The sequence below is a fragment of the Mauremys reevesii genome, linkage group 3 (genome assembly GCF_016161935.1).
Source record: "Mauremys reevesii isolate NIE-2019 linkage group 3, ASM1616193v1, whole genome shotgun sequence".
NCBI classification, from domain to species: Eukaryota; Metazoa; Chordata; order Testudines; family Geoemydidae; genus Mauremys; species Mauremys reevesii.
In genome coordinates this window covers 59,500,879-59,744,671 of record NC_052625.1, presented here as the reverse complement: position 1 = coordinate 59,744,671, position 243,793 = coordinate 59,500,879, and the positions used below count along the sequence as shown (strand labels likewise).

General features: G+C 44.2%; 2 long non-coding RNA genes across 4 annotated transcripts; one reads left to right on the top strand and one right to left on the bottom strand.

Annotated features, from left to right (window-relative positions):
- Positions 1-4,214: 4,214 nt before the first annotated feature.
- LOC120401706 lies at positions 4,215-191,813 on the bottom strand. Of its 2 annotated transcripts, XR_005596664.1 has the most exons (5): positions 191,777-191,813; positions 155,476-155,591; positions 47,653-47,771; positions 44,216-44,427; positions 4,215-4,377 (listed from the first exon to the last, which is right to left on the bottom strand). It is a non-coding gene; the product is annotated as an uncharacterized LOC120401706 (long non-coding RNA). The 2 variants fall into 2 exon arrangements; XR_005596665.1 differs by lacking the exons at positions 155,476-155,591; positions 191,777-191,813 and adding an exon at positions 59,917-59,997.
- Positions 191,814-205,702: 13,889 nt separating this feature from the next.
- On the top strand, positions 205,703-212,582 carry LOC120401705. Of its 2 annotated transcripts, none has more exons than XR_005596662.1 (2): positions 205,703-205,895; positions 212,391-212,582. It is a non-coding gene; the product is annotated as an uncharacterized LOC120401705 (long non-coding RNA). The 2 variants fall into 2 exon arrangements; XR_005596663.1 differs by lacking the exon at positions 205,703-205,895 and adding an exon at positions 207,690-207,784.
- The last annotated feature ends 31,211 nt before the right edge of the window (positions 212,583-243,793 follow it).

Here is a 243,793-nt window from a genome sequence, read left to right as displayed (position 1 = left end):
AAAGAAGACCTTTCTCAGTGTATGCATGCATGAGTACACACAATCACTCACTATAGTCATATAATGTAAATGTCAGTTTGTATATTTCTTCATACAAACTGCATCTCCAAGTACACTGAAGAGGTAAATGATAAACAGCAACAGAGACATTAAGAGGTGTAGCCAAGGGAGGAAAAGATATCTTTCAACTGAGATTTGAAAAGAGGGACAGCTGATAAGGCGGTTGAGAAACAGGAAGCGGGTTCTGTATGTCAGAAGGTGCAGAGGAGAAGGTTCTCAAATCAGCGGTGTTGAGACTATGAAGAGAAAGTGAGTAAAAGGGCATAGGGAGCAATTGACCTTGGACAAAAAAATTGCTTGTAGGTGCACTTGTGCAAGTCCAGAAGTCACTGGAGTTACTTCCAGTTGGAGTCAGTGGAGGCACCACTGTAACCAAAAACAATCTGGATCATTGTCCATAGAGGATGCCCATTGTTTAAAACCACCAACCAAAACCTACAATTCCGCACAAGGTTGAGGCCCAGTTGAGACAGTTCCACAGTATAATGGACTAAACCATTCACATCAGGTCATTAACATTTCTGGGTTTTATGTCTTCTTGCTCAGGAAACAGCCAAATACAGCTTGTAGAAGAGTCTCTCGGCTTTCAGAAATCAGGGTTCAATGGACACTACTCACACCCCAATAACAGGACAGAAAAGACTTGCTAGAGGGAGAGATCCTAGGCAATATATTGAAAAGTCTGGGAAGATTCACTGAGCCAGTGGACTCAATGATTCAGTTGATTAGGAAGGAGGCTCTGGCAGCTATGCATGAGTTCACATCTCTGGCTGAACAATACTGCACTGTCTGTAGCTGGCTGCTGGGACAGTTCAATAAATCACCCTAATAGCAATTATACACAGAGCCAACAAGATCTGTGTTTGGAGATTTTTTACAAATGCTTTTTATTTATAATAATGACCTCTACTTTTGCTCAATATCTGTATTATTTCATGTACTGAGTAATGAGGGTTGGGGCAAGATTTGGCAGTTTCTCTTTGCAAGGGTTTGAGCAAAAAATTTCCCTGGTTTGATCCATCTACTTTCTAAAAACTCAGGGGTATCAAGTCTCACTCCCTCAGCAAGATTCACTTCAAACTAGTGTTTTACCGGATTTCATATCCAAACCACTTGAAGCTGCCAATTTCACACTGTTATGATGTAAAGACATGCATCAGAGCTTCCAGTTCCACTCAAAATCTTGCCCAGATTGAATCAAAAAGTTTGTGAACCTCAGCAAAGTTTATTTCAATGAACTTGGCTGAATTCGTAACATAAGGCAACAAAAATCAGGAAACACTTCATGTGTTTGAGTCATGCTTGAACTATAGATGATCAGATAAACAGAATGAAAATGTCATTTAGTTTCATTTTAACTTCTGTGGGTTATTTTAACCAAAGCATTAGCACAAAATTGTCCTCTCCCACTCCATTCTTCATAGTGCAGATTAGAGAGGGAAGGTACATATTTTAACTGGTCATTTGCACACGCATTTTGTTGCACGTGCCACGGAGGTGCAGGAAGTACTTATGCAAGTCAGAAATCCAGCCATGTGTGCAATTTTCTAAAACTGTAGACCCAAATAAGGCCAAAAATGTTCCCCCTTTAATATGATGGTTCAACCTGCCAAGACTACAGATCCCAGTATACAAAAGACGGTTACTCACCGTTGTAACTGTTGTTCTTCGAGATGTGTTGCTCATATCCATTCCATGTAGGTGTGTGCGCGCCGCGTGCACGTTCGCTGGAAGACTTTTACCCTAGCAACTCAGTGGGTCGGCTGGGCGCCCCCTGGAGTGGCGCCACCATGGCGCCGGATATATACACCAGCCGACCCACCCACTCCTCAGTTCCTTCTTACCGCCCGTGTCAGTCGTTGGAACAGTGGAGCGCGGCTTAGCTGACCTCAACTTCCCTAACTACTCGTAGTTTCTCTCATTAAGTATATAGTTCAGACGTTTATAGTTGTAGTTAACTTTATTTGTTTGTAGTATAGTATAGTGTATTTATTTCACAGGGTTCGGGGTTTATCCCCTTCCCCTCACCCGGTGCCGGGTCCAATGCCCGGTCCACAGGGTTTTATAATGCTCGGCCGGCCACAAGCCGATGCCGACAAGAGATCCTCTCCTAAGTGCCTCGAGGAATCTCACCTCATAGATAAGAGCCGCATTTGTGAGGCCTTTAATCCAAGAACAAAGGAGAGCGGGACTTTCGTCCCAAACAGCTCCTGAGGGAGGCAGCTCTTGCTCCTCCGCTCTCGGCACTGAGCGCCGGTTAATCTTCAAGGAGCGCTCCCTCGGCACCGGATCGCCGGTACCGCCAAGGCCTCTCGGCGCCGACCGTCGCTGGCTCCGACGTCCACTCGGCCTGGAGGATGAAGAGGCACAATATCCTTGCTGCGTCCGAGTCGCCTGCTCCGCAGCCGAGCGCTATGCTCAGTCGGATCACCCAGCACCGATGTCTGCCGCGGCACCGACAATATCCACACCATTAACTCCAGCCAGGCAAGAGCCGTCGAGTCCGGTGCTGGAAAGCTCCCCGGTACGGACCGTGGTCGAGCTCGCTATGAAGCTGCGTCCGAGCCGCCTGCTCTGCAGCCGAGCGCTATGCTCAGTCGGATCGCCCGGCACCGATGTCTGCCGCGGCACCGACAATATCTGCACCATTAACTCCGGCCAGGCAAGAGCCGTCGAGTCCGGTGCTGGAAAGCTCCCCGGTGCTTAAATGCTTAAATGTTCCCCCTTTAATATGATGGTTCAACCTGCCAAGACTAAAGATCCCAGTATACAACACCCCAATCTGTAGTCTCCAGGGCTGCACTTACATATCAGTTATGAGGGCAGGTTCCCACAGTGATGAGTGGAACCTACAATAGAATGCTAGTATTGTATTCTAATGTTCAGTCACTAGGTATAGCCATGTGTAACATACCTTACTGGAGCTGGTAACAGCCATACCTGGCAGTGCATGCAAGTATCTCAGAGAGCACATCTTTTGTATCTCTCACCACGATGGAAGCTCTGTAGCCAATCCATATCTGATACAGAAGCCTAACCTAAGAAAGTGAGTCAGGTGTCAGGAGGGACATAACTTTGTACTATACGAGGGGCCCAAGAATGCAAACCATGAAGAGACTGCTAACAGTTAAGTCTTAGCATGTTTAATAAAGATCTCATCTGTACAGTCCCTCCTACTTGCCACATTACTTAACATGAGTTCCATTTCTGAAAATTAGAACTCTCTCACAAACTCCATCAAAGTTGCCAATAGGAGAAACTTAAGCACCCCTTAAATAAAAACAGACAGACAGACAAACAATGTGACAGCCATTGATTGTATGGGTTGGAAAAAAACAATTCCACAGAGTGGCTGTATCAACTGATACAACGGCTCCACCACACAAACTGAACTGGTCAGGGCCGGAAAGAATCCTCTCTTTATATTCCAACTGGCATTACTCATGCAAATCAGCCTTGACACCAGCTCCTCACCTCTCTTTGAACTGCTTCCAGCCAGCCACAAAGAAACTGGCAGCAGTGTCTATGTAATCAGAAAGTGCTTCCCAGCACCTGCATGCACTTAATGCTGAACTGAGATGCCTACTGTAGCAGCATTGTACCTTCATGTTTATGATTCCTGCTCTTTTACCCCACTGTTAAGTCTCTGCTTCACCTACCAGACTGGCACCAAAACACTGAAAGTCTATGCCACGCCTAATCTTTGTCAATTCTGATGTTTTAAAAAGGGCAAATCCAGTTGGAACCTGCCCTCTGTGTAAACGCCATCTTGGCTGCTTGCCCAGACAGCCTTCTTTAATTGTCCAGGATCACGAAAGATAATAGACTGTCTCCAACACTAAATCAAACTGATCAGCAAAGGCCTCTAATATCTGAGAGAGCCTGTTCATATCTCTGCTTTGAAGAATCATCATAGGTGAGAGAGATTTCATATGTCAACCTAAAATCACCCAAACAGCTAAGCTGATGATACCTGTCAGCTTCCTTTCCTTCAGAGGGGAAAAACGGGGGATGGAACACAGCATGTGTGTGTGGCACACACAGGAAACAGGACATCTGCGAAAAGCAGTTCCATCTCAGCATGCTGCTTTATTTATATTCTTTAACAAGTAATAGTTAAACATTTGTTCTATCTAATCAAGAGCAAGGCTGTCTCATATGGTACAAAGCCACGAGGAGATGGGCCCTAGTCACAGTCTGGATTCAGATCTGGATTTCAAAACACCTCAGATTTAATTGCCATCTTCAAGTTTGTTCATAAAGCCATCTCTGTCACCATGTTCAAATCCCACGCACAACTCCCTTCTTCCACAAGATCTGTGACAAGTGAGGGAAAGGGAGACAGTTAATCAACAAATAATTCTTCCAAAGCAAGGGGCATGGGGAAATCATCAAACCATTAAGATGTGCACATGTCTTACTGGGTATCACTGTCATTCTTTCTTTCCTCTCCCATTGGCTGTCTATGATTCTCCCTTGGTGTCATGTTAAATAGAGTGCATGCACTTTAGGACAGGTCTTGTATATGAGGCACCTCGTATGTATATGGGAACTTGATAAAGATAATTATTTTGTAAGTTCTAAGGTGTATGGCTCTGAGCTTTCAATTCAAACCCACATACAGTGGCTATCTATGCATATCTGATTGTCCCTTCTGTCTGGAATTCTGCTGGGGTGATACTGGAAACCGTTGGATAAACAGCTGTAACCCTGCCTTAAAGAGTCACAACTGAGGATGCCAAATTCAAGATGAACTGCTGAGAAATGGGGCAAACATAACCCAAAACTGGTGGTTATTCTTTCATAGGATATATCAAACCAGCCACAACAGTAAACTCCTGTTTCACCACACTGGCTAACAAGAAGTCATAAAAGCAGTTTCCTTGGGCATTCTAGTTCTTATATCACAGAAAGAAAAAGAAAAAGAAAAAAAGAAGAGAGAGTTAAAATTAATTAAAGGAATTAAAAACATACAGTAATTGTAAAGTTCTTGGTTCAGGCTTGTAGCAGTGATGGAACAAACTGCTGCCTTAAATTAAGTCTCAGGCTGCTTCCAAATCATTGGAAGGACCTCAGTCCATTGGTTAGAATGCCCCCATTAGTATAGTCCATAGTCCAGAGGTTTGGGCAAGAAAGAGGCAAAATTAAAGTGTTTCCAGAGCCTTTTATAGCTTCTGCCATGTGGAGGGCATCCCATTGTTCTTACCGTGGAAAATTACAGCAACAAGATGGAGTCTGGAGTCACATGGGCAAGTCCCATGTCCATGCATTTTGCCTAGTCACAGCAGGAAAGTCCAGTAAGTGTAGATGGGCATCTCCCATGGTCCATTGTCAGTTAAATGTTCTTTTGGTGGGCCACACAATTTGAATAGTCCCTCCCAGATGTGCTGGCTAGCTACCTTGTGGGCAGTACCCCAGGAGCCAACATTTGAAATCCAGGTATAGAGCCAATATTTATAACTTCAAATACAAAAATGATACATGCATACAGATAACATAATCATAACCAGCAAATCATAACCTTTTCATAGACACCTCACTTCACAACTTTTGTGAAAGATTTGCTGCAAATATATAACAGTGGTTGCAACAATCATCTATATAGTCATATTTTAATCAGATAACATCACAACAGTATTTAAGGCAAGTGGAAAAGGCAGTATGGCAGGGATGGTGTCCCTAGCCTCTGTTTGCCAGAAGCTGGGAATGGGGACGGGGGTGGATCACCCATTCTGTTCATTCCCTCTGAAGCACCTAGCATGGGCCACTGTCAGAAGACAGGATACTGGGCTAGATGAACCTTTGTTCTGACCCAGTATGGCCGTTCTTATGTCTTAGTGGGCTCAGTATGGGGCTGGAAGAAGATGGCCATTTCTGAGATATCTGCCTTGCCACTGCTTTGTTATAGTATATCCTCAGTTACCCACCTAATGGTCATGGGAACTGCCTCACAGAAGAGTTATATGCACTTCTGAAGCACCCATCACATCTGAGCACTCTGCCTAGAGCATAGAATGCCCCCTTCATGAGAAGTGCTCTTTCCTCCTGCATGGCTTCTCAGCAGAAGGGTCAGACTTCAAGTGGAGTTAAGGGACCCAACCCATATCTTAAGGAAATGCCTTTGAAAAGAGATGAGCCGTGCCACCTGCCTTAGAGATGGCAAGGTCTGGACTCAGCCTACTTTCCAACATCAGCTTGTTCCACTTTGCAGGTTTGTTCCCAAGCAGCTCTGCCCCTCACCCTTCTCCAGTGTTGCACTGGAAGGAGTAAATGATCATCAAGTCAGAGTGTAGGGCTGGATGTGACCTCAACAGGCCATCTAGGCCAGCCCTCTGTGACGATGGCAGGTAACCATCCCTGACAGGTGTTTGTCTAACCTGTTCTTAAAAACCTCCAACGATGGGGATTCCACAACTTTCCTTGGAATCCTATTCCAGACTTTAACTACCCTTTATACTTCAAAATTTTTTCCTGGTATCTAATCTAAATTTCCCTTGCTGTAGATTAAACCCATTACTTCTTGTCCTACCTTCAGTGGACATGGAGAACAATTGATCACTGTCCTCTTTATAAACAGCCCTTAACATATTTTAAGACTTACCACGTTCCCCCTCGCACCAGTCTTTTCTCAAGACTAAAGATGTCCAGATGTTTTAGCTTTTTCCTCATAAGCCAGGTTTTCTAAAACTTTTATCATTTTTGTTGCTCTCCAGTTCGCCTATGTCTTTCTTAAAAGGAGCATCAGTGCCTGATGTTGGATCTTTGTCTTAAAACTTCATTGTAAATCATTCTGTGGGGACTGCCCAATCTGGATCAGCCTCCAGTGCCACAGGGAGGGGAAGTTATTTTCCTCCACTGGCATCAATTACATCTGAGTTAGACTGTAAGCTCTTTGAGGCTGGAACTGTCTTCACTATATGTATGCACAGTGCCTAATACAATGGGGCTTAACCCTTGACTGGGGCTTCTAGGAATCATTGCTATGCAAATACTAATGCTTAAAAACAGCTAAAAACAAATTCTCGGCTTCAAACAGCACAGGATATTTAAGCTGCAAAGGAGCCAGTAGAGCCATCTACCATCTCTTTATTAAGTGTACCAACTGTGAAATGGGGAACTCTGACCCTCAACATGTCATTAAATAAGTCAGGGTGACCTCTTCCATATTTAGGTTACCATGGCCTAATTCCACTTGGGTAAAACATTCTGAGAGCCCAGTTTTTCACTGCAGTATCTCCGGGCTATGGTATTCTTCATTTCCCATCTTAAATTGTTGCCAAGTGGTACTGTGAACTGCTATATAAGATGCTGTTTCCCACCAGTGATAGCTGCATTTCAAAGATTGGTGGAGTACATAGCTAGAAAGCTAATTTGTAACATTTGTAAAGCATCTTTGGTTGAAAGGAACTTTGTAAGTATCAGTCTCTATTATTAACCAGGCAGCTGGTTATTGGAAAACCCGTTGTAATATCACTGACACTATTTAACTCCAATGTTCCCAATCAGAGTAGAAAAGGGGTTTATAGAAATGAAAAGAAGAAGCCTGTTTTTTTTTTAAAATTGCTCTGTCTAGCTGTTTTCACTGAAGACATGAAAAACTGGAAGATCCTATACTCCTACGGGCTGTCTACCGGGGAAAGTTATACCACTATAAAGGTAGGATGTGAATATAAACTACAATAGTTATCTGGGTGTACCCCTCCATGTGCTCATTTTTGTCCCAGTATAAAAGACTATGTTTGTTTGTTTTTTCCTGTTTTGTCACTTTGGAAGGGAGTTAAGCTATGCCAAGCCAAAAGAGCCACTCTTATTCTGGAATAAGAGCAACTACTGGTATAAGTAGAATGCTTCAACTAGACCAGGATAACTGATAAATATTCTAGTACAGACACACCCTAATACCATACACCGCTACCTCAATGTAACGCGACCCAATATAACACGAATTTGGATAGAACATGGTAAAGCAGTGCTCCGGGGCGGTGGGGGGGGGCGCTGCGCACTCCGAAAGCATGTTCGATATAACACGGTTTCACCAATAAAGCGGTAAGATTTTTTGGCTCCCAAGGACAGTGTTATATTGGGGTAGAGGTGTATATAGGTTTGGACCCTGATTAGTCACTGGGCTGCAGCTAATTCAAGTTCCTTTTTTCACTCTCGAGGATCTCTATGACCCCCGTCTACATCCTTTCATCTTCTGGTTCCCACTGTTTGTTACGCAGTGCCCTGCAGAGTATCCCCTCAGTATACAGGGGGAACAGAGTTGGGGCTGGAAGTGTCCAACTTACCCCTTGCCCTCAGCTTTAGCTGACACTGGCCTTGTAAGCAGCTGCCTGCAAAGCAAACAGTTGGGTTGGAGGAGGTGGGATTTGTCAAGCCAACCTAATAGCCTAAAAGCAGTGGCCCAAGGGAAGAATCAGGAAGTTTTAAACTTATCACTTCCTTACCATACTTGGTTACCCTTTCAACAGACTCTCTTGTGGCTCCCTGGCCACTTTCCCTTCTCACTTGCTATTATGAGAACGAAAGGGAGAGCTGTAAACACTCCTAGCTGAGTTATTGCAGCAGAAAATGAAAGCTGAAAAGAGCAGTAGTGCAAGTGCCCTTCCTCAACCCTGCACGCACTGCCCCAGCTGCCCCTTTCCCTTGGAATGGAAGGAAACAGGCTGCAACCCATTCATTGAAGATTCACCAGGTAATTTAAATAGAGGCTCATAGGACTGGAAGGGACCTCAAGAGGCCTTCTAGTCCAGACTCCTGCACTCAAGGCAGGACTAAGTATTATCTAGACCATCCCTGACAGGTGTTTGTCTAACCTGCTCTTAAAAACCTCCAATGATGGAGATTCTACAACCTCCCTAGGCAATTTATTCCAGTGTTTAACCACCCTGACAGTTAGGCAGCTTTACCCAATGTCCAACCTAAACTGTCCTTGAGGCATTTTAAGCCCATTGTTTCTTGTCCTATCCTCAGAGGTTACGAAGAACAATTTTTCTCCCTCCTCCTTGTAACAGCCTTTTATGTACTTGAAAACTGTTATGTTCCCCCTCAATCTTCTCTTCTCCACACTAAACAAACCACATTTTTATCAGTCTTCTCTCATAGGTCATATTTTCTAATCCTTTAATCATTTTTGTTGCTCTTCTCTGGGACTCTCTCTAATTTGTCCACATCCTTCCTGAAATGTGGCACCCAGAACTGGACACAATACTCCAGTTGAGGCTGAATCAGCGTGGAGCAGAGCAGAATTGCTTCTTGTGTCTTGCTTACAGAACTCCTGCTAATACATCCCAGAATGTTTGCTTTTTTGCAACAGCATTACACTGTTGACTCTTATTTAGCTTCTGATCCTCAGATCCCTTTCTGCAGAACTCCTTCCTAGACAGTCAGTTCCCATTTTGTATGCATGCAACTGATTGTTCCTTCCTAAGTGGAGTACTTTGCATTTGTCCTTCTTGAATTTCATCCTATTTACTTCAGACCATTTCTCCAGTTTGTCCAGATCCTTTTGAATTTTAATCATATCCTCTGAAGCATTTGGTGGATACCCTAGCTTGGTATCATCCACAAACTTTTTCATAAAGTATACTCTCTATGCTATTATCTAAATCATGGATGAAGACATTGAACCGGACCCAGAACTGACCCATGCGGGACCTCTCTTGATATGCCCTTCTAGCTTGACTGAGAACCACTTATAACTACTCTCTGGGAACAGTTTTTCAACCAGTTATGCACGTATCTTATAGTAACTCCATCTAAGTTGTATTTCCCTAGTTTGTTAATGAGAATCATGTGAGACAGTATCAAAAGCCTGACTAAAATCAAGATATACCACATCTGCCACTTCCCCCCATCCATAAGGCTTGTTATCCTGTCAAAGAATGCTAATAGGGTAGTTTGACAAATCCATGCTGGCTGTTACTTATCACCTTATTATCTTCTAGGTGTTTGGAAACTGATTACATAAGTTGGAGCTGTCTATACTCTGAGGTCCTCTATCACAGGAATATGGGTGGTGTCCACATTCCAAGGATTCAAGGAAAAAGGCTAGACATCACGTTTGGCTCGGAGGCCTTGTCTATTTGTGAAAATAGAACTAGGGCAGCAATCAGTCTAGCTGAACAGGTGCTATCCACAAATTAGAGTTCCTCCTTGTGTCTGTTCACAGCTGATCAGCACTGCTCATAATTAACCCTTGCTCTGACTCTTAGCTGAACTAGGGCTAACCTAGTGGCTGCAACTGTGCTAGCTTCCTGAGTATATCAGGCCTTAGTTACACCTTTGCAACTGTTGATTTCAGTGGGGTGGTATGGGTGGAACTGAGAGAAGAATTTAGCCCAGAATAAATAATAATAAATGACAGCTAACTCTTCTGTAGCACTTTCCATCCATAGATCTAAAGCCACTTTACCATAAGGTATTGCTAACACCATTTCATAACTGGCAAAACCAAGGCATGGAGAGGAGAAATGTCTGGCCCATGGTAGAGCCAGTACTAAAACCCACAGCTCCAGAGTCACAACACAATGCCCTGTCCATGGGACCATGCTCCCTCCCCTCATTCAAACACCTCTTTGAAACAATTGTTGCTGGGATCCAGTTTAGGGAAATGACTCTTGCATACCTCTGAGCGAGCCCCACATGCCCATAAGCAACTCACCAGCAGTCTACCCTTGTGGCTGGACATGAGGTTGCTGCAGGGCTGGCCTTACCATGAGGTGAACTGAAGTGACTGCCTCAGGTGCCAGACTGGACGGGGGGAGGGGTGCCACTAGGACCCAGAGTGTAGAAAATTGTGTCTGCTTCTGGTGCATATGTATTCTCTCTGCTCTAGATGCACAGAAATGGTGGAGCGCTCTGCTGGAGGAAAGAAGGGCACAAGAGACAAACAGGCAGGCAGGAGAAAAGGTGAGAGGGAATAACATAAAGCAGCAAGAGATTCAGGGAGAGAGAGGAAGGGTAGCCTCTTATGCACCTCTCTAGCACCCCCAGGAGCCTGGACTGATTAACGTCAGCATCTCAGGGAGCTTCCTGTTTCCTGCTGCTTCCCTGAACCCATTTGAGGCGAACAGGCAGTCAACTGAAGTAGTAGGAGCCAGTTAGGCCCCTAAGACACTGATATCTTCCCTCACTCAAGCCCTGCTACCAGCCTGCTTATTTGTTCCCTTCAATTGAGTGTTGAGAGCCACTATAGCTGGCACAGAACAGCAGTCATGTGTGAAAGAAGAAAAACGCCCCTCTGGGGCAGCAGTCAGAAAAAGAAAGAAAGAAAGGAAGCTTTTCTATCTAAGCAGGAAGGAGCTGTCCTGAGATATAGAGACACAAATGTTCACGGTGAGCCTTCCGGCCCCAGTGAGGATGTGACTGGTGAGGAGATGCCTGATCTTCCAGTTAGTCAGAGTGCAGGTAACCTGGCAGCTACTGCAGCATCCATATCTCCATCTCAAATGGATGTAACCATGCACATTCCTGAAGAAAAGTGTAGATCAGAGAAGAGTGTGGTAGAGGCGCAAGAAACAGCTGCTGCTGAGTTTAGTTCCTTAAGTCTAGATGATCCAGGACTGTGGACCCATTTGAGCAGTAGCCTGAGGGACTTCCTTGTACTGCATGGGCCGGAGCAAATGAAAAACTTCATGTTCCCCAAAAACAATGAATATAGAAGTTTCCATCCAACATATTACTGCAGTGAAATCCCCAATGGTGACAAAGTGGAGAGGCCATGACTTATGTATTAAAAAACCCAGAATGCTGCATACTGTTTTTGTTGCAAACTCTTCTAGTCTAACGTTCCAGCCACATTGGGTTCTACAGGAACAAAGGACTGGAAAAATCTGGCTAGAAATCTGGCATGCCATGAGAAGGCAGCAAATCACCAGAGAGCATTCCATAGGTGGAAAGAGCTTGAGATGAGACTAAGGTTAAAGGCCACCATAGATGATCAGCATCAAGAGAAGATTGCATCAGAGTCTCTTTATTGGCAAAATGTTCTGAAAAGGCTCATTGCCATTGTGAGAATGCTGGCTACCCAAAACCTAGCACTATGTGGCACTTCAGATCAGCTGTATGTGCCAAACAATGGAAACTTCCTTTAAATTGTGGAGCTGATGGCTGAGTTTGCTGCTGTACTCCAGGAGCATCTAAGAGTCACCACTCAAGAAATGTACACACACGACTACCTTGGAAAAACAATTCAAAATGAGATCATACAGTTATTGGCAACAAAAGTCAAACAGAAGATTGTGGCAGATCTGAAGTCAGGAAGATATTACTCTGTTATTCTAAACTGCACACCTGAAATCAGCCATACAGAACAAATGACTTTAATGGTGCATTTTGTAACAACAACAGAACCTAGTGAAAATGTTCCTGCAATGGTGACTGTCAGACAGCATTTTCCAGAATGTATTGACATTGATGATACTACAGGAGCTGGTGTGACAAAATGTGCTTCTTAAAACCTGGAAGATACAGGAATTGCGATAGCTGAATGAGAGGTCAGGGCTATGATAATGGTGCCAACATGAGAGGAAAGAACAGAGGAGTGCAGACACGGATCCGAGAGTTAAACCGTCTAGCCTTTTTTGTCCCATAGAGTTCTCATTCATTGAACTTGGTGGTCAGTGATGCAGCGTCAGCTTCTAGTGAGGCTGCTGAATTTTTTAATGTAATTCAAAGCATCTATGTATTTTTCTCTGCATCAACTCATTGATGGCAAATTTTGAAGCAACATCTGGGAACGTCCTCTCTGACACTGAAACCACTGAGTGCCACACGATTGGAAAGTCCAGTGGAGGTGATACAGGGCCGGCTCCAGATCCCAGCATGCCAAGCGCGCGCTTGGGGCGGCCTTTTGCCGTCAGGGCGGCAGGCGGCTCCGGCGGACCTTCCGCAGTCATGCCTGTGGGAGGTCCACGGGAGCCGCAGGACCAGCGGACCTCCCGCAGGCATGACTGCGGAGGGTGCGCTGGTCCCACGGTCGGGTAGGCTTCCCACAGGCATAGCTGCAGATGCTCTGTCAGAGCCGCGGGACCAGTGGACCCTCCACAGTCATGCCTGCGGGAGGTCTGCTGGTCCCGCGGCTCCCGTGGACCTCCCGCAGGCATGACTGCAAGAGGTCCCCCGGAGCCGTGGGACGGGCGACCGGCAGCACGCCCCTGCAGCATGCCGCCGTGCTTGGGGCGGCCAAATTGCTAGAGCCGCCCCTGAGGTGATAAAGCCTCTCAAACACCAAACTGGGAAGATAGCTGATGCAATGATTGCCATTATGGAGGATAATGCTATGACAGGAATTATTCATGGGAGGACAGTGGCAGAGGGAAATGGAATCACCAGAAACATACATAACTTCAAATTTCTGTGTGGCTTAATGTTGTGGCATGACATACTGTTTGAAATAAATGTTGTAAGCAAGAGACTCCAAGCTGTTGCCCTTGATATATCTGGAGCAATGAAACAACTGGACAAAGCAAAAAAGTCATACTTACAGTCTTACCGGTCAGATGAGGGATTTCAAAACGTTCTGAAGAGTGCACAGAAGTTGGCAGAGGAACTTCACACTGAAGCTATTTTCCCACCCATTCAAGAATACAAAAGTCACCGAAGAAGATGACACTTTGATTACAAGGCACAGGATAATCCCATAAGAAACCCCAAACAACAATTCAAAGTTGAATTCTTTTACCAGGTGCTAGATTGTGCAATACAGTCAGCTGAACGTTTCATGCAGCTCAAGGAACACAGCAGTATATTTGGGATGTTGTATGATATTCCAAAACTCCTCACTATACCTGAAGAAGACCTACACCAGCAATGCAGGGCACTAGAGACAGTGTTGACACATGATGACATGCACAATATTGATGCAAGTGATTTAGGTGATGAACTGAAAGCCTTTTCAAGATACATTTCAGCAGGATCAACTCCAAAGGCGGTTCTGGAATATATATGCACAAATAAGATGACCACCCTCTTTCCAAATGCTTTTGTTGCTCTGTGCATACTTCTAACGCTTCCTGTAACAGTTGCCAGTGGAGAACACAGCTTCTCCAAGCTGAAGTTAATAAAAAACACATCTATGCTCCACAATGACAGAGTAGAGACTGGTCAGCCTTGCAACCATCTCAATAGAGCATGAGCTGGCCCAGACTGTGGACCTTCAGCAGGAAGCAGTTCAAATCTTTGCAACCAAGAAGGCATGGAAAGCACCACTTTGATTATTCAAACAGATAAAAATGCCAGTGTTTACTATGCAGACAAGAAAAGTTACATTTGCTGTTCGGCGTTTGAAAGTTAAGTGTTACTTAAAAATCTTTGAACAAGGCATTTTAAGTTGTTAGTTCTCCTTTATTGGGGTAGGTAGCAGAGCAGTACCATGAGAGGAGTAGAACAGGAAGAAGGCAGAATTGAGACCTTTCAAAGTTTTGGCCCAAGCGAGGGGACATGGGGGCATCATGTGAGCTCCCCGCCTCAGGTGCCAAAATGGTGTGGGCCAGGCCTGGGTTGCTGGGCCTTTCTCTGTCTGGTCTTCTGTGGGCCAGCCCTCCAGCCAGGTCACTTAGAAGTTCAGTTCCCTTTTGGGATATTCAGTCTCAAAAGAAGCATCTCTGTGACAATAGTCCCGCATTCAACAAAAAACACAAGTCTTTCACCTCTCCTGGGCTCGACTCTCAATTCTCTGTTACTCTTGTGGACCACTCTCCTCAGGACTGAATCCCTGGAGCCTAGGTAGCCTCTCTACTTAAGCCGAGAGTCCCCAGCTCTCATCCTGGAGCAGGGGACTTTAGCCTGCTGAAGGGTCTTTGCCAGATTCTCCCTCAGCTGGCCCCACTTAGTCCTTAGGCTCAGAGGGTAGGCAGCATATATTCTCACCCCCATTTTGGATTGGATAGCTGAGGGGGAAAACTTGCCCCGCCTTCTCTTTAAGGCTCTTGGCCCCTGGTTCCTAAAGATACATTGATGCAATTGCATCCCAAACACCGCTCATTCCCAGGACTGCTTCCTCTCTAGCCTTATCCCACGTAGGTCAATATTAGGGCATCTTTCAAACCCTTAAAGGGCCATGCCATGTGCTGGGGTGGGTTGACCGCTAGGCCTTTAAGGAACAGACCATGTTGTCACACAATCTATTTGTAACCACACTGAAAAGTTATGGGGGAGGGCAATTGTTGCAGTGTTTTTACTGACTAACATTTCAATAGGCACACATTTTGTACAATCAAGTCTGTGCACATTTAAAATCTCTTATGCAAACAAAATTACATGCAATGTTAGCTTTCCAAATTTTTAGTCTAAACATTTTACACCACTTACTGTCTTTCTAAATGCATTTGAAATTGTTTGAACATTTGGTTCAGTTGGGATATCCAGTCCTATACAAGACCATCCTGCTTCAGTGCATGGCCCTAGAAAAAGTATCTTTCTCAGCAAAAGATCACCAAATTGGGTTAAATATGCATCAGTGACATAGTACCTTCTGGTACCCAAATCCCCCTTTTGGTCACAGCATTTAGACTTCAAACCTCCTAGTTACTGAACAACTCTAGAAAGGTTACAGAACACCTCCCACTCTCGTTGAAGTCAACGGGAACTGAAGGTCGATAAGCACCTCACAGGCCCGGGGCCGACAATCAGGCTGTATGACAAAACAAGGCAATATTCTGGAGACTTAATCCTTGTCTGTGATAATTGCAGATGTGGACATAGGGGAAAGTGCTGCACCAGAAGAAGTGGTTTCTACTCTGTCAAAACAGAGCAAATCTCTCAAAATGTAACCTATGTAATAACCATCTTGAGGGTTCTGAGAGACCCTGAATAATATTTTATGTCTACAAGAGATCTTGTTGTTATTTACTGGTCATTAGAAACTCTTGAGAGGAGAGAGAGAGACTGAGACTGACTTCCAGTTCCAGCTGTGCAGACTGCACTGCATACAGAAATCATCATTCCCCTATATCTTACACTAATAGCTATGGCTATAGGTTCAGAAGCGTCCTACAAATGCTTAAAATTGATTTGGCATGTGGACTTTTGGGTGCTCACACTTTTGGGTGCATACTTTTGAGTGCCTGTGCTACTCCACACTTACTTTTGCCTGGCTATGATTTTGCCCATTCATTGTTCAGTGGCCACTCTGCTGCCCGCTGCCCAGTGTTGGCTTTGTCCTTAAATTAGCCAGTGTGCATTTCATGGAGGCTTGTACAGGTCTATAGACTGTGTCTGATCTTGGATATGTTTTTGAAGGGAAATACTTCTTTTCCTTTTATATTGGAAGCAGGACTTTCCCTGCCAAAATTTGTTACACACATCCACATACTCAAAAGCAAGCTTTCTAATCTGCTTTTTTGTATTTGACAGATCACGAACTGCTCTGTTTGAAGGTCTTCAGTAAAGGAACTGAAGTCTCAGCAGGGAGGAACTTAATGGTAGAGAGCTAAAAGGAAAAAATGCAAATATGTCTGGTTGGGAATCTGGCAGGGCAGCCCCATGGCTGCTGAAGCATAGCTGAGAGGGATCATGCCTTTCAATGTTGATTCGACAGGAGTCCCTTTGTGGAGTGTTACGCAACAGACCTGAAGGTTACACTCTACACAACAGAGAGAAAAGTGTTGCCCCTGCTGAACAGGAAATAGAAGGTGTGCTGGTTCCACGCTGGGTGCCAATACATCCAGTTTTCAGAGTCATTTTAAAATGTATGCGCGTAAGTTTGTGTTGCAAAATGAAGGAATCTAATAGGCATTAACAGCATTTGGCAGTGCACAGTTGATTCTCCATGGACTAGATCAGGTGTGGCCAGACATACTAAACCTCTGAGCCCCATATGACAATCTTCTGAAGTTTGAGAGCCAGGGCGCAGGGCTTCAGCCCCACTCCTGCTGAAGCCCCGAGCACCAGCAGGTGCACTCCATGGGGCTGGAGCCTCAAAGGCCCCCCGCCATGCTGGGCAGTATCCCCTCTTCCACTACCCCACTGCAAGGCAGAGATCCCAAGCTCCCCTATCCCCATCTGGTAGGTGGAGAATGGGGTGGGAAGGTCTGGGAGGAGTTCTGCGAGCTGCACTTTAATAGTAAAAGGGCCACATGTGGCTCACGAGTCCACACCCCTGGACTAGATTCTCCATTATGCTCTATCCCCTTTGCCCTGTTTGGGTAGCACAATGGGAATGGATTCTCCTACAACTGGCCAGTGGAGAATTCTTCTGCAAAGGGGAACTTCCTGCTGGCATAAAGTCAGTGAAATTGGCTCCTGCTGCACCCCCTGGCTTGAAGTAGTAATAACAAACACCAAGTACATGGTTTCCATCATCAGCTCCCCCACTATAAAAGCTGTTCCAGTACCCCTGCATGCACCAGCTGCCTCCATAGGCAGCTGCTGCATCCCCCTGACTTGAAGTGGTTTCCATCATCTACAGGGTTCAGAGTTTGGTTCAATGGCTCTCAGCACCGCCACTGTATGTTCCATGATGTTCCAGCGCCCTGGATGCCTCCTTACATCATGCCAACATAGTGGGCATGGTCAAATTCACTAACTAATTCCCTTGGGGACCTTACACCAGTGAAGGCAAAGCAAGTTCTAGTAGCTGCTAGACTGCTCTAATTGATGCCCCGACTAGAGTACTGTCAGGAACCCATAATCTGTGCAGGGTCATGACAAGGGGCAGAATTGAGTTCCCAGTGATCAGAAAGTGCTAGTTGTGATTTGACAAAGATCTGTCTATAATATCTCTAAGGTGATCAGTACTCTAGTATATAGGCAGCACCCTCACCTCAAGAAAAGTCGTTAAAAAGATACAAGAAAATGGCATGGACAGAGTCCCATTGAATTCCTGTCTTTCCACAGCTACACCGAAGTGATAGTGTTGTGGAAACTCACCTGATGTTGAGACAATTCCCCACAAAAGGAAGGCAAAATCCTCCCCAACATTTCTGTCAATAGCCCTCAGGGGAAAATTTGTTCTTAGGCTCAGTTTAACCTTGTCTATGGGTCACATTCTGAGGTGCAATCCAGACCTATGAGGGCTTGTGTCACCACTTGCCTTGCAACCTTGGGTGCCTCACAATGTTTTGCTGTTGTAACTCCCAACTTGGGTCACTCACAATCAGCCTGCCACATGCAGGTCACACCCTGAGTGTCTATGTATAGCCACAGTCCTGAACCAGTAACTCTGAGCCCAGCAGCCTGTCAGCAACACTCCAGCCACTCTGGCTTCCAGCAGCTTTGGTTACTACTTTAAGGGTGACCCCAACACACGCCCAGTCCTGAATTTTCCCCAAAGATGTATATTCTGCATTGTCTAGCCCTGTCCCGGACAGTTCAGATATTAGAGGACTGGTGCCCCTGTAAGGGGTCAATTTGTAACAGTTTGCTATTTTAATTGCAGTCAGACTATTTGGGTAACTCCAACACTGGACTGATATTGATTAAAAAATAAAATAAGTTTAGATAACTACAAAAGACAGATTTTAAACGAATACAAATATAAGGCATTAAAGTCAGAAATGTTACAAGAGAAAAAGTTAAAATGCTTTCTAGTACTTAAACTAGATTGGGTTTCAGGTAAAATCCTTACCACTGGTTCCCAACATTGCTGACCAAATTTTCAGTCAGAATTCCTCCCAAAATCCAAAGAGCTGGTTCCTTCAGGGGCGGCTCTAGGTATTTTGTCACCCCAAGCACGGCAGGAAGGCTGCCTTCGGTGGCTTGTCTGCGGGAGGTCCCCGGTCCCGCGGATTCAGTGGCAGCCTGCGGGAGGTCCGCCAAAGCCGTGGGACCAGCGGACCCTCTGCGGGCATACCACTGAAGGCAACCTGCCTGCCTCCCTCGCGGCGACCGGCAGAGCGTCCCCCGTGGCTTGCCGCCCCAGGCATGCGCTTGGCGTGCTGGTGCCTGGAGCCGCCCCTGGGTTCCTTTGTCTTCTTACGTGAGAGAAAATGAAATAGAAAAGATTGGGGTGTTTTTGCCCTTCACTTTTGTAGCCCAGTCCCCCTTGGAAGGGGGGTTCTCCTGAGGATTACCCCACAAAGCAAAGTTTATTCAAAGAAGGTGATGAAGAGTCTGGGGGAGAAAATGTCTCCCTGCTCTCACTTTTCCCCTGTGTATGCTGAAATGCAGATTTGTCTGGTCTCTCTCTTGTTCTCTCAAATACCTTGTTTACTACTTATATGTAAATTGAGGTAAACACACACTCCTTTGTTTAAGATAGACCTGCTTAACCACTTCTGCCTAATCAGGGCTATGGAGGTTTAACAGGTGCTACCGACATCAGAGGGTGAATTCATAACTTTACATACAATGGTGCTCCATCCATTTCACCATACTATTGAGCAGCAAGTTAGTTTTCAAATGATACCTCACTAGGCCAAAGTGTACAAAGATTACTACAATAGCATATGGTGTGAGTACAGGGCGCATTCTGTCACATCGTGTGACTAAGAATCACCTCACCATCAACACTACCAGTGAGATATCAAGAGCCATATTCTGCTTTCATGTACAACAGGGTAAACTGAGAGCAACTCCCACTGCCTTTAAGGGAGTTACTTACACTGATATAACAGAGTGGAATCTGGCTCTCAGTCCTCACTCAAGGACAACTCCTAAGTGCAGTGGCTAAGGATCCAGTCCAGAGTCTGGGAAACTGTGTGGAATATGGAAAGGAATTCATCTTCCCTAGCCTGCTCATGCCCTGTTCCTTCTAACTTCCAGCAAATTGTCACATACTCTCCAATATCTAGCCACCCTCCTTGCATGACCTGAGTACCTTCCTCACTCATGGTAGAGGAGCTTGGATTTAGTCCTTATTGGACTCTGTCTGCGAGAGCTGCTGCCTAGATGGAGGCTCAAGCAGAAGAGGACAATGATGGCAAACAAAGGAGTCTGACCAGCAACCACAGATGGAGTTTAGTTTATTTCTTCTGGTTTTTTTCCTTTTCAGTGATTCCTTTTTTTCCCAATCCGTGTTTTCTTGCCTGTCAGTTTATTGGTGGTAAGTGGTTTTCATGAAGGAGAGTTGCTCTAATTAAGCTGGAAAACAAAGCTGATGCTTGTGTTTGCGATCTCCCCAGCTGTGTAAAGACAGAAAGGGGTGTGGGAAGGGGAGGCTGGTTCTGATCTCACATACCAGTGGAAATCAGAGAGAACGCCGCTGGAATCAGTGGAGTTGCACTGACATAAAACTGATCTTAAGTGAAAGGAAAAAATCCAACTTTTAAGGTCTTGCTATCAAAACCAAGCTGTACTAGGAGTAAACGAAAGCCTTTTATTAAAAACATTGCACATTATTATGATATTTATGAATCTTTTCAGAGGTTCCCACTTCTCAAGCCCTCTCCCTATCTATAACTGCCCCACTTCTGTCAACAAGCTGTGGTTTCCCCACACACTCAGCTTTCTGTGCCATTCTGTCGGGTTTGGTGAGGGTCAGAACAACTTTCTTCTTCCTTCTGGTAGATCTTGTCTTCAGGGAAATGGCTTGACAGCCCTTGCTCCCTCCAGTATCAACACTCCTCTCCAGTAGGCATTTGGAAGGATCTCCTTTCCAGCTGCCTTCCCTCAACTGGTTCCACTTCCTAAGGGCTGGCCTAGTGTCTTGCTCCTCACACAAGTAAATAGTGGCTGTCCATGGACTAGCTAATCCAAACTTTGCTGTGGTGGGATCAAGTGACCAATCCACTGATTCCTCTGATCTAATTGTTTTCCATCTTTAATAGTACTTTGGTGCTGTCAAAGCACACCCTGGGACAGTAAATCCCAGCTCACATGACTGCCTTCCTCTCTGGCTAGGTGTACTGCTAATCTCTCATGGAGGTGAAATCCAGAGAAGCAAAGAGATTTTGTGGGGATTTTAGAAGAGTCCATGTGACTTAGTTGTTTAAGAATTCTTTCCTATACAATCCTTTTTCCTCACTAGATGGCTTATGCTACTGTAAGTGAACTGCCAGAAAAACAAAGAGAAAGACTGCTCCCATCAGGCGGCTAAGAAACCCCTGAGGCTGCTCAGGGAAAGCTAGAAGGAATCAGATGAGAGAGATGTGCTTTTACCTAGTAGATTTTCCCCCTTCCCCCACCCCAAGCGAATTTTGCTTCTCATTTACTGTCATTCTGTTAGATCAATCAGGGACTTCCACAATATATTACAGCAACTCTGTCTTGAACAGCATCAATTTGACCCGAATTATGAAATCTACAATATTAGCACTGTTCTGTCATACCTTGGCCATTTAGTTGGTTCTTTTTTTTTTTAATTCTATTTTCCTCCTGGATCCCCCTCCAGAGGAGTCAAATATTGGGCATTTTGGAGAGTGTGGGAGCACAGGATTTCCTTCCTTTATGTCCCCCCCCACCTTCCTTCAGGTGCACTCATGTCAGCCCTGCATAAATTTTGGGCACCTCTCTACCTGGAGGATATTGAGAAAGGAGAGGGAGTAATAAATGTGATCAGGGATCTTGAAGGCATTTTCTTATGAGGAAAGAGTAAAAGAGCCAAATGACTCAGACATAACTAAGGTGGGCCAGGACATGGGAACAATCTACAAATGTTTCAAGGGCACAAACATCTGGGGATTGGGGATAGAAATTATTTAGGGGGACACAAAGGGTGTGTGTGTCAGGAGTAAGAACTGGCCTAAACTTCCCTTCATTTCTTCCTATCAGGAAAACTCAGGAGGTCTATTAGGTTGCGGAAATGTCAAGGGAAGCAGTAGCAATCATGTTGCCCAGACTGTTTCAAACTCAAGGCATAGCCACTCTGAAAATGTACTGTAGAAACAATCCTTCACTGCATGGTGATAGACAGGATGGTTTAGTAAGAATTCAGCCTCCGGCCACTGGCCTCAGTGGCTGCTCTTAAAAGAAAACCAAAATACTTTTTAAAACAAAGAATGTAAAAAACAAAGAATACAGAAGATTCCAAATTGTTTAGACAATCTGCTTCCAAGTTCCAAATCAAGACGTGGCCTTTGAGTATCCATTATTTCTCAGTGGGCTGGTGTCCACATGACCAAAAAAAAAAAAAAGAAAAAGAAAAAGAAAACCACTCCATCGCAATTGGCCCTGAGTGGTAGTCTCAGCAATGGGGACAAAGGTTGGATAGGCTCCGGAGACTGAATGCCCCCTTTCAGGCTGTCCCTCCAACACAGATGGGGAGAGATATTGGTCAGGCAGCAAGGAAGAAGCACTTACTGCCTCAGCCCTTGTTCTATTTGTTTTCCAGGGCTGTCAATACAGTGCCTTTCACTCAGCTTTGGCTTTGGAAGGGTTAAAGAAAAATACACTTTAAAAAGAGTTAAAAGCTAGTTGCTGCTGTAGTCAATGACACCTTATACAGCCATTAGCCACTATGGGAAGTGTGGAAGGGTTGACTTCCATGGTGCCCCCTTGCAGCCCAACATGGCACTGCTCACCTTTCTTTGGGATCTCCAATGGTTGACTGGTCCCTCTATCAGGGTCTGGTGCTGTGGAGCCTTAGTCCTTTCAGTAAGTCACTCTCCAGTTTCACCACTTCCGAGGTATCAAAGTCCCAAAACAAGGAACTCAAATAAGGGTCATCTGGTGAGTCTTCTGGGTCCATCTTCAAAACAGTCACCTGGTCAGCCTCCCCATCCACAAGGAGGCTCACCTAGCCAGCAAGCTGCATCAGATTCTTGGCTGCACCTAGGCTTCTCTTGCACTCCCCTCTTCACACAAGACCTACTGAGGGTATAATGGTGTGGGTTGACCGGGCCCACATTAACCCCCTCCTGACCAGTCTGGGGCTTGCATACTCCATCACAGGCAGTGAACGTACAACACTACCCATTCAGATTTGGTCCTACCCCAGCATCCACCAGAGTCGGTGTGAAACCTGCACAGACTCTTCTTTGGCTATTTAAAGTTCTATCCAGGCAGCTGGATGGAATAGCCCCAGGACTATAAGCATGGCAGCCCGTGCAAAGGTTCCTGTGATGTGTGTATGCGGGTAGAAACTGGGTGGTCCTTTGTAAGATTGGGAGGGCTAGATGGGCAGAAACTCTAGAACCGGAGAAGAACAGTATGGTGTGCTGGCAAGTAACCATAAAAGTGTCTCTGTTATCCAAGTAGGAGCTTCTTACATGCAATGCCCTAGGCAACTGTCTGCTTAGCCTATGCATAAGACAGCTTGTGTGTGTATAGCAGGACACTACTGACCCTGGACATCGAGTTTAATTCAAATAAAAGCGGTTATTTCTCTTGACAGGTTGCTTTGGAAAATAGTATTGTAGACTGCATGGCAGTCTGACTGCAGGGACATGCCCCAATCAGAACCACATTTTGCATCCTACCGATGTTCTGCCCATTAGAGATTAGACTTGTTAGAACGTGAATGCCCTTTCTTAAAAGGGGACATGAGCTCAAAGTGTCATTGATGGTAGCCAGACTGGCAGAGAGCTGGGTCCAGCACTGTTCACATTTCAAATTTGTGTGGCAGCAAAACAATCATTCATCTTTTCTTCTTTCTAGTTGCATTAAAAAGCCTTGACTACTGCAAGCTTTTCCTTGTTTCCCCTTTAATTGGGTTGTTGGTTCTTGGAATTGGATGTGGGGAGCTGCTAATAACCTAATTAAAACTATTACAGATATCATACTATAGTACTATAAAAGCCCCAAGACTCTGCTAGGGTTTCTATTGTACACTGAACCATTGCTATAGCATGTCATCTTGGAGTTCTTTTCAATATCTAACTATCTTAGGTTTTTCTATAGCCTCCATCACCATAGTATCCAAGGGAAAGTATATGTCCCACAAGAAAGGATCCATCTCTATAAAGCTGAAGTAGTAGGACAAAGTGGGGAAACTGCAAACATTTTTGCATTTTTCCCTTTTCCATCAGCATTTAAGAAAAAGCACTTTACATCTTCAAAGCATTTGCAAATATGAAGCCTCAATCCCCACTCATGTGGCCATTTATGGTCCCAGTCCTGGAAACATATGAATTTCTTACTTTTACTCATATGTTGATCCCCACTGAAGTCGATAGGTTTTGCAAGCTGGAGGACTCAAGATCATCATTATTAGAGCTGAGTGAATCACTCTTGTCACAATTTATCTGATAAATTTAGCTACTTTTTCTTGTTTGTCTATAAAGAGCTTATTACCTCAGATTTGTTGGTTGTTTGAAATCATTTGCAGACTATATCTAACAGATGTATTTTATGCCCTGATCCTGCAAAGGATTACACACATGCTTAACTTCATATACTAGTAGACTTCAGTGGTGGCTGTAACTTCTTTGAGAATGTTTGATATTCAGAATTTTAGCTGTGTTGATTAGGTTTGAGCAGACATGTATTTTACATGGTGTTGTTCCTTTCTGGGAAATAATAATCATCATCATCATCATCATCTTAGAATCAGAAAAATATTTGCATCTGCAAATTCAAAGTTTGCCTCCAGGAAATATCCTCGGATTTACTCAAAAAGCACTGTTTCTGCAACTAATCCTCCCAATAAACCTACTAGAATGGAACTAAGGATATAACTTGCTTGGTATGGGAAATGTAGTCCAGTTAAGTAACAGGACTCACAGGGGTGAATGGGGACATGAATGCCCTCGAACTACAACTGCCATGAGGCACTATGGTAGCGCAACTTCATGCAGAAGTTAATGTCATCCCAACTCAGATTGACAAACCCTAACCCATAATTAAAGCAAAAAGAACAGAAGTACTTGTGGCACCTTAGAGACTAACAAGTCTAAGGTGCCACAAGTACTCCTGTTCTTTTTGTGGATACAGACTAACACGGCTGCTACTCTGAAACCATAATTAAAGGTTTAATTTCAGATTGACAAAACAAAATGAAATGTTGATTTAGAAATGTTTCATTTTGACTTTTCCAAACTGATCTTTCTGCAAAATTTTATATATATAGGAAATGTTGATATATATATGAAATGTTGATATTTTAAAATCTGTTTCTGTACCAAATTGGCACCAAACATTGAAATAGTGCAATTTTTGGTGCCAATTTGGTACAGAAACAGATTTTAAAATATCAACATTTCCTATGGAGTTTCACTGAGGGCTTGATTGAATTCACCTTATTAGTCATTAAAAAAAAATCAGCTGTTTTTATGGTAATTCATCTCCATAATCTTTACTATGACTACAGTAAACACATCGAGTCACAGCCCAATAAAAATACAACATTAACACCACCACTTCCTAACAGCACTCCCAAACACTGCAGTAACAAGAGTAATAGTCTAAAACTCTATAGGAGCACTACTGTAGACTAATGTTTAGAGCTGTTAGTGCAACATTCTGTAATAATATTTGTTTTAGAAGGGTAAAGGGTAAAGCATGGCTCATTACATAAGAGGTACTTATTAAAATCTCATAATCTTTGCAGAATGGGTTTGTGTTGTTTTAAAATTCATTTTGAGACTGAAAATGGATGGAATTCATTGGCTGGTGGGATTGTAAATTTAAGCAGCAGATTGTGTTGTTAGCTTTCCTTTACTATTTTTTTTATAAGCAAGTCTGCTTAGATCAGCAACTTCTAGATACTTTAGGGTATTACAAGATGTGCTTTTTTCTTACCCTTCATGCAGTGTGTGGGTCAGATCCTCAGTTGTTGCAAATCAGCATAGCTTCATTGATCCCACTGGTGCTACCTTGATTTACACCAGCTGGCCCTTTGTGTGTATATAGAGTGATTGCCCCTTAGCCCTGTATAGTTCATATCTGAAACAAAGGCTGACATTAACAGAATTTACAATACGCTTGGTAAAGATGAGGCGCAGCCATATCAATTTGTCCCAGTGCTGACGCAGCTTCCCAGTGTAAAACTCATTCATGTAGGGGCCAGTAAAATGCAGTCATAAAATGGTTATGACATGCTCTGGCTTTGAGTTACTCCTTTTGCTGTCAGGCTCAAAAGCAGCAGAGTAAATTGGGGGAATCTCATACATGAAGATTTAGGCAGGCTTTTGTCAAAGTCTTCAATTTCCAAATTTATTTAGTTATGGGGTTTCAAAGCAGTTCAGACAGAGTAGAAATTGACCCAGAATCAGGGTTCAAAACACTTCCTTCAACTCTTTGATGTGATCATTTTAAATGTGCACCCCTCTGCAGACCTCAATTTTGGCCCGATCCAAAGCTCAGTGGTGCTGCCAGCTCAACAGTTTGTTTTTCCCTCTTCTAAAGGTTCTTTGATTCCCCCCCCCCTTTTCTAGTTATGTCATATACCCCACATCATAAGCTGGATCCCATTGTGTTTTTCAAATGTGTCTCTCATCTCTTCCCGGCATTAGGGTGGTCTTCTGCCACTAGTATGGATTAATCACATTGCAGCCACTTTCTGGTTTCTTGCACTCTCACTTTTGCTAGTGTGAGCTCTGGGTTTCACTGAAGATGTTTTGACATCATTTGGATTTGGTAACATTTTGCATTTGCTTTGCACTGGTGTTAACAGCTACACATTGTGTAGGGCAAGAGAGGCTCAGGCCGTGGAATCCTTTTGCTTCATCCTGATCTACATGTGATCAAACCTCATAAAGACCTTTCAAAATCCAAAATGCTCTTTACAAAAAAGGCAGAGACGTGTGATGGGGGAGCTTGTAGAAGGATATAGGCTGGGCTTTGGCAGTGGGTAGGGCATGTGTAGTTACACACCATAGTGAAAAGCCTGCTGTGTCCACACAGTGTCAGTGAAAAGTTCTGGCAGGAGTTGGGGGGAGAAGCAGCAGGGAAAGGCTAAAAATAGCAGTGTAGATGGTGAGGCACAGCTTGGGCATGTAGAACACACGTAGGGCTATGTACTCTCATACATACTCACACCCTTCAGGCCTGCCTTTGCTTTGCTTGCCTAAGCCATGCCTACATGGCTACACTGCTATACACCCAGGCAGGGAGTGCTGCGGAAAGAAGCGTGCAATGTAAAACTGCAGGGAAAAACTCTGGTGTGGGGAGGCAGCTGGGAAAGGCTCAACTTTCTCCCCTCCTCTACCCGACTCGCCACCAGAGCCTTTCCTCACCACAGTGAAAGGCTCTGGCAGCATGGAGCTGCTGAAGTTCCACCCCCCTGCCAGAGGCTTCCACTGACACAGGTAGCTAAAAACCACAGTGTGGATGCAGCAGGCTTTTCACTGCATAGCGTAGCGACACGTACACCACACTGTCACCAGTGTGGTGTAGTGGTAGACTTAGCTGCAAGGTGGGTGTGGGAAGACAGGACCATAGTTCCACCCTTTCCTGCCTCCTCACTACTCCCTTTGGATTGTGGCCCCAGATGCACTGGAAGGGAGCTCTCTTTACTCCCAAGTCCATGACCAGCAGTGGTGACCGATACTTATGCAATCTACAAAGGGATGGGGCAATGCTCCTTGCATGTTTTCCTCTGCCATTCATGTATGGGGGGCAGGGTGCTGACAGCCATTGAACCAAACTGTAAACCCTGTGTATGATGGAGTCCACTTCAAGCCAGGAGGTGCAGCAGCACCCCAAGCACCCCTAGTTCCAGCACCTATGGATCATAGGGAAATGTATTCATACAGTATATTCATACATATACATAGATGTTAATTGAGCAAAGTAATAACTGTTGGCACTAAACTAGCATAAGGAATTTGTTTCAAATCTCATTTTAGGGGCAGATTCTCAGAAGTATAAATGCATATCATGTGTTAAACACCTACTGAAAGTCATTGAGAGCTGGGCACTTAGCTCCCATTTGTGTCTTTGAAAAATCTTCCCCTTAATCCTTATTTTTATCTGGACACACAATCTCTCCATCTTTGTAATTAATCACCAATTTATGTATATAGCACCTTCTTACAAAGGAGGCTCTTGAAGTATTGGATAAGCAATTCAAGTAGGATCCTAAAAGCAGATCATTGAATCAGTCAAACATTCAGTTAGAAACCAATGCTCCATTTCAAGAGCAGAACAGGTCAATTCAGAGTGGGTGACCTCAGTGCTGCCTTACAATCTTTCTCTCACCCCCTGAGGAAATGAAGTATGAGTGCCTCAGACACAGTCCCGTGAAAGTGAAAAGAAATATAGGTAGGCGCAGGGATCAGACAAACAAAGAAGAGTGTGACAGGGAATCCATTGCACAGATTAGGATTAGAGACTGGCCTTTCTGAACAATCCCTCATTTGCCATATGTTTATCTTTGGCAGCACAGCTCCTTACAAATAGCGTACTCTAGTATTAGGGGCTTCCATAGGTGCTCCTGTTATTTCATATGCAGCTCTGAAGTCTGAGACATTCTTTTCGTTCTCTCTTTATACTGCTATATGTTACATTTACAAAAACTATGCTGAAAAGACAGCCATGTGCCTGCCTATCTATCTAGATATCAATGTATAGGTCCCTCACCACAATAGTATCTGAACAGTGCCCAATCAATGGCGTTTTAGCCTTATAACACTCCCTATGAGGTAAGGAAGTATAATTGCCATCCTACAAATGGGGAACTAAAGCAGAGTATATTAGGTGACTTCCTCAAGAAGTCTGGGGCTAAGCCAGGAATTGAACTCACATATCCCTGGTCCTGCTAGTGAAGGCAGGGGGCTGGCCTCAATGACCTTTCAGGGTCCCTTCCAGTTCTAGGAGATGGGTATAGCTCCATACATCTATCTTATCCTGAACCATAGGCCAGTGCCCCAGCCACCAGTCCATCCTTCCTCCCACTACAATACAGGTTTGCAGTTGCTTTGTATTGCCAAAATGGCTAGGCACTTTATCAGAAATATAAGCCATATCCTCCACCCCAAAAGAGTTTACAATTTAGTTTTATACAAGACATTATCTGAGGTTAAAAACCATAGAAGCAGATGGAGTGAGGAAGGAGAAGGGTTAGAGCAACAGGGTCATGCAGTTATTCACTTTCAGTGTGTGCACATAGGGCCCAATCCTGCAAGGTGCTGAGAAGTACTGATAGTCCTCAGTTCCCCTTGCACTTCACGGGACTTAAAAGGTGCACAAAACACCTCTCAGGAGGTGCTCAGTGTCTCACAGGTTTGGGCTAACATTACTATATAATTTAACGGTATACCTTCTCACAGGGAGGTCAGCTGCCAAACCATTCCAACTAAACTAACTTTGTAAAATCTCTCAAGGTTTAGAACAGAGTTTAGACCGTGAAGCTGGACAGCCGCTTCCTTTGTTCCTTTCTCATATTATATTATTCTCCTGGACACTGAAAATATAGGCTCCCACCCTGGTGCTGGGTGAATACTGAAGACAAGTATCCACCGACATGTTTCAATAAAAATGGAGTTGGCTTCCCTGGGATTGTGACCCCCATTCACCGTAAACTGCTGGGGCCAGGGGCTGTATCTTGCCGGGCATGTGCAGCACCTAATGCTATAGAGCCCTGATCTCAACTGGGGCTTCACTCTGAGCATTAACGTGGGCATTTTGAAAGTTCTCGTGAGCTTGGGAGCCAAGTCAGGAAGCAGAAACGACACCACATGATTTAGGTAACTAAGCATACAGCTTAAACAGTGAATTCAGCTCTCAGGCAAAAGTAGATTTACATAAGCCATGCAGCAATCATTTCAAGTAATGGAAAAAAGAATCAAAATGCCTGTCCCCTCCTTTCTTCCCTCCCACTCTCTCTTTTACACCATCCTGTCCTTTGCTTTCCTAGTTCGTCTTTCCTTGTTTTCCCATTATTTTGTGCCCACCCCCTATGTCTTTTGCATGCTCTTGCATGTTTTTATATCCATCCCTTTCCTCCAACCTGCTTCAAAAAAGTCCCTTAATGACCCTCGTCACCATCTCCCCACTATTCCCTTAACTTATTCTTTTAAGGAACAGTCATGTTTTCTTGTTCTTCAATTATCTGGTTTACGGTGCAAACTATTCTTTTTCCTCTCTACTCACAGCTGTTCAGATTGTACGGGAGTTCAAAAGACTAAGGATTTTCCTCTCTTCATTCTCCCAAAAGGCTGAAAGCTTTTGCTCAAACTTTCAAAAGTAAAAAATAAAATTCACTCTTAGACATTGGGTCCAGAAGGTTACAGACCAAAATGTGAATGTTCCCGAAAGTTCTGAGTGACTGTAAGAGTATAAGAAAAAGCGTGCACACACATTTATAGAATGGAAACCCCCAGGCAACGTTAACTGACCATACTCCTCTTTTGTATTACAAATATATGGTCTTTGATAAATTTGAAGGCAAGAGGTTGGAAACCATCATGCAGCTTAAACTAACATATATTAAGTAAAACTGTTTAAAACCAAGTATTTTTGGCACAGCTCTACTACTTTTAGATCACGTTAATAATATACATGATAGGCTGTCTCTTGGGAAAACATCCTTTCATTCTTTTAAGCAAAGATTCCGAGCCTTCATAATATCACTGATTGTTTAAAAATAAACCCACCCCAATCACGCTGATTCCAGTCTCTGGGCCGGCATCCATGCTGTATTAGTCATCCAGGTGCCAGTGTGAGGCAGGGCTCTGAAACACACTGCAGCTGAGGGGAAGGGAAGAGGTCCAATCCACTTTTGAATCATATGAAGTGAATTATTCTTAGATGTCAATAGTTAAACCCTTAAAGGAGGGCATTTGAAAAGCAGTCCAATTTCCAGAGTCCAAATTTCAGTATGGCTATTCATTGTAACAATGTCAATTTACTCGCCTCACACAGATTTTTCGAAAATAGCAGGTAGTGTTGCTGAAGGAGGCTGTATCAACAGATCTGGGGATTGACATTCACTGGTCATCCTGAGAGAAGGGACAGAATGGCCAGCAACACATTTTCCCCATACCACATCTCATTCAGGTGCCTCCATTATCATCTGCGGGGACTACTTCCTAGCTCAAGAGAGTCCAATACACTCCAGATATTAGACATTTGTAAAAGGGCCACCAGCTTCTCATGACCAGAGGTCACTCTGCAGTACCCTATCTCCATGTGTCCTCTTGGTTCCTCATTAAACTCAAAAACTCAACCCAGAGTTAATTAAAACACTCTCTTTTCTAGAGGTTCAATTTGTTCAATTTTCCACGTACACACTGCCACTCCAGACCCAAACCCAGTTCAGTCTCTCTCCCCCACCCTTAGATATGAAGCCCCAGCTCTACTTCCCAAAGCTGGGTCTCACATCCCTCTCAGACTTCAAGCAGGAATTTAGCGCTCCAAACCCCAACTCCCATTTAATGTCTTGATCTCTCTCTTCCACCCCCTTTAGAAGGGAGTCCACAACACTCCCTTCCAGAGCTGGGTCAACAGCCACTCCCAGGCTTTACCTGGTTCAAATTCAGGCCCCTGGTTCTGACTTCTCAACTCCCCTCATGTCAAGGCCTCCCCTGCAATCATCTTTATCATTGATGAATTTTCCCTCTCTGCTACAGTGTCCTGCTGTTTTTTAATAGGGAGAATCAGCTGTTAATGCAGCACAGGTGGGCTGGAGTAGTTCCTTCCATAGTCAGGGTTGGCTGGCCCAGGCATCCATAAGGGGCAAGCCTCCCTGCTAGAGACATCTTTGACTCTCCACTAGCACTTTGCACAAAGGGGCTAAACATAATTATGATGATGACATTTGTGACGCAGGCTTATTCTTTGTATAATAGCAGTGTCTAGAAGCCCCAGATAAGATCACAGCCCCCCTGCGCTAGGCACTATACAAACACCTAGTCAGAGACAGTCCCTGTCCTGAAAAGCTTACGGTGTAAATACAGCATGGGGACCAGTATTCCGAGCTTCTCCCTGATTCTGGGAGAAGCGAAAATTATTTGCATTCTTGGCTGAGAGTCAGGGTCTTGGCAGCAGGGCACAGCAGGGCCACACCCACCCCCACCACCCCAAAGGCCCCACCCCACCCCAGAAGCGAAACAAAACAATCTTTGTCACCTCTCTACTGAATGATCCAGATAGATGCGATAGTGCAGCACTCACATCCAACATCCCCCCCATGCCCCATGGTGTGGATCTCCACGATCCCATCATCACTCATCATCTCATCATCAGCATCATCAAAATCAAAAAAAATCATCCATCATCCTCCTCATCAGCTGCAGATTACAAAAAACAGTCAGATCATCCTGTCACATCCAGCCTCTTGGCCCATCCTTTTCTGGTGGATGGATGGTGGATGGTGTGTGCATGGTGACCATAGCAATGGCTAGGGCACATCAGCTGCACCCCCCAGGCTCATCAGTAAAAGAAAAAGATCGCCCTGGCAATCAGCAGGATGACCCTGGACTCTCCTGACATGCTGGGCCATGATGCTGGGCACTATGTCTGGCTGGACATGGCCTGGCTTCTCTCTCTGCTTTCCTTTCAGTGTGTCTTATTCCTGCATCTCTTATTAATTCTCTGCATTCTTTAATTCTGCATTGCAGACAAATTCATCACACCAAAGCCAAGAAAGGCTGGGAGGCTGGGGACAGGTGGGGGAAAAGTGAGGAGGTTGCCCTGAAGATACAGGCAGGACAATAGGCTCTGCAGCTCTGACACAGAGCAGCTCTGCTCTCTCTCTTCTGGTTTCTCGGTTCTATGCTAGCACATTTCTAGTTCTACTAGCAGATATTCTTCTATTTTTAGAGAGAGGATTGGAGGAGGGAGGATTTCATTTTTTTTTTTTTTTTTTTTTTCCCAGGCACTAGGGCCAGTACTATAAACAAACAGCTAATGGTACAAAACAAATGAACATGGCAATATGGCTAATCTTGGCCTGGGCGCCCTGGCACTGGGCTATTTGGCAGGGCACAAAAACAAACAAAAAATGGTACAAGCCAATCATCATCAGATCAATTTATCAGTTCCAATGGATGGTGGTTTATGATGGTGCAATATCTGCTGCTGCATGCTGCTGCAAAAATGCAAAAAGCAAAGCTGCGCTCTGTGTGGCGCTGCTAGGCGGCATCTAGTACACATCACATACGGTGAGAAAAACAAAAACCCAAAACAAAGCTCCTGCCATGCCATGGCATCTGCCAGGGGAAAAAAAAGAAAAGGAAATGCTTGCTTGTGCTGCTTTGCTTTCCCCAGGCGAAGATTGCACTGAGACTGACAGAACACCAGAACCAATGAATTTTTTTGCCCCCATCAGGCTGGGATCTCAACCCAGAAGTTTAAAGGGCGGGGGGGCAGGGGCTGGGATGGGATAGAATAGCTACCCACAGCCACAGTGCGCTCAGAAATCGCGCTAGCCCACGGACCATGGGCGCACACACCCGATAATGTGTGCTTAGTATGGCCGCGCTCCACCCGATTTTATAAATTCTGTTTTACAAAACCGGTTTATGCAAATTCGGAATAATCCCGTAGTGTAGACGTACCCACAGATGGCAAAAGCTGGAGAAAGGAAGGATCACTACCCACATTTTACAGATGGGAACCTGAGGCTCAGAGGGAGTACGGCCACATTTTTAAAGGTATTTAGGCATCTAAAGATACCGTGGCATTTTCAGAAGTGTCCAACTTGCATGGATTTCAAAAATCCCACTAAGCACCTATTTATATCCTTAGGTGTCTAAATACTTTTAAAAATCAATCTCTAAATGACTTGACCAAGGTCTGTTACCAAGCCAGAAATCACACTAAGATTGCCAGTGCTTTAACCACAAGACCATCAAATCATTTCATACTGAAAAACAAACAGCCATGGGATGGTTCTTCTATGTACACTGTAATCCAGAGTAGGCTTGGCCAGAAAGCAAGAATTCCATTTCGCAAACATTTTCAAGGTTTCAAGGTTTTTTTTTTCATGCTGCACTGGAATGAAAACAAGACTTTTGGGGGGAAAATTGAAAAAAAAAACTTGAGGGAGATAAAAACCCACCCCAGCATAGCCAATGGCCAAGTGGTTAGGCACTCACCTGGGAAGCAGGCATCAGCAATAGAGTCAGTCTCTCTCTCTCTCTCTCTCACACACACACACACACACACACACTCTTGCCTGTTGGAGCTGGTCTACTTTGTTTAAGCAATTAAATATTCCTTGAATCAGTGACAGACTGATCTGATAACCCGGTGGTTAGGCTGCTCAGCAGGGATGTAGGAAACCCAACTTCAAAGCTCTGCTATGAATCAGGAGAAGCAGAGATTTAAATACAGGTCTCCTGTTTCTCAGGCAAGTCCCCTTCCCACTGGCCTATTGGCTTTTCTGGGATGGGTGCTCTCTCTGACCAGACATTACATCCAGGACTGAGAAAGCTCGTATCAAAACTAGTATGTTTCTACAAATAGTTTTGTTTTTGACAAAACAGCATTTTCCAACAAAAAAACATTTAGTTGACAAATTCCTGACCCAGCTCTGACCCAGCGAATTCAGGATAGCTGCACAAAGAGCTCTGATCCCAAGCCACTATATGGCCACTGTATCTGACTTTAGCGAGGAGGAATTCTGGCCTGTAAAATGAGGGGGAGGCTGAAATTTGACATGACAGAGAACTGGGGATTGTGCTAACAGCAGCTGCTCCTTTAACCACATGCAAGCAAAAGAGCTGTTTCTGGATAAAGGGAAGCCCTTGGCTTTAATCCCAGCAGTGACTCTGGCCCAGGTTTAATTATTAATAGCATGTCTGGTCTGTGGACCACTCAGCACCTGGGTGCCTCCCAGATTTGTGTTGGCCATCCCTTGAAAATATGTCCTTTTCCGTGGGTCATGCTCAATAATATAATCTACCAATGTAGCTCCTGATTTATTCCTGTTTGTGTTTGGGTTATATTCATAGCTTAGGTGCTTAACTTCCTGCTGAAGGCTGGTTGCTCAGCAACAAGCTCCTCTCTCTCTGCAAGTGAGAGTGGCTGATTTTTTTTTTTAAAACAGCCATTCGGTTAACTTGACTCAATTGAAAACCAGACACCACTTAATTGCAGCTGAAGGGATATGAGGGCCAGATTCCCTCGAATGAAATGCAAAAAAATGCCTCGTCCTTAAAGACAACTTAGGGCTTATTCACAATAACCAGGTTAGGACCCTCGTTAAAGGAAGGTCACAGAAATCCTTATCGTAGTGGATGCAGCCAATGGCTTTGGCGCTTTCTTTTCTGATATGGTTTTGCATCCTGAACTTCCGAGAGTAAGATCAAATAGCCGTTAGCAGCCATTTATAAAGCATAAGATCAGTGCAGAGGCACTGATCTAATTAGGCAGCCCTGTATAAATTAGTACTGCTTCTGTGGCGTAGTATTTAGCTATGTTACTGAAAAGAAATGGTCTTTGTTCTGTTTTCTGTGTACTGCAGCTTTAAGTTTAGAGGAGCCTTCCTTCCTGTTTTCAGTGACAGCTGCCCTTGCTTCAGGTGCAGAATGCTACAGAATGAATTGACGTGCATCTGTCTCCCTGTGTAAAAGAGACTTTGTAGACCAGATCCTGAGCTAGTGAAATTACAGTGAAGTCAAATATAGTGATGCTGATTTACACCAGCTGAAGATCTATCTATCCAGCCATGCCACCCATCACTACTATCTGAGTGTCATCCATGTAAAGTCGATATCACTAGCAAAGTCCCCAATGGAATTCAAGGAGTCTCTTATACTTGCTTTTGGGGGCAAAAACTCTGCTTGGGGTAGGGATTTGGTTGGATTTTTACTTTGATTTGTTGAGTTTAGCAGCAGAAGGGATGTCAGAGTTGTCAGTGTCTATCGTATGGTGGACAGGCTTTTTCAAAGAGGAAGGTTTGGGAAGATTTTCTAAAGGCTCTAGACTTACCTGAGCACCTCCAGAAGTTCATTCCATAGTCACATCACCTCAACCAAGGATGCTTTATCCCCAGGTCTCATGTGCTCCATTCCGGGCTTCATGGTCTGCATTGTGCCAGAGGAGTGTAGCTTTTACAGTGGTTCATAGACAGAAATTTGGTCTCTGCTGCAGCTGGGGCTTGATCCACTTATCTACCCCTAGATGTTTATTAAACAGCCTGAAAAGTCAATCAAGTCTCAGGTTTGGTTTCATTCGGTTCAATGGATAGGTTAGAATTCAGGGTCATTTTTATTTTATATGAGCTAGTTCTCTAATCCCTAATTAGAGGGGCAGAAGATAACTCTCAGTCTGAACCCCAGGAAAGGCAGGAGCTCAAAGAGGAAGGATTGTCCAGTGGTTAGGGCATCAGCCTAGGACTTGGGAGAGCTGCATTCAATTTCCTACTCTGTCACAGATTTCCTGTGTAACCTTGGGTGAATCATTTAGCCTCTCTGTGCCTCAGTTTCCCCTGTATAAAAATGGGGCCAATAGCTCTGCATGGCCTCATAGGGATGTTATGAAGATAAATACATTAAAGATTGTGAGGTGCTCAAAGACTATGGTAATGAGGTCCACAACTGTAGATCAATAGGGTACTGGGGAATAACAATAAAATTAGGTAAAAGGAAATTTAGCCAGAATATCAGGAAACACTTCCTAATCGTGGCCGTTATTGGATGTAGAATAGCCTCCTAGGGGAAATGGTGGAAGACCAAATATCTTGATTCAGGCCATAGCACTGAAAAACACAGTCTGAGAAACAATCCTGTATTTCCCTATGATGCCTCAAGTGGCCCAGCTCCTTTAGGTGACCTACTTCTGTAATTTCATACTTATAGAAATTAAGGAAGGGGGAGCATAATAGTCTAGTCCCTTCCCTTGTCATCTAGAGTAGCTACAGCATTATGGTGCCATTACTATCCACTGAAGAATGTGTTCAGGAAGTTGATGCTTGAGGGATTGGTTCAATAAAATCAGAATTCTGTTTAAATGAAAATGTCTGAGGGTCTGTGGCAGCTCCCTCATTACATGTGCTTTTTCCTGTGCGCTCAGGACTAAAATATTTAGATTCTGAATTTAGGAGTATGTAGATATGAAAATGGTGTCTGAAGAAAGAGGTAGTTTGACACATTTTCCGGTACTAAATAAGACAGGACCACATTCTACTCTCAGGTACAATGAAAAGGAATTTGGAATAATTCCACGGAGGGCAATAGAATTGATTCCAGATTTACACCAGTGTAACTGAGAAGCAGAATTATTATTACTTGTTTGCTTGCTTCTGGCAGCACCCCCAATATGCTTGGTGCCATACATACACAAAAGAAGCCATAATGCCTGCCCTAAAAAGTTTATAGTCTGAAAAGACAAAAAAGGATAGGGTGAGGGTGATACAGCAGAAAAGTAAAGTTGTCAGGAGGTGACTGGCACATCCTGGTAATCCAAACTATATATAAAAGTAAATTGACTAACCACAAATTCCCCACCGTTTGGCCATGATCAGTCAGTTTCTTATAGGCATCTTGGTAGAATTAAATCTTCAGGAGGGACCTGAATATGGAGAGGGTGGTGGTCTTGCAGAGCTCAGGAATTGAGTTCCACACAAAGTACTGAGACACTTGTGGGAGAAGTGGGTGAATGGGGCATCAAGCCTGGCACCATCAGTTATATGAGGATTTCTTAGATGTACAGTTCACGTACCCCAACTAGTTGTTCTCCTCCATTGACCTGAAACAATATCTCTGAAGGCAGAAAACCCCCACTTTTTATAGTTTTTCCTCTTATAATTAGCAAATTGATGAGCCTCGTAGAAATGGTTCACACACTGGGCTTCCTGAGTGTGTTCTAATTACAACAGCATGAAATATTTGTGCTTCTTATGGGAACTCTGGTTTCCATGGGGATCAAGACCTGTCTCGTCTGCTTTTTCAGCATTAGATTTGCAGGCAGCCGTGTGTGTGAAATCCAGTCCTACCTTGGTGAGCCAAAAAAGGAGAGAGAATGCTAGCTGAGCCATTAGCTATCCTGGCATGAATATATGCACCTTTCTAAGACTGGGGATAAGAGATCAAGGATAAGAGATTCACTGTCATGGCTGAGAGGTTGGTTACTGATAACTCATATTATGCTCCACCAAATATAATAGGTCATGTCAGACAGCACCCACCTTTCATGACAGTCCACAAATGTAACTGGCAGGGAACTACCATGTTGAAACTGGGCTCATCTTTAATTTCCTCTGTGTGCCCTAATTACACCAGTTTGAAGGCATGTGTGAGCCTGATCATGGGGATTGATCATGGATTCTATAGGCAGATTTTGTAGTCTCTGCTGTGCACCAGCCATTCCCCTTTGGCATGATACCTCAGTGGCAAAACAAGATAACCCAGCACATACCATATACATGGGACATTCCCTAATATCGTACAAACTAAGGGCTTCAAGGATGGTGCCTAGATACAGCAGGGCTGATGCCTTATATGTGCAGAACCCAGATTAGAGAGAAAAGATGAAAGTTGCACAGCTTGAAGGCTAGTCTAATACAGATCAGGGAGAACAGACATGCTCTGAGCAACACAAAGATCAGAGATCTAATCCTCCTTTGTGCACACACCCCAATTTGTGTTCTCTGCAATTCAGCCCCACCCAAGGAACTGGCTTGTTCTCTCCTGCTCCTACATGAACATCACTCCCTCTGGGTATCCTAGCACACCTTGTCTTCTCTAGATCTGTCTTGCTTACATTGTAACCACTTCAGAACAAAGATAACTATACAATCCATACAGCACCTCTGTGAGGAAAGGAGAAATACCCTTTCTTTCAAATGGGAAAACTGAGGCACAAACAGATTAAGTGCTTGCACTCAGCTACACAGTGAATCTGTATCAAAGCTAGGATAAAAGCTCAGGAGCTCGGGCTCCCACTCCCAGTGTTCAGAACACTAGGCCACACTGTGTACTGGAAGTGCTCATTGCTTTCACCTGCTGTTACTGGGTTTGTAAACTACTCTTCTTTCAGAAATCAACTGTGGCTGAACAATCCATTTAATTGGCCACAGTTAATCTTACCAGAAATACCCTTCCAAACCAAAATGCAGCCAGATGTCTACTGAGTGCTCACAGTACTAATTATTCCCATTGCCTTTTATTGGATCAGTAAGAATGCATCCTTCCCAAAGCGCCAGAGGCTTGCTACCTATATGGTTTTAGGAAACAAAAATTCCTCTTGAATTATTACTATACAGTTTTGCTGTTCCCAGTGTTTGACTGGCCAAGAATAATAAAGAAAAGGCCAGAGCTTTAGATCAATTACATCTATTTAAAAAAGGAATTGTTAACTGGTTCATCCTTCCTGACAACCTAAATAAGAATAAATGTTGTGGGGGACCTTAGGGTTCCAGTCTTTTATATGGAAATACAGGATGTGCAGTTAGCACTACATCATCAACTGATCTGAATAAAAAAACAACCCAAATATTCATTCAAAATTCAAACCAAACTTCAATCTACTTTGAGTTTCAAAAAGAAAAAAGCCCAGCGGACTCCCCCTGCCCATTCTATTTTTTGTCTTTGCACAGCTTTACTGAAAGTCGAGCTCTCTGGGTTCTGACTGGACAAAACCCAGCAGTGTCAGAATGTGACCAGAAAAGCCTTAGATTCCCAGCCAAATGAGATAAGCAGGTGAACTTCAGTGTGCTTTTTTGAACCCATCTACATCCTGGAGGCTTGTCAGTCTCTAATTACATTCAGTTGTCCCAGTATTTCAGTTTATATGTAGAGAGAGAGAGTAGAGAAATATATGCCATACATCTCAACCAGTGGCTAAAGTAAAATGAAACAGGAAGGGGAGCTCTCTCGGTACCAGCCAAGGAAGAGAGGAAGCAAGGAGAAAGCATTGTTCCTCCAAGCCAGCGAGAGGTCCACTGTACTTAACCCTGATGCTAATCCTCCCAAGACATTAGGAAACTCCAAGCCCTCCATCTGCCTTATTCTAGCTGACCAAAGGAGCGATTTTGTTGGCTCACTTTCAATACATTCTTTGTCCATGGACTTCTCAGGTAGATCTATATCTATCTACCACCATCACCTAAGCTAGATGAACTTGATCTAACAGGTCTTTTCCATTTCTAAGATCCTATTCATTACCGATAATATCCTTGAAACATAGAGCCTTTCAGGAATGAAATGTAGAAGAAATGCCTACTTGTGTGAGTGTACCTTTATATATGTGGGTGTTTGTATATAGGTGTATTGGCAGGAAGGAGTGTCCCCATTAAATTACAGTATACTAACAAATAACTTGCATGTTTTTTTCCCCAATGTGCAATATGACTGAAGTGTCATTCTGAATTATAACACTCCTACTTTATTTATTTATTTGCTTTTAAAAACAAAATGTGCATGTATTTTGAGATAAAGCCAAAGCAAAAAGTGATGACTTTGCAGTAACATGGCCTTGCTTCTGCTAATTGAGAATAAATATTTAAAGGCTTTATGGACTGACTCAGAGAGTGGACTCATTTAATACACATTGTGCTTAATTCTCTATGGCTCATGGCTAGTGAGCTGATGAATTTTCAGAACTCTGGACAGCTCACAATCTGACCCAAGGACTACAGTGTTGAGAAATGATGCCACCCCACTCTTCAGTGAAGCATGACACGTGAAGAAAGACCTCTTTCCGAGACATGAGAGGAAGTACATGAGAGAGAAAAGTGACTTCTTTCCTGGGCATATTGGGAACCCACTCCAAGATATGGAAGACACCACCACTTCACACCAAGAGAGAACCCTTCAGACCAAATGAGAGAGAGACCCCTATTGCAAAAGAGAGGGACCATCCTCTGAGGGACAAGGGAGAGGGAGTGAACCTGTCTCAGGATTAAAGAAACACTCCAAGGTAAAAGACCCCTCCCAGAGAGAGACCTCATGGGAAAATCACTGAGTAAAATACAAGAAAGAAGGAAGTCTCTATTTTGAGCCCTCCCCCTCATACACATCCAAACTATGAGAGAAATATACTTGCTGTGAATGAGATATCCACCAACAAAAGGCATGACAGAGGGTACATCTACAGTACGGGATTATTCCGAATTTACATGAACCGGTTTAACAAAACAGATTGTATAAAATCGAGTGTGCGCGGCCACACTAAACACATTAAATCGGTGGTGTGCGTCCACGGTCCGAGGCTAGCATCGATTTCTGAAGCATTGCACTGTGGGTAGCTATTCCGTAGCTATCCCATAGTTCCCGCAGCCTCCCCCCCCCCTTTGAATTTCCGGGTTGAGATCCCAGTGCCTGATGCAGCAAAAATCATTGTCGCGGGTGGTTCTGGGTAAATGTCGTCAGTCACTCCTTCCGCTGGGAAAGCAACGGCAGACAAGCATTTCATGCCTTTTTTTCCCTGGATTGCCCTGGAAGATGCCATAGCATGGCAATCATGGAGCCTGTTTCGCCTTTTGTGACTGTCACCATATGTGTACTAGATGCCGCTCACAGAGGCGATTCAGCAGTGCTACACAGCTGCATGCTTTTGCTTTTGCATGATAGCAGAGATGGTTATCAGCCATATTGTACCATCTACCATACCATAAATTGGTAATAAGATGGGCATGGCTACCAGCCCTTTTGCACTGTTCCATTTGCTGCTGTAATAAGTGCCCCTGGCTGATCTTAGCCAGGGCGCAAACTAAAATTGGGAATGACTCCTGAGTCAATCCTCCTTTTGGTATCTAAAAATAGAATCAGTCCTGCCTAGAATATGGGCAAGTGTACTAGAGAACCACTGTATCAGAGAACCAGAGAGCACAGCTGCTCTGTGTCAGATCCTGCATAGATTATGAGCTGTATGCTATTCACAGGGGGTGCTCCTGCAACAACCCCACCTGTTCATTCCATTCTTCCCCAGCCTTCCTGGGCTACCATAGCATTGTCCCCCCACTTGTGTGATGAAGTAATAAAGAATGCAGGAATACTTGTTAGTGAGAAATGAGTGGAAGGCAGCCTCCAGTTGCTATGATAGTCCACATAGGACATTAAGGAGTGTGGAGGAGAGGAGCCCAGCATCCTGCTGCTAGTCCAGGGGCAATTGAATCTTTTCTTTACACATGAAGGGTGGGGCTGATGAAGCTCAGCCCCCTGTTGCTATGATGATGATGGTTATCAGCCATATTGTACCATCTACCAGGAAAAATTAGGACCAGGCGCCCTTGATTGACCTAACAGATGCTGGTCATCATGGTTACCAGTCCTTTTGCACTGCCCCATGTGCCAATAGGCTGATGACGAGGACAGATACCAGTCGTATTGTACCATCAGCCAGCCATAGCATGGGGGGAGCAAGGATGTTGGTGTTTAGTGCTGCACCATCGCGTCTATCTGCAGCATTCAGTAAAGATAGGGTGACATGTAAAAGAGTCAAGAGAGGATTGTTTTCCCTTTCACTTCTGGGGGTGGGGGGGGTGCGTAAATTGCCTAGCTATGCCCTGACCCACCGCGGACACTGTTTTTGACCCTAGAAGCATTTGGAGCTCAGCCAAGAATGCAAATGCTTTTCAGAGACTGCAGGAACTGTGGGATAGCTTGAGTCCTCCAGTCCATGAGCGTCCATTTGATTCTTTGGCTTTCTGTTACGCTTGCCACGCAGCAGTGCGCTGAGTCCCTGCTATGGCATCTGTCTGGAGATATTTAAAAAATGATTTTGAATTTCGTCTTCTGTAACGGAGCGCTGATAGAACAGATTTGCCTGCCCTTACAGCGATCACGTCCGCATGGTCCATGCGGGAGCTCTTTCTTTATTTTGATTTTTAACTGCATCACCACCCGTGCTGATCGGAGCTCCACGCTGGGCAAACAGGAAATATTCAAAAGTTCGCGGGGCTTTTCCTGTCTACCTGGCCACTGCATCCGAGTTCAGATTGCTGTCCAGAGCGGTCAGTGGTGCACTGTGGGATACCGCCCGGAGGCCAATACCGTCGATCTGCGGCCACACTAACCCCAATCCGATATGTTAATACCGATATTAGCCCTACTCCTCTCGTTAGGGAGGAGTACAGAAACCGGTTTAAAGAGCCCTTTATACCGATATAAAGGGCCTCTTAGTGTGGACGGTTGTGGTGTTAAATCGGTTTTACGCGCCTAAAACCAGTTTAAACGCGTAGTGTAGACCAGGCTAGAGACTCTTAGCACCTGAGAGATTCCTCACTCTGAGATATAGATGATACCCCACTCCAGGCACATGGGGAAAGGCTCTCCATCCTCACCCTAGAAAGATGCTAAAAAACAAAAAGTAAAAGCCCTGTCCTTCACCACCTCTGCAAAGTGAGGGAACAACAAATCCCTTATCAGGAGAAATACCTATCCCACTTCCCCTTCCCAGACATGAGAATGAGGGAGAATGAGAGAGAAGAAAGCTCTATTCCTGGGGTTTAATGGCTACAGTAAAGCCAGATTGTAGCTTTAATGGATCTGGAGACTACAAGTAGGAAACAGAGCAACTGGTAAATGTAGACGCAAAAATGAAACTAAAAAGCCATGCATTTAATTATGAAATTATATTCTCAAGCTAGAAGTCTGCAAAAAAGAATAAACGACTTACTCACAAGAATGAGATTTGCTACAATAACACACCATGCATGGAGGTTTCTGAGTGCAAAACTGCAGAAGTAAAGCTTAATACATAGCACCACAATTTACCCCCAATGTTTTAATTTTAAAATATACCAGAAAACAAAATAAAATATAAAACACCTGCCACCGGGAGTGTTTGGAGTATGCTAGTTACTCTGTGCTACATCTCTCTCTCTCATGTGCCATCTAAGACAGAAGTTTTTGTTTGGAAACACTGGTAGGGATTTTGAGCAGTTAATAGATTCAATTTTTTTTTGTCTCCCATAAAAAAAAAAAAAAGAAAACCTGTGCTCTACACCTTTTTTTAAGAGGACACAACCATTTGCACTGCTGATGCCTGCAAGCCATCTAAAGGCACTACAACCCAGATATCCAAAAGATGTGTGTGTGAAAGAGAATGGGAGATCCGTGTCATGGAAGTGGCCATGAAAAGTATATGGGCAGCAGAATGACTCAAGAGATTTGAAATGATGATAATATTTTGAATTTCCAGAACACCTTCCCTCAAGGTGCTTTACAGGCATACAAAATATAGGTTTAATACCACTACCCTCAATTTCCAGACAGAGAACTGAAGCACAGAATAGGTAAGTGACTTACCTGAGGTGATACAGAAAGTCTGTGAGAGAACTGGGAGTAGAACTCAAATCTCATCAGTTCTGGGCTTTAACTCTTAAAGCACTCCTTATTTCCAAATGGGAGAGGGAGCCTTTCAGCCAGGCCAGACTAGTAATGACTGAAAGCTGTTACCATCTGATGTCTATTTAGGGTACTGGATGAATTAAATTTGGTGGTTTTCAATCCAGATTTTAGCAGGCGGGTGTTTACATTACAAAAAAATCACCACCCACACCTGTTACCTTCTTTGTTGGTCCCAGCACGAGAAGCCAGAGATTGAATGGATTAATGATCAGGGTTGAGGCACTTTGGCGGGGTCTGATACAGGCAACTCTGCATGGCTATTGCATCTGTTCCATGACTAGAAGACTTTTTTCTTCAAGAATTTCAATCCACCATAATTCACACTTTTCGGGACAGGGCAGATAGGAGCAGTGATATAAAACTCTTCATCCTAATTAACAAAATCCAATGTGCAATGCCAGTTATAACATTCAAGAATACAATATTGTTACTTCAGCCTTACTAACACCACACTCCTTAGGATATCGATATCTTGAGTGTATATTGAAGATGATAATGGGCTTTGTGTATTTGAGTGCCACAAGCATTGTATCAGAGAAGCCATATGAACTCAGTAACTGGTGTGCCCACCCTGAGTACAATCCCAAATATCTTAGTGCCAGAAAGATGTCAATAAATTGGAAAGGATTCAAAGAGCAACGACAAAAGATTAAGAGAAAATTATGAGAAAATATTAAAACAGCCGAATAACTGGGCTGAGAGGAGGCTATACAAGGCAAAGAGTGTGAAACCCTATACATTATTGAAGATACATTATTTAAGACAGTATAAGGGAGTATAATTCAGTGTCATAGAGTAATACTGAGCTAAGGAAAATTTTGTCTGAGTATCTGGGGAAAATGGTTATGTTGAGGTCCATTAAATGTGAAACAGTCTCCCAAAGAAAGTGGTGGAAGCGCCATTGCTTAACTCACTTTAAATTTAGACTTAACAAAGACTAGGAGAATAGACTGTATGGGGGAACAACTGTATTGGAAGAGGGGAATAGATTAGGTGACCTAATAGGTTTTCTTCATTTCTCATTTCAATGATTCATTTACATCTTTACTGTAATGATAGTGGATGATATAGACAAGATGGGTGAGGTAATATCTTTGATTGGTGTTTGGTCCAATAAGAGATATTACCTCACTCACCTTGTCTCTCAAATACCCTGGGACTGACATAACAACAACACTGCATACAGTAGATAAGATGGTACATTTGATTTACAGCTGAACAAAACATATCTGTTGAATGAAGCCTCCTTTTTCTGCTAGCTAAATATTCATGAGTAGGTTGTGATTTGCTCAAATACATTTGTTATTCACTGAATATCTTTTCAAATTTTTTTTCACTATAGATTGATCACAAATATATTAAGTTCAAGCTGCATTGCTTAGATGTGTAATTTTTTCTAGTTCATGATTGGATGATCACTTCCAGTGCAAATATTGGCATGTGGGATTTAAAATTTGGTTTCTGCAAAAACTTATGCCTATGTTTTTGAAAATTGCCTTCTGAATTTGTGTAAGTAATACAGCACTCGGATATATATACACACAAGGGAGTTGTGCTCTATCGTGACTGAAACAAATTCCCTTAAAAACATGAACAAATATTCATGGAAACCTCATTGCATTTTTTGCCCTGGTCTAATTTCATTTATAAAGCTTACTCACCACTGTGGCAGAATAATACATTGGAATGGCATACACTAAGAACCATACAATAACTATAGGCTTCATAGCACCTGACCCAAAGCTCACTGATGTCAGTGAAAGATTTTCCATTGATTTCAGTGGTTTGAATCAAGCTCTATGGATCTAAATGCAGAAAAACATCTAAACCCAGGGCTAGTCAGGATACTATTCAAGTTCACTGCGTGCTTAAAAGTTAAGGACATGCTTAAGTGCTGACCTATGACTGAAAGCTCTTCAAGACAGAGACTGTATCTTTCTATGTATGTTGACAGCACCAAGCACATTGTTGATGTAACTGGAATATAAATAATAATATATGGATAGATAATGTGACAAAAAAAACTTGATGGGAAGAGCTGTGGCACAGTGGAATAGTCCCCTGAGGGAGCTGATCAAAGCTCCATCACTGAAGAATTTTGGTAAAAAGCTTGTGGGAATGATGTCACAGAGTAGTCTTCCGAGGAACCCAAAGGTGTTATTTTTTTCTGGCCACTAGTATGTATGATGTATGTTCTACAGATAATAGGGTCAAAAAAAGCCCACCATTTTTCATGTTCAGATGTGTGAGTCTATTATAACACACACAGTGAAAAAGCAAGAAAGGAGATTGAGTATTCTGTGCAGAACTCAAAGCTGTATTTTGCTGTATTTACATGGGCTAAAATGAGGGGGACAGTCTGATGCTGATCATTTCAACCAGCTAAGGCTTAAAGGCTAATATTAAAATCTTATTTGAAAGAATTACTTTCTCAGTTCAATGTTGAAATTCATTGTTCAGCTGTCCCCCAGAGATTATCATCTCCCACATGGTCAGGTGCTTCCATTGTTTTGTGATAACACATTCAATTTAAGTATAAAGCATATTACTAGCACTACTCTAGAAATGATTTGTCAGTGTTAGCCTTCCAGTTCCATTAAATTGGCCTGTTTAAAGTTTTCACTGACTTTCTACTTAATCAACAAGGAGCCAGATTCTGCTTTCATTTATCCCTGAATAAATAAAGAATAACTCCACTGACTTCACCAGAGTCCCTCCTGATCTACTTTAGTATAACTGAGGGCAAAATCTGGTCATTGAGGTCCAAGTATTGGTTGCATACAAAAAAGCCCCCGGTATCCAGACATCAGCCATGACATAATAGCAATAATTCATACCATAAATAATACTTCTATAGTGACCAGTTATAGCTAGATAGATCCTTTCATCTGAAAATCTCAAAGCACTTTATAGATGTTAATTAATGAAGGCTCAGAGCCCCAAGAGTGAGGTAGTGAAACAGAGATGAGTAAATTAAAACAAAAATGGTCTGATTTTTTTCAGAAATATTGAGCACCCAGAGATAAATCAATAAAAGTTGGGTTACACATCACCTCTGAAAACCAGGCCACCTAGTTAAGTGCCTAAACATGAACTTATGGGCCTAATTTTACACACCCATATTTGAAAATTTTAGATTAAGTGTTTTGCCTGACAGCACAGCATGGTACATATTAGAGCTGGGAATAGAGCCAAGATGTCCCAATGCCAAGGTCTAGACAACTTAACTATTTCATGGTTTTATTAAGTCAATTATTTTGAATTAATAGCTTACATCTATAAAGCCAGCTTTGGGGGCAGGGATCATTTCTCCTACTTTGCAAGGGCAGCCACCTCTGGGTTGGAATGCAGCAGCACTATATTATGTGTATGTATGTGTACAAAGGCAGGGAAATGAGGAATAAATTTTGCAGGGGGCATTTGGGAACAGAGACAGCATATTCAAGCAGCACAGACCCCACCCCGCCATCCTGAGCATTGTGCCAGGGTATTTGGGTCAGTACTGACTCAGAACAAAAAGTGCTACCTACTGAAATACTAGCAACACTCCCTGCATGAATCTACAGATGTCAGGCTCCCATAGACTGTACAGTACCTGTCTCATCCATCTCAATCATCATTGTGACAGCTTTTCCCTTCCCTGATTGCGGTTAATGATGGCTGGGCAAACAGGAGGAAGTGGATAACTGGCTCTCAGCAGGCAGGAGGCTGACCCTGTTTGGAAGAGTATTAGCAAAATTGGTGGCCCAGGAAAACAAGTACCAGAAATAACAGCAATTCATTTGGTGAGGCAGATCCTGTGCTCACTGATGCATGTAATTAGAGGGAGGAATAGACCATACCTGTCCTAATCCCTCAATGTTCAGCCTGTGTTTGTCTAATCCACCACCCCTTTTGTACTCTGGTAGGAGGGGAAGGGGAGGTGCTCAGAACTTCCCTTCCTGACTGGCACCTCTCAGCTGTTGGGCTCAGCCAGCTGTAGTCTTGGCTGCAGTCCAACCTGCTGGGAATGCAGAGAGTTGCAGCTGTGACTTCTCTCTGCAGAGCTCAGCTGCTCCTCACTCCTTTGGTGGCTGAGTGGGTGGGCCAGGGGGAGCTGAGGCAGCTGGAGAGGAGTCAGCCTCTAACCAGTCAGGGGCGGCTCTAGGGATTTTACCGCCCTAAGCATGGCAGGCAGGCATGCCTGCGGGAGCTCCACCGAAGCCGCGGGACCAGCGGACCCTCCTCAGGCAAGCCGCTGAAGGCAGCCTGCCTGCCGCCCTCGCTTCCACACATGCACATACACAAAAGTGCCCTGGTTTTTCTAGAGACAAGGTAGGCAGGGTAACATTTTTTATTGGGCCAGTTTCTGCTGGCGAGAGAGATAAGTTCTCCAGCCCCTTTCTTCAGGTCTGGGAAAGGTACTCAGACGGTGAGTCTACACTGCAAATACAAACTAGGCTGGCCCATGCAATCTGACTCAGGCTCACGGGGCTCAGGCTGTGGGGCTGTTTCACTGCTGTGTTGACTTCTGGGCTCAGGCTGGAGCCCTGGCTCTAGGACCCTGTGGGGTGAGAAGGTCCCAGAGCTCAGGCTCCAGCCCAAGCCCCGAAGTCTACACAGCAATGAAACAGTCCTGTAAACCTGAGCTGGCTGGTGCGGGCCAGCTGCAGGTTTTTCTTTGCTGTGTAGACATACCCAGAGTGTCACAGCTAAATACAGAAGTGGAATCAACTATTTAGCTTAAGGAATTAACACATGTTGCAAGAGATCAGTCAAGGTGGAATGGGCAGTCAACACCTCTGCAGTCATAGGATAAAGGAGCTTTAGTAGGTTAAAGATTGTTATAACGAGCCATAAATCCAGTGTTTTTATTAAGGCCATGATTTTGAGTGTCTAACAAAGTTATGATTTTAAGTTCCCAGGCTCATCTTTTGATGGTGTTCTGCAGCTTTCCTTTGAGGAAACATTCAACTTCCCTATCTTAAAATGTGCAGCTGCCTCCACTCCACTCCACTCCACTCCACTCCACACACTGGGGGACAGGCCCAGTTTCCATGGAGCTAACCAGCATCCTGTGCAGAATAGTTACCCTTAAGAAGCTAGCTAGTTTCCAAATGACTGTTGCCTGGGGCCACGGTAGGAAGATGGGAGTGGGAGGAGGTGAGAAACAGGGCATCATTGACAAAGCAGAGGAGGCAGGGTAGTGGGCTGATATGGTAAGAAATGTAGAACTGAGAAGTATTGTGTTGGGCCTTGAATACATGGGGTGAAATCCTGGCCCCATTGACTTCAATGGGGAAAAAAATCCCATCAACTCTATTGGGGCCAGAATTTCACCCCATTCTGAATTTGTAATTTAACCTGAAGCCTGGCAAGCTTCATGCATTCTGCACAGCTCTACATGTTCCCAATGTCAATGAGAGATGGGTCAGATACTGAGTCACAGAGTTCACATCCAACTCAGAACCTGGGTTTCCTCTACAAAGATGGGGGAGGGAGGTTGGATTTAGGGTGCCAATTGATCCACCAAGTTCAACTCCATATGGGGAGCTGGATTCCTTCAAAGTTCACGGGGAGTTCAGGAAGGTCTCTAATGTGCAAATACAAATTGTGCAAACAAACAACTCTCCCTGCAAAAACCACCAAATGAAAAATTTCTAAAAACTCTGTCCTGATAAAATGGTTCTAAAAGACGCTTCAAAGAGAACATTCCCCTACTGAGAAACAGTAACAGAGGCCCCTGCTTCCTACATCCCTGTAAGCTAATGGACTTGGAGTGAAAGAAGTGACGGGCAGAGTAAAATTTTAGGAAGCTGCATTTTGTTTGATTTTGTATTAAAAAATTATTTGAGCGTGAGGCTTCTATCTATAGAACGCCCTTTCGTATAAGGGCATGCTTGTCTGCCAGACACAGCAACATGCAAGACGAGGGAGGGAAGGAAAGCTTTGAAACCTCCTAGGGGACTACAGCTCTGCCTTAATGAAATCCATTACAGAGCTCCGCTTTCAATAAGGGAAGGCACTTGCAAAACACATGTCTAGCAACGAAAATGAGACTCTCCCATGAAGTGTAAAAGTTGTGACAAGGCAGCTACAGATGGAGATGACAAGGTTCTGCCTGCCATAGACAGCACAGAAAACATCCCAAAGTGTACGAGAGCCACAGGGAGTTCCGGGATTTCAATCAGAGCTCGATGGAATCAAGCGCAGCCTGAAATACATTAGCTGCATGGTGTATGTAGCTACATCAATGTAAGAAACGTATTATGATGCTGTTTTCTCTGTGCTCGCCCTTTAGATGCAAGGAATTTCTTCACCTGTCTGACAGGGGGAAGGGGGGCAGAAGGTTGGTCTTGTGGTTGAGGCACTGGGCTGAGACTCACAAAAGCTGGGTTCAGTTTGCAACTCTGCCACATGTGACCTTGGGAAAGTCACTTAGTTTTTCTGTCCCTCAGTTCCCTATCTGCAAAATGAGGATACTACTATTTCATTTGTTTATCTTGGCTATTTAGATCTTTGAAGCAGGAAATCTCTCTTACTGTGTGTATATTCAATTACTAGCATATCAGCCCTTGCTTGGGCTCTCTACGTGCCATTATAATAGAATAATCATTATAATGGTGCTGTGAGTCAATTCAAGATGGCTTTTAAGGAGCAAAGACTACATTGGGCTCCCACCTGGTGATTTAATATTTGTTCATTCATGTTGATTTTCCCTCAGCTGAACTAACTTATTCCAGACTGAAAGTAAGTGAGTTTTTCTCTGTGTATGAGACACACAACAGGTTAAAGCTCTGTAAATTAGTGAAGGTCAAATTAGTTCAGATAAAATGGAAACCAACCAAAACCTACTCCCAGCACTGAATCCTTTCCTATTTGCGGAACCTTTTATTACTTTCACTGCTATGCCTGTCAGTGCTTCCTGGTTCTGAATGGAACCAGATGAGGAAGTGCTGAAATCCTGTGAGAAAAATGACTGCCAGACACCGGAAGTCCTGGAGTTCTCTCATCAGGAAGACTGTTCTGGTGAGATTTCCTGCTCATTTCTGCCCATCTAATAGCTTTGGAGAGGGTTCATCTAAGCAAACAGCCTTTCAGAATCCAATCCCCTTTGGGATTCTCCCATTGTGAAAGGAGAGGCAGCATGAGCCAGTGGTGAGAACACAGGAGATCTAGCGTCTTTTCCCAGCTCTGCCACTGACTCTCTATGTAGTGTTGGACAAGTCACATAGCCTGTCTGTGCCTGTCTCCCCATCTCTAAAATGGGCATAATAGTTTCCAACCAGACTGTTATAAGGTTTAATTAATAATGGCAAAGTGCATTGAGATCTCTTTTTGCCTTGCCTGGCACAGCATTGCCATAACACATTGCCCTGCAACAACCCTTATAAATTCCATTCTGTGGTGTTCTACAGCATTGGCTCCAAACACTATAGCATGCAGTGATTAGGCTGTATTTTATGTGGGTTTAAGGACAGAAAGCATAGAGCAACCTTCCAGACCCCATCTGTGGTACAGGTACCCCAAGTAAAAGCAGAAGGCATTTCCTTCCCTGCTCCTGGGAGCTGATCTCCTTATCTGTATTCCCAGTCCCTTCCAGTCCAGTGAATGAGCAGTTTAGGACACTAGAATAAAAATTCTATATCTCTAGGAAACACTTGAATGCATGAATCACTCTCTGGACTGTCTTCTCAAGTGGATGTGTGAATTTTTCTGTTAAATGCCAGCTTTTATAAAGGGACACTGGCAAATATTCTTCTACTGCAGCCAGTGGGTGAATGAATTTAATACTGTCATGATTGCATACAGAATAATGTATAGGTGTTCCTGAGGTTTTCTTACTACAAAAGAACCATGGGAAATTCTATTATCAAGTTGCTCCTCCTCTCCTTTTTTCCCCAAACCTCCAAATCCAAATCAACTTTAAGTAATAAAGTCAAATTTTAAAGAAGAAATAACAACAAATTACATTTATACCATTCTTTTCATACAAAGCTCTTGACAAATATTAAACACTGTATAACAGTGAAATGCAGCCACACACCACTGAAATGCAGCCATTTCTGGGGTAGGACACAGCAGCTTTTAAGGACTGCTTAAGGACACATCAGCTTAAGACTGGCAGTGAAGAAGGAGAATACAACTGAAAGTGTAGGGGGCATATGGGCACTACCAGAATATTAATATGATCTGAGCATCAGGGTAAGTATGCCCTAGTTTTTCATAAAGCACCAAGGGTTGATCACAAGTTGTCAGGAAGCTAGTTTTATAAATCATCTGAACATGAACTCCCTCTATATCTTGTAACACAGGGGAGAGCGATGAATTCTATTTTTAATTATGGGCTGTGGGGTGGGCTGTAAATTTACAACCACCTAATCCACATTGCAGCGCCCACTGATGCCAGCAGGTGGTTTGTCCAAAGATAAGTGTCTGAATATGGTACAGAAACTAAATTTTGAGTTGTTATAGAATCATAGAAATGCAGGGCTTGAGAGGTCATCTGGTCCAATTCCCTGCACTATGGCATGACCAAGTAAACCTAAACCATCCCTGACAGATGTTTGTCCAATCTGTTTTTAAAAACTTCCAGTGATGGAGATCTGACAGTATCCCTTAGAAGCCTATTCCAGAGCTTTACTACCCTTATTGTTAGGTTTTTTTTAATATATAACATAAATCTCCCTTGATTCAGATTAAGAACATTACTTCTGGTCCAACCTTCAGTGGACATGGAGAACAATTGATCACCATCTTCTTTATAAGAGACCTTAACATATTTGAAAATTAATTATTAAGTTTCCCCTCAGTCTTCTTTTCTCAAAACTAAACATGCCCTGGTTTTTGTTTGTTTGTTTTTTTAATCTTTCCTAATACGTCAGGTTTTCTAAACCTTGTAATATTTTTGGGGCTCTCCTCTGGACTCTCACCTATTTGTCCACATCTCTCCTAAAGTTTGGTGCCCAGAAATGGGCACTGTACTCCAGCTGATGGTGCACCAGTGCCAAGTAAAGTGGGACAATTTCGTCCCAAGTCTTACATATGTTAATACACCCCAGAATGATATTAGCCTTTTTCACAGCTGCATGATATTGTTGACTCATATTCCATTTGTGATCCATTATAACCCCCAGATCCTTTTCAGCAGTACTGCCACTTAGACAGTTATCCCCCATTTTGTAGTTGTGCATTTGATTTTTCCTTCCTAAGTGAAGCACTTTGCACTTGTCTTTACTGAATTTCATCTTATTGAATTCAGACCAATTCTCTAATTTGTCAAGGTCATTTTGACTTCTAATCCAGTCCTCTAAAGTGCTGCATCATCTGCAACTTTTATAAATATAATTTTCTCCACTCCATTATCCAAGTCATTGATGAAAATGTTAAATAGTACTAGTCCCAGGACTAATGCCTGAGAAACCCCGCTAGATCCTCCTTCCCAGTTTGACAGAGAGTCATTGGTAACTACTCTTTGAGTATAGTCTTTCAACCCGTAGTCCACCCATTTTACAGTAATATTATCTAGACCACATTTCTCTAGTTTGCATATGAGAACGTCATGGGGGACTATGTCAAAAGCCTTACTAAAATCAAGATATATCAGATCTACAGCTTCTCCCCATCCACTATGCCAGTAACCTTGTCAAGGAAGGAAATTATGTTGGTTTAGCATGATTTGTTCCTGACAAATCCATGCTGGTTATTCCTTATAACTCCATTGTCATCCAGGTGCCATCAAACTAATAGTTTAATAATTTGCTCGAGTACCATACCAGGTATCAAAGTGAGGTTGACAAGCCAATAATTCCCTAGATCATCTTTGTTCTCCTTTTTAAAGATAGGTGCTATGTTTCCCCTTCTCCACTCTTCTGGGACCTCACCCATCCTCCATGAGTTCTCAAAGATATTTGCTAACAGTTCCAAGCTTGCTTCAGCTAGTTCTTTAAGTACCTTAGGATGAATTTCATCAGGCTTTGCTGACTTGAACACATCTAACATCTAAATACTCTTTAAACTGACCTTTCCCTATCATTATTTATTATAAACAGTTAACTTTGACATTGAAAATGTAGTAATTGGGATTAATTGGGGCACGGGGAGTACACAGAGCCATTGTTTCAGAAGGGAATACATGCCTCCCGGAGCCACTGTTACACAAGAGTACACATCTCCCAGAACCATTATTTCAGGCTGTCTGCAGACTCAGGAAGATCTCACAGCATCAGTTACAAACATTTGCAAGGTTTTCTTCACAACTATGAGGACTTGTTTTTTTTAATGAAAGCTTAGATTCTGAATGTGCCCTGTGAGTTTATATATATACACATAGAACTAGCCAGATCTAATCCATAGGCATCATGTTTGAAGCCACTGTCCTGAGATGTTGGGACGCTAGTTCAGAGTTAGTGCACTACCTGTTAAATCAGAAGTCCCACTTCCTGTACCACCCTGAGGTTTCTTTGTAGATAATCCCCCATTCAAGAATTGACCAGACTCCATCCTGTTTAGAATACAAGATCATGCACTGGCATAGCTGCAGAAGGATTGAAAATACCTTTCCATTGGATTGTTTGAAATCCAGCAAATGGACACAGCAATTTTTCTTCATTGCTGGCATGTTCGGTGGATGAGCTCAGCTCATTGTGGATTTTCAGATGGCTTTAGGAGATTTACTTTTGTTGTGATAAAAGGATGATCACACTTAAAGATTTCCCCCCTCCCATCTGCTGCTCATTGTCATTTAATGGCAAGCAGCAGAAATAAAGGTCAACCTCGCAGCAACAAAATGCAAAATTCAGCAAAAAGGAAATAAAAGCATTTGATGTTGTGTTTTGATCCTCCCAGCAATACTGAATGAAAGGCTATATCAAGAGAAGTGATGCAGCTGCGTTAGCATGCGCCTGGGTGGAGCAGGAGGGACAAGGTCAGTTTGGAGTCTGGGCTAGCCAGACATGCGTTAGCAAATATTGGATCTCAAATCTAACACTCATGTCAATCGATTCTATTCTTTCACATCTATTTTTTTTTAGTTGAAAAGTGTGTCTTTCCCAATGTGCAATATTTAATTAGACCTTCATGAGATTTTAAAGCAGGCTCCAAGGATTTTCATAACTCCATCATCTTGCAAGTTCACATGCCAAATTTACATAAATGGAGACAAAGAGATTAAAACAGCGAGGGATATAATGAAATATGCTGCAGACGGAGACCTTTGGAGGAACAAAAGGGATAAAAGGAAAAGAGCTTTAAAAAAAAGAAAGTAAAAAGGAGTGAAGGAAATATACACTAAAGTGATCTGTAAAAGAGGAACAGTTACCCACTAAATGTTTAATAATAATAAATCTTTTCATCCAGAGTTCTGAGAACACTTTATAAAGAAAGGGAAAGATCAATATCCCAATTTTACAAGAGGAGAAACTGAGGCAGGGCAGTGACTTGTCCAAGGTCACGTAACATGTCAGTGGCAGAGACAGGAACAGAACCTCTGTCTCCTCAACAGCATTCCAGTTTCTTACTCATTGGACTATAGGGTCTCACTGATACTATCAGTCACTTGCTGCCTCATTAAAATGCTTTTCTCATTGTCTGCTTGCAGGCAAAAGACTCTAGATGGCATACATTTCACAGTCCATTTTATAGTCTTTGAATCCTAATTTAATTCCTTTTCAAATGATGAGACCGCACAAAGTTAGATTCCTCTATGGAGAAGCCAGTTGTGGTCAGGGAGATAAGATTACTGACTCAGACTGAATTCTTACTCTTAATTTTGTGTTTTTCGGAAGCACCTGGCAGCCACAACTGAGACCGGGGCCCAGTTGTGCTGAGCATGATAGAAACACATAAAGACAATCCCTATGCTAAGAGTTAACAGCCTAAATAGACAAGGCAGAAGAGGAAACAAAGACACAGAGAGGTGAAGTGACTTGCTCAAGGTCACACAGCAATCCAGTGGCAGAGACAGCAATACAGAACAGTAAAGGCCATGTAGGAACTGTTTCTGTGCATGAGCCGAGGAGTGTTTTACAGCAATACAAGAGCTGTGTCCCTGGATGATGGTGGGAGCAAAAGACATTTACAGAGCCAAACTCAGCCATCCTTTGAATGGTCTTGCTGCACTGAGTTCATGCAACTTATTTTGTATGTGGCTGTTTAGATTGTTTTCAGTAATGTTACTGTGATCAGCAATGGAGAAAGGCTGGGGGAAGACTAGAGGGAATATTGTGGGAAGAATAAGAAAGTGGTTAAAGCATATGAATGAGCCAGGACTGGTGGATTCTATTCTCAGCTTTGCCATTGACTCAACATATGACTATGGGTAAGTCATTTCACTTCTCCATGTTTCAGTTTCCTCATCTGTAAAATGGGCTTACTTATACTTACCCCAAGGGAGGCTTACTTCCGTCAGAGTGAAATCCACACACATATAGAGGGCCAGCACAGGGTCTATGCACCATTTAAGCCACCAAGTGGGACATAAAGGATGCACAGACCTTGTGCTGGCCCTCTGCACTGGGATGAATTTCACCCTGCATTTGCAAAGTCCTCCGGGATCCTTAAACAGAAGGAGCTGTTAGTAGTGCAAAGTAGTCCCCCTAGTTATCCGCGTGGGCTAGGATAGTGTTGCAGTTACCAGCACTTTATGATACCGAGACATTAAAATGTGTTTGTTGTAATAATCCTTATGCTTGGGTTGTTATTTTATGTAGTTAAAATCCTAACATGCTTCTGCGATACAACTAATTAGTGATATGCACATGGGAGATGTTACTGACTTACAGGCTGGTCTCTGCTGTGACAGGGCTGACAGTGATGGCAATGTGCTCTGCTCCAAAGGCAGATACTAGAGAAGGGGAAAATAGTATCACTTGAAAAGGATTTTTTGTCTTTCTGGTAGTCTACATTTAGTATTGCCCTCCTCCCCCTGCCTCAATATACTTACTGGCCTGATTTATTTGAAAGTGTAAAATTGATTTTACTAGGTTTTTTTGTTTGGTTGGTTTTTTTAATTTGTAGTTTTTATTCACTGCAATATATTTACTAATAAAACTCAGGCTATTGTGAGGGTAAATTCTACATACATCTTGAGACACGATCAGGGTGAATAGCACAGCCTGGAATTTAGCATGTGTGTCCTGGTTGTTAAAAGGTTACATTTTCTAAAAACAAGGGGATCCTAATTATCTAAACTGCTTGGGCAGTACCCAGTGGGGTCAGATAAACCAGAAATGTGGACAATCAATATATGGTGAGATGCAGTGGCGATTCAGTGTGAAGGTGTGTAGGATAGAGATTCTAATGAGCTCTGATGACCCATCACCCCACAGTCTTCTCTAGCCAATTCCTGCTCCCCCAGCTTATTGCAAACTGCTCCCCTCTCTCTTGGTCTCTCAATTATTATAGGACCCAGTCTCGCCCACTTCTTTAGCCTCAGAATAAGGCAATCAGACCTGGTGCTTTGGAGTGTAAACAGATCGACAATAAGGTCAGGAACAGAGCTGTGAGAATCTCAGAGGATTTGGTAAACAAGCCTATTTTCTTTTTTTGTTTCAGGTCCTGATTTTTGCTTTGAGGTTTAAGTTCCAGTGGTCCAAAGCACCCAAAATACAAATGGACACCAGGATGTACTGCATGGTGTCCACACAAAACCAAAGAGACTTTGGGGTTCACCTAGAACTTGACAGAAACTCAGGCCAGAGTTTGTGAAACTTGGCTAATCTGTGTCAAGGTTGGGGTCCATTATGAAAGGTTTGCACAATTCTAGTCAGGGAAGACTATTTCACCCTCCACAAACATGTATGCCATTGGCCAACCAGGCAGGTGCATTATGGGCTTCCTTTTTCACTTTCCTTTTATGTATCAGTTATTGGCCACAGTGGGAGGCAGAATAATGAAAAGGATAGGCCAATGGTCTGATCCATTGTGGCACAACCTATATTCCTATCCACCGGAGCAAAGGACACTTGTTCACTTCTTATTTGGAACACATTCAAAATGTCCATCTCTGCATTTCAAAGACGATCTAGATACTTTTTCCAGCACCCCCATCACTTCTTTCCCTTGTGAAGGCAACTATCAAAGGCAGGTGATAATTCCTATCCCAGCTCTGATTGGCTGAAGGCAGTTCTCATTTACATACCTTGCTACATGGCGTATACTGTTGTCATGCAGGAGAGCATGAATGTGCATTTAATGGGTCTTATTCTTCCCTCCCCTGGGCATGATGAGATTGCTGATTAGTATGGTTGATTAAAAACTACACTGAACTAATTTATGAGTTCCCTTTGAAATCCAAGTATGTGTCCACAGCTCGTTCCTGTGGATATTGAGGGATTATAGATTGCTATAATTATTTCTCCAGAAGAGATTTTCCTTTCTTGGTATAGGGGTGAGACTAAGAAGCATTTTTGTCAGAAAGGGGCTGGTTTCAGGAGGGGTGTGTTTCATGGACAGTGGAACTGGAGCCAGAAGGCCCCATGTTCCCTAAAGGGGCTGTTATTGCAGGGATACCAGACAAACAGGGAATGTGGGGAGTTAAGGCTGAGTTGTTTCCAGCCTGCGGACAGAGCAGCGAGCAGGGTTTAATAAAGTTCCACTCGTTCAACTTAACCTGCATTCAGCTTCACTCTTTGTTAATGAAACATAGTGGCACTGTTGGAGATGTGAATTCTCTGCAGTGCAGCGGCTGGCAGCATGAACCATGGAACCCCCAAAGTCCCACAGAGTATAGGTAAGGTGGAATCAGCTGTGAAAACAGCTAAGAGTCTCTTACATAAGGCCATTTCTTCTGGTTCAGATCCCTTGTAAAAAAATTTTGCATGCAGGAACACCCCATCACAGAGGAGCCACAACAGTCCAGCACAGGCATACCTGGGACAAAGGACCAACACCCTGCTACCAATGAGGGCAGACCTGTTGCAGCAAAAAGGATGGAGATACCACTGATAGGAGATGGCCAACAATCAGAGAAAGCAGACACTAGAGTACAACAGATCAGCTAAGATCCAACTGGCCCTGGATACAGGCACTTCTGTGAAGATTCAGCTGTTAGAGATACATCAGAAGCAGTGGCCTAACAGAGTCATGAGAAGTGCAGCGGTGCCCATGTCGTACGAGGTGACTAAGCAAGAGGGACAAGTGACCTGAAGGAACAGGAGACATTTACAAGCCAGGAGACAACATCCAGAGAGAACCTACAGATATCATAACAGAATAGAGAGACAGAGAACCATCCAGAGGCCAACCCCACAGGGAGGAATGAGACTCCACATAGAGATAGTTTGCTTTATTCAGAGACAAATGACGGGAAGATAGAGATGGGTCACCCCCAATATGGTTGCCGGGTGAGGCAACCTAATTATCTCAAAGACTGTGTAACCTGCTGAGTTTGTGCTAACAACAAAATTTCATCTCAGCTATATCCTAACACTCTCTGGCCAAAAGGACGTGCAGTGTGAGGTCTGGGCATCAAGTATTTGTTTTTAATATTTATATTAAAATATTGGTAAAGTAGGGAAGATGTATCATGAGCAGTGGAACTGGAGTCAGATGGCCCATGTTCTCTGGAGGGACACCATAAAAACAGGAAACAGAGGGAGTTAGGCTGGAAGCAGCTCAGCCCAATAGACAAGACAGCGCAGAGGGTTTAATAAAGTTCCACTTGTTCAATTAAACTGGCATTCAGCTTCACTCTTTGCTAATGAAACAAGGGGGAATATGGCTCCATAAACAGAGAAGGCAAAAACAGACTGGCCTAGGTCCTATGTTATAATGGGGGAGTATATATAATGGTTAGACTGGAAATAAGATGATTCAGATGGAATTTGGAATCACAAGAAGTTCTAGATATACCAAAAATACTGAAGAAAAGAGAAAATACCTGAAGATTTTGAAGGATGCATAAGGACAGTGAAGTTCAGCTGGATTTTTGGGCAGAGGTTTAGGTTGATCCTTATTTTATCCAATCAGGTTCACTTTTCCTTGTGACTTTGTCCTATGGAAGCATGTTGGTTTTGTGTAGCCTCACTATTTTTGGGGGGAAAAAAAGAAAGAACCAAAGTAATGTGCGTGTCACTTACTTTATCAACTCTGACATGAAAAATGGCCTCTTTTCATCTGCAGATTGTAGTCTCCAAGACATGTAAAGATGTAGTGTGCAGATAATAAAATCACAACAGCCGTAAAGCCACATATAAATGGAGCTGGGGGGAACAGTGCTTTCAGCTTGTCGGGAGAAAGGGGCAATGCTGGCTACAGTGAGAGGGTTGGTAAAATGATTTTGGGGTTTAAGTTTGTGTGGATTTATAGGAGTTCTACGTGGGTCAAGCAAACCTGAGAACAGAAAGCCAAACAGCCAGAAAACAGAAGAACGTGGCATACTCTGGGTTAAAGCCAATCAGAACTGCTGAGCTTTGCACTGTTTTCAGATGATTCCATAAGTCCATCTCCTAAACATATGCAGAGGGGAACAGGTGTTTGCCCAAAGCTTGCCCCAGCCCCCTCAACATTACCCCACAAACTCAGCCCCCAATTGTTCCCTCAAAAGCTTTGTGAACTTGTTGAACTACTCTATGCATCTGGGCTAGTATTTGAGTTTGCAATAAACTGAGATAGAAACCAGGTGAGTTTTGTGCTCTTTCAGGTTTTGTAAAGAAAGGTTCTCAGAGCTCTAATTATAAATCAAAGTTCAAGTTCTTCTCTGAAGCAGCCTTTGAATGAGATGCAATTTTGCCCCAAAACAATTTTGTGGCCAGAACTCTGGAGAGAAAGAGGAAGGGTGACTATTCCTGTTTCATCAGGTGGGCAGGGGGGGACAGTTGGCTGCAAAGAATGAGGCAAAGCTGATGTCCTACGTTAAGGATGGGGGCAATCAAGCTTATGAGTAGTTCAGCTTGGCGGATTTTTTTTTCTCCTCACTAAATCATGTGTGGTGAGACAATGATAGAACACTTAATCTAACTGTAACGAGAGAAACTGTTCAGATCTAGTGAGTGCAACTGACACAAAAATGTCATGAAATGTGTGTGTGAGAGGAAAAAAACAGACAACGGAGGAGTGTTTACGGGGGAAGAAGGAGGGTCAAGTGGTTCAGACTCAGTCACCACAGGACGCAAAGAACCACTTCAAAACATTCCTGTTGGGATTGAGCTCACCTACATGTTCTTATGTACAAGAGCTCAGCTCTTGCATCAACCCTGATGGCACCCGGGTAAATACGGCAAAGGCTAATTGTGACTATTTGGTCAACAAAACCAACACATTGGCCATGTTAGATTTAAGAGCCCTTTTTGTTTACTGGGCCCAGCAAGATTCTCATGAGTGATATTTCCATCTGTAAATATTCTTCTAGGGAATGAAAGCTTTGTGCTACTCATGCCAGTGTTAACTCAGTGTAAAAGATCATGCTTGGAGGGTGGCCATCTTAAAATTCAGCTGCTTTCCTTTCTCCCATTTATAAAAGATTCAGTCACCCAACTGGAGGAGCAGAAACAACACAATGGGTTTGAACCTGCTCTCCTGTACATTGGTGTAAACCATGAGTAACTCCATTGAAGTCAGTGGAATTACACCAGTTTGTGAGGAAAACCAGTCCTTCTGTGACTCGGGTAACCAATCAAACACCACAAAGAGTGCATATTTTAAAACATGGCAATTCTATCGGCTGAAATTGGTTTACATAGAATGATTGCTGCACAGTTTCTAGTAATGAAGAAAGTAAAATGAAAAACAAATGGATCATTCATGAACTAAAAAAAGAGGAGAAATTCATTGCAGGATTTATCCTTTGTGAACGGTGTACCTACCTGTAACCCTGATTGCAACTCCCAAGCCTGCAGGTGCCTCTGGTCTCAAGGATTTTCTGCTCTATTGATTTAGACTATTGCTCCCTTCAGAAAAGAGAAGTGTGGGAATGTCCGTCACCTTATCGGGAAACATAATAATAAATAACCATAGGGAGGAGCTTGAGAGTGGATTGTGGAGCCTTTCAAACTCTAGGTTATTGGTTCAATCACCTTTTAAGGTTAGTTATGAAGGATCAAACCTGAATGAACTACCTGTGTTATCCCCAGACTTTCCAGGGCCAAAAAGGATGACAAATAACTCACAGGGAAGCTACCTTACTACATCATTCTCATGTTCTTTAATCCCTTCCCTACTTCCCTTCCTAGCAACCACTAGCCAGCTTCTTCCTTGGGTCCCCAGCAAGAAGTGGCTCAAGAGACCAGGTTTCTGTTCTCAGAATATAATGATATTGATGCCTCTGTCGGCAGCTCTCTGCTCTACATAGCTGTGCCCTGATTTGGGCAGACCCTTCTCTTAACAAAGGAGAAAATTCTGCAGGGCCAGTTACACCTATATCACTTTTAAGGCGCCCATAGGGAGATACATGGAGAAAATCATCATCATTAGTGCCATTTGAAGAATGGAGTGATAGTAAGAAATGAAAATACCGCATCCTATTGAGATGAGCTTTGGTAGGCTTAGCAGCCAAACTCTAATATTTCTCTTATCTGAGAATGAAAATTTGGGACTAGGGGATAAACTAGTAATAAAACTACTATAAAATTGTGGAGGGGGGGGATTCCCTACAGATTTCTCTTTCTAAAAAAACATTCAAGCAAATTAATGTCAAGGCCTTTATTTAGACTAAATTATGTGGGGAGGAAAATTAAATATGTAATGCAATTGCTAGGAAAGCTAAGCAGGAAAAATTACATTATGTGCAATGAATATGTAACAGTCATATTTCCAGACTGTGAGAAAATAAATCAGTTCCACAAGAGAGACAGACCTACCCAATTCAATTGACTTCAGGTACCAGATTCCAGCTGACATGACTGGCTTAATGCTATGAAGCACACCACATTTTTCTAACATGTTAGGAAAAGGGATCCTCTTGTGGTGGCCAGGTTACTTTATTTGTTGTTTCACCTACCCCTTTTTTTTCCTGGAATTGTCCCAAATGCTTGTAGAAGAACAATGGGGCCTGGGCTAACTTTTCAGGTCTACCAAATATAAGCAAATCACAATAATGTCCTCACATTGTGTTGGGAAGTGAGGATATTTTTGACTCTACAGCATGACTAGACCTGGGTGAAGTGTTCATAATGAATATGTTATGTGATTAATTTAGCCCCATGTTTTTCATTGTTCACATATTATCCATTTATTTGAAACTATTCAGTACATTTTGTGTGAACATCCTTCACCCTATGGAGGGCCCACAGATAGTGTGCTGTGAGCAGAGTAGGCCTTTGCAGGCCCATGGGCCTACTGCTCTGTCACCCTCAATTTAAAGAACGTAAAGGAGACTCTTAACTTCCATTGAAACAAACAAACAAAAAGAAAATCTAGGATTTTTTCTTAGGAAAGCCTTGGAAATGTAACCCATGTAAACCAATCACTAGGGATGCAAGATGGTCACTGATTTTCCTAAAGATCACAAATTAGGCATCCTGAAAACTATTGCCAACTGTAGCCTTCTTTTTTGACAAGGCCAGTTCACAGACCTTAGAGGGCACTGACACCTATGTTAATGATGACAGCACTAAAGTGGCCATCAGCTCCTTAGCAACTAACTGCCAGCTGAGGAGCCAGTGTGACCTCTAGCCACAAGGAAGGGAAGATCAATAGCAGGTGAAGCTCATGGCTCCCTGGAGTGAGCAAAGAACGGAGAGCAAGATAATAAATGAAAGTTTTTTTGGCTGGCTCCACTTAGCACAAGTTTAACTGATGACACAAGCTATAGGGCAGTGGGGAGTCAAAGCTATTCCTTCATTGCCCCCAGAAAATCTTACTTGTATTATGAAGACTAGGCTGCAGCAGGTTCCCCGCAACACCTGTGTTCTATTGCGCATTTTATTGACTGGTGCTTTCTGCAGAATACAGCTCTTTGAAACAAACTGTTTAAGACTTATTTTAAGTCTTCAGTAAGTTAAGAGAGACTTATCAGGAGGTTGAAGAATATCCCTGTCACATGAACTGTCAAAAAAAAACCCTTAAGTATGATCATCTGATAGATGAATTTATTTATCAAAATACCAGAGCTCCCTCAAATAGTGCGCTGCCTCAATTTGAGATGCTACAAATGTTCTTGAGAGTTTAATAGCATGAGGTCATGTTTGTCTTTCGAAATAAAAAAGTACTTCTGTAAGCTTGGGCAAGTCACTCAGGCCCTGATCCAAATTGAAAAATTCCTACTGACTTCAACATTCATTTGATCAGGCCCTCAGTCTCTCTGGGCCAGATCTATGAAGGTACTTAGGAGCCTAAATGCCATATTTAGGCACCATTACAGTCCCCAAAACTCAGCTGCCCCAAACCCTTTAGGCACAATAAGTTATTTAACATCACATACTCGAGTTGCATTGCAAACTGATTTTTCTAAAGCAGTATAAAAGGCAAATCAAATGCAGTCTTGGGAGAGTGAGTAAAAGCTGTCACTGCACACCTTGCTTCCCTCCCCCTTCACTCCACAATACATACCTGTCCCCTCTGTCAGGAGTCTGACCTCTCCGGGCCACCTCCCCACTGAGGTGCTTAGAGATCTCTGTCAGAAGTGTTTGATCCTGGGGATTCAAATCAAAAGGCCTGCCACATCCTGTGACAGGTAAAATTGACTTATTTTAAAGTCTGGTCGATTTATCAAGTTGTTGGAACAGTGAGATTGTCACTTGCTATTATCAATGACATATACTGTTTGGAGTAATCCTGGCCATCAAGTGAACTGCAGGCAAATTCATTGGGAGATCAGCTTCAATAAAAACAGAAGCCACATCATTCATTGAGGTTTTGAAATGTAGGCAACTCCTGGTTGAAGTGTGAGGACATTTACAAAAATCAGGGTGGCAAGACTGATTCCCCACTCTGTCACTTCGAGTGCAGAAGGTGAGGGCCTGCAAGGATTTTAAAAATTAATACTGGCCACTCCAGGCTGGTATTAAACTCCAAAGGTCACAGCTTCTCTCTGACCTTGGATGGGTAGATGCTGCCACCACCCAAGTGCAAAAAAACCCCAAACACCTGGGGACCCAGAAAGACTCACTTGGGAATTCCTTCCTGTGGGATACCCTCAAGCCCTTTCAACCCCCCTCCAGGGAAGAGCTGAGAAAGAAACCAAAGGAAATTAGCTGTTGCCCACAGCTAATTAAACAACATATGCACAAACCTCTTAGGACACCAAAAATCCAATCCTGTTCTTAAAAAAAGGTAATTTTTAAAAAAAACAAAAAAGAAAGGAAATACATCTGGAACTTAGGCTTTTGCTAAATTTAAAAAAAACCACTTACAAAATTTAAGCATCAAGATAGCTCTCTTGAGGTTCAGCTTAAAGGTTACAAGCAAACAAAAGCATCTGGGGTTAGCACAGAGGAGTCCACACGCCGATAAGAAGTAAAAGGAATAACCCTAATCGCATCTTCCTAGACATTCCCTGATTACTTGCACATTTGGGGTTTCAGATAAGTAGGGTTGAGGTATGATTTGATGCTTTTTCATACCTGGTTTTAAAGCTTTTTACAGCATAGCTCAAGCCCTGTCCTGCTCTTCCCCAGAGAACCACAACACACAGACAAAGGGAAGGTTTCAGAGTAGCAGCCGTGTTAGTCTGTATCCACAAAAAGAACAGGAGTACTTGTGGCACCTTAGAGACTAACAAATTTATTTGAGCACAAGCTTTCGTGGGCTACAGCCCACTTCATTGGATGCATGCAAGGTGCCACAAGACAAAGGGAAGGTTTTTTTTCCCAATTTAAAAAAAGTTCTAGCCCTCCCATTGGCTCTTTTGGTCAGGTGCCCACTCCTTTGCTTTTACCTGTGGGTGTGTTAACCCTTTACAGGTAAAGCAAGTAGCAAACAGCTCCCAACAGGGGTTTTATAGCTAACTGGCTGGCTGGGTGTCCATAAAAGGGAGCTCCTCCTACCCCCCGCTTCATTTATCACACAGGGTGTCAGGGAAGAGGATAGGGAAAGGAAAATAGCAGGAACTAGGCCCAGGGAAGATTTACTGTTCTTTTCCAGTGTGTCCTGTTCGGAAAATATCTGCCATGACAGAGGAGATCAAAATTATACAGTTTGATTCTCCACTACACTACTTCAGTTTCATGCGTGTGCAGTCTCAGTGGAATCAGTGGGGTTGCACCAGCATAAAAGTGTGAAGAATCAGGCCCATCGATTTGGCCTTAATTATGTTTTCTAGCTCTTGAGAAGCTAAACCTCTCAAACTTTTTATATTACAGGTGGCATTCTCAACAATTGTCACCTAGTTGTATCTGCAAGATAGCCACACAGCTGTGCAAACAGGTATCCGTGCATGCTTAACATGTGCACAGGCATGCACTTTGATATCTGTTTTACATAGCCAACATATACATGTACATTTTTTTAGCCCAGAGGCTCTGCTCTTTGTAAAATTGGCCTTAAGAGTCCCCAGTACTTCAAAGCGCAAGTGTGATGAATTAACCCTGATACTCCATTTGTCAAAGAACTAAGTACCCTTGACAGCATCCTCATACCCATGCTCAAAAGCAAAAGTGATTTTGTCATAAGAATGCAGTCATTACAGCAGTTGGCCTTCTTGGTCTAGAAGAAGCCTGGGTTAATGGTTAACTCTTATGTCTAGGAGACAGAAGTTCTGGGCTCTAATCCCCCACTTCCTGTATAACTTGCCAAATATCACTGAAGAGACCTGGTCTTCACTGGGGAAAAAGATGCGTTGCTAACACATAGTCAGAATTATATTCTATGTAAAGTATTTACAGAATGCCCAGCTCTGTAGTGAGTAGGCACCACTTTGTGTTTGTTTCCCCATCTGTAATAGAGATAATTCAAAGGGTTTGTGAAGTTCATCCAGTAATGTTTGCAAAATGCAGTCAGATTCTTGGATGGAAAGATGAAGTATTATTATTACTGCCCTGTATGTAAACATAAAAAATGTAAGACCCAGCCAGTCAAGTATACAGTGCTACCCAGTTGGGTGTTCACCACAGGGAACAATCTTACATTGTTAGGGAGGAGAGGGACTGGGTGTCCTAGGTCATTTTTTGTCTCTAATTTCGATCTTAGAAGCTAAATTATTAAAGTGACTAGTCATTTAGAGTGCCTCAAGATTTGTGTGCCCAACACAAGAGTCCTTAAAAGAGCCTATATTAGATATCTTCTGAATATCAAACACCTAGCTGTATGTACATTACAAAAAAAAATCTTCAATACCAAAACAAAGCATTCCACTACAAACACAATTCTCCCCCTGAGGTGAGAGGGAGAAAACCACACAAAATAGATAGTCACCTCACTTAATGCACTACCAGAAGGTGTGCAGATACTATGGTGATGAGGGCAGAATAGAATATCCTGAGCATGTGCCCTCTGAAAAAAAAATCAGGCCTCTTTGGTTGAGCACCCCTAAAATGTAACCACTCAAAAGCATTAGTCGTATTTTAAGATGGGTGCATGATAGTTAAAACATGAGCACAACAGGCTTCTGAAATCTAGTTGAATAAGATTTGTATGGTTTTCCTTTGTTTTCTCTCTTCTTTGTTTAGGTATAGAATTACATACAGGCAAAATACATTGAACTGTCTGTCACCTATTTCTGTAACATTGTGGTTTCTACCAATCAGCAAAAAACAGTGAGATTTACCTCCTTAACCCCTATCATCCATCACCTTTAAGGGCAAATTTATGCCCCCAAAAGGATTTTTTCTTAGTTAGTGTGCTTTTCCTACCTATATTACCTGTCCTTCCCCTTTCTCTTGACATTATCAAGTGTTTTTGTTTTATTTTTTTGACATCTGAAATAGCTTGTAAGAACCATTACCGTGCTGCTAGTCTCTAATCACAAGAGACACTGTCAAGGTCAGAGGAAGGAGAATTGCCAGAAATCACGACGTTTTGTAGCAAATACAACAGGACCTGGCTTAACAGGATGTAAGTTGTCGTTTCTTGTACAGACCAGCATAAGACCAGCAGAACAACTCAGAATAAATAAGAATTAATCCAAACTCACCCAAAAATGAACCAATCCCCCTTTATTTTTTTCTTTGTCTACGAAGTTGTTGTTAACTTATTCCTTTGGCTGTTAGTTTTCTTTCAAATGCAGTGTAAATCAAAAGGAGCTGAGCACTGTGGTGTGACCATTCTGAATGCAATCCATCCTGAAATGTAGGTCTCCCACGTAAAAACTCCACATCTCAAATTCCACATCTCCATCTGTTATACAGAACCTAGGACGGAGTTAAATTGTGAGTTATCTGACTATTGCTATCACCCTCTTCCACAGTGGAGTCCCTCACCATGATAATACACAATTCAGTTGTACTCATTTTCCTCCTCTTCCACCACCACTATTTAAGTGGACGACATGGAGTCCAGGATTTTCTAGCACCCCTGATGACCAGGGGACTGTCCCAAGTAGTTCAGATGAGACTACTGGCCACACCCTTGATCTAATAATAGGATTAGGGTTGTAGGTGTGGTGACTGGTCTTTATTTATAATTTTAAATTGGGGTACACTTTCCCTCTCTTGGCCTGCCCTCAGCTGTTGAAACCAGAGGCATTCCAAAGGGAGAATACTATTCTTTAGAGTGACCATTCAGCTGATGGTTTAATTGAGTTTTATAACAGTCATCTGTCTTCCCCATTCTGGCATCACATGTCACCTTGGTTTATAGAATACCTTCAACAAGTGAAGCATGAAGGAAGATGGTTTGAGTGCTGATAGAAGTCTTGGGATGAAGCTGATCAATTATGGCAGATTTTGATTTTTTTTATTAATTATTATTATTATTATTTTGCATTCTCCGGCTGAAGCTAAGCAGGAGGCCAGGAAGGGGTTCTTTGCATCCAGCCTTGCATTTGTAAAATCTCACTCCCATTTCTTCCAAGCTGTAGAGAGCCTGGTGAATCCTCTCTGTCTTTAGCCGGTGCCTGATCAGAGTACCTCCTGCTGTAAGGAAGTGCCTTGTTATTTTTATGGAGAAAATTGCTCAGATTTGGACTGACTTCTCTGTGGTTGCAGAAACAGTAGGTTGCCTTGAACAATTATCACATAATTTCGACTTGAGTTTTGGCCTCTGGTGCTTGATGAGGAGCTGGAGGTATCAGGAGAACTTTGTTACACACACTGTGCTCTGGATCCTTTTCCATGAAGGCTATTGAAGAGGTGTCATATTGTCAGTGCTTCCTTTAAGGTAGTGTGCCAGCTTCTCTTAAGAGAGATTAATATTGTCTATTCTCAATAAATTATCCATCACTTAATATTGACAGTCTGACTCACAATCACCCTGTATTGAATCTTCCCTTTATGGGAAAAGCTGTTGAAAACTTGTGGCAAGACTGTTTGTACAGTATCTAGATGCCTCAGATTTTCTTGACCCTTTGTCAGAGTGCCAACATGGGTATGACACAGACTGCTCTTGTGGTGCTGGTGAATGCTCTTCTAGTGAGGGATGAAGATCATGTGTCCATACTGGAAGATTTAGATCTGTCAAATACCTTCACGGCACACTGCAGGACTCATCTTTTTAGGAGGTTGCTGAAAATGCAAACATTGTTCTAGGGTTATGTAGAGGGAAAGTGGGGATTTTTATTTATTTTTGTTGTAAGTCTTCTGCCAGGTGGAGCCAGCAGCAACAAGGGCCGGGTTCAGTATCTAGGGGTTCCTTTTCAACAATACAACACAAAACCGGCTCGAGTCCCCACCCAGTGACCTGGGACAGTTACACACCACCCCTGGGTGCCTCTAAAAGGCAATACTTCTCCTCTCACAAGCACAGAGTCTCAAAAACTTTTAATAAAAGAAGGGAAGTAAGTCAGCATTAATTTGGGAAAACACCGCAACTAGCGTTCATAAACATAAATCATGAGCAAAAGACCCATTCCCAAGTAAGTTGGGCAGTGTCCTTTTCCCCTCAGGCTCTTAAGTCCAGCAACCCAAAAGTTCCTTTAACATACCCGTCCCTTCTTTGCACCCCACTCACAGTTGCTGTCCTTGGCCAGTGCAGCCCCAGAGTTCAGAGGTTCATCCACAGAGTTTATCTCCCACCCAAGTTCTGCTGATCGGGCACTTGCTCATCACCCCAACAGCCAATTGCTGTGCGTCTCAGCGGGGCTCTGCTCTGGCCCTCTCCACCGGCCGCCCTGCTGGTCACACCAAGATATCATCAGGGCCCCCCACTTAACACAGCTGTCAGTGATTTCAGCTGTTAATGGGGGAGCCTCACTGCTGGTACACACTAGGTAGTCTCTTGCAATAGAGACACTGTCCCAAAGTAGGTCTAATATTTAGACATCAGTGATTTCAGCTCTGCAGTATGTAACAAGACTCTCAACTGAGTCTAAATTAGCTCTCTTATTATCTCCTGGAGAGACAAAGGGTCAAATGGTGTCTAGGACCCTTAAACAGGGCACACACCACAGGGTACAAGTACCTAACCCCACTCTCTCTCAACTCATTGGACTTTGGAACCCAGGGGCGGCTCTAGGAATTGCGCTGCCCCAAGCAGGGCGGCACGCCGTGGGGGGCGCTCTGGCGGTCGCCGGTCCCGTGGCTCCGGTGGACTTCCTGCAGACATGCCTGTGGAGGGTCCGTTGGTCCCGCAGCTCCGGTGGACCTCCTGCAGGCACACCTGTGGATGCTCCACCGAAGCCGCGGGACCAACGGACCCTCTGCAGGCACGCCTGCGGGAGGTCCACCGGAGCCGCCTGCCGCCCTCCTGCGGCACGCCACCCCAAGCGCGCGTTTGGCGCGCTGGGGTCTGGAGCCGGCCCTGTTGGAACCAATGTCCCCTGCCTAGCAAGTGCCATTCAGTTGAGGGCGAGTCCCTCCATCAGGGTATGCCAGGTACAGTTCTGCTGCCCTCGGTTCACACAACAAGGGTAACAACTCTTTATTACTCCTGCCCCAATAACAAGGAAACTGGGGATCCAACACCAGCCACAAGTGATCATTTGGGCAAGCAATCCCATCATGCTGAGCACCCTGGCAGGGTGAGTGTGTCCATGCAAATGAGGTCAGCTCCTGCAGTCTTTTTCCACAGCTCTCCACTAGATATCATGGGAGAGCTCATTCAGACTCTGCTTACATCCTCCTCCCAGCTGAGAATTTGTCGTCCTCACAAATCACACTCCATATTATTACTAAATCCATTAGGTCCCTCCAAAGGGCCTCAGGAAACCCATTATGGCTTACACAAGCCTGTGAACTAAGTGTATTTGTTCTTCACTAGCCACCCCAGGTGCAACATAAGTTAACTGGATTACTGGCCTTATAACCCTGTGCTGCCTATTGAGAGTGGGCATTGCAGGGGCAGCAGGGACATCTCCTTGAGCAAAGGATGGTGAGGATCCCTCGGCTACTGGCATAGGCCCCTGCATCTCTGATTCTAATAGTGGAAGGCCCAAGGCATCTGGGACACCTTCCACCTGTATGTCTCCAATGTCCAATAACCTAGATGTGTCATTGCAGGGCGGTCTCATTGGTGGCATAGGTGTGCCAGCAATGGGCCTAAATACTTTTGCCATGAGGTTTAGGGCTGAAGAAGTGGCGCTCTCCCTTGGTTCAGTTGATCGAGACCGAAATCTCATCTCCATTCTAGGATACACCATGATAGTGTCTTTCTCCTCAGACTCACTCTCAGATGTGCTGAATAGAGGGAGGTTAGCCACAGGGGGCCCACTGTCCATATTGTATGGTGGTTTTGCATGTTTGTTCTGCTCAGTTGCCATGTTGTGGTCCACTTCATAAGGGGCGCCTATCAACTCCCCCACAGGGAGTAAAAGGTTTCTATGTACTGTCTTTATTTGCCCTGGCCCCACTTTGAGTTTAATCTTGTAGACTAGCAGATCTCCCAGTTTTTCCATCACTAGGTAAGGTATTGCTTTCCATCTGTTGGCTATCTTGTGTTTGCCAGCAGTACCCAAATTTCACAGCAGAACTCTATCCCCCAGCTGGGGCTCCTGCGAACACACCCTAGCATCATACCGATGCTTGTCACAGTCTGAGTTTTTCTGAGCTGCAGACGTAGCTAAGCAATAAGCATCCCACATCTTTTCTCTTAGTTGGGATACATACTGCTGCTGAGTATCATGGCTATTGCCATCCTCTGATATGTCAAAGCACAAGTCTATGCGTAATCTTGGTTCTCGTCCAAACATCAAGAGATACGGGGTGACTCCCATAGCATCATTCTTTGTGGCATTGTAAGCATGCACCAAAAACACAACATGCTGGCTCCAGGTTGCCTTCTGCTCTGGCTGTAAAGTCCCCAACATATCTAACAGAGTTTGATTAAACCTCTCTGGCTGAGGCTCACCTTGCAGGTAATAAGGCGTTGTCCTAGACTTTTTAATTCCTGCTATGCTCAGCACCTCCTTCAGAAGGAGACTCTCAAAGTCATGCCCCACTGCCTGATTTTTAGTATTAATATGTTGTGGGGTTGCTGTTTATCCATTTTACATTTTTCAATTCCAAAAACAGAGCCTTCTATCACCAAGCTAGGAGGAAATATCTGTATACGTTTGTAGTAATAGGTTTGTTGTCCTCTTTGTAGAAAGCTCCAAGAGAGGGCAACATCACTGTCTAACACCTGAAAATCTATGTTGAGGAAAAGGACAAAGGTTACAATAATAAGATGAAGTAGTTGCTCCAGTATGGTGTTTGCACATCTTGATGGTTAAAGTTATTGTCTTCCCTCAAATATAGAAGAAAACACTTCCTAATCCAAGGATCTAAATCATTCAGACACAAACTGTTCAGAGACCAACAAAAATGGCTCCCCTCATGCTCCGGCAAAGATATTTGAGTAGTTTCAAGCGGTTGTTTCTGAATAAGTCAGTCATGAGCCTTGAGAAGGTTCCTCTTTAATCCTGTATTAGTTTTTCCAAGCTGATTTGGTAAAAGTACTCAAACTCACCATCACTGCACCTGGAAATTCTCTGACTTGCTGGCTCATGGGAAGGTTATTTGGAGGTAGCCTTGTTTTTCCACTTCAGGCAGACATACCTTGAATTACAAAAGGCCCTGTTACTAGAGTAATGCAAAGGGACTGCTAATTATTGTGCCTTTCTTAGATAACAGCCCTGAACCTTGCCCAAATGCAAGTATACTGGAGGAGTTGAGGGATACAAAGACTACCTCACTTCTCTGCGTACTATTTGAGAGTCTTCTTGGAGCTACAACACACTGCAGACAAGGGCTGTGAGCTAATTCAGATGCGGGTCAAGAATGACACCCAGTGGGCAGATATGTTGTATTCAAGGGAATTCCATGTGATTCTATGCAATTCAGTTTTCCTGATTTAATGTTCTTGTTACGGTGAGTCCCATTCTTAATTCTTTTTGGACTCTTATACTACTCCTTAGTCCTCCCTGCCTCCATGCTATGAAGCTTTCTTAAGATATTTCCTCATGATATGAAATACTCTATGTTTTCTAACCTCCATCTTCACTTTGTGTCTGAAGTCTGAAATAGAGGGGTGGAAATTGTTTTTTTTTAAATGCTTCATCCAATCTGTTTAATAATCTGGAGGGATAAATATCAGTAGGTTTGGGGGAGGGGTGACTGGTGGTTTTTTACTTAATGTGGCTGTGCAAAATGTGCATTTTCCAGTGGGTGCATGCAGACACCCACTGGATAACTTTTGCTATAAGTCTAAACTTATGCACAGTTTGAGTAACTGCAGATTCAAATAAGGAAATGAAGCCAAATGAGCTCATGTACAATATAATGGTGGAAATTTAAAGTGAACTAAAAATAAAAAAAAAGATTTCTACCCAGAGACATCAAAACCAGAATCTGTCTATCTGGGTATTTATAATACAGCTGCACGAGAGTCGGTGACATAGTGAAGTAGGTCTAGATCAAATAAATCCTTGCAAACTCCTTTACAAAGTATAGCACTTAACAATCCAAGTCCTATACTTGGAACCAGAGATCCCCGTGTATCACAGACCTCAGTACCTCTGTTGGGAAATGTGGACTTTTTTAATGGTGACCCTCGTGTCCCATTTTAGTATGTACAAAATCTGTACTATGTTTTTTTGTTTGTTGGGGTTTTTTTGGTAGAAATCTGCCTGTCCCAGGGAAAACTGCCATTTTGAGAATTAGAGTTGATGTAGTAGGTTACAGAGAGTGAGATACTGTACTCTCTCCTGGAAACTTCACTTTTGTTTTTTTGTTTTGTTATTTCCTCTCATCTAAAATATAAATATATTTTATATATAGAAAAAGCAGGAAAGAATCCTCCCTGCAAGACCAGAGAACAGTAGCAGATGACTCAGGAATAGGTCTGTGCTGCCTGGACACATCCAAACATGGATCCCTCAGGCTTCGTCCCCCATGCAGAAGATCAGCACTTGTTCTGCTGTGGGCAGGATTCCCTTCACTGATTGCCTTGTTTTTACTGAGAGAAGGAAAGCAAACCAGAACATATGGGTAATTGACCATTTTAAAAAAAATGTCCTAGAATGTTCAAAAATCCACTTGGAGAAGCCCTCAGAGATCTCACCTGAATGATAGCATGTTTACCAGTTCACGACACCTCCCCTTCCCTACTGAAACTGCACTGCAAATCTTAAAGTGGCCTGGGTGGTACTTCAGCCCCTGAATTTTTGGATTCTGAGGTAAAAGGTTGATAGACTGAGCTGCACCAAATATTGTTTTGTCATATCCAGTGGATGTGTCTGGGAAGAATTTGGCAACAGCACCATATGGGGATCTCTATCTCTGCACACTCACCCCTTGGCTAGTGTAATGTGCTTATAGCCAAAATTGAATCTCAGGTCAAATGTATCCCAGTCGCCTCTTGTTAGTCCTTATTTGGACTCCTGTTCACACCAGTGAAATTTCTGAATATAAATATCTGTATCTGTCTATCCATACATGTCCCCTACCTTATTGTTTGCAACCTTCAAGAAAAATCAATTATCTGGAGACTTTGTGTATGAATGCAACGATAATCTCCAAACTGCTCTTGCCCTCTGACCTTGTTAGCTCTGGTACTAGCCACCTACAATAAATCCTGCCTAGCAGTCCATTTAGGTTGAGTGGATAATCCAGAAGAACTCTTAGGTCAAAGGTTTTGAGGTAGCTTTGACCCTGGTGCAGTACTTCTGAAACAATCTGTCCAGATAGAGGACTTTGAAGGCAGACTAAAAAGGTCAAAGCCAGACTTTATAGAGCTGCACTTCATTATATGCATTTCCTCTGTACCTTTCAATTTCCTCTCTGCCTGCCTCCAGGCAGAGAGATTAACACACAGCAATGCTCTGCTGAAGGTGTTCGTAAGGGGGATTATAGGATTCACAGGAACATAAGAAAATTTAGTAGCAGAAATATGTCATACAGCCTAACACCCTTTTTTGGGTTAATGTTAATTCTACTCTCCTTCCTTTTCACATAACCCCCACCTCTTCGTACAGAAAGAGATCTAGGGGGTCTTTCAATTTCATCAACAGTCTATTTCGATCTCATTCCCCTGAAATTTGCTCGATGTATTTACTATCCTCAGTATGAAATCTGCCTGAATTCCCTCTCTACTCTTATCCTTTCTTATTGTAAAATAATGTACCCTCGTTTTTGAACACTTTTCCACCTGAGATATAGAGCATCTTCTTAATCTTTCCTCTTAATATAGACTCTTAATACTGTAATGAACTGGCAAGTGTGTGTTATAAATCCCTATACTGTCTTCTGCTACATGGAATCATAAGAACATAAGAATGGCCATACTGGGTCAGACTAAAGGTCCATTCAGCCCAGTATCCTGTCTACTAACAGTGGCCAATGCCAGGTGTCCCAGAGGGAGTGAACCTAACAGGTAATGATCGAGTAATCTCTCTCCTGCCATCCATCTCCACCCTCTGACAGACAGAGGCTAGGGACACCATTCCTTACCTATCCTGGATAATAAGCATTAATGGACTTAACCTCCATGAATTTCTCTAGTTCTCTTGTCATAGGTCTCACCCCCACTTGGAGCTGTTGGGTTCCAATGTGGGGACCTGCCTTGGTTTCCCTCTAAACTAAAATTCTAGTTTAGATTTGGTAAAACTGCCACCACCCAATCAGTTACGTGGATTGGGACACAATCCTTCCCCAAAATCCTAGGGGATCCCAAGAGCCCCAAATTCATGGAGTTCTTATACCCAGGAGAAATAAACCATTCCCCCCTGCTTCCTCCCCCCTCCCTTCCTAGGAGGGACACCGGGATCTAACTACAGAAGGATACCTCCTCCTCCTCTTTCCCTGAGAATCCACCCAAGGAAAGACCAACCAAGTCCTTAATAGAAAAGAAAAGAATTTATTAAAGAATAAAAGAAAGTCACTGTTTCTGTAACCAAAATGGAACAATACAGGGTCTAACTTATCAATCTCTGGAGAGAATCCCCCCTCCTTTCTTTCTCAGTAAAAGCAAAGTAACAGCAAACAGGAATAAAGAATTTCCTTTAGCAAACACACAATTGCAAATGTAGAAATCAAATTATAAGACTAATCTGCCTTTCTAATTAATACTCACTATTGAATAGTAGAAACTACTCCAGGAGAACTTGGAGACACGACTGGCCTCTCTTAGATCCAAAAAGAGAACTCTAACAAAGAACACAGACAAAGGCTTCCCTCCACAGAGATTTGAAATTATCTTGTTTCTGATTGGTCCTCTGGTCAGGTGGTCATCAGGTACTGCATGTTAACCCTTTACAGGTAAAAGAGACCTTAACCCTTAACTATCTTTTTATTTATGACATCTCTTTTAAACCCTGTTATAGTCCTAGCCTTCACAACCTCCTCAGGCAAGGAGTTCCACAGGTTGACTGGGCACTATGTGAAGAAGAACCTCCTTTTATTTGTTTTCCATTTGCTGCCCATTAAGTTCATTTGGTGATCCCTAGTTCTTATATTATGGGAACAAATAAATAACTTTTCCTTATCCACTTTCTCCACACCACTCACGATTTTATATACCTCTATCATATCCCCCCTTGAGTCTCCTCTTTTGCAAACTGAAAAGTCCTAGCCTCTTTAATCTCTCCTCATACGGGACCCATTCCAAACCCCTAATCATTTTAGTTGCCCTTCTCTGAACCTTTTCTAATGCCAGTATATCTTTTTTGAGATGAGACCACCACATCTGTACGCAGTATTCAAGATGTGGGCGTACCATGGATTTATATAAAGGCAATAAGATATTCTCTGTCTTATTCTCTATCCCTTTTTTAATGATTCCTAAAATCCTGTTTGCTTTTTTGACTGCCGCTGCACATTGCATGGATGTCTTCAGAGAACTATCCGTGATGACTCCAAGATCTCTTTCCTGATTAATTGTAGCTAAATTAGCCCCCATCATATTGTATGTATAGTTGGGGTTATTTCTTCCAATGTGCATTACTTTACATTTATCAACATTAAATTTCATTTGCCATTTTGTTGCCAAATCACTTAGTTTTGTGAGATCTTCTTGAAGTTCTTCACAATCTGCTTTGGTCTTAACTATCTTGAGCAGTTTAGTATCATCTGCAAACTTTGCCACCTCACTGTTCACTCCTTTCTCCAGATCATTTATGAATAAGTTGAATAGGATTGGTCCTAGGACTGACCCTTGGGGAACACCACTAGTTACTCCTCCCCATTCTGAAAATTTACCATTTATTCCTACCCTTTGTTCCCTGTCTTTTAACCAGTTCTCAATCCATGAAAGGATCTTCCCTCTTATCCCTTAAGTTATGTAAAAGCCTTTGGTGAGGGACCTTGTCAAAGGCTTTTTGGAAATCTTAGTACACTATATCCACTGGATCCCCCTTGTCCACATGTTTGTTGACCCCATCAAGGAACTCTAAGAGATTAGTAAAACATGATTTCCCTTTACGGAAACCATGTTGACTTTTGACCAACAATTTATGTTCTTCTATGTGTCTGACAATTTTATTCTTTACTATTGTTTCAACTAATTTGCCCAGTACTGACGTTAGACTTACCAGTCTGTAATTGCCAGGATCTCCTCTAGAGCCCTTTTTAAATATTGGTGTTACATTAGCTATCTTCCAGTCATTGGGTACAGAAGCTGATCTAAAGGACAGGATACAAACCATAGTTAATAGTTCCACAATTTCACATTTGAGTTCTTTCAGAACTCTTGGGTGAATGCCATCCGGATCCGGTCCTGGTGACTTGTTAATGTTGAGTTTATCAATTAATTCCAAAACCTCCTCTAGTGGCACTTCAATCTGTGACAATTCCTCAGATTTCTCACCTACAAAGGACAGTTGAGGTTTGGAAATCTCCCTAACATCCTCAGCTCTGAAGACTGAAGCAAAGAATTCACTTAGTTTCTCCGCAATGACTTTATCATCTTTAAGTGCTCCTTTTGTATCTTGATCACCCGGGGCCCCCACTGGTTGTTTAGCAGGCTTCCTGCTTCTGACGTACTTAAAAAACATTTTGTTATTACCTTTGGAGTTTTGGCTAGCTGTTCTTCAAACTCCTTTTTGGCTTTTCTTATCAGAAACTGCTCAACTGTGTCATAGGCCTTAAACTGCTAACAACTAATGAAGACGCTCCTTTAGCTCAAGTGATCGGTTGCTTTGGCTTTTTGGAAGTGTAGGGTCTGAGTTCTGTCAGCACTATTTTTGTACAGTTCTGCGTAGTCATAGTGTGCAGTACAATAACAACTATGAAGTCCTAGTTGGCCACAAGTTTGTTTCAACATTTTGTAATAATCATTTGCACTTATATTTATATTATAAATGCTCTTCACTGAAGTACGTGAAAGCACTTTAAAGACATTAGTTAGCCCTTACAATACCTCTTGGAGGCAATTATCCCCATTTTACAGAAATAAACTGGGGCACAGAGCAATTAAGGAATTTGCCCTTAGGACAGAACATGAGTCAGTGATAGCAGAAGGGAAAAGACACAGGAAATAATAGCCTCTTGATCTAACCACTAGATAACACACCCTCTTTAAATCTGGTATCCTGTTTGCCTTGAATTATAGTCCCTGAACAACAATAATATAAACAGCCCCAACATACAACTCAGTGTGAATTTCAGTTGCATATTATTGCAGCGAGGATAATTCTGTTCAGTGAAGTTCTCAGTGCATTGGGAGGAAGAAATCAAGGAAGCAGGTGTGAGAGGCCCAGAGTGTGTGGTTTTGTACCCCAGGAGGTCTGTCTCACCCTGCTCTGCTCCTGAGTTCTGTCACAAGTACCACTGTGGTTTCTGTAGTATATAAATACCTGCTGACCGCTTGCAATGGTGGCCAGTCGTAAGGGCTCGCCTTACACTTTGTGAGGCCTCAGGAGTGAAGAGGATGAAATAACCATTTTCATTTCTTTCTAGTTGTACTGCTGGAAGGGGTGGCTAGGGAGGGGATTGGGGATCTGAACCAGCAGGGAGTTTCTTTCCCCTCCAATATAGCCCTGAGGGAGAGAATGCAGTGACTAGATGTGGCTGAGCAGCCAAGAACTCAGAGCTTCAAGCTGTCCCTAGTGTTGCTTATCTGGGGATGTGACAGGCCAGTCAGAACAGGACAGGAACTAGTACACCTATGGTACACTGACATTAGACACCTTTGTGAATCAGAAAAGTGAATGTGATGGCCCTTTACAGGCCAAACGCAGAGACAGTAAAGCTTATAACAAAATACCGGTAGTATAAAGCATGAATCATCCCAGCTAAGCTTCTCCAGTATTGCCCTTAGCTCATTCCTTCCTGAATCACCATTGCAAACTCAGCCCACGCTGCTCAGAACTCTTATAAAGGGCAGGGAGGCTACTCAAGTCCCCCTAACTGGCCCAGTCCTCATTTTTTGCACTTAGGATACACAGCTGTGGCCCTTCCTCTACTCAAAGGGAGAGAGTTAACCCCCACCTTATCAACCTGTGGATGGGGCATATACACCCTATCACACAGGGACATGACTATTGCTTTATACAGTGAAAGAACCACTTCTCTTCGGCTGTATTGAAGTCTATGGCAAAACATGCATAGACCTCAGTTCTATCAGGACTGGCTCTGTGTTTTGTATTCTGCTCCTCTGCTTGTACAACCTAGCTTCTTGTTTGCCTTTCTTTTAACTGATAAAGCTTTTAACTGATAGAGCTTGAAAGCCCAGGATGAGGTCTAACAGTGCATTTATCATCAGTAAAGAGAATCTCTCTTAATTTTATTTTTGTGAGCCTTAATAATCGACGGTTCAATAACATGCAGGATGATTCTCCAATAGGAAGATAGAGAGCAAGAGATAAAGAAGTAACCATGAACAGCCCAAGGAAAGCTTTGTGTGCGGAAAGTTTAGTGAGCTTCTATATAAATACACAGTGTAATCCACAGAGCTGGATTAATAAAACCAACCTCATAGCTGAGTTTTCCCTTTTAAAATGTTCTGAGTCAGAACACTTTAATGAAATATATCGGCAAGTAAATGATACAGTCAATGCCTGTTGTCCATGAGAGAGATATGGGGATATAGCACAAAGGTATATAATGATGAATAGCATGAAGAAGATCAGATGGGCACTCCTATTTATTCCATCCTATTAGGTCAGGGTTGGCCCATGCCAGATCCGGCCTGCAAGCCATTTTAAGCCGGCCCATAAGCTCTCGCTGGGGAGCCAGGTCGCGGCCGTACCAGGCAGCTCAACCTCACTCCAGCCGGGTTGCCGGGGCGGGGGCCGCATCATGCAGCTCCCAGAAGCAATGCCATGGCTCCACTCCAAGAGTTGGGTGCCACTCCATGCCTAGGAGCCAGAGAAGGGACATGCCACTGCTTCCAGGAGCCACTTGAGGTAAGTGCCATTAAGAGTCTGCATCCCTGAGCCTCTCCTCATGCCCCAACCTCCTGCCCCAGCCCTGATTCCCCGCTCCTCTCTCCAAACCCCGGGATCCCAGCACAGAGCACCCTCTTGCATCCCATATTCCTCATCCCCCGCCCCACCCCAGAGCCCACACCCCCAGCCAGAACCCTCACCCCCTCCCACACCCCAAACCCAATTTTGTGAGCATTCATGGCCCACAGTACAATTTCTATTCCCCGATGTGGCCCTTAGGCCAAAAAGTTTGCCCACCCCTGTATTAGGTCAACATTTCATTCCATCTTTTGACAAGCCACAGAGCTACTTCAAAAATGTCAAAATTCAACAATGACAAAATTGTCAATATTCCAAATACTGACACAAAAACACAGGAAGAATTTCTGTGAAATTTCCCTCCAAAATTGTATCCTGTGTAAAATTTTACCCCATTTTCCAGCCAGACCTATTTTGTCTCTTCTTTTGAAGCTTCATGCATTGGTCACTGTTGGAGACAGATTACCAGAATAGATGGACTATGGGTCTGTTATGCAGAAGATAATCATAATAGCTCCATCTGCCCTTAAAATCTATGTTCCCCAACTGGCTTGAGGAATGGCTATACTTAAGACTACAGGTTATTGTTGGGTTGTCACATACTGTTCCTTTTATATATATATATGTCATTGAAATAACTATAAACATTGAAATAACCATGTGACTAGTGACTTAATAAAGGAAGGAAGAACTGGGAGAGGTCCTCATCTACCAATACTTTTAATTGGCTTTTTATCCTTTTTCTTTGAGGCTCTTCAGAAGAGATGTTTATATATATATAAAAAGCCTCAAAGAAAAAGGATAAAAAGCCAATGAAAAGTATTGGTAGATGAGGACCTCTCCCAGTTCTTCCTTCCTTTATTAAGTCACTAGTCACATGGTTATTTCAATGTTTATAGTTATTTCAATGACACACATTTAGAAGTAGTAGTAGAAGTTTTACCATAGGGTGAAAATACCGTCCCTTCTGCAGCATGAATGTCATCACTCTCCACGTAAATATTCAGGCTCCTTTGAACATGAGGGGCATGGTTAGTTTTCACACACACACAGGGGGTGGGGAATATAGCTCAACGAACAGCTCAGCACTCAGCTGGGAGCTGGCACAGCTAATTTTAGAGATGGTCAGAAATAGGAATTTGTTACATGGGAAATTCCGACATTTTGAATGCTTTCATTCTGAACTGGAACAAAAAGCTGACATTTCCCACAGAAGAGAAATTCTAAACAAATTTTATTTTGAATCATCCACAGGTTTCACTGCAATACTGTTATGGTGTTTTGTTTCAATAATGTCAACATGTTTTCATTTCAATAAAGTAGATATGCATCATTTTGACAATGTCAGGACAATATAAACTATTAAAATTAGAATAGAATACCACCATAATATTTTAAAATATAAAAAAGTCAAAATTAAATGAGTCAAAATGGTAAAGTAAAAATAAAATGTTTTTATTTGACTGAAATGAAGTGTTTCAAATTTATCAAAATGAAACAAAGTTAAAATAACTTGTTTCAACATTTTTCTGGTGAAAATTTTGTCAGAGTTGACATGTTCCCATGAAATGTTTTGATTTCAACAAAACTGAATTTTCCAATGGAAACTTGTTATCAATTTTTTTTGTCCAACTCTGCTACTTTCCTTTCTGTCCTTCATTCCCAGAAAAAGTACATCCAAAAGGCAGGTGTCAATGACATTACAGACTTTGCAAGTATATAATCTAGGGGTACTTTCAGGTACCAGGAATCAGGGGCGGCTCTAGACAGTAGAGAGCGCTGCCGCCGCAGCGCCGCCGCGCCGCGCCGCGTCCCGTCTTCTCTCTTCCCCGGCTTGCCCCGGGCAGGTCCACCGAGCCGCGGACCGGCGGACGCCCGCAGCCGCGCTGCGGAGAGCTCAAGGAGCTGGAAGACGGGGGGCGGGGGGGACCGGCCGCATGCATGTGCCGCGGCGGCCCCCCGGTCCGGGCTCCCCCGCAGGCAGGCAGGCATGGCGGGAGCTCCAGCCCACAAATGCCCCCCCGCCCGCGCGCCGCCGCGCGCTTGGCGCGCGCTGTGTCTAGAGCCGCCCCTGCCAGGAATTAAAACACTTCTGTCCTCCATATTTTTAATCCTTGTCCTCCCGCAGAAAAACCTGGTTCCCCCATAATAATGTCTTAGCTTGTTCTGTGGTGAGATCGACTCCAGAAAACCTGTATGGGTTTATCATTTGCTATCCTTTGTTATCAAAGTAGCATTATGTGGACAACTATAAGGATTTAATTCCCTTTTGGTGTCCTTATTTAGGGGTGAAAGTGTTTTTCCCCCCAAGGATCTTTTCCCAATTTTCCTCCACCAAATATTTCAATGTTATAAAAGCCTAAGCAAGCTGCTTATCTTCTCCATGAGTATTACCAGTTCTAATTAAGTTCAATTCAGCTCATCTGATTTGAGAAGTCTTATCACCTGTGCAAATAATATGCATAGACTGAAGTATTCCTTCTGAATTCTAATTGATCATCATAAAAGACTTCATAGGTAATCAAATGTCTAAATGTACCAGAAGCCTTAATGTACCAGGGCCTTAAAGCAAAAAGCCAAAAAGATATTTTAGAAGCTGGGACGAACAGAAACCCTGTGTTCACATTTCCTGAATTGTCAGTGAGAACAACCTCATAACCCTGAGTATGTTTGTTGATCCATATAACGGAGGAATTGACCCACCTCTCCACACAGGCTACAGACACCAGATCATAGCTATTAGGGGCTCAGAAAAGACCATTTGGATCATTCAGTAGGACCTCTTCTGTATTCTCTAGGACTGCTACCTAAAGGCTTAATCCTGTAGAATGGAGGTACAGAGCATGGTATATAAATGCAAGTTTAAAAGTTACTAGCAGGTTAGAGAGTGCAGGAGAATCCAACCCTGCAACAAGAATGCTGCTGCTGCTAACAAAAGCATGTAGCTAAACTCCTCATTACTATGCTGAGGATGGTGTTAGAGCTTCTGTCTTCATGCCCATTGCACACCCATGCCTCATTGTCTTACTCCCTGCTCACTTCCCCCCGCCCCCAAATATAGCCTCGGCTGACATTTCTGCTGGAGCCCAACAATCTTGTATTGCCTGCTGCATGAGAGTTTGCAAGACCAAGACCTGCATAGTTTCCCCTAGTGTCTCTGTGACGGTGTACTCCATAAGGCTTTATGGAAATATGCTTATGAATGTATATATATGACATAACTGGAATATGTTTTATGCTACATATGCCATGTAACATATCTTTGTAAAGGTTATGATCTACTGAATCTATTCATCCTATTTGTATGTATGTGGCATTGTTGTATTCGAAGTTATGAATATTGGCTGTGTACTTTCTTGATTTCTAAGTAGCCTTAGTAAAGAATTTGGTCAGCTTCTTGAGAAAGGAATGTGCAAATTAAGTGCCCAATCAAGAAACACTTAAAGGACATTGAATCTTGGAAGGCTCCAATCCACATAAGAAGTCTACCTGAGAACGTTCAGGGTATCATGTAAACAATGACTGCTGCCTGTAAAGACTGAGTCATGCATGGACATGTGACTTGCCCATGTGACTCCAAAACTCCATCTTGGATCTGAACTTTGCATAAGAGAGAGGAGGGGGTCTCCACCCACAATAGAAAGTCTATTTAAACCCCTTGGAGACCCCTCCATTTTGTCTTCAGCTAGCTAAAGAGAGAGCCTCTCCACCCCCAAAGATACCTGAAAGAAACTGGAACAGGGGGTGTGAGTGATTGCTGGACCCAGACTAGAAGGAGACTAGCCTGTAAAAGGAAGGTTACTGGAACACCACCGAGGGTGAGGTTTTAGCTGTATTCAGTTTTCTACTGTATTAGACTCAGACTTGTGTGTTTAATTTAATTTTACTTGGCAATTCACTTTGTTCTATCTGTTAATACTTGGAACCAGGGGCGGCTCCAGGCCCCAGCATGCCAAGCGTGTGCTTGGGGCGGCATGCCGCGGGGGGGCGCTCTGCCAGTCGCTGGGAGGGCAGCAGGCAGGGTGCCTTCGGCGGCATGCCTGCGGAGGGTCCGCTGGTCCCGCGGCTTCGGTGGACCTCCCGCAGGACCGGTGACCGGCAGAGCGCCCCCCGTGGCATGACGCCATGCTTGGGGCAGCGAAATGTCTAGAGCCACCCCTGCTTGGAACCACTTAAATTCTACTTTCTGTACTTAATAAAATCACTTATTACTTATTAATTAACCCAGAGTATGCATTAATACCTGGGCGGGGGCAAACAGGTGTGCATGTCTCTCTATCAGTGTTATAGAAGGCAAACAATTTATGAGTTTACCCTGGATAATATTACTAGTGATATGCTAGGGGTAAAAAAATGAAAGCTTTATCCAGGGTAAAACAGATTTTTTTGGGGTTTGGACCCCACTGGGAGTTGGGCATCTGAGTGCTAAAGACAGGAACATTTTTCAAGTTGCTTTCAGTTAAGTCTGTAGCTTTGGGGCACGTGGTTCAGACACTGGGTCTATGTTGGAGCAGACTGGCGTGCCTGGCTCAGCAAGACAGGGTGCTGGAGTCCCAAGCTGGCAGGGAAAGCAGGGGCAGAAGCAGTCTTGGCACATCAGTTGGCCGTTCCCAAGGGGGTTTCCATGATCCAACCCATCACAGTCTCCTTGAATCCCTCCTTAAAGCCCTCCTTTAGCATAACTCTATCCTTTTTACCCAATTTCTCTCATTTACACCCCATCCAACTCCATCGGCTTCAGTGTTGTTGGATGTTTGGAAGTGAGAGCAGAATCAGTCTTAAGAACTTGTGCTGCTAACAAACATAAACCCTTCCTTCCACTTTCCTGCTGTCTTATGAGTTTGTGGATCAATTCTCTTCATTCATTTATATTGTTACCTTGAAGGCATTTGCTGTGATCACATCACCTCTGATTCTTCGCCAGACTATATACATTTAGCTTCTTCAGTTTTTACTCATTTGTCTTACCTTTGTATTTTCTCTAGCCCTTCTATATCCTTCTCAAAACTACATGGAGATGAACTGTATACTGTATTAGACCTACACAAAGAGGCACTATTACCACCTTAGTTCTACATGTGATCACACAAAACACAGAGGACCAGACTAAATGACCCAGCTGGGCTTTTCTGTCTCCTACTATGATCCAGTCCTTACAACCTTCATGCATGGAGTGCACCAGTTGCCTTTCTTTCTCTATACAATACAAGGCTTGTGCCATACTTTGGTTTTCTTCCATTAACAGGAATTCCTCTTCAGTCATCCATTCAGGGTACACCTATATGTCAAGCTGAAGCTGTAATTTTGATGTGTAACTACAAATAGTGCAGGAAGGGAGACAAGTGAGCCCCCTGAGTAAGTGCCTAGTGACCCAGGTGGAACTGTACTTTGGGCGGATAGCCCATCCCATTGCCAGCACTGCCGTGGCTATGCTTCTGTTTTCAGCATGCTTGATCAATTAAAGTTAGTGTACATACATCTACCTGGAAGTTACACCTCTAGCTCAAAGAGTAGACATACTCCAAGTAGGAAGGCGCTCCAGCTACATTTTAGTGCAGCTCTAAATGGTAGGTTTTATTTTGTTGCAAATTCTCCTTTGTTGTTGTCCATTGCAATGTGGGTTGCACAAAGTCTAAGCCCTGTACCCTATGGTCTGAATGTGGTGGAGAGAGGTTTAGAACTGAATTTCACTTTTGTGAATGGATTGAATCTTTATGGTGTGCACATAGTGGTCACCATTAAAAACTTTACAATTTTTGACTTCACAAAGAAACAACACTTCCATGGTACTCTCTTTCCTTAGCCTGGAGACTATTGTGTGTATCATGGTGTCATTAGTTACTTGCAGAGGCAAAAATGTAAAGCTATGACTGGAGTTGACTATACATGTTCATGGATAGATAAATAGGCAGAGCGATTAGATAAGTTAGAGTAATTCAACTAGTGGACAGAAGGAGAAATTAGACAAACACAGATGTATTAAGTGGATGGATTGAAGGCTAGCTGGATGGTTTGATGAATGGACAGTCGCTGTATTAACTATACTGAGACAATGGGAGGATAATGTGGATGGATTAGGTAGAGGAATGGAAAGATTAGATGGTGTAACCAAGTTTCAGGATTCTCCTACTGCTCATTCTGTTAGCAGCTGTTGGAACTGTACAGGGATCTATATGCAGGTTAATTACTGCTAACAAGTTGGGATGAATCAGGCTCATTAGACTCCGCCCTGAATTTAGGAAGATGGAAATAGCCTTTGAGCAGAGGAAGCTAATGCCTAGGACAGACAGGTCCTAAGTGGGGAAACCCCTAGGACAGACAAAACTTGAGCAAGAGGATTAATTTAGAATACAGTAATCCTAGAAAGAGCCAAGATAGAAGGAGAGGCTTAGACTGGGGTTTCAAATAGAATTATTTTAGAATTACCTTGACTCTATGATTGTGTTTTGAGACCTAAGTTACACATTTTTAAAGGTCAATGTCTCACATTTTGGTCCTTAATAGATGCACACTTTGCAAGAAAGAAGAGCTTGCAAGTGTGAATGTGATGCTGTGATCTCTATTTTAACACCAAGGGTGCAAAATGCTAATTTGTTGGCACTCTCCAGTTGACAGATGACATTTGTTTCTAATGATTCCCATCACCAGGACTAGATGGCTCTAGAAGCTGGGAATGGAATATAGGTTAGATTCACAAGGGGGATTTAGGTGCCCTAACTGCCCTTTTAGGCACCTTATAGTGAGGCTGAGTGGCCTCCCTCCGAGCAGGAAAGCGAGGGACCCTTACAAACTCCTTGGAAGGCGGATACTAGATCACCCCACCCCCCTCACCAGAAGTACCGGGGCATGGCCAGAAGTATAAAAGGCAGGCCCTGCAGCACAGTTGAGCGACAGCCTGCAAAGGAGGACGCTCAATCTGTTCTCCCAAGGCCCTGAGAGGAACCTGCACCTGGCTGGTCCCAATCCCCAGACATGGACATGGACATGGACATGGACATGGACTGGCCCGGAGTACCTGCTGCGGTTTACCCCAAAGAGCCGGAAGAGCCCTGGAGGCCACAGGTACCAAACGGCAGGGTGGCAGGAAGTAGCCCAGGGGCAGCCACAGAGCAGTTGAATGCAGAGCCCATCGTGGCTCAGTCGGCATGTTGCAGCTGGATCCCCACTGATGCAGGGGCAGCCAATCCTGCCCCTGCCAGGGCCTTGGGCTGGGACGTGGTGGAGTAGGATGGGCCTACGTCCCCCTGCCACCCTACCCCGGGTGGCTGACCCCCTACATGGTGCAAGGAGCTCTAGCCCAGGACAGGAACTCCCTTATCACTCACCTGGAGAGACTGTTCGCTGGCTACCAGGGTTCCACCCAGGCTACGGCAGCCCTTGAAGCCCGGACGTCCGGAACTCGGCCCCTGTTTTGCCTGTGGCCGCCTCGAGAGTGCCTGATGATGGACTGCAGCTTTGGACAGGTCTGCTCGGGTGAGGCCCAGGCCCATAAGCAGCCCTGGGGTAAACTGACTATCCCCATTATAGTGAATGGAGCCCGTTCCTCTGTGCTCATTTATTCGGGGTGTGGGCAGACGCTTGTCTGCCAGAGTCTCGTCCCCCGACCTGAACCGTCACTAGGGGTTATTCAACTCCAGTGTATCCACATGGACGTGCGACCCTGACTGTAAAGGGAGAAACCTGGACCCTGATGGTTGGGTTAGCCCAACTTGGCATACCCAGTCATCCTGGGCCAAGACAGAAAGGGCTTCGCAGGGCTCCTGCGGACGACGTCCAGGACCTCCCACACAGGGACCGCCCTTGAAGGGGAACCTGTGGAAGTTTAATTGTGAGGTAGGCTGCACAGCCTGTCTCACACTGGTGCACACCCATTACACCGCTCTTCTGAGTTTATGGGCAAGGAGTAGGCAGAGCTTTGGCTCTCCCCCTTCTCAAAATGCCACCTCGCACAGCTCAGACCATGTGGTGGTTGGACAATAATTTCCTAGTGCTGGTTTACTACCCCCTGTGACCAAGGGGGAAGCAGGAAGAGGATCCTGCCGTATACTGCTCCCGAAGTATCATGCCAATGCACTACTCAGTATGCAGGGCTGGAAGGAAAAGTAGACGCTAACCCTTAGAATACACTGAGAGTCCTAGACTGGGCAGTCAAATAGACTGTAGAGTACCCAGAATCTACAGTGTAGGGCACTATACGGTAGAACATCCAGAGTATCCAGGGCTAGTCCTGGGGGATGGACTAGATGGAATATCACAAGTCCTTTCCAACTCTAAATGTTACTCTTCTATACCAAGCCCTATACATTTGTAACAATTTTAAAGTCAGGTTCTAGTCAGGAAAATGAATCAATAAAAATAGCACCCAATTTCACTCAGTACATCTACCCTGGTGCTAGGCAAAGAAAGCTGGAAGATAATACCCTTTTGCACTTACAAATTAAGCAAATTTGATCTGCAGGCCATTGAGGGAACAAATATGCAATGGTAAAAAAAATAGAAGTGCACAATGGTAATCCCATTATCTGCTCTCAGTGTGTCTTCTGAGTCATTTTGGATTAGTTTGCTATCACCATTTTATTTTATTTTTTTTACTTTTGTCAGCACTGCAGAGAAAGCAAGCTCGGTTATCATTTTGTCTTCTGCATTACACAGCATCAGCAATGACCAGCTGATTTCCAATTCCACTCTTTTTTTAAAAAAAAAAACTCCAATGGGATCCAAAGCAGAATGAACACAGCTTGATTTTCAGACACTCGGTTGGGTTACCTTTCTAGCAGGTAGACACATTTCATTTTAAATGTGAAGTTACTGATTGGGAGAAGTGCCACAGTGACAGCCCTGAACACCAAAGTTTCCACAAAGCAAGTACAGCACAGCTAGCAAGACTAACGCCAATATTTTTTTATTAATGCCATAGTCTGTGCTGACTCAGAGAGAAGACTTCCATCTATGGAATCGGCCACACCATTTCCTCCAGGCTACCTCAGTCCTGCCTTCAGGGGACCACCTTCCAGTATGAGAAAGTCAATGAGTCTCTATAGTCCATTCAGTGCTTGAAATTGCTCACAAGAGTCCAATTAGTGCAAGCTATAGTGGGATTTTTGTCCACTAGGAAGTGGACCAAGACCACCAAATTCACTTCCCCAAGGCCACTGAACATCCATCAAATGGTAATAATATTGAGCCCCTTGCTGATCAGGGCAGGATTTGAACCAGTATATTTAGCAGAGCTGGTCAGAAAATGGAGTTTTTCCACCACAAAAAATGAGATAGAGTCTTTGGTGAAAAACTGAAAATCACAATATGGCAACTCCGAGTTGCTGCTATGCATCTTGGGAGGTGTAGTTTGGGTGCCTTATGCTCCCATTCTCCTGAATAGAATGATCTCCCATGATACATCATGGCCTTCCCTCTTGGTGAAGGGAGGTCATGTGTCACAGCAGTTGCATGGTCTTTTTTCCCACCTCCCCCCAGACAGTTAGTTTTTCAATGAAAAAAAAATAATCAAACTTTTCTTCAGAAATCAGATGCTTTACACATACGTAAAAAAGTCAATTAAATGAAAACCCAGTTTTCCATCAGAAACAAGTTTTTATGTCAAATGTTAGACCAGCCCTAATATTTACCAGCTTTCATTCTTCCTGATAGTGTCATTACCAGTGCAGCTCAGATTGCTGCCAAGCTGCTTGTTGAGGTTGGCAAAAGCGTGGTGTTTTCTGGTCAACTTCTCATTCTAAAAATGAATGAATATCTGCATAATTATGCTTTACTGTACCTGCTAATTTCTCCTGGAAAATGTCTTAATAAATTGATTGCATGTTCTCAACAAACCTCTAATGAGAGGATTATTTACAAAGGCCACACACAAGCTGTTATTAAAAAGCAATCAGAGAGAGTGTGAAACAATAGCAGGAGGTCTCTGAGAGGAAACCTGAAGGGGCGTGAAGTGGGCGGTTGGATTAGGTACATGTTACCCTGCTGGACTTTAATTAATAAGTATTTCTCTCATTTCATGAATGTCTCATTGTTTACCTGAATTAACTTGCATATTTGATTAAGCAGAAAGTTACTCTTCCCAGGCACTGTGACAAGTGGAGAGACAACATCTTTGCTGTGGTTTCTAGGGCCTGAACCTGACAAAAACTTTATTTGCACAGGGCCAGATTCTGTCACCTTTACTCCAGCTGAATTCTATGGGGACCACTTGCAATGTAAGCTGCTACTCAACATGCATAAAAATGGCAGAATCGAGCAAAACAATTGGCCCATTGACTATTCAGTTGAGTAAGGAAAGGATCCTGCCCCACTGAAGTCAAAGGATGCTTTACCATTGACATCAATGGCACAGGATCAGACCCCAATGGCTAGCAGGATTGGGCTAGTAACAAATAACATACAGAAAAACAACCAAAACTTTCAATCAAAATCTAGTTTGAATACTATATTTCCCAAACTCTAACAAATTGAAATTTAAAGAAGTGGTACCTTATGCCAACCCTTCCCATCCAATCCCCCCGCCTCTCTCTCACACACACACACACACACACACACACACACACACACACACACACACACACACACACACACACACAAGCTCTTATTGTAAATAGGTTATAATAACAAAAAATAATTATGGAGCTAGAGGATTTGAGCTTTGAGGAAAGATTAAAAGTACATGTATAATTAGTTATAATTAATTAGTGAATGTTTGCACACCACGTAAAAAACCTGAGCTCTGTATAATTGGTATTGACATGGAGAACAAGCCTAAATGATGAAGAAAGTGGAGTATGAGATAATTGTGCAAGCATTGGAAGGGTGAAACACAAAAGGAGGGAAAGAGTTTGGGATGCTCTAAGGGGATATGAGTAGGCGTGATGGTATGTGCACCCCACATAGGCCCTAAAGGGGTTAATTTGGACCTGAGAGGCCAATTATGGTATATGGCTACATCTGGAAGGAGAGCAAAACTTAAATGAACATGAAGCCCAGCTGGGCAGGAGCAGACTGATTCGTATAAAGCCAGGAAGTTGAGAGCAGAAGGAGGCTTAGGGCTTGAACTAGACAGGCTAGGCCAGTAGTGGGCAACCTACGGCCCCCGGGCCACATGCAGCCCATCAGGGTAATCCGGTGGCTGACCACGAGACAGTTCGTTTACATTGATCGTCCACGGGCATGGCTGCCCACAGCTCCCAGTGGCCGTGGTTCACTGTTCCTGGCCAATGGGAGTGCGGGTCACTTAAGGGAAGAATCCTACCAGATAGAGTAACATCACAGCATCACATATTCTGCACTAAGCCTGATATTCCTCCTCCTGTGAGATATTACAGGTGCCAAAGATTTGATCACATAACAAATCGCTGCAAAGGGAAAACACAGTGCAGCACATGTGGAGGCAAATATTTATATGATAATTGTGAGGAAGGGAAAGAACAAATGTTGCAATCATGGAGGAAAACACAGCTCAGCATCTGGAGATGTACTGAGGCAAAGAGGACTAGAGAAATACCCCCCCACACACACACACAGCAACCCATTACTAAAATTTCATATGCAGAAGCCACTAGGAGAGATCTAAAAGAAAGGGGGGGGGAAGAGAACCTGATATGGGGAAAGGGAATAGCCAGCAACAAATTAATGGGAAGGAAACAATGAGTGACACCAGGGTAAAAGGAGATGACCTACTACTTAGGGAAACAGAGATTCACTGAGTTTATGATTTATGACTGAAATAATAAACAATTCCTCAAACAGGAAAGAAAACAGAAAATGAGAATTATAATTAAAATTGCTGAAAAGTACCTATGGGCTAGGAACCCATCAGTGGAACAGCTTCATACTTTCCTAAGTGAAGGAAATATTGAAGGTTAAAAGAATGGTGGTGACTAATTATTTTAGCTGGAATGCCCATAGACTGATATTAGCCTGATGCCTACAGCATGGGTAGGAATAAAAAAATTGATATGAAAACAAAGCCTGATCTAATATGCACACAGGACACTTGGCTAATGGAAAAACTAGACTATGAAATCCCAAGATATGGCATATACAGATATGATAAATAAATAGGAAAGGGTGGGCGTGTCTGTACCTTCATTAAGGAGAACCTGAACCACCTTGAAGTAGAGGTTAAAAAGCTAAACTGAGTATAGTGCAATTGAGATACCAATACAAAACTGTGTTTTTAAGACTTCATGTTGTCTATAACACATGCAGAAAACTAGAGGCTATGGACCCGAAGAATTAATTGCAGATGTCACATGGCTGTTCATCTGTGGTGATTTGAATTGTCACACAGATTGTGGGGAAGTAAGAAAAATGGAAAATATTTAGAGCAATTCTTTGAAGAGAATAATTTAGTAATATCAAATGATGGAGCACCTACCAGGTTCAATACAGCTGACAGAAGCTTCTCATGCCTGGATATAGGAATTCCTTCTAGCACCATAGCAAGTGAACGCAGATGGAAAATATACAGAGGAGGGGATGAGTTGTGACCACTTTCTGACATTAATTACATACTAAGGAAAATGAAATAGTGAAGATGACATAATATCCCTAATTGCAGCAAAGAGTCCTGTGGCACCTTATAGACTAACAGACATATTGGTGCATGAGCTTTCGTGGGTGAATACCCACTTTGTCAGATGCATGTCATGTCATGCATGTGGTCACACACGACAAGCTCATGTCCCCACACATCTGTTAGTCTATATGTCTACAGGTCCTCTTTGCTGCTTTACAGATCCAGAGACAGACTACGGCCCTCCCCTCTGATACTATCCCTAATTGGAGTATTTTCTTAAAAACAAACTGTATAGTCTCGAGAAACAAAAGTGAGGAATATGTGATTGAGCAACATATACTTTAAGATAGAGGACTTCTGTAGTAATGTTACCAAGGGGATCAAAGCCTTGCTATTCCTAGAATACCAACAGTACTTCGAGAAAGAAAAAAAATGTTCCATGGGGGAACAAGGAATGTGAAATGGTAACTAGGGAAAGGAATGAGGCATGCAAGACAGCTAAAAAGTTCCTTAAATAGAGAGATCTTAATGAACTATAAAAGTACAGTGGTTGTACAAAGGTTTATAAAAAGAGCAAAACTAGAGAAAGCTGGAGAACATATGGCAGGAAAGTAAATAAAGATGCCGATATAGCGGAGCTATAGAAACAAATTCAGAAAATGAATTTGGAATAAAGAGTAAGAGCCACGTAATACCAAGCCTTGCAATTGCAGAGCATGGAGTAATAAGCTCCAACAAAGAAAACGTGGAAATTCTGGACACCATGTTTCAAAAAGTCAGTAATGACAAGGATCAGCAGATAGAATTTAGGGATAGGAAAAGAACATTCATTATGGATAATTATGAGATGATGAAGAGGTGGAAGGAGGATGTGGCTATTTTAAGTGAAAACTTTAGTATGAGAACTCGAAAAAATGATAATAAGGAACAAAAGTACTGCACCTGACAAGGACAAAATGCACTTTGAAATGCTTTTAACACCTGAGTGATGGAAGCTTGAGGGTGATACTAAAATTACCTAACAGATGGAGAAAAGGTGAAATACCTACAGACTGGAAACAAGCACTCAAAGTCCCAATGAGGAAGCTGGGTAATTTGTGCTCAAGACCTCAGGCATACAGACCAATTGCCATCACAACATATTTAGGTAAAACCATGGAAAGAATGGTAATGGAGAGATTAATAGTACACCTAGAAAGAAATGTGTTCCCGGATAGAACGCAAACTGGGTTTGGAAGAGGTAGGGGCACCATTGACCACATTCAAAGTATTGAGACAGAAGCACAAAAAACCATGAGAACCAAAGAATTCATATTAACCTTCCTGACATGAAAAAAGCCTATGATGTGTTATGGAGAGAGAGACTGCTTCATAAAGTGGCTTCCATGGTTATTACAGGAAAAAAATATCCAGATGGTTAAGGGACTACTTAAGCAAAAGATCTAAAGTCCATACAGGGAATGTTTTTTCTAATATACATTCAATTTCAAATGGAACCACACAGGGGAGTGTAATTAGCCCAACCCTCTTTAATATCATGATAAATTACCTCCCTAAGGAGATGAGGACAGGAATATGGATCACATTCTTTGCTGATGACTCTGCCATATGGACCAAAACCAGAAACCTTGAAAGCACTGCCAAAGGAATCAATGATCCACTGGAATAAAGAGGTAGGGCTTCAAATTCTTCATAGACACAACTAAGGCAAAAATCTTCATGACAATGAAAAATCCAAAAAGATGTAAAGTTATATCTATATGACCAACAGATATAGTGAAAAATTACAAATTCTTAGACATGATTTGAAAACAAGCTCATTTGGAGAGACTGTATTGAAAATACTAAAGATACGTGCAAAGGTAGAATTAACTCACTGAAAAATCTTTGGAATATCCAGGGGAGCTGATAAGAAAATGGTAATGCTATACTGAGCACTAATTAAACCAATTATTGAGTATGGATGGCAGGCCTTTGACTCAGCCGTGAACACAAACCTGAGAAAACTAGACTATATCCAAGAACAGGCATTGCATATCGCATGAGGTGCCTTCATTACTATGCCTCTGTGTACTACAAATAGCAGGTGGTGAAATGTCTATCAATCTTAGAATGAAGCTCCTAGACATAATCTTTTGGGCCAAAGTAGTAGGTAATAGTGAAGATGACAACAGAAAGCTAATATATAATGATTGTTGGCAATTAAGGGGAGGCCGGGTACGACAAAAAAAAATTAAAAATTAAAATTCCCCATGTAAGTAGATAAAGGATCTTAATGAAAATAAAGTATTGAGAGAGAGAGACCAAAATCAATAGCTATGCGAAAATACTCTATCACTGGAAAATCATCCCCTCCCCGCTGAGACAGACATGGAATTATATAAAGAATAAAAAGACTGTTAAATGTACAAAATAAAGCAAATTAATATATTTGTGATAAGTGGGGACACTATTGCCAAATATGTACAGATGGCTCCAAAGAGGAAGGAACAGGAAGAGTGGGAACAGCTTTCTGTGTGTCCTCATTCAGACTCAAGTAAGCCATACGGCTAACTAACTTTATCTGTTTTTATGGCTGAGCTATCAGGGATTATGCTAGCACTAAACTGGGCTTTAGATGTGTGGCTACCTGCCATGACCATCCTGTCTGACTCTTTATCAGGGCTGCAGTGATAAGTGACTGCAGAGATGATATTCTCAATTACATGCTACTGCTAACCACTGAATTTGCACAATTAGATATAACCATAGTGATGGCATGGATCATGGTGCATGTAGGGATAGCAGGCAATGAATTGATAGACAAACAGGCAAAAAGTGTTATTAATCATGAACAAGCTGACCTCGGAATCCCTTTAAACAAACTTGAATTTAAACACCTGCTTCAAAAATGAGCTATGGAAGGAATGGCAAGAATTGCTGGCAAATGAAACAAAGGGGAAAAAATTCTGAGAAGTATGCCCTGCAGTCGACAGTGTTAATATAATCAAAGGCCCTGAGAAGGAGAGCGAAGTGGCTCTAGTTAGAGTTCTAACAGGGCATTGTGGATTAAATAATTTATTTCTAATTAGCATGCACCAAAAATGGACTATGTGTAACATATAAGGCCCAGGAAACAATAGATCATATAATCTGAGACTGTAAAAAGTGTAACAGTGAAAGGAGGTGCTTATACTGAAAGCATAAAAGCCTTAAAACAATTTTCCTAGCAACATCTATCAAAAATGCAAGGAAAATGGGGCCCAATAGAAAAAGCTCTTCTGCAATTCTTTAAGAACACCAGGAAAAGCGTGAGATTCTAAGTCATGAAAAAGATACAAAGTTAAAGTACAGTGCATGGCAGTCAGCTCAGGAAGCGAGGCTGCTATGCCACAATACCAAAGAAGAAGAAGAAGGCTGCAGGGTGAGATTCTGCTGTCACTCTCTGGGAGCAGAGAAGTGGGGAGGAGAAAACCTAACAAGAAAAAAAAAAGCCTTGTGATCCTAGCCCTGGAAGAAGGATCAACCCCAGAAAAATTGTGGAGAAAGAAAGCCTGAGGGCTGAGTAGGAAGAAGCCTAGGGAAAAAGCAGCAAAAAATAGGACTGAGCAAACCATGACTGCTGATTATAGGGTTCCTGGGCTGGAACCCAGTGTGGAGGTGGGCCTGGGTTCCCCTACCAGCCACTGGGAAGTGTCACAGGACTGTGAGAACGGAACAGCTGTCTAGCTGGCCTGAGTGATTGAGACCCCAAAGAGGCGGGAGGGGGAAGTATACTGTGACCTGGATGGAGGGCCAAGCCACAAAAAGGGAGCAACCCAAGTTGCAGAGAGAGAGAGAAAGGCCAAGGGGCAAGTGAAAAACAGAAGGGGTCACCAGACCAGACAAAAGCTGGTTCCCCAGACACAGCCATGAGGCGGTTCCCCAGCAGTGAATGAACCCCATGATAGTAGGTTTGATGGAAGCAAACTAAGAAGCAAGGGCTGAATCCTGAGCTGCCATAGGTTCAGGTGCAGGCCCCAAACCACCCCGTCAGCTGCTGCCTGACTTTTTTGCATACATGAGCAGTACACAGTGGCTGAGACACTGGCGGATAATCCAGAGTGCTGAGCAGAGACTTCAGATCAAGGATATCCTGAGTTCTTATTTGTAGGGATAGTTGAAAACTTTTCCCCACAAAAAAAAAAAAAATTGACAGAAAATTGGGGTTTTGACTAAATGATATTTGTGTGTGAAATCTCTGCTTTCCATGGAAATTCTCACTTTTGTTGGAAAAAAAAAAGCCTTAAAACCAAAAATATTTTGGCCGAAAAAAATATTTTGGTGTGGAACTGCTACCACAGTGCTTTGTGTGGGGGCTGTAGATCAACTGCCTTATGTCTTCATTCTGCTATATGGGCCAAGCTCCCCAACCAGATCATCTCCCTGATAATCTGTCATGGCAAGCGACTCCTCTGATGAACCACCTCCCCTCTCCAAGAGGGGAAACCAGGGTGTATCATGGGAGATGTAGTCCAACCAGAGACCCCAGGCGATAGAGGAGAAAGGGAGCTTGAAGCACCCAAACTAAATTTGGAAAATTTAGACCTCCAAATAGTGGGCCTGGCAGACTATGGGATAGCCTCTCCCAAGACAAGTGGTGAAGTCCCATTACTTGAATCATTTAAAAGGAGGCGGAACAAAGCATTCAAAGACTCACTAGAGTCTAGTCAACTTCATGGCCCTTCACAATTCTGCTCCTCCCTTCTCATCCTCTCATGATTTGCCCTCATATTGTTGGAGGTCTGAACAAATAGATTCATAGGGGAACAGAGGTCTCAGAGGATCTGAATGTGGTGTACGAGGACAGAGCAGGGGATGGCCCAACTGTGGCTCTTTTACTGTTAAAGTGCAACTTGCAAGCCCCGCCATCTCCCCCCACCCCCATTCTCCACCTACCAGATGGGGGTGGCGGGGAGCTCAGGACTTCTGCTTTGCAGTGGGGTAGGGGCTTCTATCCAGCAGGGAGGCGCGGTGGGGGGGTGTCTTGGAGCCAGGGATTCAACCGCACTCCTGTTGAAGCCCCAAGCCCCGGCAGGTGTGCCCTGGCTCTCAAACTGCTGAAGATTGCCATATGTGGCTCGGAGGGCCAGTAAGTTTCACCACCCCTGACATAGAGGGATGGAGGCCATAAGGAACACGAGGAGAAGTTGTTCTTATTAGCTGGTAATAAGACCATAGAATAAAACTCTTATATAGAATCCTTCAAAACTAACTGTAACTCAGATGCTTCAGTATTAAAAACTGCAACACAGCAGACAATGTAGAGGATACATTGAACTGTGTTCATAAAGACAGTTAAAAATTAACACAGCTTTCACTCATAAGCCCAATAACAGACTGGGAAGGGAATGAAAAAGGTGAGAGAGATAAGATGCATCCATAGCAGCGATTCAAAATGTGATGAAGAGTCAGGGGTTAAGAAATACAGGGAGGTTATTCCAGACACCAAGAACTAGAGAGTAGGATCTCATGCCAAGAGTGGCAAGTCAGTGCTAGATGAGTAGAGGTACTAATGGTAATAGAAGAGGAGGAGAAGTGAGGTGAGAGACAAGTCGCACGGGGGAGCTTGAAGCAAGTTTTGGTCTAAGTGCAGTTTTGAACTGGCTCTTATAATAATAGGAGATATACCAATCTTCTAGAACTGGATGGGACCTTGAAAGATCATTAAGTCCAGCCCCCTGCCTTCACTAGCAGGACCAAGTACTGATTTTTTTTGCCCCAGATCCCTAAGTGGCCCCCTCAAGGATTGAACTCACAACCCTGGGTTTAGCAGGCCAATGCTCAAACCACTGAGCTATCTCTCCCCCCTTTACAGCAAATGAGGCTGTCTGAAGACTGTGGTGATGTTTCTTGGTCCATGTGGGAAGACAATCCTCCTGCAATGCTGGGTTTAAACTGAAACAAGAAACATTTGGCTTAAATAGCTAGGAAACAACCCAGCTTCTGAAAGAGTGGTGGGATCAAAATAATCAGTCTTTAAGCCATGGCCTGACAGGCTCCTATTGGAGATATGGTCTACGTCTATATGAGTCCAACCAAGAAGAAAAAGCCAGAGGCTGAACTACATATAGATGACCTACGCTGCCTCCCTTGACCAGTACCCTCCTACAATATATCTTAAAGCACATTTCCTTATTACTTTTCTGGGTTTGGATGTTGCTGTGTTTTTGTAGGTGAAAATAGATTTCACTCCCAGGCAAATGTCACTCCCACTTGTACAACAAGTTCTCCACCCACCCACAGCAAGTTTTCTACCAAACTATAAAACCTCAGAGGAACAAAATGTGACAAAACCTTAAATCTGCTAGTACTCTTATAAAACACACACAGACTTCTGGCGACTGGCGTTGGAGGAAACCATCATCATTACACTGCTTAGTTTTATGGCATGTTAAACTACTGATGTACTGATTTTAAAAATGCCCTCATCATGAAGCTCTCTTTGTTCAGACTCTCACTGATTTACAGGAGAACTAACTTCACCCAGGCTCTATACTATTGCATATTAAACTCTTATGTATCTATCTGAGCACCTTTCATCACAGTGGGAGTGTAGCAGTCTCTCAAACCATCATGACCTCTAATATTTAAGCCTTTAGGGCCTAATACTGCTAGACCTTTTGCAACCTGACCAACTGAAATTATGAGCAATGGTTTTCAGGATCTTAAGCCAAGGTCTTATAAGTCAAAGCAAACTCCTGATACTTTACCTGGAAATCCATATGGTAGCCAGTGCAGTTCACTGAACACTGGTATAACATGCTGCCTATGGGAAATGCTACTTCATTAGCAGGGAGCCATGTTCTATGATAGGAATTTCCAGATGGTTTAAGGAGCAGGCCTGCACAGAGGATGAGTGCAATGCAGCAGTCCTGATAGGTAGACAGGATGTGAACAGAGGTTTCTCACTTCTTAGGAGAGTGCTTGCAGTGGAGCCTACAGCTATGACTTAGGCTCCAAAGACTGGGGTTTAGGCACATAATTACCTCTGTGGATCTGGGGCTGTGACTTGTCCAAGCCACATAATGCAGAACTGGATATTCAACCCAGATATTTTGAGTCCCTGTCCAGTGCTTTAATCCCAAAGTCATTCTTCTCTCTTGCATTACCTTTAAAAATTAATTGGGTCTTATCTGCGCTGAAACTCATCCACTTAGGCCCAGTCTCCACTGGACACTGAGTTTGTCATTCACCTGCATTGGCAGGGTCTGAAGAGATGCAAATGGAGAACTGGGTGACATCAACCTACTAAAAACACTGCAGGTATAGATTCTCATGAAGTGTCATAATGAGCCCACATGCCTGTAGAAAAGGAGAGATTCTGGATTGGAAACTGATGAAACAACCCACACAAGAGGACCCTCCAAGCAGCCAAGCAATTGCCCACTATTCCATTCCAGCATCATTCTCTTAAGGGTAACTTCCTCTACCCATCAAAGATATTCAGATAAGTCAAACACCTCATGGTCATCAACACTGGAAACTGTCAATCCAAACTGGATCATGGTATATGCTTAGAAGGTCTAATCAGATCCCTGATGAATCCACTTATCACTCACAAGCCCAATTCAAGAGTGATACAGCTTGTTACAAATTTAATAGATCCATGTGTTGCGTGAGTTAGAGACCAAGATTATAGTGCACTCTTCTTTCTTGCTTTGCTTCTATCATGGTCAACAGTCTATGTAATGCCACACTCTCAGTTGCAGTGTTGGGGAGGGATTGCATTTGGGATTTCTGGATCCAAATGGATGCGCCTCTACTTTCTGAGCTAAAAGACCCAGCTCAGTTAGCCCAGGCTGTAACATGCTTATAAACAACTGTATGTGGCCCAGCCAGCTCTAGAGAGGGACAGCACTACATAGAGTTGGTGCGGATTATGTATCAGAGCCTGTGAATAGATGTAAAAGAATAATGTGGAAACATAGCCGTGTTGGCCTTGCCCCAGTCTGAGCCAATGCTCAGCAAAGACCCTGAGGAAAGAGAATCTGACCCACATTTTCCAAACCACTGTAGTCTATAGATATTTCTTCTGCGTCAAAGTCATTATCAGTGCAAAGGATTAGTTGTAGATACTTCTAAAAGTATAATAACTCTAATGGAGGGAAATATGCTATCCTTCTGTCCCCAAAATGTGATTTTTTTTAATATCCTACATTCTCTCAAGAAATCCCAGGTTGCCAGATTGTTCACATGGTTGCATTTTTACTCCCTCGTCTTTTTGTATAAAATCAGTGCAGCTCTGCAGTTCATTTCTATTTATTTCATGGTGCTAGTCTGAATTACTCTGCTGTCTTATTTGTCCCCCTGCTGCTGTGGGGAGGCTTTGCATATTTCTATCTGAGTTGACGACTGGTGATCCCAGCTAGCTGTCTTTGTCCTGCTAAGCATTTAATGCTCTTAGAAACTGGTTTTGAATCCAATATTTTTTTTTCAGATTCCGAGGGGTGTGTGTGTGTGTGTGTATGTTCACCTAGCAGCATTGTGTTGTATGGGTATGGGCTGGGTATACACTTGTGTGTATGTGCATAGATCCATGCATTTTTACACTATGTTTGCAATACAGTATACTCCTGTTTATCCAACACCCTATTATTGAAACCTCTGCATTAGCTGAATCCCTTCCTTGTCCCCCAGCATGAGACACATAATAGATCAGAACCCACCCAGCCAGGACTGAGAGGAGGAGCACCCAGCTGTGGGGGAAGCCAGCCTGCTGCTGAATGGCTCCTGAAGCAGCACAGAGAGCCCTCTGCAGCCCCCACTGTCATGGGATTGAGTGAATGGGGCCTTTGATGAGCCATTATGTGGTTAATTACCTGTAACTTCTGTTTAATACAATCTACAGAGAAATATACAGCAACCAGCTACTGTTTAGAAGAACTCAGGCAATCAAAGGTCTTGTTTAATCTGGAGATTTGATCCATTTCAGCCCTAGAAAATCCTTAGCGTAGGCAGCAAAACTGCTACATGCTATGATTTGCACTGGTGCAACGCATCCCAGTTTCAAGCAGGGACAAATCATCCTAATGCAAAAAGCAGCTTTGCCTGTCCACACTAGAGGTTTGCATTGGTACAGCTACAATGGTGGTTGGCTATCAATGGCTGAAAACAGGACAAGTCCCCGATGCAGACCAGGTCAGCTACTGCAATGACGGGCATGTTATAAAAATAGACAAAACAGAATGGGGCTCTAGGTACTCCCCACTCCACCATATAATTTATACATTTATATGAAAACTGCACATGTACGTGTATGTCTTCTGCCCCTGAAAGAAGCTCTCCAAGCACAGTGAATGGCACCATTACAACATATCACAATTGAGAAGCTGCTGTTTGTCTTCTCTTGGTTGCGCCAATTATTATTTGTTTGAAAAGCAACTACTTCAGTGATACATTTTTTCCTTTAACATGTTTCGGGACTCATGGATTTGAGTATAATGTGTGATAGTTCCATTAACAAACTGTAATTAAGGCATCTAATAAAAAACCAGCGATTCATTTAGCAGGGGGTAAAAAAAGAAAAAAGCCTAACAGAACTCTGATTGAATTCCTCTGTTAAATGAACATTAGGGCTTTTCACAGGACTCCTAATTGCCCTTCCTTCCTTTTTTCAGAAATATTAAATAAATTAAATTGAACACAATTGTATTTCTCTAAAATAACACTAGAGTAGAAAAGCTGTTCCAAAATATCCATTAATATAATGATTTTTTAAATGTGTTGTGCATTTCAATCTAGATAAAGGTTGGCTCATGATTAGTGAATCTTCCAGACTACAGAGAGTAAAATCTTCCATTTACTGGACTGATAGATACTTTTACCTCCAGGGATCCCCTTTACATGCTAGTCAAATGGTTAATTTTATTCTGCCATTAGGGTGAAATACTGTTATGTTTCTCCATACACAAATAAGCATCCACACATTTTCTGCCTCTGTTGCTTTTATTTTAGGCTAAAGGAAATAAAGAATGAACAAAAGCGAAGTCTTCAGGAAAAAGCCCAGGATGTATATATGTTTTTCCCAAAGTTAAGGCTGCAGAAACTCTGTAAACAAAATGGCTCCTGTCTCTGTGCACAGAGGTCTGAGACTATAAAGTTGTTGTGCACAGAAAATAAGTGTCGGTCGGGACGCGGGACAAACATCTAAATATTGGGATGGTCCTGATTTTATCGGACATCTGGTCACCCTACTTACATCACATTGTCATAGGTGGAGCTGGTAGTGCTGCCACAAATTGATTGCTCAACACCTTCCATTGTAGGACCCTGTTTTCAGTTGTTTATAACTTTGCCAAACTACAGTTGTTCAGGCTGAAATTTTCTATGCTGGGCACCTACCTGAGACTGAATTGTTTTAGCTGAAACTTTCTCAAACAGTTGAGCCATTTCCAAGAATGAGATCAGGGGAAAATACGTTGTTTTGCCCATGTTTAAAAATAAATAAATTCTTTCAGCTATTTTGTTGACAAGCCTCCATGCTTTGGAACAGGGACTTCAAATTTGGTGGGGTGATGGTGGTGTATTCTTCTGATTTCAGGAGTGTGCCTTTTGCCCTCCCTATGAAAACTGACCTGAAGTTGGTCACGTTATGAGCCTTTTACATTATCTCAGTTTGCTCAGGCTCAGCAGATGCTTTAATGCTCAGCAGCTAAATTCTCCAAAGATTCTGTCTGCACTGAGCACACTGCATCCCCACACAGGTCCTATATCCCAACTGGACTAAGCGTCAGCCATTGCCACAAAGCATGGGGCTGCAGGGACTGAGCTGGGCTTTCCCTGCAATTGCTCCTCCTGATTATTGTGGACTGCTGTGGCATAAAGCACCAGACTGGAGAGTCAGGGAATGATCTCTCCTGTGCTCAGTGCTCCCTGTTGGTGTCTGAGCAGCATGCAGGAGAAGGAGGCAGCAACCTAATTTGAATGTAGAGAAGTGAGAAATGTGTTGGGGAGAAACAGGAGTAAAGTTGGAGCAAGTGTAGGAAGGAGTCTTGGAGAGCAGTAGAGGTGGAGTGGGCTGGAGCCAGAAGGGGTAGGGGGCATGAGCTGGGGGATGGAGAGGTGCAGAAGGGGGAGGTGGAAGATGTCAGAGTGGGAGGTGGCTGGAGCCGGGGGCGGGGGTGGGATAGGAGAAGAGGGAGTAGAAACAATTTGGAGCACACAGGGAAAAGGGTCTATAACCACTAGAAACACCCCCTTCAGAACCTGGAATTGAACCTCTGAGTCCTGAATCTCTATATTCCTCTTCTATCAGAAATCCACTGGCAAAGTGTGTGTGTCATCCCCCTTTAGTGACATATAGAGGGTAACAGCCAACTATTGATACTAGTTACTCCCTTGGGTCAGGTGGCAGAGGTCTGTGCTGTGGATCTAAGCTCGAAACCTGCTGGTGAACCAAACTGGGGGTCAATATGGTTATAAAATAGAAATTTTGTTTTCAATTTGTTTTAGTTTAAAAAAAGGAAATTACATTTAAAACCAAGCCCTATAGTAAGAGATCATTAAGGGTTGCAATATCAAATACTCAAAAGTTAGGAATACCATCTGTAAGGTTGCCTCTGTGTGTTCCTCATTTTCTGGGTGCCCATAGGACCTCCAGGGCCAGGTTTTCAGAATTGCTGAGCACTCGCAGCTGTAACTGAAGCCAATGGGAACTCAGCTTTGAACACATAAATGTTATTAGGATGCTCAGTATTCTGAAAATTCTGACCTTAAGTGTGTCAATTTGGGCACCCAAAACTAGTAGATGTGTTTGACAATTTTTACCTTAATCTCTCCATGCCTTAGTTTCCCAGCTATAAAAAGGGAATAACAACAGCATTATCTAATCACACAGGAGTGCTGAGAGGATAAATTCATTAATGTTTGTGAAGCACTCAGATACTGTGGTGAGAGCACCACAGAAAAGCCCAGAAGAAAATGAATAATTCTGTATTCTGTGCAAGGATGAATGTGTGTATTAATTAAAGCCTAGGACCACATACTGAATCAAGTGGATAAAAAGAAATACTGAATAGCTACCCACTTACTAAACTGTCCTAATGATAGTAAGTGGTGCTGTGGAAAAAATAGTAACATACGTTTTCTGGGCGTTAATAAAATTAAGATTCAGAGTCATCCTCTCTTGTTGCAGGCACAGAGTTTCCATTAATGCGAGGGAGTTTACTGGAGCAAACGAGAGACTGAATAGACCTCGAGTGATTTAGTGAAAAGTCCTAATCTTGATTCAGGTTCAAATACCCCCAAGGTTTAGGTGAAGTTACATCTTTGGTTTTAGTTTGGGCTGTAATAAAGATAGGGACCTTTAATAAAACTTGGACATGGATCTAGATTTAGATTTCAAACACAGCCTCAAGTTTCAAGGGTATTTGTATGGAGTGTTTTGGGTTGGGCCCAAGTCTATTACCTTGTTAGGGTTTGCATCACTACTAAGCCCCATGAGCATAAAGAAATGAAGCCAAAAAGAGGTGGAGTTGTGTAGTCTGAAGAAATATCAGCAATATGTGAAATGTGTTTCTAGGCACTTAATCTTATCCAAATGAGGATGGCAGATGTTTGTTTCTTCAACTTGCCTCAGCATTTTCCACCACCAGGAAAACATTCCCTAAATGTAAAGCACAGGCTAGTGAAATGAAATCAAGGAACACAAATATTTATCATTTTTCTTTCTCATTAGCATTTCTTGCTCATGAGCCAGAATGTGCTGTGTGTGCCTCCTCCATCCATGCAAACTGCCTAGCTCCCTTGTCAGTCTTTCTACAGAGTACAGGTAACAATAGCCATCAATGGGTATGTCTACACTGCAGTTAAACAACTGCGGCTGACCTGAGTCAGCTGACTTCGGCTCGTGGGGCTCAGCCTGAGGGGCTCTTTAATTGTGGTGTAGACATTCAGGCTCAGGCTGTGGGGAAAGGTTCTGGTCATTCTGGGACATTGACATGCTACTAAATCTTAGACTTGAATGGAGAAGAGGCCCAGATGAAATAACTATACAAGAAGGTCATCAGTATCCACACAGTTGGAAGACACCCCAAGACATAAAGCGCACAGTCTCTGTTCATCTAGAAAGCATGGGCAGGCGACTCTCGGGTCATGTCCACAAAGCAAAGAAAAACCCATGGCTGGCCCATGCTACCTGACTCGGGCTCCCATGGATACGGCTGCGGGGCTGTTCATCACTGTGCAGACTCCTAGGTTCAGGCTGGAGCTTGGGCTCTGGGACCTCCCATCCTGCAGGGTCCTAGAGCCCCAGCTCTAGCCTGAGCCTGGAAATCTACACAGCAATGACAACCCCACAGCCCAAGCCCCGCAAGCCAGAGGCGGCTAGCACAGGCCAGTCGCAGGTGTCTAGTTACCATGTAGACATATGCTCAGAGGTTAACAAAATAATTCTCAGTCCTCAGAAATGTTTTATGAAGACTCTTACAGAGTAGTTATTATTCTGCTGTCCTAGTCCCAGTCCACCCTGCACATGTTCAGAGAGTGATTCTAATTCTTTCAGCAGGTTGGGAAGGAGTTTAAAAAAAAAAGGGCCTAAGTTTAATCTCACAATGGTTTTACTTGGACTTCAGTGGAGATATTTCTGATTCTTACCAATGTATGTGCAATCAGAATCAGACCCCACAAAGACATTCCAACTCATTAAGGGGGTCCTACTAGTTGCACATCTGTTTAAGGCTTTGCTGCAGTATTTAGGAGGTGAATCAGAGGGTGAGTTTGGGGTCCTCAAAGCATGAATCATACCCAAGTATCACTGTGTTAGTAGCTATTATTTGGATTGAATATTTTAGGTGGAGCCAAGGAGAATATTTGAAATGTGTACATATTACAAATCTTGCCTCATCCACCCTCCCTATTTCCTCCCACACTATTTTCCAAGCCAGGATCTCACAGACCTGTGGGCTTATCTCACAAATGAAATGCTTGCCAGCCTCCCTGTGAACTATCTTCTTAGGGCTCAGCAGTGCAACATTTGATTTATTCTATGAAACTTCCTTTCCCTCAGCATCAGGCAATGGAAATAGTCAGAGGCTCATATCAAAGAGAATATCAAGGGGAAAAGGCTCATGTAGCCAGTTAGTGCTTTGCAAATCTCATTCCTAGAGAAGTGTGTGTGTGGGGCGGGGAGGGGATGGAATTGAATGTTTACACTTCTTTCTAGAAGATGGATGAGAAATGAGGGTACATACTGGAATTGTCACCACATCCAGGGTCACCTGACCACATTTCCCCCAGTGCTTAATATCCAGATATGCTGGTGCAAGAGCAGGAGAAGCATGTATACACTCCCTCTGCTAATGCAGGCCCAGAAAAACAGGACAGCCCAGTGGAAAAGTGTGACACAAAGGCACATTGATGCTAACAGCAAAGGGGTCACTGTTCATTACAGGCCAGACCTGACAAACTCACTATACCTAGGTGACTGTAAGAACTGCTGTATTCACACCCTACACATTACTAAAATAATTTTTGTACAAAATGTGCTTTGTGGCATATCTTTTGAAAACTAACACCGCACTTGTGAATAATATTGTAAAATATGTGTAACAATGCTGTATATGAAAGTATGGATACTCGCTAATATTATGCTTTAAAGTCTGTGACTAAAAGGCGTTTATCAACTTCCCCTGACAGGTCTGGTTTAAACAGGTTTTCTCCAAACAAAGGAGAGAGGCTGACACTTCTAATCAGGTGTGGCCCAAATTAAATGGGCTATTCATTTATGTTAGAGAGTGCAGCAGGAAGAGATAATTTGCATAGTAGCAACCACCAGCGGGCAGAAAATAGCATGGCCCCTTCTTTTCCAAACCTGATGGCTCCTTTACTCAACAAACTAACACATTTTATCTGGGGGTACCTTTCAGAAGAATACATTTCACTGCACTATCAAGACAGGAGGAGCAAAGCCCTAGGTGATCTTTCACTTTAGGGAGACAAAGAAACCTAGTGATTTGATCTGTGTGCTGGGTCTTGGCCAGGCTAGACAATAAAAAGCTAGAAAGAAGACTGGAGGGTGAGAAAAACCCATCTTGAACAATGACTGGGTCTTGCTAGATTAAGTTTGACTTTTAGATGTTTTGGTTTTTTTATTTGCTTGTAACCATCTCTACCTTTATCTTTTTACTTAGTATCACTTAATCCATGCTCGTGTCAATAAACTTGTTTGCTTTCAATATAAATGATCACTGCTGGGTTTGTCTACACAAAGAAATTATACTGGCCATAGCTACAGCAGAGTAATTAATTCCGCTATAGATAAGATGGTATAAATCCCCCCTGTGGACATACTCTATTCCAGAATAAAAGTGACTTTATTCTGGATTACTCTCTAATTATTATTCCTGTATAGATATGTCACTTTCCACATGTAGACAAGCCTGAAGTCAACCTCAGAAATAACAGCTATTCTTCACAACCATGTGAACCAAGTGTACATGAGGCAGAGCTGAATCTGCAGAGAGCCTGCTACCATAGCTCTGAGAAGTGTAAAATGCCCTATTCATCTCAGTATGAGGTTAACTCAGATGATGATAGTTAACACTGGTGATGTTTATATCATTTCATTCCTCCATCAGAGGAAAGGGGATCACACGTGCACCATGGATTGTGATGCCTCATTTTGGCACCACAATGCATTGGGTTTGGAGACACCACCACTACACACACACACACACACCAAGAAGGAGCACAGCTCAAGGAGCCTAGCAGACCCTATGGGTATGGAAGCCCCATAGTCGGGGGGCAGGGGGCAAGCTCAAGGAACCCAGTATAGTGGAACTCAGAGCAGCACAGTCATATTGGAACATCGGAACTGTCTACTGTGAGCCATTTTGGTGACATGCTCGGGTGGAACTTATTTTGTGGAAGGAGCTTAGAATATCACCATTTTTCTCCCAATCCAACCCCTGGGTGGAGGCAGATTCCATAGGGGCACAAAAGTGTAACAAGTAGGCTGAAGCACCTGGATGGTATGAGAGAGAGAGAAGATTGGGAACAATTTAAAAGAAAAAAAAAAGCATACAAGACATGTAGCCTTGATATTACGCTTATATACCGTTTATTTGCCTGTCTTGTCCCTACTGATGCAAACTATTAAACTCAGTGGGCCAAATCATAAAACAGCCTCATTTTTGCATTCAGTGCTTACTAGGGCAAAACTCCCCCTAACTTTATAGAGTTTTGCTGGAGTAAAACCTAAGAAGAGACCCCCCCTCAGGAATCATGTTGCCCATCAATGTAAAACCAGATAACTTTGTGAGAAAAAGCAGCCACATCGCACTGCAAACAGTACACAGCAAAGACAAGTAGAATACTACACCCAATGGAAATGCACAGGCTAATGCTCCCTACACCTATAGAGGTACTTGTGACAGGGTAGTCTGCCTCTTGAGAGCACTACTTACTAGTGGTCAGACCACTCCCCACACCTGGAGTGAAGCTTTAAGAGGTGGGAAATCTGATGATAAATAGAAAGACGTGCCAGATATTGAGGGAGAGGAAGCAATCCTGGGAGTGAGAAATGTGTTGGAGGAAATCCTACTACTGTTTAAGGGCCTGGGGCAAGGATCTTTGCAGTGAGGGCGGGGAAGGCTCCTCTCTTCCCTTAACCAATTGGGAATGAGCTAGAGAAGGGGACCAGCCCAGCATAAATGATGCCTCCTCTCACATAGCAGGACTGATGCTTGTAGACACTGAAAGGAATAAGAAGGCAAGTCAGCAGAGAGCAGATACCAGCAGGAGAAGGCTCCCAACTCCTCTGGGCTTGAGCACTAAGTGGGGACAGCTAAGGCAGATAATTTGAAACCCAGATCCAGGGGAAGAGCTGGGACTTTTCGTAAGGAGAGGGACAATATTTGCTTGAGCTACCCAGGTACCAGGAGGATAACTGGGGCTCTTGCCATAAGGAGCAGAGACAGAGAGAACCTTTGGGGGACTGGGAACAGAGCTTACAGGGCAGGCTTCAGAGGAACCCAGGAAGTTAGAAGCACCTTTAGTTTATTTGGGACTTTTTGTTATGGACCCTCTTGTATGAGATTTTGTAATAAACAAGACTCAAGGGGGCGTGGGGGAGAGGGTGGGGTGTTATTGCATCAGGAGTGCCTGAAGTGAAGTTACTGGATTCCTGAGAAGGAAAGTTGAGGCAAGGAGAATGTGCAGCACTACACTAACTCAGCATGTGGTGCTGATGGCCAAGTATGCTCTATATCAATACTATGCAATATTGCTACTGTTGGGCTGCTTCAAGCCCTTTTTTATAGTTTTGTCTTTTGTTCTAAATACATTCTCCCCCTCCCCCCATATCTGGCCTAGATGACTTCTGCAGTGAAGGTCTGGACCACTGAGATATTTCTTACAACATGCTGGTTGTGGGACCAATGGCTTCCCTTGCAGGACAAAAGCATTGGAGAATTGGTGAAAGGACCCTGTTGCCTAGATTTAGATCTATAGGGTGGGCTCCTCAGCTGGTGTAAACTGCCATAGCAGCATTGAGCAAACTCTTAGATTTTGTGTACTTTTTTTTAAAGACAATTTTATTAAACTTTTTAAAATTTGCAACATCTTGTTAAAGTAGTTTCTTAGGGGTGTTCTTGACGTGTATATTTTTAATATAAATACTTCCTTACAGTTCTAGAAACCTAAACCCAGTGGCATTGTATTAAGTGCCTATAACCAGGAAGTGAAGCTAATTATGAACAGAAAGTGAAATTGACCACAGTTTCATTGTGCACGCAGAATTAAAATGCAACTTTTGGTTTTCTTCTGAATCTTTCCTTATTCTTTGCCCTTGTTAGAAATACTGCAGTGTCCCACAGTAACAGCCAATGGACTGTAGTACCCCTACAGTACACGATCTTTAACCATTACTTCAGAATACTGTGCTAGTTAAGAGAGGTATGTCATTTTAAAAGAGCTCTGTGTTATAAGTGTCAGATAAATTAAACCTGATATCTGGATTTCAACTACCACTTTACAGTAGGATAAAAATCAATCCAATACTACAGGCTTGTAACTAGAAAAGGTTTCTGGCCAAATTCAATTGTGTTGCTGAGGGGATTTAAGGTAGCAAAGCTCTTGACGTGAATTGGAAAGAAACAACATTTTGTTTCCAACAGGAAATACAGAACGAGACATTCGTGTAATCCAAGGTGTTTTTAATCCTGCCTGAAAACTTGACAGAAGGGTGCTCTGAACAGAAGACAGAGAGCTCTGCTTTCCCAGGGAAAAGGGGGGAAATGAGAACTATCCTTGAGAGGAAAGAAGAAACTGTCAAGCCCACATACTGAATAATTGTTTGAAAAGGGCTGGTATTACAGAACAGGAGTAGTGAAATACCAGATAGATACGCAAAGATGCAGGAATCAGAGGAACACAGCTCTCTTTTTCTGAGCTGCTGCTATGAGGCTTTGCATCTGGGCTTCATTAAAGCCTCTTTCCATTTCCACAATCCACCCCCAGAATATTGATGATTGTAGCAGGGTGGACCCTGCTCCTGCCCTGAGGGGTTTAAAAGCAGCCTGGCAGGGCTTGAGAGCTGCTGCTCTAGGCTGGGCTGATTGGGGAAGTGGCTGCAGGTGAGGCCACGCCCCAAACTGAGCGACAGCTGGCCCCTATAAAAGGCCAGGGAAGCCAGAAGCTCAAATAGTCTCTCTCTGTCTTCAGAGAGAGATGGGCCTGGCTGCAGGGAGCTAGAGACTGGGTACCTGAGTGAAGCAGGGCTGGGGAGCTCCAGCCTAGAAAGCCCCAGGCTGCGGCCTAGCAGTGGGCCAACAGGTACTAGGGGTTGTAGAGGCAGCCCAGGGGTAGGCCAAGGCAGCAGTTCCAAACCCCTTTGCCTGTGATGAGTAGGCTGATATTGCAGTCTGCCCCAGAGTGTGGGGCTAGACAATGACTGGCAGTAGCCAATACTGAGGCAAGGTGGGGATAGAGGGTGGGGGTTCCCTGGGCAGGGGAAACCCAGAGAGAACGGGGTTACTGCTAGGGGGCAGCACCCCATGTGAAAGGGCACCGGGTCCAGGGAGGGACACGGGGGCCAGAGGACAGGAGGATCACCAGCCTGCAGAGGGTGCTCCAGCGCTGGAAAAGAGTTAATTCCCAGAGTCACCAGCAGGAGGCGCCGCAGGGGTGAGTCCGACCCATCAACAATGATATAGAAAACACTTTGGGCCAGCCCCTAACATCTTTGCTCAGATTTCACTCTATCCTTACTCGGGCAAAACTACTACTAGAATAATATAATAATACATTTATTTATAGTGTGCTGGATGCTTTTGAGATAAGGAAGTCTGGGGCAGGGAAGTTGATCAGGACAAGCTTTGTTTCTTACTCTATGACTGGAACAATGGGGGAGGGGGCATGCCTCTAGGTATTCATGTAATACTGATAAGTGTTTGTGGGTGTATGTACACACACACACACACACACGACAATCTGTGAATTACACCCAAGCTACTCATTATTCAACTGTGACATTAGTCAGCAAGTTTCATTACAGGTAATGTTTTCCATGTACGAAGACTCCAATTCTGTACTTTCAGGCTGAATTACTTCTGTCTGGATTGGTGTGGGGAAGGAAAAGAGAAGTAAAAAATCTCAAAAGATTGCACATTGTGTGTGTCTTCTCTGTAACAGGCTGCATTTGCTGTCTGTCAAAATGGCAGAATCCTAGAAATTAAAAGGCCTGGTACATAGGCAACTGTTATGATTTTCTTTCTATCTATTCACACAACAATTGCATCATGCTGAAATTGAGTTTGATACAACTGAACACTTCTTGAAGAATAGCAGCTGAACACCACACTTTTCTGCACTGAGCCACTCCATCTGTCATTCTGTCTTCGAGAGAGACTGAGACTTGAAGCTGGGCCGTTTACATGGCTAAGCAGAACACAGCCAAGAGTCCAGCTGGTAAATATTCAACATTTTTAAGTAGCAGAAGGGTCAGCGTAACCTTTCTAGCACCAGATTGTGAGATCTTAAAGCATTCTGTCAAACTCATTTAACTCAACTGAATGGAGAGAAGTGGCAAAAAAAGTCCCCTGAAGACATCTCTTGTAATCTTAATAAAGTAATGGAAGACAAAAAAAAAATCTGCAGCCTTATTGGAATAACGCAATTAAACCAGTTCAGCACTGAACAGCACCTTATTTTGCATTATGAATTATTTTTAATCAAGCCCTTGTCCTGCCTAAAGTGGCTATGAGTTGATATATCCAAGGTCACTTCACTTGTGCTTCATGAAAAAAGCAAAATGCTGCATATCAGAGAGGTTCAGATTATTATTTTGCATCAGGAAATGGGGTCATCAGCTCTAAAGAGTTAGTGGCTGAAGAGGTGTGGTGTTCCGATAATTGGCCAGTTTGTCTGCTGAATTTTCAACTAGTTTGTCTTTCAAAGGTCCACCTGCCCTCTCTAGATTTGTCTTCTGAAAGCAGAAATACAAGATTTGGTCTTAGTTAAGAGTCATCAGCATTTTCACCGTTTTCATGAGTACAAAACGAAGGCCTGATTCTGATTTAAATCAGGAATGACTCCACCGGAGTGAGAATGGTGTAAAACTGGTGCCTCTAAGTTCAAAATCTCCCCTAAGAATATAGGAAGTGCCAACCCCTAAAATACTAGGAATATAGCAGAAAAATGTTCTGTTTTGTGAGGGGTGAACAAAGCATCTCAGAACTCAGGTTTGGATCCAAGACCAAACCAAAAATTTTAACACTTCTCCAAACCCCTGGAGGAGTCTTTCTTGGCATATTTCCAATACTTGCATCTTTAGATCAAGCCAGAAATAACACACGAGCAGCATTTTTCACTACATTTCATTACTTCTGTTTTTTATATTATCCAGAACCTGGAGATGCAGAGGCAGCTGCAAAAATGAAAAACAATGAACTAACAAGGTTTACCAAACTATTTCCAATCTCTGAAAAATGTTTAGGTTGGTGTCCAGTGCTGGGTAAAGGGTCCAGTTTTCCCAGATCTAATGCTATGCTCACATCTCTTTCCTGGAGTGGAGTTTTTTGTACCCTTTGATAACAGAAAAAATGTGTTCATTGGCCCCTAAGTACAAAAGTCCTTGTTATATTTCTTCATAGATGGTTTTCACACTGAGAGTGTTCTTCCTGTGAAGACCTCTCTCTGCCATTCAGAGACTCAAGCAAGTTCAGAGGCATGAAGTACAAAAGTAAAAATACACCTATTCTGCCCTGCTGTCCTAAGTTCAGAGGCTTGAAATCAACAAGATGAAATTCAATAGAGACAAGTGCAAAGTACTACATTTAGGAAGGAAAAATCAAATGCCCAACTACAAAATGGGAATAACCTGGGAATAACTACTATATCCTGCCAGATCTAGTAGATCATAGATCTGCAGGACATAGTCGATCACAAGTTAAGTAGGAGACAGGGTTGTAATTGTAAAGAACGGCTAATATCATCCTGGGATGTATTAACAAGAGTGTGGTACGTAAGACAGGAGGAAGATAATCGTGCCATTCAATTCAGCAGGAGAATGGAGTCTGTTTCTAGCTCTGTGTCAGACTCTGGGTTACTGTTGCTCAGTTCCTCTCTGTAAAATGGGCATCACTTTATCCCATGCAGGCCCGCTGAGAAATTCCGGGCCCCAGGGCCAGGGCCATACCTGGGAGGGTGGGGCCCAGGGTGGAAGTGATGAATACGTCACTTCTGGGATCACCCACACCAGCCCATGGAGCCCCTCAAAGCACAGGGCCCAGAGCAGTCTCGTGCACCTAGGTGCCCTGTGGCCCGCCTGGGGAATTGAAAAGGGCCCGGGGCTCCTGGCCACCGCTGCTGCAGTAGCAGTGGTGGCAGCCGGGGTCCCCAGGCCCTTTTAAATCACCCAGGCCCCTGGGAAATTGCCCCCTTTGACTCCGTCGGTGGGCCTGATCCCATGTAATGGGCACTGGGAGGCTTAATTCACTAAGGGCTTGTCTATACTTCCCAGGGGATCAACGCTGTGGCAATTGATGCAGCAGGGGTCGATTTAGCAGATCTAGTGAAGAGCCACTAAATCGACCACATATCACTCTCCCATCAACTCGGTACTCTACTGGAACGAGAAGAGTAAGGGGAGTTGATGGGAGAGCATCTCCCGTCAACACAGCGTAGTGAGGACCCCACAGTAAGTAGATCTCAGATACGTCATAACTCAAATTGCATAGCTTAGATTGACTTTCCTCCGTAGTGTAGACAAGGCCTAACAATTGTGAGGTGTTCAAATGCTATATCGATGGGGGTCACAGAAATGCCCAAAACAAAAAATATGAACTCTTCCCTGAGCAGCACTCATAAAAAGGGATTTGGGCTTGCAGCCAATTGCAGAAAAGAAGTCGTGAACTTTCTATAAAAGTGATAAGAGATTTCTCAATCAGCTGCACGCAGCAACACACTCCCTATGCTACCCCCAAGCCCCTGCAGGGACACCTTAAGCATTTTGTTCTCAGACAGCCTTCTCTAACAACCAGTTAAATCCGTCATGATTATCAGCTTGTGGCTGATCTCTCTATTTGAATGGCCTATTCCCTGTAAACTATAGAAGGTTAAATTGTACATGACAGTGAAATGAACCATTGCAATACACTGACTATTCTGGCAGCGGATATCGGTGGCCTCCATTCTGATCAGTCTAGGGAGTAAGGCAGGGATTGTGAAAACATTTTCTTCACACGTACATTGTGCATCAAAATGAAGACAAGGCAAAGGGCCTCTCGAGGAATACAGGGATGAAATTAGGAAAGGGAACGCATTTAGACCGAATGCCAGCAAACATGGCTGATAGTGAGGTGTATTAGGCTATGGAACAGATTCCCAAGGGAAGTGGTGGAAGCCCCATTGTTTGGCCCATTTAAAATTAGACTGGGCAAAACATTATAAGCTGCATGAATAATCCTGTTATAACACTGCACCCCCTAGTCTTCATAATGACATTAGTATATGATTATATAATAATTATGATGTATTTTATGTAAGATGAGGCATGTGAGGTGCCATTGGAAAGGTTATGATTTGCTGAATGATTATCTTATTTGTATGCATGCATCTATCATTTTTGTATCTGAAGTTATGAATATTGACTATATCTGTCTCTCACATGTAGTTACACCTGGCTAATGCCCACTAGGCAAAATGCTTTCAGTCTAGATGGCCGTCTGGGAAGGGCCCATTTGAGTTAATGAGCCATTAGAGAGAACATTAGGCCTTAGGAGAAGTTTATCTACCACCTGGGGAGCCTTACTGAGGACAAGTAATGGCTGCTGTGACACTACAGGAATATGTGACCAGGTCACCTGATGCTGGACTCCATCTTGGGAGGTCAGTATTTTTCCACTGACTGGCATGGGAACCAAGCTTTGAAACAAAAGGTTCCCGCTATAGGCAAAAGCTATATAAGGCAGGGGAGTGACATCATCGTGATTCTTCACTGACTCCCCTACCCAAGAAGACTCCTGGAAACACCTGAGGATCAAAAACTGAACTGGGGGAAGTGCTGGACCCAGGATAAAGGTATTTTTAGCCTGTGAATGGAACACCTGGAGATTCCAAGCTGTAAGCAAGTGCAGCTTGTCCCTTAAGAATCTGCAGCTTGCTTGTATCATCATGGAGGGTGAGAATTTGCTATTCATATCTGATCCATGTAGTATATTAAGCTTAGTTTGTGTTTTTTGTTTATTTGCTAGGTAATCTGCTTGATCTGTTTGCTATCCCTTATAATCACTTAAAATCTATCTTTTGTAGTTAATTTGTTTTTATTTTGTCTAAACCAGTGTGTGGGAGTCATAACTCAGGGCAGAAAGCTGTTGCATATTCCTCTCCACACCGAGGGAGGGGGCAAATTTCATGTGCTTACACTGCACAGTTCCCTACCTAGAGCCTTCCAATGCAGGGGCTGGTCACAGCATCTGCATGTAACTGCAGCAGGGTGTGTCCCTACCTGTATGTGTGCTGGTGAAGGTGCAGGCTGGAGCCTGGAGAGGGCTGGGCAACTTGTCACAGCAGTACAGTGTAAAAGGGAGCCCTGGCTGGTGGGTCGGGGACTCAGTGGTACCCCAGTTCCAGGTGGCACCCCCGGGGTGGGGGAGGAATAACCATCACACCTGTATTGCCATGGAGATAGATAAGATGACCTAATAAGTGTTTCCATCTCAGACTTCTTTGATCCTATAATTCTAATATTAATGTGAGCGAGGCAGGCCCCTTAAGAGGGGTTATGTATAGCCAGCCTTGCTGGATCTTCATCCCAGGACATCATCAGTGCAGGGCATGAGAACTAGAGGACCCTGCTTCTGCCCTTGCAGGATACCATTCACTCACTCTGCCTTCATTGGGAATTACTCAGGTCCAGGACTCTGGGACAGTTGGGGTTCCCTACTGGAGACAGCAGGAGTTTCACAATAATCCCCAGAGCATCATCAGCTGTAAATTTACCGGTACCTCTGTACATTTCCCTGCTTCCTTTCTCTGTGTGATTTTAAATGATGCAAACAGTTACTGTGGCTTCTGAAAATAAAGCATTAGTTCAGAGAGAAAAGAATCTGCCCTAAATGAGGAAAAAGCCTTCATCAGAGCGGTTGGTGAGAACTAGGACACTGTTCTGGGCAAAGGGGATGTGGGTGGAAAGAACACAACAGAGGGAGAGGAGAGGTATGTAGTGGTGTGTGTGCATGTGTGTGTGTGAGAGAGAGAGGGGGGACTGAGTGACAGACAAGTGTTTGGAGAGGGGGAGAGAGATGTGAAAAGAGAAGTGGGAGTGGGCAGGGTGGAGGAGTGAATGTCTGACTGGAGAAAAAGAAAGCAAGCTCTAGAGAATACAAAAATGAAAGATTCTCCCTTGATCAGTGTAACTGCATGACCCAAGAGAGCAGGGTTACTATACAGTAAGAGGGCACTACTGCTTTCACGGATAATGAATTAGAGGAGTTCTAATCTTGATAAAACTCTTGAGTTACTCTGTATTGTCACAACATCAAGGATCAGCCCATCCAGCCAGTCAGGTAACTCTTGTGCTTTATACCGTGTACAAGAGCAGGATTGTATCTGTTTCAACCTTCTGAACAGTTAATCTAACTGAGGTTTTAAGGTTTAGCAGGTCCTTTTAATAGCTGCAGTGGTGCTGTGCAGTTAACCTTTATTGCCAGGAGGGCCCCATTAAGAGTGAGTTATGTTCATTTTCTTTAAGCAGGAAAATATTCCATTTCCAGATGTGTTGATACGCCTGACATATGCCCTGTGAATACAGCACTTCCGAAGCACCAAAACAGTGCTGTTGTCATAGATCCAGAGTTTCTGTTTATACAATATAAACACACACTTTTAATGATGTAATTCTTGCAAAGCACTGACACTGAGGTGACAACAGCAGTGAATGCATAGATAGTCCCTTTTCCCCTTAAACTCTGACTATTAGACCATCTAGTCTGACCACCTGTATATCACAGACCTTTAAATTTCAACTAGTTACCACTGTATTGAGCTCAAGAACATGTTTGACCAAAGCATATCATCCAAAAAGGTATCCAGTCTAAATACAAGTGGATTCTCCATCTTTTGATGCCCGACTTCCCCTGAGAGCCAATAGCTAAATGGCAACATTAAAGATTTGTGTCTAATTTCTAATTTGACTTTCATCTGCCTTCAGTTTCCAGCTATTGTTTTTTGCCACTAGAATAAAGAGCTCTTTAGTATTTCTTCCCTTTGAAGGTACTTAGACGCTGTCATCAAGCCATGTCTCAATCTTCCTTTTGATAAACTAAACAGATTGAGCTTAGTCTCTCACTGTAAGGCATTTTCTCTAGTCCCTCAGCTGGCCATTTTTAATGGCTTTTTTTTTTGCAGCTTCCCCAATTTTGCAACATCCTCTCAAAAATGTGGACCCCAGAATTGTCCACAGTAGTCTAGTATCTATTTCACCAATGCTATATACAGAGATAGCATCACCTCCCTACTCCTTCTCACTACTCCCCTGCTTTATACATCTGAAGATTGCATTAGCCCTTCTCGCCACAGCATTGCACTGGGAGCTCATGTTGAGTTGCTCATCCGTTATGACCCCAGGAACCTTTTCAGAGTCTCTGCTTTCCAGGATACAGTCCCCCAGGCTGTAGTTATAGCCTGCATTTCTTGTTCCTAGATGTATGTTTTAAAACAGCACAATGCAAAATTATACTTTATCTGATTGGTCCCAGACTATCAAACAATGGACATCGCTCTGTCTGACTCCCCTCAACCAACTCTTTTAGGACTCATCGGAGCAAACTATTTGGGCCTGCTGATTTAAAAATGTTTATCCTTAGTAAATGTTTAACATCCTCCTCAGTTACTAATGGACTGGAATGTACTTCAGCATCTTCATGTGATATGAGCACATGATCCTGCTTCTTTCCAAATGAAGAACAGCAAGGTTTATTGAACACTTCTACCTTTTCTGTATCATTAACAATTTTATCATCTCCAGCTAGTAATGGGCCTAAGCCATTGCTAGGATTTCTTTTATTCTGAACGCACAAACTCCATCTTACGTTTTTTTAGCCCTGCCAGGCCATGGAAACTTCCCTTATTGATTTTAATTACTTCATAATTTCTAATTCATATTGATTTCTATCTATTTTTCCTATTTGCTATGTTACTTTTTATGTCTAATTGCTACCTTCACTTTACCACTCAACCAGTATGGGCTTTTAGCCAAAGTTGTCCTCTTTCTTGACTGTGGAATCGTGACTTGTTGGCCATCTAATAAACTCTTAAAGAACTCCCAATTTTCATTCACATTTTTCTGTCTAATTTTTTTTTCTCCCAGTCAATTTCACTCAGTTTATCTCAGCTTTGGGAAATAGTGTATAATCTGAATCCTTGAAAAATCATGCTCACCTCACATAAAAGGCTTTATTTCATAAGAACAGTCATAATGGATCAGACCAATGGTCCATCTAGCCCAGTATCCTATTTTCAGACAGTGGCCAATGCCAAGTGATTCAGAGGGCAGGCAATCAACAGAACAGGCAATCATAGAGTGATCCATTCCCTGTTGTCCACTCCCAGCTTTGGGCAATCAGAGGCTAGGGACACCCCAAGCATGGGGTTGCATCTGTGACCATTTTGGCTAATAGCCATTGAGGGACCTATCCTCCATGAACTTGTTCTTTTTTGAACCCCATTATAGTTTTGGCCTCCACAACAGCCCCTGTCAAGAAGTCCCACAGGTTGACTGTGCTTTGTGTGAAGTACTTCCTTATGTGTGTTTTAAACCTGCTACCCATTAATTTTATCTGGCGACTCCTTGTTCTTGTGTTATCTGAAGGGGTAAATAACACTTCCTTATTCACTTTCTCCACAGCGGTCACGATTTTATAGACCTCTGTCACATCCCATTAGTCATCGCTTTTCCAAGCTGAAAAGTCCCAGTCATTTTAATCTTTCCTCATATAAAAATTGTTTCATACCCTTAATCATTTTTGTTGCCTTTCCCTGTACTTTTTCCAATTCAAAATTATTATTTTTTTTTTCAGATAGGGTTACTGCATACAGTGTTCAAGGTGTGGGCATACCAAGGATTTATACAGTAGCATTATGATATTTTCTGTCTTATCTATCCCTTTCCTAATGGCTCCTAGGATTCTGTTAGCTTTTTTGACTGCCATTGCACATGGAGTCTGTCGCGAGGTGACTCATTGGCGCAGTGCCTCCTGCTGATTGTCTCGGGAATTAGCTCTTCCAGCCCGGAGCACCCTCTGCAGGCAGGTGTCTCGCCTTCTGCTGGCTCCCTGTCTCTCTCCCCTGGCAGTAACCCACAATCTGGATCTCCCCACCTGGGGAAACCCCAACCCTCTATCCCCACCTTGCCTCAGTGCCAATCTCCATCTAGCCCCTGTTCACTGGGGCAGACTGCAGTCTGTAAGCCACTTATCATTGGCAAGGAGGGTTAGGACCTGCTGCCTTTGCCTGTCTCTGGGCTGCCCCCCTGCAGCCCCAGTACCTTTTTGGCCTTTAAGCAAGGCCTGCAGTCTGGGGGAGGTTTCCTGGCTGGAGCTCCCCAGCTCCCTCTGCCCTTCCCCAGCACTGCTCCACCTCAGGTACCCTTCTCAGCCTCAGGCAGCCAGGTCCTCTCTCTCCAGGAAGCTAGAGAGAGTGTGTCTCCTAGCTTCTGGCCCACTGCCCTCTTATAAGAGCCAGCTGGGCCCTGATTAAGCTGGCCACAGCTGTGGCTGCTTTCCCCATCAGCCCACCTTTTCCAGCTGCAGCCCTCTCCAGGGCTGCTTTAACCCTTTCAGGGCCAGAGCAGGGTGACCATCCCGCTACAGAGTCATTATGGATAGTTCTCTGAAAACATCCACTCAAAGATCTTTCTAGAGTGATACCAGCTAATTTAGACCCCATCATTTTGTACATATAGTTGGGATTATATTTTCCGATATGCATTACTTTGAATTTCATCTGCCATTTTGTTGACCAATCACCCAGTTTTGTGAGATCCCTTTGTAACTTTTCACAATCTACTTTCAACTTAACTATCTTGAGTAATTTTGTACCATCTGCAAATTTTGCCACCGCTTATTCCTACCCTTTGTTTCCTATCTTTTAACCAGTTACTGATCCAAGAAAGGACCTTCCCTCTTTTCCCATAATTGCTTACTTTCCTCAAGAGCCTTTGGCAAAGGACCTTGGCAAAGGCTTTCTGAAAGTCCAAATTCACTATATCCACTGGATCACTCTTGCCCGCATTTGCTCAAAAATTCTAACAGATTAGCGAGGCATGATTTCCTTCTACAAAAGCAGTGTTGACTCTTCCCCAACAAATCATGTTCATTTATTTGTCTGATAATTCTGTTATTTACTATAGTTTCAACCAATTTTCCCAGTACTGAAGTTAGACTTACTAGCCTCTAATTGCCAGGATTGTCTCTGGAGCCTTTTAAAAAAAAGTGTCACATTAGCTATCCTCAAGTCAACTGGAAGAGCAGCTGATTTAAATGATAGGTTACATACCATTTCCAATTAGCAAATAAAATATTCAAGTTTACTGGTTAAATAGAGTAAACATAGGCAGAGCTTGATTTGCAGATTTTTTGGGTGTGAATGAAAGCACTGAATTCAGTTTGCTCTGAAGCATGGAGTTATATTATTTGTTACTCTCCACAATTCAAAAAGCTGAGGGCATTTATATAAATGCTGGTGGTGTGAATTTATCACAAATAATGATTCAGACAGAAATTGATGCCAAAACTGTGATATTCTTTATCCTGTTTTAAAACACTTCAGTCATCCAATCAGGGAACAGAAGAAAACCACGTAAGCAAGGTGCCCAACTCATACAATATGGTTACTGGTTAGTGAAGAGTGTGAATGCCTGAAGATAGCAGTTTGAAAACAATCTACTGTTAAACTGGTAACAGTATTTATCCCCAAAACAAATATACATTTGAAGAAGTCATGATCAAGCCACAACAATTTACTAAAATGAAGGGACTAAATTTGTAATGAGTATAATTCATAACCAATAGTTTGACCAGGTCTCGTCATGAGCATTGTGATAAGAGTGGAGGAGTAGATTCTGGGCTGTGTGAATGTGTCGGGACTTCAAATGTCAGGCAAATATTAATTCACGCCTCCCAACCCTGCTACACTGGTCTCACTGCCTCCACTGTCAGGATATCCAAATGGCAATGTGATAGCTGCTGAAGATGGCACCAAGTAATGATGCTTTAGGTCAACAGTTCCATCAAAATGACCTGGGGAAGGCTCCATAACATAATTCATAGGTAGTGTCTTCATGATTTCATAACACACAGCACAGTATGATTACTCTTCTCATAGGCTCATAAAGTTCCTATACTTATATGAACTACTCAGAGTGAGAGCAAGGAAACCATCCAACTTGGGAGCTGAGTCAGTAAAATCAGCTCAAGCTATTTGAATTCAGTCACCTTCTGAAATCTAGGAAAAAGCCATCGGTGCATTTTCTTTCAAAGCTGCAAAATGCCTGGACATTACAGCAGAACTGTCATCTTTCTATTATATGTAAACCTCTGTTTTCAGGTATTGGCAACTCTGCCTTACAGAATTCATCCTAGGATGAAATGTGGCACACAGGATGTCAGCCAAGGAAAGATCCTGTAATAATTTGGAGATTCTGAACACATGGTCAGACATCAAGTCAGTTCAAAATTAAAGGTTCTGCCATATTGAAAGGTCACAAGCATATTTATTGATTGATTGCAAGTCATCTCAGGAATCTGGTCTCCACTGACAGAGAGATTTGGGCAAACATTGCAAAACAGTATTTGTGAAGATTAGTTTACACAAAAATCCATGAATGTTGTTTTTGCATTACCTCTGCCCCCTCCAATCTAACAATGACATTAGACCTGACCACCCCCACAATCACCTTCATGCCTTATTCCATGCTCCCATATGCATGGAGGCCAAGACTTTTAAAAATAAAAGTCTAAAATTAGTCTCCTAAATCTATTTTTATGCACTTAAATAAACTCAGATTTTCAGAAGCCCTGGGCACCCATCAGTTTCCCTGGAAGCCAGTGGGAACTTCTGGGTGCTCGACACTTTTCAGAAACTAGCTACTCTCTAGCCGTGTGTGACAGGGCACTCTACTCACCCCTTGACTGCACCTCCTCCTGGCTGTTCTGGGGATTAGCTCTACCAGGCCGATGCCCCTTCCTGCAGTTGCACTCTGTGGCATCTGTCGCTTCAGGAGCTGAAGCTGCCTCTTTGTGACTCAGCATTCCAGCCAGGTCACTAAATGGCTTCCCCTTCCGGGGTAGAGTCCTTCAAAGTCTTTCTGCTCCAAATAACATCAGGCTGCCCTCACATCTGCTGCCCTGACCCTGTCACACCTGCAGTAACCCAGGCAGTCTTCTAATTCTCTGCCCCCAGCAGTACCACTCTGCAGTGGTTGCTAGGGGAACCCAGGCACACCCTCTTCTCTGGGTTCCAGTCCGAGGCCCTTTACCAACCAATCAAGGTCTGCAGCTTCCCTAACCTCACTGCTCTCACCCCTTGACTGCTTCCTACTTTGCTTCCATTCATTCTAGTCAGAACCCTCCCTCCTAGGTCTCAGGGATTCCCATCCCTCCTTCTCTCTCCCTTTTCCTCAGGGAGAGTAACTTTCACACTTCACCCTGCAGCCTTACCACTATTGCTAGCCTCCTGGCTTTATAGAAGCCCCTGCCTGTTCCCTCACAGGTGAGCGTCTTTCTGATCAAGGTTCTCTACACAGCCTACATCTCCCTTGTTTGCTGCATCATTAACTGTTTGGACCCACCTGGCCTAATTCAGCTCTCTCAGGTCTGGTGTGAGGAATACACCCCATCACAGTGCACAAGAATAGATTTAGGGGACTATCATTCTAGACTCTTATTTTTGAAAACATTCCCACACTGTTCAATAATAGCATTCGTTACATGTCTTCTTTCAAATCTTTCCTCATGACCCACCACTTCTCCCATGATGCCTACAAGTAAGGGTAGGATGAAGGCCAGCTGGATTTAGCAGAGGTATTTATTCATTATAGTTTAAAATGTATATACTGAATGTACACAATCTGTATACTTTTGCTTGCATCTCTCTCCTCCATTCCATAGGTCACTTGGCTTCTCTGGGGCAGGGACCAAATCTACCTATTTATTTGTACAATGCCTAGCTCAGCAGTGTCCTGATCAGGGCATCCGGAAACTACTGTAATATAAATACTAAATAAATATGAATTTAACAACTTGCTTACTCCCGATTCAGCAGTCTCTCTCTGTTCCGCAAAGCTCTTAAGTTCATGCTAAGGTCAAGCACATATTTAAGTGCTTTGCTGAATAGATTCATAGATTCCAAGATCAGAAGGGACTATCATAATTATCTAGTCTGACCACCTGTATAATACAGGCCATAGAACTGCCCCAAAATAATTCCTAGAGCAGAGCTTTCAGAAAAACATCTATCAAATGTACAGCTTATTTCCAGCCTGCATTTGTCTCATTTCAACTTTCAGCTGTTGAATCACGTTATACCTTTCTCTGCTAGATAGAAGGGACCATTAATATTTGTTCCCATGTAGATACTGTAATCAGCTCACCACTTACCCCTCTCTTTGTTAAGCTAAATAAATCAAGCTCTTTGAGTCTATCACTAAGGCATGTTTCTAATCCTTTAATCATTCTTGTGGCTCTTCTCTGAACCTGCTTCAATTTAGCAACATGCTTCTTGAATTGTGGGCACCAGAACTTGATATAGTATTCCAGCAGCAGTTGCACCAGTTCCAAATACGAAGGTAAAATAACCTCTCTATGCCTTCTTGTGATTCCACTGTTTATGCATTCCATTAATTCTTTTGGCCACGTTTGTCACACTGGGAGCTTGTGTTCAGCTAATTATCCACCACGAACCTTGAATCCTTTTCAGAGTCATTCCTTACCAGGACAGAATCCTCCATCCTGTAACTATGGCCTAAATTCTTTGTTCCTACGTGTATACATTTACATTTAGTTGTATTAAGACATATTGTTTGCTTGTGCAGGAGATTTGGATTATTCTGAATCAGTATCTGTCCTCTTCATTATTTACCAATTTCCCAATTTTTGTGTCATATGCAAACTTTATTTTCTTCCAAGTCATTGATAAAAATGTGCAATAATATAGGGCCAAGAACCAATCCCTGCAGGCCCCAACTGGAAACACCTGCTTGATTCCCTGTTTACAGTTACATTTTGAGACTTATTCAGCGAGTTTCAATCCATTTAATGTGTGCCATGTTCATTTTATGTAGTTCTAAATTTTTTAAATCAACATATCATATGGTATCAAATCAAATGCCTTATAGAAGTCTAAATATAATGTCAACACTGTTATCTTTATCAGCCAAAAAAGTAATCTCATAAAAAATCCAGTTAGTTTGACAGGATCTATTTTCCATAAACCCATGTTGATTTGCATTAATTATTTCACTCTCCTTTAATTCTTTATTAATTGAGTCCCATGTGAGTTGCTCTGTAATCTTGCCTGGGATCAATGTCAGACTGATAAGTCTGTAATTACCCAGGTCATCCCGTTTCCCCTTTTTAAAAATTGACTTAACATTAGCTTTCTTCTAGTCTTTTGGAACTTCCCCAGTGCTTCAAGACTTATTGAAAATCAACATTAATAGTTAAGTAATCGCCTCAGCCAGCTCTTTTAAAACTTTTGGATGTAAGTTATCTAGACCTGCTGATTTAAAAATATCTAACTTTAGTAGCTCCTGTTTAACATCCTCCAGAGATACTAGTAGAATAGAAAGTCTCATCATATGGTGATAACACTCTATCATCAGATTTTTTCCCACAAAAACACAGAACAGAAATACTTATTGAACAATTCTGCCTTTTTTGTATCATTATTGATATTCTACCACATCCATGTAGTAGTGGACTAATACCATCATCAGGATTCTTTTTGTTCCTAATATATATTGTTTTAAATTCTTTATTTTCCTTAACTCTGCTGGCAATTGTGTCCCTTGGCTTCCCTCATCAGTTTCCTATAATGCCTAATTTCTGTTTTTATTCATTACTATCAACTTCCCCTTTCTTTCATTTGTTTACATATAATAGCTACCTTCACTTTCCCTCCAAACCAGGTCTGTCTTTTAACTAGCACAGCTTTCTTCTTCGATTGTGGCTTTTGGGGCATCTGAAAGGTGTTTTTAAATTATTCCCAATTATCATTCAATTTTTTCTAATATAATTCTTCCTCCCAGCTGATTTGGCTCATAATTGTTGTCAGCTTTATGAAACTGGCCCTATTAAAGCACCAAATATCATATATATATTACGGGTCTGGACTTAATTCTGCTTGCATATTATAAATGTGATCAATGTGATCTTGGGATTTTCTCCTCCTCCATGACCTAGTACTTACTTGCATCGTTATCTACAGTATGAAACTGTAGAGAGCCAGGAGAGGTAAAAAGGAGAAGTTCTTAATAATTTGATTGAAAAACAATTAAAAGAAGCTGAGCTTTGGAAATGTCAGTATTTCACCTGCACTAGCTGAGCCATCAAACAATGTTATCTGGTACTACCTCTCAAGAGACAAAGCTACTAAAGAATCCTAACCAAAGAAACCCTTCAGGAAGTCCCTTCATACTGTTCTCCAGGGCACAGGTATCATGGTGATAAGGGCAGACTAGAAACCTAAAGATACACACAGATAAATCCTACATGTCCTGTTGTATTATTCTGATCACAATTCTTGGCATATCAACGCCAGAAAGCTTTGCCATACTGTGGGTGAATGGGGAAGAGCAACAAAACAAAACAAAACAAAACGGGTAAGCAACTGGATGAGATTAATTTATAGCTAGATATTTAAAAATTATTTATCGTATGATGGTACTGCCTTGGGGCCCCAGTCATGGTGCTTTATGAACATAGAACAAAGAGAACTCCCTAGCTCCAAAGAGCTTACAATCTAAGTAAAATAACTAAGGCTGAGATTTTTCAAAGAAGCCCAAGCTAGTTACATGTATAATTCTCATTGAAAGTCCCCTGTGATCCATTAAAACACCACCCTAAATATGAACATTTTAGCGCTCTGATGTAGAGTTTTGGGGGCACAATGACTACTAGCAAGTGTATGAAGGGTTTAAGTACTAAAAAGACAAGAATTGTTTACTCAATCTCTTAGAAAAACCCTAATGGGGGCAGAAGCCTAACCAAAAAAAATGAAGGGTTGAACAGTTAGGCTGAAACACATCCAGATATCACAACGATGAGATCTATTGGTGTGAGAACTAGTCTCTGCAGGGAAATGGCAGACTCCCTTTTGCTAGTGTCATAAAACAAGACAAAGCTTTGGAGTATAGACTGTGGGAAATGATCCTGCACTGGCTGCATGATGGACTAACTGATCCAATGGGTTTTTTCTCCATCTGGTTTCTATGATTCTAGGATATGGAGTATTTGTATTGCCCTGTAGCTGGAGGAATTTGGAGTTCGGAGGAGAAATAGTTGACTCTGACTGAATCCAGACCAGACTGTGATAATGTTGTGGGGGCTTGCTAAAGCAAGCAGTGAGAAGGATGGATGGAATGTATATCAGTGCCCTACATCAAGGAGTAAAACAGTTGTGGCTACTTTGGGGGGTGCTATTAGAGCCTGGACTGCCCAGGTGGCAACTGAGACCACTAGCTCCCTTTTTCTATCAGTGCCTGGCAAGATGAGTATACCCTTTTCTCTGTGATGTGGACTTTGACACAATTATCCATGCCTTTGTCACGGTGAGATGAGACTACTGCAATTCATTCTACATGGGCTATGTGTTGTGACTACTCAGAGACTTAGGCTAGTGCAGAATGATGCAGCCTGCTTATTAAGTGGAGATGCACATTGGGAGCACTTTAGACGAGTGCTCCATGATCTGCACTGCACTGGCGTCTGATAAGCTTCAAGGTGATGGTTTTAATCTACAAAACCCTAAATGTTTTGGCACCTGGCTACTTGGGAGAGATGCTTCTATCCTCTTGATATATTGCTGCAGTTGAGCTCAGCAGAGGCTTTTGAGCTGGAGATCCCTTAATGTAAATGGGAGGGAGCTGCTGGCAGGGTGCTGTCTGTGAGGGGTCCCCAGTTTTGGAACTTGGTCCCCACTTGGTCTGACACAGCCCAGCTTTGGTAACCTTTTGGGCATGTGGCAAAGGCCATTGGCTTTCTGTCCTCTCCACAGCCGTCATGGAGGGACTGGGCTGAGGTGGATATCATTTGTGGCCACTCCTTTGTTCTGTGATTGTAAACTGATGGGTGAAGTGCTCGGGGCACAACAGGGGACGCTATTGTTACACTTTAGAAATTGGAAGAAACAAATCCAACAAGATAAATTAACTGAATGCAGAAAGACTTAGTCACAACCTGGATCCCACCCAGCTCCCAGCTGAGGGTTGAACTCTAATCCCAGATGCGAGAGGCATAGGCGTACTGGCATAGGCAGCAGGTTTGTATAATTTTTGGTGGGGCCCAAAATGGTGGTGCCCCCCCGCTTCCGCCCTGTAAGCCGATATAAAATGAAGCTACAACGCGTCAGTGTCACAAGATTACAAGGGTCAATTAAAAGTGGAAAGACAGAAGCAGCACTTGCCTACTTCAATATACAGTATTATATTTTTTTGCACCTGTTGTGATGAAGTGGGAATGTTCTTAATATTTTCTCTGAATACTGTGTGGGTGCCTCAGTTTCCCCTGCAAGATGCCAACTGAAGGTGTTGGGGACAAAGAGATCAGGTGGCCTCCCTGTCCGGAAGAGACACAGAGGCCAGAGGAGGGAGTGTCAGTTTGGAGCTGGCTGGGGAAATGGGGAGAGACCCAGAACTTGGTTCTGGGCTCCCCACCCCCAAGATGGACCTGACAGAGGGATTCTGTTTTCTGTACCAACAAGCTCTGTTTAAACTGTGTTCCCGTCATCTAAAACCTTCTGTTTTACTGTCTGGCTGAGAGTCACATCTGACTGTGGAGTTGGGGTGCAGGGACCTCTGGTTGCCCCAGGACCAGCCTGGGCAGACTCGCTGTGGAAAGTGCATGGTGTGGAAGGGCTGAATGCTCCGAGGTCAGACCCAGGAAGGTGTAAGCTTCTTGCCCTGGAGACAGTCTGCTCAGAGAGAGGAGGCTCCCCCAGAGTCCTGACTGGCTTTGTATGGAGTTGTTCCAAAGCATCACAGCATCCCTTTCCACCCCATGCACTTCCCAGAAGTCCGCACAGGCACTGACACTCCCTCCTCCGGCCTTTGTCTCTTTTCCAGGCATTAGGAGGCCACCCGATCTCTCTGTTCTCCAACACCTTCAGTTGGCACCTTGCAGGGGAAACTGATTTGGGAGAAATGAAGTAAAAGCTGCCCAAACCGAGCTTGAGCACTCCTGAATTTTGAGGTGTTCAAATCTGGAAGGCAGGTGCTGGGGGTGGGAGAGGGCTGTGGGCTCCATGGGGGAGCATGGCAGCAACTGACTGGAGCTGCACGGAGCCAGACACGCTGGTCTGAGTGGCACAGTAAGCGGTTTGGGGGTTGGATGGGGCAGAGGTTCGGAGGGGCAGTCAGGGGACAGGCAGCAATTGGATAGGCATGGGAGTCCAGGAGGTTTATCAGGGGCCCGGGCGGCGGGGCCGGGGGGGATGTGGGGGGGGGTCTCAGGTGGGGGCAGTTGGGGACAAGGAGAAGGGAGGCTTAGATAGGGGCTGAGGTCCCAAGGGGCAGTTAGGGGCAGGGGTCTCAGGAGGGGGTAATCGGGGGACAAGGACCAGTGGTGCTTAAATAGGGGGTGGGGGTCCTGGGGGGCAGTTGGGGCAGGGGTCTGGGGAGGGGGCAATCAGCAGCCAGGGGCTGGGATTCAAAGGGCTCTGGGCTGCTGGCAGCTGGGGGGAGCCCAGAGCCCTTTAAATCCCAGCCGCGGCCGGGAGTCAGAGGGCTCTGGGCTGCCTGCAACCGCGGGGAGCCCAGAGCCTTTTAAATCCCAGCCGCGTCCGGGAATCAGAGGGCTCTGCGCTGCCCGCTACGGCGGGGAGCCCAGAGCCCTTTAAATCTCAGCCGCGGCTGGGATTTAAGGCTCTGGGCTCCCCCGCAGCGGGCAGCCCAGAGCCCTCTGATTCCCGGCCGTGGCTGGGATTTAAAGGGCAGCCCAGAGCCCTCTGATTCCCGGCCGCGGCTGGGATTTAAAGGGCTCTGGAATCCCCACCGCAGCGGGCAGCGCAGAGTCCTCTGACTCCCGGCCGCGGCTGAGATTTCAAGGGCTCTGGGCTCCCCACCGCAGTGGGCAGCGCAGAGCCCTCTGACTCCCGGCCGTGGCTGGGATTTAAAAGGCTCTGGGCTCCCGGCGGCTGCCGGCAGCCCAGAGCAGGGGAGAAACCTAGCTCCAAATATTGCTGGAGCAGAGCCCCCTGACTGTGAATATTCCTGGGGCTAAAGCCCCAGGAGCCCATATAAGTTGGCGCCCATGCATACTGGTGAAGTAGCTGGTTCAGCAATGCATTTCATGTACCAACATCAGACTGGAGTCCTTTCAGCTGCAGCATTTCATAGAATCATAGAATATCAGGGTTGGAAGGGACCTCAGGCGGTCATCTAGTCCAACCCCCTGCTCAAAGCAGGACCAACACCAACTAAATCATCCCAGCCAGGGCTTTGTCAAGTCTGACCTTAAAAATATCTAACGAAGGAGATTCCACCACCTCCCTAGGTAACCCCTTCCAGTGCTTCACCACCCTCCTAGTGAAAAAGTTTTTCCTAATATCCAACCTAAACCTCCCCCACTGAAACTTGAGACCATTATTCCTTGCTCTGACAACTTGTTCATCTACTGTCAAAGTCTGACATTGAGTATCTAAGGAGATGAGAGTGGGGGAGGAGGGTGCATTGGTTTCTTCAACTCTCTCCTTAAACTCTTCCACTAGGATGCTTCCCCCAACTCCTTCACTCTCCATATAAACTCCTGCCACTGACCACAATGAGGATCCCTTCACTTGCTCACCTCTCCCCACCAATCATCTTGTCAAAAGAAAAGAAAACCCCACTTACTTTAATACCACTTCCCACAGCCTGTCAAAGGGGACCCAAGGGAAAAAAAAGGCGGGGCGGGGCGGGGGGGGGAGAGGGCGGTAACACACACAACCAAATGGTTTGCACAGACCTAGATCTGTACTTGGTAGTGAGACTGAAAGCTCCTGCTTTAAGTGAACTGAAGTTTTCCAAAGGACTTAAGCAAGAGATTTAGCCACGTGCTTTAGATACGAAATTGATAGATGCCTTAGACATGAGAGAGGGAGGGAGAGAATGGAAGGGAAAGATTTCTTTAAAATTATTGTAATGTCCAGCTCTCTGGGTATTTGGGATTTGAAAGAATGACAGGTCAATAGCTCCCTTCCCATGCATTTTAAAGTGTAAGCAGTACTGACAGATGCCCTATCTGTACATTGGGAGGGAGTGCACCAACTTTTCTGTAGATGCTACTGGAAAAATCAGTAGCATGGAGACCTCCAACCAGCTGGTTATGCAGCTGCCTAATCACTGTCACATGGCTCCCAGTAGAGGAGAAGGGAACCTGGGAAGATGGAGTGAGATTAATTAAAATGGAGAACTTTGAATGTGATGCTTGTAACTTTCCACTGTTTTTGCTAACCTGGCACACTCAATGAGTTTAGGCAATGAAAGTAGGAGGAAAGTGGTCAGGGGGATAGGATGGAAATCACTGGAAAAACTTCACCATCTATACAGTACAGGTCTTTCATTACAATAAGAAACATTGTCACATTTTGAATCCCACCTAATCCTGACATGCAATGAAGGCTTCCAAGCTAGGGGAATGGTACCAAAAGACATAAATGCCCCTTTTACCCTAAAGGACCCCAAAGCACTCTAGTTACAGATCAACTCCAGAACCTCCAACCCCCTCAGATATAGAAGGGGAGACGTTGCATTGAAATCCTCAGATCCAAATGTAATCAGACACACACTGGATCCAAAACTAGAAGGACAATTTCAGATATAACTTCATGTCATGGCAAAACCTGTTCTCATGAGATTTCAGACAAAGATGGAAAAATATGGCACCGAAAAACCCCAGTGACAAGCTAAGTAGAACTAGAGAGAGAGCAGAGAAGAGGAAAGGGTGGCAGTTTCAAAAGGACACCTGGTATCACCAAATATTTGCTACTGAGGTCTGCAGTCTGAAACACTGTTTGTGAGATTTTAGCAGAGTGAAATCCATACCCAAACTCTAGCTTTGTTTCAGCCTCAAACCTGAAATCCAACTTAAGCCTAGTCCAGATGTGAAAACTCCACATAAAGAATCAGAATTGCTGAGGCTGGGCTGATACAAATGAGACTATTTTTGTCTTTAGAGAACAAGGCCATCAATAAGATGTTTCACTCACAGGTGCTTTGCACCATGAGGACTGGTCAGTCTCTAGGTGTTTGGAGGTGGGCAGGATCAAGGAGCACAGAGGAACAAGGGAGGCTTCAACAGAGGCAAGTACTTTATCACTGAATAACACACAAGTCACACTTCTTCCAGGTATAGCAAAACATATAATTAACTCTTTAAATACCTTAATGCATTGGATGTTAGAGAGAAGAGTGAGGGTGGGTAACTCCAGAGAGGAGATGCTGGGGTGGGACAGCTAGGTAGATCTAGCCCAGTCTACACCTAACTTCCCCCTGCCAGGAACTTCCTTCTTACCCCAACTGGTGCTCTGCTTGCTGCTGCTACCAGGCCTTGTTCCTTGCTTTATTCCAAGTAGCAGCAGAAAGTGACTCTATGATGCTGGGAAGAACCAATATTGGCCCCAGAGCAGCCCTGTGCTCAAAAGCTGGCTGCCATGGGAGGTAAAGGGCATGGATCCTCTTCTGGAGATGCTAGGGTTGGTGAAGGGGAGGAATAGAAAGGCAGGAGGGGTATCTTTGGAGACAGAATAAGTAGGGAAGAAGAGTGGAGAGGCAGATGAGGATGCAGATAGGAGCCAGGAAAAGTAGCAAATTGATGGGAGCTGAGTTTTCTTTGCTTTCAACCTTCTACTTAGAATCCTATGGGTGAAAATACTTGCCTTTGGGATTCTAGGCTTAAGGAGTTAATTCGGCTTGCAATCTTAAAAAGGTCATAGAGCAGTTTTTAAACTAAAGGCTGGGGGAAAGCTGACAGGTATGAAGGAGCATGTGGTTTGGACAGAGACAGCTCTTAGGGGAGTAGCTTTTAATGGAGATTCTCATCAGATCCTACCTATATTTTATCATCTTTCATCCTCTGTACCTTACTAGGACATAGAGAAACAGTCAAATGAAAGAGGCCCATTCAATTACATCATGTTATGGCAGACAGCTGAAAAGTGACAAGTTTTTAAAGTGCTTATATACCAAAGCTAGAAGTCAAAATAATAAGATGAATGAACTAGAGGGCCTAGTATTAAATGGGGACATTGATATAATAGGCATCACAGAAACTTTGTGGAATGAGGATAGTCAATGGGACACAGTAATACCAGGGTACAAAATATATCAGAAGGACAGACCAGGTCATGCTGGTAGGGGAGTGGCACTATATGTGAAAGAAAGGTTAGAATCAAATGATGTAAAAATCTTAAATGAACCAAACTGTACCATAGAATCTCTATGGCTAGTAATTCCATGCTCTAGTAATAAGAATATAGCAGTAGGGAAATATTACCGTCCACCTAACCAGGATGGTGATAGTGACCGTGAAATGCTCAGGGAGATTACAGAGGCTATAAAAATAAAAAACAATAATAATGAGTGTAGTGGGGTGGTCACCCGCTCCTGCCCTGAGGGGCTTAGAATAGCCCAGCAGAGGGCTGTGGCTGGGGCAAGCAGCTCCCAGGCTGATTGGGGAAATAGGCACAGCTGGGCGTCACGCCCCCCAAACAGACCACAGCCGGCCCCTATAAAAAGGCTTTGAGGCAGGAGCACAGAGGGTACGTCTACACTACGGGACTATTCCGAATTTGCATAAACCGGTTTTGTAAAACAGATTGTATAAAATCCACACTAAACACATTAAATCGGTGGCATCGACTTCTGGAGCGTTGCACTGTGGGTAGCTATTCGTAGCTATCCCATAGTTCCCGCCTCCCCCCCCCCTTGGATTTCCGGGTTGAGATCCCAGTGCCTGATGGGGCAAAAATCATTGTCGCGGTGGTTCTGGGTAACAGTCACTCCTTCCTCTGGGAAAGCAACGGCAGACAAGCATTCCTGGATTGCCCTGACAGTTGCCATAGCATGGCAATCATGGAGCCTGTTTTGCCTTTTGTGACTGTCACCGTATGTGTACTAGATGCCGCTGACAGAGGCGATTCAGCTGCGCTACACAGCAGCATGCTTTTGCTTTTGCATGACAGCAGAGATGGTTATCAGCCATACTGTACCATCTACCAATCCATAAATTGGTAAAAAGATGAGCATGGCTACCAGTCGTTTTGCACCATTTGCTGCTGTCATAAGTGCCTCTGGCTGAGATCAGCCAGGGGAATGACTCCCAGAGTCAATCCCTCCTTTATGGTATCTAAAAATAGAATCAGTCCTGCCTAGAATATGGGCAAGTGTACTAGAGAACCACTGTATCAGAGAGCACAGCTGCTCTGTGTCAGATCCTGCAGGAATGATGAGCTGTATGCTATTCACAGGGGTGCTCCTGCAACAACCCCACCTGTTGATTCCGTTCTTCCCCAGCCTTCCTGGGCGCATTGTCCCCCCACTTGTGTGATGAAGTAATAAAGAATACAGGAATAAGACACACTGACTTGTTAGTGAGAAATGAGTGGAAGGCAGCCTCCAGCTGCTATGATAGTCCAGACAGGACAGTAAGGAGTGTGGAGCAGAGGAGCCCAGCATCCCTCTGCTAGTCCAGGGCAATTGAATCTTTTTACACATGAAGGGTGGGGGCTGACAGAGTTCAGCCCCCTGTTGCTATGACGATGATGGTTATCAGCCATACTGTACCATCTACCATGAAAAATTAGGGCCAGGCACCCTTGATCGACCTAACGGATGGTAGTCTGCATGGTTACCAGTCCTTTTGCACTGCCCCATGTGCCAATAGGCTGATGACGAGGATGGATACCAGTCGGCACCATCAGCCACCCATGGCCGGGGAGCAAGGATGTTGGTGTTGAGTGCTGCAGCATCGGGTCTATCTGCAGCATTCAGTAAAGATAGGGTGACATGTTAAAGAGTCAAGAGAGGATTGTTTTCCCTTTCACTTCTGGGGTGACCCGACACTGTGTTTGACCCTAGAAGCATTTGGAGCTCAGCCAAGAATGCAAGAGACTGCAGGAACTGTGGGATAGCTTGAGTCCTCCAGTCCATGAGCGTCCATTTGATTCTTGGGCTTCGTTTGTCACGCAGCAGTGCGCTGAGCCCTGCTATGGCGTCTGTCTGGAGATTTTTAAAATGATTTTGAATTTCATCTTCTGTGCGCTGATAGAACAGATTTGCCTGCCCTTACAGCGATCACATCCGCATGGTCCATGCGGGAGCTCTTTCTTTATTTTGATTTTTAACTGCATCGCCACATGTGCTGATCTGAGCTCCACGCTAGGCAAACAGGAAATATTCAAAAGTTCGCGGGCTTTTCCTGTCTACCTGGCCACTGCATCCGAGTTCAGATTGCTGTCCAGAGCGGTCAGTGGTGCACTGTGGGATACCGCCCCACACTAACCCCAATCCGATATGGTAATACTTTAAAGAGCCCTTTATACCGATATAAAGAGCCTCTTAGTGTGGTAGTGTAGACCAGGCTAGAGTCTCTCTCTGCCTTCAGAGATGGGGGTGGGGACTGGCTGCTGGGAAGCTCAGGGTGCCAAGAGTGAGGCAGGGCTGGGGAAAGACTAGAGGGGCTGGGGAGCTCCAGGCTGGCAACTCCCCAAGCTGCAGGGCCTTGGTCCAAGGCCCCATAGAGGTACTGGGTTGCAGAAAGTGGGACTATACAAAAATGAGGAAGTTAGTTAAACAGAAATTAAAACGTACAGTGCAAAAAGTGAAATCCCTGCAAGCTGCATGGAAACTTTTAAAAGACACCATAATAGAGGCTCAACTTAAATTTATACCCCTAATTAAAAAACACAGTAAGAGAATCAAAAAAGTGCCACTGTGGCTAAACAAAAAGTGAAAGAAGCAGTGAGAGGCAAAAAGGCATCCTTTAAAAAGTGGAAGTAAAATCCTAGTGAGGAAAATGGAAAGGAGCATAAACTCTGGCAAATGAAGTGTAAAAATATAATCAGGAAGGCCAAAAAAGAATTTGAAGAACAACTAGCCAAATACTCAAAGAGTAATAGCAAAAATTTTTTCAAGTACATCAGAAGTAGGAAGCCTGCTAAACAACCAGTGGCACCACTGAATGACCGAGATGCTAAAGGAGCACTCAAGGATGATAAGGCCATTGCAGAGAAACTCAATGAATTCTTTGCATCGGTCTTCACGGCTGAGAATGTGAGGGAGATTCCCAAACCTGAGCCATTATTTTTAGGTGACAAATCTGAGAAACTGTCCCAATTTGAGGTGTCATTAGAGGAGGTTTTGGAAAAAATTGATAAACTAAACAGTAATTCACCAGGACCAGATGGTATTCACCCAAGAGTTCTGAAGGAACTCAAATGTGAAATTGCAGAACTACTAACTATCATTTAAACTATCATTTAAATCAGCTTCTGTACCAAATGACTGGAGGATAGCTAATGTGATGCTACTTTTTAAAAGAGGCTCCAGAGGTGATCCCAACAATTCAAGGCCAGTAAGCCTCACTTCGGTACCGGGCAAACTGGTTGAAAATATAGTAAAGAACAAAATTGTCAGACACATAAATGAACATAATTTGTTGGGGAAAGTCAACATGGTTTTGTAAAGGGAAATCATGCCTCACCAATCTACTAGAATTCTTTTGACAGAGTCAACAAGCATGTGGACAATGGGGATATAGTGTACTTACATTTTTAGAAAGCCTTTGACAAGATCCCTCACCAAAGGCTCTTAAGCAAAGTCAGCTGTCCTGGGATAAGAGGGAATGTCCTCTCATGAAATGGTAACTGGTTAAAAGATAGGAAACAAAGTGTAGGAATAAATGGTCAGTTTTCAGAATGGAGAGCGGTAAATAGTGGTGTCCCCTAGGGGCCTGTACTAGGACCAGTCCTAGTCAACATATTGATAAATGATCTGGAAAAAGGGGTAAAGAGCGAGGTGCAAAATATGCAGATGATATAAAACTACTCAAGATAATTAAGTCCCAAGCAGACTGTGAAGAACTACAAAAGGATTTCACAAAGCTGAGTGACTGGGCAACAAAATGGCAGATGAAATTCAGTGTTGATAAATGCAAAGTAATGCACATGGGAAAACATAATCCCAACTACACATATAAATAAAATGATGGGGTCTATATTAGCTGTTACCACTCAAAAAAGAGATCTTGGAATCATTGTGGATAGTTCTCTGAAAACATCCACTCAGTGTGCAGCAGAAGTCAAAAAGGTGAACAGAATGTTGGGATCATTAAGAAAGGGATAGATAATAAGACAGAAAATATCATACTGCCTCTATATAAATCCATGGTATGCCCACATCTTGAATACTGCATGCAGTTGTGGTCACTCCATCTCAAAACAGATATATTGGAATTAGAAAAGTTTCAGAAAATAAAATAAATTATTAGGGGTATGGAATGGCTTCCATATGAGGAGAGGTTAATAAGACTGGGACTTTTCAGCTTTGATCTAAATAAGAAGTGTTGTTTACTCCTTCTCATAACACAAGATCTAGGGGTCACCAAATGAAATTAATAGGCAGCAGATTTAAAAAAACGAAAAGGAAGTATTTCTTCACACAATGTGCAGTCAACCTCTAGAGCTCTTTGCCAGAGGCTGTTGTGAAGACCAAGACTATAACAGGGTTCAAAAAAGAACTAGGTAAAGTCACAGAGGATAGGTCCATCAATGGCTATTAGCCAGGATGGGCAGGGATGGTGTGTCTAGCCTCTGTTTGCCAGAAGCTGGGAATGGGTGACAGAGGATGGATCACTTGATGGTTACCTGTTCTGTTCATTCCATCTGGGACACCTGGCATTGGCCACTGTTGGAAGACAGGACACTGGGCTAGATGGAACTTTGGTCTGAGCCAGTATGGCTGTTCTTATGTTAACCTCAATCAAGCTTTGGTCTGGAATCAGTTTGAGATTTTTGCAGTATTTTACTCACCAAATGTTCAAAGATCATGTATCAGCCCACAAAAATCATGATTTCAAATAATAAATGAAAGGTTCTTTTTCTTTGTTTTCTGGTTTTGGTGATGTTTAAGTCAGTTTTTATCCCACCCACGTTGGTTCACCCTTCCCCAACAGCAGCCCAGTGGCCATTGTCCCACTTTATGGGTTTGCCCCTATCTATTCCTGCCCCTCTACCATGCACACAATTCACTTCCATTACCGTAAAGACCGAATCATGACACTGAGGTTAGAGACATTGTTATTTATAAGGAAGAAAAAGAATCTCACAACAACTGATGTTTCCTGGACTATTATTTTTCTTGCTGAGCAAGAAGTTGGGGTGAGGGGTCCTAGTATAAATATAAAATAAAGACACAGATAGAATAAAAATGAAAGGCCATTCCCTGGGTGTTTGGAAAACTTCTCAGTAATTAGACACCTGCGGGCCAGATTCTCATCTGGTGTAAATCAGCATGGCTCAGCTGAAGTTCAGGGTTCTATGCCAATTAACACTAGCCGAGAATCTGACCCCAGTCTCGTAACAAGAGTGTAGACAGAATTTCCAGAGAAAGCACCAATGCAGGGATGTGACTACAAACTTTACCATGCACATTGTAAATTTCACCGATACCCTTGGCTCACCCACCCCACTTTCCCCTCTGATCATGAATTAAGCACCTTGTATCACATTCAGGGATGTGGGGGAAGCTCTGTTATTTTTCCCTCTCTTATTCCTGTCACAGGAACTTGCTGCCTCCTGTCAAGAGGCATGGGATGGAAAGGAGCCCATGAAATGTGACTCTAGAGGATCTCGGGAGAGAAGGCAATGGAGGAAGGCAGCCAATGCAGAATGATCAGTGTACGCCGGGGTATTGAATATTTGATGAGGCCGCTTGTTCAAAAGAAGAACCAGCTTTACTTAGTTCAGCCCATAAAAATCCTTTAATGGGGGCCAAATCATTTGTGCTGAGATCCTCATTCTGTGATAATGTATTATCAGGAAGAGACCTGTAATGTCTCTCGCTCGCGCGCTCTCAGACACACACACACACACACAGCCCTTCCCACTACAGTATTTCTGACCGGCATCTTTATAGAATATTTCTAGCAACATATCAATGCATTCTTTCTTGTATCTCTGTAAAAGAAGGAAACGTTTCCATTTTATAATTATTCTTGATAGAGAGACTGCATCATTAGTTAACTTGTTCATTGCTGGTCTCCCACATCCTCTACCATTCTACTAAAAAAATAATACCACCTAGTTCTTAGGTAGCACTTTTCATCAGTAGATCTCAGTGCCCCTCCCCTCCAGTCTTTAATATATTTATCCCCCCCAACACCTCTCTGCAGTAAGGACGTATTATCTCCATTTTACAGATAGGGAACTGAACCATAACAGGTCGGATTTTCAAAGGTATTTAGGCATTGCTACATTCAGCATTGCAATACTGAACTAATTTAGGAGCCTAAATCTCATTTTCAAAAGCAATTTAGTCTCTTAGGGTACGTCTACACTACGGGATTATTCCGAATTTGCATAAACCGGATTTGTAAAACAGAATTTATAAAATCGGGTGGAGCGCGGCCATACTAAGCACATTAAATCGGTGGTGTGCGTCCATGGTCCGTGGCTAGCGTCGATTTCTGGAGCGTTGCACTGTGGGTAGCTATTCCCTAGCTATCCCATAGTTCCCGCAGCCTCCCCCACCCCTTGGAACTTCCGGGTTGAGATCCCAGTGCCTGATGGGGCAAAAATCATTGTCGCGGGTGGTTCTGGGTAAATGTCGTCAGTCACTCCTTCGTCTGGGAAAGCAACGGCAGACAAGCATTTTGCGCCTTTTTCCCCTGGATTGCCCTGGCAGATGCCATAGCATGGCAATCATGGAGCTTGTTTTGCCGTTTGTGACTCTCACCGTATGTGTACTAGATGCCGCTCACAGAGGCGATTCAGCAGCGCTACAAAGAAGCATGCTTTTGCTTTTGCATGACAGCAGAGATGGTTACTAGCCATATTGCACCATCCAAACCCTTCCATAAATTGGAACTGAGGATGATCATGGCTACCAGTCCTTTTGTACCATTTGCTGCTAGTGCCCTGGCCGATCAGCCAGCAAGATTGGTTACTAGCCATATTGCACCTTCCATCGTTTTGTACCATTTGCTGCTGTCATAAGTGCCCTGGCCGATCAGCCAGGTGGGAATGACTCCCTGAGTCAATCCCTCCTTTTTGGTATCTAAAAATAGAATCAGTGCTGCCTAATATAGGCAAGTGTACTAGAGAACCACCGTATCATAGAACCAGAGAGCACAGCTGTTCTGTGTCAGAGCCTGCAGAAATTATGATCTGTATGCTATTCACAGGGGGTGCTCCTGTAACAACCCCACCTGTTGATTCCGTTCTTCCCCCAGCCTTTCTTGGCTACTGTAGCATTGTCCCCCCACTTGTGTGATGAATTAATAAAGAATGCAGGAATAAGACACACTGACTTGTTAGTGAGAAATGAGTGGAAGGCAGCCTCCAGCTGCTATGATAGTCCAGACAGGACATTAAGCAGTGTGTAGGAGAGAAGCCCAGCATCCCACTGCTAGTCCAGGGGCAACTGAATCTTTTCTTTACACATGAAGGGTGGGGGCTGATGGAGCTCAGCCCCCTGTTGCTATGATGAGGATGGTTACCAGCCATATTGCACCATCCATCCACCAGAAAAAATTAGGGCCAATAGGCTGATGACGAGGACGGTTACCAGTCCTTTTGTACCATCAGCTGAGGCTGATGATGAGGATGGATTTCCATCATTTTGTACCATCAGCCACCCATGGCGGGGGGGGGGAGCAAGGATGTTGGTGTTGAGTGCTGCACTATCGCGTCTATCTGCAGCATTCAGTAAAGATAGGGTGACATGTAAAAGAGTCAGAGGATTGTTTTACCTTTCGCTTCTGGGGTTGGGTGGGGGTGGGTGAGTAGAGTGCCAAGCTATGCCCTGACCCGCGGACACTGTGTTTGACCCTAGAAGCATTTGGAGCTCAGCCAAGAATGCAAATACGGAGGCTGCAGGAACTGTGGGATAGCTTCAGTCCTCCAGTCCATGAGCATCCATTTGATTCTTTGGCTGTCACGCTGCAGTGCGCTGAGTCCCTTCTATGGCGTCTGTCTGGAGATTTTTAAAAAAGGATTCTGAATTTCATCTTCTGTAACGGAGCGCTGATAGAACGGATTTGCCTGCCCTTACAGCGATCACATCTGCATGGTCCATGCGAGCTCTTTTTATTTTGATTTCGGCCTGCATCGCCACCCGTGCTGATCGGAGCTCCACGCTGGGCAAACAGGAAATATTCAAAAGTTCGCGGGGCTTTTCCTGTTTACCTGACCACTGCATCCGAGTTCAGATTGCGGTCCAGAGCGGTCACTGGTGCACTGTGGGATAGCTCCCGGAGGCCAATACCGTCGATCAGCGTCCACACTAACCTAATCCGATATGTTAATTTAAAGAGCCATTAAAATCGATATAAGGTGCCTCCTAGTGCCTAAAACCGATTTCAACGCCTAGTGTAGACCAGGCCTTAGAAGCCAAAATCCCAGTGACAATGGATGGTATTTAGCCTCATGAGTGTCAAAAAGTCACTTTTGAAAATGATATTAAGTTCCTCAATCAGGCCTTGCAGCACTGCATGCAGCAACACCTAAATACCTTTAAAAATCCAGGCCAGAGAAACAAAGTGACTGGCCCCAGGTCATATAGGAAGTCTGTGGTGGAACAGGAATTGAAGCCTACTCCCAGGTTAGTGCCCTAATCAATGGCCCACCCTTCCTCTGAAAATGAATGGAACATAGGAACACCTCTGGTGTATTCATAAGCAAAGCAGATGTTTTCTAGCTGGGCATGACTGCTATCTCCCTGGACCTAGCTAGTACATCTGGCACCACAGTAGGCACATTAAGCAAATGAATAACAAAGCAATTTTCCTTCCTCACTTTGTTAAATGTAAGGTGTAGAAAACTTTGTCAGAAGTGTTATGGAAAAAATATCAAGGATACTTCAGGATATTTCGAGTGTAATGAGCTTACAACTTTCATATCAGGGATATGCCTAATGAAACCATTTTTTATTGGATTCATTTGTGCATGTTTGCTGTCACGAGATGAAATGAAGCTAACTTCATCTCTCCTCCATGTTAGTGTTCTCTCTGTCTTTGGAATTCTATTTTGGGTCTCAACAGAAATGTAAAATGGACACCATCTTCTCAGTATACAGCTCTAGTCCCTGGGTGTTTTCAATCCTAGCTTGCTTCGGTTTGAACTACTTTTTCCTCCTGTTAGAGCTGTAGAGCACATCCAACTATGGGAAAGGGAGTTGGATTCTACTGTGGAGTATGCATTAGCAGCAGAATCATTAACTAAGACCCAGTTGCAAGGCCAAATTCTGTCCTGTACAATCCCACTGAAGATAATGAGCTTTCACAGGGGACTGAGTGTAGAATTTTAAGTTAATAAATTTACTCAGGACAGAATTTGAATTGCAGGATTTTTTATTACTAGTGATGACGTGTGGCATTGGCAGCTAGAAGTGCCATCTTTTGAGATGAGCAGATTTGATGCAGATGTCAGTTGTAAGCCCAAAAGGGCTAATGAAATCCTGGGATGCATAAACAGGGAAATCTCAAATAGGAGTAGAGAGGTGACATTACCTCTCTCTTTAGCACTGGTGTGAACACTGCTAGAATACTGTGTCTAGTTCTGGTGCCCACAATTCAAAAAGAATGTTGATAAATTGGAGAAGGCTCAGAGAAGAGCCACGAGAAGGATTAAAAGATTTGAAAACATGTATTAGTTGGGTTTGGTCCTGCTTTGAGCAGGGGGTTGGACTAGATGACCTCCTGAGGTCCCTTCCAACCCTGAGATTCTATGATTATAGCGATAAACTAAATGATTTATTGAGCTCCTACAGTCTAACAAAAAGAAGGTTGAGGTGTGACTTGATTACAGTCAATAAGTACCTACAACAGAGGACAAATATTTGATAATGGGCTCTTCAATTTAGCAGAAAAAGGTGTAACATAATCCAATGTCTAGCAGTTGAAGCTAGACAAATTAAAGCTGATGATAAGGTGTACATTCTTAACTGTGAAAATAATTAACCATTGGAACAATTTAGCAAGAGTTGTGGCAGATTCCCATCACTGGCCATTTTAAAATCAAGATTGTATATTGTTCTAAAAGATATATATACACTCCAGGATTTGTTGTGAGGAAGTTCTGTGGTCTGTGTTGTACAGGAAATCAAACAAGGTGATCACAATCATAGAATGTCAGGGTTGGAAGGGACCTCAGGAGGTCATCTAGTCCAACCCCCTGCTCAAAGCAGGACCAATCCCCAGACTGATTTTTGCCCCAGATCCCTAAATGGCCCCCTCAAGGATTGAACTTACAATGCTGGGTTTAGCAGGGCAATGCTCAAGCCACTGAGCTATCCCTCCCCCAGCATTCAAGCTAAGGAAATTGCCCACAAGATTTTCAGAGAATTGCAGTGTCAGTTCCAGAAACATTCTGAAGGGTACAAAATCTTCCTTTCCATTTAACTAAGTAGTCCCTGGAAAAGATGGGAAATTCTAGTTTATTTGTACCAATTTAAACGTAAATTCAGAAGAAAGCTGACTTGATGCAACTAATACATAGAAGGTGGCAAATCTAACTATTTTTAAAAAGCAAAGCAACTTGTAGGTTTACCACCACACTCCACTCTCCTCCCAGAACCAATCAGTAAAGAAACTGGACAAATCAGTAGAGGCAGGTGCTGTATTAAGCTATTCTAAGTTTCTTTTATACCCTAAAAAGTCAACTGTTGACCTACTGGTCACCCTGGCAATATTACAGCTACTATACAATGTTACTGGACAAGGTAGCTTGGCTAAGTGCCTTCTTTCATAGGATTTTTTTGTGTGCGCGCAATTTGCTATACCACCCAGTACAGAACTCTTGATGGTCCGGTCTGGCCTTGGAATCTATGAATTTAAAGAAGCAGATAAAAGATACTGGAAAGAATGTACATAGAATTAAAAGATATGTCGTGAATGCCATGGAAATAGGCAGCACTTACTTTAAGATGTCTGATTTTCCCTTCTCTGTGTTGATAGAGTGTGTGATGGGATGTGCTCCCTACACTGGCCCTGAGAGAGTGGAATTAGGCCAGCTGGTCCCAATCAGCCAATTATGCTGCAAATGGGGGAGATTTAGGTTAGGGGAGGTTGCTAGTTAGAGGGAAGCTAACCCATGAGGGAATAGCCAGGGCTTCTATAAAGCCAGGAGGCTGGCAACACTCAGACTGCAGGGAAGAAGCCTGCAATCTCTCTCTCTTTCTGAGGTAAGGGAGAAGGAGTGGGGATAGGAACCCTTGAGAAAGGGTTTGCCTAATAGAGAGGAATTTGATTAGAAAGACTGATGAAGGAGAAGCTTAAAGACGCATGGTCAGAATAAGTCAAGGGAAGACAACACTAGGATTGGTGAAATCCTAGACCTTAGCTGCATGCTATAGGGCCCTGGACTGGAACCCTCAGTAGAGGGCAGGCCTGGGTTCCCTTACCATTCACTGCAAAGTGGTATTGCTAGGGGCAGTAAATGGGAAGACTGTCTGAGTAACATAGTTAGAGGACTGCCTGATACTGCTGGCGCAAAGAGACTTTGAAAGACCCACCCTCCTGCCGCAGAAGGGAAATCACATGACTTGGCAGAGGGCAGAGTCATGGAGCAGCTGTACCTTGACTCTGTGAGCAGGAGAAGAGCTGCAATGGTGCAAGAGAAGAAATGGAGTACTGAACCAAATGTTGCTAATCCTCAAAATTGCCAGAAGGGGTGCCACCCAGCGGTAAGCAAAGCATCCCATGATAACATGCAACAATGTAACAGGGGCTTCTTCTGCACTGGTGCTGGGGAAAATCAGTGGGTTATTTACTGCACTAGCTCAGATGCCCTGAACTTTCCAGGACCCAAATGGCAGAGACCCAGCAATGCGCACATCTTGCTTCAGAGAGATCTCCCAATCAAAATTATTCTATTTGTATATTTAGTAGTGATAGTACAGTAGCTCTTGGAGACCTCAGTCAGAATCAGGGCCTCTTTGTGCAAGATATTGTATATTTGTATGTATTAAGGCAGCCCCTGCCCCAAGAACTTACAATCTAAATTTAAGATAAAACGAGGTGGATTAAACAACCAGATGGGGAGGGGAGAATGGCTGGAGTATCAGTAATGTAAGTATGTTTGTAGGTATATTAGCTTTGCACATGATTTCTACTGGTGGGTGTAGAGGTTGGCTTCTCTGGGTTGGTTGGGGATGTTTACAAAGACAAATAAGTAGATCAGTAATAGTCAAAACTAAGGTACGCGACTTCAGCTACGCGAATAGCGTAGCTGAAGTTGAACTACCTTAGTTCGAATTTCTTACCTGTCCAGACGCTGCGGGATCGAAGTCTGCGGCTCCCCCGTCAACTCCGCCACCGCCGTTCGCGGTGGTGGAGTTCCGGAGTCGACGGGAGCGCGATCGGAGTTCGAACTATCGCGTCTAGATTAGACGCGATAGTTCGAACTCCGAGAAGTCGAATGCTACCTGGCGGTAAGTATGGACATACCCAAAGAGGGAACTGAGGAAAGATTGGATGGTGTCTTTGGGGCATAGGAAGCTCTACACAAGAGCTGGCATGGTAGAAAGTGCAAAGACATTTGTGGGAGATCAATTTTGGAAAGAAGGGGTAGTAATATTTACATGATCAACAATGTAAAAAAATATTGACCAGCTCTAAAGGTAAAGCAGTAAAATAATGCCCAAGGGGAAAAAATAGCACCTAAGATTGTGGTATACTGCCAAATCTGATGGAGAAAACTTCCACTCAAAGGAACTGAATTTACCATAGAAGTAATTCTGCTACTGCCCTCGAACATGCCATGATTCTGTGTCACTAACCTCTTGGAATACACAGCACCAGAATCGTGATGGATATAAACATGTGTGGAGAAGCTTTTGCACGTATGTTCTTCTGCCTGTAAGGATTCTAGTGGTTAACAATGCTAGCCAACTAGAGTCCCTCTAGTGCAGGGGTGGCCAACCTGTGGCTACGGAGCCGCATGCAGCTCTTCAGAGGTTAATATGCAGCTCCTTACCTAGGCACGGATTCCGGGGCTGAAGCTATAGATGCTAACTTTCCAATGTGTTGGGGGGTGCTCACTGCTCAACCCCCTGCACTGCCCCAAACCCTGCCCCCACTCCACCCCTCCCCCCAAGGCCCCTGCCATGCCTTCACACCTCCTCCCTCTTCCCCCCCCCCCATAGCCTCCTGTGTTCATGAAACAGCTGATTGCAGTGGGAGGGGGCTTAGGTGCTGATTGTTGGGGGCTGCTGGCAGGTGGGAGATGCTGGCGAGTGGATGGGGGGCTGCTGAAGTATTACTGTGGCTCTTTGGCAATGTATGTTGGTAAATTCTGGCTACTTCTCAGGCTCAGGTTGGCCACCCCACTCTAGTGTTGTGTCCAAAGAGATCTGGCTAGCCAGCCTATGAGACAGATGGCCTGGCTACTGGGATGCTGCTCTTTAGGCAAATGATATCCAGGACAGTGAATAGCTGAGTGGGGTTCACTGGAATAACAGGAGGTGCTCCAGGCCAGAATCCAGGTGCAAGAGCAGAGCTAGGTGGGAGTGTCCAAGACTGGAATAGCAGCAAATGCTGCAGATGGGGACTGAGATGCCCAGGCACAGCAATGTGGGACAACCTTGCACAATGCTTGTCTGTCCTACCCTGTTTTTAGCCCAGGTTATCAGGCTCTAGCTTTCCAGGAGTAACTGGAGCATTCACAGCCATTTTTAAAAAAGAAAACATTTAACAAAATACATTCCCAAATGGCCTTTCCTGACTCTTATCTTCACCATTTTGGTACTTTCTGCATTGCAGCCTGTACCCTAGGCTTAATGAGCAGATCACCCTAGGGTGAGACACTATTTTACCAGACAATATCAGCAGTATGGTAATTGGAGTAATTAAAACATGTTATGGTCTCCATGCTTCTCCAGCAAATGCCCTGGCTTGAGATATGGAGGCTGCTGGCAGGAAAAAAGACAAGCAGCTGCCTGATCTTGAAAATGGATCTGAAAGAGAATGGTATGAAGAGATAAAGAGCTCTGATAAACTGATCTGATTATATTCATGCAGCGAGAGACTGGCTTAGCTCTGTCAAGAGCTTCTAATGCTACTACTGCAAACCATACTGACTCAGTAAAAACAGACTCTCGGAGATTTAATGGCCTGACATTCTACCAATGAAATCCCCATTTTGTGTGTCTTGGTTTCATATTGAAAGCACATTGTTATTTATTCCCCATACATGTGCTGTTGTTTTTTCCTTTTCACTTCCAGATGGATTTACGGTATTGCCAGGGCACGGTACCCAGCCTGGCCAGGAAGTGTAGTAGGCAAGATAGCACTTAAATAATCCCACTGACAAGCACTTGTAGGTCTAGACGGAGTCCCATGACATGAAAGCCAGAGTGAGTGTGATGGCACATGGGATAGGTTATGGGCTACAGTACCTTTCGCCTCCAGGGGGCTGGCTCATCGAAATGAGAAAATAATGCATAATGGTTTCCCCTCACACTCAAAACAAAGCCATGAATGAAAAATAGCTGTTCTGCTGTGTGCCAACACACCTGGTGGGAAAGAAAAGGTGCTGCCTTGAGTTGCTCATGACCATAAATGCCAAACTTGGGGCAGACTATCTAAAAGCTGGGCAGAACCCCCAAACTGGATCTAGAATTAGATTTCACCAACCCAGTAACACAGGTGAATTCCTAAAGCACTATAACCAGTCTTACCATGGAATCACAAACAGTATCCCTGAGCATTCCCATCTATCTTGCCACCCAGGTAAGTTGGACTATGTTGTAGATGGTCACGTTACAGCAAAAATCACAATAATAATCAGGTTACCCTCTGTCCAAATGGGTAAGTTATTTACCCCAGGTCAGTTGTACTCAGATCTCAAACCAAAGATCATGCCCGTAGCCAATCCTGTTATGAAACTAACAAAAGACTCCTTAAAGAAGAAAAGTTATTTACAAAGTTAAAACATGAAATATGCACACCAGACAACATAAAGATCCAAGTTTTTGCTTGTCAGGGTTTTTTAACCCCTTCACCTTGAGTCCAAGCTGATGGGATAAGTTCATCCACAGGTCCCCCCACTTCTTGGAGGGAGTGAGGAATGCAATCAAGGTTTCTATCCTTCAATGCTACACACTGCCTGATTTTCCTTCAATGGGACATCTTGTGTGCAGGACAAGCCCTTTACCTAATGCTTCCTTTCCTGTTTTGGTGAGTAACCCAATTACATTGGTTGACAATGCAAACACTCAATATTACTTTATATCATGGGATACAGATATAAATAGAATTAATACATGCAACATCCTACAAACATTCCATAAAGTCTAGTCACATTCTCATAACACTACTATCTATTTTAACTAAACTAACCCACAGGTGAGCCCGACTGGTTTCCAGGTGTGCATTTGTCAGTGCTCATTGAGGGCCTGGGCCTTGGCATGAGCTGGTACCTGATGTCTCAGTGGCACACTCCCAATTGTGAAAGCTGCCCAAACTCAAGCATTCCATAATGTTTAATTCCAAACCTGCCTGTTATGCAGAGATACAATAAAGAAAGTCTGGAGGGAATTTGACATAATGGATGAATTAAAAACAAAATGCAAAGATATCGTGTTTATGGGCAGTATTCCTAGTGCTGTAGATATGGGAAACTGAAATGGCTACCAGTTAACCCCACCTCTTGTCTCTAATTAATACACAACTGAATAATTGAAAAATTTAAAATCTCCTACGCAGTGGCGGAGCCAGGTTTTGCAGCCAGGGTAGCAATGGGTCGTTGGTGGTGGGCTGGAGAGTGAGCCTGCCCCACACTCGCAGCAGCAGCTCCTGCCCCAAGGGGTTGAGTCAGGCTCCCCGCTCCAGGCGTTGTGACCTGCAGCATGGGGTCACAGTGCCATTTAGGTCTGGTCCTGCCACACCTCTGTCATGAAGGAGGGGTGGCTGGGCCACATTTGAGTGAGTGGCACTGCATAATGGCATATGAGATTGCAGCACCATGCAACCCATCTGTCAGGTCACAAAGACCCAGCATAGGGATCCAGGGCCAGCCCTGTGGACAGGAGCCACTATTGCTGGGTAGGGTGGCCAGATGTCCTGATTTTATAGGGACAGTCCTGATATTTGGGGCTTTTTCTTATATAGATTCCTATTACCCCCCACTCCTTGTCCCGATTTTTCACACTTACTATCTGGTCGCCCTACTGCTGGGTGAGTGCAGAGCAGGCTTGCTCTCCAATCCCACGTAAAATTTTGTTTCATCTTTTTTTGTCAGTTGCATAATATGTTTGAAAAGGTACCACACATACACCTAAAAACGCCTGGGGGGGAAGGGGATGGTTGCCCCCTAGGAGCTCTGCCCCTATTCCTACCACCAGCAACTGATGTCATATCTGATTGCCAAAATGGACCTAGTCGAAAGTGTAATAATTTGCAAATCAAATCAGCTTGCTGGATGCCATGCACTTGGATGGTGAAAGATGGAATCTGTAAAGACAGTGACTATTCAACACTGTTTCGTTGAATGTGACTTCTTTGCCTTTTATATGTCACAGTGCACAGAACCGCTCAGCTGACCACAGTAAGTCTACACTGCAGCATCTTGATGAACTGATGTACTGCACAGCAAGCGTCATGCCTACTACTAATTAACCAACAGATGAAGAGGATCCACCTGCTTCTAAGGAGCTTGTGAAAAAGTGGGAAGAAAATATACTTCTCACAGCTACAATTCAAAAAAGCAAGTTTGCTAGAAAATCTGCATGAACAGGAAGCTGATGATGCTATATCCTACCGAACACCCATTCTAGAAACCCAGGAATCCCCTGAGCAGAACACCAGCGGACATGCTGGGACAACTGACTGCTTGAGTTCTGTGCTTGGCAAAACTCAATCTCTCCTGTGATTTTGCAAGTCACCTCCCCAAAAAATGGCAACTGTGACCATTCTCAGGGCACCCAATACTGAGTCACCTTCTTCCTGCAGAATGAGGGAGTCTTTCTTGTGGTAGCTGGGTGTGAGCTCCCTAACACCACCAGCCTTTCAGCCACTTAAGCAGTCTTCTGTGGGCTATCCCAGCCCTATATTCTCCTTGCTGGTTAATAATAGGTGCATCCTAGTCCTTTTGAATATTTTGCCTATGACATCAAGCCCTTGACACTGGCTACTCTCAGACATCCCCAATCCTCTGCCTCCAATTTACCAGTTTTACCTTAAATCACCATTCCCGTAAACTACATAATGCTTGAAAGCATTTATAATAAACCAAAGAAGGTTTATTTAAGAAAGAATGAAGATTTAACTAGGAGTGAGAAAAAGTGATGGAAACAAATGGTTAAAACACAACAAAATCATAACTTGTGAACCTGGGTCTACACTCACCAATAGTTACCCTTCCTATATGATAGAGTAGGGTCTCCTTCTCCTCCCCAACCCCACTCCCCACAGTTGGGTGGTTTCACAAAAAAATGGCTCTATGGGTTCATGAAAGGCCCTCACTCCTTAAGGGGTTTCCTCAGGCTGTGGCTACACTACAGCTTTAGTAGACATAAATTAGGTCACTCAGGGGTGTCAATTAGCCACCCACAAGCAACATAACATATGCCAATTGAAGCACCAGTGTGGACAATGCTATGTTGGTGGGAGAGTTTCTCCCGCCGACATGGCTACTGCTACTCGCAGGGCGGGAGTAACTAAACCAATGGGAGAATTCTCCCATTGACTTAGAGTGGCTATAACCACAACATCACTGAATGGATCGAGAGTGCTTTTCCCTACACTCTGTTATACAGAAACAGGCCTTGTCTACACTTGCAAGTTAGAGTGCATTAAATCAGCCCCGGGTGCCCAAACTCCTGAGGTGTCCACACTGACAAGGCACATAGACCGCCCAGACTCTACAGCTGGAGCGCTCCTGGTAATCCACCTCCACGAGAAGCATAAAGCTTGCTGCACCCCGGCTGGAGCAGCGCAGTGCCAATGTGGACATGCTCTGATCGGCTTCCAGAAGTGTCCCACAATGCCTGTTCTAGCCACTCTCATCATCACTTTGTACTCTACTGCCCTGCCTTCAGGTGACCAACCATCAGACCCGCCCTTTAAATTCTCTGGGAATTTTGAATTTCCCTTCCTGTTTGCTCAGCAAGGCATGGAGTGCTCTCAGCGCATCTTTCCAGGTGACCATGCCTCCACGCGCCAGGCGATTCCCCAGTATGGAGCAATGACGAGGTGCCGGACCTCATCAGTGTTTAGGGGGAGGAAGCTTTCCAGTCCCAGCTGTGCTCCAGCCATAGGAATTACGATACCTTCGGGCAGATATCAAGGGACATGATGAAAAGGGGCTGCAGTGCAGTGCAGGGTTAAAGTGAAGGAGCTGTGGAATGCCTACCGCAAAGACCGCAAGGCAAACAGCTGCTCCAGTGATGCCCCCGCGACCTGCTGTTTCTACAAAGAGCTGGACACGATACTTGGGGGAGACCCCACCTCCACTCCGAAGAGCACCATGGACACTTCAAAGGCCCTAGCAGCACCGAGTTCAAGAAGGCAGGAGGAGGAAAGCAGGAGCAAAGGTGCTGAGGAGGAGGGGGGCCCAGAGCCAGGGGACAGCCCGGCATCCCAAGATGCATGCAGCCAGGAGCTGTTTTCAAGCCAGAAGGAAGGTAGCCAGTCACAGCGGATGGTGCTTGGGGAAGAACAAACAGCAGAGGAGGTGCCTGGTAAGTGGCTTTTATTTTGGGAAGGTGGTAGTTCGGTGTGGGCATGCCTAGATGTGGAATAGGGCGTTGATGTGCTCTCTCATATCGCAGTAATCAACCTCAGTGATCTCTTCAAAGGTCTCATGCAGAAACTGGCCAATCTGCTTGCACAGGTTCCTTGGCAGAGCTACTGTGCTCCTTGTCCCAGTCAGGCTAACATGTCCACGCCACTGTGCCGTGAGGGGTGGGGGGAACCATTGCTGCACATAGGCAAGTGCATAAAGGCCAGGGTGGAAGCTGCATTGTAGTAGAAGACCCTCCCTTGCTTCCCAGGTCACCCTAAGCAGCGAGATAGCTTCCAGGACGAACTCATCCTCTGGCAAATGTGGGGACAATGTTCAGTATCGGGGCCTCTTGCAGCTGTTGGCTCTCCCCAAGGCACAGAACCAACCCGAGAGGACACTGTGGCCCTGAAACAGTCAGTCCCCCTTACCCCCAAGCTTACTCACCATTTTGGGGCTCCTGAGGGTTACATGCGCTTGTTTTGGGACTGGCACTGGCACTTTCTGCTATTGTTTTCACTGTACTTGTCTTTAAGTGTGGCTGAATAATTGCTCTGTCTAGTGTGAACAATGCTACCTCTGTTAAGTGTTGCATTTTGGCTTTACAGATGCAACCTTGAGATCCCAGGCACTCTTGTTATCAACAGCCAAAAGGCTACAAAGAATCAGGAAGCATACACAAAGAACCAAAGAGGACCTGCTGGATGAAGTCATGCAGCAGTCTCTTACTGAAAATCAAAAAGTACAGGAGTGGCAGGAGACTGAAAGGAGGCTCCGGCAACAGAATGCGGATTGCTGGCATCAAAGCATGGAGTGGCTCATAAGCATTATGGACCACCAAGCGGACTCGATACAGGTGCTCATAGCCCCAGCCCTTGTCCTAAAACTCTTTCCCTTGTGCCCCGTATCACTGCCAACCCACTTCCCCCAACACCTAGTTTCTTACGGCCACCAGCTGCCTCCAACACCTGTAGCTTCACCACCCAGCCCTGCAAACTACGACCCTCAACCCCCATCACCATGCATTATAGCCATCCTGAAGTGCAGCACTCATTGTGTGGCACTCCAGACAGGAAGGCTGAATATGATAACAGGACATATGCAAATCTGTGGTTATCCTGTTCCCCGCCCCACCCCCTTCCCTCCTCCCACACAGCACAGACATCCGAAGAAGTGGGTATTCACCCACGAAAGCTCATGCTGCAAAACGTCTGTTAGTCTATAAGGTGCCACAGGATTCTTTGATGCCCTTTCTGTTTCCCCAGCAGTTGTTTTTTTTTCAATAATTTTTTTTGGCTTTGAAAACATTCTTTATTGCATTAAGTAAAAGATACCATAGCCCAGTAGTTCTCAAACTTTTGCACTGGTGACCCCATTCACATAGCAAGCCTCTGAGTGTGACCCCCCTTATACATTAAAAACACTTTTGTATATATTTAACACCATTATAAATGCTGGAGGCAGAGCAGGGTTTCGGGTGGAGGCTGATAGCTCGCAAGCCCCAGTGTAATAATCTTGCAACCCCCAGTTTGAGAACCCCTGCCGTAGCCCAAGAAAGCAAATGTAGCCATGCCCACAGTCTTTTGCCTTTATTCATAGCCAGGGCATTCTTCTGCCTGCTACAATGTTTCTTTTTAACTTCCAAGTGGTTTCAATTGTTTGCAATTGTCTTTGATGGTTTTCCACTGACTGTTCTGGGGATGTGGCAAGGGTAAGACGACTGAACTTTGCATTACCTCTGTAGGTGACTAGGGAGGGGTGACAATTGCCTCTTGCTTCAATAGGCTATCACTGATTACCTTGGTGACTAAGTTTTACTTCAAGTCTATAAAGCATCATCATTCATTCATTCATGCCCGTCATACTCTCAATATAAATCTTATTCCTGAATTATCTATAGATACATCTCACAATGACTGAGTCTTGACAAGTTTTGAGCTTTCTGTACATACCTTACATATGCATCCGATGAAGTGGGTATTCACCCATGAAAGCTCATGCTCCCAAACATCTGTTAGTCTATAAGGTGCCACAAGACTCTTTGCTGCTTTTACAGATCCAGACTAACATGGCTACCCCTCTGATACTTGATACCTTACATATTGCTCTTTATGGATTAATATGATGTAAGACATGTTTGCAAACATCTCTCACCCCAGACCTGACAAACTCACTCCATCAAAGAACAGGGGACCCTTTGCAAAGGGTCACAGTAACATCCTCTTGTAAACCCCAAATATGTTGTAGACAATGTAGGATAAGTCATTTGTTGTAGTTTTGCATGTGTATAATGAAATACCTGGACATGTGAATTGTTTATTTTTAATATACTGTACATCGAGGGGCTTTGTGCAATGTCATAAGTAAGAGGAATTGTGAACTACGTTATGACCTAGAGACTTGAAGGCTTATAGACTCACGTGCTTTAAGTTAAGACCTGCTTCAGTGTTTTGCTGGATTGTGGCCACAGAGCTCATCTTCTCACAGGCTCAAACTGTGTAGGTATCCTTCAGCCCTGATAAACAGATTTCGTTTTCTACAGATGTAAATAAAAACAAAAGATGTGTCAGAATAATGATTTAGGCGACACTATATTAGGCAGCAACTTGTTCTAACAGCTAAAAAACATGGAGTCCCAGAGGTGACTTATTACCAGGTTTTACTGTGTATTGTGTTAAATAGGGAATAGTTCAAACGTTTGCTCAGCACACAGTAGTACAGCAAAATTTAGTTGTTCTATATCTTTGAAGAAGGAAGGGAGAAATAAATGTTTGGGCACTTAGCTACCCAGCAGACTCTGGGGGCCTATCACCAGACATGCTGTCAGTAGCTGAGCCCTCACCTTCCCCATTATAGTAGTTTACAGTATCTGGTTACTGGAAACCAGTGACCTAGTTACAGTGGAAAAAAAATAAATGGATTTGACAAGTGTAAGCCCTTTTTCCGTTTTGCGTTTTATCAACCTGCTTTGGCATGTTTGTTGTTCAAAGTGATTCCACAAATGCTTTCTGCAAAATTATTCCTTCCGGCGAGCTGCACAAATTATTCACTCTATTCTTTCCTTACATGTGTGGACTACTGCTAATCCATTATTCAAGCTATGTGACCCATCATCCGTATCACATACTATTTTTTCTGATCTCCAATTGGCTGGCAATTTTTTATAAAAAAGAAGGCTCGAGTAAATCATTTGTAGGGCAAACATTCACCCAAACACCCAAGTGCAAGATTTGACATCACATCTGGCCCAAATATGCCTAGATTTAAGGCCCAAGGGGGACCATTAGATCATCTAGTCACACCTCTTTTATATATCTCAGTCCATTTAATTTTACCCAGTTCTCCCTGTACTGAGTCCAATAACATGCTTGACTAAAGCATATTTTCCAGAAAGGCATCTAGTCTAAAACTTAAGACCAAGATGGAGAATTCATCATGTCAATTGCTAGTTTGTTCCAGTGATTAATCACCATCACTGTTAAATTCATGCCTAATTTCTAATTTAAATTAATCTGGCCTCAGCTTTCAGTGACTGGTGGTTCTTATGCCTTTCTCTGTTCAAATAAAGAGTCCTTTAATATCCAATATTTTCTCCCTGTGAAAATACTTATACTCTGAAATAAGTCACCTCTCAGGCTTAAGCTAAATGGGTTGAGTTCTTCAAGTCTGAGTGTAAGGCATTTTCTCCAGCCCTCAAATCATTTTTGTGGCTCTTTTCCACAACCCCTCCAATTTTTCAACACCCATTTTATAAATATGGACTCAAATTGTCCATTGTATTCTAGCAGCAGTCTCACCAGTGCTTTATACAGAGGAGAAATGATGTCGCCATCCCTACTCACTGTTCACCTGTTTATAAAGCCCAGGATCACATTCGCCCTTTTTGCCACAGCACTGCACCGGGAGCTCATGTTGAGCTGTTTGTCCATTATGAATCCAAAATCCTTTTCAGCATCCCTGCTTTCCAGGGCACAGTGCCCCAATCCATAGGTATGGCTGGCATTCCTTCCAAACTTGCAGTTGGCTGTATTAAAACACATTGTTTGAATTGAACCAGGTTACCAAACAATGTAGACTGCTCTGTATGACTGTCCTGTCATAATCATAATTTACCACTCTGACAATCTTTGTGTCATCTGCAAATATAAAATCACTACTGATAAAATTAACATCCTGATCATTGTTGAAAATTATGAATAGTGTCTGACCAGTCCCTGAGAAACCCCACTAGAAACTTGTCCATTCAATGATGAATCCCCATTGACGCCTACTTTTTAAGATCTGTCAGTTAGCCAGTGTGCTTTATTGATATTGCACAGTTCTAATGGTTTAATCAGAATGTCAGGTGGTACTAAGTCAAACACTTTACAAAAGTCTAAGTATATTACATCTACACCATTACCTTTTAAAAATCAAACTTGTCAGCTCAATGAATGCAATCAGGTTTGTTTGACAAGACCTATTTTCCATAAAACCCAGTTGATTGGCATTAATTATATTCCTACCCTTTAATTCCTTATCAACTGACTCCTGTATCAGCATTTCCATTATTTTGCCTGGGATTGACATCAGACTAATTGGTCTAGAGATTCCCAGGTCATCCCACTTGCGCTTTTTGAATACTGGCTTATTATTGTTATTTCCATAGCCCCTAGGAATCCTCTTCCTATCTTCTGGAATTACCCTGGTATTCTGAGACTTATTAAAAATTAACCTCAGCAGACCAGAAATCTTCTCAGCCAACTTTTTTAGAACTCTTGGATTCAAGTTATCTGGGCCTGATGATTTTAAAATGTTTATCTACAGTAGATGTTATTTAACATCCTCCTTAGTTATTTGTGCAAACACAGGAATGCTCAGACCACAGTGATTTATTCTGATGGGGCCTGATTTCACCACCTTTATGCCCACTGAGCAGACCTTACCCTACAAGTATCCCCCTCCCTGAAATCAGCTTTCCTGTATTGTGGAGGAGTGAGTCAGTGTGAATTATTCCCTATTTAGCACAACACCACACAGTGAAATATGTCAGTAGCAGATTTCAGTGGGCCCCTACTGGTGTAAAGCATATCTCAATAGAAGTAAGAGTGGCTGGAACGTATCCATATAGCTGATGCAACATGTGTTTGCAGCATTCTCCTTTCTCCAAACAGCCTTGCAAATAACAGCCACCTGTATGAATCTAAATGGAAAGCAACTAGTGTTTGCAACACTTTCTATCTGAACAAATGTGCTGTTCTTATTTGAACAAATGTCCACACATGGTTTTCTCAGCGTTCACCTAGTTCTCTCCCTGAACTCCTTATCAATTATTTTGCCACAGGTTGTGCTAAACCCTTCTGGAACTGCACAACAAAAAAATTAACTAAAGGAATGTTTCCTAAGTGAACCTATATTAGAATAATCAATAACGATATCCAAGTTAAGTCCCAGCAGTCCTTTTTCAGAGATGAATTTGAATTTTACTTTACTTAGGTTTCAACCCCAGCAGTGCCACCTATTGGAGATTTTAAAACAATGTTATGTCAGAGACTTGCTATGCATGTAATATACCTTCTAGGCTAGAGCTTTTGTAAGATAGCTTCTGTTTTTGCATCTGCAATTTGCAGATGCAAATAATTTCAAGGACAATTTTAATCCACTATTAGGTGATGGTACCACTTAGACATAGGATCATGCCACCCCACCCTGGAAACACACAAGGGGCCAAAACCAGACAATTCTGCTAATGCAAAAACTGTATTGACTATTGCACAGCATGCACTCCCACATGCAAGCCCCAGCAAGGTGGCTCTGAAGAGGCGGCTGTAAGTTAGAGGAGCTCCTGGGGCTGCATACATTATGCCATGAGCAGTTTTGGCTCCTAGAGTAGTTCAGAATTGGGAGCACACAAATGTAGCTTAAAACCACCTTAGTCTCCCCTCCTTCTGGGCTACTGCCCTTCCTGGAAGCACCAAACAAAATCACAGTCTTAGATCCCACATACCTGACTGCATCAGGATATCATATACTTAAATGGCTAAATAACGTAAGTTGTGCTTGCAATTATTTGTACCAGACTGCTGGCACTAAACATTAAAAAGGTTGTAGAGCAGTTTTTAAACTAGGAGATGGGGGAAAGCCGACTGCTGCAGAGGAGCATGTGGATCGGACACAGACTTCTCTTAGGGGAGAGTCTGATGATAGAGAATCTCCAGGTTATAGTCAGGAGCAGAGGAATGAGAAGTATAATGTAAGGGCCGGATCAGATGATAAACAGTCACATAAAAACTTTGTGACTTTGTCCTCACCCACAACTATTTCACATTTGGGGACAATATATATCTTCAAGTCAGTGGCACTGCTATGGGTACCCGCATGGCCCCTCAGTATGCCAACATCTTTATGGCCGACTTAGAACAACGCTTCCTTAACTCTCGTTCCCTAACACCCCTACTCTACTTGCGCTACATTGATGACATCTTCATCATCTGGACTCATGGAAAAGAAGCCCTCGAGGAATTCCACCAAGATTTTAACAATTTCCATCCCACCATTAACCTCAGCCTAGACCAATCCACACAAGCGGTCCATTTCCTAGACACTACTGTGCTAATAAACGATGGTCACATAAATACCACCCTATACCGGAAACCCACTGACCGCTATACTTACTTACATGCCTCCAGCTTCCATCCCGGACACACCACACGATCCATTGTCTACAGCCAAGCTCTAAGATACAACCGTATTTGCTCCAATCCCTCGGACAGAGATAAACACCTACAAGATCTCTATCAAGCATTCTTAAACCTACAATACCCACCTGCTGAAGTGAAAAAACAGATTGACAGAGCCAGAAGAGTACCCAGAAGCCACCTACTACAGGACAGGCCTAAAAAAGAAAATAACAGAACACCACTAGCCATCACCTACAGCCCCCAACTAAAACCTCTCCAGCGCATCATCAAAGATTTACAACCTATCCTTAAAGATGATCCTCACTCTCACAGATCTTGGGAGACAGGCCAGTCCTCGCTTATAGACAGCCTCCCAACCTGAAGCAAATACTCACCAGCAACCGCACACCATACAACATAAACACTAACCCAGGAACCTATCCTTGCAATAAAGCCCGATGCCAGCTCTGTCCACATATCCATTCAAGTGACACCATCACAGGACCTAATCACATCAGACACACCATCAGGGGCTCGTACACCTGCACATCTACCAACGTGATATATGCCATCATGTGCCAGCAATGCCCCTCTGCCATGTACATTGGCCAAACCGGACAGTCTCTACGCAAAAGAATAAATGGACACAAATCTGACATCAGGAATCATAACATTCAAAAACCAGTGGGAGAACACTTCAACCTTTCTAACCACTCAGTGACAGACTTGAAGGTGGCAATTTTGCAACAAAAAAACTTCAAAAACAGACTCCAAAGAGAGACTGCTGAACTTGAATTAATATGCAAACTAGATACAATTAACTGTGGTTTAAACAAAGACTGGGAATGGTTGGGTCATTACACCAATTGAATCTATTTCCCTATGTTAAGTTCTCCTCACACCTTCTATGGGCCATCTTAATTATCACTTCAAAAAGTTTTTTTTCCTCCTGCTAACGATAGCTCATCTCAATTGATTAGACTCTGCCTGTTGGTATGCATACTTCCACCTTTTCATGTTCTCTGTCTGTATAAATATCTCCTGTCTGTGTGTTCCATTCTATGCATCCGAAGAAGTGAGCTTTAGCTCACGAAAGCTCATGCTGAAATAAATTTGTTAGTCTCTAAGGTGCCACAAATACTCCTGTTTTTTTTTGCGGATACAGACTAACACGGCTGCTACTCTGAAACCCATAAAAAAGAATCTGGCACATCAGAAAAAGGCAGGCTAATAAACAGGGACAAGTTTTTAAAGTGCTTGTACACAAATGCCAGAAGTCTAAATAATAAGATGGGTGAACTAGAGTGCCTTGTGATAAAGGAGGATATAGATATAATAGGCATCACAGAAACCTGGTGGACTGAGACCAATCAATGGGACACAATCATTCTGGGGTACAAAATATATCGGAAGGACAGAACAGGCCATGCAGGGGGAGGAGTGGCACTATATGTTAAAGAAAGTGTAGATTCAAATGAAGTAAAAATCTTAAGCGAATCCACAGGTTCCATAGAGTCTCTATGGATAGAAATTTCATGCTCTAGTAAAAATATAACAGTAGAGATCTATTATCGACCACCTGACCAGGACAGTAATAGTGATGATGAAATGCTAAGGGAAATTAGAGAGGCTATCAAAATTAAGAACCCAATAATAGTGGGGGATTTCAATTATCCCCATATTGACTGGGAACATTTCACTTCAGGACGAAATGCAGAGATAAAATTTCTCAATACTTTAAATGACTGCTTCATGGAGCAGCTGGTACGGGAACCCACAAGGGGAGAGGCGACTCTAGATTTAATCCTGAGTGGAGCGCAGGAGCTGGTCCAAGAGGTAACTATAGCAGGATCGCTTGGAAATAGTGACCATAATACAATAGCATTCAACATCCCTGTGGTGGGAAGAACACCTCAACTGCCCAACACTGTGGCCTTTAATTTCAAAAGGGGGAACTATACAAAAATGAGGGGGTTAGTTAGACAAAAGTTAAAAGGTACAGTGACTAAAGTGAAATCCCTGCAAGTTGCGTGGGCCCTTTTTAAAGACACCATAATAGAGGCCCAACTTCAATGTATACCCCAAATTAAGAAAAACAGTAAAAGAACTAAAAAAGAGCCACCGTGGCTTAACAACCATGTAAAAGAAGCAGTGAGAGATAAAAAGACTTCCTTTAAAAAGTGGAAGTCAAATCCCAGTGAGGCAAATAGAAAGGAGCACAAACACTGCCAACTTAAGTGCAAGAGTGCAATAAGAAAAGCCAAAGAGGAGTTTGAAGAACGGCTAGCCAAAAACTCCAAAGGTAATAACAAAATGTTTTTTAAGTACATCAGAAGCAGGAAGCCTGCTAAACAACCAGTGGGGCCCCTTGACGATGAAAATACAAAAGGAGCGCTTAAAGATAAAGTCATTGCGGAGAAACTAAATGGATTCTTTGCTTCAGTCTTCACGGCTGAGGATGTTAGGGAGATTCCCAAACCTGAGCTGGCTTTTGTAGGTGACAAATCTGAGGAACTGTCACAGATTGAAGTGTCACTAGAGGAGGTTTTAGAATTAATTGATAAACTCAACATTAACAAGTCACCGGGACCAGATGGCATTCACCCAAGAGTTCTGAAAGAACTCAAATGTGAAGTTGAGGAACTATTAACCAAGGTTTGTAACCTGTCCTTTAAATCGGCTTCGGTACCCAATGACTGGAAGTTAGCTAATGTAACGCCAATATTTAAAAAGGGCTCTAGGGGTGATCCTGGCAATTACAAACCAGTAAGTCTAACGTCGGTACCGGGCAAATTAGTTGAAACAATAGTAAAGAATAAAATTGTCAGACACATAGAAAAACAAACTCTTGAGCAATAGTCAACATGGTTTCTGTAAAGGGAAATCGTGTCTTACTAATCTATTAGAGTTCTTTGAAGGGGTCAACAAACATGTGGACAAGGGGGATCCGGTGGACATAGTGTACTTAGATTTCCAGAAAGCCTTTGACAAGGTCCCTCACCAAAGGCTCTTACGTAAATTAAGCTGTCATGGGATAAAAGGAAAGGTCCTTTCATGGATTGAGAACTGGTTAAAGGACAGGGAACAAAGGGTAGGAATTAATGGTAAATTCTCAGAATGGAGAGGGGTAACTAGTGGTGTTCCCCAAGGGTCAGTCCTAGGACCAATCCTATTCAATTTATTCATAAATGATCTGGAGAAAGGGGTAAACAGTGAGGTGGCAAAGTTTGCAGATGATACTAAACTACTCAAGATAGTTAAGACCAAAGCAGATTGTGAAGAACTTCAAAAAGATCTCACAAAACTAAGTGATTGGGCAACAAAATGGCAAATGAAATTTAATGTGAATAAATGTAAAGTAATGCACATTGGAAAAAATAACCCCAACTATACATACAACATGATGGGGGCTAATTTAGCTACAACGAGTCAGGAAAAAGATCTTGGAGTTATCATGGATAGTTCTCTGAAGATGTCCACGCAGTGTGCAGAGGCGGTCAAAAAAGCAAACAGGATGTTAGGAATCATTAAAAAGGGGATAGAGAATAAGACTGAGAATATATTATTGCCCTTATATAAATCCATGGTACGCCCACATCTCGAATACTGTGTACAGATGTGGTCTCCTCACCTCAAAAAAGATATTCTAGCACTAGAAAAGGTTCAGAAAAGAGCAACTAAAATGATTAGGGGTTTAGAGAGGGTCCCATATGAGGAAAGATTAAAGAGGCTAGGACTCTTCAGTTTGGAAAAGAGGAGACTAAGGGGGGACATGATAGAGGTATATAAAATCCTGAGTGACGTTGAGAAAGTGGATAAGGAAAAGTTATTTACTTATTCCCATAATACAAGAACTAGGGGTCACCAAATGAAATTAATAGGCAGCAGGTTTAAAACAAATAAAAGGAAGTTCTTCTTCACGCAGCACACAGTCAACTTGTGGAACTCCTTACCTGAGGAGGTTGTGAAGGCTAGGACTATAACAATGTTTAAAAGGGGACTGGATAAATTCATGGTGGCTAAGTCCATAAATGGCTATTAGCCAGGATGGGTAAGAATGGTGTCCCTAGCCTCTGTTCGTCAGAGGATGGAGATGGATGGCAGGAGAGAGATCACTTGATCATTGCCTGTTAGGTTCACTCCCTCAGGGGCACCTGGCATTGGCCACTGTCGGTAGACAGATACTGGGCTAGATGGACCTTTGGTCTGACCTGGTACGGCCTTTCTTATGTTCTTATTATGTTCTTATGTACTCAAAACTGTTTAAAAAAAAATAAAAAAGTTCAATTAAGGTGAAGCTGAAAATCAAACCCTATGTGTAAACATATGTTGTCTTAAGCAATTAATGAACATACTACCTGTCCAGGATCTTGCATGGTCTCCATGATCCTTACAATACCCCTGTGAAGTGGTTAAGGATTAATATCCCCTTTCTAGATGGGGAATTAAGGCATAGAAAGGTTTAATGATTTGCCCAAGGTTCCATATGACGTTTACAGCAGAATCAGGAACTACATCCAGATCTGAGTTTCATGCCTTAACCACAAGATCAGTCTTCCCTTGTCTTTGCTCTCCTATGAAGCCTCTATACACTAGAAAGAAAGTTAAGACACAAAATTCATATCCAGATATTGATATCAACTACCCCAAAGTTAAGAAGGGTTTAGATCTGGTGCTTTGGTTCAGCCCATTATAAAGATAGGCTCCATTTGACAAATTCCAATTTGGGTCCAAGTTTAGCTTTAGCTCCCATTTCAAGCGTATACCCATTTTAGAGTTATGCACAAACCATTAGTGTCTCCTTCCTTCAAGCCATTCTTGACTCCGTCTCAACAAAATGTAGCAGGGGCTGAAAGAATGCATTCTGACTGGACTGCTAATGGAATTTTTTTTGTAATATAATTCATGGCAGGCCCAAGCTCTTACCCTTGAAAAGTGATGACGGGATTGAATGTTTAAGTGATTGTGACAAGAGTTTGGTTTTTCCTTCCTATCGGTGCTCTCTCAGGCTGACAGGAAGCAGCGGAATCAGGACTGAAGCAAATTGGGTTTTGTCTGTAGTCTTACAACTGGGTCATTTGAAGCCCTAAGCAGGCATTTATTTGTCAGCCATTCAGAGTCAAGCCTTCCCAATAGCCAGTGGGCCTCAACATGGTGGATGGTGCCATAGCCTCCCCTTTCCCACGAGCTTATCCCGAAGCCAGATGCCACTTTACCACAATGGATTTTTATCAGGTTAAAAATAAACTAATGACACTTTCTGGCAGCGAAACGGTCTGTGGACAGCTAGGGAGAAAAGGTTTATTGACGCTTTATTAAAATATGTTAAATAAATTGGAGACACGCTACCCAGCCAGCGGATTGAGGTAGAGCCTCCCTGTAGATATTTTGGTTTTGCATTAAGAAAGTTGTCACAAGTAATTTGGACTGGAGCGTGAAGTTATAGACTGCCAAATGTTGATTAATTAAGCCCATGTTTGGATTAGTTCTGCTAGATAGTTTCATTAGGGAAAATGACTGAAAATATGGAATAAAACAACCAGGGGGAAATAGAGGGAGGATTTGTATGTTAGTGAGACCTACGACAAAGAACAGGGACTGGAGTTGAACCACATAATACCCTGCGTCCTCCCCTTTCCCCCCACGTACTGGAGCAGAGATAGATACCATGGGCCTTGACTTCAAACACCCGAAAACTGAGCTGGTCCATGGAGTATCATGCTATGGCCAGGGGATGATGGGAGAGGTTGAGTAACCAGGCATAGCCTAACGGGTCTTTTCCCCTTGCTAAAAGTAAACAAACAGCAAAGGAACAAGAAAAAGTGTTCTGATATCTCATTTTGGCCTAGAGGTTAACATACAAGGCTAAGAGCTGGAACCCCTGCATTCTAGTCTTGTCTCTTCCAAGATGTTATTAGTAATGCAGGTAAAGAGGATTATGATTTTTTACCTGATAGTGTCCATTGAAAATAAACTACAACTGAACAGAGAGATCTTGTAGTCTAATATTCAGCTAGGCACCTAGGTGATAAACAGGCCCTTCAGTATCGTAGCCATCACATCATATTGCAAAATATCTGCATAGAACCCATTTTATCTACCTGAAAATTAGGTGCAGGATTCCTAATTCCTCCTAAATCACTTAAGTGCTTTTGAAAATTCCACTTGATAAGAAAATATTTTACTTACACACACACACAAACACAGATTGCAAAATGTAGCACACAAAAGTTAGGAAATACCAGAATTAAGGTTAACCGTACAACTTTAATTTGGCCCCTTTGTGTGTATGCATAATCATACAGGTTTTTAATTACACGTACTATTTTTTCAACAGCTCCTACCCTCTTCAGTGCACAGGATGGATGGTGCTCACCTAATAAGCAGCAATTCAGTGTTTTGTTTTCGCCTGGCTGTTCAAAGTGTGGCCCCAAGCATTATTTATTGCACAATATTCAATATTCAAACCCTGCTCTGAAGAGAGAATTATTAATTTCCTCCTGGACTTTTCTGTGTTGCTTCACAAATATTAATGAATTGATTTTCACAGCACCCCTGCGAAGCGAGCAGGTGTTATCCCCATTTTTTGGATGGGGAACTGAGGCACTGAAAAATAAAGATCAAATGTGTCCAGGATTTTTAGGTGCCCAATTTGAGACCCCTAAGATCTGATTTTTTTTCAAACTACTTAGCATTACAGAGCACTTTATATGTTCAAAGCACAGCTCCCATTAGTTTCAGCTGCAGCTGTGAAGAGCTCAGCTCTCCCCCCCCCCCCCGACCCCAACTCTAGTCTCCTCAGAAACCGCTGAACCACATTGACTGAAATTTTCCAGAAAATTTCAGCTGGAGGCAGAAACCTGGCTAGGAAAATCTCAGCCCAAATGATAAAAGTTTAGCATGGGGCTTATAATGGGAAGTGCCACACAACCTTCATAATAGGTGGTGCTACCAGCCCCTCTGATAATAAATCATATATAATTATAGGGTAAATACATATAGGAGTGTTCCTGTTTCCTGGCCTGAGAGATGTCACTGTCCTTGCAATGACAACTTTGGGGCTAAACTGGTTGCTCCTATTTAGCCATTGTCAGCATGTAAGGACAACGTGATACTCCAATTAAATTAAAAGGCAACTGATGTAAGGAATGTCTTTAACCTCTCATCGTTAACCTGTGGAATTCACTACCATAATATATCATTAAATCTAAGAGCTATTTAAGAAAAACATCCAGAGTGACACCGGATAAACAAAATGGAGGCAATATAAACCTTCGTATTTCGGGGCATAAGACAACCATTAATTGCCTGACTTAGGTAAAAACTTTCCCTATAGGCAGGTTATTCCACAATAGTCGATAGTAAGGGACTTTTATCTTCTTCCACGGCATCTAACATGGATCATAGTCAGTGATGAAATACAGATAGGTCATGAGTCTGAGCCACTCTGGCAATTGCTATGTTACAAAAAGTTGAGGCGGGGGCTGAAAGATAAAAAGAGCAAAGACAGAAATAAAAAACCCAAAAGAGAAAAGAGGAGAATGCAACAATGAATGGGTCCAATTGTGCCATTATTTGAGGAGGCTGCATTCTGGTTTCCACACTCTGCTTGTCACGTGCTCTGCTCCTGGAATTTCACTTTATCAAGGTAGAGACCATAGCACTGAGCCACCAGGAAAGCAATAGGAAACAGCCACTTGTATCCCATAAGTGAAGTTCTAATACAGAAAGAGAACTCATCACGCTTGTCATGATTCATAACAAATCATTCTGCCTGATTCTAAATACATTTCACAGTTGTGCTTCTGCACAGCAATGAGAGATACAGTACTAGGGTGGCACCATACTAGCTCATCAGTCATCAGCTGCAATATTCAAGCAAAGGAAGTTTTGTTACCTATATTTCAGCTGTTTTAGTGTTTAGATGTACAGACCCCCCTGGCATGGAAGGAACTCCAGAGACTTCATGGTTAATTTTCTTATAAATCTGATTTTGCCTCCACATAAATACTAGAGGATTATTTTAAGGCAGTGGTTGTCTATTTGAGCAGTATTTAGGGAAGGAAAGAGATGTAAGACCCATGGGGGGGGCGGGAATGGGGCTTTTCAGAACCTGCTGATCACTCACTCTGTGAAAATCTGGCCCCTTTAAGGTTCCTCAGGTTTTGTACCCAAAAATCATTAGTCACTTTTCAAAATGTAAGCCCCCACATTTTGCACTATTGTCCTCTTCCTTCAAAGCTTGTTTTTAATCCAATTTAGAATATTAGAGTATTAAATCTTAAAAAGGAGATCCTGATCCTAATGAACCCATGAATGCATTAGTAGCACTATAGAAGATAAGCCTTATGTATACTATCAAATCACCGTTCTGACTATAACCACTACATAGAATTTGATCATTTTCAATACTTATGCCCCATTAAACTTACTGTCAGGTGGGCTTACCATCCATGAGCATCACTTTTAGATAGAAGAGAATCATGCTGAGGTCAAGAAATCTCAGGGAGTTTGGAGAAATACTTGCAAAACAACATCTGAAGAGATTAATGTGAGGTTAAAACAAGTCAACCAACCAACCACTGCACTGGTCTTGGCTAATGTGTATTCTTCCCTATTAGCAGACATGGTACATCGAAGTGAATGGGCAGTATGCTTTTGGAACACACTGCTTTGCTCTTTTCACATGTCACACTGCTCGTATGCTGGGCATAATCCTCTAATGTTATTTCAGTATAAAATTGACACAAAAGGCTACATTTATCCCTTGTGTAACCTCCGTGAAGCTATCTGAAGTCAATGGAGTTATAGCAGGGATTAATTAGGCCAATTAGGCCATGTCCATGACATGTATAATGGTTGCAAGATATGCTAATATTTCAACACTTCACAAAAATATTGCTGCTCTATTCATTGTTCGCCCTTGTCCCTGATCCCTAACCTCCCATTCCCCTCACTGTACCACTCACTCCATTTCCCCTCACTGCTTTCATTGGGATTAGTCCTCAAATTACTGTCTCATTTGCACCTCTGGTGGCTTAGGAAAGACTGTTTTTGGGAGCCAGGAGATCTGGGTTCTGTCACTGACTCCCTGTGTGACTCTGGGCAACTCCATTAATCTTTTCATACCCCAAGTTTCCATTCTGTAAAGTGGGGACAATAATACTTTATCTCATGGGCATGTTGTGAGATGTAACGGTTTAATGTCTCTAATGCTTTTTTCAGATCAAAGGAGCAATGGGAGTGCAAAGTACTGTAATAAATCCACAGCCTGCTAGGGCATCAGTGCTGTTACTATGCTGCATACCGTGGCCACTCAGAATGTCCAGGGGGGAAGTGGTGAAAGAACAGTCCCCAGCCCTCTGACTTCAAGGTGAAGCTCCATGAGTTGTCAGCAATGTAGGGTCTATGACACACAACTAAGCAGTTCGGAGTCCATCCATCAGATGACAGTAACACATACTAGCAAGTTCATTACACTATTATTTCCATTCCATCTCTCTTTTACTTTAAGCCCAGTCCATTTCCATGTTATTTTCCCCTACTTGTCTGTGTAGTTTCATGGTACAAGGCTCCATAAAGCCTTCATCTCTAATTTTTGTGTGTCATACATCTGAAATGTTATTTGTACAACTAATTGTACCCTATTTATCCAATTTCTAATAAAAATCACTAGTGAAAATTGCCAAATTTCTGTATTTATAGAAAGATATCACCAAATTTCTCTGCTTAATAAGAGTTTTAACAGATGTAAGCAACAGCATGATTCCATATTTATAAAATGACAGTTTTCTATAAATACTGAAATTCTGTAATTATCACTCAAATTACTCATCAAAATTCAAAAATAGATAAAACAATGAACAAGAGCACAATCTTAATGTTAAAATACAACCCACCCAGCCCCAAAATATCTACCAACCTTTATCCTAGTGATGTACCCAGCCCCCTTGTAACATGACTTGATGCCATGAAAGCTGCTACATCTGCACACCTGACAACTAAAATATAGTGGGTAAGCAGATTATTTTTTAATTGGAAACTGAATATATCTGACAGCCAGTATCAAACTCAAAGCTACCAATTGTTGGACAGATACATTAAATCATTGTAAACATATTCCTTTTAAAATCCATCTGGAGGAAGAATTCATATTTCCTCTAGTCCAACATAGTTCCTTGTAAGTCATCATGAGCTGAACTTCCTCACTGGTCCCTGATTTGGTCAAATTCTTTTGATAGGGCCATAATTAACCTCTGGGAAAGAAGGAGGAAGGGTCTGATAGCAAAAGAAATATATCTAGGAGGACTTGAAGAATAGAGTCAATGGCACAACTCCCATTGACAGCAAAAGAAGCAAGAATAGATGCCAGATTTTCAAAATGGCCTCGACTCTCCCTCTAAATTTATGCTTCCAGAATTGGAACCGTGAACACATGATTTGGGGTGTTGAAATTTCGAAGTCATGTTTGAAAATATGGGCCAAAACATTACCGTGTATTTGGGCCCTGATCCAGCAAAATATTGAAGTGTGCCTGACTTGTGCTCAGTGGAGATGCATCAGTTTCCAGCTGCTGAGGATCTGTTTCTGACATGAGAAATCAGTAATATTTTATTTCCATACAACTCCTTTCATCCAGATACATCCCAAAGCACTGAACAAACTATGTTCATGCAGCACCACTGAAATGTAATCATCTCCAAGGTGGAGGGCAGTAGCCAATTAACACAATGCACTGATGCTTGGGCAAAGGGAAAATTTTGGCCATGACAGCAGGATAAATCCCCTTACAGAAAGTAACCTGGACTCTATAAACGTACGTACAGAGCAGATCTGGCAACAGCTTTTAAGGTTGCTTCTGATGTTAAAATTATGCAACTATCATTCACACAGATTGTCCTTGCTTACTTGAAAACTGCAAAATCGAGAAGATTTCTTAGGTTTAGGATGGAATTTATGGTCAAAACCACACACACACACACACACACACACATACCTGGGATGTTAGAAACCTAGATTTAAGTCCCTGCTATGAATCAGGCAGAGTAGAGATTTGAATCTGGGTCTTTAAGGCCACAAGTGAAGGGCTTAACCCCTGGGCTCTTCTGGTATGGGTCTCCCTTGCTATGGTTCCCCCTGACCCTCCGCATGAAACATTCCTAGCAACTGGTCTCATTCCACATCTGGACAGAAGCAAATGTTAAAACCTTGACAATTTTTTGTGAAACTGAAATCTTGTTTTCCAGCCAGCTCTGTCATAACCTCCCATATGGAGCTCGCAGCAAGCTGTTGAAGTTGACCGTTTAAACTGCTAAAGCCATTTTTGGGTATGAATTTACTGCTGGTGAAGGTGCCAGATGGACAGGACTGGAGCCTAAAGTTCATTATGTATCCACATGATGGGTACAACGTGGACAACAGCAGAGAAGGCTTCTGTTAACATGTCCCCTGTTAATATGCCTCAGTCCTGACCTAGAAGAATCATCTGAGGGTTTAAGAGATAGTTCATCCTCCATTCCTATTCTGTCCTTGGCTTCTCTGGTGTGAGTGATAACGGGTATGTCAATTACGGTGGCAGTCTTGAAGATATAGATATTTATCCACCAGGATCTGGGCTGAGCCATCAGCTCATTTCACAAAGGCCATCTATGACTTATGAATATCTTCATTAACACCACTAAGGTTGGTTGGCTTTGATCAGAGAGGGGCCTACCATCCGTTGTGTGTGTGTGTGGGGGGGGTCCTATTGGTTGACAGCTGAGTATGCATTCAAATAATGACAAAGCCCCAATGTGTCAATTACAGCAGGATGGATTATCCACCTGAAAATTCCTCTTAGAAGAGAGAGACTCTCCAGCTCTTGTTGTGGCTGCTGTTCTCCTGGTTAAAAAGTTTCAGTCATCCAATCAGGGAGCAGAAACAATATCACGTGACTACATTATTAGTCATTCAACATAAATAATAAAGTAGTCAAAGCACAATGTTTCCAACCAACCCAGAGGCTGAAAGCTGCTTTTACAAAGTATGCAGGAATTACTTCTGAATAGCAAACACATTTTCAGAAATCGGAGTCTATTCTTCAACAATGCATAAAGGGAAGAGAAGGGCAACATTTGTAACAATCATCGCGCCAGATCCTCTGCCGCAGACTCAAGCACAACTCCCTGCAGCAAAGACAGAGGACAAGCAGGGAGCTACTTATAGATCCCTGGTTCTTTGCCTGGCCCCTGGCACCAGTGCAAGGGGCTTGGCTTGTCCCAGCTGGCAATGATCTCGAAGAGTATGTCTATGCTGCAGTTGGGAAGATGGATTCCCAGCCCAGGTAGACAGAGAAGCACTAGTTCAGCTCGAGCTAACATGCTAAAAACAGCAGTGTGGCCATTATGGCATAGGTGGTGGCTCAGGCCAGCCACCTGAGCTCTGGCAGGCTGGCACGCAGGCAGCTAGCCCAAACAGCAGCCTGTGCCGCGACAGCTGGCCCATTAGCTTGAGCTCAGCTGGCGCAAGTTTCTCTACCTGCACTGGGAAGAGCACTTTCCAGAGGCGGTGTAAACACACCCAGGGGCGGTGAGCTGTATGAGCCCGTGGTGCCCAGGCTCCAGGAAATTCAGGGCCCGGGGAACCCAGCTCCACCAATGTTCGGGGATGGTTCTCTCCCCCAGCCCCATCTGCTGCCCCTGCGCGCCTGCCCCAGAGCGGTCCCCCGCTCCACCTGCTGCCCTCACGTGCCTTCCCCAGAGCATCCCTGTGTACCCTGGGCAGTGGGCAGCTGCCCCCTGCAGCTCCGCACTACTCTCCCTCACCGGCTGCTGCCAACTGTAAGGGAGTGGCACTGGGGGCAGACTGAGGCGGCTGCTTCACCTGTGGAGGGAGGAGGCGTATGGCAGCCCACCTCCACCCCCCACCGGCCATGTGAGCATTGTTAGAATGCAAAGCTTTCTGGCCACTCTTCTGCCTTCCCCCTCCCAGACCATGAGACCCCCTCCACCTACCTGCCCCCCTCCCCACCAGGGGCTGCATGAGGGGTAATGTAGGAGTTAGCTATGCTAACTCTACACCTGTTGGAGACCCTCCCATGTTGGGGGGTATCCCTAGCAGGGGATTGAGAACTGATCTATGTTCCCTTTGTGCCACAGGGGCAGCATAGGCCATAAACTCTGGCCTGTTAGAAAGAATAATTAAACTAGCTCTAGTCCCAACCCAAACTTCCATCTTGGGTAATTACATTCTACTTCCCTGAATTCCCCTGTGCCATCAATGGAAGAAGTTACTTTTTTCTTCCTACAGAAGTGTTGCTGGCATATTATGCCCCAGAGCTGACTATATTTCAGTGGTAGCTGAGCGATTCCATTACATACAGCCTGCAAAGAGCTTAGGGTCCCTTCAAGATGAAAGATGCTATATCAAGGCACGTTATATATTTTAGTAATATGCACTTAAGTGTAAGTTCTGCGTTGTTAGAAACGCTTATGGTCTCTAGTAACTTCGAGCAGCTTGCTGAACTAACAGTCGGCAATGGCAGTTTTGTACCGTGCTTATTTCAGAGCCCTCGCCTTCTCCCAGCAAACTGCACTTTGTCAGACAAAAAGCTTGCCTGGCTACAGTGCCTCAATGTTATCATAAGGCTATCGACACCTTGCCTTTTCCATGGCGCTGAACTGTTATTAGTAGCGGGGTAGTTTTAACATCCCCGACTGTTGCATGAAAACTCAGCCCTTGTTTGGGAATCATTCATTCTGAGAGGACAACTACATGCAAAACAAAACAACAACAACAACAAAAATTCACAAAGCAAGAGGCCTCATCACCTTTTGTTTCCTTGCTTGATGGGCTGTATCTTGGCTATCTGGAGGCAGGTGACCTCCTTAATCCGAGAGAGTACCCAAGGGGCTTGTACTAATGATCTGTTGGAAAGTCTACAGTGCTGAAGCATCGATGAACTGGCACTCACATTTTAACTCTCTCCCCCGCTCGCCCTTCTGTTTGGAAACGAGGAAGCTGGGAAATAAAGCCTGAGCTACTAGGATGGTAGCTAACTGCCAGTGGTCTCCAGGCCACAAAACATGCAGCTGGAGAAAGCGAAACAGCAACTACTTATAGCCTTGAGAGTTGCTGTGTTGCAATGTGTTCTTCACTGAGTGGTTAATATATTGGCCGCTGAGCATTACAAAATAAAATAAATCCCAGTGGTGCTGGTGACAGAGCTCTATTCTAATTCAGTTGTGTGTAACGCAGAGATGGTCATTATCATGATTTGGTGGGCTGGCAGGTGGTGGGTTTAAGAGAGTCGTTCACAGGAGATGCAAGTGAGCAGCAAGACTCCATCTGGGACTAGCAGAGAGCTAGTGGGACTTGGATTATTTATTTATTTTGCTTATTAAACCAGAGTGGAAGCTGTTCAGTCTGGGAATCGGACTTTCCACCTCTTGGCTCACAAAAGCTTGCAGGTTATAACACCCTTTTTAATTATTTTTTTTTAAAACAGGGACTTTCAGAGCAAGGAAGATCTCCAGATACAACATATTTCAAGACCAGTTTGTTTCCTTCCCATGAATTTTACCCAAATACATTTTTCTAAATACAACAACAAATCCAAGGCTGCCTGCTCTATGTCTTCACTGTTGTTAATTTGCTGCACACTGTGGCCACTAGTCAGTATATGGAGAAAGAGGGGTTAGAATTCACGCCCTCCATGTCCAAATGCATATCCACCCCTACTGCGTAGGCTGAAGAAGAATCTTCTCTACGTATTAGCAGTAGAGGGACTATGAGACACAGCTGAGGAGTTCTGATTCCCTGCAGCAGGAGGGATGTGTACACAATCAGATCACTGAAATACCTTACATTACCATAACCACAAAGGAGCACAAACTATAGGCCAAATCACACCCTCTTGGGTGAATAACATACAGGAGGAGCAAATGTCAGATGGAAAACACCATGACCTTGAGTTTCAAATGAGACATAAAAAACAACAGCTCCAGCAGCTCAGCACACGAGACTGGGCACATTGAGGCCTGATCTAAAGCCCATTGAATGCACCAGATGGCTCCTAGTGACGTCAACGTCCTTTGGAGCAGGCCTTGGCTCTGTATTGACTCACCGGCAAGAGGCCCACCTATTGAACTGCCAGCCCCCATTCCTGCAACGCCGGCCATGATGAACCCTAGTGAGTTTGGGGGTTGTCTCTATTTCCCATCTGTTGTCTCTGGGAAGATTTTGTAATCTAGTTTTGGCAGGAGATGGGGTCTGTCCAGGACAGGAGCAACACACTAAAACATCCTTCTCCAACAGAGGTATTCCTGAAACTGTGTGCCATCTTCGGGGAACTACTTCTCAACTCTCATTTGCTTTATCACCACCTGCTACAATGGGGCTAAGGTATCTAGCAAGATTTTTACAAAGTCCCCCTGAACAACCATCTGTTCATGGGCTTTACATTTTTCCCCCATTCATTTAATAGTGTTAATTCTTCCTCTGCTCAGAGCTTAATGAGATGATCCTTCTGTTCATTCTGGGGGGCAGGGAAGGCACTCGCCTAAGTATATGGTCAGCCATCCAGAGTGAGAGGCATCTGTCACTAGCTCAACAGAGGACCATTTGCAAATGTTCCTACAGCGATTACACTCTTGGGACCTGATTCTCCTCTCAGACACCCTGGCATAATGACATGGATGTCAGTGGTGTTGCTCCTGATTTACACCAGCATGAGTGCAAAGGGCCTCTTCCCACCTTGGTTGAGGGTGTCCCTGCAATGGGTTGGTTGGTTGCTTTTCTGTGATTCTACTGATTGACCCCTAAGTCACCAGACCAGGCTTGCTCTGCTGCCATCCTCATAAAAGATTAGTTTCTGCTAGCTCCATTGTACTGCTCCTTTATTGTTGCAGCATGTGGTGAGCTGCTGTTTAACTCTCTGGCCCAGATCCTGAGCAGCAGCTGAACTCTGCTCAGGAGTGAGTGTAGGGAAAGCTGGCTTCCAGCCATCTTCACACTGGTGGGAGCATCTGACTCTTGGAGTGGTCCTTGGCATAAATTATAGACTCACCTTCCTTCTGCCTGGGTCAGGAGAACATCAGCACATTCTGGCCCCCTCAGGGTAGAATTAGGGGTGGATGAACCCAGTGGAGCAGGAAGTTAAACACAAACTAGAGTTTGAACAAACTCTGCAAACTGCTGGACCTTTTAATCTGTAATTTAAACCAATGGCTTTTTGTAAAGGATGCATCGGTTGATAAAAGCAATATATTATTCTGGCTCAGGCAGAGTTTTTATAATGCATTAGGGCTAGAACACCACCACTAACCAGTTCAGCTAACACACATGGGTGTGATATGTACACAGGTTGGACCAGATTCTTTCCCCACTGGGGGCCACTTTGCACTGCTCCGGTGCCCAAAGAGGCCAAAAAGCCAGCAGATCTCCTCAGCTTAAAGGCAGTCCCCAGCTGGTGTGGAGTGAAGCAAACAGTCCTACACATGGGGTGGTGGGGAGTAGAGGGGTGTGTTTAGAGTACACTGCACTCCACTCATCCCCAGCCAGCAAATGGCTCATTAGGGGCCACACCGAACTGGCACAGATTAGAGCAGCCGGGCAGGGCAAAACTCCCTTGTCCCCAACATCTTCTGCAGCCAGCCAAAACTGGGTGCAGTCGAGCACTTAAGAATTGTCTTTTTTCTTCCTCTGCCCCCACAAGTTGTGGGCTTGATGCAGGAATCACTTGGTGAAATTCTATGTGTTATACAGGAGGACAGACTGGAAGGTCACAATGGTTCCTTCTGGTCTTGGAACCTATTAATATAAAAACTACCCCTTCCCCCCAGCTCCACTTTTAACCTGTTTTGCTACAGAATTTTTTTATATGTCCTCTTCCCTGCTCCTTTTCTTCAGTCTCTTCTAGGCACAGTCCATCACTGGTAATGGTCACATTCTAGCTGGTATTTCAGATGCAGGATGGTCAAGTATGTTTGAAGGTAGAGCAAATGTGCCCATTGCTTGTTTATAATCAAATGTAGAAACAAACAAACAAACAAACGAGACGCCCATCAACACACCTGATCCATGAATAGAAGCAGAACTAAACTGTACAAACAAGCTGGAAGGCTGATATGTAAAGAGACAAAATGTATAATCAAAGCAGGAATGAAAGGCACTAATTTAAAGGACTGACACACTCACACTAAACAATTAATTTAATTTAAAGAGGTACAACAGTGAGCAAGATATTGATGGTCGATTCCACAATTTTTTTTTTTACACAATTCAAGAAGATCACTGCTCTACTCACAAATCAAGAAAGAAAGATGTAAACTTCCTAAACTAAGTGATACATGATTTGGGTATAGAGTAGGAGGATAATTTCCTTGACATTAAAGGACTAAACCCAGGCAAAATGCCAGGGGCTGATGGGCACCTCACCAGCTTCTACAGTGAATTTAGACTAATTTTAAATGAAACACTTCTGGAAGCATTTAATCCTGGCATTACCACCCTGAACTCTGGGGAAATCCTTAGGCCAGATCCTCCACTAATCTAAATTGGTGTTGCCTCATTGAAGTCAATGCTGATTTACATCAACTGATTATCTGGCACAAATAATATTCTCCAAATCAGATCACTGGGCCAATTTTCTTAAATAAATTCAGATGCTAAAAATAACTGCCAGAATCCTAGCACTGCAACTCACAAAGATCATTAGTTATTCATTAAGATGAATCAGTATTCTTGCTGTGTAAGAATGCCAGGGTGGGGACCCTGCATGTTTGTACATTGCCTAGAACAACAAAGTCCCATCCTACTACTTTTGGAGTCCCGCCCTCTGTGCAGGATCACTATTGGAAAGGATTCACAAAGAACTGGAAGCAAGCCCAAATGTTGTGTAGAGGCCTGGCAAAAAATGCAAGGTGGAATCATGCACATCTAGCATATGAAGACCCAATGACAGGAAAGTGCAGTTAGAAACATCCAATATGGAAATCAGGCATAATATTTTTTAACAATAAGGGTAATTAATCACTGGAAAAGATTACATAAGGATGTAGTGGATTCTCCATCACTGGAAGTCATTAAATCAAAATGGGATGTCTTTCTAAAAGAGATGCTATAGTTGAGGCACAAATTATTTTGCTCATTTCAGGAATCACTGGATGAAATTCTATGGTCTGTTTTATACCAGAGGCCAGATTAGGTTACCATAATGGTCCCTTTGGCATCAAAAATCTATGAATGTGTAGCCACTGCAGGTTGACAAGACAGACAGAAATCAAAGAACCTCTTGTATCCACAGCATTACCCAATAGGCCTTAGAGAAGAATAGCGCTGGACTTGTTTAATAAAAAGGGACATTGGTGTCTGGTAGTGTTATGATGAAAAGGTTTGGGATCAAAGGTGTTATAAAACTTCCTTTTGATCTGACAACATTGAACAGTTAATTGTGGTTCAAGGTTTGTGTAACAGGACTCCATCCTGCTTGTACCGTAGCCACCACATCACAGAAATCCTTGACATTTATTAAACATACATCAAAAACAAGCCAGACAGAAACATAATGATACTTGGAATTCAAAGTTAAATGGTTATTCAGTTTGTGAAAGCTCCCTTTTCTTCCATTTACATCCAGCAAAGCCCTTCAGAGGGAACGATGTTGCTTAAAGGTCTCTGAATGGTACCAAAAGTTTTTCTTGGGAAAATAAAGGAGCTGATTCTCCTTTACACTGTGGCCCATTTACACTGCTCTATGAGTGCAAAGGGGGTCTTAAAGATGCAAAATAGAATTTAGCCTATTTTAAGGCCCCTATAGACTGCCACAGCTGTGTAAAAGGAACTTTGAGTAAACGAGAGGCAGGTCCAAAGAGTTGTCTACTGATGGATTTTGGCTCAGTGATTTTTGCTAAGGTTATTCCTGCTCTTAAGACAAACTTGATAAAATGCACATAAGGGAAAAAGGAGAAAAAAATAGTTGAATGATCACATTGGTGAGCTATGATGTGCTACAGACAGGGGCACTTTAACTGCCCTGTTTCCACCTTCAGTCTGAGCCAATATCTGCCTGGCTTGCTCTGGCTTCCACTCTCTGCTTTTCCTTCATGCTGAAGCAAAGCTTGCTCCTGCCTCAGCTGCTCAAGTTGGTCATGTTAATGGTATCATGAAGCTCAGTGGATTCCAATACTGGCCACTTCTTGAAATCAGTTTGACAAAAGCCACAAAAGGAGGAGGATAGGAATGAGAGAGAACACAGAGTGGGGATGAAATAGCACACAAGGAAAGGGAGAACAGAAATCTTACATTTTAAATCCCAGAGGTGGCCAGTCATTCAGATACCACCATGGTGATTAGCCTGATGTTCTCATCGGTACCGTTGTGGCCTGGATATGTCAGAAAATTCCCCCAGAGTTCACAGGTGAAGATGGAGTCCCTTGAATAATCAGTGCAGACTTTATGATCCTGAACATGTTAAAGATGCCCCTGTACTTCTCTCTCAAGTACACAGAAGGGGTGTGGTTGCACATCAGTCTAACCAATCAAAAGCAGTTTCCAAAATCCCAGACACAGGCATTTCTTTCTGTCTCAATGAATTCTTAGCCCATATGACAATGTTTGATCTCAGAAGAGTCCATGAAGATCACATTTCAGGCTAAACAAATTCAGTTAATGCAATTCCTTTGGCTCCAGTTCTTATATTAATAGATTTCAAGGCCAAAAGGGACGATTATGATCTTCTAATCCAACCTCCTGCATAACACAGGCTATGTAATTTCACCAAGTCATTCTTGTATCAAGCCCATCACTTGTGGTTGAGCTACAACATATATATTTTACAAAGATATCCCCCTCTTGATTTAAAGACTGCGGTGATGGTAATGGAGAATCCATTGCACAAGTAAGTTCTTCCAATGGTTAGCTATTTTATTATATATACATATATAAACAAATTTCAGTTTACAGCAAGGGGCGGCTCCAGGCACCAGCGCACCAAGCGCGTGCCTGGAGCAGTAAGCCGCGGGGGGCGGCATGCTGGTCATCATGAGGGCTGCAGTCAGGCTGCCTTCGGCGGCATGCCTGTGAGAGGTCTGCCGGTCCCACAGTTTTGGTGGCAATTTGGTGGCGGGTACGCCAAAGGTGCGAGACCGGCGGACCTCCCGCAAACATGCCGCCAAAAGCCGCCTGACTGCCGTGCTTGGGGCAGCAAAATACATAGAGCCGCCCCTGTTTACAGCCATAGAATCTTGTTACATCTTTGACAAATAGTGCAGGGGTCTTTTAATCCATCAGAAATCGACTGCCACTTAGGTCTTCTAATCTAACCCATGTAGCCCATGTTCAAGTCACCTCTTAAACCTTCTCTTGGATAAGCTAAATTGAGAAACAAAAGGAGCTCAATCTCTGTAAATCTAGTTTTCTAGACCTTGAGTCATTCTTGCAGTTCTTTTATGAACCCTTTCTAACGTATCAACTTTCGGTTTGAAGTGTGGACCCCAAAAATGGAGACAGTAGTCCAGTAACAGTCTCACTAATATCATGCACAATGGTACATACACTTCTGATATTCCACATTCCCCTATTTATACACCTGTGGATCACTTTTGCTCTCTTAGTCATCACATCCCAAGTGGCCATTCTTAACGGATGTGATGCTGAAAAAGGTCAAGTCTAGGAGGTTTTACTCTTTCTTCTTTAACCATCAGACTGCAGCCCAAAGTAGATCCAAATTGAAAACAGGAGACCAGATGAGGAAAAATATTGGGCAATACCAGCTATTGTCATTGGATGTAGCTGCATTTTGAAGACTGATCAAGTATTCAGTATGGAAGAAAGAGGAGGCATCATCAGCTGGTTCCAAACTCAGTTGGATTATTATATGATCATAATAGCAATAGTGTTCATGCAATAGCCTTAATGAAGGGAGATAATCCTGTTGAGAAGAGTCCTAAACCTATGCAATAGGACTCCACACCTTTTGAATTTGATAATCCAAATAAATCAAGGCCAGAGCATGCAGATCTGGATGAGAGGTAGGGAAGTCAGTGATTTAGCTAGATCTGGATTAATATTAATATTCTTTGTCTGAGATTGTTTATGTAGAAGAAAGGGTGAATAGGAGAGGGTATGTGCACTGTGGCAGGAAGGTGGCCAGTAGCCCTAAAGTGGGTCAGAGAGAGTAAGCCAGATTAGCTTTAAAACTAATACTGGTTTTTGTATGCGAAGAAGAGTCCTTGTTCAGTATTTTAGGAAAATGACTTTCTGTACTGTAAGCAGAACATTTGATTGTGGAAGAGTTGACTAGGGTGGTGAATTTGGCAGCTGGGGGGAGGGAAGGGAAGGTACTGTGTGAGCCATTACTATAAAAACCTCTGAGAAATTGATCAGGGACTGGTTCACCACTTGTGCTTTCTGCACCCATTGCCACTAAATAGATGCATTGTTTATTCCTGAATCAATTGCATTTCAGCTCCATTTCATTTTAATCAGATAGTCAATAACCCCTGGATAGTATTTAGCAGCTGGGTAACCACTAGCTTTCTATTTTTTTTTCTTAATTGCTATTTGGAAACTAGTGTATTCAGTTTCTCCAGCACAGTCTACTGCAACCTTATTTAATACACCAAGCAATTGCCTCGGCACTTGCATCAGAAGTGTTCATACAAGGGTCCTTTTTTATTTTCTCTGAACTTATGCAAATTGAGACATCTACAAGTGTGACATTCTTTAGTATTTATTGTAACAAGTACAGATCAGGACAAAACTACCCCAGGGATCTAGGCCGCAGAAGCCATCTTCAAGGCTGACAAATGGCCATTCAAGAAGGATGGCTGTACCTTTATTTCAAATGTTGCTGCTAGGCATATGAGTTGATAAATGATGAAGCATGGAACGAGGGAGCTTGAGGGAATGATCCAGTAAAAAAATAAAAACCACACACACACACAATGTAGGGAAAGAGCTGTAACGATTTATCTTCAGGTCTCTGCTCTTATTGTTTTCCCTTTGCTTTTTTATCCTCGGAAAGACAGATGCTGGAGAATTAGGAACTGATTTTTCTACCTTTGCTCACATGAGTGGTTGTTACTCATGCAAGTGACCACAATGAAGATTAAGTGCTGGATCCTCTTTGTGCTGCTCCACAAGTGGCTTGAAAGCTGCACTTACCAACCAGATGGGGAGCTCCCCAGCGTAGGGAAATCCCTGCATGGCATAAAGCCAGTTCTTTACCTCTGACATAGGGGTGTGGCAGGAAAGAACACAGCTGGCTCTATTTTTCCTTTATTTTTCAAACTCGATGCTATAGCCCCAGGCCAGTACTATACCAGGAGATCTGCCCTGGGTTCCATGGGTGTATTTTGGCCCCATTTCTACCTTTCCTTAAGACTGCAGCTTCCATTGCTTCAGCAGGAGGGCAGAAATTGGCTTTTGTTTCTGTAGAAAAGTGGACTCACTGCAGGCAGAACAGCTACATCCTCAGCTAGACCCCTCTGCCAACAGTTACTCTGGCCCTACAGTGGTCTTTCTTCTCATGATTTCACACCCCCCCGCCCCCGCCCCCGCCCCAGCCCCAGCTAAGACACTTTGAAACCTCTCCCCTTCCAGGGCAAACAAAGAGTCAAACATACATAACTTTTTGCCCCTACCTGAACTCACTCCACAGACTCTTCCCTGCAGAGTCTAGGAAGGAATGTTGTCCTCCTGCTCTTGTACAGAGCAATATCTCCCAGGGCTTTCTCCCTGGAGTCGCAGGTCCAGAGTTAATACCCCTTCTCCTCCTTGTATCAGGCTGTTTCCAGACCACCTTTCCCGATAGACAAACAAGGGGAACCAAGCCCCCCTCCTCTGGGTTCCAGGGACTCTGTGGTGAACAGTTATGATCTTCTCCCTCATACTTCTTGCTGCCTCTCTTGTCCTTCATTCAAGCCCTTTCCCACAGCTCCCCCTTCATTTTACTATGCACCTCCCTCTCTCTAGGCCTGTCCTTTCTTCACTGTCTAGCAACCAGAAACAGACTGCCCTTCCCTCAGTTCCTGCAGCCCCCCTCTCATCTGGGCTTCTTCCCTCTATTCTCACCAAGCTCCTCCCCAGCTGGGTTTCATCTTTACTCAGGCCTGGCCCTTCCTCCAGGTGCAACCAGGTGCCTTAACTGAGCTCTCTAGCTTCAGTTAACCCTTTCAGTGCCAGTGTGGGGTCTATATTCTATCACAGTTGCATACTTCATGCCTGTCTCCTCACACCAGTTTAACTCCCCTGACTTCAGTGGAGTTATGCCTGATTTACACAAGTGAGCTCAGAATTAGTGCCTTAGACTCATACAAGGCTTGTTGGGAGTGTTTGGGCCCACTTCTGACAAAGGTTCACATGCTCTACTTCTGGGATCAACGTAGCAAGGAAATCCAAAGCTCAGATGCTGTCTGGCATCCTCTAAATTTAACCGGCTTTGAGATCCTTGGAGGGCACTCACCATGAGGAACATTGTTTCTTGCTCCCTGTTACCATATATCTAAAGAATGGTTCTAAAGAATAAGAAAAACCTAGTAGTAATGTCTTGTATAGTATAGCTCATGGTGCTATACAACAGATATAGTCCCACCCCCTTCTCCTTGTCTCCTGTATTGGCATAAGCTGCTGGCCAGGCTATGAGCTCCTCTCTGAGGAAGAAGTAGCATAAGATCTGAGGTGAAAAGCAATAAAGATCCCAATGTGTTTATATAAACAGGTAGCCTCATCAAAATCCCAGCTACATTATGCTTCACTGTGGATTTTACAAAGCTAACCTATCATGCTCAGCATTCCAGACACCCCGAGACACAGTTACACTATATAACAAAGCAGGCAAAAGCATTCAGAGGAGTTCTGAAATTGAGAACATTTGAACACACCCAAGAAAAAAAAACCAACCCAGATCTGAGCTAAGCTCTCTAGTTTTGATTCCCTTGGGACCTAAGTTCCCTGTAAGGTGCATGCCTGTGCAGCCACACAGGAGGCTACCAAGGGCTGCACACTTAAGTGCCCCAGCTCCGGGGCTGCAGTTGGAGGAGAGGACTCCTCCAGCCCCAGAGCTGCTGCAGCAGGGAGAGGTTTGGGGAGAGTCCTTTCTCTCTGCTGCAGCCTATGCCCCAAACCTTTCATCCCCAGCCCCACCCCAGAGCCTGCACCCCCAGCTGGAGCCATCACCCCCTCGCACCCCAACCCCCTGCCCCAGCTCTGAGCTCCCTCCCACACTCCAAACCACTCAGCCCCACCTCCACCACACATCACCTCCATATTGGTGCACATAGCAAAATTAATTCCGCATATGGATAGGAAAAATTAGAGGGAACATTGCTTGGAACTTATGCAATTTTTTGCATTCATTTTGATGCCTGGGGTGATCAAATCCCCCTGCTGACTTCTGTACAAGCTGTATTCTCAATCTAGGATCCAAACAAAGTCAGGATGAAATTCACTCCGGTGCATCAACTTAGTATCATAGTAGTCTATCGTCTTAAACCCTCAGAGTATGGATAACTGTGACACATGTAAGCAGAGTCAGGATGAGCTCTACCCTGACATCTGGTGGTAAATTATGGGAAGTGCAGAAAGAAGTTTCGAGTATTCGCATTAGCATTTCAATTATTTGCATTGGCACTCCCCCCCCCACCACTTAGCATACCGCACAGCAGCCTGGGATGGTTATTTTCACAGCTGTGGGAGCCCCAATTTCATTGTTATTGGGGCAGGAGCAATAAAATGTTGTCACCCCGATTAAGTAAATGAGGAACTACAAAACTGTCTTATGATAGAAGGTTTCATTGTCAGCTGGATAGCGCTTGCTAGATGGGGGACATGGGTTCCAAAACCCATTAAAAAGAGAGTGGCTGGGGACAGATATCTGTACTTGGTGGTGCAGGCTCCTTGTGTGAGCCAGAAGCACCAGTTCCACCTGTGCCTCTCTCCACTGTGGAATGTCAGAGTTAATGTTTGATTCCCTTAAGAATCTAGATACAGGTTACTGAGCTGAACTCACTGGCGCTGAGGCTCCCACACTATGAGCTGGAATCACTAAGAGCTGAAATCACTGAAGAGCTGGACTTGCTGAGCTGAGAGCACTGAGTACTGTGCTAATGAGTGGGGGAGCCTGAAGCAATACCGTGGAGCAGAGCAGCTGGCAGAGCGGAGTGGAGCAGTTTGTGCAGCCACTGGGTGAGTGGAGCCAAGCAGCTCGTGAGGATGGATGGAGTGGCTCGCAGGACAGCTGGTGGACCAGAGCAGCTGGCAGAGCGGAGCAGCCCACAGAGCGAGCGGAGCTGAGCTGTTTGCGGGGACGACTAGTGGAAGCAGAACCCCACGAAGAGGCAGGGCAGTTGGCCCCGAAACCACGTAAGGTGCCCCTTTCTACCCAGGCTGGGGAGGGGGACCTCTGCAGAGAGACTCTTGAACTCTGGGGCTGCACTGACCCAGGACAGAGACTTTTGGATTGTGGGACTTTTGGGACTGTGGGTGATTTGGGGGTTGCTGGACTCAAGGGCCCCGAGAGAAGGACACAGCCCAATTTGCTGGGGTGGGTCTTTGCTCATGGTTTGACCTATGAACTCTAGCTGAGGTATTTTCCCAATTTAATGCTTGTTGTTTATCATGTAATTAAACCTTTTCTGCTACACCAAGACTCTGTGCTTGCGAGAGGGGAAGTATTGCCTCCTCGAGGCGCCCAGGGGTGTGTGTAAGATTTTCCCAGGTCACTGGGTGGGGGATCGAGCTGGTTTTGCATTATGTTTTGGGGAAGGGACTCCTATGTATTGAACCCGGCCCTTGCTGCTATCGTTTCGGCCCGGCAGAAGGGTTACACACAAATGATCCACAGGCCTCTTGCTGGCCCCAATGTGCCAGGGTGACATCCACTCTCAAAGCAAGACTCAGTCCAAATCTCCAGTTTATCCATCCCCACTATCTGTAGTGGTCCACTCCAGGAGTGCCCAGTCAGGTCTCAGCCAACCAGAGACCTGTGAAGCACTCCCTTCTGACTGGGGAGTGTTAAGGCTGCACAGCTACCTGATTTACACTGTGACATCCCCCCAGCAAGCCAGGCTGCCCAGCAACCTGCACCTGTGCTGTGTTTTCTCTGAGGGCTATGACCAGTGTCTGACAGAAATGACAAGTTACCACTAATCACAGCCTTTGGAGAGAAAGCATAGCATAGGTGCCAGCTCTTACACAGATAAGCACATTAATGGTACCAGAAGTCTCCCATTAGTCTTATGGGGTGCTGGGAGGCTTTCCAAACCTGAAGTAAGGTTCCAAAGGTCCTGTCTCTTTGCTGAATCAAAAGGAAGACACTATGTGAAATTCAGGTTCAGCTTCTTATACCAAAAGCCCTTTCTTTGCTTGAGCCTCTGGAAAACTCAGCTTGAGCCAGCATATGCAAACTGTTCAGGGGTGGTATCTCTCAGCGACCAGCTGTACTCACCTCCCACTGTTTGTGGTTTCTGGAGGAGTTGTGGTAACCCTCCCCCGTGCAATAGAACACAGTCACACATAAACCATTCATAAATTTAATACTATGGTTCCCAAAGCTACTGAATGAAGCTGCACTTTCAAACACAGAGCAGGGATACATCATAAAGAGCCATCCCCCTCAGCCTCTGAGAGGTAATGAGAACCATCTCTCACATCATCACTGGTGGTCACTATGCCCCTCCTTCAGTATGCTGCCATGTTTCCAGCTTCCCCCTCTAGACTTCACTTCTACTGCAAATCAGGTCTGGTCTCCACAAGAGTATAGTGACTTCCTTCACGTTGCCGAAACAGGGATCCTGAGCATGGATGGAGGGGGATAAGGACTGTTTTACTCACCATTAGCAGTAATGCAATAGCCCTTTTTTCCCCCACATCCCCTGACCACCATACACAAGAAGATCAAGACTAATGACAACTCATCAGAAGCCAGATTCCCTTCCACAAACTCTGATGTGAGGGCAGTGAAATGCATTTTTTTAAAAATTCAACGTTTTCCTAGTTTTGAAGCCCTTTTTAAAAAACATTCCTCGATGGCTAAAGTAAGCCTTCTCTGATCAGGCTAGCAGAAGGATCGGTTCCTTCCCAGGCAAGGCATCCAATGCACCTTGGTACTAGGATGTTACAAGAACATAATCTGGGGAAGAAGGGAGAAGTCTTGCAAAGCTAATCCTTTTTTGGTGTCTCCAGATGTCTTACTCTTAAGCTAAGAACTTGACTTTATTATACATAAATGTCTACTCATGTTTCTTTCTTCCTCTCTGCAGTGTGTATAGTGATAGATATTTACATGTTCTTTAACAAAACCGTGTCTAAACAATATGAAATCTATATTAGACATTCATTGGTGCCTATTCCCCACAGCTGCTTAATTTAACCAATTTGAAACTAGCTGCATTTACTTTGAAAGTAAAATTCTGGAGCTGGTTATAAAAATATTGCTTCTGATATGATAAAAAGCACCAGTACATTAGATTCTGCAGTTAAATCTTTGTGCTGTCTAAAGCTCACCTGCCCACAGAGACTATATTGGAGTCCCAGAGTTCTATTTTCCTTCAGGCCAGATTTCAGTAAATGAAGAACTCTCCCAGGGCACGCGTTTAAAAATCAACTAAACATTTTAATTTGGATATTTATTTTTCAGCTCGGTGAATAATAGTCTAAATATGAATTTGAAGCACACAAAAAAGCAGCGCAGCTGATCATAAAATGTTGTGTGGAAGAAAAAGGATAAATTTTTATGAGTTCTTGGAAGACAGAGAAATATGGCTAGAATCAAAGTGCAATTATGGAGCACTGGATGGCCCAGGGAGTGGGAATACAAGACAGAACCTTCTCCCTCTAGGTCACTGAACTGAATCCAGCCCAGGTTAGCAGTCATTGACAGTTGTTGCCCTCAGCCAACTGCCTCTGCAGAACTGGTGGTTTTCAGGCATGTTTCCAGGGGGAAAGCTGTCTACACCACAAAAACTCACCACAGTTCACACTTGTGGCACAAGAGAGAGGTCACGTTTTGTGTGGATCATGGAAACTGATCTACAGTGAGGGAAACTGGACTTTGCTTGGATGTGTCAAAAATACTCCAGGGGGAGATTTTTCTTGGCATTTCAGGTCCCAGATGAAATCAGGAAGCACAAAACTTATTTCAAATACAGAGAAAATAACCCGAGTTTTGGAAACTCAGGAACATTTGAGGTTTGATTTGAGTTTGGGTTGAAGGGCTGTTTATTGCATCTGAATTGGTTTGCACATTCCTAAGACAACTGACCTTAAGAGAGTGTGTGTGTGTGTGTATACACACACACACACACCAGGTTAATAGGGGCTATTGATGAATACATCAGTGGCAAGATTGGCCATGAGCCTTGTGTGGATATGCTGGAATAGCAGACTTTAGGAGCCAATGCAAAGGCTAGATACAGCCACAGTCCTTGTGCTCAGGAAGAGCAGGGATTGCTCCCTCTGTGCATTTCCAGGGCTGCATATTGACCCATAGCTCTGCTCCTACACTAGCCTACAGAGTTGAATGTCCATGGTGGGCAGAACACATGGCACCATCCATGGGATAGTGCAGTGTGAGTGCTCCTTCCGACACTCAGGGGGGCATTGTGCCTTTTGAAGCACAACCCCCCACCAATTCCCCTGCAAGGCACTGAAGCCCCATACTGGCCCCAGCAGAGCAGATTCTTCCCTGTCTTGCACGGTCACTTACACCTGGGCAAAATGCTCCCATTCTGATTTGGCACTGTGTAATTAACACAATCAGGCTCCAAGAGCCTATTTCTGCTCTGAGTTACAGCAGGAATTACCCTGCTGAAGTCAATGGTATTGATTTTAGCTAAGTCCATGGGATCAGCACCTCCGAAAAACTCAGATCACTTTTATCTAAGCATGGATTTAGGCACCTAGGCTTGAAAGTGTTAGCATTTGGACCCGGTCCTGGGAGTTGCTCCAAGTAGAGAGAGACACTCCCACCGCAGGGCATAAGGAGGAAGTTCCACCGGCTGAATTAGGCCTTATATGAGTTGAGTTGAACTGGTCCATCAGACTGAATGATCAGGACTTAACTGCTTTGAGGCACAGAATACACCATGTCTGGAGCTTGGGGGACGGTGAAATTGAGTGTACCTGTAATACCTGGTAATCTAAGACCGGGGCAATATTTCATCCACCACATGTACCCAGACTCTTCCAGATCCAGCCTACATGCCCATATTGTCATTGGCAACATGTAAAAAATCAATAGTCTACTCCTGTGGTTTCCCCCAGTCATCCTAGGTAATTCAAACAGCAGCCAAAGTCTTGCACTGCTGATTTCTGAAGAGAGGGTGGAAATAACCCAGAGGTTGTCCCAGGAAGAGCCCCTCTAGTATAATACATCCTAGACAGCAGGTGCCTGAAATTTATGGCACAGTAGATAAAGTGAATGATAATATTATAAAATATAAAAGGATATTACAAAATTGTACCATTTACATGACAGTTAAAATATATGATTTGACACACCATATATTTTAATCTTCACTCTCTAGGAAAATTGTAATCAGTATCCATTACTTTTCAGAAGGAGTTGAAACATTCCACAGTAGAGTCATACAGGCTAGAATAGAGACAGCAGGGAAAAGTGAAGCAGAGAAGACAAGGTGAAGGGTAAGACTGAGTCCCCTAGAGGGGATGGCTCCAAGGAGTCAATTGAGTACTACATTTTTAAACCCATGTAACTGAAATCAGCATCTGGCCCTTATGCTGCTGCGCTTGCCTGTTAAATGCCTCCCACACTCTCAGCTCTAGACAAATACATGACTAATAATTCACCATTTGGATCCCAATCCTGAAGCAGTTTGGGGAGCTGCACTTGACATGCAAGTTGGAGTGTCCAGGGAGGACTGGGAATTGGGAGTCAAGTATTTTCCAGAATAAGAGCCACAGCAGTGCAAGTGCTATCCACTAAAGAGCACTTGTTGTGTTCCAAAGATGCCCTGGCAGACTGAGCCACCAAGGACATGGAAACAACCACCCCTCATGCAATATATCAGCAGCTGGGATCCTGTCTAGAAACCCAGCAGGAACTTTGGGTTGTGGGTTAGCTTTGAGGTGAAGCGGCTATAGCAGCACACAGCTAAAGGGATTAGAGATACGGGCAGTGGAGGGCTGTGGCATATCATCCTTCCTAAGCCTCTTTTAACTTCCTTCCTCCCTCACCCCTGCACAGTGAACGTAGTGACAAGGCTCTGAAAAGAACAGCAGGGTCCTATGGCATATTTAAGTCACTTAAAGTCTCAGAGGCGTGTCAGGCATGACAGCACAGTACTATTGGGTGGCTGCAGCTGCCACTTTAAACAGTCTCCTCGGTTTTCTGAAAGCTTTATTGTAAATAAATAATTTGCATCAAAAATTTCAAGAGTCTTTAAAAGACTTCCATGAGACACAGATATGAATCCATATGAAGTCCCTAGGACACAGTCCATAGTGAGGGGCAATGGTTGGCTGCATCATCCCAGGAGCATTGTGGGGAAGGAACTGTGGCCATAGGAGGCAGTTCCCTCCCTGTTCACTCCTTGCTCTAGTCTAGAGGGAAACATTTGCTGCTGTTTACATGATTACCTCCTCACTACATTGGCTCAGCTGGTTGATGCACTGGGAAGGCACAGCTTATCCTCCACCCACCTGCTTCAGCAGTAGGTTAAGCAGGTGCATAGCACTCCATACCTCCATACAGGGGCTGGAATGGGAGTTCTCACTACCCTTACCTTCCTGTACAGGCAGCAATACCACACATACTCTAGCCCAGAGACATCCAGAAGGGCCCATTGGGATTTTGAAGTCTTTGGATGACAAATACACAGCAGATAGAGAGAGACACACACACCTTAAGTCCTCTGTTTTCAGAGGACTGCCTATCTTTGTCACCCCCTTGTGAGTTAAATAATAGACCATAGAAATAAAACATGGACATTATTAATAATGTATCCCTCCTCCTTCTACCGGGGAGCATGGGAAGATTTAGATCCGACTCTGGCTCTTATTTATTGTAGATTTGGGAGCAAACCAGAATTTTTCTTTTAAACTGGGCTTGTCTATCTGGTAAGCACAAATATGGAAGAAAGCAGGTAATGGCACTGAGATTATGGCCACATTAGTCCTGCCAGCACAGTCAGCCCTGACCGAAGGGGAAATAACCGTGTAGTCTTCTGACAGCTCTGTCTCGCATTTGTGCCAGCCCAGCTTCATTCACCAAAATCCTTCCTTCTCTTTCCACTTGCTCTAACCCCTCGTTTGGCAGAGCCGAGAATGGTATAGAAGTAAGAGCATGGCCTTGTGCAGGGACCAGGAATCAGCACTCATGGGTTCTATTCTCAGCTCTGCCACATGTTTGCTGTCTGAAATAGGTCACTTGAACCCCTCTGTGCCTCAGTTTACCCATTTGTGACATAGGGGATAATGATACTAGACCTGGTGGGGAATATTTTGACAAATTTCCTGTCAGAAATTGCCAATTTGCTGAAACCAAAACTGTTGCGAAACAGGGGCAGTTTTGAAATTTAAAAAAAAAAAGTTGAAAACACTTTTGAAATTGTCAGTGTTTTGCTCTGACATTTTGAAAAGGAAAAAATTCGAGTTTTCTGACTCAAAATAACTTTTCAATCAAAAATTTCAGCTAATTATACTGAAAAAGGGTTAAATAAAAGCAAAAAGGTTGAAATAAAAATGAGAGACTTTGAAACACTCAGAACTAAACATTCTGGTTGACCCAAACTAAAAATGTTTTTGGTTTTCCAATTTGTGAACATTTTTGAGATTTTGGCTTTTCATTCTGATTTGGGACAGTACACGTTTTTGAACTCTCTAATATTCAAAGGGTGGGGAAACGATTTGCGTGCAGCTCTAAATGATACCCACCTACCTCCCTAAATGTTTGTGAAGGGCTTTCTGACTCTCACGGGAAAGGTGTTGCATAAGGCACCAGAAGTGTAATTAAGCGAAGGGGGGAAAGATCAGTCCAGCAGGGGCTGAAAATACAGTAGCGGCAACACATACAACTGCAAAAAGGGAGAGTTTCCTGTATCCCTCCTGCTGAATCAATGAGTACCTGTGTGACTAAGCAGCGTTCAGAGTGAGGTAGTGCTCCTTGCAAGGGAAAAGGCGGTAAGAGGAAGAGAAGATAAATGGTCCTGGGAATAAAGAGAGGATGAATGACAGAGTTTCTTGTAAGCTCCTTAGAGTCTCATTAACAGCTTTTATTATGACCCAATAAAATGCCTTCTGTTGGTTTAACCTTCTACTCATCCTTTGCCTCACCAGAACCTCATGGAATAGGCAACAAACTCCTCAGTGTCCCTAGCAAGAGGCACTCAAGCAACCCCCTCTAAGAGGCAGGGGAGTCATGCAAGGCCTTTGTGAATGAACATTAAAGAATGGGAAGTCTCTCCACCTGCCTTCCTAGTATAGGGCTCCCATCACTGCAGTGTGATGAAGCTAGGAGGTGGTCCTGTCCCATCCAACTGAAGAGAAAAATAAGCCATTTTTTATTCTCACATCAGTGAGATTTGGAGTGGAGTGAAGAGATCTCATGAGCCAGAATATCAGCCCTTAGTCCCCAGATCCAAGACTAGCTTTCCAGCTGGGAATTTCATGTGGAGTGGGCACCAAATATAGGCACCTGAATCTGAAAACAGTCAGGCTTCCCATCTGACTATAACACAGCCATTTCCCTCCCTACAATTTTTTTTTACCCTCCCTAAATAAGATAGAGGCTATAAAAGCTCCAAGGAAGCAGCATCCTTCCCTGTAGAAGATGGCACATTAAGGGTCTCAGATATAAACACTCTTGGCTTTATGCTATGTGAATGAAATCACAGATTCATAGGATCATTGGAGTGAATGACACAAAATACCCCTTACACCATCCAGCCCTGCTGTCTGCCAGTGCTGGCCTGGTTTCAGCCCTCTCTCCAATTGACTCCTCTGCTTTGGGAGCCAGGCTAACAGAATCAGATTATACTCTCCTCCTCTGTCAGAGACCAGCTGCTCATGGCTGAGTGCTAACCATTTCAGCTCCACTTGGAAAGGATCTGCAACAGGGCTTGGCACTGTCTGATTAATACCATTGTCAAGCCTGCGCTTCCTTTCAAGCTTTGTCAAATCCGTGAACATGATGCATTTCCCCTGCCAGAGTCTTTTCTTGCCTTTTATTTCCCCAAACCTTTCAGTTCTTATTGAAGGGAGAGATCATTGCATAGGGTTTCAAAGCACATTTTGTTATCTCAGGTAAGACAGACACACACAGCTAACCCTTACATAGGCAATACCTTTCACACCCCCTCCCCACATTCTCAAACCCACCCTTTTGTACATATACCCTCCCTCCCTCACACTCAGGTCCCTCACACTCCGCCCACTCTCACATATACCAGCCAGTCCACGCACACCCCACCCCTCTTACATTCTTCTAGCCCCTACAAATGTCTCTCTTATTCACAATCACCCATCCCATCCTTCAAACCCCCTTCTGACCCCCACATACCACTTACCCCCACTCATCCCCTTCTTAAGTACATGCTTCTGTCTCACACCTCCCCCTTTTCTGCACATATCCATCCTCCATGCCATGACATACCCATCTCTGCCAGACTCACCCCTCTCCTGCACATATACCTCTATTTATTCCAGCTGGCCCATGGATGCCCTCACTATGCCCCTTCACCCTCATGCATGTGTGTGGATACACTTCATGCCCACTTCTAGCAGCAGCCTGTCCTGGTGGGGAAGCTCAGAGGCTTAGCAGGCAACAAAAGTGATGGGAAAACAAAGGCATGGTAACAACTGTTTGCCAAAGATTCTTTTGAGTGAATGCTCCAGTGTGCTTTACAGACACATGGCCCCGTGTTGGGGGCATTGTAATGCCACAATGCCCTAGTGGGAGCTCCAGGAGACCTTATGAGAGAGATTAGCATGGGGAGAGAGCACCTCCTGCGACACTCCAATCTGCAGCTAGCCAGCTCTAGTATAGTGGGAGAGGCAGGGCCATGCTTGTCCTCCTCTGCCCCTCCACCCCTTTTGGGGAGGCCAGTAGTGTTAGCTGAGGGCAGTTCTTGCACTCAGGTGATCATGAGGACTGCAACTGTGGCTCTCTCTTCCAGAGAGTGGAAACGGGGAAGTTCTTTGCACTTGCCCCTCCTCCCACTTTCCCCATCTGCCAGGCACAATCTGGAAATGCCAGAAACAAACAATGATGCCACAGGCTTCCTGAATGAGAAACATTCTACCGAGCTGCTCTACCACTGAGCCACTGCTATTATCCAGCCACCTCAAATGAAATTAATGCCATTCCCTCCGGGTTCTTCAGTTACAGACCATGGCTCACCATTACTCTCAGTACAGTCAAGGACAGGTTTATATTCTGTCTGCAGAATGAGAGAGTTATGTTAATATCCAACAGCCCTATGGCCACAGAGAAGACATGTATTTGCAAACAATAGAAAAGGCACCAGGACAAATTCAGGTTGCAGTCACGTCATTGTAAAGTTGGGGTAACTCCACTCATTCCAGCAGAGTGGTTTAGTTAAGTAAAGGAAAGCTAGACAGACTCAGAAGGGCTGCGTGAGGTTTAATTTATTGCTGTTTGTAGATCACTTTGAGATCCTCAGATGAAAGGTGCTACACAGTGCAATGAAAATGTTTATTGCAATTGTGTCAATCCCAGGACCTCACGGAAACCATCAGAAATAAGTCACTGTGAAATGTGACTCTGTCACCCACTAATGGCTGGCCTCAGAAAGTGTTACAACCTTCTGGTGACTCTCAGCTAAAGGAGCTCTCTGAGGAAGAGCTTGCGCTTTCAGTGCTAAAGGACCAGAGTTTGAGCCTCACGGACAACCCACACCATCCGTAGGCATGGTTCACTCACAGCTACACCCTGAAAATTATTGTTAAAACAACATGGGATTCTTTGTTTAAATCCCACCCACTACAGCTTTCAGATGCAACTTGCTCAATTTTTTACAAGAAAAAGATGACTTTAACGAGTGGCCCTGCAAACTCCACCTGGGATCTGATTGCCAAGCCTCTAACAGCATCACCAGCAGTAAAGGATTCTGTAGGGAGTACAGAATTCACAATTTGGGCAAGGGTTCAGTGAGCACAATGGAATGCAACTCACTTTCCTATAGTTATGTTGGATGCTTAGGGCTAACAGATGCAATGACTTGGTTCCAACGGTATGGTCGGCCAGTGGGACTTGGTGTTATTCAGGAGCTAGCACAATCACCCTCACATCAGCATCTTCAGCTAGTCAGGTAACCCGTGAGTCGCTATAAACTCTCGGCTTGGCTGGTCCACACTGCTCCATCACTTACCGTCTCCTGTAACAGTATGTTGAGATATGGTAGGTAAACTGATTTGTTTTCCCTCAGAAACACCAATCAGTAATAAATCAGCTGTGGCTCATAAGTGTCTTCAGCAGAATATTCAATTAGTTTGCAGTGCATTCCTAATAATAATTAATTAGGACATTATGAGCTCAATCGCAGGGACTAAAAAGTAGCAAAAACTCAGTCGGATAACAAAAATGTCTGGCCACCCGAGACCAGTGACTGACGCTCGCTCTCTCTGGTGTTACTCTGTTCACAGCCCTTGCTGCTCAGACAAGGAGCCTCTGAAGCACCACTAAGATTCCAAAATGAGATGCTAACAAGCATACAAATGATGTACAGGCAAGGAGCTGGCATTTGCTAGAGGGTGTGAGACTGGTTCTAATTAGCATTGGGGTGCACTTGGGCTGACCTTTGCTTTCCTCCAGTCATCCTCTACCTGGCACACACATTTCTCTCAGGCCTGCGTAGATGTGCAGCTCTAGGATGAGAGCAGAATGGCATATTGACAAGCTTCTGAAAGGTGGCTGGTGTTTGCTGAGAACACGACACTCTTCTCATTTAAAACATTTGCTCCTGTTGGATGGAAGACGGAACAAGGTGCAGATAACAGAACTCAAGCTCATTCCCAGCGCCTGGGGTCTTGTTTTCAGTGCCTCTTGCCCTTTGGTCTTGGCTCCCCGTGCCCCAGAGTTGTGTACTTGTGCCTGTCTGAAAGGGTTATGAAACAGCCTCCCTGTATCTCTTCACCTCATTCCGTCTCCGTTTCATTTCAAATCTCAGCTGAAAACCACTCTTTTCTCTTTTGCCTCAGCCCCACCATTTCTTCCCTGAGCTTTTATTCATTCCTTAACTCTGCACAGTATTCCTTGGGGTGACAGAGTTTTTGTGGGAAGGTGCTCTACAAAAGAAAGTTGTGTTGTCCTATATTAGTGTAATAAGATAACAGTTCTCTGTGAGGAGGAAGTGGTGATCAATGCATTAGATTTTTTGTTTGCCAGGGAATTAGGCCATTTAAAAAGTGTGGTCTTGTTGCATAGGGACTGGACTTCAGCAGATGTGGTTCTCTTCCCAGTTCCCTCAGATTCATCATGTTACCTGGGGCAAGTCGTTTACTCTGTGTCCTTTGGGTGGAGATCTGCAAAACAGGGGGCAGGGCAGAGAAACCCTGGGTCTGTTTTGTCTATTATGACTAAAGCACTTCAGGGCAGGGTTTGTCTCTTATTATGTGCACATACAGCACCTAGCCCCGATCGTGGCTGGAACTTCTAGGCATCCCTGTAATGCAAAGAAGTAAATGATAATAGCAGCTTTAACGTAAAAGTGTAGCTGTGGTTGAGGAGAAACTGCCTTAAGGATTTGAGATGGAGAGAAGAGCTGAGTAGCAGTACTACCAAGGGGTGGAGAATGGAGCAATGCCATTCTGAGCTTCAGTAACTGAGATGATCTCTTGGTAAAGCTGACTGAATAATTGGTAATCAATAATTTGTCTGATAGATTTTGCCTCTGTATTATAGAAAAATCCACTAAGACTGATTGTCTCAAATTTCTTTATTTGATGGCATTTTCATTAGGGTCCATTAAATCTGCAACTTGCTACCTACAGTCTGAGATGAGAGCAGTGTGGTTTCATTATGCTAAGTGGCATCAGAGGAGGCTTCTGGTGGTGCAGGCAAGCCCTGGGCCACGCTGCTGGTTGCTCGCCAGCGCTGCCACCTGACCGCCAGGGCTGCTGCAGGTGCAACAGTGCGCTGGTGGCGCTCAGCAGCGCTGGTGACACCAGCGCTGCTCAGCGCTCTACCTGTTCGCTCAGAATACCTTCCTGTTCTCACAATACCTGCCTCACCACACCAGCTTGCACAGCACTCTGCTTGCCTCAGGAAACACTCTGGTTCCTTTTCACTCCCTGCAATCAGAGTGCCCCTGCTCTGTTGCATGTTCTCCAGGTGTGAGTTGCAGGCCATTAGCAAGTTACGCATCTGTTACAGCAGCAGCAATCAGCACAGGTCACAGCATGGAGCAACAGCTGCACAGGCCAGGCATCAGGTGTTCAGTCAGCTGGGAGTGCCAGCAGGGAGCACACTCAGGGGGATTTCAGCAGAGCTGATATCTTTGCAGGGGGAAAGGAGCATGCTGAATAGCATCAATCTACAGAGGGGGATGAGCACAATGCAGTGGAAAGGGTCAAGGAGGGATGGCTGCCCCAGCGGGAGGGGGACGAGACGATACTTCCGCTGTTAAACATAGCTGGGGGGATGATGAGATACTTGAGAGGAGAGGGGACCACCCTTAGGGTGACCAGGGCCACTGGAGGAGGGAGGGGGACAGTGGGGGGAGGCAGGGGGGGGGGGAGGAGGAGGGAGCAGGGGGGGAGGGGGAGAAACGGGAGTGAGCAGGGGTGAGGAGGAGGCTGCAAGCTCCTGGAGGGGAGCAGAGCAGCAGCTCAGGAAGGCAGCAGAAGGCACAGCATCGCAGCAGCAGCCAGCAGGAGAGCAAGGCAGCCAAAGCAGAGTATTTCTGGAGAGATGGGGCAGCTTTGGATGTTGGGATGAAATGTTTCTCATGATTCTGGATAGATGCATGGCCATCCGGTCGTGGATGGATAACATCATGTGTCGGTGTATTATCTCATAGGATGCGTTGCAGTGGTCTTTATCTCAGCGCGTCATGCAGAGCGGAGTGTATGCAGCCGCTTCAGGTCCCATGCATAGCAGAGCGCACACGTCCGCGCACATTTCTCCGGTGCCATCCGCCCGCCTCCAGTGACCAGGGCGGAGGCACGTGACGCCAGGCCTCCACCGGGCCACGCGCAGACCCCCTAAAAGAGCCGTCCCGCCACTCTATTCCCTAGGAAATAGGGTGGTTCATCTTCTGGAAAAATGTGAAGAGAGAAAGACCTGGAGATAGGATGAAGAGATCCCCCCTAGACTGGATCTTTGCTCACTCATCCTCACTCTCTCTCCTCTAGCCCTACCAGCTCCTCACCATCCTCTCCTCTTCTGGACCCTCACTCTTTTTTGCTTTTCTCTGCCCATTTCTCCTTTTGGGAGTTTCTTTCCCATGCAGTGAAAGAGAGTGAAACTCCCTCAATGCTCCTCAGTGTAACAATTAGTGGATGGAATTAGTGGTGTGAATGCAATGTTGTCTGTGCTGTGTGTGTTGTGTGTTGACTGTTCTGCCCAGAGAAACACTGACAAAGAAATTTCAGAACAAAAGAAAAGAGAAAAAAAAGCGAAAGAAAAAAGAGAGAAAAGAGAGAGAAGAAGAAAGAAAAGACAGAGAAGAGAAAAGCAGTGAAGAGAGAGAGAGAGAAAAGAAGAGAGAAAGCAAAGAGCACTGCTGGAAAGAGAGAGCAGCGGAGAAGGGGAGCGCCTCTGCTGCACTGCATCCTGGAGCAGATAGAGTCACCTTGCCCAGCATGCCAAGCCAGCTTGTGCCCTACTCCTCCCCCCCCCCCGCCTTCCCCTCCCCACCTGTTGCCCCCACCCCCAACACCCACCAGCCCCCAGCACCACCCCCACACCCCCACACCCCCTCACCTAATGCCTTCCCCCCCCCCCCTACCTACCCCCCACCACACCTGCCACCCATTCAACCACCCAGCCACCACCACACAGCATGCCAGAGTGCAGGATTCATTCAATGACACCACTGTGACTGCACCACCTTGCAAACTTGTTGTTGTGTGTCCAACCAACCCACACTGAAGTTTTGTGTTTCTGTTTTGTTGTGCTGTTTCTGTCTGTTGATTTTTTTTCTTAGTTTAAAACAATTCTTTGCTTGAAAGATAACAGTAGTATTACTTCAGATAGTGAAAGGCATAGATACAGCAAATAAAGAGCACTGCAATTATTATTATATTATTATAGAATATAGTCAGGCAGTGTGCAGCACATGCACTCAATTGCAGCAAGCATTCCATTGGCTCCCAGCCCAGTTCCTTTCCTCTCCTAAGGCATCCTCCCCCTCTGAAGCTCCCTTGAAGCCTCTCTATCCCTCTCTCTGGCTGCATATCTCTGGCCTCCACTATTCACCTGAACCTTCTGATTCCTCACTCACTTCCTTCACCTCCCTTATGCTTCACAATATCTATATTATGGCGCTGGGATAACCAGCGCCCCCTTCCCAGCTTCCCCCCCAAGTCATACCAACCCCACCTAAAAGCACAAACCCGCCCAGCAGCCTTCTCTTCTCCTGCAGCTCAAGCTTCTTGCTCCTGGGTCCCTGCCCTGGTCAAGCTCCCCTGTCAAGTTTCAAGAGCAGCCTGTTCATTCTCGTAGGCCACAGTGGGGTCTTCGACATCCCACAGTGGACATTCCTGCATCCCTACTGATCCTGCCTGTCTCCTGGAAAAGTCCTGCTCTTCCCCTCCATCTTCCTGAACTGTTCGATGGACCTTGCCATGCATGCCCCTTCCAGGCCAGCCTGTGTGATCCAAATGAAGTGCATGGCGCATACACAAGCCCGGAGAGAACCAGAATACGATTAACGTTACGATGATGCCTAGATGCTCTAGGGCCCAATATGCCGCCCATCCCCCCATTCTCCGCCCCTCCCCACCCCCATCCCCATTTTCCTCAAAGCCATGTCCTCGTCCTCCACGTCCCCACGGTCACGGTCTGCAGTAGCAACTTGCATTAAACAAATTCAACTGCAATCAAACCCCCATTTTCCCGATTCTCCCGACTTTCCCTGGTCCACCGACCGACCGGGGATTTGATGGATTTAGCATTTGCCATCTGCCCCGCTTTTCCTTGCTCCCGTCAGGGCAGCTCTCAATCTCCTTGCGTCGCGCGCCAGAGACCAGGGCACAGCAAGCTCACCACAAAAAGGCTTTCAGCAGCTGCTCTTCAACCCAGACTTCCATGCGATGTGATCAGACCCACCCAGTGATGACCACCACTCACCCAGTGCTTGTGTCGGAGCCGAGACAGCGCGGGCGTGCTGAGCATTTCATTTGAATGCCGCACCGCAAAATCCACGCGACAAAGATCGCATGATATCATCATCATATCATTCACTGTCACTTCCTGCTCACTGGGAGGAGCTGACTGATTGTGCTGGTGTGTGCTGGTGACACTCATCAGCAGAGTCCTCAGCAGATCCTCCATTTGCCACAGAAATCGCGATTCACAGAGACAAAAGACAGAGACAGTGAAAGCGCCAAACGCCAATGGGAAAATGAATGCTGGGATGTGATGCACCACGGGCGCTGGGCAGGGCGGCGGAATGACCGAACGACTCCTTCCCTTCCCTTCCTTCCCACAACTCTCCAAAGCGCCAAAGCGCCAAAGACGCGAGGTGGTGATAGCTGCCCAATGCACCTGCACTCAATACAGCGCTGAAAGTGCTGCAAGTGTGGCCACAGGCGCTGCTGGCTGTAGCGTGGCAGTGTCCCAGCGCTGGCCCTTACACAGCTGCATGAGCAGCGCTGTAACTCCCAGCGCTGCAACTTGTAAGTGTAGCCAAGCCCTCATTTCTGCTTCCTGATTGCAGGAACGTAGTAACCCTCAGCATCAGGATTCTACTGCAACTGTTTGTGGAAAGCAAATCTTACGTTCTCTTTCCACAAGTTCTTGAGTACCTTGAGCAAGCTTAAAATTAACTTTCCATCATGGGCATTTAAACAATTAAATTTAACCAGCTTAAACAAGCTGATGGATGTTTGAAAGGGGCATGAATGTGGCCTAAGTGAATCCATTTAGAAAGTCAAGAATATTTGCAGATGGTTGCTGGTTGTATTCAGACACCTCTAATCATTATCCTTGCCCTCTGTGGTGGGGAAAATCAGAACTCCAAGGCAATAATCAGAAGGAAAGGCAGTGCTGGCTTAGCTATGGAGATACTCACATGGTCCCCATTCACCACAGTATCAGTATACCTCACTAATATTAATACACTCATCCTCACACCACCTCTAAAACAGAGAAGTATTATTCCCATTTCACAGATGGGAAACTAAGGCTCAGCAAGATTAATGCCATGTCTAATCTATGGACTCTACAGATATCCAGGTGCACGATTGTGCCCTAACCACCCTATTGTCTATCTAGAACCCCCTGAAGCATGTGTCTCAGAAGAAGCAGATGCTGAGCTAGCTAGCTAGCCTGAGGGGTGTGGGTAAGTACAAATTAGCTGTAGAATGGCCCCCTACGCAGCCCACTCTGCAGTGTAGAGGCAGGTAAGAAGCAGGTACCAGGTCTCGAGTTTTCATAGTCTTCCATCCACATTCCCACAATGCAATGGACCCTTTTCTACCCTTACAAAATCTACAAAGGACCCTTTCCCCTTGCATGTTCCAGGAATAGCATGGTGCAGACCCCATCTGATCACCTTTCTGCTGCACTCTGTAAAACCAAGAGCAGCAGCATGTCCCACCAATCATACCAGAGTCTGATAAACCTCTGGGTGGAGCACACCATCCTCCATACTTTGGGCCAAAGCAGCAGGAACGTACACCTGTTTTGGGAAAATTCACAGAAGCTGGCAGAGTTGGGCATTCACAGAACCCCATTTCAGCGCAGGGAATGGATGAAACACTTGAAATGGCTGTCCCAGAGAGCCAGAGACTCTAATAGTCAGTTTTGTTTTGTTTTTTTTGGGGGGGGGCATGCAAAATGACCCTTCTACAAGGAGCTTGACCAGGTGCTGTCTAAGGAGCCTGCTCAGTATGTCCTGCTGAACCCAGATTGTCTAATTGTCCAACAGGACTGTTATGAGGAGGAGGAGGAGGCGGCATCTGCAGGGGCTATCAGAACACCAAGAAAGTAAGGAAGAGGCAATTCTGCACCTGTATCCAGAGGCTCCCCAATGATGGTCATAGAAGCCCCCCAATGATGAGCCTCAAGAGAGACTGGGTGCCTCAGCAGGTCTGACCCCCCAGTCTGGTAAGTTACAACCCCACCACCCTTATCCATTGTGCAACTGCCCTGCAAAGAGAGGTCTCAAAATAGCCTTTAATTGCAATTGGAACTGGGGAGAATGATTGGTCAACTGGCTCAACACAGATGTATTCTTTCCACCCAGCAATCCCTCCCCCCATGTCTTGAAAGTATGCAGGTAGATCTGACGACAGGGATCTCTGAATAGGTGTGAGTTGTGGCAGGCACTTAAGACAAATCCAGGCAGAGAAGGGCTGCACTTGATGCCATCACTAGAAAAGCCCCACACAGTAAACAGGTTCCAGAGAAGCTGAGAGGAAGGGATAGAATCAGCCGTTAATTGTATTCAGTGAAGTACTTCGAACCCCACGGGGTAGCAGATAAAATTTCAACTACCCCTAGCAGCCAGTAAGTGACACATAAAAGTGTTGTATAAAATAGTGCTAAGTGGCACTCCCCAGACAGTTGTAAACTGGGATGCAAATATAAAGTGACAAGCTATTCAGTATTGCAGCGTCTTCAGTTGTCACTGGCAGCAGACCCACCTCAAGACTTCAGGCAGCTCTACACTGGAAGCTGCTTCAGCAACAGAGCTATGCTGCTATAACACCGTAGTGTAGATCATTCCTTTCTTTGACATAGGATGCATCTGTCAATGTAGTTAATCCATCTCTCCCAGAGGTGGTAGCTAGGTCAATGGAAGAATTCTTCCATCCACCATAGCTGTTTCTACACCAGGTCAACCTAACAATGGTGTTCAGGACACAAAAATTTTCTACAGCCTGAGCAATGAAGCTCGGTTGATTTAATTTTTAAGTGCAAATTAGACCTTATGGACAATTAATCAAAGTAGATGGGATGGGTTATATACAGATATCAAATAGCGACAAGTATAAACACATTGAACAATGAATGCATGCATCATACCAGAGTCACAACTGCCAACAGTGTAACCCCACCCCAAGGTGTAAACACAATCTTGGTACCCTGGAATGACTGCCTTTAAAATAGATGTGCAGTGTGACATGCATAAATGGACACAGAACTTCAGCAAATACAAATCAGAGAACAAAACCCTTTTAAGGCAATTTTGCCCCATTTGTAGGTCTGTATTTTCTGTCATGTTCAGTTAAAGCAGCTTCACACAAAGGCTATAAAGCACTTGGCCGATGTCATCCTCTGCCTCCCTCCAGGAGATGTGAATATATTGCATCCCTAATTTGTCTAGCCTGCCTAGACTCAGGACCAGTATGCATGTGTGTAGGATCCAGCTACCTCTACAGAGCTTGCACATTTGAATTGTCCAGCGCCCACTTTGGATAGAAATATTCACCTTCACAAGTGTTATGCAGTGTGCAGCAGGACATGATCATACAAACAGCATTTGCAACACTGACAACCTGATGGGTTTGTAAACAATGCAAACAAGACTTTAGCCTACCAAACACGCATTTTACCACCATCCTGCAACTACTGAGTTTGAAATTGAATTCCCCTTTTCTGGGGGCCATAATGGTTTCATGAGCCAAGGCCAGAGTGAGTATGTACGGTCCCCCGAATTAACAGTTGGTGCAAATATACCATTATAACCACATTGTTTCTGGGAAACAAAAGCCCTGCTGCCCCCTTCAAATACAAGCCTGATCTCCTCAGCATCCTGTCATTATGATCCTTTCCCATGAGTTCCATATTAGTATTCATAAACCTGCCTCTATGGTCCACTAAACCTTGCAGGACACATACTTGCTGCTTGTGGCAAGCAAACGAGCACCATCAATAGCCCCTGAACAGTTGGGGAATCCCAGCCTCTGAAAACCAGCTATTATTTCTGGAACATTTATTATGCCAACCATCCAAGGGTAAGCCACAGTGTCAATTGCTTCAAAAACCTCTACAATCATGACCCCAACAGTGGGCTTTCCAATGGACCTATAGCTGTCTAGGTTAGCCAGCTTCCACAGGCAACAGCAAATCACATCTGAACCAGCATGGCTTCCCTCAAGCTAGTGTTCCAGTGCTGGAGGATTAGTGCAAGCTCCTCACATAATTCCATAGGGTCTGTTTCCTTCTGTGGGACCTCTGCAGCCACTGCTGGCCATCCTAGGTCTCCAGGATGACATTTTTCTTACCATACCAGGCTAGCTCTCCTGCATCAGAAGCAATGGTGCACCATAACGGATTGCATGGTGATAGCAGAATGCAGTGTGACAAATGAATTTTCATCATCCCTCAAGGCCACCTGCCTTCAACAGGTCAGACATTTCTGCCAAAATGCCATTCAACATCTTGTCTAATGCGTACTTCATTGCATAAATATTTGTCTCACAGTAAGGAGCAGGGTTACCTCAGCCAATTGATCCATGATTGTGATGCACTTTGGCACATATAAAAGGGAGAGGCAACTTAATCTTGAAGTGCCATCAACAAATGTGTGAAGGCAGGGAATAGTACCAACACCACCTGGCAAGCAGTTCCTAGCCTAGAGTGTCTCCATGTGATGCAAACAACCCTGAGATACAACCCCTGTAAAGATAGTGCTAACTCGTGTGCCTACAGCAGCAGCGTGCATCTGGGTAGATGTGTGTACACTGTGTTCTATACATGGCCATGTGACACTAAAAGCATCCCGTATTCCCACCTTACACACCATTGTAATAATCTTTACACAAAATATGCCTTCTGAGGTATCATTTAAAAACTCACTGATCATTAATATTCTCATGTGATGTATGTACATGACCAGTATAAAGAGTGATGAATATATGCTGGAATTATAACTGAAGTGTGCATGAACCAGGTATGTCAGGGGGAGTTGTTAAAACAGGTCTATCCTAAATAAAGGAATGTGTGCTTACCTCAATTTACATTCAAGCAGTAAACAGACCCATCAAGCTAACAAGCGATGGAGGCAAACCTCACACTGACAAGTGGGGGGAAAAGACAGCCTGGGCTCTACACCCAGCTGGAGAGAGAAGCTTGGTTTGTGTTTTGCTTTTCAGAAGAAACAATTTCAAAGGTTCACTGGTCTGTAAAGACAGGGGGGCTGATCCTTAAGTGATATGCAACTGAATCAGCTGATTGTATACAATATTACTGTATTATAGAGTGTGTAGAGTGAGGTCTTTTCTGAAAGCTAACGACACACTGATGATTAATATAATTGTAAAATGTATTACACTATAGAAGGAATAATGAATACTCACTGATATGTTTTAAAGTGTGTGGCCAAACAAAGGAAGGAACATTTCCCACAGAGGGGAGGGGAAACACAGCTATTTACCTGTCTCCTATGTAAATTAAGCGTGGTGCAATCAGAAACAATGGAAGACCTATTTACATAAAAATCATTCGGGTTGGGGGAGGGGGATGGGAGGCCCACAGGAAGGGAAGAACAGCATGAGGCCATCCTGACTCTTGAAACAAGGTCAAGGACAGAAGCAATCTTTGGCATCCACCTCTAGATAGAGAGAGGCCAGGGGTCTTTCAGGCCGAGAAAGATGGGTGAAGGGGGAGTGAAGCCTCTGGAACTGAATGTAGATGAGAAACTTGCTTAGGGCTGGTCCACACTAAGAAGCGGGATCGAACTAGGGTACGCAAATTCAGCTACGTGAATAGCGTAGCTGAATTCGAAGTACCCTAGTTCGAACTACTCACCCATCCAGACGCCGCGGAATCGAAGTCCGCGGCTCCAAGGTCAACTCCGCCACCGCCTTTTGCAGTGGTGGAGTACCGGAGTTCGAATTATCGCTTCCGGAGTTCGAACTATCGCGTCCAGATTAGACGCGATAGTTCGAACTCCGAGAAGTCGAACTCACCGGGTCGACCTGGCTCGTAAGTGTAGACTAGCCCTTAGACAAAGATCATTCTCTTGTGGTGACAAGGGAAGCCAGCACTTTGTACTTTTCCTCAATCAGGATCTTCTACAAAAGTCAGCCATGAATCGGAAGGAGGAGGACTGGTGAGAGGAACTATCTTGCTAGATTAAGTTTTAGACCTTTACAAAGGTATTTTATTTTACTTGTAATGATCTTCATTCCTTATGCTTTAAGTCACTTAACAAAATACACTTAGGATTAATACATTTCATATTTACCATAAACCAACTCATTGCTGTGTGTAAAGGGAAGGGTGTATTTACCCCCAGTTAAGTTAATAAGCTGTGGTGTTTTGGGGGGGTCTTTTATTTCTTTGCACTGTCCAGGAGAGGGCTGGACATTGCAGAGCACATGGTTATCAGAAAATTCAGGACTGGGAGTGTATTGGGGTCACTCTGCAAATAGCAAACAAGGCTGGTGGAAGCCAGAGTGGGACTGCAGACAGGCTGCTGGGGTCAGAGCTGCTGAACCAGGGCTGTCTAGCACACAGACACTCAGGGTGTAACCTGCATGCTGATCATTTGGTTGTGAGAAGCCCAGGTTGGAAGCTACAACAGCAAAGCATTGTGAGGCACCCAAGATTACAGGGCAGGTGGTAACCCTTCAGTCGTCTGGATTGCAGCCTAGAGTGTGACAGTCCAGCACAGCACATGCAGACTCTCAGGGTGGGTTTGGTCTGGTATGTAGCTGCATGAATTTGAGCCATTCCTGGGGTACGCATGCCAGCCTTACACAATGAATCACTTACACAATGTAAAGATTGTGTAAGTGATTTATCACGCAGGAAATCTGTGGTAAGACCAAGAATTGAACTCTGACCTCCTGAGTACCAGTCCAGTGCCTTAACCAGGAGATCCTGCCATCCTTTGTTTCTCTCATCTATTTCAATTTTAGGACTTTGGAGTGTTGACTGTCTCTTAACACACAGACATAGGGCAGTGGGGCCCCAATCTCAGCTGAGGCCTCTAGGCACTACTAGGTAATAAAAATCATCATCATGATTCCAGAAATCCCCACTACATGCTGCAGTGTCAAAGGTGCTACACTTGTACCGTGCCCAAAGCCTGAGCTACAGCTAACAACAACAGAATGGTATTTCAAACCCCAGACACAGACTTACCAATGACCTCTGTGCATTGGTAGCAGAAGTAACATCAGTATCATTACAACTGGTCAGAAAAGTTTAAAGGACATTTTTTTTCATTGAAATTTGCTGATTCACTGAAGTTGAAACATTTCATGAGATCCTGGCCATGTCAACAACATTCCATCAGAGATTAGGCAGGCTTCCATCAGAAACTTGCCTGGTATCCCATCCCATTTCTCAGCGGCCTGTCTGGCAGGCTGATGGAGTGTTAAATGAGGAGCCTGGAAGTCCTGGGAGCCCCAGCTTCCAGATTAGCAGCTCCTTGGCAGCCCAGGCTCCGAGGATTGCTGGGTGGAGAACAGTAATTTTGTTTCATTGAGCATTTGGAAATATTTGGGTTTTGTTCCAAACCAAAATGAAACCAAACTCAGAAATCTTGAAATCCTCCATTAAACACATATATAGATGAGCTAGTACGAGAAAACAATATTGGTGAGCATAATAGGCAGTGGTCTCAGTGCAAAGACAGCCTAGCTTTGTCAAGCCTTTTTTGTGGGGTGGGGTGGGGTGGGGGGGAAGACACCCATTGTGGTAGAGAGTTTTAAGGAAGGTTTGGAAGTAGGATAACAAGGTACCTCTGTGGATGTTCACAGCCAGCTCCTCCCAAGCATGTGGGCAGTATGGGAGATAGCATGATGAAGGTGCTTATGTGAAAATTTAACAAGTGATTGCTGGAGGCTGGAGTACTGCTGACATCATTAATAATACTCCTGCATCACAAAGGGAGTAAACAAGCTATGTGGATCCCAACATCCAATGTGGATGAGGGAGACATAGGGCTCATTTACTGCGTGTGCTATACAGGAGAGGAATCTCATCAGGGAAGTATGTTTTAGTCTCTTATTCCCAAGGGCTATTACAAATAATAGAGGGTAAGAAAAAGAAATTAAAATCCATAAAAAGCACTTGACAGGGTCCCTTTTTAACATCACCATTGATTTCTGAGCACCCGGCCCATGTTCATTAAGCTGGGAGAATTATAGCCACCCAATTTGGACAACGGCAATGTTCTCTCTTAAACAGACTCATGATATATAATTTGGCTTTAGTTACCGGAATAGTCAGTGATTTCCCTTTCATGGTAGCTCGGATTTCACATATTAAAATTATACAGCTCTGGAGTGATGAATAATCTCCACTCCAAGAACTCTCTTATGAGCACTGTAATATGTCAGAGTATCAGTCAGATCTTCCTAATGGCTTTTTGATACAGGTTATTTTCCTTTCCTTGTCCTCCACTCCATCTTCCCTTCTTTCTTCAGCTTTATTTTCCAACTCACACCCCGTGCCACGTCCTTCCATGTAGACAGATCCATCCCCCTAGCTTTCTTATGTACAGGAGAGACTCAAGGAAGGCAGGTCTTTCCTATGGGTGGACAACTTCATACCTCTCATGGTGGATTTGCTTTTAAAGTGGACATGTTAGACTACTGACCACCAGGTAACAACATGCATGTTGTGTGTGAAGGGGGCCTCTTCAAATGGATTTGTATTCTTTTACTTTGATCTGCATGCAGAACACATCCATATATATGCAAAAGTGTTAGAACATCTAGATCCCCTAGAACTGCAGGAAGGCAGCAGGGCCCAGTAGAGGTCACAGTGGGCTAGGAACAGGAGACCTATGGTCCCTTCCTGATTCTGTCTTTGACTAGCTGTATGACCTTCAGCAAAGCCTCTCTGTACCTGTTTTTCCCCACCTCTAAAATAGGGAGAGTGATATTTACCTTCTATTGTGAAGTGTTTGGGATTTTGCACTGCAGAAAAGATAATATAAAGCTTCACATGCCAGCAAGGTTAACTCATCTTTCAAAGTGGCACCAGACCCTGCCATAGCAGATGCAAAACCTGCAGACATATCTCCACTGCTGTGATCAATGCTCCCCATACAACAGCTTTCAAGATCCATGGGTCCTAGACAAATGCCTCTGACAACATGCAGTGTACTCATCTAGTTGCCTAACTGCCCCAAAAACTGATACATGGGTGAAACCAGACACTCTCTATGCTCTTGAATGAACTCACACAGAAAAAAAAAAGACAAAAACACCATATCATCCATGGGTGAACACTTTTCACAAAACAATCACTGTATATCTGACCATTCTGTCCTTGTCCTCAAAGGAAACCTGCAAAGCACCTTCAAAAGATGAGCCTGGGAGCTTAAATTCATAACTTTTCTAAGACACTACAAATTATGGTTTTAATAAAGACACTAGATTTGTGGCTTATTACAACAATGTGCAACACACTAACCCCCCTTTTCCGTCCTATGACTGCAGAAGTGTTATCAGGCCACTTCATCTTGAACAGTCCCTGAGAATGTGTTAACTACTTATACTAATTCTGTTCCACCTTGTATTTAACTGTGACACTGATGACCTTTCCTAGACCTGAAGAAGAGATCTGTGTAGCTCAAAAGCTTGTCTCTTTCACCAACAGAAGTTGGTCCAATAAAAGATATTACCTCATATCCTGGCACTGACATGGCCGAAAACAATCATTCTCCCAAGACAGGCAATTTTGGAGTACCACACAATTCTTTTACATGAGACACAAGGTTTGATCCTGCTCCCATGGAAATGAATGGAAAGCACCTTATAGAAGCAGGGTCACATTCTTCATAACCATGTTCCTATCAGCCATCTATAGACATTATGTACAAATGGCACCTTCTTACTAAAATGTTCTGCTGGCTTTGTGTAGCCAGAGTCACATCCACTGATTCTAATATAACATTATATTAAGGGTTTTTTTTAGCCTTACAGAGCCCAGACAGCTATGAGAAGGGGAACTAGATTCCATTCCAGTTCATGCCTCATTAATAGAAGTGTTAATGAAGCTCCATTTCTGGAATCTCATTACTGGTGATGTCTGACCCAGAAAGAACCCAGCTGGCCAATCAGATCCCAGAGTGAGGTTTCAGTGCTCGCATTTAGAATACTGCCGGGTAACATATAATCTGAGTACATCTGATATTGAAGTCATGAAGGCTAGGTCTACATTAAAGGCTAGGAGTGTGATTCCCAGCTAGCATACACATTCTCCCGCTAGTTCAATGACAGCTAGCCTGAATATAAATAGCAGCATAGGCCACAGTAGCTTGGACAGCAGCAGCAGCATGGCTTAGTTGTGCCAAGTTCATACCCACCAGGTTCAGGAGGGTTTGTACTCGGCATGGCTAAGCTGCCTGTGCTACTGCAGCAATACTACTATTTATACTTGTGCCCGAATCGCTGTATGTGAGCTGGGAATTGCACCACTAGCTCATAGAGACAAACATTGAGCCCAGACAACTAAGTCATATTTACACTGTCACTTTGCAAAGAGTTTGTAAGAATAGGGGCTTGTCTCAATATCTTTGAGTAAAACTGTCCCTCCTCCACTTTCATGTATCATGCTATATACTAGTTGGCTGCTGCTTTTTGCCCCAGGAATGGTTGCATTTCAGAGATGCTCTCTGTATCCTTTGCAATGTCTAGTGGACGGAACACAGACATGTAAACCTAGGATACTTGAGCCTGATCTTCCTAACTGCTAGGGCCCATAGAATTGTGAGCTAATCTCTGCCACTTACTCGGTGCGGCCTTAGCCAGGTCACCTAATCTCCCAATGCCTCAGGTTCCTCATCCATAAAGTGGAGCAAGGTCAGAGCTGTAAGAATATCTCCCTATTGCACAGGACTGTTGTTAATTGGTGAAGCCTCACATTTGTATAAATGCCAACTGTTATTACATAAGCGACAATTGCTATGAATGGCCCTTCTGTGTATGGATGTGAAATCTTATCACAGCACGTGTATTTGCACTGAGTGCTGGGAATCTGGCAAACTGGCTTTTGCATCCCATCTGGCATGAAATGGTCACAAGGTGGAGAATCCAAAACTTGCCTTAAACACAAGAAATGGAAATATGTGCATGGGATCCTGGGTATTTGGAAGCCCCATGTAGACTTGCACTTCCTGGGTTCAATAAGCCCTCAAGCCATGGGCCTGAAAGAGGAGGAAAAGTTAACTGCCCAGTATACCCATCTGACTGCAAGGGACCCTGAAAATCACGTAGACTGGATATATTATGTGTGGGTCTGGCAGCATCACTCATTAAACTTTTTTGGAAAATTTCAGCCAAAATAGTTAAGCCAATTCTGAACAAGGTTAGGGGAAAATATGTTGTTTTGCCCATGTTAAAATGTGCCAGGATTTTTTCTTTGAATAGTGCAGCACCCCCATGCTTTGGGGCAGGGAGTTGAAATTTGGCAGGTGGGTAGCCTGTCTGGCAGGGCTGTGTCTTTTGCCCATCACTGTGAAAATTCTCCCAAATCATAAGTGTTGGGGGGGGGGGTGAAGTCAGCTTGCACATGCTCAGAAGTGACTTTGATTTTAGCAGCTATATTCTCTAAAGATTCTGTCCACTCTGGGCATGAACCCAGCTGGGCTGAGCAGAACTTGGGACAAGGTGGTGGTGGATTGGGGGAGAACTGGGAATGGCTGGGCAAAGACTGGGACGGGAATGAGATGCCTAAGGAGTGGAGACTGTGATTAGCTCAGTGACGAGAATTGAAGTGGAACAGAGAGCCAGAAGTGGAGAAGACACCCGACAGGGTAGAAGGGCTCAAGTTTGGGGGGGAAATGGGCAGAAGAATCTGTGCCGAGTAGAGTACACTCCCCTCCTGAACCTGAAACCAGAATTCCTGAGTCTCACCTTTCTTCTGTCGTCAGCAAATAACTGTTAAATCCTCTAGCAGAGTGTCCCAAAGCAGGGCCTCACAGAGGATTCAGGGGGCCTGAGGAAAAGCAATTTCGGGTGCCCCTTCCATAAGAAAAAGTTTCAATACTATAGAATATTATATTCTCATGGGGGCCCGGCGCAAATTGCCCTCCCACTCACTGGGCGGCCCTGTCCCAAAGTACTGGTCCACATACAGGATGACAACTTACTACAGCTATCAGTTACTCTGTTAGCTCTAGTGGCAGAGGTCTGTGCAATAGATCTGTCTACATTTGAAGCTGGGGGTGTGATTCCCATCTTGAGGAGACATAATCAAGCTAGTTCTCATTGAGCTAATATGCTAAAAATAGTAGTCTAGCCATGGTAGCAAGGGCAGTGGTGAGAGACAGGAGGCGTTAGCTATCCTGAGTACAAACCCACCTGACCTCACAAGTACGTACTCAGGAAGTTAGCCCAGGTTGCTGCCTGTGCTACTGCAGATACACTACTATTCTCAGCTCTCCTAGAGCTAGTGCTAGTTTGTCTACTGGAGCTCCAAGTACCGGCTCCAAGTGTAGACATACCCTGCATTTTCCAGACTTGCTGTTGACCTTGTCGGTGTCAATATGATGCCATTTTATACCCTAGTGTAGATGCAGTTACAGAGACTCAGAACCAAAAGAGAAAGCCCATAATTGATTAACACATTGAACTCTGATCCACAGGAAGTCTCCAAAAGCCAGCAAATTGCAGAAAGGGCTTACTGGTGTCTCCTGAAAACAGGGAGCTTCTGAATTTTGGCCAGTTGAAGAGATACTGAGAAGTTCTGAAGGGAGTTTCAGCCAGCCCTCCTTTAGAAGGATGGTGCCACAGTACATAGAGCCGTAACAGTGAACATTAAAATGATCAGTTCCTCAGGCTGTGTGATTGTCATAAACAGATAGTTAAGGGTTAATGTCTCTTCTACCTGTAAAGGGTTAAGAAGCTCAGTAAACCTGGCTGACACCTGACCAGAGGACCAATAAGGGGACAAGATACTTTCAAATCTTGGTGGAGGGAAGTCTTTGTTTTGTGTGCTCTTTGTTTTGGGGGTTGTTTGCTCTTGGGACTAAGAGGAACCAGACGTCAATCCAGGCTCTCCAAATCTTTCTAAATCAGTCTCTCGTGTTTCAAACTTGTAAGTAGCACAGGCAAGGCGTGTTAGTCTTATGTTTGTTTTCTCACCCTGTAAATGTTCCTTTTTGCTGAGAGGATTTTACCTGTTTGCTTGCTGTAACTTTGAACCTAAGGCTAGAGGGATTTTCTCTGGGCTATATAAATCTAAATACCCTGTAAAGTATTTTCCATCCTGATTTTACAGAGATGATTTACACCTTTCTTTAATTAAAAGGTTTTTTTTTTAGAACCTGATTGATTTTCCTTGTTTTAAGATCCAAGGGGATTGGATCTGGACTCACCAGGAATTGGTGGGGGGAAAGGAGGGGGAATGGTTAATTTCTCCTTGTTTTAAGATCCAAGGGGTTTGGATCTGTGTTCACCAGAAAATTGGTGAAGTGCCTCAAGGCAGCCCAGGGAGGGGAAGGTTTTGGGGGGACAGGGAGTGCGCCAGACACTGAATTTCTGGCTGGTGGCAGTGTTACCAGATCTAAGCTAGGAATTAAGCTTAGAAGGGTCCATGCAGGTCCTCACATCTGTACCCTAAAGTTCAGAGTGGGGGAGGAAACCTTGACAGTGATATACATAAAGAGCCATGCTTCCACCCACTCACTCTCTCCACACACAGAGCATCTTTGCCTTACCAGTAGTTTGAGGCATGCTGAAGAATTTCTTACCAAGTAGCTCTCTGAACATAGAGTTTATTGTCCCCCTATCTCAGCAAACAACAGCCAAATCTGACCAGACCAGGGCATGGTTCTCTCTTCTTCCCCAGATCTAGACATAAATATTAAGTATTTAGTGTAGCTTGACAGCAGCTATATAAACAAGTAATTGATAGCATCCGAATGAACTGAGGGCAAAGTGGCTATGATCTGCATTTGTCAGGATGAAGAGAGGCTCAGTAGTTCACTGCAAACACAAGCACTATGGTGCAACTAAGATTTCCCTGGCTGGCATAAGGAAATAGACTGACATGACAGAGAAAGGAGACTGGGAATGAGAGAGACAAAGTTGGAAAGAAACATTTGTTGACATAAGAAATTTGGAAAATAAATATTCATGGAAAATTCCTACAGGTTTCCGTGGTGTGAATTCAGAGTGAGGAAAATTTTCAAAAGCACTTCAGTAGCTTAAGAGTCTACAAGTTATTTTCAAAAGTGTTTTAGGTGACTTTCAGTGACAATTACACTCTGAAGTTCCTAAGTCACTTTTGAAAATGGGACTTAGGCACATAAATAATTTGGGCCCAGATTTTTGAAAGGTATTTTGTCATTGCTGCGCCCAGTGTCAACAGCTAACTGATTTTGAAGCCTACATCCCTTTAGAAAATGAGATTCAGGTACTTAGGAGTCCAAAGCCCATGGGATTCAGGGTCTAAATCCCTTTTGAAGACATACAACCTTTGAAAATGAGATTTAGGCTTCTCTGTCAATTAGGTGTTGTGAGGGCGAGTGCAGCCATACCTAAATATTTTTAAAATCTGGGCCTTTGGCACTTGAAAGTTTTACTCAGCCTAGTTCAGCTATCTGTGTGGTCAAGCACTAAACACTGCCTTTTTTCTATTTGACTCCTGCCAAACATTCCTGGTCTAGCCAGGCATAGTGCTGCTAAACACTGCAGGGGCCAGATCTTTAGCTGGTATCAAACATTATAACTCCCTTCACTTCAGCTGAGCTATGAGGAGTACACAGCCCCCTAGGGACAGTGTCCCTGTGGTGCTGCTGAACACGCTTGGGGAAGAACATACCTGAAGGGCTGTCCAAGATTCCAGATACATCTGCTGTGCTTCTGGACAGTGCAGACATGCCCTCATGTTCCATTTATTTAACTGGAAGCTTTGCTGCCCTTGTGCAGTATAGCAAACTCTGTGGCTCTATAGGCATATGAGTAAAATAGGTACCTCTTTAAACAGGTAAAGAGATCCTAGCCTCCAGTCCTGTGGTCTATCAGCTCATTTCAATGGAGATGGCTTATTTTGTTAGCTGGTCACCCATTTCATTGTTGTTCCTCCATGATGTATGCCACCCATTTCTGGTAACTCACTGCTCCTTCACCTATCAATTTAACCTCTTCATTTCTGTGAGCCACCCTCCGTAATTCAATTCATCGCTCTCTCTAGTATTCACACTCATCACATGTGTAGTGCCCCCCTCCCTCCACAGTTTTTTGTGTCTATTAGCTCACACACACACACACCCCTGATCCAAACACACTGAAGTTAATGAGAATCATTCCAGGACTTCAGCAGGCTTTGGATCAGGCCTACGATCTTCCTTCATAAATCACTCACTCCAAGACTCATCTCTGCACTCCTTCCACTTTCATTTAATAAATGAAGGGAAAAGGAAGAAGCAGTGCCATGATTTTGCCTCCTCATTGCCTGCCAAATAGTCAGGTCTCCTTTTCAAGCTGAGCTTTCTTCATGCTTTCAAGTTCAGCCAAAGTCCTTCCCTAAAAAGGCAGCAAGATGTCTGGCTGACAGAAAGAGGGAGGGAGGGGGAAAGAAGAGCAGACTTCTAAGCAGAAAACCCCAAATTTCTGAGCCATATGGATTATGAAGATACATATGCCACTCATTCTACATCTGCAACGGGTGAAGCGAGGTGAATATGAGATTTGTAATTCCTTGTAATTCCTTTTGAAGGCTTTACTGTGCGGATCTGCTGTTCAATTACCTATAGGGCAGCAAGGAGATTAGAAAGGGAAAGAATTCTCTGTGTCGTATAAAGGGACTTAAACCTGAAGAGAGAGTTAGAAGATTTAGCAGGCTGAGCAGCGTGGTATCTTAAAAGGGGACAGACAGAATTTTCCCATATAAATTCAAGAACTTCAGTTTCATTCAAGCCACCACATTTTCAGAGACTTGCATGGGGTGGGAACTGGCCACCCCTGCTTCACCCTGTCTTGTCTTTCATGGGGGATCATACAGAATGAACCCTGTGCACCTATTGTATCGATAAGTATGTTCTATGACTTGCTTTGATAAACAAAATGGGCTTGGAAGGAGCCAGGGCTTCAATTCCAGATTGGCTTCATGTCACTTGTGTGAATCACCATAGTCATGGAGGGTCATTTTCTAAGAATACCAGGATCACGAGCCACTCTTACAATGGCACAAGATGCTTCATGTTCTGTGGGATCCACTGCTTAGATTTTTCTTTCCTGCCTATGTCCCTTCAACAGGCTTACATGCAAAGCTGCCCTGTTTCCTGGTGCTGACTGTATGGGACACCTACAAAATGGGTCATCAGTAACTCAGCTGTGTGGCTGTCCTCTACTCCAAGTCAGAATTGTGCCAACAACATAGTGTTTCTGTGTAGTGGTTCATTAGCCAGGAGTGTTGTCACTGACTATCCTGGAATAGGGTTGCCACCTGGCTGGTATTTGACCAGCTGGCTGGGTTTTTTATGGATTTGCCAGTTGCCAGAAAAATAATTTAATCTGCTGGGTTTTTTAATGTGTGTCTAAAGATTTGCATTAATCACAATGCACTGGGATATCAAATATTAAAAGTTGCTATTTCCAGCTAAAGGTGCTACAGTGTTCCCACTTCTGCAGTTTAAGCGATAACAGATCAAAACGGTTGAAAACACAGCAGCGGTCTTCCCACCAACCTGTTAGCACGGTGCACGTGTGTGTGTGAGAGAGAGAGAGATGGTTTGAGTCGTGCAAGAGTGAGGAGACATGTGATGTTATCAATCATCTCTGTGTGTTCTCTTTCTAGATACTATAAGTGATTGCTGAAGGGGAAGGTTGCAGAGTTGCCTTGTGCGGGGCTGGGGGGCATGCTAGGGTTTTTTGCGGGGCGGGAGAGGGTGCATTTCAAAGGCAGTATCAGAGTGGTGAGTGTGCACGTGTTGAGTTCTGGAACTTAACCCTAACACTAGTTTTCCTGCTTGTGCAGTTGAATTTAGGACTTAGAGTCAGAGTCACTCCTGTGCAGCAGGCCAGAACAAGGCCTATATTCCACTTAAGATCTGTTCTGATATTGGAGTCAGTTTCTCCCAAGGTGGTAATGGGTAACAATGGCTCAAGCTGCAAGTCCTCAGCACATGGCTATCCTATTGACTTTAACGGGAGTGCAGTGCATGCAGGCCTTGTAGGATAACATATGTAAATATTATTTTGACTGCTGTAGCATCTAGAGGCCCCCGATTAGGGCCCATCCCAATGACTCCCGACACATAATTTAATGTCAAGATATGAGCACTGCTCCCTCATCTTCTAAAGGCTCTTTGCCCTTTGCAGTCACCTAGAGTTAGCCTAACCTTTCCACACTAAAACAAGCTGTCCACAGCAGCATTAAATACCAGGTGGGGGGGGGGGGCACGTCTCTTCAGAGGACTCAAGATCCCTTCCACTTGGCTGCCTCCAGGTTTGTTTTAATAACTCAGCTGTTTGAGTATCATTAAAATGGGTCTTACTGGAATCTGCGATAAGACTGTGATCAGCTCATGAACCAAAGTGACTCACTCCACAAATTATATTTGCCTGTACTGTTAAGAGAATAATGAAGCAGCTGCTGCAAGGAGTTCTGCTGGAGGGGAGAGGGGGAGAAAGTGATGGGGAGGCTAGAGAGGGCAGCTAGAGTAGCTTGACTGGCCAGCCCAGTTAGTGCAGTAGAATTTCTCTCCTGGAAACTGAGGTTCAAATCCTGACACATCATGTGTCACCCATGCCTATGAGTTGTGGGGCCAGGGGAGGAGATCTCAAGTTTGTCCTCACTTGCACCACACGGCTTGACAGGTTCTTCTCAAGAACGGCCTGAGTAGCATAGCAATGGATGCTGCAAGTTATAATGTGTAGCACCTTTCATAGAATAAGATTTGGGACTGTGCTCCAAAGGATACTCTTCATCAGGGCTGCTGGACACAGCAAGACCCTGTGGTTATCCCCACTCTGTCTAGATCCTTGATCAACACAGCTTGTCCTGCCTAGTGTCACCACAGAAGGTCTCTGTGAGCCTGGACTAAGCAGTCCTGGAAAAGAGTGCTGTCTGCACTAAAGAAGTCAGGTGTATTGACACGGCTGCATCCGTGTGACAGTACAGAGCAGGACTGACGTATCAAGGCAGTTATATGGAGGAAGCTTGCCCAGCACCTGCCTGTACTGATTCTGGCTTTATCCAATGCTTCCTTTCAAGAGCACAAAACTCAGTCAGAAATCTAATTTAAAGGAACACATCAAAGAGCAGGGTAATGCATTCCCACCCTGTGTGCAGGGAAGACACCAAACATCTTCATTCAAACTCTGCAGATATAATCAGTCATTCTGCAGGAGGAGAAAGTGAAACCTTCCTGGCTAATAACCTGCATTGTCCCAGAGGGGGCTCTCAGTGCATCTCTACAACCTGCAATTAAAAACCCATGACTGGCCAGCGACAGCTTACTCAGGCTCTGGGGCAGTTTTAGTTGCAGTGTAGACCTTCAGACCGGAGCCCAAGCTCTAGGATCCTCCTCCCCCTTGCAGACTCCCAGAGCCCAGCATCCAGCCCGAGCCCAAACATCTATACTAGGGGTTCTCAACCTTTTTCTTTATGAGGTCCCCTAACATGGTATAAAAACTCCATGGCCCACCTGTGCCACAACTGGTTTTCTGCATGTAAAAGCCAGGGCCAGCATTAGGGGGTAGCAAGCAGGGCAATTGCCTGGAGCCCCACACCACAGGGCCCCCACGAAGCTAAGTTGCTCAGGCTTCAGCCCCAGCCCCAGGCTTCGGCCCCATGTGGTTGGGCTTCGGCTTTCTGCCCTGGGCCCCAGCTAGTCTAATGCTGGCCACACTCGGAGGACCCCCTGAAACCTGCTTGCAGCCCCCTAGGGGGATCCAGACCCCTGGTTGAGAACCACAGATCTACACCACAATTAAATAGCCTCTAAGCCCAAGTCAGCTGGCACAGACCAGTTGGGGAAGGGAAGGGGCTTTAATTGCAGTATAAATATGCCCTCAGGGGCTTAAGAGTCACTCATTAAAATCCTGCCAGCACACTGAAAGGAAGGTTAAGGTAATTTCCAGGCCTTTGAGGGAATGAGCCCTCCCTGGATGGCGTAGCACTATCTGTCCAGAGGAGTTCTCTCTGGTGTTCATAAACATGCTCAGACAGGGGAAAATCCAATTGGTCTTTTGCTCTAACACTGACATTTTCACATGGGTAATTTTGATTTTGCAAAAAGGACATTTTCCATCAGAATTATTCTGCTGGAACACTCCCACCTAGCTGCTGGGGCTGCTCCTGCCAGATTCATTTTCCTTGGTCACTGAGGCTGGTTCTGTCCCAGAACAGTTCTCTTGGTGCAGCCCACATGGTCCTGGGGGAAAATGTCACTCCTGCACAATACTGGGCCTAGAAAATGCTATAGGGCAGGGTTGGTCCCAGCTGGGTCTCATCTTTCTCCCTCCCCTCACAGTGCAGTACTTTCTGCGATAGCTTCAGTTTCTTTGACTGGCCTTCTTTCTCCCACCTTGTCTATGCTTATAGCTGGGGGAATATTTCAAAACTGTCAGATTCACAGTACGACCTTGGACAAACCCTTTAATCTCTATTCCCCAGCACCCCCCCCCCATATGTAAAATGAGGATTATAATACTTCTACAACCTTTTGTCCTGTCTCAAATGATTTAGGAGCTTAGACTTAAAGTTCTCTCACTGTATGTGTACATACAACACCTAGCTCCAGGAGGCCCTGATCTTAGTTAGGGCCTTGAAATGCTTCTGTAGTACAAACAGGAATTGAATGAATTTGCTTCAACTGCTGTGCATTCCCTTCCCACAAACAGTTCACAGGCGGGAGCGTCTGGGGGAAATGGTGACATTTACATGAGCACTCGAATTAGGAATGGCAATGCAGCATGTCATCTGGCCAATCAAGCCAACCAACAGAGCTCAGTGTTCATGTGTTACTAGAAGACTACTCACGGAGAAGAGAAAACAAGGGTTATCTGCAGAAAACACTCAGCAAATAATTTTGAATCAGGAATAAATCTGAAGTAACTGTAGGTTGTTTGAGCAGTTCAGGAACAGAAAGAAAATAAGCGCTGAAATTCATCTATCTAATGAATTATTCACGGTGAATTACCTACCACCACCTGGTATTTATATAGCACTTTGAACATACAAAGCACTGTACAGGCACTGGACTCATCTACATGACAAAATTGGCACTGGTCTGATGACCTTCATGTTAAACCATTGTAGTTGAACTGGTGCAAACGCCTATGTGGATATTCTTTTTCATAGATTCCAAGGCCAAATGGGACCACTATGATCATCAAGTCTGATCTCTTGTATAACAGAAGCCACAGATCTTCCCCAAAATAATTCCTAGAGCAGATCTGTTAGAAAAACATCCTGAATTAATTTTAAAATGGTCAGTGACCCTTGTTAAGTTAATGCTTCTCACTTAAAAATGTATGTTATTTCCAGTCTGAATTTACCTAGTTTCAACTTCAAGCCATTTGATCACATTATACCTTTTGCTGCTAGACTGAAGAGCCCAATAGCAAAGATTTGTTCCACATGTAGGTATTTATAGATCAGTCAAGTCACCCCTTTACCTTCTTTGTTGCACTCAGTCTAATTAGTTTAAGAGTGATTTATTGCAATTTAACTTTAAGTAATTTAGAAATTGGTTTAACTAAACTAAAATAAGTTTGGTTTAAATCAAAATAATAATGCCCACACTGGGGGTTGCACTGGTTTAACTAAATCAGTTTAAAAATTACACCTTTAAATCGGTGCTACCTTCTCATATGGAGAAATGACATTTTCAAGAATGCCTAAGTGATTTAAGAACCTAAGTCACATTAAAAGTCAATGATACTTAGGTGCTCTGAGGATCTGAGCCTAACTGCCATTGATTTCAAATACACCTTTGAGGACCTAGGCCTTAGGCTCATAAATCATGTTGGCACTTTTCAAAACATTACCCAAAGCCATTAACTCCTCACAACAGCATGGCAAGGTAGGTTAGCAAGTAATATCCCAGTGAACAGAAGGGGAAAAACAGAAGAGATGTGACTTGCCTGAGATCAGAGCGTTAGTAGCAAAACGAGGAGAACTCAGCATCTCCACACTCCCAGCACCTTGCTCATAACTAGCACTGGTCAGAAATTCTGATGGAATGTCTGTAGAGACAGCTGGATTTTGGTGAAGGTCTAATTTCAGTGCAGGTCTGAGGGAAACCTGCCTGTTTTCCTGCCAGGTCCCCACCCAGTTCAGCAGCTTACTTGGGGGGAGTCTGGGCTTCCACAGCCCCAGCTCTTCAGCAGCTGCCAGCTGGACAAATGGGGAGCAGAGAGCCTGGAAGCTCTGGCTCTCAAGCCTCCAGCTCCTTGTCAGCTCAGGTTCCCAGGGCCTGCAGGTCTGGGGCTACCACCCATGCAGACTAACTACCATTCTCCACACACTGCTAGTCATTATTCCAGACTATACAGCTTCTAATTATAGAGAAGAGAAAAATGATGAAGGCATGGAGAAGCTACTTATTTATTTATTAGTAGGTAAAGAGACTGGGTATAGTAGCTATGGGGCCAAGCCCTTTGTAGACAGGCATGAAGGCAAGCTCCCTACCCACAAGATTTTATCATCAGGATAATCTGCTAGGAGGAAATAAATGCCCTGGATATCAAGGGACAAAGGAATACTTCCTAGATATCTTGTTGGACACTCAACAGGGCTTGAACCAGAAAAACTAGATCTAGAAGGCACCAAAGAGATGTTATACCCACTCCTAACCCAGAACTCCTGCCCCCCTGGAATATTTTGATCCATCAACATTTTTTTCCCAATCCAGACATAGCAGGACTCAGCAACTTCCCACAATCAAAGTGTCTAAAAAGGCCTTTGTGGAAGAGTGAACTCATCACTAGAGTACCCCCTTATGGCATAGCAGCTCTTTCCTCATCTAGTATCCCCTACCAACAGCCACTATGGCCATGACCTGCAAGGTCTCTCTTCTCACAACTCAGCCCTCCAGTCAGGTCACAATTTGTTTCTACCCCTTCTGGGGTAACAAAAGTCCAACTAAAAGTTCAAAATGTCCCAACACCAGAGCTAATTCTGCCCCCTCTTAGGCTATTCCTCAGCCTATCCTTGAGGCTCAGTCTTCAGTCCCACGCTGGGCTCAAGAGTGCATACATCAGGCTTGTACCCCCTTACTAAGGGCCTGTAGGGAACCCAGGTTCACCCTCTGCTCTAGGGTTGTCATCGATTCATGTTTTCCTCAAGATCATCCCTTTTCAAGGTAGCTGACATAGGAAATCCAGAAAGGTGCTCAGTTACACACTGCTAGCTATGTGGTTTTATAGGTTCAGGATCACCTCAATGTTCCTAGCATCTGTACTTCAGAAATGGCAACCCTATTCTGCTCTGGGGTCTGGCCCAGGGCCCATATTAAGCAGCTAGGCTTATTCCTTCTGATATACTACTGTTTCTTTGGGCTATTTCCTGCCTCCAAATCCCTTGTACTACTTTCCTGCAGTCTGTACTTAACACAGCCCCACCTCTGATTCCCAAGCCTCTAGCTTCTCCCTAGATCCTCCCTGCTGAAACACCAGCCCCTCAGGATTGCCTCTCTGTGCCTTCCCAAGGCCCACCACAGGGATTAACTCTCCCCAAGACCTTCTTCAGTCTGCCCAGGCCCCTCTCAGAGGCAGAAAACTCCCTACCTCTTCTCTCCTAGGTCTATTTTCTCAGCCTACCCTGCAGCTTTTGCTTTCCTTCTTTCAAGAGATCCAACTCCTCCCCAGCTGGACTTAATAACAAGTCAGGCCTGACACCCTTCAGGTGCAGCAAGGTGGACTAATTAAGCTTGCAGAGTCTAGTTAACTCTTTGCTCTCCCCTGTGGTGGGGTAGGTACACCATCATAGCCTTATGCAGTCAAGGTTTGCAGCTGATAGAGAGTTTCTCCCTACCATTCCCTTTAGACCTTGAGTAGGTCCCACTTATAGCCTGGAGGTGCAGGGGGCTAGTACTTAACTAACTCATCACAGGTGGTCCAGCCCTGCAACTCATCAAGCCTTATAACTGGCACATGCAGCTAGCTTTGTGCCTTCTTTTATTCGGGGACACAGTGCTGATGGGCTCCCTCCTTCCTGACCCTCAATGAGAGTACAAGTAGGCTGTCTATAAAAGGGCAGGAAACAGAGAGGGTGAAAATGTGGTGGGAGGAGAGGCAAGCCTGTGAGTTTGGAGGGATGTAGTCAGCAATAGGGGATATGGAAGTGGAAGAGTGACAGGAGACAAGTGAGTAGGAAGGAGCACATGAGGAGCAGGAGACTGATATGGCAGAAAGAGCAGATGGGGACAAGAAAGTATCATGGGGCAAGTGGGGGCAGAAGGAGAGGTGACTCTGAGGGGATGGGAGTGAGTAGGGAGAGGTATAATAAAGGAGGGATGTAGAGAGCATTTATGGCATCTCCCACATACACACCAAGGTCTGGGGACAGTGAGTGGAGTCCCGCTCCCAGCAGCCAGAGTGGTATTAGCACATCTGTGATAAAGGGTTAGTCAAAAATAGATGCCTCCTGAATGCTACTTTCCCCCTGCTTCTAGTCTTGTTGCAGGCTGCTATTCCTCTCTGTACTTCCTCTATGTTGCTTCATCCTTTTCCCAGCTTTAGGTCAGCACCTTGTTTATGAGCACGTGAGAAGTTTGGTTTAATTGTCAGCACTCAACTCTGTCCAAGTTTATCACAGACAATGTGTCCATTCATTGGCCCTTCTGGGCAAATCAGAGGTGGGCCCAAATCCAAACACACAGGGAGAAAGGGAGCAGAATCTGAACCCTGATTCAGAGCTGAATTTTGTTTCTGGCATTTGTCTTCAGAAAAAGTGCTGGACTGGAACTCAGGAGATCTGGTTTCAGTTCTTGGCTCTGATGCAGGCTTTCTGGATGACCTTAAATGAGACACTTAATCTCTGAGCTCAGTTTTGTACCTGTTAAAATGGGGATAATAGTACTGCCTTCCTCCCACCCATGCTTCAGGCTATCTGGTGGAGCGTGGGTCCACTGCTCTATCTTGGTGTTTATCTTTCTGCCACACATCCATCTCCGCTGGAGAACTGGCAGGGTTTAGAGAGCTGGGCGGCTGCGGGGCTGTACAGGACTGCTCTGGTGCTTCTCCCTTTGGGGGAGAGTGCTGGTGCTTAACCAACTGGTCTTGTCCATGCTCTGGCACCGGTTCAACGCCCTGTGTCCTCCCCTGGTATTCCTGGCCAATCTCCAGAGGTTGGTTCTGGAGTATTTTTGGCAGGGACTGCACTGTTGTGTCTGCAGGAGTTCTCCATCTTCCCCTGGAGAAGGGAGGATAGGGCCTGATGGGAATGTACACGCAGGTCCGTGTCTTCTGCCTCCAGGCCCTGCGGAGACTCCTTTATAGTGCAGGTGGCTCTGCATGGAGCATATTGGCGCATGCCTTCCTCCGCCACCTGCCAGGGCTCCGATACGACCGGCAGCTCTTTTTTTCCTCCATCCGAGAGGTCTTCCATGCGACCTCTCTGAGCTGCTGGTCTTCTACCAGGACCTCCTCTGGACCTGGAGGCTGGCTTCAGCAACCAGGTCCGTGGCAGCCACTGAGGGGCTAGATCTCCTTGTGGAGCCCCGCTACACAATCTCCATCTTTGTGTTCAGGTGGCAGAGTCCCCCTTGGTGTGAGGGAGGTTGGTCCTGGTGGGAGTGACCAAGGTTGGAGACCTCCTGGACTACAACCTGGAGGGGGTTGGGTGGATTCCTTGGTGCTCAGTCAGCGATGGGGCTCTCCACCCTTACGACCCCCGGTGCATTCTCCAGTAGGTGGAGGCAGACCTGCCTCCAGTAGGTGGAGGCAGACCTGCCTCCCGCAGCTCGGGCTTTCCTTGACAGGTCCTGCAAGAGGGTGTGCCCTGCCCACCTCTCATTCCAGGCCCTCTGGATCTTTCCATCGGCCCTGTGAGCCTTCCCGGCCTCCCTCTCCTCATATCCCTAGCCGGCTGCGTGTCTTGCAGCCAGTTTGTTTTCGAACCGTGCCAAGAGACCATCTATATGCACTCATGCTGCACACGCTTCATTACCCCACCCTCATGTCCCACCCAGATACCAAGTAGCAGGACCTTTTACCAGCAGTGGAGGGTGGGGAACCCCTGTGGGCCAGTTTATATTCCATCTCAGTCCCGTGGCCTGCTGGCAATATCAGCTGGCAGCTCCTCCATGGAACCATGAGCACAGGTGTATACTTGGTGTGGTTCACCTCTGTCCCTGAAGCCTGCCTCTTCTGTGCGGTGAGGGAGACCCTGGTGCACGCATACCTTCAGTGTACCAGGCTGCAGCCCCTCTTCTGGGTCCTCCAGAACCTCTTATTGAGGTTCTGGCTACACTTTTCCCCGCACTTGTTTATTTATGCACACCTGATCCGAGGCCCCACAAAGTCGTGGTGGGACCACCTCGTCAACCTCCTCCTGGCTATGGCCAAGGTGGCCATTCGTAACACCAGCAAGAGGAGGTTGGCAGAGGGGGTCCTGTGACTGTGGGGCTATCTTTAGTTCTTTTACCCGTTCATGTATCTGGGCAGAGTTCCTGTGGCCGGTAGCATCCGCTGGCTCTCTCAATGCCTTCGAGGAGCAATGAGTGCTGTCCAGGGTTCTCTGCTCAGTGTCTCCTTCTGGTTCCCTAGTTTTGGCCCTTTGACCCCCCATGCCTGTTCCTGTTATTGCCTTTGTTGTCCCCTGAACTTGGTTGGGTTCTGAGTTCAGTAGCTCCTCCCTAGGCTGGGGGAGGGGCTTTTAGCAGTGGGCGAGCTAGTGTTCATCCACGTCCTGGCACTCAAAAGGACTCTAAATGGTAGAGACTGTCTCAGACTTTGTATTACACTAGTCCATAGAGACCCCAGTTCTGATTGGGGCCACCTTGTGCAAGGTGCTGTACACAAACAATGAAAATAATAATAAACCAATCTAAGCCACCATACCTGCACAGCTCAGACTTAAGGGATGTTTGAAATGTGGACCTAGGTTTTGTGATTTGAACCCATCAACAGTGCAAATCTATAAATGCCATGGGTAGCATGTGCCATGGAAAAAGCCATTATAAACCTGGACAAAAAAAAATTCTATGAAACTTTTCTGACAAAAAAGATGCTGTTTTGTTGAAACCAAAACGTTTCACAAAACGGAATTGTTGTTTTCCAGGCAGTCCTAATTATAATACATGGCCACTGTGAAAAGAAGGCCACTGCTATTGGGAGTTAATACGATTTCTTACAATGAAATCGATGCCAGTGCAGCTGCAAAGACAAACAACACTGTCCTGCAGGCAGCTTTAAGGAAGATTTTGTGACTTATTTCAATGAGACAGTTAAAATCTCACTCATCAGTTTTGGGAAATCTCACTCATTTTAAATTGTCACAGCTCAGTAACCCTGGGATTTAAGTGCTGAAAATGGTCTGGCTCCTCAGCAAAAACTCCCTGCTAATTTTTCAGAGAACAAGAGAACAAAGAGAGCAAACTTTTGGAATTGCAGAAAAGCCCCAAACGCATAAGCAGCTTGGATCTTGTCCATCTGATACAGGACTAAAAAAAACACTGCAGTGTGTTGAATTCTAACCTCAACAAGCCAGTGTGTTATAACGGACTTCCAGCTGCTGTCCATATTCTGGAATAGTCCTGATTCAGCAATTGGTGTACCTGCATCAGTATAAACCTCCTGTGTAGAAAAGGACATGCAGGAGTAAACCTCATATAGCTTAATGGGTGCAACCTCTGTTACTTCAGTGGATGCACAGCCTGGCTTGCCTTAGTCTGCGCTTCAGGGTCAGAACCAGTGCAGCTACACCAACTGCCGAATCAGCGCTGTTCCCAGATGCAGATCCCCCAGAACAGTAAGAAATGCCTTTCTTCCAGGCATCCCTCCATTTCCTCCTTGGCCCCCATTCTTCAGCCTCTCTGAGGGATGTGCCCAGCAGTCTGCCATTGACTTCTATGGGAATGGTGGGTGCTCAGCAAAGATATGCCCTCTCCAGAATCTCCCAGACACTTTGAGGACATGCTCTCCCTATATGCACTCTTCTCCACTGCAGTCTCTGCACAAGCCCTCCCGAGCTCTCTGTCTCAAGCATTTTCCACCCTTTTATTCCACCCTATGAGCACTTTCTTGAGTTAGTTTCCTCATATGGAGGTCACATTCATGAGTCTGGTTAACATTATCTGCACAACTCACTCGCAGCAATGAGGTTCCAATACATGGATATGATTATCAAGTGACAGCCTGAAACTGGAGACTCATTAGAGATTGGGTGAGTTTCAGGGATTACTTTTTCCCCCCACTGTCCATGCTACGACTGAAAGATAATGGAAGATCATGAGGAGAAGCAAGCTGGCTTCATGGGGAAAACTGTGTGAAAAAATCCCTATTGGAAATGCCTTTAAATAGCAGCAAGTGAAGAACAGCTCCACAATGTGGAATGTATGCTCAGGGAGTCTGGGCTATGCCATAAATGTCCCAGCAAGAAAGTAAAAATTACTTTGCTGACTCAGGGAGTTGGCTAGGACAAAAAACTGCTTATGAAATGTGGAGTTTTTGTCTTCTAGACAGCTAGCATGAATGAGGCCCAAACTGGAAGTGAATGAAAGTTGGTGGCCTGTGTGAAATGAGTTGGTGAGTTTCCATTCACTTCCCAGTAGATAGGTGTCCCATGAAACAAAAATTACCACCACATGAAAATTAATTGGCCCCTTTCTTGGCAGTCTGAGGAGAGAAACCATGGACTGAATGAGACTAGGCCACAGCAGGGCAGATATGAATAAGACATTGGCTGGTGCTATGGAGCAGGAGAGGGGGGAAAGGCGGGAGGTCAGAATGATTTTAGTTTTTTTTTTTTTCCTTTATTTTATTTAGTGTCATTTTGGATGCTTTTTATCCTTTTTTTTTTTTTTTGGTTGTATGTTATTAAAATAAATCTAGCTAAATTTTGAAATGAAATGTCATTTCAAAACAAAATAAAAAAAGTTTCATTTTGAAAATGTCAGAATGAACCTTTCTGACGTTAGGTGGCTTTATTTGATTTATTGTTCTGTTTGGCCAAAAGTATTTGCCAAATAAACTATTAGTCAAAAAAAAAAAATTCACCCAGCTCTACTCAGAAGCTCCTACCTCACATGCCAGTGATCAGGTCACTAAGCAACACGGCTTCCAGTCTTGTTGAACCTCAGAAGCGTGGAGTGTTGGTTCAGATAAGAACCCAAGTGTATCTAAACTTTTTAGGTCAGCAAAATGAGGCTGGGAACCTCAGGTTTTTTCACCAGATTTCCAATCATTCCTCCGTACAGGCTTACTACCAATACCATAAAAACAGTCACATGACAGCTAAATGCATAGTCCTCCATTAATTTGGGCAATGCTAGAAAATTATTTACCACATTCTTCAATATTAATGTTAGCAATGCTAGAAGTTTCTATCATAGAAATGGCAGACACATTGGGATGGAAGGGACCTCAACACATCATCTAGTCCAGCTCCTGAAGCTGAGACTAAATAAACCTAGACCATCCTTGAGAGGCACTTGTCTAACTAAACCATTAAAAACAACCTCCAGTGATGGGGATTCCACAGCCTCCCATGATAACCTGTGTGATGGCACTCCCCATAAGGCTTTATGGAAATATGCTTATGAATATTATGACATAACTGGAATATGTTCTGTGCTACATAGGCCATGTAACATATCTATGTAAAGGTTATGATCTACTGAATCTATTAATCCTATTTGTATGCATGTATCATTTTTGTACTCAAAGTTATGAATATTGGCCATGTACTGGCTTGATTTCTAAATAACCGTAGTAAAGTATTTGGTCAGTTCCTGGAAAAAGGAATTCACAAAATTAAGTACCTAATCAGGAAGCAAATAAGGAACAATGCATCTTGGAATGCTCCAATCCACATAAAAAGTCTTCCTGGAGACATTCAAGATACCATGTGGGCAATGGCTTCTGCCTGTAAAAACTGTGAGTCATGCATGGACATGTGACTTGCCCAGGTAACTCCAGAACTTCATCTTTGAGCTGGACTTTGCATAGGAGAATGGAGGGGGTCTCCACCCACTTTTTACTTATTAATTAACCCAGAGTATGTATTAATATCTGGGAAGGCAAACAGCTGTGCATATCTCTCTATCAGTGTTATAGAGGGCGAACAATTTATAAGTTTACCTTGTATAAGTGTTCAGCACCCGAGTTTGTGCGGAGTTGGTATGGGGCTCACAAATCTGTCAGAGACCAGACTAGCTTACAGAAAAGCTGAGCATCAATGTTTATACACAGAAGTAAACAAAGTGATTAACAGATCATAATGGTCATGCATAATCAATCAAGATTCTACAGGATAAAACAGGTTAAAATGTAAATTAGAGAAGACAAAGGAGATGGCTACTTATTGGGAGGAGGTCAGAGCTTTTGATTAAAAGTTTCAGACACAGACATGTAGTCTGAGTTAAGTTTCAGTTCATAAAGAGTTCAGACTCAACATTCCTCCATTTGTAGCTATTGGGATAACTATTTACCAACAGCATTTTAATGAGTTTATGAGGAGGAACACACTGAATACAGCAACACAGTATTATAAGGATTACTATGGCCCCAACAATACCCACCAAGAGGTTTTAACCCACCCAAATCCAGGCAACCAATCCATAAGGCTCCCACCCAATATAAGGTGGCTGGCCAGAGGAGTAGTTCTTAGCCATTTAGATGTTGCATTTACTGGTTCTTTAACAAAACACAGTGATCCTGTCTGATTTGTTACCCTGAGATATCTGTTAATTGGCACTCCTGTTTTGTCCCATGTAAGATTGTGTTGACTGGATCTTTTATTCTAGCCGGTGGCATCCAAGTCATATTAGCAGTGGTCAGGGGGAGTCCCTGTTCTGCATTTACTGGAAATTGAGTACATACCCAGCAATTACTTCTATTTCCTAAAAAATATCTAATAAAAGCATTATCTTCATAAGCAGAAAATAAACTACAAAGGCATAATAACAACCACACAGTTGTCAGAATAAAAGGTCCTCTCATTTTTTCCGAGTCAATTTAAGTCTGATGTCTGAAAGAGGTAAGCTGGGCCACTGGTCAGAGGCAGTGTCCTTAGTGGTGGCAAGAGCTGCTGGTCTTCCAGGAACACTGCAGTCTGGGTTGTTAAAAGAACCTGTGGATCTGTTCTTCCAGTGGGAAAACTGTGAGGCTTTCATATGATCCTCCCAATAGTGAAACATCAGCATGTCCATAGAGCAGTTCAAAGGGGATAATCCCAATACAAAGTACCTGAGGCCACTTTAACCCTGTTTCCTGACAGTATTTAGCCAATGGCTAGACTGGGGTGGTAGGGTGTATGAAAGGAGTGTGAAATGCCCAGTCCTTGTTCGATCTGAATCAAGTATAAGAGGTGCAATGTCTCTAAGGAGGATCTTCGCCACTGTGGCAGCAGTACAATACCCATGAAGTCAGAGGGCAAACCAAAACAAGGAGGTGCTTCATATTTGCAAAGTCAATTTGAAGATGTTGAAATGGAGCAGCAGGCGGAGGTCTTTTACCCTTAATTTTGTTAAGAGCGGGAGCAGGTTTATTACGCTGACATGCTGCATGCTTTCACTATTGACAGGCAGTAGGGTTGAATGCCTGGAGCATAATCATGGTGCCAGCGAACTGTCACGGGGACCAGAGTGGGCATACTTGCTATCAGTAAAAATGGTAAGTTGCCTGGCAGTGAGCGGCCTCTTGAATGTCCCATTCAGAGGTGACTGCATAGCCATCAACATAGAAGGAGGAGAAGAGGATGCAATCAGGGTTGTCCAGTGGCACGTCAAACAGGTTGTTCCTTATCTGTAAGATGCTATGAACTACTTCCACACAGTCGTGCTGTTCCTGGAGGACTGGCAGGTCAGGAAGCAAGGTAGCTGGATTCAAAAATTAGGTTAGTGTCTTCAGCTGCTGCTGACGATGGGACGAAAAGACTAGAAGGGCTGACAAGGCATGAGAGGTCCAGACCAGGGTAAAATGGCCCAGGGTCAGGCTCTTTGCCTTTGTGATCAGCAGGGCAGCTGCTGCCAGAGTCCAGGTGCAGGATGGGGTTCCGATCTGCTGGGAATGGGGCCCGCCAGCTGGGTAAGGACGCCACTAGCAATTCCGCCCCTCTTGTGGACAAAAAGGTGAAAGGGTTTGCTGTAATTGGGGCGGAGAGACATGGAGGAGGCCACACTGTCCTTGAGTAACTGAAAGGCTTGGATTGTGTCTGGGGACCACTGCAAAGGGTCAGGAGCAAGGTTAGCAGTGAGTCGGTGTGACAGAAGCCAATTAATCCTAAGAAACCGTTGTTTCTTGGTGTTTGGCAGAGGGCAGTTTTGGATAGTCTTTATGCGGACTGGGTCCATTTGTCTCTTAACAGGAAGCCCAGATATCGAACCTTCTGTGAGACCCACTGAATCTTGTTAGGGTCTACCTTGTGGCCTCTGGTGTGTAGGTATAATAAAAGTGCCTTACCATCGATGCGGAGTTACCTAGTAGGATGTCATCATAGGACTAACATGGATCCCTGCAGACTGGTGAAAGTGGCGGAGGCATTGGCTGAAAATCGTGGGGCTGTCTCTGTAGCCTGAGGAAGTCGTTGCCAGACATAACTTTGTCCCTCCCAGGTGAAACCAAAGAGATATTGAGAGTCTGGGTGTACAGGAATGCTGAAAAAGGCTGATTTTAAGTCAATAACAGTGAACCATTCAGCATCCCAGGGATTTGGCTGATGATAGTAGCTGGATCAGGAACTACTGCATGAAGACGGACCACATACTGATTAAAGATCCTGTACAAAGCGCCAACGAATAGGGTCTCCGTCCTTTTAGGAGGCTTTTGCAGGCAGGGGGTATTATAGGGAGTGCGCTGCGCTGGCGGACTAGCTTTTGTGCAATGAATCAGCTTCCAGCGACAGGGACTGGCTCTGCTGAAAGGAGCAGGCCAACATCAGTGTCAGAAATTCCCAGAGGGTTGAAGGCAAGTCAGTGAGGTCAGAATCTCCTAACACTGTCATCAATAATAGTGCAGGTTAAAGTAGCCTCCCATCAAAGGGATCGGACAAGCTGGGAAAAAGAAAACGGTGAGAAAAACATTTATCAGCATAAATAACATTTAGAGGCAAAGTGAGTCCCAGAGACTGTGGGTTGCCTTCCACCCCAGTTGCAGTTTTAACCTCAGAGGATAGCCAGGAGAGGGGCATGATTTAAAAGAGAGAAAGTAGCTCCAGTATCAATGAGGAAACAGACAGGCAGTCCCTGGACTGAAAGGGTTAGATGAGGCTCTTTGCTGGGAGGAAAGTGAGGAAAGAGCGCTAAAGACATTAAGGAAAAAGACCATCACATTGTTTGCCTTCGCATTGAGAAGGCTGGTTCGCTGCAGCTGCTGCTGTTGCCTGTAGTTGATCCAGGCCTGAGGAACGGGCTGGGCTGGTGGCTAAAGCCATCAACTTATATTCTTCCTTTTATTTCCTCCTTATCCCTCTGCAGAGATTCCAATCTGAGTCCTGCAGATTCAAATAACATGGAGGAAGAATACCTGACTGCCATAATTTTTAAAGATTTCCACAGCTCTGCTGCTGTGTCCCAACAAAACCAGTAACATAACTGTCCCGGATGGTCTTTTCGATCTGGCTCCTTACTCCTCTTAAGGCAGCCTGTTATACCCAGTCAATTCCTACACACAAGTGTGTACAACTTCCTCCTAGACATTCCTGTCTGTACTGGGAGTTTCCTTCATTCCATAACTTATTTACAATCCCAGCGGGAATCTCAAGAGGCACGCTAGTCCCTTGACCCATGGTGTCTGACAGTCAATATTGAATTGGCTGGGAGAAATCTCGTGGTCTGAACACTGGACAGAGACACCATCCTTAGCTTACAGAAATGAGCATCAATGTTTATACACAGAAGTAAACAAAGTGATTAACAGATCATAATGGTCATGCATAATCAATCAAGATTCTACAGGATAAAACAGGTTAAAATGTAAATTAGAGAAGACAAAGGAGATGGCTACTTATTGGGGTTTCAGACACAGACATGTAGTCTGAGTTAAGTTTCAGTTCATAAAGAGTTCAGACTCAACATAAGCTTTATACAGAGTAAAACGGATTTATTTGGGTTTAGACCCTATTGGGAGTTGGGCATCTGAGTGTTAAAGACGGGAACACTTCTGTAAGCTGCTTTCAGTAAAGCCTGCAGCTTTGGGGCAAGTAATTCAGACCCTGGGTCTTTGCTGGAGCAGACGGGCGTGTCTGGCTCAGCAAGACAGGGTGCTGGAGTCCTGAGCTGGCAGGGAAAGCAGGGGCAGAAGTAGTCTTGGCACATCAGGTGGCAACTCCCAAGGGAGTTTCTGTGATTCAACCCGTCACAACCTGTTCCATATCCTTACAGATAGAAAGGTTTTCCTAATATTTAACCTAAATATCCCTTGCGGCAGATTAAGCCCATTACTTCTTGCCCTACCTTCAGTGGACATTGATCACTGTCCTCTTGATAACAGCCCTTAGCATATTTTAAGACTATTATCAGGTTCTCCCTCAGTCATCTTTTCTCAAGACTAAACATGCCCAGTTTTTTTAACCTTTCCTCATAGGTCAGGTTCCAGTTGCTAGGGACCTTCCAGTTGAGGATACTCCTCCTAGTTCTCACTCACTATCCCGTCGCTCACTGGGATAGAGGGAGAGAATCCAGACACAAGCCATACCCCATGCAGGGGGAAAGGGAATCTCAGAAAGAGAAATGGGAAATGGGGGGTGGCAAGATAACCAAAGGGGAGGTTGAATACTCAGGGACTGAATACCCCACAAAGCCCCTCCCCTGAGGAGAGAGAGGAGGAGCCACTTCCACCCCCACATTTCATCTGAGAGTTCTGGGGAAAGGGAACCAGGGCCATGTCAGCCACAATGGATGGGAATCTATGAGCAATGGCTGCCATGAGAGCAACGACCTCCACTGGGGACAATCCTGATGTGGGTGATGTCAGACAGGACTGGGGAAGCTCACACATCTCCCATGGGAATCCAAGCCATCTGCCTCAATGACTGATGGCCTCTGCGCCCATTCAACCCATTCGTTGCTTGTGTAGTTATCCCCCAGGATCTCTCTTTCCCCAGAGATCTGGGATCCACAGCTCCTCCCCTTGCTGCAGCCGACAGATCACCACAGGCTTGGGGACTGGCTCCGTACAGGCGAGGAACCTCCTGCCCCTTCCCAAACCTGCTGAGACCAGAGCCCTTTCCAGGTAGAGAGCCAGTCCTGGGAAGGGAGGAACACACAATCCCTCTGTACGTGTGTGTGAGTGTTCACCCACATCCAAGTCCAAAGATGTACATACAATCCATCTGCTCCCCCTGGAAGCTCTGGCGATGGGCCAGCATCTCCACTGTGCCTCTGAATCTCCTCTCCCATGGGAGGGGCCATGGAGGGGACAGTCTCCCACATCAGTTCTGGGGACATTGGGGCTGATCCCCAAGATTCAAGGACCAGGCACGAACCCTGAGGAGAAGGCAACATGGGCACCCCAGAGACTCCCCAGCCTCTAGTATGCAAGGGGACAGGAATTCGAACCCAGAAAGGCCACAGTCCTACAATTCTCCTGTACAATGTCCCTGTAAAGGGTTCTCTGACCAGCATCCAAATGAGCCCACTGCCCCTTGGTGAAATACACAGCCATCTCCTCAAAGAGGCTGTCTACAGTATGTAGATGTGTAATATGAAGCCTGGCAGTTTTTACATTAATTTCTTTCCCTTCCTAGTCCTAGAAGCAAAGCAAGAATTTTTAAAGGGCAACAGTGAGATTATGATATCAGCTCTATAATGTCAGTGAGCTGTGGAAACTTGAAGTGTCAAATTTGTCATAGTCCTATCAGCTGTGAATCCAAAATTAAAGACCACTGGACACGCAAAAAGTAATGGCTGGGGTGATGCCAACCCAGCGCTGTCTGAGCCCATTGACGGTTGTCACGGCGATGTTCCATACATGGTGAAAAAAATTCAGATTAGATTTTGTAAAATCGTCTTTCTACAAGACAAATTCCTTAGCAGCCCCTTATCTTACTGTCTTTCTTCAAAGCCAGCTTCCTTTTCCCCTTTCTCATAAACCATTTTCTCAGCTCCCACTCACAGCTAACCTCCTAAGTATTTTGTTCTTTCCCTCGCAAATTATTAGTTTTTGTGGATCATAAATCCTCCGTTTTCTAGGTAAAACAGAGGGCCTGGTTCTCATTTATACAGTCTCCTTTTCACACTTCTGTGGCAGGGTAAAGGGGGCTGAAAGTGTGAAAAATTAATTCCCACACCCTGTAAGGCCCTATACACTGCCAGAGTGATGTAAAGGGGCTTTAGTGTAAATAATAATCAGGCCAGGTGCCTAACTGCAATAGGCCCCGATAGTATTATTTATACTACAGTCCTGCCTAGAGGCCTCAGTCAAGGATCAGGGTTGCACTATTCTGGGCTCGGTACACATGTGTAATCCAAAGACAGTCCCTGCCCCCAAAGAGTTTACAATCAAGTATCACAGTCCTACAGTTGGATCCACATGGGTGGACCTTTATACCTTCGTGGAGTGCCACTAAATTCACTGGGGAGCAACGCAGGGACAAGGCAAAGTTCCACTGGCTGGATCAGGGCCCAGGTTAATGACACTTGGGATATGTGGATGAAACAAAGAAATGAGTGTGGTGGTTTAGGGCAGTGGTTCTCAACCAGGGATGAACAGGTTTCAGGGGGTCCACCAAGCATGGCCAGCATTAGACTCAGTAGAGCCCAGGCAGAAAGCTGAAGTCCAGCTGCACTGGATTGCAGCCTGGGGTACCGAGTCCCACCACTGGGGGTGAAGCCAAAGCCTGAGCAACTTAGCTTCGCAGTGCCCCCTGTGGTGTGGGGCCCCAAGCAATTGCCCTGCTTGCTATCCCCTAACTGTGGCCCTGGCTTTTATATGCAGAAAAACAATTGTTGTGGCACAGGTGGGCTGTGGAGTTTTTATACCATGGTGGTATAAAAGAAAAAGGTTGAGACCCCTGGTTTAGGGAAAAGGAGGACAAGGTAACAACATGAGCCTGTTTTCACAGACTAGCAGTGCAACGTTCAGAGCTGAGTACAAAGTTCTCCGGTGTTCCAGGCCATTAGGAACCTGCATTTTTTCTTTACATGAAATAATAAAACAAGTTCCTTTACATATAAATATTTGTCAACTAGACTTTTGAAGTCAACTGTGGCTTTATGAATTAAATATTCCTTTCAACAATACCTTTTGGAGAAGACAGGAACCACCAGCAAGAATTAACTTGGTTGTCAGACATCAAGTTGGAAACTTTAAAATGTCTCCTGAATATAATAGCTTTCATTTTGTTAATTTCCCTTTAATTAGCTCTGCTGAGATGCCTTTTTCTCTGGGCCTTGACATCGTACAATCATATTTTAAATGAGGTTTGGCAGTGTGAAAATATGCACTGGTGACACAAAAAGAGATTCAGACAAAGAGATACCTGCTGTGAATGTAATGCTTTTCTTTTCTGTACTCCAGAAACTCAGCTAAGGTTCCCATCACTTTAGTCTCTGAGCACCTCACAAGTTTTAATGTATTTATCCAAACAACTCCCCTCTGAGGTAGGGCAGTGCTATTGTGCAGTTAGGAAAGAGAGGCACAGAGAGATTAAATGCCTTTCCTAAGGTCACACAGGAAGTCTGTGGTGCAGCAGATGCATGAATTTCAGTTCTCGAAGGGGCAGGCTAGCACCCCAACCTCCAGCCCATCCTTTCTCACCGAACTGGTTCAACATCTGGCTCACCGAGTTTAATTAGACTGAACTTTTTCAAAGCCAGCTCGGGGATTTGGTTGCCCTATTCTTACTATTAGTAATAGGGTCATAATGCCTAGGAGCCTTAGCCATGGCCCAGGACTCAGTAGAAGTCAGGCATTCATATCCCTTAGGAATATTGAACATCTGAGCCTTACCACTCAAGAGAGAGATCTTGGAGCCATTGTGGATAGTTCTCTGAAAACATCCACTCAATGTGCAGCGGCAGTCAAAAAAGTTAACAGAATATTGGGAATCATTAGGAAAGGGATAGCTAATAAAACAGAAAATATCATATTGCCTTTATATAAACCCATGGTACGCCCACATCTTGAATTCTGCGTGCAGATATGGTCGCCCATCTCAAAAAGATATTTTGGAATCTGAAAAGGTTCAGAAAAGGGCAACAAAAATGACTAGGGATATGGAACAGCTTCCGTATAAGGAGAGATTAATAAGACTTCATTTTGCAAAAGAGATGACTGGGGGTGGGGGTGGTATATGATGACTGGTGTGGAGAAAGTAAATAAGGAAGCGAGGAGTCCGGTGGCACCTAAAAGACTAACAGATTTATTTGGGCATAAGCTTTCATTGGTAAAAACCCCACTTCTTTCAGATGCACGGCGTGAAAATTACAGATGCAGGCATAAATATATATTGGCACATGAAGAGAAGGGAGTTACCTTACAAGTGGAGAACCAGTGTTGACAGGGCCAATTCAATCAGGGTAGATGTGGTCCACTCCCAATAATTGATGAGGAGGTGTCAAAACCAAGAAAGGGAAAATTGCTTTTGTAGTGAGTGGACCACATCTACCCTGATTGAATTGGCCCTGTCAGCACTGGTTCTCCATTCGTAAGGTAACTCCCTTCTCTTCATGTGCCAATATATATTTATGCCTGCATCTGTAATTTTCACGCTGTGCATCTGAAGAAGTGGGGGTTTTACCCACAAAAGCTTATGCCCAAATAAATCTGTTAGTCTTTGAGGTGCCACCAGAATCCTCGTTTTTTTCGTGTGGATACAGACTAACATGGCTACCCCTCTGATAAATAAGGAAGTGTTATTTACTCCTTCTCATAACACTAGAACTAGGGGTCATCAAATGAAATTAATAGGCAGCAGGTTTAAAACAAACAAAAGGAAGTATTTCTTCACACAATGCACAGTCAACCTGTGAAACTCTTTGTCAGAGAATGTTGTGAAGGGCAAGCCTATAACTGGGATCAAAAAAGAACTAGATAAATTCATGGAGGATAGCTCCATCAATGGCTATTAGCCAGGATGGGAAGGGATGGTGTCCCTAGCCTCTGTTTGCCAGAAGCTAGGAATGAGCGACAGGGGATGAGCAGAAATGGCCAAATTACTTGGAGTCACAGTTCACAATAAATTTGCTGCTAAATACAGTGCAGGAGGCACTTGAGCAAACCAGGGAATGTTGTAAACGGTGGGCTCCATTCTAGGGGCCAGATCCTCTGCTTGGATAAAGCAGGATGGCCTCATTGAAGCCACTGCAGGGCCGCCCAGAGGCGGGGGCAAGTGAGGCAATTTGCCCCTGGCCCCGCAGGGGACCCCCACGAGAGTTTTTCGGGGCCCCTGGAGCGGGGTCCTTCACTCGCTCCAGGGGCCCCAGAAAACTCTCGCGGGGCCTGGGCCCCCGGAGCTTCTTCTGCTCCAGGTCTTCGGCGGCAGGGAGTCCTTCCGCCCTGGGGCAGAAGGACCCCCTGCCGCTGAATTACCGCCAAAGCGGGACCCGCCGCCAAAGTGCTGGGTCTTCAGCAGTAATTCGGCGGTGGGGGGCCACTGCCGCAGGTCTTTGGGGCACTTCAGCGGCGGGTCCTGGAGCGGAAGGCCCCCCCCGCCAAATTATTGCCAAAGCGGGGACCCCCCGCCACCGAAGACCCCAGACCCCCTGAATCCTCTGGGTGGCCCTGAGCCAGTGGAGCTATGTGGCATTACACCAGCTGAGAGTCTGGCAGTAGCTTATTAATTAGAGAGATGCTGGATTTACAACCGTGTAAATAAGGTAAGAATCTGACTGTCAGTGACCAGGCCGTGGGCCGTCCTGCTTAGATGTCAGAGCAGGAGTCGATAGTCAGAAATTGAAGCCCAGGGTCAAAGCTGGAGTCAGAGGCCAGGGCCAAAGCTAGAGGTCAAGGATCCAAGCTGAGGCTCAGAACTAGGTTCCCTGGAGTGAGGCGAGGCAGGGACAAGTTTGTGTCTAAGGCAGGAGCTATCCCAGATATGGGCAAATGCTTTGAGCAGCCACTGAACTACTGCTGCTCCTGGGCTTAAGATCCTTCCCACCAATCAAGTGATGTAGCCAATTAGGCAGCCTACTACAGACTAGCTGTGCTTGCTAGGTTGCCAGAGACTGGCTGTGCTGCAGGCACTGCCACTAGATACGGAGTCTCCAAGGGAAAGGCGTGGCCTGGATTCTATGGAGTGATGCCAAGCGCATTCATCTGCGTTGTTGGGGAGCTCCCGCCCAGAATGCATGAGATAGGCTGGAGAGTGCATGGTAAATGCACAAGCAGCATGGGCTGGAGACCATGACTGGGCTGGCTGTGCTCTTGAGATTCAGGGGTGGCTCTAGACATTTCGCCACCCCAAGCACGGCGGCATGCCGGGGGGGGGGGGCGCTCTGCCGGTCACCAGTCCCGTGGCTCCGGTGGACCTCCCGCAGGCGTGTCTGCAGGAGGTCCACCGAAGCCACGGGACCAGCAGACCCTCCGCAGGCATAGCGCCCCCTGCAGCTTGCCGCCCCAAGCATGTGCTTGCCGTGCTGGGGCCTGGAACCGCCCCTGTTGAAATTACACCCAGGCAGAGGGTGCATGATGGGATCACCCGAGGGAATGAGAATTTGTGGGTGGAGGGTTCACAGCGAAGAATGTGCTGTGGGAGAGCTTGAAGATCAGACCTGCAGCTAGCACCTCATCTGGGTGCGTATGTGACTGGGGAGGAGAATCCAGGTCAGGGATGAACTCAGCAGTGTCCCTGCGAAAAGAACTGGTGCTGACCCAATACGTCATGATTGATGTGCTGCCCTCTCTGGCTGTGGCTGAACCCTCTGAAAACTGCCCATGCCCCGTTCTGGGCTGGACTCTGAGTATAAAGGAGACACACTGCATTACGACAGTAAGATATGCAGCCAAAGTAGACTGAAACACCCCATCTAGTGCTCTGCATTGGCCAGCAGCTGGTATAACAATCATACACCCCTCCCTAGCACACAGTGGCACCTTCACCTCCTAGTCCACAGATCTTCCCATCACATCAAGCAATGGCAGGTGTCTCTACTCGCCACTGCTCCATCCTGCACTCCTGTCATCTCAGTCCAAGCTTGGCTTAACTTTGAGACCACTGAGCTCCCATTGTTTAGTCATCATGGGCCCAATCCTGAATGGGGTTGAGGTAGCTCAGCCCCCACCCCACCCCCATCAATCTCCACAGGATCAGGTCCTGGGTCTCATCACTCAATGTAAATTGCTCTCCCCTCCTTTCAAACAGGTCTTCTGATCTCCTCCCATTGTTGCTCTGGTTGCTCCCTGCCCTTTCCTGGCATGCAGGCAGTTAGGTAAGCACACAACAGATAATGTTAAAGCTAATTGCAAGGCTTATAAATCACAATAGATGTGCTGGGAATCTCTATAGACATACCCCTGGGCACTCCTATGTGGGCTGCATAGCTAAGCACCTCAGATAAGTTGCTGGACTGGGAATACATGGAGGAGACAATAATGGATTACTAGCTACAACCCCAACAATAAATAAATAAAAAAAGACAGACTTCTGCTTTTGTTCATTATTCCTATAATCTTAGGTTAACAAAAACTCAGGTCTATGATGGGGATAAAATATTCCCCCTGCCGCCCCCACCTGCCTCCCAATTACAGCTTTGGATTAGTGTAGCGAGCTGCTGAGGGTGGTTTGGCCAGAACCCAAGCTCAGAAATCACTCATCCTTGACAGACGCTGCAGTGAGTTAGAGCTGCAGCAAGCGGGAAATCTCAGCGATGGGCTGGCCGCATGCCCAGAGAGAAGAGGCAGTTCCTGCTTTGTCTAGGCCCCGTTACTAATCAGAGTCGAGAGCTCTGCCCGCTCCCTCCCTCACCTCTGTGGTGTGCTCCTGAAGAATAAAAGGCTGGCAAGCCTACAGGAAGAGAACAAATGTGGACATGCGATGTCAGAGGAATCCTTGGCTTTTGCCTTTTGCATCAGCAGCGTCTTAGGAGTTCAGCAGGTCACTGAAAGATTTACAAAGGATACTGGCTGTTCTCATCAGCCAAAAAGCTTCTTCTGATCTCAAAGGGTCCTTTTCTGAGAGATACTGGGATACCAATGACACTGATGGGACCTCAGCACCTCTGAGGCTTTGGCTTTACATAATTAGCCAATGGTACATTTTTCCATACATATAATTTCCCCTTTGAAAATCTTTTTAACATTCTTGTTGTGTTGATTTTCCCCTTAATTGAAAGTGAAAAGGAAAAGTCTCCTGGAGAGAGTACAGTGTGTCTCCCTCAGTAACATAGTTCATGTGAATGCAGAAGAGCAGCTATTCCCTGGGAAAGCCAACTTCTAGAACTTTAAAGGTGCAGTACACAGAAAACACAATCACAACAGCTACGTAGCCGAATGCATCACACCTTAAACATTGCTTTCAATATGCCACTGACCCATCTTGAGCTTATTAATTACATTCATTTCTTAGGCTTCTTTGGAAGAGTTTTTGAGGAGTAATTTCAAGAGGGAGGATGTGGAAAGTGGATTGTGTCACGGAAAGGTTTTGTTGCTGGATTCCTTCTCTTGCTACAATTAATGTGACATTTGTACAGCAGCTCTCATCAGAGAGGGTGCCCTACAAACTCAATAAACCAGATGATGTCACTCCCAGTGTGCAGTTTCAATGGTGGAGGAAGTGATCCCTGGGTATAGTTTGGACATTCACTTGTTAGGATTCTAAAGAGCTTTGGGCTGAAACGTGCTATAGCGATAGAAGAGACAATTGCTATTACAGGGTCCATTTTTACTGAGTAGCCCTGACAAAAAAACCCAACCTCCCAGACAAGGGGAGCCAATGATGTTGACGGCAAGGTAATGAGATCCGATTCAGTTGCTTTCTTCCTCTCCGCAAGCCTGTCACTTCTTGCTGTTTGCAATCAGTGAGCCTAGATTGATATATTAGTTATGAAGACAGGAATGCTCTTTAGTTTGCTCACATCCCAGACAGACAGACAATACAGACAAAAATGTAGTTATTTATTCATATTTATAGACACACATAGTGCCTTTCACATTCAGATATTCAAAATAATTCCATATGCTTGAACGCCTATGGCGTTAAATACTGCTTGTGCAATGAGTATCTAGTCAAATGGACCAGTGATACCAAAGCTCACATGCAGAGAGCTGAATGTGATGGACCAGATTAATCTCAGGTATAACTCCACCAACTTCTGGGGGAGCTGCAGATGCCAGAATCTCTAAGATTCAAGCCATTCTCACTCAGATGCCTAAATAGGGGTTGAGGTATGGTTCTATTCATTTAGATGGAATATATAGTCCCAAAGTGTTAACGTAACCCAGTCGCTGTCCAACATTAAACAGAGTTAGACAATGTGTGGGGTTTGTTAGGATCATGGCAAATACACCATTCAAAATTCTTTTAACCATTTATTAAAGATACAGAAAAGAAGGGGAAACCATTAAAGCATTTGAAATGTAAAGTATTAAATAAGGGTGTTCATTTTAACATCCCTTGTTCCCTTTCCCTTGAGCTGGAGAGAGTTTTTGGAAGACCAAAACCCCTTGTTTGACAGCCTGTTAGATGGCATCAGGGATGGTAACACCTGTCCTTTGGGGAACAGAGAAGTTAACTGAGATGAGCTGTTGTTGCTGCTGTCCAATCCTGTTGCATCTCAGGTGGTGTTTGGGACATAGCTGGAGTTGGTAGAGTTAGTGATATCATCTGGGTCCCTCTCTCTGGTCTGAGCTAGTCAGGACATCCCACAGGATTAGGACAAAGAAGGTTGTGGTTCCTAGGAGATGATGGGAATGGCAGCCATGATGGTGAAGCTCACTCCAGTAGTATCAGTCTGTTCTTCTCAAAGTCTCCTTCTTTAAGGACTCTCAAAGGGAACAGTGCGGGGAATAGCTCACCCCTTGTTTTGTCCCCCAATAAGACCTAATATCTGACACACCAGTTTGAATTCCTTAGTTTGCAGAGCCACATCTTCTGTTTTTACCAAATATAACTCAAGAACTATGTTAAGATCATATCAGGAGGCCATTTTGTTTAGACTAAGTAGGTGTTTGTCTCCTTGTCTTACCTTCCCTCCCGCCCCCCCCCCCCCATTAACTTTTGCTGTTCTGGATGGCTGTGACATTTTATGAACTTTTACATCCTTTTTACAGTTGAGCTTACCAGATGGCCCAACTATTACAACAGACCCACGTTTGAGAATGATGATAGCACACACAAAAAATCTTTGTGAGAATGTTCCCTTCAGAAGTGTCCTCACCACCATTGGGAAAAGGTCTTATTATTCAAACAACAGACTGATGGACAACTATGAAACTTTGCAGATAATTTGCAAACAGAAAAGTGGACTCCTTCCATTTACAGAGCTTAGGTCAACACCTTTCTACTCATCTCTGAGAGCCACACAACCATTAATGGCGTTTATCTTTCCAACACCTCTCTGAGGTAGGGAAGTACGATCCCCATTTTACAGAGTGGGAACTGAGGCACAGGGTAGATAAAGTGATTTACCCAAGATTGTCACACAGTGAGTAAGTGACTGAGCCAGGAATTAAACCCAGGCCCGGCCCAGTGCACTACCCACTAGACCATCCTTCTTCCCATCAGCTAATGCATCCAGAAACAATACTGCACAGAAGCTAGGTGATTTAGCCAACCACCCATAGAGCCCAAATAGCTACTACTCACAGAGACCAATTCACAATCATCAACCCACAGAGTAAAACGTGTCCATTTGCCAACTAATCATGAATAATGAAGACATTCATGGCAATCATAATGACCAGTTTGTAGATAATTTTCCAGCAGAAGGAAGGGTTGAATTCATCAGATGAGTGATTCACAATGAATAATTTCAAGCAGCCCTAACAGACGAGC